This window comes from Mustela erminea, chromosome 2 (genome assembly GCF_009829155.1).
Source record: "Mustela erminea isolate mMusErm1 chromosome 2, mMusErm1.Pri, whole genome shotgun sequence".
Lineage (NCBI taxonomy): Eukaryota > Metazoa > Chordata > Mammalia > Carnivora > Mustelidae > Mustela > Mustela erminea.
The window spans coordinates 30,621,005-30,909,362 of NC_045615.1; the positions used below are offsets into that span (position 1 = coordinate 30,621,005).

General features: G+C 35.2%; 1 protein-coding gene, 1 long non-coding RNA gene and 2 pseudogenes across 4 annotated transcripts; all 4 read right to left on the reverse strand.

Moving 5' to 3' along the window:
• Positions 1–6,338: 6,338 nt before the first annotated feature.
• LOC116581995 lies at positions 6,339–7,704 on the reverse strand (annotated as a pseudogene).
• A 7,443-nt stretch (positions 7,705–15,147) lies between these two features.
• TLL1 (tolloid like 1) lies at positions 15,148–229,831 on the reverse strand. 3 transcript variants are annotated; one of them, XM_032332600.1, is made up of 22 exons: positions 229,651–229,717; positions 196,167–196,272; positions 140,879–140,986; positions 138,591–138,671; positions 136,951–137,103; positions 136,313–136,430; positions 126,690–126,868; positions 116,239–116,344; positions 107,097–107,221; positions 95,766–95,881; positions 81,989–82,091; positions 79,736–79,852; positions 78,430–78,575; positions 66,953–67,148; positions 64,476–64,601; positions 62,238–62,398; positions 59,012–59,192; positions 49,783–49,908; positions 46,985–47,112; positions 27,628–27,841; positions 19,722–19,972; positions 15,148–18,541 (listed from the first exon to the last, which is right to left on the reverse strand). In XM_032332600.1, exons 2-22 carry the CDS (start codon positions 196,186–196,188, stop codon positions 18,407–18,409), a joined length of 2,892 nt encoding a protein of 963 aa, XP_032188491.1. In that variant the 5' UTR covers positions 196,189–196,272; positions 229,651–229,717; the 3' UTR covers positions 15,148–18,406. The 3 variants fall into 3 exon arrangements, with proteins under 3 accessions (XP_032188491.1, XP_032188490.1, XP_032188492.1); XM_032332599.1 differs by lacking the exon at positions 196,167–196,272 and having other exon boundaries at positions 229,651–229,831; XM_032332601.1 differs by lacking the exons at positions 78,430–78,575; positions 79,736–79,852; positions 81,989–82,091; positions 196,167–196,272 and having other exon boundaries at positions 229,651–229,831.
• On the reverse strand, positions 28,626–46,784 carry LOC116584363. The gene is made up of 3 exons (XR_004283173.1): positions 46,773–46,784; positions 44,508–44,517; positions 28,626–28,710 (listed from the first exon to the last, which is right to left on the reverse strand). It is a non-coding gene; the product is annotated as an uncharacterized LOC116584363 (long non-coding RNA).
• On the reverse strand, positions 34,594–34,739 carry LOC116585448 (annotated as a pseudogene).
• Positions 229,832–288,358: the final 58,527 nt, after the last annotated feature.

Genomic DNA, 288,358 nt, shown 5'->3' on the forward strand with positions numbered 1-288,358 from the left:
TTCAAGTTTACTGAAATTCCTTTTTCCCCTAATTGTTTTGTTCTACATTTTAAAGATTTTTTACTTATTTATTTTACAGAGAGAGAGAGAGATCACAAGTAGGCAGAGAGGCAGACAGAGAGAGAGGAGGAAGAGGGTCTCCGCTGAGCAGAAAGTCTGATGTGGAGCTTGATCCCAGGACCCTGAGATGACGACCTGGGCCGAAGGCAGAGGCTTAACCCACTGAGCCACCCAGGTGCCCCCTTGTTCTACATTTTAAAAGAAAAAATTATCATGTAGATTAGAAAAATAGACTAAAATTGATACTTAGAGAAATACCACTAAATGCATAGAATTATATCATATTAATGCAAATGTAGTGGTGTATTTCTTAATATTAAATGACTCATTACTCAAGATCTTCATTATAGATGAAAAAGTAATTTTTGGAAACTTAATATTTATACCATGAATGTTTTGGATTAAGGTATAGCATAATTAACATAGCAACTTGAAAATAAGAAAAAAAAAGGATAATTTCATTTGTGTTTTCTCCCAGGAAAATAATAAAATATGACACAAAAAAGAATGGGATCACATGAATCAAGGACATAAGATACTATGAGAGACAACTTTTTTTTTAAGATTTTATTTATTTATATGACGGACGGGGATCACAAGTAAGCAGAGGCAGGCAAAGCAGAGAGCTCGATGCAAGGCTTGATCCCAGGACCCTGAGATCATGACCTGAGCCAAAGACAGAGACTTAACCCATTGAGCTATCCAGGTGCCCCAAGAGACAACTTTTAAGGTAGCTTCCATTGATCCCTACCTGCTCGATTCCTTCTTCTTGACTGTAAGCGGGACCTCATCACTAACTTGTAATGAAGGATTACGGCAAAAGTGATGGAGTGTCCCTTCTGAGATTAAGTTATAAAAAGGCTCTAACTTATGTCTTAACTGTATTCTCTCACTCTCTTGCTCACTCAGAAAAGCCAGCCAGCAGGTACTGAGTTGCTCTATTCAGAGATGCACATGGCTAAGAACTGAGAGAGGGAGACCCTGGCCGACTGCCAGTAACTGAATCCTGCCAGCAACCACATAAGTGAGCCTAGAAGTGGTTTCTACTCCAGTCAAGCTTTCAAATGAGATCACAGCCCAGTCAATACCCTAATTGGACTCTCATGAAGGACCTTGAGGTAGAGGTATTCTGACAGCCTCACCTGACTCCTGAATCACAGCAGCTATGAGGTAACAAATGTTTGTTTTAAGCCACCTCATTTTAAAATAAGGTAACTAACATAGATGCCAATTGCAAACATATTGGGTATGGTGGACAGGTGTTCTATTCCCATATTTTTTCATAAATTACTAAATTGCCAGAGCTGTAAAATTAAAAACTACATTTGCTAGGGTTCACTGCAAGTTGATGTTTTGAATAATTAAATTTTGCTAATTAGAAGCAATTTACTGAAATTTGGAAGGCAAAAATTAGAAGTCATCTTTCTGCTACTGTTTTCAGCTTGGCAGCTTGGTCATGGATAAATGAAGATTTTCTGCAGCAGTGTTCTAGGGTATAGTCTCTGGTTTCAAAGTGTTCAAATGGTACTAATGGCCATGGAAGTCCTGTCTGCAATGGCCATGTGCTCTTGAACCCAAAAGCTCAACAGGTAGTCTCCTGGCTTTTTTGCCCTTTGTATATGGCACAGGTAACAGGTCCTCCAGCAGATCAGTTTTACATGGTTCAGGGCAGTAAGCCTGGTGGCCAGTCAGGAGCCCACCCCTCTAGTTACAATTACATAAATTAGTTTTCCTGCCTAAAATATCCAGCACAGTTTCTACTTGCTGCAAGAAACCACATTTGTGCTGGACCATACACTTATAAAAAGCAGGTGTTATATTAATTGTGGGTTTTGGGTTCAACATCTATTTGTTTCCATGATACAGTTGTGTGTGGTCAACTCTCTGTGATATTCAAATACTGAGTTCATTTGGCTAATTTAGTAAAAGTTATTTGCTCCCCAAAATTGTATTGATTACTTTTTTATTATTAGGAATCTCTTTTCTCTTATAGTTCTTCATCTCCAGACACTATTTGAATTCTTTCCTTTCATCATAAGCCCCCCAAAAATGATAATTTATTCCATACAACTTAATACAAATGAATAGATTTAGTTCTAAAAATCTCTGACAAGGTAGTTTCAGGTTTGCTGGAAGTTAAATTATGTTCATTCCAAAGTTCCTATTTATTCAAATTTGCAAGGCTTCCACTGAGAATTTGATCTATTTTTGCCAAGAATATTAAAGAAACAAAAAAATCTCATTTTTTGGAAAACAATGGAAGTAAAAATGATAATTTAACTTTATTCTTTGTTAAATCTTTTTACATTTACTAATTAAATATTGATAAACTAGCCCTTTCTAACAGTGAAAGAACATTTTCATTCACACAGCTTAAAGCCGGTTAAGAAAATTATTTACTTAAAAATGGAAATATAAATTTTTCTCATTATCACAGAAAATCAAATTTATTAGCATGCTGTAAAATGAGCTCATGGTTTTATTCCAAATTTACCCTCTTATAATCTAAAAAAAAAAAAAATGAGGCAAATAGAAAAAAGAAGAGAATGAAGTTTGTTTATTTACAAAAGTAATTTCACATTTCTATAATGTAACTAAACTGAGCATGTTTATGAAGATAAAAACATTTTCCACATTCATGATTATTAGAGTCAAGTCCATTCTTATATCAGCTATACTGTATTAATTTCATACTAGTGTTACTCAGAAAATATCCCAGATCGTAGAGTGACAGATGCTCATCTTCTGAATAGACCTTTTCTAGTACAACAGGTAATTCAACCCAATTTAATTCAATCTCATTTCAACTCAATTCAAGGCAATTCTAAATATTGGAGGTTTTATTGTGCAATTCTTGTGGGTACAGGGAAAAAATAATAATATCCACTGACTGCTTTTAAGAATCACAAAACCTTACACTAGATAAAAAAATCAGAATAAGAATAGATGCAATCAGCATGAAAAGTAATTTGGTGGCATCCAGAGAGGGGCACTCAGTATAATTTTCAAAACCTCTACTGTAGTGCTTTTAAAAGCACATTATCTGATGACAAAATCTATATATTCAACCACAATATAGTTCTAAAGTGATTTATTTTGTCACTCTCCATAGGATTTCTTGAAGGAAACTATAGCATAAAATGAAATTTATCTTCAGTCTTCGTAGATAACATGCTAACAGAAATATTTTACAATCTATTATTTAGAATACTTTTCTCATATTCTACCAAGTAAAATCTTGATCTCAAAAAAATAAAAAAGACAGAAAAACATGTATGGGGAAGAAAGAATGCTCAATAGAATTATCAATTTCAAAATGCTGTTACCTTGAAGTTAAGACAACCCTTTGAAAAAGCTAAAAACTAAAAAAGGATTCAAATATGCTTCACTTGTGGATTCCAATTTGAATTTTTCAGCTTCTGATATATAATTAATTGAACCTACTAAAACAAAGCTGTTCACTGCTTTTTTTTTTGTCAATTATCTTCCATGAACAATTATATTTTCCTATTATTTATTCTTATTTTAACAACTATATTTTTTGTTATCATTTGTCCTCTAACATATAACTTCTTTTAGGATATGGAATTCTTGTAATTTTCTCAAAAAATGATTGTTCTTTCAAAATTTCCAATTTCCCTATGGTCAGTGTTCTGTAATTAGGTATTTGGTCAAATTATTCATTCAACATTTTCTCTCAAGAATATTTTGGCAAAGATTAACCGTCATCCCTACAAAGATTCATATCCTATCACCCAGACTCAAGAACGAGTTAAGACCTGGAACAAAATGTTGGAAAGGCAGAACATAGGTTTTTGTTTCTCTGAGCATTTGGCCCCTCAAGTTCTGACTCCCCTAACAGATCTCAGACGACTTCAAAAAAGAATTGTTTTCTTTTTTTTTTTTTTTTTTTTTTTAAGATTTAATTGACTTATTTGACAGAAAGAGACACAATGAGAGAGGGAACACAAAGGGGGTGTGGGGCAGGGAAAAGCAAGCTTCCTGCTGAGCAGGGAGCCCAACGTTGGGCTGGATCCCAGGACCCCAAGACGGTGACCTAAGCCGAGTAAGCCTTGCTGAGCCAAAGGCAGACGCTTAAAGACAAGCCAGGCAGTCGCCCCAATTGTTTTGTTTTTAAAAATATCATTCCATTTCTGTGAGGATCCATTGGAATTTTCCCTTTTATATTCATTGATACGAACTGAATTGAAACTGTAGATTGCTTTGGGTAGTATGGACATACTAATTCCTCCAATTCATGGGTGCAAAATATTTTTCCCTTTATCTGTCTTCTTCAATTTCTTTAATCAAAAATTTATAATTTCCAATGTACAGATCTTTTACTTCTGGTGTTAACTTTTTTCTACATATTTTTTTTGATGTGTTATCAATGGTAATTTTTTCTTAAATTCTCTTTCTGATCTTGTACTATTGGTGTATAGAAATACAACTGATTTTTGTAAATTGATTTTGTATCCTGCAACTTTACTGAAATTGTTTATTAGTTCTAATAGTTTTTTGGTGCAGTCTTTAGTTTTCTGTATGTAATATCATGTTTATCTGAAAATAATAACAATTTTACTTCTTCCTTCCTGATGTGAATGCCTTTTATTTCATTTCTTGCCTAATTGCCCTGGCTAAGACGTCCATACTATGTTGAATGTAAATGGCAAGAGTGGGTGTCCTTATCTTGTTCCTGATCTTAGAGGAAAGTTTTCAGTGTTTCACCATTGAGTTTAATGTTAGCTGTGGACTTGACATAGGTAGAGGTATTTTTTCTTTGTAGCCAGTCTCTGAAGAGTTTTTATCATGAATAAATGTTGAATTTTGTCAAATATCTTTTCTGCATCTATTCAGATGGTTATATGATTTTTATCCTTCATTTTGTTAATAAGCTGAATTGTATTTATTGATTTTCAGGTGTTGAACTAGCTTGGCATTCTGGAGCAAATCCTCCTTGATCACTGTGTGTGATCCTGTAATGTATTGTTTCCTTTTGTTTGGTAATATTTTGTTGAGGATTTTTGCATCTCTGTTCATCAGCGATATTGGCCTGTAATTTTTTTTCCTCATAGTATCGTTGTCTGGCTTTGGTATCAGAGTAATACTGGGATCATAGAATGAAGGGTTTTTTTTGTTATTATTGTTGCTTGTTGTTTTATTTCCAGTATACTAAATATACAGTGTTATATTAATTTTAGATGTATAATCGAGTAATCCAACAATTCTATACATAGTGCTCATCATGACAAGTGCACTTTTTAATTCCCTTTACCTGTTTCAACCATCTCTCACCCATCTGGTAACTATCTGTTTGCATTCTATATTTAAGAGTGTTTTTGGTCCTTCCCCCCCCCCCCAATAAAATGAGTTTGGAAATGTTCCCTCTTTTTTTTTTTTTTTTTGGAAGAGTTTGAGAAGGATTGGAATTAGTTCTTTTTTAAATGTTAGGTAGAATTCACCAGGAACACATCTAATTCTGAACTTGTCTTGTTGGGAAATTTTTTTTTAAGTCATTTATACCATTTATTGATGATGGATTTATACTGGAAAACAATCACAACAACAGAACAATCTTTTGAATAGAATAATTTTTTAGTGAAATATTTCTTTGAAATGTAAAATGCAAAAGATTGTCAAGTGTGTCAGTATGGATGTTCATGGATTTATATATAGACATCTCAGCCATGATTTTCGTAAGTTACACTCCATATCACATCAAGTAATTCTTTTCGGTGTGCATGTATGAGCACATGTTTAATACCTGTATCTCAGAATGATTACCTGTATTTTTGTTGGACTTCCTGGAAAAATAGATTGGCTTACACTGAGATGTATGAAAGTGCTATTTTTGGTCAGCTGGTGTGCACTTATCTTTAGCTATAAACTAAGGTGATAAACAGTTTAATTTCTGAATTTAGAATAGTCTATTCAATACAATGTCCTTTTAGTAAAGTTTTGTGTTTGTGTGTGGTTTTATTTTTGGGTTTTGGTTTGTGGGTGCGTGTGTGTGTGTGTGTGTGTGTGTGTGTGTGTGTATGTATGTGTGTGGTTTTGGGTTTATTTTTATTTTGGTTTTGTTTTTGTTTTTGTCCCTGGTGCCTAAATTTCTTCCCTTTGTTTATCAAGAAAAGACAGAGATATAGGAGAAGCTGATATTGGAGACCCATTGGTGAACATCTTGTTAAAACCATTTTAATCAGTTGTTTGGATACTAACAGCCTTGGTTGAGAGTTCTTGTCATGGATTTCAAATGGAACTTTTGGTATTCTTAATAGTCATAATAAGTTGCAATCTATCATTTTGTGATGGCTGAACTTTTTAGAGTTCATCATCCCTAGATGATTATCATCATCTAGAATTTCATCTGTATTTGCCAACTCGTTCCAATTACAACTGGAAGCATTTTGTTCAAGGTTGCAAAAAACATTTTTTTTTCTTTCTTCTTGATCTTTATCTACACACGTTGTCTAAAGACTCAGAGTCAGAGGCGCCTGGGTGGCTCAGTGGGTTAAAGCCTCTGCCTTTGTCCTGGGATGGAGCCTGGCATCAGCATCGGGCTCTCTGCTCAATGGGGAGCCTGCTTCTCCTTCTCTCTCTGCCTGCCTCTCTGCCTACTTGTAACCTCTGTCAAATAAATAAATAAAATCTTGAAAAACAAAAAGAAAGTTTGGCCATCTCATTTTGGGTATAGCTTTGAAGGGAGAATGTTGTTCAGTAACTACTGAAGCACAAAAGTTAGTTTGCTTTCTTGGCCTCTCTTTTTGTATTGTTATACGTTGTATTCTTTTCATTTCCAATAAGTGAATAATCAAATGTTCAAAAGAGTTTTCTGGATGTTCCAGAAAATTCCCTGCTGTTATTCTTTGCTTTGCAATTTTCCAACTTTGAGAGGACTAATTTGTGTAAGTCCAGAGTATCAAAATGAGGAGGAAGGAAAATCAGGTTGTGGAAAGATTCTTCAACCTTCTCTATTGTTTTTGGCTTTAAGTTCAGGTCCATCTTTTGAAAAATATCTGAGTAAAGTATACTTGCTTTTTTATTTTCATATGAATCACTTTGATCCCTTTTTCTTCCACACTGCTATATCCACATGTCAAATTCTAATTTGGAGCATTTAAAATTTCAACACTGTTGTCGTTTTCCACAGTTGAACATGAATTAATATGAAGCTCATTTCTTGTCCTCAAAAAAGTGTCCTCCAGCATGGGGCCAACAGACACCTAATGAATTTGCAGTCCTGGGTAAGAATCACCTTGCTTATCAACTGAAGCATTTGTTAGTGAGTGGCTCAGAGTGAAAATACTTATAGGATTGTTGATTACCAGTTTCCACTGATGATTTTCTGAAATCTCTGTTCTCCATGATAGTTCCTTCATTAAAGGATAACTCCAGAGCTGAAATATCCTGTGTTCTTTTATAAGCATGCTCTGACAAATTAAGTTCCATTTGGAGATGGAATTTCCAGGTGGTTCTGCAGTATCTCTTCTGGGTAGGAGGTTTTTAATTTTCAGGAAGAGCTACTTCTGAATCCAAATTCCAGTGAGTTACATTCTCATGAGAGATGTTCAACACACACAGGTTGGTGCCACAATTCTCACTATTTCTTCTCCTTGTTTTTCCCTGCTTCTTTGACATCTCCATGGCCCACATGTCATCCCCAGCTTATCTCCAAGGATGCTGTAGTTTTCAATCCCAGTCCTTGCACATGTGGGATGAATGGTTTTATGGGTGCCCTCTCCACCTGCGTCTTCCTGCAATAGGAGTACAAAGAGGGCAGTGAGCACTGGCTCCCTTAACTGTGGATAGCCCGCCAGACCCGCAGCCAGCCTCAGGGTAGATGTCAGGGCTGGAGCCCAGACTAGGCCCAGCAAGACCAAACTTGGCTGTGGCTGAGATTCTGCAGGCTTCCCCAGATGTCCATGGAAGGTTTTGGATTATAAATTCAATCTCCCAACTAATCATCTGTCTGTTCAGAATAGAAATTCCTTCAAGCTCAGTCTTCTTGATTCAGTAGATTATATGTTCCAAGGAATTTATCCATTTCTAGGTTGCCCAATTTTTTGGCATATAATTATTTCTAGAACTCTTTTATGATCTTTATATTTGTGTGGTTATCAGTTCTAATACCCTCTTTTTCATTTATGTTTTTAATTACATGAGTCCTCTCTTTTCTTAGTACGTTTTACAAAGGTTTGTCTGTTTTATCTTAAAAGTAAAAAACAAAACAAACAAACAAACAAACAAACAAAAACAGCTTTTAGTTTCATTGGTCTTTTCTATTGTCATTTTAGTTTCTTTCATTTATTTCCTCTCCAGTCTTTGTTATTTCCTTTCTATGATGATTCTGGGCTTAATTTTTTTTCTTTCACTAGTTTCTTGAGTTGTAAAATTAGGTTGGCTTATTTGAGAGTTCTCTTTTTTCTTAATGTAGGTATTTATCACTATAAACTTCCCTCTTAGACCTGCTTTTGCTGCATCCCTTAAGCTGTGTTGTTGTGATTCCATTTTTCATTTTCCCATCATATTTTTTTATTTCTCTTGATTTCTTCTTTGACCCATTGATTATTCAAGAGCATGTTGTTTAATCTCTACAATTATTAATTTTCCAGTTTTCTCTCATAATTGATTTCTAGTTTAGTACCACTGTGATCAGAAAAGATGCTTCATATGATTTCAATCTTCTTAGATTTATTAAGAGTTGTTTTGTGGCCTAACGTGATGCTCCATGTGTGCTTGTGAAGAATGTATAATCTACCACTGTTGGATGAAATGTTCTATATATTTCTGTTATATCCCTCTAGTTTAACATGAAATTTAAGTCCAGTGTTTCCTTACTGATTTTATAGCTGGATGAGCTGTCCTTTGTTGAAAGTGGGGTATCACATTCCCTGCTGTTATTGTATTCCTATTTATGCCTTCTGATCTGTTAATATTTGTTTTACATACTTTGATCCTCATATATTGGTACGCAAACATTTGTAATCATTATATCCTCTTGATGAATTGACCCCTTTATCATTATATAATGACCTTCTTTATCTCTTTTGACAGTCTTTGGCTTAAAGTCTATTTTGTCTGCTATAAGTATAGGTACACCTGCTTTCCTTTGGTTTCCATGTATATCTTTTTTCCTCCCTTCACTTGCAGTCAGTGTGTATCCTTAAAGCTGAAGTGAGTCTCTTGTAAGCAAGATATGGTTGGGTCTTTCTTTTAAATCCATTCAGCCACTGTATATATTTTGATTGGGGAATATAGTCCATTTATATCTAAAGTAATTATTTATAAGCATCTACTTACTATTCATTTTGTTCATTGTTCCCTAGTTGCTTTGTAATCTCTTTTGTCCTTTCTTCCTCTCTTACGTTCTTTTTTTGTTATTTGGTAATTTTCTATAGTAGTACACTTTGATTTCTTTTTCATCTTTTGTATATCTACTGAAGCCTTTTGTTTTGGGGTTAGCATGAGGTTTATGTAAAACATCTTATATTTATAACAGCATTTTAAGCTGATAATAACTTCAAATGCATAGTATGACTTATATGTGGCATAAAAAAAATTGAACCTATAGAAACAGAAAAAAAGAACGATTGTCAGGAGAAAGAAATAGGGAGAAGTTGATAAAAATTTACAAATTTTAAGTCTTAAGATAAACAAGTTCTGAGAATTTAATGTATAGCATGGTGACTATATTCTATAACACTGCAGTATATGATTAAATTTACTAAGGAGTAGAACTTAAATGTTCTCTCACACACACAAAAATAAATATGTGAAGTGATAAATGTGATAATTCAATGAGGGGAATCTCTTGCATAACATATACATATATCAAAACATCACGTTGTACATTCGAAATATCCTACAATTTTGTCAATTTTATTTATCAATAAAGCTGAATAAACCCTACTTTTCTATATGTTATTGATAGAATATATTAGTTTGCATCAACCTATTCCATCATAACTCTGAATAGAAGTCAATAAAATTTAATCAAGTGGGATAAATCATTTATTTAATGGGAAAGTTAGTAGCTTTTCTTTTTTTAAGGTAGACTTAGTTTTGTGTATATTAGTATTTGAAATGACAAATGTTGAAACAAAAATCTAAATTATGATTACATTTTAAAATTTAAAATGTACTGTGTATATCAACTCCTTTTCAGATATATTTTCTTTATCATAGACACAATGTGATCTTGGAAAAGTTATTTAATTTATTTTATATTCAAGTTTCCCATCTGTGAAATTAGAACAATATTTATCTCACAAGCTATTGTGCACTCTAAAAATGCTAAATCTAAATTAAAAGTCAACATAGATATACATTAATTATGAAATCTTATTTAAGAATTCTCTGAAAGCATGTTTTTTTAAATAATAGATTAATTTATGTTGATCTCCAGGAGGAGCTAGAGGGGGAAAGGAGAAATAAGAAAATGAGGAAATTATCACTTCAAGTTGAGAATTTTTTTTGTATAATTTGTAAAATGTTTTTGTATAATCTATATTCTTTGTATAGTCTTTTTTTGTACAATCTATTTTGCATAACCTAAAAATATCATTTGTATAATTTTGTATAATGGCATATAGAAACTTCATTTTAAAAATTTAGTTAAATAATTCTTACAGTTGTGAATTTAAATATCTGAAAGATCACAAAATATGCTATATATCATATACACTCATATTCTCAATATCATATCATTTTATACATTACAGTTGTCAATTTATTGTCTTTCAATTCAAAATGTGTTTTTTCATTGCCCGCTGTGGCAAGTGGAGCTGGTACCTTTGCATATTTGTCCTTTGCTAGCCTCATGTTAAGCTCTGTCATGGCAAAGCACTAGATGCCTTACTAGAGGAAAACAGGAAAATACCAGTCAGATAGATATATGTTTTAAATTTTAAAATTTACGTATTGTTTTGATCATCTTAATTTATACTTTCCATCTTACTTTTTCTGTGATTTCCCCCATCCTTTATGCTATCCTTAATATTACTATTTTAAAATTACTTTTCCCTGTCAGTTAAAAGTTATTTATCCTGTTTCTATTCTTTCCGTTATGCTTATAATTTTACTAGGCATTTGACAAAGTATGAAGTTAATCCTCTCAAACACTATGAAGAACTTAGAACCCTTCAACCCAAAGATTCCTCTTTAATTCTACATAATATTTTCTCATTATTAATTCCATTTCCTCTTCAAATTAGTCATTACTATTTTTATAGTATTAATATCTTTTAAATTGGTATGTAATTACCAATTATTTTGATCATTATTCTTTCTTGTGTATCACTCACTCCTATTTTCATTTTTCTTTTAGAAGAAATTCCCTTTAACGATTGTCTATTAGTGGTAAACTCTTTGTTTTCACTAATCTGAAATTGACTTAATTTAATTCCCATCTGTAACTAGTAGTTCAACAGAGTACAAAAATTTAGATCAACAATTATTTACTATTAATATCTTGAAGACTTTATTTCAAAATATATACCCTGTATTTCTGAAAGTAATTCCTTCTCATAATCTTTTCTTTGGTTATTTTTAAGATGTTTTCCTTTAACTTTCTGTTATTCAATTTCAGTGTTCTGTAGCTGGGTTTAATTTTCCTTTTATTTATTTTGTTTAGGACCTTACTGAATGTGAAGATACACATCTTCCAAAAGTTCTGAGGCATTTTAGATATTATCTCTCCAATATTTTACTTTCGTCCACCCTCTATATTCACATTTTAAACTCCTTATATATACATATATATATAGAGAGAGAGAGAGAGAGAAGGAGAATATACACATTCTATTGCATATCTCTAAATATATTTTCTCATCTCTTTGTCTCTCAACTGAAATCTCCCAGTTTATAAATTATTATTGGCAGTTGTACCTAATCTAAATTTTACATTTCTATTACTGTATTTTTTGTTTCTACAAATTCAACTTATTCTTTCTAAAAAAAAAAAAACTCAATATTTTGATAGAGTCTATACATTTTCCACATATTTTCTCTTTTCTTTTTTTAAATCATTTTACTCTACATATGATAATTCTAGTATCAAATGTTCTAAAGTCTAATTATATTACTTATTATTTTGGATTACTCTTACCTAAACATTTTATAATTTTTTTTAATTGTGATATCACATCGCATTCAATGAAGCATTATCTGTAGGGCCACAATATTGCAAGTTTATGTCCCTAGAGTGCTTTATATATGAGTACGATCTTGAGAGGTCTGAGTATCCCAGGGACTTCACCAACAATTAAAACATAGATCTTAACTTGGAGAGGGAAGCAAATAGTGAGTCAGGGAGGCACTTCCCTGTCCCACAAGTCATACTGCAATCGCAAAACATCTCTTTCCGACCAGTTAAACCAGCATTGATTAGAAGTTTGGGGTTTCAAGAATCTTAATGTATATCATAATAAAAATTAGAATTTATCAAACACTATGGATGCTGGCCACCAGTAGTGATTTTTGTAAGTTGTACTGTTTAGTTCTGTTAATTACATGAATAAACATCAGAATTTTGATATGCCATGTCACCCCCATTGTCCATCTTAAGAATGAATGATTTACAAGTTAAAAATAATTGGGAGTGTTTGATGCAAAACAAAACAAAACAAAACAAAACAAGTGAGTAACTGATGCAAAAAAAAAAAGTTAATTTTAGAGAACAACTGAAATTTTAAAAAGCACAATGAAAGGAAGATAGTAGAAAACCAAGGATGAAGAAAGGATACATGTCAATGTTGGTTTCAAAATGCAAACCAGGCTGTTTGGAATAATGTCCCCAGAATGACTATAAAATACAAATGCATTTGACACTTTGTGATTGCTTTTAATTAATGTTTATCTCTTCAGCTAGAATTTAACCTTCACAAAAGCAAAAATTGTGATTTTTTTTCTTTTCCAAAGCTTCATTAAATTTTTAGTATTTAGCATTATGCTGAGCATATTCAAAGGAATTAAACAGCTATTTATGGAAGAAATAAATGAAATAAATGAGTGAATAAACTTCATGGTTGTCATATGTCTTTGGCTTGAAAATGACAAAACTTATCATGAGAACCTTTCATTCCCAGGGAATTCAAACACCAGTAATAGACGTTCGGTGGCATATAAAGGACCTTAACAAATTTATTGGATCCTTGTAGAAAATTTTCTTGTAATGCACTTTAATTTTTAATTATAGCTTCCTAACGAATGTTCACTAAATATTTTTTTTATGGTAGCTTTACATACCTAAGCTTTACTATCCATAATCCTTTCACTTTATTTGTCTCTTCTAGCAATCAGCCTGTTTAAATAATTTAATGGCATTCCTTGAAATAAACCCCTCCTTCTGACTTCAACCTTATCACCATTATTTTGACATTTAGCTGTCATTTCTGTGAGTCACTGATTCTGACATAAAAATATCATGAGGGAATATACAGGCACTTCCGCACTTTGATTGAAAATTATCATTTTTAACTAAATTTCTAATTGTTTCTCTTTTAAAAATATTCCTATGGGGTACCCGTGTGGTTCAGTGGGTTGAGCCTCTGCCTTTGGCTCAGGTCATGATCTCAGAGTCCTGGGATTGAGCCCTGCATCGGGCTCTCTGCTCAGCAAGGAGCTTGCTTCCCCCTCTCTCTCTGCCTGCCTCTCTGCCTACTTGTGATCCTTCTGTCTTTGTCAAATAAATAAATAAAATCTTAAAAAAGAAATTCCTAATTGAGCTTTTGACAGATATGAAATAAATCAGTTCTTAGATTTGTCGCATGGTTAAATATTATGACTAATATAATCACCTTATAATATTTAATAGAAGAGGCACCATTGGATCTGGTTTTTTAAGTGTAATTTGTAAAATACACTGAACCATTGAGCACATGTTTATAGTCTTATAAGTTGCTTTGAATAATCTTATTTGCTCTTTTTATTTCAGATGCAAATATGCCAGAAAACTTGACAAAATAAGTTGGGCAAAAATAAAATGATATATAACTGGTTTCTCAGCTACACAAACAACATAGGTAGAGCACAGTAAGAGCAGAGGGACTGGTGAAGCTAGTAACTTGTATTCACATAGAAATAACGGTAATAAAAAGTAATTTCATTACTCGGCACTTCCACCCTGGCAGCTAAGGCAAGACCAGGTACCAGGACCTTTTGTCCACATGTCTTAAGCCACATGTTGGCTTCTTAACTCTTCTATCTTCACCTGTTTTCACCCAGGTATGTTTCCATTTCAAGTTTTCTCAAGTTAGAAGTTGATTTTACAGCTTTAATTTTTTTATTTAAAATATTGGTTGAGAAGTAAGTTGTACATAGTGAGATGTACTCAGGGCCCTATAATCTTTGTGGAATCATTCTTCATAGTCTCTGCACCAGCATTGACTAGAGTCATGAGGCAAGCCTGCCTGCAGCCTGATTACACCAGTGTGGGGCTGAAAGGAGGGCGGGTTGTGGCTGGACAATGAAACAAGTTGCTGTCAACAGAAGGTTTGGAGAATAATAGTAATATCTCACAATATATTAGATCCATCTATTGCGTCAATTATTTCTTAAGCTAATGGCAACGTCTCTTAATTTTATAACAATAACACTGAAGATCAACAGCTAAGTGCTCATTGGTGACCATTTACTGTGCACTGAAGCATAAAAAGCTTTCACTCACTCACAGACAGCTTTTTGTTTTCTTTATGATATGCTCATTTCACATAATTTTTCTTATAAAATAAAAGGCATTACTTCAAGTTATAAATCTTTAGAAGGTAATTATTTTTCCTGTTTTCTTCCTCCCGTGCCAGATTTCACAAAAGTTTTTCCAAAAAGCAAGTTTTATTCCCATTGTCACTAAATTTCCAAACATTTTGATAACTGTTTAAGTTATTTTTAAATGCCACACATAGCTATAGTTTACTTTTAAAAAGTAATATTTGCCTTTGTGAGGAAGAATAATAATTAGTCATTAGATGCTTTTAGAGATTTTCTCTATGGGAGAGAAAATTTAATATTTGAGGCTTACTATCAAAAATACAGTAGCAATAGAAACCAAAGAAAAGAGACTAAGAAATTTAAAAACAACATTGGGCAGAATTTGAATCTGATACTATGATATATTAAAATTAGTCTTACATAGCAAAAATCCAGCCAATACAGGAAGGGGACATTTGGAGACTTTGGAAATACTACTGATGTTTCTCATACACATTTTTTAAATGTTGTTGTGTGAAATTATGCTAAGTCATGATCTCATTAATAAAGTACATTAATATTCAAAATTGACTTGAAAAATAATTTAATAAAATCATAGTAAGTAGGAGCAGTTTTTTTCTGTGTATAATCATGATTGTATAGGAGTTAGAGCTTTGGCAAATAGAGAGCACAACCAATATACTGATGTAAGGTTGAAAATAATTTACAAAATTAATTTAATAAAATGCTTAAAACAGTAACTAACAAGTATTAACAAAATAACAACAAAGCTGTTTGTACTTGCATTAACAACACATTTATGCCAAAATCGAATATAAAAATAATATGTGGCAGATTGATATCTGACATAAGATACAATAAAAATTAATGTTCACATTGAAGACCTGAAGTTGCAACATCTCTATATATGCCTTCTAAATATCTTTTCACTTTCGTTCTTGGTTGTGTTGAATGCAGCTCGTTTTGACCTAATAAGATGTCAATTGTAATATCCAGAATGCTTCTTAGAGTAGAACACTACATTTCCCCTACCACACCAGATAAAATAATTTAATGTATTTATTTTAACAAAAGGTCCATCCGTTGCTACTAACTCTGAGCTACAGAGTAGATGTTTTGTTTTGTTTTAATTCTCTAGCACTAACTGTGGTTCTTAAAGATATCTACAGTTGATATTCGAATTGACATGCTGTTCCTGAAAAGAACAATATATTTTATCCTGAAGGTTTTACTGTAATTCACCCCTAAAATTTACTTTATGTGGAAAGGTTTCATCATAAAAACATGTCTACTATTTATATATGTCAAGATTGATTCTACTACATTTTGTAGAACAAGCACAGATTTTTATATCAGAGAAGCTGGGTTTCAACATCTACACGGTTTCAACATTTACACGGTGACCCTGGGAACATTACATACCTTCTATGAGCCTCCATTCCTGAACTACAAAATAAGAACACCACCACAATTCTCAAAGGGTAGCATAAAGTTTTTTAAAAAGCCTGTGTCCTGTGCCGAGTACTGGGCTAGGCATAGAGTAATACACTAGATGTTAATGGTATTTTTCCCTCTCTTTCCCATTGCTGATATATTTGGCTAATTGAAGATAAGTGAAAAAATATAGAAGTTACTGGAATAAATCAGCTCCACTAAAAAGCTCATTATATTGCAGGCAATAGTTACACACTCCCAAAGTATCATTCAGTAAGATCAAAAGACTGGATTTAAAAATGTATTTACATATTATAATTCATATGCAAGAAATATTTTTCAGGGCAGCAATGACAAAAAATGAATAAGCTACGCCTGTGTGTATAGTTTAATTTTGTAAAAATGAAGAAAAATACCCAATTTTATTAAATGTCAAATGTTCATGGACAGTAACAGAAACAAATCTACTTCATATAGCAATCAACATCAACATTAAAACATATCAAAATAGAGCTTCTGTAAAAGAAAAAGCCTTTTTTTTTTAATGGCGTTAATAATAATTAGAAGTTCCCATTATTTGTCCATGAAACCTCCAAAGAAAGGTGCTACTTCAGACAGGATTCTAGTAGAACTTGGCACATAAATTTTAACTTTTCCACCACCCACTACTTTTCATCTTCTTGTAGCTTCACTCACTCAGACAACCTCACGTATACATACACAATATTAAAAACACACATGGCTTTAAAGCAGAACAAAAGCAGGTCACCATATTTATACCCAATGTTCTAAGTTGTGGAAATGGATTTTCCTCACAGAGCTGCTAATTAACATAAGTTATTTTGTTCAACCTTTCAAAAAGTGTGTCTCCTAGGAGGCTCTGTTTGATCATGTGCAAGAATTCTAAGGCATTATAAGTAATTGTTCCACAGGACAAGTGCTGCCCTTGCAATGATATACTCTTGATACATTTAACAAGTCTTTAGTCTTCAAATGCCACAAGACAGACATAGGGAGACATTCATAGTCTACAGGTGGTTGGCTCAAAGGTCAAAAATTTTGTTTAAAAAAAACATTTATGGAATAGCACCATAGAAAGTCTTTCAGAAACAGATCCTCTTTTCCAACATTCCTTTTTTTTTTAACTGAATCCCAAGAAGAGAGAAAAAAAAAAAAGAAGAAGAAGAAGAAGAGAGAGAGAGACCTTTCAATGACTACACAGCCTACTTCCACTTCATTTCATTTTTTTTTTAAATACAAAATTAACTATGACAACATCAGCAATAACAACCACAACAGATCAACAACAACAGAAAAGACAATAGCAGCACTGGTGACTTGAGAATGGACTATCCAGGCAGTCACTTCGAAGAATTCTGTTCACACCTGTTGGGAGTTCTCTCCTGAAGTTCCCAAGACATCACAACGCTTCTTAAATTTGGTGTGAAAAGGCAGCACTTTCACTGAAAGAACTTGAGTTTACCAATTAACTGGGCATTTTCCAGCACTTAAATAAATGATGCCTAGAGTTTAACTGCAGTAATAGACACTATTGGCATTTCCAACTTGTCAAAACGTCAGTAAAATGAAGTGGTCTCAAGGTCATTTGTGTCTCAAAGAGGTGAATCTGGCCTGCAAGTGAAAATAATGAAGCTGAAATATTCCAGTTTCCAAACTTCTGGACAAGCCCACATTTAAAGGACAAACCGCCCCCCAGACCCCCATTTTGCAACATCCCATTTGGATCTGTATCCAAGATACAAAGCCAAAGCGTTCATCCCAAGATACAAGAAGAGAGTTTCTCAGTTTATGACCTGCAAGACCATTTTATTTCTCCCAAATCTTGAAAAATTGTCAAAAAGAAACACTCTTCAAGGTCACAGATCCCGAATCAAACTGTCTAAATTGCAAGACATCTATGTCAACTGTGAACAAAAGCTTCCGGAGTCTTCCTTGAAGTTACATGATGTCCTCTCATCAGCTTTATTTATATTTATACCATCAAGCATGGAAATCCAATATCTTGGCAATGCTGATCAGAGTTGGCTTGAAACTTCTCTTTTAGTACAGAGATAATCCTGGTCTTACAGTTTTCTTCTGGTCAAACTCATTATATAAAACATTTGTGCTAATATCTTCATTTAAAAAAAAATACGTCTTCTCTCCATTATGCACATTCCTTTATATTTTGATGGAGGTTTTGGTGTTATTTTTTGGTATGCATAGTATCTGGATATCTAATGCTTTTGTATCTTATATGAAATCCTTTCTTGTTGATTGTGTCATCAGTGTGAAAATGAATTAAAACCGCATCCCCAATTGAATAGATCTCTTCTGGTGGCTGAAGACAAAAACAAACAAACAGGCAAATAAACAACAGAATGAGTCACTTTTTTTTCTTCAGTGTAATTCATGTTTCTTTGGGATTTTTTTTTTTTTAATATGATTTAATCCTCCCAGCAACCTTGGGAAAAGTGTGTATGTGTGACTTCTTCATTTTACAGATGAGCAAATGAGTTTCAGAGAAGCAAATGACATGCTCAAGAGTATAGGCAGTGATGTAGCTGGGCTAGGAACATAAATCTGTTTCCAAGTTCTGGAACTTGTGGGTTTTTTCCCCCAAAATTTTAAACCAAGTTCCTCTGATTTACAAGTAAATAAAGTAAGGTTCAAAGAAGATAAAGAGATTGAATTTGTTTCAGAAGGGACTCTGAGGCAGAGCCACTTCCAGAATCCAAATCACCCATTCCTTCTTGCTTTAATAATCTAAATACCAAAAAGCTTTTTTCTTTCATTTCAGCTGATATTTGGAGAGGAATTCAATATTATTCAAGTTCAGTATTATGTAAGCAATAGACACCAGTAGACAAAAAAATGGGACTAGTGTCTTCAGAACAAAATATGTATTCAGAAGACCCCTTGATATTTATGTAGGGAGTCCTGGGGAGAAAAGCATGAAGGAAATCTCAAGCTTTCCTTTTGCTTTTTCTCACGGCGACACTCTCTGACCTGCGTCTGGCATTGTGTCCCATGCACAAGTGACACACTGCAATGGAGCAGCGTTGTGGCAGTGTTGGCTGAGCCCACACTCCAGTGGTAGCACGAGCCACTCAGCAAGTGTCTTTGTTGAAAGGGGAATGCCAATTTGAACTGGGTGCGTAATTCCTTTTCCTTTATGCTTTAATTTAGGAAGCTTACCAAATTGTCAAAGGTATGTGTTTAAATGTACTGCCTTTAGAGTCTTAAATGTTTAAACATTTATTGCACAAAAAGAACGTGAATAAAAAAGAATGTGGACAGGAACAAGCAGTTATGCCTACTAAATTCATCTCTCTTGTGTGATATTATTGAGAAAATTCACTAGAGATGGAGAAGGTTAAGGGAAAGTAGGCAAAAATAATACGGGTTAACCTTTTTTTTTTTGTAAAAACATTGCCGATTTGCATATGGTACACGTAACAATCATGAATCAGTGGGCATTTTCTAGCACGGTTATGGGATCCTGTCGGTACTGTATTTACCCCTGATCCACAGAATCGACCAAGCCCCACCGCTGTTGAATCGAGACCATCAAAGAGCTCAACATAGTCATAGCCACAGTCGGCTTCTTCCTCCACTTCAAAAATCTGGAAGGATAACTCCAGTCGAAAGCCTCGTTCTGACACTAACAGCCATTCACAGTCGACTTGTCCCGGGTAGTTGTTATCACCAAACTGTGCATGCGAATACAGGTCTCTGGGTTTGGGGTCTGCTTTCAGTCGGCCACCACACTCTGCCCAGGAAAGAAACATGAAATAAATTCAGTGAGTTTTAACAAGTCCAGTTTCAACTTCAATGTAATGTAACTGTTCTCTAACTTCTGAATGCATTTTCATCATCAGAAGTGTTTCCCATAATCATAGGGTCTGAGGGTGCACCGGGGCACCACCAGACCCTAGGCCTGGATTGCTGGGTTGGAATATCACCTCCAACACCTACGAGCTCAGTTCCTTTAGATGAGAGATGTCATTTATCTGATCCATAGGGCTAAACGCAGATGATAAGAATAGTCCCAACCTCAGTGAGTTTTAAGAACGTGATGAATACTTGAAAATCACTTAAAACAGTGCCTAGCATATAGTAACTCTCAATACATACTTCCATTGTTAAACGTGATATGTGATACTGATAACTAATTCTCCTAGAAATAAAAAGGTCAGTATCTTAATTCAGGTTTAACCTGACTCAATTAAGAACCCAGAATCCAAAAGAATAAGAAATAACTTAAAAATTGGCAAAATATATAAAACTCCTGTGTGTGTATGCATGATACAGAACTCTACATAGACTATATAGAACAATTTTATTTAGGTAGAAATATTTATCTAACTTGGTTGGGAAAAACATACATACCTCTTTAATTGTAAGAACTTTTGTAGTTCCAGAACTTATTAAGTATATTTTGTGTTTGTAATAAACAAAAAATTTTAACTGCTCTTTTCACAGCTTCTTTTCCGGAGAGATATTCATAAACATATGGTTTACCAATTATTACTTTTGTCACTAGAGGTAAATATACCAGATAACTAGATGAAGATGCATAAAAATGTACAGCTAGTATAATTTAGAAATGAAAGTTTTCAAAAAAAACTTTCTCAGAAACTTTGTAATCGAGCCCCCAGACTTAATGACTAGACATTAAAAAACAAACAAACAAACAAAATCAAACACCTAGAGATTAAACACAGATTCCTTCCAACCAATACACACACAAACTTATGGCAGGGGGTCAGGAAAGAAGAAGATAAAAAAGGGGTATAAAAATGCTTGAAGAAAGCAGAGTTTCTTTCTATCTCTGGTTGTCAACTGCTGAGAGGTTCCTGGGACGCAGTGATTTCAGGGCTAAAAATCAGAAAAGTCCCAGGAAAACTTGGATAAGTTGGGAGGGGACAAAACCAAAAATCTAATGTGGAAAGATGTGGACGAGCCAGAACACTAGATATGAAAACACTTCTGTAACATGGTCGTCTGTGACCAAACAGTCCCGGTGACGCCCTGTGAGGATGGATTATACAACTAAAAACACTTAGTTGGATTTTTCAGATTTGTCTATGGTGTACCCACACTAATGATTTTAAATAACAAAATATTTTTGAATCCTCAGGATGGAACCCCATTCAGATGTATCTAAATACACGTAGGCTCAACCAAACCTATGGGCACTGTCACAGACAAAGACATCAAGATTCTTGTGTGCGATAAATAGAGGAACAAACTTCCAACCAGAGTTTCAGTCATGAGAATGACTGTCCCCCTGGGCTGTGTTCCATGAAGAACGCAAGCATCCCTCCACGTTCCAGGTGGGAGGTGGAGCATCTCACACAATCTATTGCTACAGGGGCCACTATTGCAAATGTAAACATATTAGAATCCCCTGAAAGCTCAGTTCATCTCTTGAATATCAGCTCTTGAAGCCCAATGACCGGAAGCCAAACATTCTACCCTTCCCACCCATGATGCTTCTCTAATTCGAAAATTTATCATCTTTCCTCTGTGACAGATCTCCACAGCCAAACTACCTGGGTCCCAGTCTGAGCTCTGCCCTTCATCAGCTGTGAGACTTTGTCTCACACTTCATTTTGAAGACAAGGATCATACCTAGTACTCACATTATAGGACCTAGATGAAGAGTGAATGGGTTAATACATGTAAAATGTCTGAAGGACACCTGACACATAGGTAAGGCCGTATTAGTGCAAGCCACCATTACTGTCATTATTGTCCAGTGAGAACATCTAAATGCCATCACCTGTGATGTCAGGGATCCACTCAGGTATGAAATGAAATGCCAGAAAAAATGAAAAACAATTTAAAACACTATTAATCTGCTATCATAAAGGAAGACTTGTATTTTTTTTTTCATTCATTTTTTTTTATTTTTTTTTTCCAGCATAACAGTATTCATTATTTTTGCACCACACCCCGTGCTCCATGCAATCCGTGCCCTCTATAATACCCACCACCTGGTACCCCAACCTCCCACCCCCCGTCGCTTCAAAACCCTCAGATTGTTTTTCAGAGTCCATAGTCTCTCATGGTTCACCTCCCCTTCCAATTTCCCCCAACTCCCTTCTCCACTCTAAGTCCCCATGTCCTCCATGCTATTTGTTATGCTCCACAAATAAGTGAAACCATATGATAATTGACTCTCTCTGCTTGACTTATTTCACTCAGCATAATCTCTTCCAGTTCCGTCCATGTTGCTACAAAAGTTGGGTATTCATTCTTTCTGATGGAGGCATAATACTCTATCCCCAGGGGTACTTGTATTTTTGAAGGCCAGTAAAATATTTTGTGAAAAATATTTCCAAATTTAATACATAAATGTAAAAACCAGTGTAATCTCATTTAGGTAATTTTTAAAATTCTACCTATTCTCATAAAAAGGGGGAAAAAAAGAAAAAAATCTACCTATTCTTTGATATAATTGCCTGATTTGTTTTTGTTCCAGCTAAAAAAAAAACTTCTGCCAGCACTTGGATGACTTTGATTCCACAGCCAGGAAGAGCTGAAGGAGCTCACTGAGAGGTAAAGAGAAGGCACCTGTTTCGGTGTGTCTGCTTTGCAAAGGGAAAGGAGTAGGAGAGAGACCAGGATCCAGAAGACACAATTCTCTGCCAGCCTCAGCTTGGAACAAAAATCAAGGAGGAAATGAAGTAGTTGAACAAAATGGAAAAGGAGATTTCATGAAACCTTTGTGATTGTGAAAATGACAGTGAGGAGTTATTTGATTTTATTGAAAGCATTTAAAGAATGGCAATATTAAAAATAAATAAATTATATTTAAGGATGACTTAAAATGTTTCATTAAGTTAGCCTGTTTTCATTTCTGTTTCAGTGCACAACTGCATTCCTATGGATCACTGATCAAACTAATAAATCTGGAATTAATGTTCCAACCATGAAAACAGAGAGTGAGAGAGAGAGAGAGACAGAGAGAGAATTTAGTCCACAGCATAAAATTTTTAAGAACAGAGATTTAAATATTATTTGCACAAGATGTGTGATTTTAATATGCCTTGAGAGAAATTCCATAAGCAGAAAATTACAGGCAGCATGAGGGCAATTTGAGACTTCTTATGGCAATTCTTCAAAATATGGTCAATATATCATTTAATATGGTCCCTTTAAAGGAGGTTTTTAATTAAATACATTTCCTCCAAATATTCCTATTCATTTACCAAGTTGGAACAATAGAAAAGTAGTGTAGCATGTCAGCAGTATTGTTTTTAAATCAATTGTTTGAAAATACTTTGGAAACTGCCAGAACATCATCTACAGAATTCTGGAAAATGAAAATGAAGCTGAATAAGAAAGGTGACAAGGGAAAAAAAAGCCTGGGGGGTGGTTTTCATTTTAATTTGGAAAGACATGATTGTTTATTTCCCCATAAAGTATTAAATTCCCAAAGAGGTTCTGTAATTTGACCTATACACGCTTTGAGTGGGCATTCTAATTTAATTGAGTTAGATTGAAATAATTTCCGTTCTAAGAAGTTTAATAATGCATTATTTGACTTTTAAATGTCATTGATAAATAGTATGATGCTGTAAGCAACAGGAAAGAAGTCCGACCAGACAGGCCACGTTTTATTTTATTTATTTTATTATTTTAAAATATTTCACGTTTTTATTTAAATTCTAGTTAGTTAAGATATAACGTACTATTAGCTTCAGGAGCAGAATTCATTGATTCATCACTTATGCTCGTTACAAAAACTGCTCTCCTTAGTCCCCATCACCCACCTAACCATCTCCCCTTACCCACCTCCCTTCCAGCAACCCTCAATTTGTTGTCTACAGCTAAGATTCTCTCTTATGGTCTGTCTTTCCCTCTTGTTTTTCTTTAGACGGGCTATGTTTTAAAATATTATTTTCTCTCCACTGTTTCCTCTTTTTCTATATAGTAGCCATATCCTCTGAGAGAATACAAAGGATATATTTTTTACTGATTTGTTTTTTCAATAAGTTTCTTTTAAGGGGGATGTAATACTATTCATTACCTGATTAAAACATATTTGAGCTTAGAATTTAGACCTACCATCAGAGGGAAAAAAGGACTCTTTCCAATAAAGTCCATTTCTTATGGATTTTTTTCACAGCATTACTTGTGAAATATATAGTCATAAAACCATATTAGAGCAATATTTCTAATCTCCTGGTTTCAAAATTCATCGTATTAGAAGTTTTTCTCGTGGATAAAATTCAAATTGTAGAGAAATTTACAAATTTACTCAAGCAAATTAAAATGTGCATGTCAGGGCCCATCAATAATGTTACATGTATTCTATAATAGGCAGTAAATAGTGAGTAAGTTTTCTATACCTGTAGCAAAAATGGGCTGATGTCATACTGGATTTGACCGTCTTGTCAGTAGAAACCGACTGAAAAACCAAAAGTACTGAAACTTCTGAAAATCAGAGGTGTGACTAAGACTGTAAGATCAATGGGAAAGAACTTCTTCTATTTCCCTGTAAATGTCCACAAATGCCTAGCTTTTTGCCATATGTTAGGAATACCTTCCAATGTCGATCCAAAACAGGCACCAAATAAATATTTGATGAAAGACTATGGAATAAATGAACTTGTTAAACAGCAAGCTTTGAGAAGAGATAAATGGTAGGCAGTTACGTAAGAGGGTTTCAGCATGTATGGCTACTAGAAAGTAACAGCAAAACAGACCCAGAAAAGATAGCTGGGTAAGTGAGAGCAAAAATTTATGGGTGAAGAGGAAAAAAAACCACAAACAGATGAATACCAAAAATGTTGACAACAACAAATTAGTAGGAGTTAAGAAGCCAGGATTCCAATACCAACTGTTATTTTTTTTGTTCTACTTTGGTTGTCATTTAAGTCTTAGTTTGGAAACCTCATATGTACGATGACAGGGCTGGATTAAAAAATAGCTGAGGCACGTTTTGCCTAACAAAAATGGAACAGGTGGCTCGCATGGGTATTTGAGTCAATGTGAACTGAACAGGGAAATAAAAGGAGCCTCATCAGTCATGTACGTAGAACAGAGGGTTTTATAAAACTTAAGGAAGGAAGCATTCAATCTCTAACTATTGCTTCAGTAACAGCGAACAGTTTTATACTGATTTGCTTCCTAATCTGAAACTTTTACATTAAAAGAAAATATACTATGGTGGAAAGTACATGAGCTTTGGAGATAGTCAGAGTCAGGATAAAGTCCAGGCTTTGACATGGTTTTAGAAATCCCTGCAAATTAACTAATCCTCCAGATTTTCAATTTCTTTATCTGAAAAATGAGGATGATAATATATCACATAGTCTTTTGAGGACTCAGTACATGTAAAGTGTATGTTAAGTATATGGGTGTGCCTAAAATTGCCAAGTTCATGTGACATACACCATCAGATCTCAATGTATGATCTCTGTTAGAACTTAATTGGATCCTACCAATGGATTCTTAACGGTAATATAAGCAATGCAAATAGGACAACGAGCAGAGGCCATACAAATTAAGGAGCCATGGAGATTTGTAGCTATAATGAACCTTAAATAGCATTTTACAGATGTGGAAACCGAGATCCAAAGAAATTTATTTTCCAAAGTTCCAAGCTAGGTAATGGCATAATTGGACCAAAAACCCAAACAAATGTACCCACATACTGGAACATAATATAGATCTTAATCCTTCTACCCACAAAGGTAAAAGAGATTCTATAAAAGTAAGTTTTTACTAAACCAAGAAGGAGACATTCATTGGTAGGTAATTTAAAAATATATAGTCAGCTATTTCAAGAATTCTGACAGCATATTTTCAATTGACAGCATATTACTGGAACTTGTGATAGCTTGCATTCCTGGAACTTACCGCATTCCTGTTAACTTTTGATAGACAGAATACTTATATATTTATATTATATATATAAATACATGTGTATATATACATATATACATATATATATATATGCCATAAACTCTATGCTATCAGGATAGTATTGATGAAGTAATGGGATTACAATCACTCAATCCCTTCAATGAATCACAATTTATCAGGAAAATATTTAAGGAGTAAATGTCAAATGTATGGAAAAACCTTTCATTAGTATGAAATTTCTGTAGTCCTTGAAAGATTCTTCTCAAACTGAAATATTTATATTAATCATAAGAAATAATTAATTCACATTATTAATGAGTTAAACCATCACTAGTATGAATAAGATAAATATTCTGACAATATTCACTTTCTCACATATAGACCAATATAAATCTAATATTAATAATAAAATGTACTAAAGTGGAAAATAACATTGGACAATGGAATAACTAAAATTCTGATTTCTCAAACAAAATTAAACAGAAAAAACAAAAGCAATAATCAGAGCCCATAAAAAATGTTGCACTTAAATTGTTTTATGGACAAATATTTACACTATTATACTGTGTATTGTATTATATCAAGAATTCTACCAGGCAATGTCTCAATAGCTTATTCATCAAGACTGCCACTAGGTGGCACTATAAGATAAATGACTTTAGGAAACTGCACGCAACAATTTTGTAAAAATTAATGTTAAACAAAGGACATTTCCTAGACATTTATGAAATATAGTATTAAGCTGGCTCAAATTTATTAAAAATATTCTATATTTTTGCTTAAGATCTTTTGTATTTTTTTCTAAATTATATTTTATTTCTTGAAAACTTCTATTACAAAGTCAAATTAGGGATTAGGATTCAGAAAAAAATTGTATTGCACACCAAATAAAAGGAAAAACAAATGAGACTCTGTAAAATGGAGAGATGAATTCCAAATCAGATTTACAAAAATATGTATTAAAGCAAAAGCTGGCCAATCAGGTAGGATGTTAGAGAAAACTCAATTCTTAAATAAATACTAAGACAGAGATTTCTAGCTGTTAAATAGAGCATATAAATCAAACTGCACAAGTTTGGGGGCATCTGGGTGGCTCAGTGGGTTAAAGCCTCTGCCTTCAGCTCAGGTCACAATCCCAGGGTCCTGGGATCGAGCCCCACATCGGGCTCTCTGCTCAGCAAGGAGCTTGCTTCCCTTCCTCTCTTTCTGTCTGCCTCTCTGCCTACTTGTGATCTCTGTCTGTCAAATAAATAAATAAAATCTTAAAAAAAAAAAACCTGCACAAGTTAATATGGAATCCATTATACAAATATTTAGAGATAGTTCTACTTGATCATCAGCTCAAACTACTGCATTTCTTTCTGAACGTTCAACAACTACAAAGATATTTAAGTAGGATGCTACATAGCTCTCAAATATTTCACACACTGTGCTTCATTGAGATTTCTTCTGCTGTGCTCAGAAATTCATTAATGTTCCTGTTATAAGAGCCATTGCATTCACTAGAAGAGTTAGGAAAGATAAACATGGCCCTAATTTGCTGACCTGTAGAATGTGTGGCTTGAAAGCCTTTCCTTTGAACAGATGCATCAGAAACAAACCGAACAAACATTTTACTTCCGGTAGCCACAAGGGGCTCTGGTATCTTGTTACCACAGAGTCTTCCAAGAATTGGCGATTTTTCTGTTTCTCCATCGAATACTTCCAAGTGATCATAAGCACATTCTTGATGCTGCTCAATCTCAAATTCACTAAAGGCCTATTTAAAAAAGAAAGGGAAAGGAAAACAAAAAAATAAAAAATAAATAACACTCAGAATGTTTTTTTTTTTTTCCTTTGGAGCAGAAATGCATATCAATAAAACATGCTCAGGACATAGAAATAAATTAATCCATATAGAACATTATTGAAAGGGTTGTAAAATCAGTAGAATGTAAAGTCTCTGGAAAAAGATAATGCAGAAAACAACACAATAACTCCATGTGAAATTCTACTATTCAACTATTACAACTAAATCACAATCAAAACTGTCACAAAACTATCACAATCAACTCCAGAACTTAGACAAATTATAATAGTGGTGATATTTTATTCTTAATATAATTATAAGTTTATAATTATTGCATCAGAAAATTTTAAACACTTGCATTTTAAAAATTGATTTCTTCTGGTTTTGATTATCATAAACTATTGCATATCATCCTACCTTGGGGGGGGGCATGTAAACTAAGGAGAAAACTTCAAAAAATGATTGTTATATTTTCATAAAAATTAATTAAGTACAGTAAATCTTAGTACAATAACTAAAACAAAGAAAATTTTCACTATATACTTCTTTATTTAGATCCTACAATCTATATTATTAGAAAATACTAATACAAGAGTAAAGATGGCAGAGGAGTAGCAGGCTGAGATGACATCAGGTAGCAGAAGTTCAGCTAGATAGTTATCAAATAATTCCAAATACCTACAAACCCAACAGGAGATGGAAGAGAAGAGCAGCAATTCTAGAAATAGAAAATCGACCACTTCCTGAAAATTTATCTTAATATCTTTCTTAAAAAGAAAAATCTTTTTGAACCTTTATTATTATAGTCATACTTTATCCTTCATGGTATCTAACTTTATCTTTGTATACACATAGGGTTTTTTCTTCTAAAAAATTTTGGGATACAATTTCTTCTAAAAGATCAAAATATACCCTAAGTCTAGCACAGGGTTTATTCTAGTCTACAGCCCAAGCAAATTCTCTCCACTTTCTTTTTCTTTCTTTTCCCAACCAATTTATCTTATCAACTTCTTTTTTAGAATTTTTTTTTTAATTTTCATCTTTACAGTCATATTCCATCCCTTCATCTTGTTTACCCATATTTGTGTGTGTGTGTGTGTGTGTGTATTTGTTTTTCTTTATTTAAAATTTTGGGAGATAGTGTCTTCTAAGAGACCAAAATACTTTCAAAATCAAGTGGGTAGTTCTGTTTCATTCACCAGTATAATATATGTATTTTCTGTTTTCTTGTTATTTATTTTATTTATTTTTTAACTTCTTTTTACCCCATTTCTTTTTCTTACAATTTGTGGTCTCTTCTGAATTGGTTAACTCACATTTTTCTGGGGTCTTTGCCACCCTTTTAGTATTTTATTCTCTCATCCATATATTCTTATCTGGATAAAATGACACGGTAGAAAAACTCACCACACAAAAAAAAAAAAAAAAAGAGCAAAAGGGAGTACTGAAGGTTGGGGACCTAATCAATATGGACATTGGTGATATGTCAGATCTAGAGATCAGAATGTCAATTCTCAAGGAGCTACCAGGGCTCAAAAAAAGGCATGGAAGATATTAGAGAAACACTGTCTGGAGAAATAAAAGCCCTTTCTGCAGAAATAAAATAACTAGAATCTAACCAAGCTGAAAGCAAAAAAGCTATTAATGAGGTGCAATCAAAAATGGATGCTCTTACTGCTAGGATAAAAGAGGTACAAGAGAGAATTAGTGATATAGAAGACCAAATGACAGAGAATAAAGAAGCTGAGCAAAAGAGAGACAAACAACTACTGGACCACAAGGGGAGAATTCGAGAAAGAAGTGATACCATAAGATGAAACAATATTAGAATAACTGAGTTTCTAGAAGAAGAGGGGGGTGGGGGGCAGAAGGTATATTGCAGTGAATTATAGTAGAGAATTTCCCTAATATGGCAAAGGGAACAAGCATCAAAATCCAGGAGGCACAGAGAACCCCACTCAAAATCAGTAAGAAGAGGTCTACACCCTGTCATCTAATAGTAAAACTTACAAGTCTTAGCGACAAAGAGAAAATCCTGAAAGCAGCCCAAGACAAGAAGTCTGTAACATACAATGGTAAAAATATTAGATTGGCAGCAGACTTATCCACAGAGACCTGGCAGTCCAGAAAGAACAGGCATGATACATTCAGAGCACTAAAGGAGAAAAACATGCAGCCAAGAATACTAAATCCAGCTAGGTTATCATTGAACATAAAAGAAGAGATAAAAAGCTTCCAGAACAAACAAAAGCTTAAAGAATTTGTAAACACCAAACCAGCTCTACAGGAAATATTGAAAGGGGTCCTCTAAGCAAAGATAGAGCATAAAAGTAGTAGACCAGAAAGGAACAGAGACAAGATACAGTAACAGTCACCTTATAGGCAATAAAATGGCACTAAATTCATATCTCTCAATAGTAACCCTGAAGGTAAATGGGCTAAATGCCCCAATCAGAAGACACAGGGTATCCAAATGGATAAAAAAAACAAAACCCATCAATTATGCTGTCTACAAGAAACTCATTTTAGACCCAAAGACACCTCCAGATTTAAAGTGAGGGGGTGGAAAAGAGTTTACCATGCTAATGGACATCAAAAAGAAGTTGGGGTGGAAATTCTTATATCAGATCAATTAGATTTTAAGCCAAAGCCTATAATAAGAGAGGAGGAAGGACACTATATCATACACAAAGGGTTTGTCCAACAAGAAGATCTAACAACTTTAAATATCTATGTTCCTCACATGGGAGCAACCTACTACATAAACCAATTAATAACAAAATAAAAGAAACACATTGACAATAATACAATAATAGTAGGGGACATTAACACTCCCCCTCACTGAAATGGACAGATCATCCAAGCAAACAATCAACAAGAAAATAAAGGCTTTAAATGACACACTGGACCAGATGGGCATCACAGATACATTCAAAATATTCCTTCCCAAAGCAACAGAATACACATTCTTCTCTAGTGCACATGGAACATTCTCCAGAATAGATCACATCCTGCATCACCATTCAGGTCTCAACCAAAAGACTGGGATCATTCCCTGCATATTTTCAAACCACAATGCTCTGAAGCAAGAACTCAATCACAAGAGGAAAGTTGGAAAGAACCCAAATACATGGAGGCTAAGAAGCATCCTACTGAAGAATGAATGGGTCAACCAGGAAATTAAAGTAGAACTGAAAAAATTCATGGAAACAAATAAAAATGAAAACACAACTGTTCAAAATCTGTGGGACACAGCAAAGGTGGTCCTGAGATGAAAGTGTATAGTGATACAAGACTTTGTCAAGAAACAAGAAAGATCTCAAGTACATAATCTAACCCTACACCTAAAGGAGCTGGAGAAAGAACAATGAAGAAAGCCTAAACCCAGCAGGAGAAGAGAAATAATAAAGATCAGAGAGGAAATCAATGAAATCAAAACCAAAAAAAGAATAGAGCAAATCAATGAAACTAGGAGCTGGTTCATTGAAAGAATTAGTAAGATTGATAAACAACTGGCCAGACTTATCAAAAAGAAAAGAGAAAAGATCCAAATAAATAAAATCATGAATGAAAGAGAAGAAATCACAACCAACACCAAAGAAATACAAACAATTATAAGAACATATTATGAGCAACTATATGCCAGCAAATTTGACAATCTGGAAGAAATGGATGCATTCCTAGAGACATATAAACTACCACAACTGAATCAGGATGAAAAAGAAAACTGAAAAGAACCATAACCAGTAAGGAGATTGAAGCAGTCATCAAAAATCTCCCAAGAAACAAGAGCTCAAGACCAGGTGGCTTCCCAGGGGAATTCTATCAAACATTTAAAGAAGAATTAATTCCTATTTTCCTGAAACTGTTCCAAAAAAAAAGAAATGGAAGGAAAACTTCCAAACTCATTTTATGAAGCCAGCATTACCTTGATCCCAAAACCAGACAAAGACCTCATCCAAAAAGAAAATTACAGACCAATATCCTTGATGAACAAAGATGCAAAAATTGTCACCAAAATATTAGCCAATAGGATCCAAAAGTACATTAAAAGGATTATTCATCACGACCAAGTGGGATTTATTCCTGGGCTGCAAGGTTGGGTCAATATCCACAATTCAATCAATGTGATACAACACACTAATAAAAGAAAGAACAAGAACCATATGATACTCTCAACAGATGCTGGAAAAGCATTTGTCAAAGTACAACATCTTTTCTTGATCAAAACTCTTCAAAGTGTAGGGATAGAAGGTACATACCTCATTATCATCAAAGCCATCTATGAAAAACCTACCACAGATATCATCCTCAATAGAGAAAAACTGAGAGCTTTTCCACTAAGCTTCTCAGGAACACAGTAGGGATGTCCATTATCACCACTGCTATTCAACATAGTACTAGAAGTCCTAGCCTCAGCAATCAGACAACAAAAAGAAATTAAGGGCATCTAAAATTGGCAAAGAAGAAGTCAAACTTTCATTCTTTATCGTCTTTTGGAAAACCCAAAAGATTCTACTCCAAATCTGCTAGAACTCATATAGGAATTCAGTGAAGTGTCAGGATATAAAATCAATGCACAGAAATCAGTTGCATTTCTATACACCAGCAACAAGACAGAAGAAAAAGAAATTAAGAAGTCAATCCCATTTACAAATACACCCAAAACTATAAGATACCTAGGAATAAACCTAACCAAAGAGGCAAAGAATCTGTACTCAGAAAACTATAAAGTACTCATGAAAGAAATTGAGGAAGACACAAAGAAATGGAAAAATGCTCCATGTTCCTGGATTGGAAGAAAAAATAATGTGAAAATGTCTATGCTACCTAAAGCAACCTACACGTTTAATGCAATCAAAATACTATCCTTTTTTTTTTTTCAAAGAGATGGAACAAATAATCCTAAAATTTATATGGAACCAGAAAAGACCTCAAATAGCCAGAGGAATGTTGAAAAAGAAAGCCAACATTGGTGGCATCAAAATTCCAGACTTCAAGCTCTATTACAAAGCAGTCATCATCAAGACAGTATGGTACTGGCACAAAAACAGACACATAGATCAGTGGAACGGAATAAAGAGACCAGAAATAGACTCTCAACTCTATGGTCAACTAGTCTTCAACAAAGCAGGAAAGAATGTTCAATGGAAAAAAGACAGTCTCTTCAACAAATGGTGTTGGGAAAATTGGACAGCCTCATGTAGAAGAATGAAACTGGACCATTTTCTTATACCACACACAAAAATAGACTCAAAATGAATGAAAGACCTCAATGTGAGAAAGGAATCCATCAAAATCCTCGAGGAGAACACAGGCAGCAACCTCTTTGACCTCAGCTGCAACAACTATTTTTCTAGAAACATTGCCAAAGGCAAGGGAAGCAAGGGCAAAAAATGAACTATTGGGACTTCCTCAAGATCAAAAGCTTTTGCAGAGCAAAGGAAACAGTCAACAAAACCAAAAGACAACTGACAGAATGGGAGAAGATATTTGCAAATGACATATCAGATAAAGGGCTAGTATCCAAAATCTATAAATAACTTATCAAACTCAACACCCAAAGACCAAATAATCCAATCGAGAAAGGGCAGAGGACACGAACAAACATTTCTGCAAAAAAGACTCCAGATGGCCAACAGACACATGAAAAAGTGCTCCATATCAGTTGGCATCAGGGAAATACAAATCAAAACCACAATGAGATACCACCTCACACTAGTCAGAATGGCTAAAATTAACAAGCCAGGAAATGACAGATGCTGGCAAGGATGTGGAGAAAGAGGAACCCTTCTACACTGTTGGTGGGAATGCAAGCTGGTGTAGCCACTCTGGAAAACAGCATGGAGGTTACTCAAAAAGTTGAAAATAGAGCTACCCTATGACCCAGCAATCACAATACTGGGTATTTACTCTAAGATACAAATGTAGTGATCCGAAGGGGCACAAGCACCTAAATGTTTATAGCAGCAATGTCCACAATAGTCAAACTATGGAAAGAAACTAGATGTCCATCAACAGATGAATGAATAAAGAAGAAGCGTATATATATATACACACACATACACACACACAATGGAATACTATACAGCCATCAAAAGAAATGAAATCTTGCCATTTGCAATGACATGGATGAAACTAGAGGGTATTATGCTCAGTGAAATGAGTCAATCAGAGAAAGACAATTATCATTATGATCTCCCTTATATGAGGAAGTTGAGAGGCAAAGTGGGGGGTTTGGGGGACAGGAAAGGAAACAATAAAACAAGATGGGATCGGGAGGAGGACAAACCATAAGAGACTCTTAATCTTACAAAACAAACTAAGGGTTGCAGTGATGATGGGGGTAGGGCTAGGGTGGTGGGGTTATGGACACTGCGGGAGGTACGTGCTATGGTGAGTGCTATGAAGTGTGTAAACCTGGCGATTCACAGACCTGTACCCCTGGGGCTAATAATACATTATATGTTAATTTAAAAAATTTTTAAATTAAGTGATGTTTATGAAAAAAATAGAAAACTAAAATAAAATGATGCTTATGGGAAATAAAAAGAATACTAATATGACTTTAGGCTAAATTATTTTTAATTTACTTTTAAGATAGATGATACACTTATTTTAATAGAGACTTGCAAAGTTTAGTATGTCTTTGAGATTATTTTAATTTTCCTGTGTAGTAATTTCACATATAGGTCTTAGCAAATTCTTATACTTTTTTAAATACTTGTAGCAAGAATTCCTATCAGACTTCACTCATTGGGCCAGAGACTCTTGTGATGTTAGTGGAGGATCTGCCCCTCATTGTAGTGCATTACCTACACTTGTAAGCTCATTGGCCAGCCAACTCCAAACTTTAACAATATGCAGAAGAAAATTCTTAAAATAAAAATTCATTAAATGTATAACTCATTAAACAACACAAAGGAAAGTTTAATTAAGACAGACTGAAAATAGTAATGTCCAAATTATTAATAATTCCGGGAATGCTAGGTTATTTGCCACTGCCAATTAAGGCTTTTTCCCTTCCCTAGAAAAGCCATCATATTTCAAAAAATAAACTATCATTCCTACTAAAATATTTTTAGCAAAGCTGAAAGAATAAGAAAATAAATAATAAATAGAGAATAAGGAAATAAAGAATAAAGAATAAATAAATAAAGAATAAGGAAAATAAAGCTGGAGAAATAGAATATATCCTCGAAAATTTGTTAATTTTTCTGCAGCCTCTGCAGCATAAAATATTTGCACACAAACTTTTTACATTCATTCTTTTTAATACAATTTTGTGATGTTCTCACAATTTTAAGTTTAATTAAGACATATATTTTTGTAATTTTGAAAGAAAAAAATTGACTAAGAATGGTTCTCCTTTAGGGCTGGCCAGTTATCTATTCCTTAACACACAGCAGTCTACTATCACTGGCTTTGGAGGAGTAAGGAAAGAAATGAAAGAAGCAATTAATATTAACTAGGGAGTAGGAGAAAGGAATGAAAGGTTCTTAAAAGAAGAAACAAAAGAAAAGAAAGAGCTGATCTCTACTGCCATATTCCACCATAGTCTACTTTCAAAAGCAAAAATTAAAATGATAATGACCAATAAGCATTAGAGAGCCATTTATTTGTTATAACCATTATGAGTAAAAAAGAATGTTCCTTTCATTCTACCAAAGACACTGGATAGTGTGAAAGAGATGAATACTGCACAGAGAATCTTACAGGAAACAAAGACAAAACAGTGCAGAAAAATACAGTGAACAAGGACATTTTAGCAGAGTGCATTTACCATAAAGTACAACGTCCAAAGCAGGTAATTACTGAAGTTTGCTGCCATTTACTCTGCAATCCAGGAGCAGAGAATGGACTAGAAGGGATATAGAAGACCCTGAATGGATGGTTGGCTGGTCCATTCATTTACCTATCTACCTATTCCATGTAAAGGGTCAACCTCATGGATGGAAACGTGGCAAGCCAACACTTCCGTGTTTCTGCCTCTTGTGAGCTGGTACTCAGTCGGCTTCTATTACACACATAGACACTGTCTCAGTATGAGTGTGTTAAGAAACCAATAGGAGACAATTGGCTTAACCACACTTAGAATTCTCTATTAACTATGAAATCAAACTTCTGAATTATAAAGTCAATATTATCTCAAGAAAAAAATGAACGTAGTGTTTCAGGAGAATACCAACATCTGAAAACCACTGCATGTCGAATAACTGTGTCTTCTGAATGTGATTTAGAGTCATTCAACTATAAATATAAAGAGAGAAACCATGATGGGGGTGATGGCATTGTAAAGCACATCCTTTAAGTAACAGTTAAAATGGGATCAGAATCTACAGACGACGCATGTTTGATCCACTGAAAACCGAGTGAATGAGATAACTAAGTGACTACTTCACTCCCTAATGAAATGCAGGATGTCTGGAGTGAGTCACAGCATCTGTTTTACAGAAGAGAGCAACGCCGCACGAAGTGGCAGTGCACTCGTGAGCTGGAGGCACACTGACACCTGGTCTGGAACCAACTGGCTCCCGCTGTTTTGTCATATTGCTAATAGAACCAGACTGACTCTATGAGGGTCTAATTAGGCAAAGGCTAGTCAGCTGACGTATTATCAAGGGATGCCGACAATTCTCATTCATTCAGGTAGTAGTGGATTATCCTCTTGGAACTGGTAGCAGCTTGTTAGGTCATCTGCAACGATTGGGTGGTCCTTTTCCAGAAGTCAGTCTCACCCAAATGTTCCACCACACACAAGCAAAAGCATGACTAACTCACATGTTAACATTTCATAAATCTGTATCTTATTATCACAGAGGTATCCACATCTAAAGACCTCCATAGGTAGTGATGGTGCCTCAATAAAAAAATATTTCCAGATCACAGAAAAGTATGATAGGGGCCCATGGGAAATTGGGAAAAATCTTAAATATATATATGTATATATATATACATATACATATACATATATATATTTAAGATTTTTATTAATTCTACACAAATATACAAATATTTAATTAATTCTACACAAATATATATATTTTTGTAGAATCCCCAAATACAGTTTATTACCTTATTTTATGACATATGCTGAGCCATGAATGTCTATATCTATATAATGCAGAATATAAGATTTCTAGCCACCAGGAACTGATGCTACAAAACTGCACCCCACAAAGACGCTTCCCTTCCCAAAACATCCATCAGCTTCACAAAGGTAACAGGATTGCTTGCAGAGCTGCTGTATGGAGCTATCTGAAAGTCCGATTTCTGCTGAAATACTACCCTCTTTTGGGGAACTTTAAAATATTTTTCTTAAGTGTTTACACTAAAACTTTAAAGACATTTTAGTATTCAAACATTTAAACTTACTCATTCCATGATTTTATTTCTATGATTTTAAGGTTACTAATCTAGGCTTTAAAGAAACCAAAAAAGAGCAAATAACCATGAGCTCTAGTCAGAAATACTAATGCATTTCCCACAAGGCAAACTAAGAGATTAAGGAGTCCCATTCAAAAGCAATAAAATCGAATTCTCATTTTAGGCTATGGAAAGAATAACTATGTGTTTCTGGAACACCCAAGCACATCTAATCTACCTAGCTGGCCACCAGCCAGGCTGCCATATACATTTGCAGCTTCACATGAACATCTGTAGAGGTGCTTTTATTGAAAATGCAGGCTCTGGCTAAAGGATAAGGCCATTCAGAGCTGCCACATATATTCACAAAGGACAAGAAAATAAGATGATAGCATTTAATGCAGAAATAAAATTTAGCCAGGGTTACCATTAAAAGTAAGAGTTTGAAAGAGACTGATGACATTTGAGCAGCTGTGAGATAATTTAGAGCTCCCGGATCCCAGCCATCCTTTGCGTTTTCCTGTCTTCAGTGAGAACCATCATTTGGTCTCCCATACCATATTGGAAGGATTAGAGGCCAGCAGGAAACATGGCAGAGTGGAATACAGAACTCAGACTTCTGATTCAAAAGAGCTTTTCTGTTCCATGAATCCTCTAAAGCTGCGATCAAATGCACTTTTTGTGGATTTATGGTGGAGAATTATGTAACATTCGTAGGTGTTTTTGTTTTCTAAATATTCCATATATGAAGCTATAAATTGCAACTATGTAACATGGCAAAACTCCAGGATATGATACATCAAATAAACATGACATAAGCATACTGGCCTATTGCTGGACGTTTCTATGCCTGGAACTTTGTTTCTGTTTTGTTGGTTTGTTTTTGTTGTGTTTTGGTTTTAATGTTTTTTGTTTGTTTGTTTGTTTTTAAGATTTTTTTTTTTTTTTTTTTTTTGACAGGCAGAGATCACAAGTAGGCAGAGAGGTAGGCAGAGAGAGTGGGGGAGGCAGGCTCCCTGTTGAGCAGAGAGCCCGATTCAGGTCTCGATCCCAGAACCCTGGGATCATGACCTAAGCCAAAGGCAGAGGCTTTAACCCACTGAGCCACCCGTGCCCCTTAATGTTTTAATATTTAAAAATACTTTAAAAGTACCCAAAATTTAATAATCAGTTATGTCTCTCAGAACCAAGAAAGGATGAAGTCAGGAGTAAAAGAAATCCTTGTCCTTATTCATTCAGAATTTCATCTCTTTTCTAATAAGACTTTCTCCCCCCCCCCCAATACCTTTCGACCAGGGTTTCTTTCTACTTTAAAGCTATTAACACACAGTCTGAATCTCATAATAAACACACACACACACACACACACACACACACACCAAACATATTAGTTTCTTACTGCTGCTGTGGCAAATTACCACAGATTTAGGTGCTTAAATGACACACATTTATTCTCTCCTAGAGCTATGGTGGTTTCAAGTCTAAAATGGGCAAGCAGTGCTGGACCTTCCAAAGGGAGGTGAGGATCTATTTCCTTGAATTTTGCCCATCTTCTCAAGACTGCCCTCATTCCTTGGCTCAAGTCCCTTTGCTCCATCTTTAAAACCAACAGTCTAGCAACTTCTCTCTCCCTGACCTCTTGCTTCCTTCTTGTAAGTACCCCTGTGACCACATCAAGCCCACCCAGATAATCCAGGATAATCCCTACATTTCAAGATCTTTACTTTAACCATAGTTCCTTGTACCATATAAGGTAACATGCTTGGTTTCTGGGGATCAGGACATGGACATCTTTGGGGAGATGAGGAACATTTTGTCTACTACGAAAAGGAAGAGCTAAATGTTTTCACCCTCTGTGATTTCAAGGAAAATGACCACAGACACTTATGACTCCATGATTTCACACTGTCTTAAGGAACTAAAGCCTGCAGCGCAAGTCTGGCCCTCAGGCTGTTTTTGTAATTAAACTTTTATTGGGCCACAACCATGTGCATTCATTTGTGTATTGTCTGTGGATGCTTTCACACTCAAACAGCAGAATTAAATTGTAATAACACAGACCCATAGTCTACAAAGTCCATATTTCCTCTCTTGCCCTTTAAAGAAAGTTTTCTGACAAGCCATCATTAGCTCTATTTTTACTTGTTAGGATTGAGTTTCAAATTCATTAGGCTACACAAAATCTTGATCATGGTTGAATTATCCAATAAAATGGTATGTAATTCTTATTACTAATCATTGTCATAATTATAGTTGCTATTTGGATATAATATGTCAATGTTTATTGGCTTTTAATATGCTATTATGCCAGACACTTTATATGCAAGCTTATTTAATGCACACACAGAATTCCTGAGTATTAGCTCCAATTTCCAAAGGAATAAACTGAGACTTAAAAGGATTAATATTTTTCTCAAGCTAATATGGCATAGTTAGGTTTAGACACAAGTCACTTTAAGTTCAAAATATATGTTCCTAAAGGGCCCCGGATGGCTCAACCAGGTAAACATCTGCCTTCGGCTCGCATCATGATCCCAGGCTTCACATCAATCTCCCTGCTCAGTGGGGAGTCTGCTTCTTCCTCTCTCCCTCCTCCCTGTTCATGCATTCTCCCTCTCTCTCAAATAAATAACTTTATTTTAAAAATCTTAAAACACACACACAAAATGTACATTCTTCATCCCTCCAAGTCTCTGTTAGGTATTCATTTTACTTAATCATCATAATTTTATCTTATTAATATTTTCCATTTAAATCATTGTATATGCACACATACACAGCAATTATGGATGCAGGATGCTAAAATTAAAAAAAAAATTAGATAAAAAATGTAGGAGAAAATCTTGGGCTTGAAGGTATTTAAGCTCCTGTCAGCTTTATAAACTTGCCAACATACCTAACTGCCAGGGACAACTTCCTTATCTCTAAATATCATCTGTGATACAAACCTGAGATAATATACATGTTACCAGTTTGAAATCTTTAGGCACTATACACACACATGTGTCTTTTTTTTTTTTTTTTTTACACACATTCGTTCTTAATGCTATTTAGTCTGAGTACAGTTTTGAGAGGTATGGGAAGGGCCCAGTCAAACTGCCTTTTATATTTGGAGAACACTCCTAGAAATGGAAAACTGGAGAATATGTATATTTTTATTTGTGGAATTACATGTGACAGTACTTATCTTGGAATAGGCCCCTTTTAAAGGACTCTCTCAGGATCTCTGGATCCCAGCTCTCTACCTTATTACATGTATATAAAGATAGTATTCCAATGTATTATAAAGATCAGAGCATATGTCAAAAAAGTATATGAAAGAATACACAAAAAAATCTTCAAGAACCAATATAATCATTCATAGACACAATTCTATTTAACTTTTATATTTAGCTTTATAATAGTAAACTCATGATCTAGGGACCAAAATTAATGTTTATTATGTATATAGGCATAATTTAAGATACTATTATGTTCAAATTGTTGTTTCATATTACTGGACAGTATTCCCTGTGTCATTTTTTTTTTTTAAATCACCCTTAAAGATTTCCTGCTTGTATATCAGATGGTGTACTCCAGCCTGAATCTATTCTGGCAACACATTCTGGACTTTACCCACAGCAAATCTGTCAGGAGAGGATAAGCAGGAACCACTGGTGTTACCTTTACTTTCAGAATATGTACAGTCCCACATATTTAAATGCATGTATGGGATTAAAGATGGCTCCATATTGTCTGCTACTCTCCCCATTGAGAATGCAACTTAATTCTCTGACGCTTGAATCTGGACCAGCCTTTGTAATTTCCTTAACCAATAGGGTGTGAGAAGGTAACATTCAGGGGCTTCTGTGGTGTCCTCCTGGGACTCCTGAAATACTCTCCTTGGGGACCCATTACTACCATGTGAAGAGTATGGTTCTGAGACCAACATGCTAGAATGGTCATGTGTAAGTGTTCTCATTGTTCCAGCTGAGATACTTTCTAACCTTCTCCATCAAGATGACAGGCATACAATTAAAGCCACCTTGACCCTCCAAACCAGACCATACCCAGATGAATATCACTGACCTTGATCACTGCCATGGGCAACAGAAGAATCATCAGAAAAGCACTACTGAAATCATGACCCTCCTTCTCCACAAACCATGGGATATAATAAAATGGTCTTTGTTTGAAGCCATGAGGTTTTGGGTTAGTTTATTATGAAACAATAGATAACTAAAACAGTGCATAAGAAAGAATAGTTGTGTTATACTGCCCAAAGTCTTAAATTTCTGTAAATCTGTAGTAAGCTGACCACCACTTACAGTTCAGTCCTTACATTACTGTACAATAATAGACATTAAACATGGTTGATCACATTGTGAACTGACTATACTTATGGTAAGTAAATACTATGCACAAAAATACTCATATCACTCAAAGGGTACTGAATTTTATTATAAGTCATTTACTTCCAGAATTGCAATATTGTCTAAATAACTGTGATATTTGTAGTCTTACAAATAAACCAAATTAACTGAAATACAGATATCTGAGCCATAGTGAAAGGCTTGTTTCACCCACAAACCACTACCTGCATATAATCCAACACAACTCTATATCAAGGTAAAGGAATATTTGTGTTAGAAAGAACAGTAGGTCTCTTAAAATTCACAAACAGTGGTTTTCTTTATAGCTCATGAAACTGTCTTTAGAAACAATTTCCTTTCCTTTGCTTTGATATGAATAAGTGAAATATTTAAAAATGTTTCCTTATTTTTCCATGGAGCCTAAGTAAAGAGAAGTAACAATATAAGTTGTAAAGAAAGCTCCATTGTCTACAGAGAGAAATCAAATGTTTTCTTTGCTTTATGTCTTTGCCCTGGTGGATAGAGTTTAGTTTGTAACTGAGTATCTATCAGCAGCTCTTGGCCTAAGGGTATTAAAAGATTTAATAATTTTCCAAATTTCTTTGGAATCTATTTTCCAAATCAAGTTTGGGTTCAAGTTCTTCCATGAAAATTAAGAATCCATGAAAATTAAGGATACTAAAGAAACCAGGAAAAATGCATCTATCTTGAACAATGTATCTTTTTTACAACATTTGATATACAATAAGTGTCTAACTACATAGGAAGGTGACTGAATGATTTTAAATGGAATTATAAACAGGGTTGGCCAAATGTCCATTGGTTAATATCTGCTATAAACAGCAATTTCAGTCTTAAAGTAGATAAGATTAGTTAGCAGTTATATAACAAGAAGGGAGACAATGACAGTAGATAGAAGCAACAACACTGAAGTGGCAAGAATTAAAAAATATGGAACTAAAACTTCACTTGAAGTTGGCAGCTGAGGTTATGACACACTTTCTAGTGATCCTAACTGTTAGAGTATATTGAAAGTCAAGTTTTATATGAATATGACTACTAGGTTAAGAAACTGGGAATCAGTATTGTTTCAATTTAGAAACTTTGGGGTGCAGTTATGTGCATTTTAACAAACCTTCCAGGTAATTTTGATGCATGCTAATATTTGAGAAAGCCTAAGGTTAAACTGTATTGACTTCCACAAAGATCACAAAATCAAATACTTAAAGATCAATATGTGCCCAAAGCTTTAGTTTTCTTCCTGAGAATTTCCTTCTTAGGATACTAGTAAGCATGACCACTGTTGACAGACATGTTTTATATCCTGACTTTCAAGGGGAATATTTGCACGAAAATTAAAATGTGCAATTTGTAAAGGAACAGACTATTTTAGAGTTGGAAGGGGAGTTCAATAACCTGAAAGATACAAAACTAAAAAAGAATGAAATATTGTCATTTTTAAAATTGGGGTATATAGGAGTTCTACTTCTTCTTGGATATAGATAGCTGGAACTAGTGTTGCTTCTACCCTAACAACAAGAAAAACCCATGTAAACTTTAAAAATCACAACTTCGCTGAACACACATCAAAGAGCTGAAGTCAGTAGTCAACCAAGTAATATGTAATGCACTGAATCTCACCCCCTCCAAGGAGAAATGGGACACAAGCCCCTGCTCACCAGTCGCAGACCATGGAAGGAGGAGATGTGCTGGGTGCTATACAACCAGGCAACAAGTAGTCAGCTATAATTTTTAATAAACGGGTAGAAGTCAGGTGTGGACTAGAGTTAAGAATACCAAGCCCCTGGGAGCTCCAGACACAGGGGGTGTTAGAACCAACTTAAAGGCTCTTCTCTTGCTCATGAGAAAAATCATGGGCTGTTCAGAAGGCCAAGTGTCTTCCTCAGTGTTGCAGGTTTGGAGGAGTGAAGAGGTCACTGCTATGAGCAAAATATGAAGCCCTGATGCAACCCTTCCCTAGAAAACAAACCTTAAGCTCTTGGGAGAGGGAAAGAAAACCCTGTCACCACAAGGGCAAAGATACAGACCCACTGTAGCCAAGCAAAAAACAAAACAAAACAAAAAAACAAAATAAGATCAACAAAACCCCACAATAAACATGTCTGCCTCTGGAGAAGCACTGGTCACAGGATCCTACAGCAAGAACAGTAGAGACCTATTACCACTCTGGAAGGGACAAGAAACTCTCATGGAAGACCAACCAGAGATATGAGATGGAGTTTGGTCGCCACAGAAGAAAGACACAGGACCACTGAGAAACGCCATCTCTAAGACCTAAATCTTCAGGGCCTACAGTGAAGCTGTACTAAGACAATACTGAACCCCTTGTCCTTGCCACCGGAGCAACAAGCACCCAGTAAGAAGAAACTGCAGTCTACCACTGGGAAGGCAAAGTGTGGAGAGGAAAATAACTCATGGTGGAAGTAAACAAGGAAGCTAAAGCTAAAGTAGAAACATTGTGAAATGCTGCTGAAATCCCAGCCTTCAATTAAAAAAAAAAAAAAAAGGAATTTAAGGCCAATGGTGCACTAAAGACTATCATAGGAACAAGATAACCCAAACTCAGCTTTACCAACTAGATATTTCCTCAATACCATCCACTCCCACACACACACATGTGCTTATAGCCTCAGAAGAGCTGTGTCAAGTTCCAGACATAAAGTCTTTACTGTCACCACATAGTGCTGGGTATATAATAAAAAATTACATGACACACAAAAAGAAAAAAAATACACTAATAAAACAGAAAATAACAAACAGAACAGACACAGACATAACCCCTATGTTTAAACTATGAGACAGAAGCTAAGTAACTAAGATTGGGGCACCCAGATGGCTCTGTCAGACATGGAGCCTGCTTGAGATTCTCTCTCTCCATCTCCCTCTGCTCCCACCACTGTCTGCATACTCTCTCTTTAAAAAAATAAATTAAAATAACTATAAATACTATGCTAAAGATGATAGTAAAGAATCACTTTCTTATACTACACACAAAAATAAATCCAAAATAGATAAATACCTAACAGTGAGACAGAAACCCATCAAAAATGCTAGAGGAGAACATAAGCAGCAACCTCTTTGACCTTGGCCACAGCAACTTTTTGCTAAACATGTCTCCAGAGGCAAGGAAAACAAAAGCAAGAATGAACTATTGGGACTTTATCAAAATAAAAAGTTACTGCACAGTGAAGGAAATGATCAACAAAACTGTAAGGTAGCTTACAGAATGGGAAAAGATATTTGCAAATTGCTTATCTGATAAAGAGTTACCATCCAAAAGAACTTATTTAATTCAACCACCTGAAAACCAAATAATCCAGTTGAAAAGTGGACAGAAGACACCAGAGCTTATTCTATCTGTGCACATGCACAAGAAAGACCATGTGAGCATACAACAACAAAGTAGGGGTCTACAAACCAGGAGATGAGGCATTACCAGACACCAACCTGACAGCAACCTTAATCTTAAACTTCTAGCCTCCAAAACTGTAAGAAAATATTATTTTAATTGTTATAGCCTCTCAGTCAGCCTCTCAAAATAACATTGATGGTATTTTGGTTTGGCAACGCAAGCAAACTAATAAACATGAAAGCTATGATAATGAGTCAAATGAAAATGCTAGAGTTAAAAAACATGGTAAGAGGGGAAAATAATGTGTTAATAAGCTCACCAAGGATACTCAAGACAACCAAAGAAATAATCACTGAACTTGAAGGCAGGTCCACAGAAATTTATGCAAACTTAGACTCAAGAAGAGTGAAAGAAAATTAACAGAGCACCCAAGATTATGGTATAATATAAAACAGCCTAGTATATGTGTAATTTGAATCACAGAAGGAAAGGAGAGACTATAGTAAAAAAGAATCTTGTGAAGAAATAATGGCAGAGAATTTTCAGAAATTTTTAACAAACATCATAATACAGATGCAAGAAATTCAGAGAATTTTCAGAAAAATGAATCCCACAATATTTCTAAACACACACATACACCTAGATACATTACATTCAAACTTCTCATAAAAAAACGTTGAAGATAGCAATAGGGGGAAACAAGGAATAAACATGGGATTTATAACAGGCTTTTGAGAAACCATGAAAGCGAAAAAATAATGGAGTCAGTGTTTAAAGTATAGACAAGAAAATGAAATTGTCATCCTAGAATTTTATACCCAATGAAAATATCCTTAAAAAAAGTGATAATGCAGAGACATAACCTACACAAAATATAAAATGAATCTGTCTTCAGACAGAAGGAATGTTATAGCAGACAAAATGTGGATCTACAAAACACAATGTCTTCAGAAAATTCCAATAGATTGGAAAATCTATTTTCCAATTTCTTTAGCTAACCACACTGTTAAAAAGAACACAGCCCATAAGCTTCAGAATGGTCCTCTCAATCAGGACCTCGGACAGGACTGGCAAATAATCATGTTCCCACAATACTGTCACCTTACCTTCTAGCATCTTTCCAAACAGTGGCTAAAATAAACTGATGTCTCTGTTTGGAAAGACATTTACTGATATTTTACAAATACAGTTATTGCAAGAAACTCCAGGTAGCTGTGAAGGTCTTGGTGACTTTCTCTAATTTTATTATTATAATGTCACATATAAGTAATGCTGGCTGACATTTCCTCCTGATTTTGACAATAGCATTTATGGAAAATTATTAAATTATTAAAATTTCTATATTCTTATTATTATTTCCTTACATTATACTCTTCAAGTATCTGCAGCCTGTGATAAAACTTAATATATATTACCAGATGATCAGGACAGAATGCAAGACAAAGAACACAGGAGGAAAGACAAACATTAAATTTATATTTGAATTTAGGGGAGTTCTAAGGATACCAGTATCTATCTAGGGAAGGCAATGATGTTATGAAAAAATGATTTGTCATTACAAGACAACATTTTTTATAAAAAATACATGTATTTCATCTATGAGGTATATAGAATTGACACAAGCGGTACTATGTTATGTTTATGTGAACAGTTATTTTATTTCTTTCTTGCTGACTTTCAGATGATTTCTTGTTCCTTTCTTTATTTTCCCCTCTTGGTAAGACCATGACCAATAACATGTTAGGAAGTAGAGCCTACTGTTCTGCAGTAACTTTGATAATGCCTTTTAAATCATCCAGGATAAGAACACCATATAAGAACTGTTTGGCTGCCATTACTGCATCTTGATCTAGGAAAGCAGGGATTTGTTCAGTGTAAGTAGGAAAGCATAAGAAAGAAAATCTTTTCCAGCTGCCCTTTAATTCAATTCTATTAAATAAATAATCATTTTACTTCCATGTGCTGGCCACTAAAGACAAGGGCAGTCAGCTTAACAGAAAGAAGAAGTACGAGCTCACTTACTAATTTGATTCGGTGGCCAGGAGTGGTACTGATTTCCCAAGTGCATTCCTTCCTGCTTGGGTACTTGTCTGGCCAGTTGGGGCTGGTGATGAAGCCACTTGGACTGTGGATCTTCTGTTCACACTCAGCTGTGCCAATAACAATAATATCAATCAGTGTGGAAATCTAGCCCAGGATTGGTTTAGCAAGAAAGTAGCCTATTTGCCCCCTATGCTGCGGAAAGATTTTCCTGACTACTAACTAATCACCACTCCAGTCTCTGTTATCATAGTTGTCTGCTTTGGCAAACATGTCACTGATCATAATCAGGCAATGTTAGTTTTCTAGATCACATGAAATTAAGTGTTTACAATGAATTAGGTAAATGCCTAAAAGAAAATGGAATAGTTTAAAATGCTGGATCTGAAAGCTCAGATTTTAACAAAGCAACATATTTTGACAATTGAGGTTATCAACACTTGGCATGTGCAGAATATTTAATGCAATGCTACAAATGATAATCAATGGACTATGCCATTTTCAATTCATCTTTTTCTATTAGCAGAAACATCATTTACAGCTAATTAACATCATTAAGCCATTTTATGGATCATGTATTTACATTTTCTCTCACCCTTAAAGTAAACACTTGAATATCTAAACCATAATTTTAGCTGCTGAAGTAAATTAACCTTAATTTTATCAAAATAAAATGCAGCACTAAGGAGAAAAATAAGTGAACAGCTACTAGCCATGGAAATAGCTTCTAAAGTGATTTTGAAAGCTATTTTCTTCAATTCCTATGAAATTTCTTTCAGGCTTTCACAATTAAAATGACCTTACCTTAAAGGAGACTATTCCACATTGTAAATATCAAACTTCAAAAATGTTTAATGTCAAAAAAATTTTTAATATCCTCAGGCTCTGTCCATTCTCTGTAACTTATGAAGCAGCCCCCTACACATCTTAGTTTAGACTGGGAACTATTTGTTGTGTATTACATATCCCATTCTAAAACACAACTGATTCTCTGAAATTTTCCAAGAAATCTGTTTGGGGCAATTCTTTACTATATGGACAAAACACCTGTTACACTGTAGGGCTATGCAATAAGTGTATAATGCCCAACATAAATGTGTTGTTGCATTCCTTACGACTAGATCTTTCTTTTAATTGTGATAGGTTTCCATATGATATTTGACTCCTAACATAGGAATACAAAAACAAGAGAAGAAATTCAGCTCCTTTCAAACAATGTAGGATCATATAACAAGTCTCAGAATTCAGATCTTAACGAGTTTCTATGTTCAATTTTCCCTGTTCTTGCTTTGCCATATGAAATATGGAGTCCCCAGGATATGGAAATAGTCTATAAGACAAAGCCAGGAGGCCAACTACTAAACTGTAGAAGGTGTCCATACATAGCAGAGGAAAAAGAAAATCCTAACCCTTTACTGGCAGTAAAAATGAACTTTATTAGGGATACCTAAATACTATTCTATCTAAAACCAAGTTTCCTATGAAATCCTTTCTTGAAAATATATACTGTAATAAACAAGGAATTAAGGTCCCAATTTATGGTTGTTACTTGTGAGTCTTAGGGTACATGCATACTCTGCAAAACCTGTCTCTTTTTTCTTTGAATTATCTTCTATAACTGCAAAATAACTGGACTATTCCCCAGCCTGTTGGTTTAACAGAATACTGTACTAAGTTACAAATATCAGAGTCCTTACAGGTTTATCTTCATAAAAGAAAGTAAAAAGAGGGAAAAAAAATCCTGCTTGCATATGATTCTGAGCAATATCATTGGTTCAGTGAAAGAAAATAGAAAAAAACCCCTGACATGGGACAATATTTGAAAGGAACTGAATGGAACAAGGGTCAGTTCAGGATACCCTGTACTATTCCAATGTTCATACAAAGAGATGCTATGTAACTGTGATTCTAGCCAGGAACCTACCAATCTCTATGTTATAACTAGTAACTAAAGTTATAAAATCTGCCATTGTAATTCTTCCAAATTGGGCATAAATCCAAATTAAGTAGAAAACTGAGGAGCAGACCCTCAAAGGATGAAATAATAACCAAGTAACTGTTTCTTGTTCCCATCTACCTCACACTGGCTAAGGAGATAAAGGTATATATTTATAAAAATATAAAATCAGAATATTATAAGATGTTGGGGACAAAAACTGATAGACTACTATTGTGTTATTGGGATGGATTTTTGTTTTTTGGTTTTTGGTTTTTTGTTATGTTTTGTTCTGTTTTGCTTTGTTTTGTCAAACCCATGACTTAGAACTTTAAATGGCATAGTATCTACCATTTTCAAATGTCTTTCCTCTGGTAGGCATTTGAGTTTGATACGCTTGGTATTTAAAGTGCCATCACTCATGTAGCACTTATATGAGATATTCTGGGGAGGGAAATTAAACCAAATGCGAAACATTTAGCAGAAGTCGAGTTTAAATATGAAGACTGTTATAGGGTCTCTTCTACAAGAACCTCGGCATAATGTGGAGCTTTTCTGGCTGCCAGATGGCATCATAGCCACTTCGATGTCTGTTACACAAAGTTATTCTAATGCCACCCATATGTGAAGTGCAGAACCTTTAGGTATGATGATGTTTCCAATATTATGCCTTGGATATCTCAACACTGCGCTTTTCTTTCTTTCTTTCTTTTTTTTTTTTTTTACATTTGAATGGTCAGCAATGATATCAGTCATTGATATGATTAACTCTACTTGGAAGCAATGCTTGACCCTAACTACATGAAATTCTAGACGTTGTCAAGAAAAGAACACTCCTTCATACCTTCCTTGCAGTCATGTTTATTTTCATGCAGCACAAATCCATTACGGCACTGACACATGTAGCTTCCCATGGTGTTGACACACTCATGTTGACACCCACCATTATCCTTAGAGCATTCGTCTTTGTCTAGCAAAAAGATAACCCCACAGTTTAGTAAGTAGCTTTAGAAACAAAGGGTAACAAAGGAGAGTCGTTTAGTTGTGGTTAACACTAGCAAAGGGTAAACTAAGCCACAGCTTTCTTTGATCCCAACATAAAACAAAACCCCCCGAATTTTTAGTGTCTTAGTTTTACCCATTCCTTGTTTAGCTTGGAGCCCTGTACCATGAATTGAGTTTTTAACACTGCTGACTCTAAGATAACAATTCACAGCCTCTTTCACTCCAATGTTGAAGTAGGAGTTTTGAGTAGGAGACAGGAAATGAATGAATTGTTTTCCAACTAACCCTAAACATTTATTGCCAATTTTTAAAAATAAATTTAAAACCATGAGTATTTTGAATAAATGCAAGAACTGGCGATGTATTATGTATTATATACTATATATATATATATATATGCAAGAACTTCAATATATTAGCCATGGTGTAGAGACATAGACTAAACAAGGTTCCAGAATTTATATATAATCACTTTAAAAAAAATCACTCAGTATGATTACTGCAGTTGATTTTTTTGTTGTTGTTAACTTTGCTGCTATGGTTAGCACTAATGAATCTGAATACTTCATAACCATCCAAGACAGAAAAAGGCATCATTAGGTTATCCTAAAGAAGTAATTTAACTTATATATTTGAAACAAATCTACTCCAGCAGACCAGTTTATTAATAAATGATTCCCTGAAAAGGCTCTTAGTGTGCTAGAGGTAAAGGTTAGAATAGGAAATATGAGCTTCAAGAAATAGCCAACACATTCACTACAGGGAAAAAAGCCAAACTAGATTAGCAGGCAGTCAATCCAGTGAGAGGCATCAGCCACCATGCTATGCCACTCAGCTGTCATTCCATGGCTGGCTTGTCCATTAAAGTCAAAACTGGCAGATTGTTCCTGACACACATAGATGATGACACATCACTCAGACTTTCATCACTCCCACAGCATAGAGAACGAAAAGGACACATGACAGTCATATCAGAGGTGGGTTGAATTCAAATTTTATACTGTCAACTGATTTTTCTAATGACAGTTTGTGAGCTCACAGTAGCACACAGATAGCTAAAGCTATTTTTGCCTTTTTATCAAATCAATATTCACTCTATGGAAATGGGCTTAGGAAATGAATTTTTATAGAAGAATCTGATCATAATTTTTAAGGACATATCTATTTTTTTTTCATTTTTGGAGACTGATTACATGACATAGCACACACATGCTTCTGGGATATATTCGTGTATTGGCTATATCAGAACACTCCAAAGGCATACAGGCAGTTCCAAAGTTTGAAAGACTATATCAGAATCAATACATCTGTGATTTATGTGTTCTCTAGCTACCTTTAACACCTCCATTACATTTTCTTTTACTTATTATGCAGCCTAAGCAAAATAAAAGTAGAATAAAGAAAACCATTCTCTAAAAGAGCATCAACATGTATAAGAAATCAAAATACAGAATTGGCCTTGTAAAATTAATTTAGGGAAATTTATAATCATTTCAAAGCCCTGTTCCCTTAATGGTGTCAACAGTGAAAATTACAGTTTATGAGTTATGAATGGCTTATGCAAAATGGGCAGACGGTAGGTCAGACTCCTAACCCTGATGGTGTCAGCCTCTTGCATTTTCCAATTCAGACACTTTTCTTTGTTAAATGGAAATAACCAATTTAAAATTTCCAGTGCCAGACTTACACACACGGAAATAGTTACATATTTCCTATGAAAATGTTTATATAATGAATGTTTGATGATCTTGAAACAACACCTGAGATACTGAACTTTAGTTGTACTATAGGTCAACCAGACTTACGAGAGCTCCCTGGAAATCTAACAAGTGTAACTCAATTAGTTTAGAGAAAATGAGTTCACATTTGCAATTGACTGGTAAACAGATTCTAAGTGCTCAGTGAACCAGTGATGGCAGGGACTGCTGGACTACTGTTTGGATTGGCATTCATGAGCAATATAAAAAAGCTAAGATACAAACATGAACACAAATTATTATTCATACATTTTTAAGTCCATAGTTATTTTATAATCAAAACAATTCCAGTATTTCTAACATATTTCTAACATTTAAACTTCATCCTAGTGGAAATCTTAAGCCACTAGGTTATATTTCTAGGAAGAATTATTTTCTTTAGATTTGACAGAATGTATTATGATAGAAAATATCAAAATATAATATTACCACAATAGCTGTGGTAATGGTAACTAAAGAGAAATAAAGTTGAAAGTGAAACTGATTACATTGCATAGTATATTTATGTTGTTTGGGAAAAATAATTAATAATTTTAAAATAATCTTTAGAGGAAAAAGAAGGGGGAAGGAAAAAGAATAAAAAGATTTTATACAGTCATTACTTTCTAAATATCCATAGTACTTTTTCTCCATTGATTAGTGTTTCCTGCCTTCATCTGCACATTCTGAGGATGTCTAATATAATTAATGTCACATGAAAATTAAAAGTAATCACAAGACACTACTAGAATATGTATATTCTATATGTATATTCATCTAGAGTTCAGCTAAAATTCAATTTGGCTTATGGCTTATGCAAAATGTGGACTAATGCAAACAGCAACTAAAAGCAGCAGAGGAAAGTTATCATGCCCAGCAAAGTAGCGCATATAACTGTGCCTCTGTGTGTCAAATACATATGAAAAGAGAAAATTTCAGTAAACACAGAAATACTAAAAATTATGCACACAATTTACATCATGCAGACATAGAAAGCTATTTAATTCAATAAACATTTTAAGTCCATCCACATTAGTGAATACAGTGAGGTTATTTTTAAAATATTTGTTCTATTTTATTTTATTATTTTAGATACTTGTTTTAATGAAAGTAAATAAATCATTCTAATTCAAGTGAATGTGCTTTCTAATTATCTGTTGATGAGAAACAGCAACATCACAAAAGACAAAGTCCATGAATATATTCTGGACTTCTTATTAATGAAAGTCACCAAACTAGAGAAAAAAGCTATTAGCAAACACAATTATGTTTTCATTTTCTTTCCCTTTTTCCTCTTAGGACATACAAAGTACAAATATCTTGAACAATGAAAATCCAAAAGAAAGAATGGAGGATGATGCATTTTTACTCTTTCTTAGAATGTCTGCATAGTAAATTTAATATTTGGGAATACTATCAGTAACTCATTTGACATTTCCCAGTATCTTCATACTTGAGGCACAAAAATTTAAGAATAGTTTTTATTAGTGAGAGAAACCAATGTTTTGCTGAGTAGAAATAAAACATTTATTTTCTGCAGATGGAAATTTGTCTCCTTCTTTGGAATGGACATATCTGCTTTCCATTGCTTCATATTAGATAAAGGAAAGGTCCATTATTAGGAAAGAAGGAGGTGGCATTTTCCCATCAGAGGCCTGCAGAGTATCTCTGAGACTATCAGAAGCCATCAGTCTATGAATAATACATACTGGATGGAACTGAAGTGGAAACCTGTATCAAATTCTTGCAAGATTCAAAAATAAAAATTTTCTCTTTGCAGAAAGCTTCCTTGTCTGTAGGGAAAAAAAAAGTAAAGGGTCCATGCACCAGACCAGAAACATATGAGCAGATATTCTCACAGGAAATGACAAAAGATGACACAAACTGACCCACTCACACTCCTGCATGCACTCACACATGCATGAAAACAGCCCTAATAAACTAATATTACACTGTATGTTAACTAACTGGAATTTAAATAAAAACGTAGGGGAAAAAAAGCGCTAATGAATTCTGCTGAGAATCGCAATAAAGACACTTTGCTCCTTCAAAAACATGGCAATATTTCAATATGATTAGCAATGAAAACTTGTCAAAATCATAGGAAAGTTTTAATTTTTAATTATTTGAAATTAATCACATTAACATTTACAGTTTTCTTAGGATAATATAGGGCTATATTTCTTCTAACAATATCTACAAGCATTCCATTAGAGAGACGGGGTACAGGAGGAAAGATGTAAGGAAGTAACTGTACGCAATGAAAAAACGGCTGAGATGAAGAGCACGTCTGCTGAAATCACTTGAATTTGAAGTAGAAAAATCACACAGATCATTTTATCTACTCCTACATGTGTTACAGACAGAAATAAAGTGGGAGTCAGGAAAGCTGGGTTTTATTCCATTTTTGCTCCTGAGCAAGTCACTAGGCACTCCAGTACTAGACCTGTGAGAGACATTGCTCTTAAGTGAGGTTTAGTCTCCAAATTCTCTACTATTCACTCTAATTTAATTCTCATCAATCCACAGTTGGCTAAAGAAGAGAGAATGTTCAACTCTCATTGCTGAAATCGTGTGTTATATTCTTTTCAAACAATGAAAGCTAGAATTAAATTTTTTAAGAAACATCAACTTTGCCAAATATTGACTTTTTTTACTTGTATAAAATCCTATTAATATTTCCTTTATTTTTGGCCCATTTAAAAATAACTTTGTTCTGAGTGGAATACAGTTAACCTTGCTTCACCTCTTAAAATAAATAAGCTATACCACGTATACCTGTGCAGATTTGCATACTTGTTTTCAAATGCACAATCATACAAAATTAAGTTTGGTTTTACTATTGTGCAAATTAAGTGATTAGTGTTAATAGAAAAACAAGTCTCATTCAGTCCAAAAACATAACAGTAAAATATTTTTGGACCAGACTATCTTCTAGAAAATGCTTATGCTCTTTCTGATGCAGGTAAAAAACTGAGCAGACACACAGTTTTATATCATGTCCAAATAGCTTTACTTTGTCCTAATTTCCTAATTTGCTTTCATATTACATCATTATAATGTTTTTTAAGTATATCCTAAAATCAATACAGTATATGACACTTTCATTTTTGGAGGGGGCCTTGTGGACCTCCGACTGTATAATACAGTAAGCTTTAAATGTTCAAGCTATACAATTATTGTCTAATGAAAGGTTTTTATTATGTTATTTAAGATTTTGAATTAGAATTCATTGTGATGGTCCTTACTCATATATATGGAAGGAACAGAATTCAACAGCTGAGAGTCATACTTTCTGATCCCATTTCTTAGGTCTAAAGAGTGCTTATTTAAAAGTAGAAGCTATATCCAAAAATAACTAGTATCTCTATGTGATTATTATATTAAATATTTGTACTTGGAAATGATGCTATAAACATTTTATTTTACTGTACACATTCAAAATCTAAATATATTTTTATGTCTTTTTTCTCGATGTATCACTGAGCTGCAAGAAAGAATTACTTTTTGAATAACTTTCCTTCCAAATAAAATGGAATCACCTGTGATCAAATATTGCTTCTTCTTTTTATTGAATCCATAAGACTCTGGAAAAAATAGCTGAACATGTTATATTCCTCAGCATGTTTTCATAAATTCACAACCACTTCTGAAATCTTTAGAACACTGATTACAATCAGAAGCATTTAGGACTCAGTCTTCATAAGATATCTCTTGATTAATATATACACTAGAGTAACACATTTATTCAATAATCTATAATAATATAATATTAAATGACTATAAAGTTAAAATTATTAAATTTAACTCAACACAAAATACTCGTGTTAAGATTATTAACCCCATTACTATTTGTTAACTAATTTATAAAAGAGATAATTTTAAAAGTTTCTTCACTCTCAAAGTCTATTAGGTAATGTTTGCAAATCTAGAGGCATTTGGGGGTAAAGAAATATGATAGGTGTTTTTCTTCTAAAGTCATTTCAGGGACACCTAGGTGACTCAGTAGGTTAAATGTCCAACTCTTGATTTCAGCTCAGGTCCTAATCTCAGAGTCTTGAGATGGAGCCCCAGTCAGGCTCTGTGCTGAGTGCAGAATCTGCTTAAGATTTTCTCTCTCCCTTTCCCTTCCATCTACCCACTCCCACTCACACATTCTTTCTCAAAAATTAATTAATGATTTAAAGCTATTTTGTATTTAAATTGAAAACTGAGAGAAATTGGAGAGAAACCATAATGTACCATCTTCCCACCTTAGCACACATTCTTGGTATTTTTTACAGCAACTTTCAGTTTTGTTTCCCCCACATGCTTAGCTATATGCACTGTGCAGATAGTTTCCATTAATGTTTTATCATATACACTTTTTTACCTTACAGGATCAGTAAATCATCTTTATGGTGTAGAAAAGTCCACAAAGTGTATTTGCTATAATTTATTCACCATTTTCCCCCTGTCATGCCATTAGGTTGTTTCAAATTTCTATCACTATAATAGTATATTGTAATCCCTCTTCCAGATTCTGAAACTTTTCTTTAAGTATTCTCAAGAATAAGATTTCTGAAGCAACGTGAATAGTCATTGTAATGACTCTTGATTCCTATGCTAAATTTCTTTCTAAAGAGTTTGTCACAATAAACCCAGTAATGTATTTTGACAAATTCCCCAAGAGTAAATTTTAACAAACAAACAAAAAAACCTTCAATTTTGTTTGCAAAATATAATATCCTCATGGTTTACGTGTCTACTTTCTGGTAAATATAATGAATTATTTGACTTTGAACACATAATTATGTGTTATTATTTAAAGCATTATTAGATCTCTAAATAACATTTTCCATGTGAGTAGAGCCTTTCTATTAAAATAGGTGATCTTTTGTAATTATAGTTCTGTATGATGATCATAAGGGCATCAGGTAAACATCTGAATTTGCTGTAATCTCTTGATAGCACCACTTTATTATAATGTTTTGTCTTCCCTTTCCTGTGCAAACATCTTCCCCACTAACAGAAACTCCTAGGAAATTAAATGTAAAATAAATTTAATACTTATCCAGAACCACAGTATTTTAAATATGAATCTGACAAACTGCTGATATTTTTCAATGTATCAAAAAGAAAGCACAGGAAGTTTACACTTAATGATAGTTATTTTGGACTTTACAAAATAGTAACCTAATAATGAAGTGAAAAATATGTCTGTTGTTTTTCAGGTCAAGAATATGTTCAGTGTAACACTTAACATGCTCTTTGCAAAAAGCATGATCAGCTCTTAGATAAGCCAAGACAAACTGGGCTTTAAATTCTTTATGACACTAAGCAGTTTATTTAACTCCTCAGCAGCTTCACCTGTCAAGTGAATGTAATAATGAGACTGTGACAGCTTTATTTTGATTACGAAAAAGATGATGCCTGCATAATAAATTCTCAAAATGGCAGCTATCATATGAACACTTGGGGTTTAATTTCCCCCCTTGAACCTCATAGTTCCATTTACTTAACTACCCATATTCCATCAAACAATTTAGGCTAGACTCTAACGAAAGGAATCACTATCACCTAGTTGATTTATACTTTTTAAATATAGCACTGATAAACACCAAAAGCAGACACAACTTCCTAAATGATCTGCACCAGTAAATATGATTTATAGCAAATTAGTTATTATTAACTCAAGTATTACCAAGGTACTTGGATAATTTTATAAAGCACAGTCACATAGAGACAGGAATAGAGTCTATGTCCTTGGATGTGCTGAGGAACAGCATCTTCTTCATGTGCCTTCATATCTGTATTATAAGAATTAAAGTAGCACATTTTATATATTAATAGTACCCTTCTAAAGACACAATCTATCTTTACAATTTGGAAAGTTTTTCCTAACCAATAATATCAGATAGTGAATTTTAAATAATCTGAGTAGCTTTCAATTTAATCATACTTTGCCACTATATACGTAGCATGCATCCTTTAAAAAAGTAAATATTAAATAAAATGTATGACTCTGATAAAGCAAAGAGGATTCATAATGTTTTTATAATGATAAAATGTATTCACTTTATAATTTCAATATTTAAAATAAATATTTAGGAAGTTCTAAAATGAGAACTTTTGTCTCTAATCACTGGGTCATCTAAAATCTGTAAAACACATATGATATTTGTAAAATAGTGAAGTCTAAGAATGTTTTGCTTTCATCAAAAGAGGATAGTAAAATGCTACTTTGAATAACATAAGTCTTAAATTAATGCCTGAGAAGAATTTTTAAAAGGCAATTAAATCTGGGGGAAGGAAGGCATGGAGAATAAGAGAGCCAAGATCCTTTGTATTTTGAGTGTTCTTCTGTGTATGACTTGGACCTCAATGGAGCTTGTGAACCATTAACTTCAATTACACTGAAAACCCCAAACAAACCCTGGGCACTGTAAATCTCATTAATTTTAAACACATGGGGATTGGAATAAACGGACTTTGAATTAACTCAATCCAAATTACCTAATATTAAAATATAATTGGAATTCAGTTGCTTTAAATTGCTTGGCAGTCTGAAAGGCAGACTGCTATACTAAGGTTTACTAAAATTTTGTCTATTTTTGAAGTTTCAGAATATCTTTGTAAGTAAGGTATGACTCCAAAATTGGAAAAATAAAGGAATTTCACTGGTGCTTTCATATATTTCTTTAGTGTTGGGACACATTTTATCAAATTTCAGCTCTAGACAAGGGAAATTTTACTATGAGTTGGTTAAACTAAACATTAAATTCGAAACAGAAGTGTCAACTGCTTAATATACCTGATAATCTATTATTCTTAGTAAAATTTGTAATTTCTATATTTGTAGGTTTCATTCTCTTATCCTTTCTAAAGTGATGACGTAAAGTATGATTTTAATATCAGGTTAACCATAAGTGAAAATATAATCATGAGGAATAAGAAATATTTGCTAAATAATAAGAATAAAAAATATGTTGCTAAAAAAAAAAAAAGATAAATCATTTTGAAACAGCCTGCCACTTTTTGGAAGTCTTGTATCATTATCCCTATACACTTATAAAGTCACTGTTTGAAAATATTATTTTAATAATTTTGTGTTATTTGTACTAGCCTTTATAATATTTGATTATTAAGTGTTTGAGAGCTATATTTCATCAGGTCCCCAACTATCAATATTCTAATTATAAGTAAAAAAACTGTTAAACCTAGGATAATTGTGCATGCACTCTATGTCTCTCCAAGTTACATTTCCAGGAAACTATGAAAAGTAGATAATAATGAAAGGCAATCCACCTTCAAAGTCCATGATATGCACATACAGCATGTGAATACTGATACCTGAGAAGAAATGTGCTTTGAAGCCCTTCTTGGATACAGTATTGTCAGATCTGAATTCAATTCTCATATTGTTGAACTGAGACGTGATCACGTCAGGCACTTCGGCACCACAAAATTTGCCATGCAACTTAGACTCAGAGGAAAGGCCACTCCAAATCTCCACATAATCATATTTGCAAACCTAGAAAAGACATGGTTATGACAGTCACCAGATTTTAAAGTATCAAGTGGTTGACATTTATTTTTGAAAAATTTATCATGTTTTTTTCCCCTCTTTACTTCTCTGGTAGTCAAACTGGAATTAATACATAAAGAAAAAAAATCAGGGAAAGAGTCCAAATATGAGGCAGATGGCATGAAAAATAGATTAGAGAATTTTGCTCTGAATATCTGTAAGAGATATATATACCAATGTGTGCCTGTTTACGTATATTTACAGCATGTATCTTTTCCAAAAAATAGAGTTTAGGAGAACTGAGATACATATTTGTTGAGACAATGGTGCTGATGGTTACAAGAACAGTATTTGCTGACTTTAAAAAAATTGTTTAAATTTTCACTAAGAACTGTGAAAGAATTTGTCCTGTCTGTCTTATTTAATGCCGACAACAGTGACATGAAACTGATACACCTAGTCTATGAAATGACAATTAACAACAGAAATGTTCCTTTCTATGGTAAAGAAGAGAAAACTGAGGTTCAGAAATTTCTAAATAACTTGTCCAAAATTATACTTATCATATGTAGCACTTCAGGGAAAATAGCACTGAGTTTGGCTTGGTCTGATGCTGCCTCCCAGAAAAACTATGTTCTAATCAGAAGAGCACTCTTAGGAAATTTCAAAGGAGACAGACATTGGAGGATACAGTAAAAAGGATACTTTGCCTTTCAAATTTATCAAACAAATTGATATTGCTTAATTTCTTCGAGTTGCCAGGCACTATAAAATTACTCTTCAGCTATGCTGCAGGATTGCAAACAAATCTACGTGGTGGAATGGAGAGGGGAACTGACACTACGGTGAAGTAGACTCATTCTGATTTATATGTAATGCACTAACAACACCGAAATGGAAGAAGCTAAGTGAATGCCAGGTATCCTCCTCAATTTTACAACTTCCAACAGATGTTTCCATAATACACTTCTCCAAAGTTTCACAGGGCACATTCTAAAGAATACATCTTGCATGAATGACCTTATTACATAAATGTCTAATTAGCAAAGTTTAACAATGCATACGATTGAACCCTGGGGCATGATCTGTACTTTGCAATATGTCAACTCAAATTACTGGTTCTTGTGATATTAATTAGGTGATAAAAAAGCAAAATACCGCTAGGAAAGTTTTCAAAAGTCTTCTATCTACTTTGTTAAAGCTGTAACATCCATTTTCAGAGGGCTCTGACATAGGGAAGCAGAATTTTACCGAGGTTAAAGTTGTTTGATATCATCTTTGCTTTTGTATATCTATATAATAACTAAAACAATGAAGTAAAGTTTTAACTTAACCCAGTAATCTACAAGTCAAGTTTTTGCTCATGCCTTCATTTTAAGAAAATAAGACATCAAACCACAAAAACGGCCTTTCACATAGCAACGTCATTCTATGTTTACGAAACTTGGGATATGTTAGAGAGTTTGTGAAGGATCCTCCCAGTAAAAAAGACCACCACCATGGGAAGAATGCTTTCAGAATACAATGACCCATTTATTTCAAACCCTCTACCCTCCTTCCTCCTGAATATAAACTTCCAGACTTCATAGTAACATCTTTCAACTAATGAATCAAAATGTCATATCGGTCACAGCTGATCGCTTTAGAGAAAATGGAGAGAATAGAAGTCATTCAACAACAAGTTCATGTCAAATCACAGAACCAGTAGGGAGATTACCATGTTAAAAAAATGTTGCTCTTATGAAAACTTTTCTAAAAATGCTGTAAAAATATTTTATTCATTTTAATAGTTCTCTAAATTTCAGGTAATTATTAAGGGAAAATTTTGTTTCATGTGGGCAAAGTATGTTAGAAATATAAATAGCAGATTTTATTATCATAAAACAGGACACACAATGTAAGGAGGATCTTGAAAGGTACACTAAGTTCACCATATTTTAAACTTTATTATCCTTTAAGGAAACACAAAAGTCAGCAACTTCTTTTTACCTCAGAGCCATCAGTAGCACTAAAAAATCCACATAAGTGCCTTGACTACAATTGGCAGAATTAAGAGGAAAAAAGTCATTAAAAAGAGATAAAGAAAAGTGGGGGGAGGGGGAAGAAGCAAAGATACTATACAAAGACAACATAATGGTATAAAATCCGCAAATATCATCAACAAGTGTTGCTCAGGAGCATAAATATACTATATTTCTGTTTTTTCACTTCTTTACAAGTGTTCAACAGATATATATACCAGATACAAAATAATATTTGAGTTAATTTTATCATACTTAGAAGATTTAAATCATGTTCATTTTAAAATAAACACAGAAAAGAAGTCACTAGAAGAAAGGATATGGAAATTAGAATAAGAAAAGAAAGTAGGAAAGCTCAAACAAAACTGAAATTCAGCCAATGTTGACCAACACAAAGGACACAGCTCTGAAAGTTCTTATTTCTAGGCTTAACATTCCATTTGAATTTGGTGTGTGTGCACTAGCACATAGGAACTCTCAAATAAATGATTTCACTTGTTTGAACGTGGTCACATGGAAGAAAACTGGACCTTTATCACAATAAGTTACATTTTATAAAGGAAAGATAGTGTCAACTAAATGCATCTTTGTTAAGATTGAAAGTATACCAGGTTCTCCCAACTGGCTATATTTGTTATGACTCAACCAGTGGATGTGAATTTTGACAAACTTTAATTTTATTTTTTTTAGAAAATTCTATGTGACATGAAGCTGACCCTATTTTTTTCATAGTTCTTTCACAGATCAAGAAATTACTGTATATTAATACATTATGTAAAACTCCTTCTGGGTATTTTTCAATCTCCCAGAATTAGTCCAATATATTATCCAATGCCAACAGGAATTACAAGCAATTGTAGAAATGAACAGGAGAACAAAAAAAGACAATGACTTCTCTGTGGTTATGCTACCGAAATCCATCCTCCCTTCCTCCCTCCATTCCTTCCTTCCTTCTGTCCTTCCATTTACAAGTTTGTCTTCAATGGGTCCCAAAACACAACAGAAAAACTTATGTTTATTATTCACTTACTTCATTGCCCTCCAATTCAAAAAACTCAAACTTCATGGAAATTCTGTATTGGGTTGGTGCAACCACCTGCCACACACAGTTTTTATTAGGAGGGTACTCCTTGGGCCATCCTGGAGTGGTTATGGTGCCATTAAGCTTGGTAAGAAGTCCACCGCAAGCCGCTAGAAGGAAATAAAAAGACAAGGTTTTCCCCTAATAGAGTCAGCCTCTTCTTAGCACCTTTCCACTGACAACCAAATGTCTCAGCATTCAATTTCAATCATCTTCCAGATTTTTCAAAATCTAGAAAGCTGCAGTCTCTGTTCCTTAGTTTTTAGTACAACTATTTTAATCATCAAATCCCATTCATAAAATGTTAATCCGTAGCTTTGGACCCAAGCAAAATACGGCTGTATGACATTTCAGATCACTTTAAAGTTAAAGAAGAAATATAAAGATAACTGGGTGTCAGTTGTCTTATCTTTTAAATGGGTATAATAATATCTATACCATATTGTTGTTAAGAGAATTAATGGAAAGATAAGCATAAAGCACACTACAGTCCAATGTAATGAAACCAAAATCAACTGCTTATTTCTTCAAATTCTTTTTCCCCCAAGATAAGCAACTCTTGCAGTTACTTGAGTTAGTAAACAAAATAAACTAGAATAAGGAGGTCATTTTATCATTCCAAAACTCCATTTAACAACTATTTTCTTTATCTTTTGAATGATCTATTTAAAAGATGTAGCATTTAATATGTTACTTCTCTTCCTTATTGTTAATGAAATTAGCAAAATAATGGAATCCAAACAAAAGAGAACATATATTGTACAAGGTATGTAATTAATTCCAAGGGAGTCAAGAGTTACCTAAAGTAACCAGTCTCTTTAACAGCCTTTGTGTGTATACATGCACAAGCGCACACATGCATGTGTGTGTGTGTGTGTGTGTGTATTATTGCATTTATAAATGTATTGTAAAAATAACCTGTACTTTCATATTTACCACTTTTTGGTGAATTATTAAAAAGTAAAATAATTATTTTTAGGCATCACACAGAACTAACAGTCATGCTACCTTAGTATTTGGTATATAATGTTCTCTGTTTTAAAGATACTACATTGCCTTCATAACTGTGTCTATTTTATTCTAGTACAGAGAGCAAATTAGTAGTTTCATAGATAGGATGGAGACCTTTGCCCAAGAGAAAATTTTAAACTTTTAAGTAGAAACGGAGAGTCTCTGACTTTTTTTATTTAGGTCAGTTAAGGGTATGGCATTTATTCATTAAGCAAATAAGTCTGTCACCTTTACCACTGTTATGTCCTGTATTACAGATGCAGTAGAGAACAAGGTGCTCATTTTTGGGAGTTTACATTTAACATTTTTGTGAGAACCACCACAAGTAAACTTCATAATTATGTAACTATAAGTAATGTTAAACTGCTACAAGTTCTATGAAGATGATTTTGGCAGACATGTTGAGAGATGAATCAAGGAGGCTAGAACAGAGGAAGGAAGATAAGCCCCTTTATGTTGTAACTTAAATATGGGGCTTGACATAGGGTGGCACAGGGGACATGAGGGGGAAAAAAGAGCAGCTTTAAATTCTGAAGGAAGTGATCATTAAGACATTAAGACATCAACAAAACATTGCATAGGAAATATCTTAGAATGTATAGAGGAAATGGAGAAAACACAGCAAAATCTCTTGTTTATGAATCATTTATTAATAAAACAGATTTATCTCCTGCTTTATGTCTGTGCTAGATGCTAGAAATACAAAAATAATTCAGATTCAGGATTCTGCACTTTAGTAAGGGAGAGGTACCCATAAACTATGTTAAAAAAAAAAAGTAAAAATAAATGGTAGATGGATGGATAAAATCTAGACCTAGACAGAGATAAAAATAGAAATATATATATAGAGAGAGAGATGATATAGGTAAATAGAGTAAGAAAGAGAGAGGAGAAATACATAGAAATATAGATCAGATAAACAAGATGGCCTGATAACCAAAGAAGGAAATGACTGATTCTGTAACAAGCACACAGGCAACGCTTCGTGTTAACAATGACTACCAACTGAGTCTTACCAGTTGAGGAAAGAGATTACTGTAGAGGAAAGGAAGGGAGGCAGACGGAAAGAGAATGAGAAGGTATTAAAGAAAGAAGGAAAGGGGTGGCTAGGGTGGGGTAGGGGCACGGGGTAGTGCAGGTTCATGCAGGGAGCTCTACATGCAAATGCAACCCTACCTTCACAGCTCCTCTTGTCAGGTCCTAGCTCATAACCAGGCTCACAAGCACACTGATAACTGCCCAGTGTGTTCAGACATCGCTGCTCACAGCCCCCACGGTCAGGTTTGGCACACTCGTCTTCCTCTACAAAGATGTCGAGAGAGGTAGAGAACAACCAGAGTATAACGTTTTACATACTAGGGTGTAAATTTTTTTTTAAATAGGACACTTAATAACTGAATGAAACGAAAACAACTGATCTCTTCTACAAAGGAGCAGGAACAACTTGCAAGCCTTTGATACATGGTATACCAGAATTCATGTTGCTGTAATCTAAGAGTTGTGTTAAGAACCAAGGGAAGGACTAGAAACATAGCAGTGCCAACCGAAGATCACGTTATCTTCAACATGTATGTGGGTTGTTTGCTTTTTTGTTTTTTCTAATTTCAAGGTCAAAGGGAAATCTTACACCACAGAGAATGCCCAGAATAAAATGGAAAAACTTACTGAAAAAACAGCTTCACTTGTTGATTTCATAGTATAATTTGCTAGATATTCTGAAAAATGCTTTTAAAGAAATGCCATTATCAAGAAATAGCTTATGGTGAATATAAATTGAAAGAAAATTCTGAAATTTACTGGACCTCTTTAAAGTATTCAGTGTTTTTTATATAGACATATTGATCCAGGAAATAGAAAAATTCCATATTTTGTAACTACATACACTATTTTATTGTATATGGAAACATAAAAATGTATATATGAAAATATATAAATATATATGTATGAAAAATATACAGTATTAAAACAATGTACATGACAAGGTATACCCTAATCTCAATTCCCAGGGGTAATCAAGTATGAGTTAAGAAAATAGCAAACAGGGGCACCTGGGTGGCTCAGTAGGTTAAAACCTCTGCCTTCGGCTCAGGTCATGATCCCAGGGTCCTGGGATCGAGCCCCACATTGGGCTCTCTGCTCAGCAGGGAGCCTGCTTTCCCCTCTCTCTCTGTGACTGCCTCTCTGCCTACTTGTGATCTCTGTCTGTCAAATAAATAAATAAAATATTTTTTAAAAAAAAGAAAATAGCAAACAATATTCTTAGAGAAATTCTTCACTGGCCAAACTCCAAGCATTTTTTTTTTAAGATTTTATTTATTCATTTGAAAGACAGAGAACACAAATAGGCAGAGAGGCAGGCAAAGAGAGAGGAAGGGAAGCAGGTTCCCCGCTGAGCAGAGAGCCAGGAGCAGGGCTCCATCCCAGGACCCTAGCATCATGACCTGGGCCTAAGGCAGAGGCTTTAACCCATTGAGCCACCCAGGTGCCCCATTCCAAGCATTTTTGATAACCAAATATATAAGCGTCATAGGAGAGAATCTTGATGGTATGTTTCTTCTACTATAAAATACTACAAAACTAATGCATATATATGTAAAATTTAATGGATACTTTGAATGCATTTAGTGAAACTACCAGAGTTCTCTGCCTTTCAAATCATATGGTGAATACCTAAGTAATTCTCAGGGAAAATACAATATTATACTATTCTTTAAATAACACAAATGTTGGGTTATTAATTGCACTAAATTTTGACATACACAACCTAATCCATCATTTATTCTATAAAAGTCAGTGTAAAAATGTTTTTTCTCTCCCAGTAAAAGTTTTATTTTATAATGACACACTTAATGTTAAGTGCCTATGAATTTTCTAAATGCAAATTTGATGCTATTTGCACTAAAATGGTTTTGTTTTGGGTTGCTTGTGTGGTACAGCTGTTTAAGGGTCTGACTCTTGGTTTTGATCTCAGGATCTTGAGATTAAGCCCTGAGTCGGGTTCTGTGCTCAGCATGGAGTCTGTGTGAGGATTCTCTCTCTCTTCCCTCCATACCCTCTCAAATAAATAAGTCAACTTTTAAAAATAAATAAATAAAATGGTTCTTTTTACTTCAGTAATGCACACCAAATAAGGGAGATGAAAATATACTAATATTTGGTTATGTGATTTAAAATTAAAGCTGGTCAACAATAATTCTTTGCCAAAGGACATTTTAGGTATCAGAAGAGTCTGATAAGGAAGGCCCTACATTATTTCCAACATGGTGAAACATTATTCTCTACAAGGTGGTTTAGAAACGCTGTCACCTGAAATAAATTGATGAATGACTTCTTCTGGATACAAATTTTATGTTGACTACATTGCAAATGTTTTTTCCCTGTTTAAATTCCCTTTCTGGATTTTGCCATTTTGAGTATTTCATAAAAATGGATGGTAGGATATCCTAATGGAGTTCCTGCCCTGTGCTACAAAGTTCAAAATTCCAGTATTTTACCAATGATCTTTTACATCAAAAATCATTCAAATATGCCTAATGCACAGTGCATGATTAACTTCCAGTATAACTTTTCTGTAGTTTTCTCTTAACTCAATGTTAAATATCACATTTTCCCCTAACAAAGAAAATCTCATACTTTGAATTACTTCAAATTACCTTTAAAGAAATTGGCAGCAAACCCTGCCTTGTTCACAGTTCCATCAGAAACAAATTTCATCCACAAGGTATTGGAGGTAGATCTGATATCTTCAGGTTTATCATAACCACAGAAACGTCCTATCAAAGGACTATTTTCACTGGTTCCGTCTCGAACTTCCAGGTAGTCATAGGCACAGTTGTCATGTCTTTCAATCTGCAACAATAAAAATATGGGAAGATACATCTCATTAATAGATAAAACAATTTTTGTAGAAAGATTATTATGTGTTCTCAGTGCCATAGTACTGACAGGGTCATATAACAAGTTACTTATACCAAATGGGAGCTCTTCTTGGGAGCGTGCGTGACAATATCTATACCACTCATGAATAAAGGGCCTATTTTTCTGGTTCATAGAGAGAGACACATAAATCTATGGAACTGCGTGTCCACATGCGTCAAAATCAACAGAAGTTAGCTACATTTTAAAAAACTAAAATAAAATATAAGTACTAATTTTTTTGTGGAAAAGAGCTAAAAATATCCAGACTTAAAATTATCATTAACAATCTGAATGAGGTATTCCATAAGCAATGTATAATTTGTTCTGTAATATAAAAATTGCTGTTAGTTCATCAACAAAACTATTAATTTATTCATAGAGAAGTCTGATTCAACTCTGTTGATAAATAGTGCACTGTTTTAAGTTATATATCTCTTTTTAAAGGAAAATTTGGTAATATGAAATTACATACTTCCTAGTCTATGTAATTATTTACCCATAGTCAGCATAGCTGTAGCAAGACTATTGTATGTAGAATCAACACTGGCTATTCCTTCCTCAGGGTAATATGTCTGTTCAGGTGAGCCCTTTTACCCCAATACACTCTTCTTAATCCATATAACCTTCAGGAACTCAATCTCTTTCCTTAAAACATTAAATGCAAGTAAGATCTCAGACCCAAAAAACTTTAGGAAGAACTTCATGCTCATGGACCTATGTTTTAGCCCCAAACTTCTAAAAACAACAAACCAAAATTTACAAATTGTTTTTCAAACTATAAAACAATTTCTAAATAAAGTTCTTACCTTTTTTCCTACATAAAATGGGTATTAGCCCCAAACTCTTAATAAGTTAAATACTTATTAGATATTTAAATCTAGAAAATACAAACACCTAAAATCAATAAGCCATGAAAAGTATCACATCCTGTCAACTCACATTCAACATACAATTCACTAATTTATGGAATTCTTCTATTAACAAAAAACGAATGTCAGAGAATACATTCATTCATGGACCCACGGTCTGAATTGACAACTGCTGGTATTAGCTGGTTGAAGAATCTATTTCATAATTTTGTCAATACATTAAGAATGATAACCTTCAAATGAGATACCATACGGACAAATAGAAAACAACAGATTCTGAAGGACAGATTAGATCAGAACTAATTACTACATTTGCTGCTCGTCTTTTCCCAACCACAAATCAGGATGCATTCACTCCTTCAATGAATATTCAGTGTCTGCTCAATTCTAGGCGTTCATCTCAGTGCTTGGTGTGCATCCTTTAGCAAAATAACAAAGAGCCTCACCCTCTTGGACCTTACACGCTACTGTTGGGTAGAGAGCAAAGAGATAACAAACAAGATAAACAGTGAAATCATAAAATATTTGCAACCAATAAATTCTATGGAGAAATATAAAGTGAAACAAGATGAAAGGTATGAAAAGTGAGGAAGCGAAGTTTATAATCTTAAATTATACCATCAGTAGGTACACTTTGGGTTTGATTTACAAATCATGTTTTTTTCCTAAAAATGTGTTTTCTCTGCATGTGGAATTAAGGGAAAGAGTGGGAAAATGTTCACTATAAAAAGTATCTCACTTTTGGGCACCTGGGTGGCTCAGTGGGTTAAGCCTCTGCCTTCAGCTCGGGTCATGATCTCAGGGTCCTGGAATTGAGTTCCGCACCAGGCTCTCTGCTCGGCAGGGAGCCTGCTTCCTCCTCTCTCTCTCTCTCTCTCTCTGCTTGCCTCTCTGCCTACTTGTGATCTCTGTCAAATAAATTTTTAAAAAAATCTAAAAAAAAAAAAAAGTATCTCACTTTTTAAAGCATATTTTTAAGACTACAGCTGTTTAAATGGAGAGATGGCCTGGGAGAGCTAACAGTGATACTGGTAACTTAATTAGTCACCAGGGATGACAAGGCCAATCTGACCAGCTATATTATATGTTGTCTTTTCTCAGTCTTTAATATACTCCTTCCAAAATCACCGTTCTCTATAAATATGAAGACATTTCCAGATGGCCAAAGGGCGTTCTTCGGTCAGAGGAACACATTTTCATCCCAAACTCTCCAGGTATAGGCTTGATAAAAGAATGAGCAACACTGAACTGGTGACAAACTGTAGAAAATAAGAGAGGTCTCAGCAAGCTCCCCTCACCTGCCTGGGTGAGAGGCACAGAACAGATTGCTCCTGACTCAGGAATCATTTTGGAAGAAAAGGGAAAGAATAAATTAGAAGAAGAAAGGAAGTGAGAATATACAATAAAGGGGCTGCTTTTCATAGGTCAACTAAGAAAAATAAAAGTGGTTGATATTATAAGCCATACTAAAATAAAAAATAAGGAGCCTAATTAGAAAGGGTTGTTAATTACTGTTTTGAGGAAACAATGGCTTTCAAAAATTACTATGCTAACAAGGAAGAAACCAAGATAGACACTACCAAAAAAGAAACCAAAAAAACCTGTACTTTGTTCTTCTAATAGACACATAATGGATTTCTTTTTAAATTTCAACTTAAATTATCTGTATATTTACTCTTTACTTAGCAAAAAATTAGAGGTTTAAATATTTTATATGATAAAGTATAAATATTTCATGGATAAAAGGCATGAAAATGGTCAATTTCAGGATTAATTCTACTGTTACCTATTTATGAATTATGTATTTCATACATATTAAATATTATGCACTTTGTGTAAGGGGTAACTCAACAGAAACTTATATTGTATTTTCACAAAGCAAATGCAGTTGTTCCTGCCTAGAATGTAAAATATACCTCATATATATGAATTTATGATATTTAGAAATGCATTATCCCTTTACAACACTCCTAGATATCTTATCAACGACCTCGAGGATCTTTACTTATTTTTCAGTATAGCTCTATTAATTCAATTGTAATGTGTGCACAATGAAACTGCCCTATTGGTGTTAATTATGATTATAGCTCTTCAACTACATCTATACAAGAGTAATGATGGTGAGCACAAATGAAAGTTTGAGTTCTTTGAGTTATGTCATTTATGTAACATTTTCTTCAGCTATATCAATCACTTTATAAATTAATATACAGAATGGATAGAAATAAATCTGGTTGAGGCTAAAAAGTGGATAAGTCCATTGGTATTTTGCCAGTAAGCTCCATGAGAAGGAAGAACAACAGAGTCAATGATTTATAAAAACAAAAAAGAAAAAGCAGTTTCTTTTGGAGTTACAGCATGGACCCAGTTCCTATCTAAAACCTGAATGCAATGTCGTGCACAATTACACATCTAATAAATATGTTTTGATAATGATGATGCTGATTTATTACAGACTTCAAGATAATCAGAGCACAAAGAGCACAAACCATATACAAATGTGACAAGTTTATCGTAATGTAAACAGACCTAATATGTACATACAGAACACAACAAAAGGGACAGTTAGCACTGAACAGTTTTTAGGAAACTGAAATTTAAAAGATACTAGAAGGAGATTGAAACACACAGAAAAGAAAGAATGAGTACAAAGGTTAGCCAGAAGGGATTAATATTATATTTCATTACTGTATAGAGCTCATGCTTTTACTGGCAGGTTAGAAAAGAAGCATGGAAAAGCTGAGTGATGTTTATTTAGCAAGAACTAAAATCAATTAAATGCAACCTAAAGTAGTTAGCCTCTCATTCTAAAACTGCAAACCAGTGCTGAGTTTTGTGGTCAAAAGAAAGGACCAGGCCCAGGCTTAGGATCCATTCATACACTTGGCCTTCATTTTATAATCGAATTTCCAAATAAATATTACAAAAAAATCTACCTAGTTATTTGTAAAAAGCTCCAAAAACTCCAAAACTTCTAGATAATGATTTCAATAAAAGCTCCTCGATAGTCCATGAAAAACTAAAAATAGATTGAAAAGTTCTCCACTTGATTCAACAATCCCACTTCAGGGTATATCTAAAAAATTGAAAGCAAGGGGGCGCCTGGGTGGCTCAGTGGGTAAAGCTTCTGCCTTCCACTCAGGTCATGTTCTCGGGGTCCTGGGATCAAGCCCCATGTTGGGCTCTCTGCTGTGCCTACTTGTGATCCCTCTCTCTCTGTCAAATAAATAAATAAGATCTTTAAAAAAAAAAATTGAAAGCAGGTCTGAAAGAGATATTTGTACCTTCATGTTTATACCAGCATCATTCACACTAATCAAAGGTGGAAGCAATCCAAATGTCCATCAATGGATGAATAAATCAACAAAATGCCGAATATATATGCATGGAATGTTCTTCAGCTTTAAAAAGGAAGGAAATCCTTTCATGTGCTACAACATGGATGAACCTTGCGGATGTTACACTGAGTGAAATAAGAGTCAGAAAAAGGCAAGAACCAGATGATTCCACTTACATGAGGTACCTAGAGTAGTCAAATTCATAGTGACAGAAAGTAGAAATGTGCTTGCCAGCACTTGGAGGCATGGGAGAAAGAGGAGTTGTTTGGGGGTATAAAGTTTCAGTTTTGCAAGATGAAAAGAGTTTTGGGGACTGGTTGCACAATGTGTATGAACCTAACACTACTGAACTGTATACTTTAAAAATGTACAAGATAGTACATTTAAGATAGTAAATTTTGTATTTTTTTATTTTACTATAATAATGAAAACAACCCTCTCCTATGACTGTTAACAATGTAGTTTTAAAATATAATTAATATAATCTACTACACAAATGATTCAACTTCTACCAATAATATAATTTAAAATCATATACCCTGGGAACAATGCTAAACTCATTATTTTTTGCTTTGGAGGAAAAAATGTTCAATGAAAGTGTGACTAAAAAACAATGTAGACTAGCATTCATCATAAAAAATTAATTTGGGGAATTTCCATATCTGTGTAGATTTCCCATATGTATACTACTACATACACTCTTGTTAAAATGATAACAATAAATTAATTTTAATAATGGGAAAATTGCAATAGAGTCTAAGACATAATGCTATCAACAAAAGGAATTTTATAAAAAAGAAGAAAAGCTTAATAAAGATCATTATTTTAAAATTTGTTACTATCAGACTTAGTATTTCATTATTTAATAATTATTTTATTATTATTATTTAGTATTAATTAATATTAACACACAGATCGTTACAGCTCAAAAACAGAGAAAAAATATATACATCCAACCATGTGATAATGAAAATCATGAGTCTGGGTTAGGTCTACTTCCATGTGACTTGGATTTTTTAATGCTGCCATTCTAGTTTTTTCTTTCATGACAGTTACTTCTAAGTCATTCTTAAATTTAATAAATATTCACTGAAGGGTGCCTGGGTGGCTCAGTTGGTTAAGCGGCAGTCTTCGGCTCAGGTCATGATCCCAGAGTCCCGGGATCAAGTCCCGGATCAGGCTCCCACCTCCACAAGGAGCCTGCTTCTCCCTCTGACTTTCTCCCCTCTCATGCTCTCTTCTCACTTCTTGCTCAAATAAAAATAAATAAAATCTAAAAAAAAAAATTCACTGAAAACTTACTATTGCCAGAAAATATACATTTGACAATGCATAAACGGTGGTGAATAAAATAGACATGTCCCTGACTGACAAACATATGCTGATTAAACACCACAAATACACAAATGAAGACAGCTATAAAGGAAAAGATTTAATAATATGAGAGCATATAGACATCTCTCTCTGCTACCAGGATCTGGGTTCAATAGCGTACGTCCATGGAATGGATTTCAGTCACAATGCTTCTAATTACGAACTGTGTGACCTTGGGCAAGTTTATTTAAATGAACACATGCTAATCTTTCAGAGTAGAAATACAGCCTAAACCATAAATCTGAAGAGCTACTTAATTATCTTTTAAATCATCAACCAATATGTATTCTTAGCCAAACATCCAAAAACAGTAAATGGCAAACAGAAAAATGTTAACTAATTAAGATCTCTTTGTCTTGGCTTCCTAGGTCATTTAAAAGACTACTTAACTTAAACAATATAAAATATTTAAAGGAATTAAAGGATTACTTGTAGTCAGGCAATCCTCAAAGTATCAAGATAAGAACTTTTAAACATAGTTTACAATTGTGCAGCTTGCAGTAATAATGGGTAAGACTATTAAACATTTGTGATTTTTCTAAGGGAAGTACAACCAAATCAGAGTGTATAGAAAGGCTGACAAGTACCTCAAACTTAATCCTACTTAAATTAATGTATGTGGGGATTTCAGTGTAAACATAAGTAAGCTCCAGATTTATTTTACTTCTTTTCCGCTTTGTGGACATTTCTTTGAAGTTGTTACTATAAACATTTCCAATCTCCCAAACTTTTTCTCTTCTGTATTTCTGCACACTGAAAGTGCTTGCACAAAGCAGTAATATAGAGGTTTCTTTACAAACAACTCCAAAATTATTTCTGACATGATCTACATCCCCATTCAAACCCTCTGCAGTATTGGCCTTAAGAAGCTATGTGTCATAACTACTAGAGAAGAACAAGGTTCCCAAACGGTAAAATTACAGATGTATCAGAAGTCTATTGATCTCAAAGATACCTGAAATTCATTAGCAAAGACTCTTGTTCGGATTTTCTTTCTGTACTCACATTAAAATCTAAGAAGCATAGAAGACCTGAAGTCACAACATAAATTCACAGAAAGGTATAAATAAAGGATAACTATTAAGTTCTTCATGGTGGATTTCAACAAAATGATGGACATATTTGTATTTAGGCCCCTTTTATATAAGGGGAAAGTGTAACACAGAGAATAAAACAAAAGTTAAAAGTTACAAAAATAAGAGTTTTTTTTGTTTTGTTTTTAAATTTATTTATTTATTTGACAGACAGAGATCACAAGTAGGCAGAGAGGCAGGAAGAGAGAGAGAGAGGAGGAAGCAGGCTCACTCCTGAACAGAGAGCCCAAAGCAGGTCTCGATCCCAGGACCCTGAGATCATGACCTGAGCCGAAGGCAGAGGCTTTAACCCACTGAGCCACCCAGGTGCCCCCAAAATAAGAGGTTTTTAATAAAGGCAAAGACTGATATCAATGAATAAAACTGTTTGATCAGACAAAACCACAAAACACTAAGAAGTTGTGAGAACTTTTATACTTACACATCTTCAAAATAAAATGTAAAGCCAAAGACTGAAAATATATTATGTAAATAAAAATAAATTGATATAAACAGATACAAACAACTAGATGAAACAAATCACCTAATGACCACCAGAACAAATTAAAAATATATACATTATTGATTCTCAGTGTTCATGGTAGTTAAGTTCTATAAAGTTGCTGAAAACACTGAATTAGTAAATACTGATTCATTCCTTCTGAGAAAATACAAAATACAGAATTGGGTTCTGTTGAGCTTCTGACAAATCTTTTGTCAACTAATCATTCATAACCTGGTTTCATGTGTGTTTCTCTTTAAAGACACCTTAATATATGTTGCCAATTCATTAATACAATTCACAGCTAACTGCATTATAATGCATGCCTGAATAATGCTTATCTAACCCATACATTTTCTCCATAATACACATCATAGCTGGGGATGAGCATGTCAGATGACTCAAATATTATGCAGCTCTGTATATGTCCATGAATGACCCAGAAAACACCATGAGTATTGATTTGGGGGTTACAAATAAATTTTAGTTAGTATGCAGTTTGCAGATACAGAAATCTGTGAATAATGAATATTGATTATACCTGGATTTTGATCTGGTTTAGTACTTGCTCAAATGATACTAGATTAATGACATAAGTTCATTTCCCTTATCTAGAAGATTTAAATGATATATTGGAGCATCTCTAAATTCCTTGTCACTTCTGAATTTCTTAGAACTGAGGATCTATCTAAATTAAGCCATACGGCATATCAGCTCCTGCATAAACTAAACTCTTCTTAGCTATCTAGGCTTGCCTTCTTCTGCACAGAAATTTATGTATATTTGATAAAGGAAGGATATATTGCTTTCTACCCACCAATCATCATGCACTCTCACACTCTTTTACCTATAATCCATCCATTCTTTCATCCCCCCATTATCATGTTTGAATCACATCTAGTGGTGTTGGAAATATGGTGATCAACAAGATAGGTTAAGATCCTTACCCTTTGGTGATCATATTTTAGTGAGAGAGACAGTAACCATGTAAATGAACAGATCCATAACCTAAAACCCAGTAGTAGTAAGCGCAAGAAATTAAAATGAAACAGAATAATGGTATGTAGACAGACAATTGTAGGTCAGAATATATTTTAAATAGAGTTACCATGCAGGACTTTCTGAGGAGGCAATGAGTAAGAGATCCAAATGAAATGAGAGGAATAAAAGCATAGATTTAGAAGTAGAAGAGCATCAATGACAAATGCTGTAAGATTGAGTAAACTTGGTATTTCCATGGAAGAGAAAGAAGACCAAAGAGATCGACTCAGAGGGAGTGTGAGGCAACTTGGGACCAATTGTGGGTTGTCTTGGTCTAGGATCACTAAGTCTGGGTTTTATTTTAGGTGTGATTGAAAACCCCTGAAAGAATTTTTTTAAAGATTTATTTATTTGTTTTAGAGAGAAAGAGCACATAAGTAGGGGGAGGGGCAAAGGGAGGCAAAGAGGGATAGAGAGAATCTCATGAAGACTCCCTGTTGAGCATAGAGCCTGATGTGGGGCTCGATCTCACAACTCTGAGATCATGACCTGAGCCAAAATCAAGAGTTGGCCACTTAACTGACTAAGCCACATAGGTGAGCCCACGGCCTCAAAAGATTTTAAGCATCGTTAAATGAAACAAGATGAGATTGGGAGGGAGACAAACCATAAGTGACTCAATCTCACAAAACAAACTGAGGGTTGCTGGGAGAAGAGGGTTTGGGAGAAGTGGGTGGGATTATGGACATTGGGGAGGGTATGTGCTTTGGTGAGTGCTGTGAAGTATGTAAACCTGGTGATTCACAGACCTGTACCCCTGGGGATAAAAATATATGTTTATAGAAAATAAAAATTAAAAAAAAAAAGAATTTAAGCATCATGTTATGATCTAACTTACATTGTAAAAGTGTCACTCTGGCTACTGTGTATCAGGACATGGAGGGGAAGAGAAGAAGGTGACATTTTCACCAAGTTCCAAGAGAAGGGGCAGCAGTGGGAACATAGTAGTGCCCAGAAAGCTGGGATCAAGTCATGTTTGGAGCATTGTTGAAGACAAAGCAAATGAAATATGTTAACTGATCAGCCTCAGAGTTTAAGAGAAAAAGTGGAATCGGGGCTAGTTCTTAAGTGAATAGTAACATACAAAAATAGTAAATACTAAAATCGGGAAGACTGAGTTAGTGAGTAGGACAAGACAATCAAAGATTTGGTCTGGTCATCTGAAGATAAGAGGCCTATCAGATATTTGAATATGTCCACTATATAAACAAAGCAAGACAAAATATCAGGAAATATAGCAAGATGAAAAAAGGACAGAAACCTAGAAATAACAGATAAAAAGTAATGTCAATGCCAAACATGACATGACTTTTCCCCAATCCCAAATCTTGGTAATAATTTATTCATTCACTCAATCGACAAATATTTATTAAGCAACCACTCTGTATCAGGCATGGTTCTAAGCGCCTGAGATGTAAATCTTCCCTACATGTCCTTTCACTATCCTATTTTTGAGGAATACCACTGTAACTATATTGGCATTAAAGAAAAAACTGCCAACCAACTAAGCCTTCTGCATCTCAGAAATTGTATCTCAATTTTTAAATGTATGGAATTCCATTTTAGATGCATTCATTGACATCACTTCTGCAATAGGAGAATTCCATAAAACTTTGAATTATATATTCAAAGTTCATCTCTTAATCATTTGGACAACATCAAAAAAATACAAGTAATGATCTCATTAGATAGATCACTTTTTACTGAACCTGTTATTTTGGTCTAAATAGCAGATGAATCCTATCCTGTTTTAGTTCACTGTTAACAATAAGGTGGTCTATTTGAATAACGTTTGCAATATTATTGATCTGGTAAAATAACAAAATCCAAATATGAATCAAATAATCTCAAGAACGAACCAAGATTTGAATTGCAAAATGATCAGGAGCATATAATACAACATCATGACCATATAAGAGAAGACAATAAAAGGCCATATGTCTGGGAAAATAAAGGGCACATGCAAAAGGGTGAAGATAAGTACCAAAGAAATACATTACACAGCTCGCATGTGCAGGTGAGAGTCTCTGGGCTTCTGGGTAATGCCTGGGCTCTGCTGATGTTTCTGCTGTAGAGACAGAGACAACTGCACACTCACTGCTCTCACAGGCAAGCATACCCTGGCACTGGAGGGTTCTCTACTGCCTTTCCATTGCTGGGACAGAGAATCAGCCTTCGAACCAGAGAAGAAATTATCTCCAGTTATGGCATCTGGATCTTAACCCTGTCTGGACCTACCACCCTCATTTCGTCATTCCTTCTCATTTCACTGGTGGGCTTTCAATTTCTAGACTGATTCTTTGATTTAAACATACTATGGAGTTCACCATAAAGTCCTTCATCTTTTGGCTTCTAATCCCTAAGTCCCAGTAAAATGACTCATTAGCCAGCTTGGTAGTTTAGGACCCAGAATTTGCTCCAGAATTCTGCCTAACCTTTGGTTTATTGTGCCTTCATCGAATAATGTAACATAGGTGCTGATCTCCTCCCTGATATATATTTTTGATGAAATCAAAAGCTAAAAACATTTGAATCTCCATTTCTGATATAAATAGTTTTTCCCGTAATGAAAAGGTGAAAAATGGATTTTCTCCATAACAACAACCACCACCACCAAAAATGATGGTCTACCTTTTAACTTCTTAGTTTAGAAGAGAAATAAAAGTTCTATTATTTAATGGACTCTTCAAGCAGTCTTGTGAAACAAGCCTGTGCATTTGTCAAAGGAAGCTATTGTCAGTACTTCAAACATTCTAATTCAAATAGCACAGATAATGTAAACTCACTTTAATCTTCTTGAAAATGTCTACGACAAGAGGAAGGGAGAAGAAAAAAAAAAAAACCTCTTTCACTCTTGATGTTACATTTTATAGGCATTCCTTTGCTTCTTCGCTGATTAAAAAGCTGATTAAAAAGCTGATTCTCTGGTTCTTTGCTTATTTAATGAGGATGCCCTTAAATGGCACTGTCATTTATGGAGAGTATGTTCCGTGAAGGGTGCCTGAAACACTTTACCTCAAAGGCCTGAAAGGTCAATCCAACATAGTAGTCTTCTGACACTGTTATTTTCCACACACATTCCTTCATCGGTCTGTAGTCATCAGGATAATTAGGAGACTGAATCTGCCCTTCATTTTTACGTATCTCACCTCCACAGATCGCTGAGGGTGAAAATAAGCAAATAAATAAACCTAGACCTGACATTTCATTTTCATTTTATTCTGAGATAACATTTTTGCTCAGTGCCTGTAGCTGAGTGCATAAAGACCGGACTATAAAAAAATCAAAGTTGGCTGGTTCTACTGCTGTAAATATTTAGATGGCAAAAACCTAGTCAGCTAACTATAAATATTACATAATGGCACTGGAATATATGATTTTTTTATCACGGTTTCTTTACATCTTTACCAAAAACAGTATTTAACTTTTAAAAACTGTTCGAGATTTTGTAAATGTGTTCTATGTAGTAGAATATTCTAGCATATTCTGTATGATTTCCCTGAACTGGTTCTTACAGTCTTTGAGGCTTAGGTAAAACAGCTGATCAAGAGAGACGCTCCACAGGATTCTCTGGGCCTCTAGCAGCGAGCTAGCATCATGTGCTCAACATCTGTGGCTCCATCCAAACAATCCCCTTCACTGCAATCCAGTTAATCTCTACAGCAAAATGCTTCCGTTTACTTAAATTATAAGGGAAGCAGAAATGTCCTGTCTTCTAAATTACCTAAACCCTGTGCTAGCAGAAGCAGGCGCAAGACAGATCTCTTCTGCCCACAACTGGCAAAACAAAACAAAACAGGCTATTTTTTAAAGCCAGGACACACAATGCTGGTTTGTTGTTTCAGAGAAGTATAGAACAAAGCAGTTGGTAAATTCTCCCTTGAATGCTGACTCTCTCACTTAGACAAAGCATGCCCCAGAAATGTGCACAATTACTTTCTGTGCAGTTTCCTGTAACAGAGAATTTCAGCAGCATAGGCACTAAATAAACACAAATTTAACTCAAAGGAAAAACCATAATTTCTTCATGACATTTTAATACTATCATGGAAACAATGGAAATTTGGGTCATTCCCTCCCACACACATATCCCTACATACATTTATATGTTACTATGTCACTGGTACCAAGAAAGAGGTTCTTGCAATTTAATTTTCTCAAGTGTTTTTCGTAAAATCAGTCTGATAAATATTATAACACAGATTTAGAAAACTTCATAATTAAAATGTGGTTACAGTATCATTATAGTGATATGGAGAGAAAGGAAATTTCTGCTTAGAGATGTAAGGGGAAGTCATCTCTAAAACTTAATGGGACTTGCCTTCATAGACCGCTGCAAAGCCTTTTCCCACCCAGTTACTGCTGCTACGAAACTCAATCCACATTCTGCTGTCTGTAGAGGTAAGAACTTCAGGAAACTTGTCCCCACAGAATCTACCTAAAAGAAATAAAAGAATAAAGAGAGACTCCTAAATATGACTCTGTATTCTAATTGCTTTCCACACTAGCTACACATCATGTATATATAAAACCCAATTTGGTTCCTATACTCCATCCAGAGTAATTAGAGCTATAAGTATGCTTAGTATTTACTTAACAAAGGTAGATGAATAAAAGAATCTCTTCATATCTATTTATAAATTACTGGAACATACTATTCCCTGATTAATGGACTGACATTAGTCTTACTGTCTACAGAATTAAGAAGCAGTTAGTGCTAAGGACATATTTGTAAAAGGTCACATGATACATCAAGGTAAAAAAGTACAGGTGGTCCTGAGAAACTGGCTCCAATTGTCAGACCAGTCCTTGCAGAGGAAACTTGGTTAGGGATGTGTCTCAGCCCAAAGCAGAGTTCTTTGTCCTTTGGGGCTCAATGACGACCCATCAGGGAGACCCACATGCTGCTCCAAGGTCCACATTCCATCTCATGTACAAAGTCATAATCCGTTGTGCAGTCGGCAGGATGACAAACAGGACCTGAAGACTTGCACAGGAGTTCTCACTGTTCTCTAATTATGTATCCACAGGCAAGTATAATACCAAATGAATATAACTACCTGTCATTCCTTCTGTCTTCCCTCAACCTCCCATAAATATGTGTTGGCTAACTGTGTGTCTGCCACTGTGCTTTAAATTTCCATAGGATGACAAAATGGTTAAATCTGGCAATCCACATGAAATAATTTTATCAACACTAATACATTGCCAACCATTTCCCCCGGAAGTGATGTGATATGTAGTTTCAGTATATGAAAAACGGTAGTCAACTTAAAACAAATTCATACTAATGGTCAACAGGTGAAGAAGTGTCTTCCAAATGGCAAAGTAAATTAACAGCATGTAAAAGACAGCAATGTTTCTTAAACCGTAATGTGCCTATGAAATGCCAGGGAGTCTGTTAAAATACAATCTCTAATTCAGAAAGTGTGGAAGGGTGCCTGAATTTCTATCCCTCTAACAAGGATCCTGATTCTGCCTGTCTGACAGGTACACTTCAAGGCAGAGGTCTCAGGGGAAATGATGGGGAAAATTTTCCACATGAAAATGATGACCAAACCGAACCAGTCCGTCGACCTACTATATGCCGAAGCGTGTAATGCTGCCGGTGTTCTAAAAAGAGGTATGCTCCACTATTTCGCTTTAGATTTGGCTCTTCAATATGAATTTAATAAAATGTTTTCTTTGGATCACATGTACCTATAGTACAGATTGCTTCACCTAGGCTAAGAAACGCAATGCTCAAGACAATGTTTTCCTCAACCTGACTTACCTTCAACTCTTTATTTTTTCTTATGTTTAAACATTTCTAGATGTCTTGGACTTCCCAAGACTTTTAATACACTTTTAATACAACAGTGTCCACTCAGTGGGTTATTATGTCATTATTTCCACTTAATATCAGTGGATATTAAGGAAAAAAAGATCTGTATGGCATATAAATGCAACTGAGCAAAGCTACCTCTAAAAATCAAGGAAAAGTTGCCATTTCAAAGAAAAATCAGTATTAGTGTAGATGCTTACATGCTCACAACAGCTCTCACCTTTAAATAAAACAGAGGGCAACAGTAAAGTGCCTCATGCAAGTTAATGGTGTGGTCTGTGGTCACTTTATGACACAAAGTACAAATGCCTCTCCTCAGCCTCAAAAACTCTCTGAGAAGCACAACCGTGACGTCCACAGTGAGAGCTAACATGGGTGGCAGAAGAGACCAGCTACAAAACACAGACCTAGGGGCTCATATTCCACTGCCTTAGCCAACAAAACAAAATACATACATGTGCTCCCGCATCATTTATCTGGGTTTCTCATTAAAATGGTGATTATCGAATTAAAAATACATGTGGAGGCTATTCTCAGCCATTACATTCAGATCCAAGTATTTCCTCATAACTTAAGCTAGTTTAAAATCAATCTCTCTATTGATCTGTCTGTATTTTGCTGTGGTTGAAAAGAGTATAATAAAAATTAAAACGTGGGCCACATACGCTTCTAAGTCTAAGATGACTCTTGAAAGAATCTACTTGAAAGGACAGACTACATGATGCCCACACAGGAGGTAAAGAGTCTTACCAAGGAGAGGTGATTTCCTCCAGTACCCATCTCTCACTTCAATGTAGTCATACCAGCACAAACTGCTTTTGTATAGGTCCATTGTGGTAAAATTTAAAACAATCTGTGAATTGGAGCAAAATGACACAAAGAGTAAAATGATTGTGACTGCACACGGTTATTTGTTTCCTGGAGATGAGGAACCCAGGACTACTGTGAGAACAGATTCATAGCTAATTTTTTCTTTTTTTTTTATGTTAGTATTCCCTTAATATTTTTTTCTTAACAAACATCTCAAAAAAAAGAATATTTTCTTGTTCTCATTAATGTTTGACAATATAGGAGCACAATGTCAGCAGTTTAACATTTTATCAATTAAACCAAAGTTCCTATAAAGGTATTTTAACAGTGGTGAAGCCAACAGAAATTTTTATTCAAAGAGTTTATTTTGAGTTTTTTAAGATAAACAGGACTTAAACCATGAGAAATTCTGATTTTGCCATGAATGTCTTCTTTTTAATAATTTATTTCAAAGACAACCAGTCAGACATGTATAATTATATTAAAAATTACCACCATGTGCCATATTCCAAGAACATAATATCATTGTGTATGTTGAAATGTTTTAAATACAGCTCTTAAGTTTGAATTTATCCATGTAACTATAATCAAAGGCAGATGTCACTATGCTTCTCTAGATCCAAGAATATATACTCAAGAACCTCTCAAGTTATAAGATCTTGCACATGACCCCTTATTCCATACTTTGTTTTGAAATGATACTGTTTTTTGTTAAGATAATTCAGATAATTCAAGAACAACTTTAGGAAAGTCAATTTTCTTAATGCTTTATAAAAACCCTTATTTTTCAAATAACTCTTTTTCCACTTGATTACACCAAATGTAGAGCAAAACTAGCATGAGAAATATACCTATCTGAAGTGAAATTCATTTGGAATATATTTTTTTTGATATTCCAAAATTCATTCTCTCTTCTGCTTAAAATATCTAAGATGCCTAAGGTGTGAGGTGAACCTATTTTTTAATTCTGGAAGCTGCAATGGACTTTGGCCCAAAGCAACCAATTATGAGTATTTAAATAAATGCTTCTAATATAAAACCATAGGTTGTAACAATTTTTAAATAATCCTTTGGTAACAATTAAAATCTGAATTTATATTTAAGAGAACTCTCAAGCTCTAGAACTAAATAAAATATATATGTAATCAATCAATGTTGAATCCATATTCCAGAAAAGTGCTACCATTTTTGTGTTAAACAACATACACTTCTCCTTTTTCTTTAACACAATACTTTTAAGTCTTAATTAGGGCAACTCGATCCTTAACTAGTTTACTTTTTATGAGAATGAAGATATAGCATAACAATAAATATTCCTTCTGGTGTCTTGCATTTCAGAAGCAACAATAGTCATCGATGGAACTGTACACCGAAACTGGTTATAACTGCCCATGTAAATAATTACTTTAGGGGCATTTTGGTGGCTCAGTCCCAAGGTCCTGAGATCGAGCCTCACGTCGGGCTCCCTGCTAAACAGGGAGCTTGCTTCTCCCTCTCCCACTCCCCCACTTGTGTTTCCTCTCTCGCTGTGTCTCTGTCAAATAAATAAGTAAAATATTTTAAAAATAATTATTTTATAGAGATTTAAACTAAGACTTTATCAAACTATAATGATAGTCAACTATGCCTTATAATGGCATTAACATTTCGCCATTAAAATCAACCTTTTTCAGTCTCTTTAAACATGTACTTTCTTGATTCCAAAGAGATGAAATCTACCAAGGGTGTTAAAATAAATAGAGGCACACTGTTTTGTTTTGCTTTTTAATGTAATACAATCTGTGTAGCATAACTTGGTTTTGTTTCATAAAATTGTTGGGGCACCTGGGTGGGGTTGTCAGTTGAGTTTCTGACTCTTGGTTTTGACTCGGGTCGTGATCTCAGGTTCTTGAGATTGAGCCCTGCATCAGGCTCCCAACTGGGTGTTCCTGCTAGAGATCTCTCTTCCTCTCCCTCTGCAGCTCCCACTCCTGCTCCTTCTCTCTCTTCCTCTCTTTCTCAAAAAAATAAATAAATCATAAAAAAAATTAAATTGTTATCTATTTCTATCTTATTTATAGTTCTTTTTTCCTTTGTTTTTTCTTTTCCTTCACATAATTTTATCATTCCAGATACTCTCAAAAATGTTTACAAAAATTTCCACAATACCTCATTTTTTCCCCTTCTGTTTGCAGTAATCCTCAACACTTGATTTTTAAAATGTATAGATTATAAACAATTTTTCTGAAGTTCCCAATGTGTTTTCTCCTCCATCTCTGAATACCAATGCAATATTGGGTTGTTCTTACAACATCATTGGAAAATAATTTCTGGTTTTCCTCTTTAGCTTTGTATTAACTTTAAGCCTGTTTAAATGAGGAAGACCACCACTGCCTGATCCTAGGTTTCATTCTGCATTTGTATTCTCTTTTAGCAACCACCAGGGATTCGAATCTGTATAATCATACAAGAACTCAGTTATTATAACAGAGATGGCAAAACTAGAATTTAGACACAAACGGTAGACCCTAAGTCTCATTTTGTGGCTTCCCTCTCAGATTTAAAGGTGAGTTTTATGGTCATGTGCAAATAGTTTCACTTCCTCTTTTATGAGGGAAAGAAATCAGCTAAATTAGAAGTATGTATATCATCAAATTGTATTTAAAATTAAAACAGTGTGGTTGGATTCCTAACAAGTGGTTAATATTTGAAGTTTGGAACACACACACACACACACACACACACACACACACACACAGTTGTAAGGAGGATAACTCTAAACAGAAAAGTTTCCTATCTTGTTTTTAATCTTCTATTTTAAACGCCAGGCACCGTGGAGGAACAAAACTAGCCTACTTTAATATAGAACACAGAGTCCTTTAGAAGCAGAAAATGTAATAAAGATAGGTTTTCTAAAATCAAATCTTAGGGCTCTGACACAGAAGTAAAATGCTGGCCTTTGACTAAGGTTGCTAGCAGAATCAACTTGAATTACAAATCAAAAGCACTTGGAAAATATTTGGTTGTCTTAAATTATGCTATTTTGTGTAAATATGTTGCATCTTTTTTTTAAAGATAGGTGAAATAAAAGCTAAGTAGCACAGTTATAGAAATGTTTATTTCTTATGGTAGTATCAATTTACCATTATCAATGTAAAATTAATCATGGCTCCATTGGAACATGAGATTGAAGAGATACAAGGAACAACTCTAGGATTTCCTTGATCGGTTATGAGTCTTAGTTGCTATTCTGCAAAGTTAAATTGATACAATTGCTGTGAAGTATGCTTATTAAAACTTCGTTACACAGTACTGCAGAGTACCACAGAGTGCAGAATCTGGAAGAAAGGCAGACCAACAGTCAAGGGACTGAATGCCTGCAAATTTCCATTGAAATATAATCAAAAAACTATTGGCAGCACAATTAAAACATTACTACCTAAACTAATTCCATGAGCACCACAGAAAGACCAATTAGAATTGGTCTTACAGTGCCGAGGATAGGGAAGACACAAATCCTCAATTAGACTGATATTATCAAATGGCTCTTTAAAAAGAGATATTAGAATCAAAAGCAGTAAAATAAAATAGATTTCTGGATTCCACCCAAAAGAAGCTTGGACAAACCTAATAATCTAGGGAGACTACAGTTTTCTTCTCAGGAATAAGACTAGAGGTGAGAAGATCAGTAAACTATAATCTATGGGTCAAATCCAGCCTTCAGCTAGTTCTTGTAAAAAAAGGCTTCTTGGACCCATTCCTTTACATATTGTCTATTATTACTTTTGCAATACAATAGAATTGAATATTTGATACAAACTATGTCACCTGAAAAGCCTAAAGTATTTACTGTATATCCTTTCCAGAAAACATTGCCAATTCACGGGATAATTGACCATTAAGCTCTTGTTCAGCTCTGAATTGTATCCTGCTAAAGGGAAAAATTTACATCTTGTCCTGCAACTCACGCTATTTATGATTGGGAGTGAGAAAGCCTGGGTTTAAGCTCTAGCGTCTCAGTTTGCTAGTTTACTTAAACTTTCTTAGTTGGAATGTATTTCTTTACTGCTAAATCCCTGGAGGCCATAATATCAAGCTGATCTAAGCAGAGTTAAAGCAGAAGGATTTAATTGGATAATATTAGAAAACCACTAAGGTAATCTGAAAGCATTGTTAAGATTCTCATGTATTACTATTTTCATGGTATATATTCAAGCATCTCTCACAATATAAATCTTGAGGACAGTTATGAAAGAATTAAAAGTATTAACTCAATTTACTTAATCCAACTATGCTAGGAACATAAAAACATCAGCGTAATTTTAAGATTTCACAGGAAAATCAACACGTTGAAGGAAGAGATTCTTACTTTAAAATCCAAAGAATAGACAGGAGAACCTGGGGCCAGACTAGTTGTACAACTCAGATCCCTAATTCCATCAGGGATTTATGATTTGACGGGTGAAAAACAGGAGTTGGATAATGCTATAAAAGTAATTTTCTGCTTGAATTTATATGACAACACCTGGATTTTTAAATTTTGATGGGTCATCACCAATTACAGGAATATTTTTCCTTCTTCTTTTCCTTGATCTCCACTCCACCCCTATACCTAATCAATTCCAATTTCTGCAGTTCCCCTAATAATGTTCTCCTCTTGCTTTCACTGACCATATTCTCCGTACCTGTTTGAATTAACTGCAATAGTTTCACAAGCTGTACTTTGTTATTTTTTTTTCAGATTTTTATTTATTTATTTGTCAGAGAGAGAACACAAGCAGGGGGAGCAGCAGGCAGAGGGAAAAGCGGGCTCCCTGCTGAAGCCCAATGCAGGACTTGACCCCAGTACCCTGGGATCATGACCTAGGCTGAAGGTAACCAACTGAGCCACCAGGTATCCCTCACAAGCTGTACTTTGGTTTTCAGTTTCACTCATCTCCAATTCACCTATCCTGTATGGCCACTTTAATCCCATGAAAGCTGGGCACAGTGGCTTCACACCCAACTCAACATAAATTTCTAATCCTGGGCATCATGACTCTAAGGTCATAACCCACCTGGGCTGCCTCATATTGCACTACTTCCAACAGATTCTTCACCCTACCCGTCCCTGACTTCTTGTTGTTGTGCCTGAAAAAGTACCCCCAGTTCCAGCACTCCTTTAGTCAAAGCCTACGTAGTTCCTCCTGGGATACCACTGCCCCTTCCCTGTTTCTGGAACCTCTTCACACCTTTCAAAGTCTTTAGCAAAGGCTGGGGGCCTCAGAGCTCCCAGCAAGCTCTGAGCTCTCCTATCTCAGCAATTCTACCTTGCTTTCTTCAGTGATTTTTCAGAGTTTGGCTATTGTATTATGGGCCTTGTTCTTGCTGTATGTTTATAAGTTCTTGATAGCAACGATCTCTTTCACACGCCAGCCAGATACACTTTTAAAAATAGAATCAAAGATTTATCTACATACTAATTGCAAATTTAAGAGGTGCCTTTGGCAATAGAAACACTATACTGTGAATTGACCCCATATGTGTAAAGCACAGATGAATGATTAAAAAAAGTTTTGCAAAATGAAAGCAGTCAAATGATCGCTCTTAATTGGGTTATATAGGAAAAGAAAAAAAAAAAAACTATTAACTCCATTGAAGACAAAAACAATCTGCCCTTGTGAAAAAGTCAATTCTATGAGACCAAAGAATCAAATTGCATAATTCTATCAGCTCAAAGAGATACATTCTCAGTTGCACATTCTGGACTGTTACCAGCATGTACCTTGCAACATCAAGAATGGTCTTAGATTGGACAGGACACTGTTTTTACCTTGGGGAGTCCAATTACATGTAAAATGGCAATCTTACTTCTTTTTTGTCATGGTGAAATAAATATACACATAAACTTACCATTTTAATCACTTTTAAGCACATAAAACTATGGTGACAAGTACATTTACAGTGTTGTACAATAATAAACTTATTTTTTAAAAAGAATATTCTTCCCATATAAAACAATACATGCTTACTGTAGAAAATTAAAGGAAGAAAAAGAAATAAAACCTATCTGTAAACCCATCAGGGAGAAATAAGCATTGTTTTAGTATATACTCTTCCATAATTTTGTCTCTAACATATGTGATTTAAAAATTAGATCTTTTCATGCCTATGATTTTTAACCTACTTATTGAATTTCCCAATATACTGAAAACATTTTCTCAAATCAATGCTATTTTTGATTTCCTAAATTTGATATTTTTCCAATTTTTCATTATTATATAAAACTGCCTCTGCACAGACCCAAATAATTTCCCTAGAATAAATCTCTGGGCTAAAATGCAGGCCCATTTTTCAAAATATGAAAAAGATTAACAAGGTCGTTCAGAAAAGATATTTCCACTTTTATTTTCAAAAGCTCTATACCCTTACTATCATTCGATATTATAATTCTATTCTTTGTCTTCTTTGATTATAGTGAAAATAAATAATTTCTATATTAATTAAGTATCCATTTGTACTGAGACTGAGACAAAACTGTTCTGCTGTTTTAGTCATTTTCTAATGTTGTGTTAATCTTTACTCATTAATTTAAAATAGCCCTTTATATAGACATAATACCAATGTTCTCTCGTATCATTTTCATTTTTATTTGTGATTTTGTATTGTTAAAGAGATTTTTAATGCAATTATTTTAATAAATTATTTTGAATTTTTTATTCTTGATTTTGGTACCCAACATATCTTTTCCAGAAAATAAAAACCAAATCACTTGTTTTCCTCAGAAAAATATGAAGTAAAGGTTTGAATTTTGTAGAAATACATAAAATTGATTATTTATTGAAAAATCTTGATCTCAGGGTTCTGAGATCAAGCCCTAGAGTGGGTTCTGTGTTGGGCATGGAGTCTGCTTGAAATTTTCTCTCTCTCTCTCCCCTACCCCACCCTCCCACATCTCTCCCTTTCTCTAGAAAGAAAGATGAAAGGAAGGAAGGAAGGAAGGAAGGAAGGAAGGAAGGAAGGAAGGAAACAATTTTATAAACAAATATGTGACAAAAGTCTTTAAGCCCTCAGGCATAAGTTCTTTTTAATTTGTTCCATTGGCTTTGAAGCCTATTTTGACATACCACAGAATACGAACTACTGAAGCAGCTCAGTGTTTTCCTATTATTTTACAGTACAATCCACTTTACTTCATCAGTTATTTTCTAATTTGTCTTGGTTATTCCAACCGTTGTTATCTTGTAAATAACTTACTTCAGGAAAATTATGTCTATGTGTAAAACAAAAATCTTTTGAAATTTATTAGAGTTACTTTAAACTATATAATAATTTTGAAAAAATTGACTGTTTATAATATATCCTGGCATATGATGTGTTACATCCGGCTACATGATATGTTACTCTGTTTTAGTTCCACGACTTTCTAAAATCTATTACATCTTTATATAGTTGTTTTTATTTGATCAACTTAAGTATCATTTTTTAGTTCATTTTTCTGAATTTTTCAGAAGAGAAAACATATGCTCTATAACTAAATAAAAATTAAATGATTAGCTCTGTTAAATCAAGCTGTGTGGTGGTAGGCAGTTTACTCAATCCTTTCTTAAGTTCAATTTCTTTATATATAAAACAGAGATAATTGTAACACCAAACTCAATGGAATGTGCAGAGTTTAAAAAATGCCTGCCATAGTAAATACTCAATATTAGTTTCTTATATGTATTGAATTGAAAAAAAAGCCCTGTTAGTCCTAATTCATCAGGTTATCATTAAATATACATACTAAATTCTAGTGTTACCAGCATTTATGAAATTTTTGGACAGTTATTTTTCCATTTTGATACTATTATTTGACAAAATGATAAATTTTGTAATATTCAACTACCCTCATGGTACTGAACCAAAATAGTTTCAATTTTATAAATTATATAACTTGCTTTCATTTGATTAAATCTACATAACATCATATGTTTATATTCATAGGTAAGGCACTTGATAATTTTTTCACATGTGTTGTATAAGATACACCTACTAGACTTTTACTAGTTTAGCAAAATAAATGAAGAGAGAGAAAAAAAATGAAGAGACTACACATTGTTATGCAGTGCACTTGAAATACTAGTTTATTATATGGGAGAAATCTGAGGTTTTAGAATTTGAAAAAACTGTCTCTAGAAATTATCTGCAAGGAGCACCATTTTATAATAACTTCTATAAACTTATTTTATATGGTTATAACTTATTCAATTTTTAGTGGTCATTAAATCACTTTTGATATTTTCAGTTTCTAGGATTCTACATTAAGAAATATTTCAAATGGAAGTATTTCTTCACGTTTTGGTTTTTAGCAAAGTTAAATATATAGCCAATTATATACAGTGAAATTCCATTATCATGAATCCAAGTTAAAAAAAAATTCACATTTTCAAACAGAAAAATACTAGCAAAATACACTAATTTTAAAAATAGCCTAAAGTATAAACTATAGACAGGACAAAATGAGCCTTAATGGAAGTCTGAGATGTGAGAAGAAATAATGAATAAAAATATTTGATGAATCTTCAAACAAATGCTGTTGGGAATGGAGACCCATGTAGAAAAGAATGAAGTCAGTTCTTTATATTAAGCCATATACAAAAATTAATTACACAATCAATGAAAGGCCTAAATGTGAAACCCAAAATTATAAAACTAGAAGAAAGCGTAGAGGGAAAGCTTCATGATATTGGAAATGGCAAAGATTTCTTGAATATGGCACAAAAGCAGAGGCAAAAAAAAAAAAAGAGCATAAACAGTTAAGTGGTACTACATCAAACTAAAAAGCTTTTACAAAGCATATAATGAACTAAGTAAAAAGGCAGCTATAGAAAAGAAAAAAATATTTGCAAATCATATATCTCATAAAGGTGTTAATAGCCAAAATATGTAAAGAACTCCTATAATTCCCCCCCAAAAATAAAATAATCCAACTAAAAAATGGGCAAGACACTTGAAGATACACTTCTCCAAAGATGATAAACAAATGGCCAAGAAGCATATGAAAAGATGGACAACATTACTAATTATCAGAGAAATGCAAATCAAATCCACAAAGAAATATCATCTCTCCCCGCATTAGGATGGCAACTATCAAAAAACAAAATACTACATATTTGAGGAGATGTGGAGAATTTGGAACCCTTCTACATTGCTGATGGGATTGTAAAATGGTGTAACTACTATGGAAAACAATATGGAAGTTCTTCAAAAAATTAAAAACAGAACTACCAAATTATCCAGCAATCCTACTTCCGGATATGGATCCACAAGAATTGAAAGGACTGTCTTAAAGAGATATTTGCATACTCTTGTTTGTAGTAGTACTATTCACAATAGCCAAAAGATGGAAGCAACTCAAATGTCTATCAATGGGTAGATGGTTTAACAAATTTGTCTATACATACAATGGAACAGCATTCAACCTTAAAAAGGAAGAAAATCCTGTCACATACTAAAACATGGTTAAACCTTGAGACCATTATGCTAAATAAAATAAGCCAGTCATAATTAAACAAATGCTGTATGCTTCCACTTCTGTGAGGTATGGAAAGTAATCAAATTCATAGAAACAGAAAGTAGAAAGGTGGTTCCCAGGGTCTGAGGGGTAAGGAAAATGGACATAATGGCTACAGAGTTTCAGTTTTGCAAACTGAGAAAGCTCTGGAGATCTGCTTCACAGCAATGTGAATGTACTTAACACTATTGAATTGTACACTTAAAAATGGTTAAGACAGTACATCTTACATATTTTTCACCATAACAAAAAATTTGGTAAATATTTGCATATAGCTTAAAAAATGTTAAGTGTAAAACACCACAACAATATCTCATTTGTATAAGGAAACAAACTTGAAGAAAAATACTAAACAATAGCATATAAAATGAAGGTAACGTGTATTATAATCTTTTTTTTTTTAGAATCTTTTTACGGTTTGGATGGATAAGGATTCCATTTAAATATGACCCCATTAAGAAGGCTGGTAGGACAGGGGTACCAAATAATAAAATATACATTTAAAACTTTCAACCAATAGACAGAAAATAAATGAAATGAGGGAAAACAAAACCATAAATTCAACATATAAAAAGGCAAAAAAAAAGTAGGACAAAAGAAACAAAGTGGGACATACAGAATGCAAACAAGAAGTAATAATACATCAGTAATCACAATAAAGGTAACTGCAATTAAACACTAAAGACAAACTAACCAACATGAATTAAATAAAAAATAAAACCAAACTATTTGCTACCTAAAAGGGACACACCTGAGACACAAGACCACAGAACAACTCAATGTCTAAAGCAAGATAAAGATATAACCAAGCTAGAATATTAATTAAAAGAATGTGTATCCTTGTTAATATCAGAAAAAAATTGAGTGCTAACCTAAATAGTGATTGGAGATAAAGAAGTACAGTGTATAGTCACAGTTATTTACCAGAAAGATGTTATATTCTAAACACAGTATGTATATAAAAGATAGAATAAAAATATTTTAAGTATATTGAAATATAAATAAATATAAAATTTGTTTTTAACAAATATTTATTTTTAAAAGGTAAATGAATAAATCCACCAAATAGTGACAAATATTAACATAACTTTCTATCAAATAAAGTAAAAAAAAATAATTAGAGAATATATACATTTCACAATTAAAAAGAGAACTGCCACACATATGCACAGAGAACTTACCACCCAGCTACTGCACAAAACACATTTTGTTTTTCTTTTGAAGATTTTATTTATTTATTTAGAGAGAGAGAGTGGAGTCGGGGCAGAGGGAGAGGAAAAAGAGAGAATCCTAAGCAGGTTCCAGGCCCAGCTCAGAGCAAGACACAGAACTCAGTCTCAAGACTCTGAGATCATCGCGTGAGCCAAAACTAAGAGTCAGACATTTAACTGCGCCACCCAGGTGCCCCATCTTTAAAGCGATGATATTCTTTATGAAGACTGGTCAGCTCCAAGGTCATACTGCCAGCCTCAAAATATTTCAAAGACTGAAATCTTACAGAGTACAGTCTCTCACAAGAACTGACTCAAGGAGAAATTAACAAGAAAAGGATGATTGGGGGGAAAAATGTATCTTTGCAAATAAGAAAATATATATTACTAAAAAATATGTTGGTTGAGAAGAAATAATAAGAGACAAAGCAGGTAATTAAAATTGAAAAATAGCAAAAGCACTGTATGTCAAGCTGGTTAAATTCAGATAAAAGTGGTTCTTAGGAGGAAATTTATAGCCTTACGGGTTTGTATTAGAATTAATGAGTTAAACTGCCAACTAAGAACAACAGAATAAACCCAAATTTAAAACAAAAAGAAACTAGTAAAAACACAAGAATGAAAAAAATTAGTTGATATTGTTCACTGACCACTTAATTCAATTTATTTGCTCATCATCATACATAAAAATAATAAAAATAATTTAAAAATATGACAGATGTGTTGATTTCTTCCTATTTATAACATTTTGGAAGCTACAGTTTTATTGGTAATCATACATACAAGAAAAGTGAATAAACTTTGAATACTGATGGTCTGGTAACTGCAATTGGATAGGAAGAACCAATTTTTTTCCTGTATAATCTTGTTCTTATGAATGGATGTAATTTTTATTAATCTTGTTCAAAACTCTTCATATTCAATAATTTTAATTTTAAAATCATGTATAGTTTTTTATCAGCTTTTATATCTCTTCAGTATCTTTTTAAGAATTATTTTCATAAAATATTCTCATTAGCTTGTTCAAAAATTCATATAGAAACTGATCAACATCTATAACTACATTTCAACATAAACTTTTATTCTTAAATTAAAAATGACTATATAAAGAATTATGTATGCATTCATGTATTATTCTAAGTCAATTGTACCTTTTTATGTTTAAAAACTATACATGTTACACAAACATTTCATTCAGCTTTCACATTGAGTATCGGAACACCCTGGACAGCTCCACACCCATGATTCTCCTAACAACATTCAATTATCAGGAATATTAAACTTTCCTTAACTTCAAATGCATTCTCAACAAAATTCTAAGTATAATTGAATCATACCAGATGAATAAGTCATAAGCAAAGAACAAAAACCATTTAATAAGTAGTAAAAATAAAGATTAATATCAATATAATCTTGTTCTGGAAAAACTTTTAAGTTTAGCGTTCAAGACAGAATTCAAAAGTTAATGGAGTCATTCATTTTCTTTCTTAATAATAAACACTTTAACCAAGAAACCAAATATGCTGAAGGGAATTTTCTTCTTTTTTAATCCTTACTATGTTTAATTACATTTTCTTGCCTTAATCTGCCATGATTTCCACCAAAAAGAAAGTGGTGTGGTAGAAAGAAATACTTACAGAATTTTCCCAAGAATAATATTTGTAATAATTTTTGTTGATCTGCTTTTGAAGATTAAGAAGGTACCTATTCCTAGTTTGTTCAGGGTTTGTTGTTGTTAAATCAGTAATAGATATTTTTTTCTTGATTTAATTGAGATGCACATTTAATGGTATTTGTGTCTACATAATGTGCATGCGAAGCTTTGGTTTGGTTTGAGGATTTTACTTCCATATTCAAGTTTTAGCTTGGATTATACTTTTCCTTTTTTATACTTCCCTTGTTAGGAATGCTATCAAGGTTTTGCTAGCCATATAAATAGGAAAGTGGATCTTCTTTTTTATTCCTTGGAAGAGTTTATATAGGATTATTCTTAGTCCTTATTTGAATGTTGGCTAGAACACTAATTAAGCCATGTGAGCTTGGATTTTCATTGCTGAAAAATATCTAATAATTCAATTAAACAGTAGTTCATTTTCTTTAGTTGTTATAGGAGTAACCAAGCTTTTTTTTTTTCTTCTCAAGTAAGAACTCAGTAATATTTTGTAAGAGTTTTCCCATTTCATCTACATTTTTTTAGTTACTGGTATAATGTTGACAATATTCTTTTATTCTCATTTTTGTGTCTAGTGCATCTTGGTTATAATAACCTTTTCATTCTAGTGATAGATAATTGTGCTTTTCCTGTTATTCTTTTTCTTTCTTGATCTGTTTACATCCATTTTCGTATATTTCTAAGTTTTTTCGAAGTACCAACTTTGTTCATACTTTGTACCATGTTATTTTGATCTCCTTAACTAATCTATTATTTCTTACTTCCTCTATTACGTACCTTTACATTTATTTTACTATACCTTTAATAGCCATTCAATAAGAATGTCTAACTCATTAGTTTAGGGCATTTTTTTAGTTGTTAATGTGAGTATTTAAGTTCTGAATTTCCTTCCAAGTATTGCTTTCATTGCATCTTACAGAGTTGCTATTCAGTATTTCTTTATATTATAGCTGAAAATTATTTCTAATTTTCACTATAATTGCTTCTTAGCTAAACTGGATATTTTATGTATATTTCTTAACTGGAATATGTGGGATTTTTCTGGTTATCTATGTGACACTTATTTTAACTTAATTCCATTGTGCCTGAGAACATTATTTCAATCTTTTTAGAGCATTTATTATTTCTTTTTAAATCACATTTTTCAAAAAAATTTCCAGAGTTTGAGCAATTTTCATTATAACTTTTCTGAGTTTTATTAGTCTCATATTTGAAAAAAAAAACAAATAAGAATAAAAAATAAAGTAAATTAAAAATAAACCTTTATATATTTAACACTTTATATAACACTAAATGAGAACTCTCGATGATATAAACTACCTTCTCCCCTGGGGTCACTGAAATTCTCCAGATGCAGTGTGTATAAGAAGGGTAGCCATTTGGAAATCCTGGAGAGGAAAGGTTGCCATTGGATTCTTGTAGGGTTTCTCCACATGCTAAAGGAAAAAAAAAATACATGTATTTGCTATTTTAAAGAGGTGAGTTAACCAAATTTCCTTAAAAAGATAATATCATTCTTTAATTTTTATGAAAGACATGGACATCATAAGGCCCTGAGTCTTTTGGTGTTGAAGAAAATATGTATTTCTGTTCTAGAAAAGACTTTTCCAAGTAAATTCATCTTATGTTTCTATTACTAGGATTTTTGCATACTTAATGGTATCATTAGGGCCAACCATAAAACAAAACTATAAGATAAATAATCTGGCATTCATAAAGTTCTTCTTGATGGAGAATTTCCTCATTCATTCCCAAAAAATTAGTAGGTCACCCATACTCATATTCAGGCCAGTGGGTATCTGGTTCATGTGGCTAGGGAATCGTATGAAACAAAATTAATATTTTTCAGTGTAAAGTGAAGCTAAGTTTCATAGCAAATACCACACCAACGTTGAAAAACAGAAATATTAAATAATAACCAGAATATAATCAATAAGGGTGATACCAAAATGCCATACACAATGAAAACTTTTCTCAAAATAACCTGAAAAAATTAAAAGATTAAAACCTTAAAGGAAGATTGAAATTTTCCAAGAAGATGTGGACATTGATTTACTCTCTCATTTCTGTTGATCTTAAGTAGAAATTACTGGAAAAACAACTGTGTTTTACTCTTACTAAGGCTGTCTAATATCTTAGAAGTAATTATCAGTCATCTAAAATAGCAAATTATCAGCTACACAGTCTCAAGATCTGTGTGTTTGATATCTCTAGGGCCATTTCAACAAAGCCATAGACAGAGCCCAATTAGCTTATTGGTTTAGCCAAGGTTAGTGGTCAGAACCATTCTATAATGGGTTTTCCTGTTGTTTTTGTAAGACATAGCATGTGCCCCATGAACATAGGTTGTTTTAAGTGTCCTGAATTCAAGAATGATTCTTCCACTGCAAACTGTCATCTTTATAACCTTCACTTAATAAGAGTTCTTTCCCCCTGAAGGAGACTGAAATCAGAGTGAGATATTACCATATTACAGAGTCATAGCTATCAGTAGGTGAATTCTTGTCTCATCAAATCCTCCATAAATAAAAAATGGTTTTACATGCCTTAAGTTAAATGAAGAAAGAAAGATGATGATTTTGAAAATAAAATTGAGTTGTAAAAGTCTTATATGATATAAATATTTATTTGAAAACACAGATATTAAGTTTGCACAACAAAACACATTTCAAGTAGAAATAGCAGTGTTTATTCTGATGAATAGGCAGATAAAAGCAATTTTAGAACAAAATGAAAATGCTCAAGGTCAAAAATAAAGAATTCAGCATTTCCCATGAATAATCTAAGGGCTCTTGATATATGTAACATTGCAAAAGCCCTTAGAAAAATAAAAATGTATTAAGATTTTATTAATGCAAACAATATGCTTCTGAGTAGGATCAGTTAGGATGCTATATAATCATTTGGGAGTTGAGTGTTTCAGTGAAAAATACTGTAATTTATAGCAGTCTAAAAATAAATTATTTAATGATTGAAAAGTACACTAAGCCATAAAGAATATAAGTACTGGATTTACTAAAGTGGAATTAAAGCAATTAAATATGTTTAATCCACAGATGTATATAAACAATACTGTCCTGATAAAGATAAAACTCTATAAAATGAAAAATAAATAGAATCAGCATATAACTCAAATATTAAGTAAATCTATTATATAGCATTTGTTTACAATGCTTATAATCATTTCTGCATTTACCTCAGTAAATGTGGCTGTCCCAGGCTACCTGATCCCTACTACAAAAGATATTTCAGCACTTTTCCCAGCCATAGGTTGTCAATGCTTAGATATACAAAGCAAAGTTTAATATTAAAGGAACTAAAGAAAAATCAGCAAGAAAAAAGTAGCACTAAGAAGTTAAAATGCATAGGCTGTTCATTTACTCAGCGAAGTCTGTGGATGAGAAAACACAAGTTTTAATCATGACATTACCACCTACTAATTATGTCATACAATTAAATCTCAAAAGCTTCAGCTTCAGTTTGCTCTTGTTAAATGCCCTTCTTATTAACATATACTTAATAAAGTTGCTTTGTGGGAATCAAATGTTATTATACCCTGAATCTTCTTTTTAACCCTTAGATACCTTTTCCACAGGTAGGAAAATTGTGGTCTAAAGTGTTTGAATACATCTTTGAACTACAAAACTTAGTCATATTTAGGAGGAAAAAAACTATAAAGAATTATACAGCAGCTACTTATTATCACTGCCCTAGTAAGAACTACTCTAAAAGTAAATATAAGTCAGAAGTTAAACTTCTATCTCTGTAGGCAGGTGACACGATCTTAAATGTATAAAATCATAAACGTTCCACACATACACATAAAACTGTTAGAACAAATAAACAAATTCAGCAAAGTTGCAGGATATAAAATCAACAGCAAAAAATCAGTTGCATTTCTATACACCAGCAACAAACAATTTCAAAAGGAAGTTAAGAAAACAATCCTGTTCATACTATCATCAAAAAAGAATAAAATACTTGGTAATAAATTAACCAATGAGGCAAAAGACTTGTATACTGAAAATGGCAAAACATTGCTGAAAGAAATTAAAAATAACACAAACCAATGGAATGATGGGCTGTGTTCATGATTCGAAGACTTAATATTGTTAAAATACCTATATTACCCAAAGCAATCCACAGATTCAAAACAATTCAATCAAAATCTCAGTGGCATTTCTTGCAGAAAGAAAAAAAAATCCTGAAATTCGCATAAAACCACAAACCAACAATAGCCAAACATTCGTTGGGAAAAAAAAGAAAAAGAAGCTGGTTCCCAGTTTTTATTTCAAACATATCACAAAGCTACAATATTCAAAATAGTATGATACTAGCCTATGACAAACATATAGACCAAGAGAAGAAAAGAGAGAACCCAAAAACAAATCCATGTATGTATGGGCAAGTTATCTTCAACAAGAGTGCCAAGACTACTCACTGGGGAAAGCATAGTCTCTCCAGAAAATGGTGTTGGAGAAACTAGAAATATGCATAAAGAAGAATGAATTTGGACCCTTATTTTATATCAGACACAAAAATCAACATAAGATGAATAAAAGACTTAAGTGTACATCTCAAAACTTTAAAAATTCTAGAAGAGAACAGGTAAGAAATTTTGTGACAATAGTCCTGGCAATGATTTTTTGGATATGACACCAAAAGCATAGGAAATAAAAGCAAAAATGGACAAGTGGGACTACATCAGCTAAAAAAGCTTCTCTCCCCCAAAGGAAACAATCAACAGAGTGATTGTTGATTGTTGATTCAGAAACCTTCTGAATGGAGAAAATATTTATCAACTATATATCTCATGAGGGGTTAGTATTCAGAATATATTAGGTGCTCCCATGAATCAATAGCAAAAAGAAAAATAACCCAATTTAAAAATGGGCAAAGGGGCACCTGGGTGGCTCAGTGGGTTAAAGTTGCTGCCTTCGGCTCAGGTCTTGAACCCAGGGGGAATGGGGCTCTCTGCTCAGCAGGGAGCCTGCTTCCTCCTCTCTCTCTGCCTGCCTCTCTGCCTACTGGTGATCTCTCTCTGTGTGTCAAATAAATAGATAAAATCTTTAAAAAAATAAAAATAAATAAAAATAAAAATAGGAAAAGAGGATTGGGTGTGGTGCATAAACAATGAATCTTGGAACACTGAAAAAAATAAGTAAAATATGAAGCAGTTTGAATAATTAATTAATTAATTAATTAATTAAAATGAAAATGGGCAAAGAAGACACACAAAGGGCTGTCTGAAAAGAACATGAAAAAAAAAGTTCTACATCACTAGTCATCAGGGAAATGCAAATCAAAGCCACAATGAGATATCACCTCACAACTGTTAGGATGGCACTTATCAACAAAGAAACAAAAAAACAGAAAATAAGAAATGTTGGCAAAGAAATAGAAATAGCAGCCTTTGTGCTTTGTTGGTAAGAACATAAAATGGTGCAGCCACTACGGAAAACAGTGTAGGATTTCCACAAAAATTATAAATATAATTCCCGAATGATCCAACAGTACCCTCATTTCTGGGTATTTATTCAAAAGAATTGAAGACAGGATCTGGAAGCGATATTTGCACTCTCATTTCCATTGCAGCATTATTCATATTAGACAAGAGACAGAAACATCCTGAACATCCATCAGTGGATGAAGAGATAAACTGTGGTAATACATAAAATAGAATATTATTTGGCCTTAAAACTAGAAGGAAAACTGGCATATGCTACAATCCAGATAAACCCAGAGGACATGATACTGAGTGAGATAAGCCAGTTACAGAAAGACAAATACTGCATGATTCCACTTACATGAGGTTTCTACACTTGATATTAGCCAAAAGGCCGAGAAGCGATGAGGTTTCTAATGTACTCAAACTCATAGAAGTGTAAAGTGGAATGCTGACTGCCAGGGGCTGGGGGCAGAAAGAAATGAAGAGCTGTCATTCAGTGGGTAGAGAGTTTTAGTCAAAACTCTAAACTGCAAGACCAAAAAGTTCTATTTGTTTTTATTAAAGATTTTAATTTTTATTTTTCAGAGAAAGAGAGAGAAACAGAGACAGAGACAGAGACAGAGGCAGACAGAGGGAGAAGCAGGCTTCCTGATGAGCAAGGAGCCCGATGTGGAACTCAATCCCAGGACCCCAGGATCAGGACCTGAGCCGAAGGCAGCCGCTTCCAGGTTTTCCAGCCAGGTTGTCCCAAGACGAAGACGTTCCAGAGATCTGCTGTACCCAGATGTGCACAGAGTTAACGGTACTGTACCATGCACTTAGAGATTTGCTAATAGGGTAGATGTCTTATTATGTGATTTTTTTGCCAAAATAAGAAATAACAATAATAAAGTGGTTAAATTTCTAAGTCCTTTATCATACAATCAATCTCACTTCTGAAACAAGTAATTCACATATACCTTCATTCCTCCAGAGTAGAAAATTGGGTTTGAATTGTATAAATGTTACTTGGATTGTGTCTTGTTAAGCAATTATTACAAATTCTGAACCTTCTAATAACATTGAGTTTATCGCTGCCTGCATGTCCATCTACAGCTACTTTCCTCACCAAATGTCTGTAATATCCACCCAACACCAAAGACTGAGAACTTTCCTTTCTCCATATTCTATAGGAGAACATTTATAATTTTATTAAGGCTAAGGAAAACACAGATAGAGATGAACAATAATTTCTATTTCATAAATCTGTTCACAAAGGATCTTGACAAATTCTAGATTACGGGAAGAAATACAACTGTATCTAATCAACTTAATACTAACTTAATTAACCTATATTTAAATCCCTTAAACTTTTAAATATAATAAGCAAAATATAGGTTTATAATTATTTTTAAAATTATGAAATAAGAAGTTAAATGATTTTAAGATAAGGAAATGTTAAGAAGAACCCTAAATCATCTGAGAGATAATGTGAGATTAATTACTGAAATATTTTAAAATACATTTCAATAGTAACTGCCTAGCCACATCTGAATCATCCTTTAAAATGAAACATAAACACCAACTCCAAGGAGCCTTCCTCCTGCAGTGTGTAGCCCAAGGTAGGCATCTCTATTCTAGAAGTTCTTTAGCATCCTTTAAGGATGAAATATACTTCCTAACCAAATGATGTTGTCTGCATGATGCCCCAGAGGCTCAGATATTCATGTGTGTAGTCTGTGCTTCCTTTTCTGGGGCCATAACATCTGGAACGGTGCCTTTCACGTGTTAACAGTGACTCATTCATTCACACAGAAACAACTATTTATTGAGCACTTAATTTACACCAGATTCAGAAAACCATGAAGGAAAACTCAACTCCAATCCCACAGAAGCTTCTACACTCCAATGTGGGAAATGCCAAATTACTAATGATTATAGGAGTAAGACACAAAGATCAGGATCCAACGAAGCATTTGCCATGTGGAGTCCTGGGAGACAAGGAAGTCTTTAAGTAGGAGCCGAATCCTAAATATGGCTAGAATTGAACTGGGAGGCAGCTAGGAGCATTCTGACTGGAGGAAGAGGCAGGAGGCAAGCATACCATGATGACTGGAGCTAAATGAATTGGAGGTGAGATCTAGACTGCAGGGGTAATACCTAGAGAAAAGACTCAGGAAAGAGACAAGAAAAATATTTTGAAATGACCTAATGGAAAGGAGATTAGCCTTTATCCTAAAAATAAGCAAAATGAGCTTTGCATATTCAAAAGCCACTTAACAGCAGCATGCCCAGAGAACTAAAGAGATATAAGAATATGGACAAGAGCTGAATAAGAGGCATTTCAACAATTCAGACAAAAGATGAGGCTCCCAGGACCAGGAGATTCACTGTAGGAAGGCAAGATTCCAAGAAGGCAGTGGGACTGATTAGCTGGAGAAAATGAGGGAGGAATGAGGTGAGAATGTCCTCTAGAGTTCTCGCTTGGGCTGCCAGATGATCTATGTCTGGTACCATCCACTGAACTAGGGAAAGTTTACAGGGAGATGAATAAAGGAGACCATGAATAATTGGGGAGGAAATGGCAAAATTACTATTTTTTGCATGTGGACAATATTTTAGCCAAGAATTGTATGTGTAAAAAAGCACATGTAGAAAGTATATTCTGTCAGGAATCTCAGAAAATTATCAGGAACAAAGAGATTAATGCTGTAGGTAACTAATAAGAACCTTATTTCAATTGTAAAAGTGAAGTTAATGAAAAAAGTGTTTAAAGGAATGTAAAGTTTCTAGTATTCAGACCCCATGCACACTGAAACTGGCCTTCCATCCGTAAAGTGTCCACACAAATGTGCATCCATGGACATCCATGGACCACACACGTACTATATATGTAGTAACATTGAAAACTTTTAAATTTGTGAACATAGACTGTACATGTGTTCATGTGTGAATACACGTACACTTTTATATAATAAGGAAGACTCTAATCATCAGATGCCCTTTTATTTTTAGATATTTTATTTTGTATTTTCTCTAATTTTATTATGTTATTTGATATATTTACTGGGGAAAATTTACTGGAGAATACTAGGATTGATGGTTGACGAAGTACTAAGTAAGCAAAAAGTTCATGGGACTACAGAAAAACCAGTTTAAGAGAAACTGCAAATATAGACCAGTGACTATACCAGGGGAAGAGTTAAACTAAGCAGTTTAGAAATCAGAAAGGAAAGTAAATCCTAAAATTAGATCAAATAGAAAAAAATACATTTAAAAAATGAGAGTCACAAGAAAAACAGGGCCTCCTAAAAGAGAACAATAGTACACACTACTAATGTGTACTATTGAAGAAAAAATATCCACTTCAACTTGGACATTCTCAAAAAGATCTCCTAAACAGTGTGGAGATTCCTTAAGAAATTAAAAATAGAGCTTCCCTAACACCCTGCAATTGCACTACTGGGTATTTACCCCAAAGATACAGATGTAATGAAAAGAAGAGCCATCTGTACCCCAGTGTTCATAGCAGCAATGGCCACGGTCCCTAAACTGTGGAAAGAACCAAAATGCCCTTCAACGGATGAATAGATAAGGAAGATGTGGTCCCTATACACTATGGAGTATTATGCCTCCATCAGAAAGGATGAATACCCAACTTTTGTAGCAACATGGACAGGACTGGAAGAGATTATGCTGAGTGAAATAAGTCAAGCAGAGAGTGTCAATTATCATATGGTTTCACTTATTTGTGGAGAGTAAGAAATAAACGGAGGACATGGGGAAATGGAGAGGAGAAAAGAGTCGAGGGAAATTGGAAGGGGAGGTGAACCATGAGAGACTATGGACTCTGAAAAACAATCTGAGGGTTTTGAAGGGGCGGGGGGTGGGAAGTTGGCTGAGGCTGGTGGTGGGTATTAAGGAAGGCACGTTTTGCATGGAGCACTGAGTGTGGTACATAAGCCATGAATTCTGGTACACTGAAAAGAAATTTTAAAAAAAAGCAAACTGCTTTAACTTTTTTTTTTTAATGCCTTTACTGGCATAAAAGGACGATGGAGACCTGGAGACAGTAATGATGACCTGTTCTCCATCTTTGCTTGGGGGAGAATCCTGACAGTATGTAGGATGCAAGAAATTATAATGGCAGACAGGTAAAGCAGCATTAGTGGGTATCCTTTTAGATGACTTGATGCTAAAAAGACCTGAAAGCTGTGGGAAGGACACAGGACTGGCTTTCAGGCAGCACTGTCCAGAAATCTATTCAATCCCAGGGCTGGGCAGCTTTCCCTTTTTTTTCCCTTTCTTCTTTCTGGAATGTGGTCTGGCAATGAATAATGGGGTTTTAGTCAGAAGAGTGCCAGGACTGTAAAGGATCATATTCTTTCTTTATATTAACAGTGCATAAGGAGATATCTCTTGACTGATCCTAAAAGAACAAGAAATGGCAATGAAAATAATTCTAAACGAAAAGAAACATTTTCATGCCATCACCTTAAAAACAACTTTATTCCTACATGGAGTTTTTCATGATGAGTATGCACCAACTGTACAATGAGTAATTCAGATTTCCCATACAAATTTAATTTATATATTTGGCATATAAAATAGGTAACTATAATAATGGATTACAAGGGCTCCTGGGTGGCTCAGTGGGTTGGGCCGCTGCCTTCGGCTCAGGTCATGATCTCAGGGTCCTGGGATCGAGTCCCGCATCGGGCTCTCTGCTCAGCGGGGAGCCTGCTTCCCTCTCTCTCTCTCTCTGCCTGCCTCTCCATCTACTTGTGATTTCTCTCGTCAAATAAATAAATAAAGTCTTTAAAAAAAAATAATAATGGATTACAAGATGTTTGCCAGCCAGAAAGTATCATAAAAATTAGCAGTTTATATTGTTTCAAGGGAATTAAAAATGCATGCATTTTAATGCTGCTCATCTTCTGATAGATAAAAACAATTTCCTATATTATTAATGGAAAGGCAACAATATCTGCAGTCTGCCTATTACTAGCCTATTAGAAACCTGCCCTTTTGGACTCAAGGCCCCACTTATCATAGACCATAAAAGCTATAACCTTAAATATTTAAGTGTGAACCAGGTCGCTATTCCTTTCAAGATTAAACACTTAAGGAATACCTCTATAAAATGCAGATCCAAAACAGCTTGGAGAGTAAACTGATAAGAAATAAAGAATTGGAGTGATAGAGCCGAATACCTCTGATTGGTCCTATTCATTAGCAATTTCTAACTAAAGAAAACAATAAGGCAAACTCCAAGGGACTATGCAATTTTACAACTCTCCTTTCAGTATTAAAACCAAGACACAACCAGATTTCATTTTATAAACCCCTACACTCTTCCTAGATGATTCTCAAATAAGTCACACTATTCACACTTCCATGTACATTTATCCGTCTTTCACATCATTCCATTAATGTTCTTGGAGCTACTGGTAAACCTACTGCATTAGTGTAACTTAAGTTTATTTGTCCTGTATTTCTACCAATATCATTAATGTTCCTCACTGTAAAGAAATGAAGAATGTTAAATTCACAACCATATACAGGGCTCAAGGCTCAAAGCTAAGGACTTCACACACACACACACACACACACACACACACACACACACACACAAATGGTTCAGAGGGAGAGAGAAGGAAACAAAGAGCAAAAGATGGAAAAAAGAGAGAAAGGGAGGGACCTCTTTGGTGGGCATTACAATGTCCAAGATAGAAAAAACAAACCATTCTTAAAGATTTAGTGAACTAAAACTTTAGATACTTTTATTTTTTTAAAATACATATTTATATGTCTTAGCTCTCTCTTCATCATGCAAGTAAATAAGCAACTTTCTTATACTGCTTTAAAAACACAAGGTACCTTTTACATTGATGATGGTACGTTCATAAATATAGTTTTACTGTATTAACAAACCAATGTGTATATTATATATAATACTGTTTCAAGTAAGAAAACAGTCTGTTTATGTATTTATATAAATAAAGCCTCAAGTGAAAACTTATATGTATTTTCCCATTAGTAACTTAAATATTTAAGAGTTATAGACTGAAAATTACAGTTTCATAAGTTTGATTACTTTTCTGATTCCTACTGACTGATCTTCTTATAATTCAGTGTTAGAAATGCATGTCCAGTGTGTTTTTAAATGAGATATAAATATATATGTATATATCTACCTATCTATCTATATATACACATACACACACACATGTACTGAGACAGACAAAATGGCTTTCTATGCGAATTATTTACTTAGTTGCTATTAATCATACAATCCTCCACCAAATCTTCTTTCAAAGTTAAAAAGTATAATATATTCAGTACTGCCAGAAATTAGCCAAGAATCACTCAATTCTTTTGTCATAGCCGTGCCATTTATTTATAAATACATCCTTCCTGTGGAAATTTAGATTTAAAAAAAAATAAATACTACACATACATGGGTAATTTACAAACATATGTGAACAAAAATTTGGGGGAAATCTGTGCTAACCAAAGTAAAACATATTTTTTGATATGTGTTATTTCAAGGAATTTTGACTATGTAGGAGGTGCACAGAATATGCACCATTTCCAATTTGAGAGCAGACTCTTTTTTTTCTTTTTTGGACCAGTATGTCACTGGTGTTCCCTTGGAACAGTCTTACTAAGAACTTCCTTTAATCTCTTTTTCATAACTTTAGCCAGTAGCAAAACATATGGTAACTCACTAGCAACACTGTTAGAACACCTTTTTGGCACCAACGTTATACATTCCAACTAATAAAATTTTAATTTGTATATCATTAATGGTGGCACTTGCAAGAAAAAGATCATTTCAGTCCTCAATTCTGAAGTTGAAATAAAGGATATTCTTTTTATTTTGGCAAGAAAACTGAACATTTGACTATGAAATCCTGCAACTATTTAATAACAACTATCAGACAATCATGCTTTTTGCTCTTTTACTTGTTAAAAGAAAAAAAAAATGCTAACCCTGTTTGAAAAAAATACTATCCCTGCTTAAATTTGATTTCTAGCAATTTGTTTTTAATTATATCAACGAGTGTTCCAGAGTTCTCTCATTTCATTTTATGATTACTGACTTTGAACCGAATACGTCACTTGCCAGCACAAGTAAACAGTTCAGTGAATTGTGACTTATTCATCTGGAAGAACACAATCAGGCACAATTATGGTTCTGTTTTTGTATGGTGCAATACCTGGACATCTATACAGCTTTCTTGCCTGTGCAATATCTCCTTTGCTTAAACGGGTTCGCTGACCGATTGCAGGACGTATGCCATTATCATCACGAGAGGGGAGAATAGTATCCAGAAACATCCCCCTGAAAAAAATCATAAGCAAGCCACACATAAGTCACCAAATTAAGTCACATACATTCCTTATAAGTATAAGATTATTTTTTTTCAGACTCACATAAGTTAAAGGGAAAATACATCAGTGTTGAACTTCAAATAGTGTGCCAGACTTTCAAAACATGTTTATCAAAGTAGAAAAAAAATAATTGGGGTTAAATTCTATATCTAGCATAAAGGCAATGATGAAATTCACTTTTACTTAGAAATCATTTTAAAAATCTAGAATTCTCTATAGTCCCCTATCAAGTACACCAGGGCTTTTGTTTTAGGCTCTTAAACAAATCTAAGAACCCCTTGGATTACTAAATTGTAAAACAATTTTCCTCATAGAAGCCTATTTTTTAAGGGCAACCTACAATACATATTTTTGAGGTTACCAAAATTATAAAAGTCAAACAAAATGTATGTTATTTTTTAGTTTAATTGTTAATTTAACCTATATAGTCTTAGAAGTCCAAGTATTACAGTATGTTAAAAGAACAGGGAAAAAAAGAGTATAAATTTTAGAAAGAACAGTTTAAAGCAAAACAGTTTTTTGACACACACACACAGAATAAAATTTTCACAGTAAAATTAAGAAGAAGAAAAAAAATTTATCAGTGGCAAAGTCCTGATAATGCAAAGCTGGAGAAACCAAGTTGTGAGATACCTAAGGTTGTGATCATCTTTCTTAATCTTCAAAACTAGAAATTATGAAAGTAATGCATTAAAGATAAAGTCTTAATTTTTTAATGAATATCAACATTTATAACTCTAAAGGAAGAACTGAGCTTAAAAGTTAAAAGGATTGGGAAACTACTCCAGTGAAAAGAAAGATACGGATTTAAAAAAAAAAAAAAAAAGAAGAAGCAGCTTTTTGTAAAAGTATTTGAAATTAAGGGGAACCCTCTTACACTGTTGGTGGGAATGCAAGTTGGTGCAGCCTCTTTGGAGAAGAGTGTGGAGATTCCTCAAGAAATTAAAAATAGAACTTCCCTATGGCCCTGCCATTGCACTCCTGGGTATTTACCCCAAAGGTACAGATGTAGTGAAAAGAAGGGCCATCTGTACCCCAATGTTTATAGCAGCAATGGCCACAGTCACCAAACTGTGGAAAGAACCAAGATGCCCTTCAACGGAAGAATGGATAAGGAAGATGTGGTCCATATACACTATGGAGTATTATGCCTCCATCAGAAAGGACGAATACCCAACTTTTGTAGCAATATGGACAGGACTGGAAGAGATTATGCTGAGTGAAATAAGTCAAGCAGAGAGAGTCAACTATCATATGGTTTCACTTATTTGTGGAGCATAACAAATAGCATGGAGGACATGGGGAGTTAGAGAGGAGAAGGGAGTTGGGGGAAATTGGAAGGGGAGGTGAACCATGAGAGACTATGGACTCTGAAAAACAATCTGAGGGTTTTGAAGGGGCGGGGGTGGGAGGTCGGGATACCAGGTGGTGGGTATTATAGAGGGCACGTTTTGCATGGAGCACTGGGTGTGGTGCAAAAATAATGAATACTGTTATGCTGAAAATAAATAAAAAAGAAATTAAAAAAAAAAGAAATAAAATTTTAAAAAATCTTTTAAACTAGGATGAAAGGCATGATACTCCTTCCCAAATGTTTAATGAATAAATTGTATTTAGACTATAAGTTAAGAAAACATTTTCCAGGGTGCCTGGGTGGCTCAGTGGGTTAAGCCTCTGCCTTCAGCTCAGGTCATGGTTTCAGGTTCCTGGAATCAAGCCTAGAATCAGGTTCTCTGCACAGCAGGGAGTCTGCTTCCCTCTCTTCCTCTGTCTGCCTCTCTGCCTACTTGTGATCTCTCTCTCTCTCTGTCAAATAAATAAAATCTTTAAAAAAAAAGAGAGAGAGAGAACATTTCCTTTCATTAGGAAATACTTTCTAAACACTGTTATAGGTCTTTATTTGTAGCCAGTAATAAAAGATACACTATGATTCTCACATTTTAATGTAGGGCAAGAGACATTAAACAAAAGATTGAGTACTGAGATAGTAACAGGTACTACGGAGAAAGAGAAGTGAAGATGGACACTGATTATCCACTGATGGAGTAGCTTTTAAACAGAGTGATCAAAGAAAAACTCGCTTGGAAACTGACATTTTGGCCAAACATGAAGAAAGTGAAGGTGAGGGCACTGTGAGTAAATAGGAGTAGAGAATTCCAGAAAGAAAAAATAGGAAATCCAACTTCTCAGAGATGGGAGGATCCTTAAAGTGTTTGAGTGTCATACAGAGCATGTGACTTTTAGCCTAAGGAAAACTGTTACCATCTGGAAGGTGGTAAACAGATGAGTGACATGATCTATGAGTGCTTTATGACTAACCTCTCTGGCTCCTAGGTAAGGGTAGTGATCTTTAGATAAAACCTGGATAACACAAATATAGAATGGAATTCCTTACAAATCTAAGTATCTACTGAACTCCACATGCATCTTTCTTGAGATAAAGGGAGGGAGGGGAACTAATGACTTATGGGAGTAGACCAGCAAAAGTGAGAGGTTGCCCATACTTGATAAGATGCAACTCCAACTAGGTCAATGCAATGGAAGGAAAAGTTGAGCTATAAAATAGGGCAATACTGAGAAAAGCCATTTTCAACTATGCTTAATAAATAAATCAATAAATCATAAATCAACAGATATATTAGGTAAGCCCAAATTAATGAAGGGTTACTGTGGGGGCCGAGAAAAATTAAGGCCATCCCAACTCAGGTTTAGCCTTAGCCTAAGTACAGCCATCTTAGCCCCAGCAGCCATCTCAGACCCATATGCCCAAGGACTGAACTTTCAATAGATTGCAGCTAGGCAGCTGCTCTGCTACGTAGGAAACCCCAACCCAGAAGCAAGTCGTCTACAAATGGTTTAGCCCTAGGTTCCCCATAAGTGGGCATTGCGTGACAGGCGACGTGGCGCCCCCTTTCCAGCCACACCCTGTTTCCAGGGATGAGAGGGCTCTCCACACCGGACCCCAGTCCCGACGTGCAGCAGGGCACACTATGCCACATGGGGCACATGCAGTGGCCCGCCGGTGGGGACGGCAGGGGACCAGCTATCTGGAGCCATCCAAGGCCAACCGAGGCTCCACAGGGCTGCCATATTGTTCCACCTGGGTGGGATTCTGACTTAGAGGTGTTCAGTGATAATCACACAGATGGTAGCTTTGCTCCATTGGCTCCTCAGCCAAGCTGCCTTGGGGGACCAAGAACCCCCTGGTGACCGCTTAAGGGGACTCTAACCTCTTGAAAAAGTGGGGGACTCAAACCCTCTGGTGACTGCTTAGGGGGACTCAAGCCCCCCTGGGGGGGAGGGACGTCTCCCAAGACCACCAGTCGATGGGCCGCCACATGTCCATTTGAGCCAATGATTGACCTAGTCTACCCAGATACAAGTTGTAATTCCTACCGGTAAAAATGCAGATTGGAGCTCCTAAAGTATGTGCGCAAATAGATAAAAATGAGTGTACTCACCAGGCGGTGCAAGACCCTCCAGGTTGGGTCCTGGGAGTCTCCCAGATCTCGGTGGAACCTCCAAATGTTATACCCAAGTTTTCGCGTCTGAGAGACCACCAAGAAGCCAACACCAATGCAATCACATGAGGGTTTATTCGACAAGCTTATGTTGGGCCTGAGTATACCCGACACAGTGGAGTAGGGACTTGGACCCTGAGCTTAGTTAAGGCAGCGGTATTTCTGGGTTCCTGCTACTAGAGCAGGGTGGGGATTTCTGGAACCAAAGCCGGGTGGGGCTTCCTGTTACTAAAGCAGGGTGGGGGTCTCTGGAACTAAAGCAGGGTGGGGGTTCTTGTTACTAAACTAAAGTAGGGGAAAGTTCAGCCCTTGGGCATGGGGGTCTGAGATGGCTGCCAGAATTAAGATGGCTGTACTTATGCTAAGGCTAAACCTGAGGTGAGATGGCCTTAATTTTTCTCGGCCTCCACAGTTACCATTTCTGCAGTACTTCAGTACAAACAAATAATCATTATTTTCTAATTCTAAAAACAGATTTGTAATCTTTAAAAGGTTCATTTTTTTCCAGTTTTCAAAACAGTTCAATTTTAAAAGGTCAAGAACATCTTGACAGATATATTCAAACTCAGACAATAGAATGATGAATTTTGACTCCTCTCTACTGAGGTAACTTCTCTTCCATTCAGAAGGGGTCAATCACCCTTTATTTTGTTCTTCCTTTGTGGTCAGGAAGTTAACAATTCTTTCCCTCCACATCCAGGCTATTAAGCAATACAGACTCTTCCTGAATATCCTCAGTGAGGCACTATCAATAGTCCAGTGACAGATTACAAAGGGCTTCACTTACTAATCTTCATTTATTCTACCCACATTAGAAGAGTGAATTAGCTAGGTTTCTTTAAGAAACTTTGTAAAACTTTGCAATTCTTTCATTAAAGAAAAATGGGCAATCCCAGTTAGCAAGCCTCTAGTTACAAATTACCCATGCATACAAAGGCCACATATATCTAGCCCTGTTCTTCCTAAAAGTAAGTACCTAAATCTGCTGATGGACGAAATCCATGAAGACAGCTAAAACTTTTTATAGACCCCCTGGTTTCAGAATAGAAGAAAACATAAAATTGCAAATACTTGCATTAATAGAATGAAGGACAAAAAACACATGTTCATCTAATTAATGTAGGAAAAGCATTTGACAAAATTCGAACACCTTTCATGATGAAAATCTTTTAACAAACTAGGAATAGAAGGAAACTGTCTCCACATAATAAAGACCATAAATAAAAAGCCAACAGAAAACATCGTTCTCAGTGCTGAAAAACTGAACGTTTTTCATCTAAGATCATGAACAAGACAGAAATCTTTGCTCTCACTGTTTCTACTCAACATAGTATTGAAAGTTGTAGCCAGAACAATTAGGCAAGAAAAAGAAGTAAAAGACATCTAAATAGGAAAGAAAGAATTAAAATCATTTCTCTTTGCAGATTATGTAATCTTATATGTAGAAAACCCTAAAGAAATCACACCCAAAAAGTGAGAACTAATAAACAGATTTAACAAAGTTGTAGAATTCAAAATCAAGACATAAGGGGTGCCTGGATGGCTCAGTCAGTTAAGCATCTGCCTTCAGCTCAAGTAATGATCCCAGGGTCCTGGGATCAAGCCCAATGTGTGGCTTCCTGCTCAGTGGGAACCTGCTTCTCCCTCTCCTCCCTGCTATGCTCTCTCTTGCTATTTCTGTCACTATCTGTCTCTCTCTCTCAAATAAGTAAATAAAAATAAAATCTCTAAAAAAAATCAACACACAATAGCAATGAATATTCTGAAAAGGAAATTAAGAAAAACAATTCCATTACAATAGCATTAAAAAGAATAAAGTACTTAGGAATAAACCCAATCAAAAAGGTGAAAGATTTGTACACTAAAAGCTACAAAACATTGCTGAAATTAAAGAAGACACAAATAAATGGAAAGATATTCCGTTGCTTATGGATTAGACAGCTTAGTTTGCTAAGATGTCCACACTACTCGAAATGATCTACAGGTCCAGCTCAATCTCTATCAAAATCCCAATGGCATTTATCACAGAAATTTAAAAAGTCCTAAAATTCACAGGGAATCTCACAGAACCTCAAACAGACAAAATTTTTGAAAAAGAACAAAGTTAAAAGACCCACACATCCTGATTTCAAAATACATTACTAAACTAATCAAAACAGTGTGATACTGGTATAAAGACAGACCTAGAAAACAGAAAAGGAATTTCAGAAGTAAACCCTAGTGAATATCATAGATCATTTTCAACAAGGGCTCCAAAACTACTCAGTGGGAAAAAAAAAAAAAACAATCTTTCACCAAATGAGGTTGGAAAACTATACAGCCATGTGCTAAAGAATGAAGTTAGACAATTATTTTAGCTAGATACAAAAATTTACTCAGAACATTTTAAGACCTAAACACAAACGCCAAAATTATAAAACTCTTACATAAAAACAGAGGAAAAGCTTCATGACATTGGATCTGGCAATGATTTCTTGGATATGACACCAAAGCACAATTAACAAAAGCAAAAATAGGTGAGTGGAACTGTATCAAATTAAAAAGCTACTATGCAGCAAAGACGAAAAAATTGCTAAGTATGTATGTAAGAAGGAGACAGAATATAGACAAAAATACTAGAACTCAACAACAAAAAATTAAATAATATGACTTTTAAGTGGGCAAAAGATTTGAATAGACATTTCTCCAAAGATGATACACAAATGACCAGAAAGCACATGAAAAGATGTTCAACATCGTTAACCATCAGAGAATGCAAATCAAAACCACAATAAAATATCATGCCATACCCATTAGGATGGCTACTATTTGAAAAAAAAAAATAAAAGGAAAAGGAGAAATAAGAAACAGAAAACAATACATGTTAGTAAGGATATTGAATAATTGGAGCACTTGTGCACTGCTGTGGGATTGTGAAGTGGTACAGTAACTACAGAAAGCATCATGGAGTTTCTTCAAGAACTTAAAAATAGAACCATCGTATGGCACATACCACTTCTGGGTATATGTGCAAAATAACTGAAAACAGGGTCTGGGAAAGAGATTTGCATACCCATATTCATAACAGCACTATACACGATAACCAACAAATGGAAGCAACTCAAATTCCATGAATGGATGAGTGGATAAACAAAATATGGTCTATACCTACAAGGGAATATTATGCAGCCTTAAAACAGAAGAAAATCCTGTCACATGCTGCAACATGCATAACCTTGATGACACTGGACTAAGTGAAACAAGCCAGGCACAAAAAGACAAATATTGTATTACTCTACTTAAAGAGGTATCTAAAGTATCTAAATCTAAATTCACAAAACACAAAGTGGAATAGTAGTTACCAGGGCTGCAAAGAGGGGAAAATGGGGCACTGTTGTTTCACAAGCGGGGGAATAGGGTTTCTGCTTTGCAAGATGAAAAAGTTGTAAATATCTGTTTCACAATGATGTGAATATACTTAATATTACTAAATTATACACTTAGAAATAGTTAAGATTATAAATTTTATGTTTTGTGTTTTTAACAATGCACGCACACACACAAAACTTTAAATATCTTGGAGGTGCTGGCTAAGAACTGTGCCAAATATTATATCTCCTGGAATTCAGTTATTTAAATATACATACAAGTTAATAAATATCTTCTTTAAAAATCAAAAGGATAAAATAATGTTGGTTCGGTCAACTCTTCTAACAGGTAGGTATAACTACTTTCACTCTAAGAATATAAGTTCATTAGGAAAACTGAATAGGATAATTTTCAAACAGTAAGACAAAAATAATAGGTCAAGGCTGCTTGGCACACAGCACCATGGTGTGGGGCGTGGGGATGGTGCACTGCAGGTAGCAAGGGCAGAATGATTTATGGAAAAGAAGGAAAAGAAACAATTTAAACATGTTAAAGAAATGCAGAATTAGGGGAAATATATATTTTACATTTTGGCATAGATTCATCATTTATCAAAGATAGAAAGAATGAATGATTTCCTCTACTTTCCACTACTTCCTGTGTTCCAAAGAATCAAAAGTCACTTAGTTATAAATAATCCAGTAGTATATGAGAGGTGCCTTGGCTGAACTGGGACCCAAATCCCATTTGTTATATTTCCACAGAAAAGTCAATTCCAAGCATTTACCTAAAAATAAAATGTTACAGCTCTTGAAATTAATTTTGGGTCAAATTGATGCATGTATTTCTACCAAAACTTAAATTCAATTTCAGAAACCATAAGTGTTTGGGTGGTTATTATATTTAAACAAGCACATATGTGTGTGTATATACATACACACACACACACACACACACACACACACACACACACATCACTTCAGTAGAAAATAATTATTAAATATTGTTAATAATTATGTTAAATTAACATCAATTAACATTCAATCTTTCAAATAATATAGTTTTTTTCTTTTTAAAAAAGCATAACTGAAAAATGTATCCAGGAATTAAGAGTTCATTGACACACTTTTCTTACTTTTTATCAGGAATTTTTTTAGGGGGCACCTGGCTTGTTCAGTCAGTAGAGCACATGACTCTTCATCTCAGGGTTGTAGGTTCAAGTCCCACTGTGGGTATAGAGATTACTTAAAAAAATAATAATTTTTTTTTAAAGTTAAAAAAGGGGGGGGCATTAATTTGAAATTCTTATCTTCTTTCCAATCCTGCCTTTAGAAACAGATGTTTGATAAATTGTGAAATGGCCATAAGTGGCCAAAAAGAATAAATCAGAAAGGACAAGAGTGTAAAATAGGCATAAAAACGGAAAGGGGATGACTTACTTCAGTGGTTTGACAGATCCAAATTTCTTACCTGGGAACTATTTGCTTGATGACATCATATTTAAAACAAAGTGACTGAAATTCATATTTATTTCATTCTTTAAAAATAGCATTCAATATTTAATGAGATGACTTTAAGTTTCATAAGTTGTGAAATTCTAAATTATATAAAGTAAAATTATCTTCATAATATGTTCTTTGGGAATTAAAATAGCATAACTCACACTTGAGCAACAGAAAACATAGAGTAGAAAACACAAGTCACATAGACAGTAGACACTCCAACTCAACGACCACGGATCCTATTTGACTTGTGAATGCCTAATTTTCATTAAATACTGCTAAGCCAATTTAATATGCTGAGTGGTTTAATAATCATTTCAGTTGGACTTTTCAAAGTGATTTAGGAATGTAAAATAGTTTAAATAAGTCATACCATTTAAATTTTTAGTCTGAATTTATGTATCTGATAGGAAATGTGAAAATAGGTTTTTAAATCTCAAATACTAGTGTTGGCTATAAATACCAATCAAGTAGTTCTGTACTTAATGGCAACAGCATTTGAAAACTGTTCTAGTTCTAATGTGAAACACAGCCTTGTGAGGAGCCACACAGAGGAAAGGAATTAAAAGTCAAAAGGTATAACCTGAGACTCCAACCTTGAGAAGGTGTTCCTGGCATAGTGCATAATACTGTCAAAGTCGTATCTTTCTCCAAGTGAGTTCACTTCTCCAGGCTCCATCTTCAGAAAATTGTACTCTTGACCTAAGAATCAATCATAAACATTTCAGAAGCCTTCTAACAGACAGAGAAAAGAAGAGAAGAACCCCTCCTAGACGTGCATCTGCTCTTGACTAAAGGCTGGCTGCAGCCACACACGAACAGCCTGCTATGTGCAAAAGTTTGCATCCAGTGCTACTGCTTTTACTTCTTACCACATTGAACAAGGAATATTGAATTTGATCAGATAGTTAATTTTCAAAAAAAGCTGGATTACCAAAAGCATACTTCAGGTTGTTTTCCATGTACTTCCATTTTACGTTCTTATAATATCTGTTTCTCCAAACTCTCACTGCTTTTTTCAGTACTGCGGGAATGATCATGAAAAAGTTACATCTTTATCTTTCTCTTATGACTACATTTGTCAAGATCCACACAAATCATCTTTCTATTTGCTTTAGAGTCTTTCTCTGAAACACTAAGAAAAATACGGAAGGAATATGTGTACGCACACACAACACCGCAGGCTTTAGCTCTGTAACTTTGTCACTAAAGGTAAGTCACCAGCAACAGAGTTCGCTTCAGAATGGAAACATGATTCCCTCTGAGGAATCTGATCCAACCTCTACTTGGAGGGATTTCTGATCAAGAAGAATGTGCTTCAGAACTTAACAATTTATTTATTTTTGTTTTACTTTTCACAACTGTCTTTTAACTTACTTTTCAACTTACTTTTAACTTCTGGACATTTTCATTTTAATGGGTTTCTCAACTGGCTGTTGATAACTGTGTTGCTATACTGTTTCTTGAAATCTGAAAGTAACAGACTTCTCTATGTAGATCTATGGCATGGGTCCAGAAACAGAGAATTCTCTCAGAATTCAGCCCTCAGTAACTCACATTTTCACAATCTCAGTAGCAGCTTTTATGGCTCATTTATGTTACTTCAAAAGTTTTGAAAGATCCAAATGTAAAGGTGAGTTCTCAGAATTCTGAATTCAAGGTTGCAACTCAGAATGGATCTATTACAACACTCATCTAACTAGGTTTTTATTCCAACTTCCATATGACTATAAAACATATAAATACTTCATTAATGAAAAAAATTATAAAAGATGATAAAAAATTGATTGATACCAGGGCATAATATCTCTGTGAGAAGGAAATTCAGTCTACTCACTTGAGCATGAAGGATTAAAGAATCATCCTGAAGTTCAGAACCCAGGCTAAAGTGTTTTAGTCTATCTTTCAATGACTTAATACATAATGAACTAACCAGCTTGTACGGTGTAGTATGTGCTTGCCAAATCTCTGATATATCTATGTGCATTATAGTCATTTTCAGGAAAAACACTACATTCTTGCCGACCTCTCCTACAAGGAAAGGTTACATCTTTCTTCTTCACAAGGAAGAATAAGTATATTTTAACATATCCGTTCTAAAGTGAGATTTTCACAAATCTGTGGAGCTGATTTTATAGACATTAACCTGTAACCCACTGGAGATTTCAACTTCAAGCACAATATGGGAAGATACTCTCTAGTTAAAGCAAAATGCTTTATAAAAATTTCTGAAAGTGGAACATTAAACAATTTCAGTCATACATTTTGAGGCTTAACCTGTAGGTGACTCAGTATTTGGTGAAAAATAAAAACAATATGCCATAGATGGTCTAAATGAAGAAAACTGAACTTATTTTATGAAAAAAAGGGAAAGGGATCAGAGCACTGGGACAACTTACCCTAAACAATTAAAAAAGAAAAAAGATGATAAGCCTTGTCCTTGAAAGAGTATTCTAAAATGGATTAAAGTATTCCAATCTTTATACCGATTTTGTTCCTACTATAGTTACTAATTTTGCATATAAATGAGAGGCTAAAGTCTACACGTATTAGACATTGCCCTTGAATAACAGTTGATCTTAAGTATCTGAGCCAGAGCAAGTCATAAATTTGTTGAAGATTAATCTCCAACATGACATGACCTCTTTCATACTAGAATTGACCTGTGACAGTAGTTCCAAAAACATAGGAAATCTCACACAATAATTTTTTCTTTTCTATTGGCCTGAATGTTGAGTCACCCAAGGTATGAATAGCTATAATTGCTAAGGACCATGTTAAGTATTAGATATTTATATGCTACTTATATATTTCTTGCTTCAATACATACTTATGTTAAAATGGAGTGCTATTATTCTTGAAACGTACGTCCTTTATAAGATGTTTTCTCCATGTAATAAAAGGAACCTAATAACTATGGTTAACAGCAAACTTCTTCTCATTTAATTGGTAGTTGAAATCATTTTCAGAAATATCATTTCCTCTTTATTTGTTTTCCAATGATATAAAGTAAAATGAACTTTGATAGCTGGCTCAGGCATTTGAGTCCCCTATGTTGGGAGTAAACATTTTCTGTACTTCTCTTTGATAATCAACACTACAAATGATTTCATCATTTTGTAAACTGATATATAATTGACATACAATATTATATTAGTTTTATGTGTGTAACACAGTGATTAGACACTTATATACACTGAAAACTGATCACCACAATAAGACTAATTACCATCTATTATCATGCAAAGTTAATAAAGCATTGACTGAATTCCCTATGCTGTACATCACATCTTCATAACTTATTTATTTTATAAGTAGAAGTTTGTACTTCTTGATGCTGGTCACCTATTTCATATTCCCAAATCCCTTCTCCTCTGGCAACCACCACTCCATTCTTTGTATCTATGAGTCTTGGTTTTATTTTGGTTTACGTGTTTAATTGTTTTTAGATCCCCCATACAACTGAAATCATGTGGCATTTGTCTTTCTCTGCCCAACTTATTTCACTTAGCATAATACCCTCAAGGCAAGATTTCATTCTTCTTCATGACTGAGTAATATACGTTTTTTGTTTTGTTTTATATTTTTTTTAAGATTTTATTTATTTATTTACTTGACACAGAGAGATCACAAGTAGGCAGAGAGACAGGGGGAAGCAGGCTCTCCGCTGAGCCGGGAGCCCGATGTGGGACTTGATCCCAAGACCCTGAGATCATGACCTGAGCCTAAGGCAGAGGCCCAATCCACTGAGCCACCCAGGCACCCCCTGGGTAATATACGTTTGTTTGTGTGATGTCTTCTCTATCCACTCATTTATTGAGGGACACTTTGGTTGTTTTCCTACTGCTGAGAATGCTGCAATGAACATGGGGATGCATAAACCTTTTGAATTGGTGTTTTGTTTTCTTTAGATAGATATCAAGAAGTAGACTTGCTGGATCATATGGTAGTTCTATTTTTAATTTATTGAAGAACCTCCATACTGCCAGTGCCTGAGGGTTCCCTTCTCTTCACATCTTTGCCAAGACTTGTTATCTCTTGTCTTTTTAATGAAAGCCATTCTAAGTGGTGTGAGGTAATATCTCATTGTGGTTTTAATTTGCATTTCCGTGCGTTAATCATTGATGATTAATGATGTTGAGCATCTTCATGTGTCTGTTGCCCATCTGTATGTCTTCTTCAGGAAAATGTCTATTCAGAGACTCCATCCATTTTAATCAGATTATGTTTTTGCTATTAATTTGTATGAGTTCTTTATATATTTTGGATATTAACCTCTTATCAGAGATATGATTTGAAAATGTCTTCTCCCATTCAGCTAGTTGCCTTTCATTTCATGGTTTTTTTAATTATGCAGAAGCTTATTTAGTTTGCTGTAGATTCACTTATTTTTCCTTTTGTTACTCCTGCATTTGGAATCAGATCCAAAAAACAAAACACATCACTAAACCTAATGTCAAGCACCTTACTGCCAGTGTTTTCATCTAGGCACTTTGCAGTTTCATGTCTTACATTTGTCTTTAATCTATTTTGAGTTAATTTTTGTGTATACTGTAAGATAGTAGTCCAGCTTCATTGTTTTGTATATAGCTGTTCTGTTTTCCTAACACCATTGATTGAAGAGACTATCCTCTCCTCATTGTATATTTGTGCTCCTTTTGATGTAGAGTAATTACTCATATATATATGGGTTTATTTCTGGGCTCCCTATTATGTTCCATTGATCTATGGGTTGTTTATAAGCCAATATCATAGTGTTTTGATTACAACAGTTTTATAGTATAATTTGAAATCAGGGAGCATGATACTTCTGGCTTTTTCTTTCTGAAGATTGCTTTGTATATTCAAGGTCTATTGTGATTCCACACAAATTTTAGAATTATTTGTTCTAGGTCTGTGAAAAATGTCATTAGAATTTTTTTAAAGAGTTTTTTTATTATTTATTTGACAGACTGATATCACAAGTAGGCAGAGAGGGAAGCAGTCTCCCTGCTGAGCAGAGAGCCCAAGGCCGATGCGGGGCTCGATCCCATGACCCTGGGATCATGACCTGAGCATAAGGCAGAGGCTTTAACCCACTAAGCCACCCAGACGCCCCATCATTAGAATTTTGATAGGGATTACATTGAATCTGTATATTGCTTTGGGTAGTATGGATATTTAACAATATTAATTCTTCAAATTCATGAACTTGAATATGTTTTTACTTACCTGTATTTTCTTCAGTTTCTTTCATTAGTGTCATAGTTCACAGTTTTTAGTCTACAGGTCTTTTACCTCCTTAGCTGAATTTACTCCAAGGTATTTTATACCTTCTGATGCAATTATAAATAAGGTGTTTTCCTCATTTCTCTTTCTGATAACTTCTTATTAGTGTTAGAAACACAATATATTTTTATATATTAATTTTGTTTCCATGAAATTTACTTAATTCATTTATTAGCACTAAAAATTTTTTGGTGGAGCCTTTAAGATTTTCTACAAATAGCATCATGTCATCTATAAATAGTGATAGTTGTCCTTCCTCCTTTCCAAACTGTATGCCTTTTATTTCTTTATCTGACCTAATTATTATAGCTAGAACTTCTGATACGATTTTGAATAAGGTAAAAGTGTCTTGTTCTGATCTTACAGGAAAAACTTTCAGCTTTTCACCATTGAGCATGATATTAGCTGTAGAAAGGTCATATATGGTCTCTACTATGTCAAGTACATTCCCTCTATACCCACTTTGTTAAGAGTTTTTATCATAAATGGGTGTTGAGTTTCATCAATTTTTTTCTGTATCTATTGAGATGATTATAATTTCTATATTTTGTGATTATGGTATATCACATTGGTTAATTTGTGCATGTTGAGCCATCCCTGCATCCTTGGAATACATTCCACTTGATCACAGTGCATGATCCTTTTAATGTATTGTCAGATTTGGTTTGCTGATATTCTATTGGGGATCTTTGCATACATATTCATCAGAGATATTGGCCTGAAGTTTTGTGTGTGCATGTGATGTCCTTGTCTTGTTTTAGTAGTAGAGTAATGCTGACTTTGTAAAATGTGTTCAGAAACATTTCCTCCTCTTCAGTTTTTTTTTATTAGTTTGAGAAGGATAGATATTACAACTTCTTTGAATATTCAATAGAATTTATCAATGAAGCATTTTTGTCCTGGACTTTTCTATGTTGGGAGCTTTTAAATTACTGATACAGTCTCCTTATAAATAATTAGCATATTCAGATTTTCTATTTCCCTATGATTCAGTCTTGGAAAATTACACATTTCTAGGAACATAATGACTTCTTCTATGTTGCCCAATTCGCTTATCTTTAATTGTTCATAGTAGTCTAATGGTCGTTCGGATTGCTGTGGTATCAGTTATACCTTCCTTCTATTTCATTTCTGATTTTATTTGAGCTCCCCCCCCTTATTTATTTATTTATTTATTTATTTATTTTTGTGAATCTAGCTAAAGGCTTATCAGTTTTGTTTATCTTTTCAAGGACCCAGCTTATAGTTTCATTGATCTTTTCTATTGTGTATTAAGTTCTATTTCATTTATTATTTCCTTCCTTCTACTAACTTTGGATTCATTTTTTTCTTTTTCTAGTTTCTTTGGGCATAAAGTTAGATTGTTTATTTGAGGTTTTCGTTTGTTTATTTGTTTCTTGAGATGGGCTTGTGTCGCTATGAAATGAACCTATTATATTTGCTTTTGATGCATCCCCTAGATTTTGGTATATCATATTTCTATTTTTCATTGTCTCATTTTTCTAATTTCTTTTCTGAATTCTCCAATGATTCAGTGGTTGTTGAGTAGCATGTTATTTAATCTCCACATTTTTGTGTTGTTTTTTTTTCAGTTTTCTTCTTATAATTGATTTCTAGTTTCGTGCCACTGTGGTCAGAAAAGATGCTTTATGTGATTTCAATCTTCTTCAATTTACTGAGACTAGTTTTGCAACCTAACATGTGATCTATCCTGAAAAATGTTCCACGTACCATTGAGAAGAATGTGTATTCTGCTGCTTTAGAATGGAATGCTCTTTATATCTACTAAGTCTTTCTGAACAAATGTGTCATTTAAAGTGAATGCTTTCTTACTGATTCTGTGTTTGGATGATCCATCCACTGATGTACGTGGGGCATGAAAATCCCCTACTACAATTGTATTTAATTTCTCCCTTTATATATGTTAATATTTATGTATTTGGGTGCTCCTACATTGGTGGCATATACATTCATAAGTGTTATATCTTCCTGTTGTATTGACCCTTTTAACATTATGCAGTGTCCTTTTTGTCTTTTATATTAGTCTTTGTTTTAAGGCATATTTTGTCTACAAGTGTAGCAAACCGGCTTTCTTTTTATTTTCATTGGCACAGAATATTTTCTTTTCATTTCTTCACTTTCAGTCTGTATGTGTTTAGTTCTTAAGTGAATCTCTTAAAGGAAGCATATAGATGAATATTTTTTAACTCTTTACACACTTTATATCTTTTGATTGCAGGATTTAGTCCATTTACATGTAAAGTAATTATTGATAATTATGTTTTGTTGACCATTTTCTAGTTGTTTTTCTAATTCTTCTCTGTCCCTTTCTTCCCTTTGCTCTATCCTTGTGGTTTGATATCTTTCCTCAGTGTTATATTTACATTCCTTTCTCATTTTCTTTTGGGTATTTACAACAAGTTTTTGCTTTGTGTTTACTGTGAAGTTCACATATAATATTCCTATGTATTTAATAGTCTATTTGAAGTTGACATCAACTTAAATTTGAATATATTCCTAAGCTATATTTCTACTATTCTCCCTGTTTTATTTTTGATGTGCCATTTTCAATCTTTTTATTTTATGTATCTTTTAACTGATTATTTTAGTTTTAGTTAATTTGTCCTTTTCTTTTGACCTTCATACTACCTTTATCAGTTATTAATCCACTACCTTTACTATATATTTACCTTTTAAAGTGACATTTTTACTTTCATATGTTTTATTGTCCTTAATTACCATTATATTTTTTTCTATTTAAAGAAGACCTTTTACAGTTTCTTGGAAGGCCAGTTTCATGGTGATGAGATCTTTTAGCTTTTGTTTTTCTGGAAAACTCTTTATCATTTCTTTAATTCTGAATGATAATCTTGTTGGATAAAGTATTCTTGGTCAGAAGTTTGTTGTTGTTTTCCCTTTCAGTACTTTGAATAGGTCATGCCACCCTTCTCCCTTCTCTGGTCTGCAAAGTTTCTTCTGAAAAATCTGCTGATAGCCTTAGTGATTTCCCATGTATGTAACAAGTTTGTTTCTCTTGATACTTTTAAGATTATCTCTTCATATATAACTTTCAAATTTTAATTATAATGTGTCTTGGTGTAGATCTCTTTTGGTTCATCTTGTTTGGAACTCTATGGCCTTCCTAGATCTGGATGTCTGTTTCCATTCCCAAATTAGAGAAGTTTTCATCCATGATTTCTTCAAATACGTTTTCTGTCCCTTTCTCTCTCTTTTCTCTTTCCAGGACCCCTATGTGCAGATATTATTCTGCTTAATGTTGTCCCATAAGTCCCTTAAGTTAGCTCACCTTTTACTTGTTTTTTCTTTTTCCTTTTGCAGCTCTGTATGGGTGACTTCCACTGTTTTGTCTTCCAGTAAACTGAACCATTTTTCTGCTTTATCTAGTCTGCTACTGAACCCCTCTAGTGTATTTTCCATTAGTTATTGTATTCTTAATCTCGGTAACTTCTATTTGGTATTTTCTTATATTTTCTCTCTCTTTGTTTAAGTTCTCATTGCATTCATCCATTATTCTCCCTAGGTCAGTGGGCATCTTCATGAACATTACTTTGGACTCTTTATCAGGTAGATTACTTATCTCTGTTTTATTAAAGTCATTTTATGAGGTTTTGTCTTGTCTTTCATTTGAAACATATGTCTCTGTCTCATTTTGCTTGATTTTCAGAACAGCTGCCTCTCCCAGTCTTAAGAATTGGCTTTGTGTAGAAGATTATGTGTAAGGCCCAGGAGCATAAACTCCCTACTAGAGCCAGGTGCTCCAGAGGTATCCCCATGCACCTGCCAGCTGTGGCAGAGCCATGGCTGTGGCATAGAAGGAAAGGAGATGCTTCCCTGGCAGTGGTATGGCTATGGAACATGAGGGATGAGGCACTTGCCTACTTGTGGTAAATCTGTGCCTTGGAAGGGTTTCTTGCCTGGCTGAATAGGCCATATTTTTGGTGTGATCCAGGGTGCTCTCCCATTGGGCTGTGGTATAGCTGTGGCATGGTTAGGTGTAATATACCTACTTTCACTAGCAGGTTGGAGGGAGATTGCCAAAATAACACCCACCAGCATTAGCATTAGCAAGGTAGAATGAGATTGCAAAAATGCACCTGCCAGTGCTTCTGTTCCTGGAAAGAGTCCCAACATATTTCTGCCTCTCTAGTGATCATTTTAAGATTAGTAATTGGGTCTGTTCACATATGGACCAGGTGCTTTTCAAACTGCTGCTTTGCTGTTTGTGCTTCAAAACCTTGAAGATTTTCCCTCATATGTTAGTGTTCCTCTTAAAGTATTTTTGAAAGGTTATTCCCTCTTATTCTTGAACTGCACTTCCTTGACTGAGGACTTAGTCATCTTTTATAAGTTACTTATTTAATTTTCTTATAGTTTTCCTTAAGTTCATCTTCCTTACCTCCACTTCCTCATTCTCAGTTAATGATCCCAAAGCTGAAAGAATTATTTTTTTTCTTTTTTTTAATCTGAACTTGTTCTGCTTTCACTCTTCAATTACTCTTCAATAGCTAAAAGATAAAAGCTAAGTTTCCTAGCTTCATATAGAAGATCCTCTATGATCCGACCTCCTTTGGTAACTACCAACTAATCTCCCACTTGCAACTTACCATGCAACCATAATGAGCAAATAAAAAAAATTCAATTTTCTATAATTATAGCTATCATCATCATGTCTTTTTCAGCTTAGAGATTTTATCTCTCTTTTGAGCACTTTGAACACTTATACTTTACATTTAAATTTCAGTTCATTTGTGACATCTCCCTTGACGTGCCAAGGCATTTTGTCATGTTACTTGGACTTTGTGGTATTCTCACCATATGACTCTTATTGCTTCTCTCATCCACTTGCAATCAATATATATATGCACATACCCCACAGTAAGCTTTTTATTTTTCATGACAGCATTTTCAACATCTAATAATGCTTCAATAATTAGTACCAAATATGAATTGAACAAATAAATCAATCAATACTTTTAATTAAAAGAAATTCTAAGGAATTCAATGTTTGTAACTTAAAACTTGCCATGAATAAGGAAATAAGAATACATTTTTACATTCCTGATATTTGAAATCCATATGACTTTATAAGGCAATTCCAAAAAACACAATTTTTCTTTTGGTAACTGAAGTGTAATGATTTTTATTAATTTATGAAAGTTAAATAAAAAGCTTTAAAATAAAGCTATTATCACATGTCAACTACCAGAGAAAATTAAATATTAGTTATACGATATATCAACTACAGAAAAAATTCTTAAGAATTTATCTTCAGGGTAGTTTAAAGAGAATTTTCAAAGAAACTACTTAGACTACCCTGGAAATGACTCATTTCCTTGAAATTTTCTCCAAGAATGTCCCTGGTATAATATAGATTTCTATGTAGCAGCATGTTTCATGCCAAACATTGGATCCTTTCTAGATTATAGAGTTAAGTATTAAAAATGCTTTAAAAATTAAATAATATTAATTTCTTGTTCAATAGACTATGCCTATTCTTGGAAAGCACAGAAGTTTAGAAATAAAACAGCTAAACTTAAGGGAAAAATGCATACAAAATCATCCAGTCTAAAGGAATAAAAATTTTTTTTAATGTAAAACAATCATGAGTATACTTTTTTATTCAGGAAAATGCTGATTCTATCATATCAAAAAAAGTCAATTCACACTTTTTAAGAAAAAAATTAAATCATAAATAGTATAAACACAACTAAATGATATTCCATCAACCTTAAACCCAACATATTCTGAAGCCTCTCACCTGGCTGGATGTTTTCTCTTATGATAGTGACATGGTTATCTCGATCTGGTCGTGTGTGTTCATGCCAAAAGCCTATCACATGGCCCAATTCATGAACAACAATTCCAAATTTATCACAGTTCTTGCCAATAGAGATTGCCTGAGGTCCATTTCCCCGCCGACCTACATAGGAGCAGCATCTGTGATAAAGGAGAAAACAGAGATGATGCTGGCAATGATGGATTAATTACATTACAGTGAAACTTTCAATAATTATGATCAACAACAAAGGCCAACACATTCAGAAGCAAAGCAGTCTTTCTTCAATAAACTCAGCTAATTTCTAGCCCTGGTAAATGTATAGGACAACAAAAGTCTCCACATAATCATTGGAAATGCTTTTCCACTAATTCATACATTAGAAAATAAGCCTTAGATCATTATTAGGAGTATTCAGAAAATAAACGATCTATGATGGTGATCAATGCACTTTAAACATACAGTTAAACTCAAGATTTACCAAACTACAATCATTTATAATATAGGTTTTTTTTTAGTCTCACAATCCATCTACATTATTTAAGTAACTACTGTGTCACTATGGTTATCTGGCAATAATCCATTATTTTGGTTTTGAAAATAAAAACAAAGTTTATTTTCCCTCTTTAAGAAAAAACAGAATTAGGGGTGTATGGGTGGCTCAGTCAGATAAGTGCCTGACTCTTGGTTTTGGCTCAGATCATGATCTCAGAGTTGTGAGATCGAGCCCCATGACAGGCTCCAAGTTTAGTGCAGAATCTGCTTTAGATTCTCTCTCTCACCCTCTCCCTCTACCCCTCACCCCCACACACTCTTTCTCAAGGAAAAAAAAAAATGAGAGAGTGATAGAAAGAAAAGAAAAAAGAAAAAAGAACAAAAGAAAGGAAGATGGCTCATCAAAAAAGGAGTTATTTTCCTATTCATGGTAGAATTTATTTTGAAGAAGAAAACTTTTAAAAGAATGAATTAATGGAGGAAAACTAGTTTCTAAAGGTCAATTTTCTAAGGTTAATAGCTAACTGGTGAAGAAAAATCAATAACTGGTAGAATTATGAGATTTGCAAATATAAATAAAATTATATCTAAAACTTTAATAATTAAGGTTTACATTAATGTAGGTTATATATAGGAATTACCGCTTGAGACAGCAATAGAGGGAAGTAAATAATTGGTCTTCAATAGTTGAGAATGTGATGCACAAGACACCAAACACTGAGGAAATTTCCAAAAATTAATTGCCCAAATATTAAAAGGAAATTTCACAAATTTTCAGTTTCCAGAGTAAGTATATTTGATAATCCTTTTAATGGTTTTCAAATACAAACATTTGTCATTCCAATTATTTCTGTAGGCTTTAAATGCCTAAAACATTTTAACCTACACCATACACATTTTTATGATCTATTATAACAGTTAATGAAGCTTAATAAATTAGTAATAGAAAAAAAGAATAACCAATAGGGAAAAAAAATCAGGAAATTCTGGTTTTGTCCCCATTTTTCATACTATTTTTCAATCTATACACAAATATTTACTACATATACAAATAGTAAAGTATTTGATGTAGAAAAACACAAAATTTGCAAATTTTTGAGAGATTTAAACTGAACAATTTGCTACCATAGAGCAACGATAGTTAAACTGAAATATTTGATGACTACATAGCAACTAAATTATACACACTGAGTCATTCTTACTGGTTACATTCAAAGAAGAAACTTTGCAAATCAAAATCTGGGAGATAGTCAAGCAATGTTGTCAACTTATTTAATTTAAAACACTTTTTATTTTTTTTAATTTTTTTTTTTAAGATTTTATTTATTTAGTTGACAGACAGAGATCACAAGTAGGCAGAGACAGGCAGAGAGAGAGAAGGAAGCAGGCCCCCCGCCGAGCAGAGAGCCCGATGCGGGGCTCGATCCAGGACCCTGAGATCATGACCTGAGCCGAAGGCAGCGGCTTAACCCACTGAGCCACCCAGGCGCCCCTAAAACACTTTTTAAAGCATAATTTCACCCATAGCAATTTCCAATAAATAAGATGGATTCTATAACAGAAATCAAAAATATATTTTCCACTGACTTTTATAATGATCCTATGAAAGAAGGAAAACTGTGGTGCTTTGATTCCTATGGTTCTAGGGAGAGAATAATTCTGGATGCCCAGATGAATAAATAACTAAATATATGCACATATAATTAGGTATGGAATGAAAGGGTAATATGTGAGGTTTATAAAAATGTAGTTTAAACATGTCTAGGTATTATCTTAGTTTCAGATATCACTCAGGTTGATGCCCTTTCATTGTATACAGCTTTTAATTTTTTTATTTGTAATTTGTGTGCTGCTTTTAAAGCTTGACCACTATAAGATCAGTCCTCTCAAGAAAAACTTTCACCACACCTCTCCCTAAGCCACAGAAAATAATCAGTTAATCTAAACCTGCTATTCCTTACTTTTGCCTCAGACTGGAGGCCCAAAGCACCTTTGGATTTTGCCTATTAGATAATCCATCATGACATCCACAAAGATGTCCTCCCCACATCAGTCTTTTCTCAACACTAAGGTAATTTAAAAATTTGAAGTCATATCATGACTCTTCTCTACCCAATATTATCCAATGGTTATATGGCAAATTGTGTCAATGTTCAAAAATACTCATTACCCCTTCAGGAAGATTATCATGCTTCTTTACTCCACTAAGGCTGAGTTTGGTCTTGTGACTTGCTCCAGATACTGTCATGTGAGCACGAACTTTTATGTAATCTCTGGAGAGAATCTCTAATAGTCAGTATGTTTGGCAATATTGTCTCTGTTTCATCTGCCACAACTGTGATGTTCTAAAGAGAGGCTCCTCTGTCAGACTGAATTCTAAAGTGCTAACTCTGGAGAGAGACACAGCCAACCAGTGATGGACAGGCAGCATAAACAATGAATAAGTGCTTGTTATTCAAGGCCACTGGGATTGAAGGGTCATGTATTAAATGACATAAATCATGTCAGCTGACTAATACAAGGTTTCTTTTTTACTCAGAGGAAAATCTGAAGTACTCACAAATATATGTAAGATCCCACACAATCTTCACACACAAATGTCTTACCATCCAGTCCCATCTCTTACTACCGTTCTGCAATTACTCCTCCTGGGCTATGCAGTGTCCTGGTTGTGCCCTCAGCATACAGACATGCTCTTGTTTTAAAGCCTTTTTCCTGGCTAAGTACTTCTTCTACTGGGAACTCTGTTCTCCCACATGGCCATATGACTCATTTCATATTCTTTTTCAAGTTTTTGTGCAAATACCTTTCTATCTCATTTATATTGCCTTCCTTTTTGTCCTAGAACTTATAGTCTATTAATACATTTTATATTTCATTGATTTTCCTGGTTTTTTCCTGACTCCCAGTTCTAGAATATAAGCTATTTGTGGGCAGACAACTTACATGCTTTGTATACTGATATTTCTAGTCCCTAAAATATAGTCAGGCACATAGTATAGCTCACCAGATACAGAGAACAGATTGATAGTTGCAAGCACTTGGGGTGGGAGGTGGTTAGGTGGGTCAAAGAAGGAGGTCAAAAAGTTCAAACTTCCAGTTAGAAGTGTTGAGGAGGTAATGTACAATATGGTGACTAAAGTTAATACTGTATCATATATTTGAAGCTGCAAAGAGAGCAGATCTGAAAATTCTCATCACTAGAAATAAAAGTGTTGCAACTACAGGAGGTGATGACGGTTAACTAAATTTATTCTGGGAATCATATATCAACCCATCACAGTATACACCTTAAATAAATACAGTGTTCCATGTCATTTATATTATAATAAAGCTGGAAAAAGATCATTTTTGAAATAAATTAATTAATTAATATTTGCTGGAAGAACAGATCTCAAAAGTGCAGGAATGAACTAAGACTCTGGTGGTGAGAGAAGCATCCAAAGCAGTAGTGAAGATGTCTATGACAAGGGGTTAAACATGCTCCTCCTGAAATACCTCCCTCCACCTGGCTCTCCACTTTTTCCACTGGTGTGATTCTATAAATTATCTAATAATCCAATGAGTCATTTTTTTTTCTGCTTAAATTAACCAGCCTCTGTTATTTGCAAGCAAGAATCCTGGCTAGCGCACCTTCTCGGCCTAACTGTAAACTTCCTAGAGAGGAAAACACCTCACACTCAACAGTATAGTCCCCAAAATTAATATAGTAAGTGGCACAAAATGAAAATTCAATAGATAAGGATGAATAAGTGGCTGTCGCCATAATCTAAGCGCTAAACTGACCAAAGTTAAATACAATTTAAAATAAAAAATAGTTTAATTAACTTAACCCTAAGTTTATTTGCTTGGTTAGTTATTTTTACAGAATCATTAAAAATTAGTGGGTAGGAAAAAGGTAAGATTTTTCAAGAAACTATCTAGGAAAAGATAGAGGATATTCATGGATTAAAGACCTAAATGTGAGAACCAAAACCATAAAAATCCTAGAGGAGAATATGGGCAGTAACTCTTTGACATTGGCTATAGCAACATTTATCTAGACATGTTTCCTGAGGCAAAGGAAACAAAAGCAAAAATAAACTAGTGGGACTACAACAAAATAAAAAGATTTTGCACAGTGAAGGAAACAGTCAACAAAACTAAAAGGCAACCTACTGAATGGGAGAAGATATTTGCAAATGACTTATCCAATAAAGGGCTACATTCTAAAATATATAAGAATTTATAAAACTCAACACCATAAAGAAAAAAAAAATCTAATTAAAAAATGGGTAGAAGCATGAACAGACATTTAGCCAAAGAAGACACTCAGAGAACCAACAGACACATGAAAATATTTCATCACTCACCATCAGAAAAGTACAAATCAAAACTACAATGATATATCACCTCATACCTGTCAGAATAGCTAAAATCAACAACACAAGAAACAAGAAGTATTGGAGAGGATGTGGAGAAAAAGTAATCCTCATGCACTGTTGGTGGGAAGGCAAACTGGTGTGGCCACTCTGGAAAACAATATGGAGGTTCCTCAAGAAATTAAAAATGGAACTACCCTACAATGCAATAACTGCACTACTTATTTACCCAAAGAATACAATATCACTAATTCAAAGGGATACATGCTTCTCTGTGTTTACAGCAGCATTATTTAGAAAATGATAGCCAAGATATGGAAGCAGCCAAGTGTCCATTGACTAATCAATGGATAAACAAGTTGTGGTATGTATACACAATGGAATACTATTCAGCCATTAAAAAAGAATGAAATTTTGCTATTTACAATAACATGAATGGAGCTAGTGAGCATTATGCTAAGTGAAATAAGTCAGTCAAAGAAAGACAAATACTGTATGATTTCACTCACATGTGGAATTTTGGAACAAAACAAATGAGGAAAGAGAGAGAGAGAAACCAATAACAGACTCAACTATAGTGAACAAACTGATGGTTACCAGAGGGAAAGAGGGTAGGGATTGGGTTAAGTAGGTGATGCAGATTAAGGAGGGCACTAGAGATGAGAACCAGGTGATGTATGGGATTGTGTAATCACAATTAGTGATTACATTAGTGAAACTAATGTAACACTGTAAAAAAATAAAATAAAATAAAATAAGTAGAGGATATTCAGCTATATAAAGTTGTACAATAGACAAATTCAGCTATATAAATTTTCTGACTTACAAAGAAATAAATCAAACAAGTTTTTATAAAGTGATCTCATATTTTGCTGATAATGATTACTTATCTTGTACAATATATGCCACTGATGACAATATTCATTGAAAAAAATCTTTATAGTTAAGTTAAACTTTTTGCCAATATATGGAGAGTTAAAGCACATGCCCCACTGAAGATGGATCAAAAATATCACACGCTAAAAAGTTCTGACCTCGACCTTGTTTTTTTTTTTAATTTTATCATTTTCCTATTTACCAAAGACCTGATATGGAATTAGGCACCCAATAAATATTTATTGCATAAAAGCTGTTCTAGTAGAATAAGGTGGGAAATACAATGTTCTAAATGGTACAAAAGTGGCTCCATATTTAATAATTCTCCTATAAATATGGAGGACATTATTTTAGCTTTTTTTAAAAAAAACTACAATAGCTACAAATGGCCTTAGTGGGTAAGCTAAAATAAAAAAATGATAAAAGTGAGGGACAGTCTAGATGGCTCAGTCAGTTAGGCACCCAGCTCTTGATTCTGCTTAGTTCATGATCCCAGGGTCATGAGATAGAGCCCCACGTCAGGCTCTATGCTCTGTGTGGAGTCTGCTTGGGATGCTCTCTTCCTCTCTCTCTGCCCCACTTCCTGCTTGTGCTCTCTCTCCATCTATAAATAAATAAATAAAATCTTCCCTCAAAAAAGAGTGAAAGTGATATAAAGTGGTAAGTTGTGTTTGCCTACCATCTTACAAGCCAGAAATAGAACTGGCAAATGTTGCCATCAATATCAATGGCACTACCTTACAGGCTCTTCATATTCAATGGAGATTTATATTAGATATTATTAAATGCAACAGCTCTTATGAGATAAAGGACAGAATACCAAAGTCCAATAGGAGTGTTATGTGTTTGACTTGACATAGATCTTATTGCAGTGGCCCTCATGTTTTGTGCAACACCAACTGTCAAACTCTTTAATAATTTTGATTAATTTTTATAAGACGTAAATGCAGCATTATCATAGAAAAAAATCCCCGTAATGATAAAATAACTGTTCCATGAAACTATGGCCAGTAATGGTAATTCCAAATGAAATTTAGAAGTCACAAAATGGTTAGAATGATTAGCAAGACAATGATCAATTCCTATAAAATGTATCATCCTTCCTATCATTGAAAATACAATATAAGGAAATTGAGTACAAAACAAATCACCAAATGCAACATTATTGCTATAGCAGTCACATAATATTATATATTATATGTATATATAAATACTCAAAAGTTTGATTTCAGTAGTATAATTACAGGTTTAAGGATCTGAGGGGAATTCACAAGTTCAGTTTCCATTTCTCTAAAATCATTTAAGTCATCGTTAAAGTACATGCTCTTCAACACCTCTTAAAATTCTTACATTCTTTTCTTTTTAGGATTACATACAATGTGCTTCAGCTGATGTGTAAATTGTCACTATTTTCTTGATCGGGACACCTGGGTGGCTCAGTGGGTTAGGCCTCTGCCTTTGGCTCGGGTCATGATCCAGAGTCCTGGGATTAGCCCGTGTCTGGCTGTCTGTTCAGCAGGGAGCCTGCTTCCCCTTCTCTCTCTCTGCCTACCTCTCTGTCTACTTGTGATCTCTCTCTCTCTCTGCCCAAATAAATAAATAAAATCTTAAAAAAATATCTTTTCTTGATCACCTATCTATAAAGCAGTGCACCAGTATTCTGAGAGATGAAGGGATAAGCAACCTATCATCACAGATGAAGGCAGACATATGAACCAACAGTGGAAATATATAATATAATATTAATATAATACAGCTGAAGGTAGAGCAAAGTCACACTGAGGGCGGCTCAGAAATGTGAACCACTTCCATGATAACAATGGAAGCAAAGACACTACAAGGAAGCAGAAAAGCACAAGCAAATGCATGAAAAAATGATAGTGAATGGGGAAAAATAATCTAGTAGAATAAAACAAGTAAAATAAAAATTTTTGAAAAAAAAATCAAATTAATGAAAGAAACTGAGTATAAATACAAATTTGTTACAAACAAATTTATCAATAAAGTAATGAATGCCAATGTTTTGTTTGTATTGGCTCCACAAAATTGAAGATAAAGGAAAGATGTATTGATTTGAACACATTATGTATTTAGAAATATGTAAGCTGAGCTGTATCCATTCCTATTAGATAACCAAAAGGAAGAAAGGACAGTATAGATTTGGATGTTTTAAATATTAGATATCAAGAGCTAGGAGGCATTTCAAATGTAACCAAAGCTTGTCAAGCTAAAATTTAGTGATTTAGAAGAAAACATTACTCAAACATGTCAAAGCTAAAAAATTACGACATTATCCAAAACAATATAGAAAAGTAACCATGTATAATTTTTCTTAATGCCACTCAGATAAGGTCAAAATTAAAATCCATTACTTTTTAAGTGAAGTTAAATGTTCTATGAATATGTGGTAGAACAAAGCCAGATGACACAATCCTCCCCCAATACCTAGTGACATATATATTTTGTCCCAGACAAAAATATATGTCATTGGGGCAAGAATTCTTTCCTCCAAAGGAATGAAGCATTTATTTTTATTTCCATGTAAAAACTACACTAGAGAGTATTCAAATAGTTTGAGCTGATTAGAGAAAATTCCTCTTTGCAGAGGATCCCAGCTAATAAATGTAAAAGGACTAAAAGGAAAGAACAACATTAGAAAATCACTATTTTGCAATGATGGGAACTTTTACAATGGAGGGACTGGCCCATTACCGCTGGAATCCAGCGATCAACAGCAACATCGCTAAGTGCTAAGCCACGTGCCTCCGGCAGGCATGCCATGCCAAGGAGGCAGCAAATCCTATCAAGTATTCTTCCCGAACAAGCAAAAGTTCAATGTGAATTTCATCAAATATTTAAATGTAAGTTCTGACTAACTGGAGATCGAGGGAAGATAAGTTTGAGACCTTTCACAGTAGAAAGTCTTTAAGTATACAGTGTTGCTTGGAGAACTGCTATTACTGTAACTTGGCTAGACTATGGGATGTGGTGGCAGAAGAGGCTGCACATGGAAGTTGTGGTAAGTTCATGGCATTCTTTAAATGTTACAGCAAGGAATTTGGATTTTATTCTCAGGCTAACATTTCCCAAAATGTGTTCCGGGATACTGATATATGTTCTTCACTCTTAAAAGAGTGGCATGGATGTTCCGTTTTTTAAATAAGTTTAAAAAACACTGTTATATTCTCTTCGATGGGTTGAATATTCATAATGTTCATTAGCACATTGCTGCAGAAATATCTACTGAAATTTAACACAGCATTTCACAACTTACGGAACAGTTGTTTCGGGGAGTATTTATCATCCTGTAAGAAGCCAATCTAGAAAGCAGCACTCTACAAGGAAGCATTGAAGGATCTCAAAAAGGGTGGTGTCTTGCTCTGACCAATATTCTTTGAAGATAATTCTAGGGGCAGTAAATTGATGAGGGAATACAGTCGAACATTTGGAATAGGTCAGTTGTGACATGACGAAGACACAAATGGACTGAGGCACTGACATGGGACGGAGGTAGAAATCAAAAGATACAGTGAATATCAATAGAATCTTATTGCATAGATCTTAGAGAGAGCACAAGAGAATCCCAGACAATATTATTGAAGTCACTAATTCAGATGAGTGGGACAGTGGCAATGCCATTGTTATAGTTGCAACATGAAGAGAAGTATTTGATGTGGTGGAGAAGTACACTTGGGGTAGATGTACACAGGTCTATGATCAAAGACTATATTTATTTAAAATATATTTTCTTATGTAAAATTCACAGTCTTATGGGAAAATGCTAACTAGGCAAATACTAAGAAATAAATCCTACTTCAGGATTTTCTTTTTCCCCTTCTACACTTGCTTAAGTCATTTCCTGGTTCTACTTACCCACAAGGTCTATATGTGAATACAATGTAACTCTCTTCATCACTTCTTTCAATAAAAGTCACGCATGTGTGCTTTTCCCAGTGCCTCATGGCCTGCTTGAACATGGCTCGCTGACTGCCTGGAAAAATGGCAGGATATTAATAAAATAAAGTGTCTGCTTTGGGGAGCAGTGCTACATGCTGGCTTCTCCATCCTGGGTCTGGCTGGGCAGTTCAGATGCCATCACTCTCATCAACCAACAATTATTAGCCTAGAGCACCACAGGTGACCACTCTTAAGAATGGACACTCACCTTATAATCAGAAGGTTCAAGCTCACTATCTGTACAGATATGGGTGTACAAGGCTTTCTCAACAAGACATACATTCTTCCTGATAGTTGAAAAGAAATCAGCTTCCTGGCATGATGGGCATATTTGCAAGGCAGTTTAAAAACGGGAACAGTAATTTAGACTCTTAGAACTCAAGACTAAACGTATTTTTCAACTTCAAAGACTTTCTAAACCAACAACCAAGATGAGTGAAGTATTTCTGATGTTTGATTTAATACTATATTCTATATATTAATATTCTGGAGCAATACACACTTAATCTCTATAATATTTCCTTATAAAAATAAACACTCCGGGAATATCTTACCAGTGAAGTTGCCTCCTATAACATAAGGAATAACACCTCCAGGCCATATTCTTTCGGTTCTTGATGTCGCAGCTCTGGGAACTCGATTTTTCTCATTTTGCCCTGAGAATTTTAGAGGTACTTTTCCTTTAACTGTGCTGTTTTGCTCCAAGCCTGCAGTGACATTTAAAACATTCTGTGAAACAGAAGTCCTTGGTCAGGGAATCATTTCCTCTTAAAAGACTAAGTTAAAATGTCTTATTTACATATTTGTGTAAATATGCCTGAAGTCAAAATGCACTAAAGAAAAACTTCATTTATATTACATACTTGCAAAAGTATTAAAATATTGAAGTACTTGATGTCAAAGCACTATTTCTTAATGCTCTATGAGCAAATTTTTATGAATTCCCATACAATAGCCTACAGCGGACAGATGTCAGGCAGACTGGTAGGCCACAAAAGATAATTTTATTTATTTTAATTTACTAGTTCACTGCCAATGCACCACCAGATGATAAATAGACATTGTTTGAAAAGTCACAAGATATTCAAAACTCTTCTTAACTCTTGCTAAATCCTTTATTCTTTTAAAGCAGGACTGATATTCCACAGTACAGCCTAAAATTATGAAAATTACAGAGAGGATAAATGAAATACTGTTAAGGCAGATGTGGTTTCAGCCTCCTGGGACACTGGTATATCTCTGTTCTAATTTCCTCTGGATTCAGATCCAGGTGATTTAGCACGATTTAGAGATCAGTACACAATGTGAACAAGCCAACATAAAATGTGGCCTATTCCTGGAGCAGCTTTCAAGTCTGTAATCATTAATCTTCTTGGTGGCCTTTCAAAATGTTTTTGTTACTATTTTTGTTTTTCCTAAATTTGCATTATTATTCATTCTTATTCATCTATCACTGTTGATCCAAATATCCCACTATTAGAATACACTTCAGACAACAACAAACATTGAATGCATGCCCCCTGTTTCCATATCCCTAACAGGTCTATCTTTTAATACCCTGAGACAAAGCACCTACGCTTGGGAAAATTATTCCTTCAAAGTGTGTACTGTCAATTATTTAGGTAATAATTCACCAATTTAAAAAATATTAGGACACACTTTGAACAGAAAACTTTTAAACACTCTGCAATCTATAAATAGTGTAAAACAAATTCGATAACGTATTAACTAATTTTGAAACCAGAAGGCTATTTTCTATGTATACTTCTGGAAGGGTCAAAACATTTTAAATTCATTTTTTAAGCTAACAAATCAGTTTGTCAATTTACTTTACATGGGATATATTTCAAAACAGTCATGACATTTTTTTGATTTGATTAAAACTGATGTAGTTCCGTGCTTGATAAAACACCTTCGTGTGATACACACTGCACCAGAAGTAAATATCACAAGCAAAATAACCCCCCAATGCGTTTTGTAATGAGAAGCAGAAAATAAGTTAAGGAAACATTTCAGCTGTCCCAAATTAAATTCTAAAAAACTGACATTAAACAACAGCTAACAAAAATGAATAAAGGACTCCTCAGCATATACCCTTTTCATCCTTTGCATATTAATGACAAACTGAACTGCAATTAGTATAATATTTACTGTACATCAAGTCAAGCGTCTGCAACTTTAAACATTGTTATACCAGAGCCAATTCTTCTTATCCTGTCTATAAGCTGGTAGAGGGCCCCTCGTTTCTTTGACATACCATGGTCTCCAAATCCACCTTAAGAATAAAAGAAAATAGTTAGGTTAAACTCATTGCCTGTTAAATCTCTTCTAAATAAACCATACCAACAGACTACAGTGATTTCTCTTAAGACATCTTTTTTTTAATGTGGTCTTAGAACATTAGAGTCATGAATATCCACAAATCTTAGAAGAGTGTAAACATTCTACAAACACAATTTTGGTAACTAAAAACAAGTGGGTGGGGTGATCCACAGAGCAATCTAAGTGACTTTATTCGGACATCATGACAACTGAGTCATCTATTGATAATCTGGAACATTTTTCTTCTCTGTGACCTTGACATCACATCATGTTATATAGGATGATAGCAAGTTGTTCTGCCCTGTTGATTACATCCCAGCTATTTCTCCAATGTAAACTGAATATTTTCAGAAGCCAAATCAGCAAATGGAAATAAAAACATTAGAAGAGCAAATGTATAGTACAAGTCTTGCTCCAAAGTTGTGATCAATTTTGAGATTTTTAATGATATACTTTTAAAAATCTCAAAATTGATCACAACTTTGGAGCAAGACTTGTACTATACTGGTGATTCACAGACCTGTACCCCTGGGGATAAAAACATATGTTTATAAAAAATAAAAAATTAATAAAAAAACACATAATTATAGAAAATAACAGAAAAATAACACATAATTACAGAAATCCAAAAGGATGTTAAGCGGCAAAATATGTTCTGTTAATCTATGTTATCTATGTTATCGGCATATAAAAACTGACGTAAAGAATTTTATAGCTCAAAAGGTAGAAAAGGAGGTCAGGATAAGAAAATACATCCTTTTGCAGTTTCACCAACTGGAAAAAGATTAGAAAAGGCAGATTTCCTGTCGTAAGTCAGAAACCAGAGCATCTGAGGAAAATCCAAGTCCTCTGATTCTCATTCCAGACCTTTAATAAAATGCTTTCCCAATTTTATCTCCTGTTTTCCTTTCTTTTTCGAATTTTCAATAGACAAATAACAAGAAGGTGTCACCGAGCAAACCACCAATATAACCACTAATGGTATTGAACTACTGCAGATGAATTTATACCACGGGAGTATGGTTCCTGAGTCTCTATGGGCGAAGACAACGAAAGGGCCAGAAAGCCATAAAGACAACAAACTGTTCTTGCACCTTGATCTCTCTCTTTCCAAAATATTTTTTCCCCTTTGAAATTAATACCAAAACTTATTTACCTAGATTAAAGCTAGTAAAAACCAAAAACAATCACAAAAAACCATTATCATATAAGCCTTCTAAAGCAAAAAATCAATTACGTCCTTATAAGGCAAGCAAGTTAGAGTGCCTATTCACTGACTAATAATGTGCTTGATTATTTGCATTACATGGTCACATTTTTGTTGTGCTACTTGAGAAAAATTTTTGAAATTTTTTCATTGAACATTTTAGAAAGATGAGGTAATATTTCAATGTATTCATTCCCAAGTAGTTATAAGAAACATTTTTAAAGAATGGCATTTATATGTTTGAAATGACAATTATGTAACAATTGTACTTCATATTAGATAGAGTCTGAACCATATATAAATAGATCTAGAAGAAGGTTAATTATGAGAAAAAGAAATGCCTTAGTTAATATTAAGGTAATAATAGGGCTAAGAGTAATTATAGAATTTTCAAAAAGCAATGTTTCAAGACCACTAAAGGCAGTAATGCCTTTAAAATTTAGCAATTTTTAAAAATTTTTATAGAAATTGAAATTATAAAAAATTCTATGTAGGTAATTCATTAACATAGAAAAAATGATAAAATAAGTGGTTATTTCTTACATACTTTAAAACAAACTGCAAATATACAAACTAAGTAAATACTTATGGGAAAGGCTATACAATTTGAAATAAGAAAATAAGAAAAAAAATTGATTTGATCTCCTCACTTATAAGTCACAATAATATTAGTAGCATCTCTTCATGGGATTATTATGCACATCCAAAGAGTTACTATCTGCAAAACACTTAAACCAGGCCTGGTACCTTGTAAACATTACAAACTGTCAAAGAAATTAACTAATAAAATTAAAACTATGAACAAAATCTAAATTTCCAAATAGGTTTGTTTATGTTTAGGAAATCAAAGTTGATAAGCAGGGCATTAAAAGTGACCCAAAGAATACTTATAGCATTTCAAGAGTATCTTTTCTCCAAAGTGAACACAAATTCAATCAAGTAATCAACCATACCTGTAGTATGTCCAAGTCCAAAGGGGTTCTGTGTAAGGTCAATTGTCCTATCAATTTGAAAGATACTTAAGTCTTCATCATCTAAGGCAATATCACCCCAAAACACAGCTAAAAAAGAAAAGTTCAATTAAAATGTAAAATATTTAAGAGCAAAGTCAAAGCACACAAAGCTAATTAGAAAAATATTGCTAAAAATATGGAAATGCAGTCCATATAGACAGGTGTTTCAGAAAGTAATTGTATAACTGAGTGATATTGGATCTTTTCACTATAATATGAACCACATGCAGAAGGGTATGAGCTGTGTTTTACAGGAGGGTTTAAGTTATTTCTTTGAATGAAATGGTCACGATTTATGGGGGAATCTAAAGAAAGTGAATTCACTAATCATAGCTAATTTGCAAGTAAATGAAAATCTGATAAGCGTTCTTGAATTCACAGTGGAGGCGTGTGACAGAAGCAGGACTTCACTGACAAGTAGAAGGAGACTTAGTAGCAGCTTAATATTGTACTGTTATAGAAACATATTCATCACATTTTTATACAATTATACGCACTTTCTCTAAAGATGGCATTGCTTCTGAATTTCTGTAAAAGCTATAAAGAATTACCAAAAATAATATTTAAGTCAACATTTATTTAGTCAATGACTAGGTGCTACACCTTTGACCTTTAATGATAAATAAAACTGTTCATATTTTCAGGAGCTTCAAAATCATTGCCCCAAATCCTGAAAACCCTCTGACTCTGTCTGCTGCACCCAGTCTTTTATGCTACCTAATAAAACACAGCTCTATAAACCAGTGTGGAAAGAAATGAGATAATTTCTTTAAAATCAGTATGTAAATTTTTCTTTTAAGGTCGGAAATATACAGTAACATAACAAAAAAAATTCCTTCCTTTTTGAGTCCAAAATTAATCAATCTCTTAGTGCTACTGGTTGTCAAAATATAGTAACTTTAGAAACAGCAAATTTAAAAGAGATAATAAATTAATCATGAGATCGTAAAACACTGACAGATGCCTTTGAAATTCTGGGATATCTGTTTCATGATACAGGTTTACAAATTTTCTTTTACAAAAGTTTCTTCAAATTTTTCTTTTGCAAACCCAAGAGAGGAGGAAAATACATTAAAATTTTAGGAAATGATGAAATTCATACATTTCAAATCACTGTCTTTTAGTAGATTTAAACCTTAATATTTAGGAATTTTAGCTATAAAAACAGTTAATAAAATTAATTTATGAAATTGGGATTTCTATTTTGAAAGCTATACTTTAGGTTCTGGTCAAAAGTTTATTATGTAAAATTATTTACCCAGTTTAATTCCCTCATAAAAAATGACATGAGATAAGAAAGTTAGATTTATGTGTAAATCTAGAAAGGAAGAAAATAGAAGTTAGTTTAAGGTGAATTATCAGTTCACCATAAGGAAAAATATTCATTAAAATTAGAAATCTCTCATCAACTCTTCTCTTCCGCCTGTCAATGAAACGGCAGTCTGTGGAACCAGAGAGAGGCTTCCTGTCTTTTACTGTCATAGAGACAAAGTCATGAAAGGTCAGTAGAACAGTTTACAACACTGGGTAAGAGGCTGGTCTTGATGCCTGAAATTGAAGCCAGATTCTAATCAGCTTCTGTAGTAGACACTGTTGATGCTCCACTGGCCCTAAAGCCAGACATCTCAAGAAATAGATGGCCTGCCTAAATTTAAAAAAAAAAAAAAAAAGCACTTTTATAAAAGCCTCATTAGTTTTCATAAAAATAAATTTTGCCCTTTTCTCCCAAGATTTTACACTTTAAGGTTGAATTCAAGTTTGCTAGTTACTGAAATCGTCCATCATCTGTGTTTACTAGGCAAACAGGGGAGGGCACTGACTGGCAGTGACTGAGCCTCACTCTTCCTTAGTGCTAGGGGCATCTGGAGAAAGGGAAACAGTGTTACTCTAACACATTATCACCTCGAATAGGGATCCCAATGGATCGGGTTAAAATGCAGGCTCTGATACAGTCAGTCTGGAGAGAGGCCGCAGATTCTACATTTTTTTTTAAAGGTTTTAATGATTTATTATTTGACAGAGACAGAGAGAGACAGTGAGAGAGGGAAAACAAGCAGGGGGAGTGGGAGAGGAAGCAGCAAGCCTCCAGTACAACAGGGAGCCCGGTGTCGATCACAGTACCCTGAGATCATGACCTCAGCTGAAGACAGATGCTTAACAACTGAGCCACCCAGGTGCCCCAGATTCTACATTTTTAACAAGCTGCCACTACTGCAAATAATTGTCATTGTCATCATCATCTTTATTAGCATTTTTTTTTTGCAAGGATAAACTTTTGCTTCTCTCTGAACCAGCTGGTTAAATTGAAAACTGAGGCACTCAACCAAACAAAATGCAGTTTGTCCATATTCCATTTACATAATAAAAGTAGTATGAGTAAAATAAAACCCAAATGTGTTTTAGATTTTTATTTTCTTGTAACAACTTTTCACATGCAATAGGATTCATGTCTTGATGGATGGATTATATCAAAAACAGAACAGCAGTCCAAGGATATAACACTTCACAGAAGCAAAAACACTACTTCTGGGGAGGAGAAAAGGCATAAGGCCAGATGGTTATTAAAAGGAGAGAAAACTGTTCTAAAATACATACACCCATTTTTTTTTTTAAATCTACTGTTATCTTTCCTGAACTAAAAAGCTTCAGAATGGTTGTGTCAGTTCTCAACACACCAGGAACTGTTTCAGGAGAAAACCAAGTATTTCTTTGAGAACAAGCCATAGTGAGTGACAAAGCCAGACCTGATAGGCTGCAGGCCAAATGTATCTTTAAATTTTGATACTATAAATAGAAAAAAAAAAAAGGAAAAAAAAGCCATCTTAAAATTACAACCTATCACAGTTATATATATATTTTTTAAAGATTTTATTTATTTATTTGACAGACAGAGATCACAAGCAGGCAGAGAGGCAGGCAGAGAGAGATGGGAAGCAGGCTCTCCCCTGAGCAGAGAGCCCGATGTGGGGCTCGATCCCAGGATCCTGAGATCATGACCTGAGCCGAAGGCAGAGGCTTTAACCCACTGAGCCACCCAGGCGCCCCATCACACAGTTTTAAATGCAAAATTTCTTTCTTCATATACTGCACACATTTGAGGGTTTCCTTCATTCATCTTCTGCTTAAATATAAGTGTCTTATTTATTTTTACATGCTGAAGTACTTTTCTTATGCCCTGGTAGAGCAAACTGGACCACACACTCTATATTACATGGATTTAGAATTTGCATTATAATCTAACACATATTTATTATTTAGTATCCAAGATATTTGAAATTCTCAAATCCACTTTGGAGTTTGTTTGTTTTTTTTTCTTTATGGTATTTTCGATTTGTTTTGCATCAGAAAAAACCCACAAAAATTAGAAATAGTTTAAAAGAGTATGAATTATTACTCATTAGGCCCACTTAATGCAGTGATTTGAGGTTGGGGATATCAGAACTGAAAGCAATACAGGAAACGGGTTATAGATGATAATACTAAGGAAATGCTCAAGTGCAATTAGAATATTTACTATCTGTTTGGAATCCTGCTTGGATTCCTATGGTCAAAAATGGGGTTGGAGCTAACCAACAGGCCAAAATAAAATGTCAAGAAGAACAATTTTTAAACTACATGGAAAACCACAGGTATTGTTTTTCTTCTGAAGGCTATTTGCATTCATTGTACAATTTTTTTTTAAATCAAAGACCAAGAAAGACAAATAGCTTTCATTGCAGTAGATAAACACATTTTATAGAAGAATGTATGGTAAGAATGAACAATCCAAGATCATAATTCCCTACACTGTAACTTTAAGTGATAGTTCTTCCACCCATTCAAGGCTCCCAAGTGATCTTTAGCCTTTCCATTTTGAAGGTTGAATCCAGCAACTAGGCTTAAGGAGGCTTCGAGCTTGTGATTTCCTAAAAGCTGTATGCAAAAAATACGTATGAGCTTATACACCCAGTCACAACATGGTTTGCAGGACAGAAGTCCACTATAGGTTGTCAGAAAGGATCACACTAAGTAAAGAGCCTCTATTTTTGCCAAAAGCAAAGCCTTTCAATCCATTCAGGAGAAAATGCTTGCAAACTAAATACCTTCACAAAAATGAATACATTCACGTGACACTCATGTGAATTCATGCTAATGTGTCTGATAGTGGGTTACTACTGGATAGCATACCATAACAAACAAAGGGATAGAGTCTCCTCAGACATTACTTATAGAAACCCCTTCTAGAAACCCTTCTTTCCAACTAATCTGGTATCACCTCTGCTTCCGTGTCCTGCCTGTGCTTCTGTCAGTAATAGAGCAAGACACAAGATTTCATACCATGTTTTCAACAGCCTAATTCTTCAATATAATTTTGAAAATACTGACCACAGGCAGCATAAGTTGCTCATCTTTAAACTCTCCCTGTCAAAGTGCCTGACAAAAAGGAGGTCCTCGATATATGTTTTGAGACACAAAAAAATGTGAATGAGAAAATACCCTGGCTAGGGGTATAAATTGCGTATGACAAAAATAAGGCTAACCATGCTATATGCTTCACGGATTTTGCCCTAAGACCCAAAACACAAGATATTCACCATTCTAAGGAATATTTCAATAATTTCGGTCTAGAGTGGATTATTGTTAGATACTCAACAAAAACTTTTTTAAAAGGCAACTGCCTTTCTTTTTTATTTCAGGAGTGTATATTATGAAGTGTAGTTATGGGAAATGTGTCCGCTTTTCTCTAAACATCATACTGATATGCTCAGGAAATACAGACTGAACCAACAGATCAGATATCTTGAGATTTATGAGATTTGAAGAGATAACACAAAGATTCAACAATAGCCAAGAGCACTCGCTTCTTACATTGTTTCCATATACAGTTGAAACTTTCTGCTTTTATTGATATTGGATTTAGGGAGGAAGAATGATGTCATGTGAAGGCCTGACAAGGCTGCTTTGGCTGCTCTACCCTACAATAAAGGCTTAGGAAAAATTTCCTCAGACAAGGACAACAATGAAGGCTCAAAAGTCAACTATTTTTACTTGATTGACAACCACTAAGCAAATTCCCAAGGAAAAGTAAGATTTGGCAAAAGTTCTAATTATACATTTCGGAGACAGTGTTATAATACTTTAAAGGGAAAACAATTTGGTGGCATTTCAAATGTACAGAATAAATTGTGCCCCAAAATGACACACATGAAAGTTAAGTTCCAAGTTTGGTAAACAATTATCTTTAAAGTCCTGATACTACATAAAAATAAGTAAATACATATTTTTATACAGACTTCCAGAATTACTCTTCAAAAAAATAAATTAGGATGAGAATTTTTTTATGTAGCATATTTCCTTCTTAAATTTCTAATAATAAAAAAGAAAGCATTTGCAGTCCAATTATTGTAATGAATGTTTGTAAGAAAACAGCACATGCAATGTTTTATTTAAAATAATTTATAGGGTTTCTTTTTCCAAGTTCTGCATTTTCACTTCTACCAAAACTATCCCATAAACTAAGCAAAGTCTTCTAATTTGCAAATAAAGAGTGTTCATGCAGGGGCACCTGAGTGGCTCAGTCCTTAAGCATCTCCCTTTGGCTCAGGTCATGATCCCAGGGTCCTGGGATCTAGTTGGGCATTGGGCTCCCGGCTCAGCAGGATGCCTGCCTCCTCTCCCACTCCCCCTGCTCTATCCCTCTCTCTATCTCTTTCTGTGTCAAATAAATAAATAAAATCTTAAAAAAAAAAAAAGGGAGTGTTCATGCAGTGAAATACAAATGATGAGTTAAATAAAAGGTTTACTTATTCTTGCTTCATAAACTAGATTGAAAAGAGTCTCTGGACAACATGACTCTTATCTTGCCATTTTCAAACAAGATGTCTTTTTGAAAGGAGGAGATGCGGTGAGGTATAAAAAGCTAGATACTGTTTGGATTATTGATCATAAACAAGGAAACTGTCCAAACATCCTCCAAATTGAAAGTTCCCTTCAAAGAACACAAAACTGCTGCTAGAGTTCAAACAATCTTCTTCAACTACTTCCTAAATCAGGAAATAATATACCATCTCAATATGAAATCAACTGTTCAACTGAAATGCAAAACAAGCATATACACATACACACACACATATATACCATGCTAGAACAAGGAATATTTCTCCAGAAAATGGCGACATTTGACAATCAAGTCATTTTCATGATATTCTTGTGTTCCAAGACAAATCTAGATTGATCAACGGATTATGAACACAGAATACAAGGAGCAAGTCATCTTTTTTTAAATCTTTTTGTTTGTTTGTTTTAATGCAATTTTACATTATGGATATGATTAAATGCTAAATTTTCAAATAAACATCTTTCTTTTTAAGTCAGAAAACAAAATTTTTCTCATAACAAAAGATCCATTGAAATACCATATCAATCTGCATTTATAGCCCACAATGCCCATGGATAGGATTTCTCAGAACATTTTTAAAATATCACCCATACCACAAATATTCATTCTGAACTCTTTGTCTCAAAAGAGAAAACATTGACAGAAAAGTACTTTGTGATCAAACAATGTAAAAATCACTATTGAAACTTTTTTTACATATGGCCTAATAATTTGTTACAAGCTTTAAGAAAACAATTTATTGCAGTTTCTAGGTTTTTAAATACTCCCATTCTTAAATTGCTCAAATAAGGAATATATAATCAACCGCTACCAAGATTTGGTTTATTTATGTTTCCCACATCATACATCTTGTAACAACAGAGTAAACACTTGTTTTTTTCTTCCCTCAGGCCTGTAATTGTTTACACTTGTGGCCACTTGTGTAGGAGTCAACCCTGATACTTTTTTCTTAATTAAGTTTGTTTACTTTTTAAATATTGACACTAGCTTTTGAAGTAAATCTTGGTGTCTTTCTGGAAGTAAGACTTCATGCACATTTGCTGTTTTCTGTATTCTATGTTTTATTCACTGGCTGGTCATCCCTTCACACAAACAGAATCTTTTTTCCCACTTTTTTCCATTTTTATTTAGTCTACTGTTAGGAAAGGTTAAGAGAGGAAATGTTGCATTCCAACCTTTCTGGTTCTTCGTATAAGATTTCCTCTTGAGCACAAGTCCAAGGCTAGGTTTTCTCTTTGGTTAATATCCCTCACTGCAAACCCATAAAAAAAACATGTGCTCAGTGAAATAAACTTTACAAAATTTCAAAGTTCATTGACATCCTAAAAACTTTGCTCCACGTACTGATTTCTATTTCTTTCTTCAATAGTCCCAGCAACTTTAAATAATTGGGAAGATAAGTAAAGGGAACTTTATTCACACCAAAACAAGCAAAAATTGAAAAAACAGTGAAATATCCTGTCAATATTATTTTCAACATTCAAAATTTTTACTTTAAAAGATCTATAAAGTGTCAGTATCTTATACTAGTATTAAATGTGTAGTGCTTAATATCAATAAACTACCCTCATCGACACTTTAGTCCATTCAAGTCCTAGAAACCCCTAGATATTGATTCATATTACTAAATCTGCTGATAGAATTTACTATTTTAAAAAATTACCATTCCCTGTTGCCCATTATATAATATCTACTTTTTACTTTAAGTAGCAGTTTATTAGTACTGACCTTAGGATATCTGTTAGAGTTACAAGATTCTGAGTCAGAAACATCGCCTGTCTAAACATTTCAGGTTGAGGCCATGACTGACTCATCTTAACGACGTGAAGCTTTCAAACTGGCAATGAAGAAATAGGTGATTCCTTTTCTTTTCAGATTTGCAGAAACACGGATGTTACCTGCACGGGCTTATGGAGATAATATACTTAACTGAAAAATGGACGTTCTCTACAAACCAAGTATTTACCAAGAGAAATGGAGTTGATCATGACTTGTGTATGGAAAAGGATAAACTCACCTAAGACTCTGCTTACCTAGCTGCAATATTAATGTTACTGAGTAATCTGCCTGTAATGTTTCAAGCCTTGTTTGAGATAATAAAGTAAAAGAAAACAGATGTTGAAAAACAAACAGAAATCCAGGCACATTAGGTAAATAGAATCTTTATAAATGCCAGGAAAACTTTTCCTTAATTATATCATTTTTTAAACTTAAATATTTAAAACAAGTATAAATTTTAGCTAATAAATATAATTGGAAATTTGGGCATTAAATCCCCAATCTGTCTGTAGTATTACTGATGAAATAAGTTTTTTAAAAAAGAATAAATTATAAGCACTTAAAAAACTGCCAAATACATATCACAAACAAAAATTAAATATTCAGTATTGACCAACAAAATCCAGTGGTATAAAAAAAGAAACCAATATATTAATTCACTTTAAAAGCTGTTGGAGCCTTATAAAATAAACCAATCTCTAAAAAATAAAAAAGGAATTTTAAAAGGATCTTAAAGAAACCCTCTGAAAGGATTAATATGTTTGAAAACTAATGCTTAAAATCCATTTTTTTTCTTGAATTTCATTAGTGATCTCTCATGAAGTAACAAATGAATGACTATTAGAGCTACTGTTTGGGAGGAAAAAGTAAAAGTAATTTAAGTATGCAGCCAACTGTAATGATGGACTGTCATTCAGGGATACTCAGCGAGTTAAAGCTAAAGGTGTAGAACTGGGAAAACTGATACTGTGAGCAGCAGCTAGGGCGATGTGACTAATTCTGGGAGTTTTATCTATTTTTAATATTCCTTGCAATGATGCAAAGAGACCCTTAGGTATTAAGCCTACTAATATTTTTTAATAGTAAAATGAAAAAATAGAAGGCTAACTAGTCAATTTAGAGTTGTCTTGAAATGGTTGTTAAAAGAACCTACCTGATATACTAAATTATTTTTCCTGCTTTATTGAAATATCACTGACTATATGTAAAACTGTGTTTGTGTACAATGTAGTGATTTTATATATGTTAACACATGCATCATCTCATATAGTTATAAATTTTGTGTGTGTTGTGAGAACTTTTAAAACATACTCTTTTAGCAACTTTCACTATACAATATAATACTGTTAGAAGTCACCATGCTGTGATGTGCTAAATTATTAATCCCTAAAGAAAGAGATTTTTGCCTTATTTATTTTTGAATTCCCAATACCTAGCACACTATCAAGACAAAAGAGAAGTTCAATAAATTAATAATAAAGTTGTCTCATAATTGTTAAACATTATAAAAATAATATATCCACATATTTCCCAGCTGTGACCACTAACGTCTAGAGGGAAGAAAAAAAATGAATGACCAACACAGTGATAATAAACAACACTAGCACCCAGGAAAAGTTCCCAGTAAAGAAATCAGAGTTCTTTGAAACAAATGACTGATTCTAAGTTTCAGTTAGGAAGTGAGTAAGATGAGCCTGGATTATGCTATAAACCAGAGAGCAATGAAGCTACCAAAGATAAAAGGGCCATGATAAAGGATTCAGGAACAACTGAACAAGCTTCCACAGGCCAAAACTGAGACAGTTTGAACACTGATAAGGATAAGCAACGATCATACTGAACAGTGAGTCCATTAGTTCATAATGCTAAAAAAAAATTGATCACCTTTGAAGAACACTAGGATATCAATTCATTTTTTTCCAAATGTATGCATAAAGAGAATTAAATTTTTAAAAACACATTGCTTGATAACTAGTATGGCTAAGTATTGATATATACATTTTGAAAAGGCTTTCTCTTTTGAGAACGGGCTGTTCCCCGCTCTTTGTGATGGTTTTCCTTTGGAAGGTTTGTCCTATGCTTATTGACTGTAGGTTCTTATGTACTCTCGATTGCAATTTTCTCTCATTACGATAGTTTCTGGTTTATAGTGGATGCCGAGTATAGTTTATTTAATGTACTCAATTCAAATAAATGCAAATGATTTTAACACAATAAATTGTATAACCCACACACACACACAAAAAAAACAAAACCATTTTTGTGCTTTCAAGTCCTATTTAAGCAGCACATCTTTTTTTGAGGTCACAAAAATAATTTCTTTAAAATACTAAAATCTTCTTTTCACACATATGTCTGTAGCCTAAATTGAACTGCTTTTTCTTTTGTGATAGATAAAAATTAAATTTCTCAGGTGCCTGGGTGACTCAGTGGGGTAAGCCTCTGCCTTCGCCTCAGGTCATGATCTCAGAGTCCTGGGATTGAGCCCCGCATCAGGCTCTCTGCTCAGCAGGGAGCCTCTTCCCTTCCTCTCTCTCTCTCTCTGCCTGCCTCTCTGCCTACTTGTGATCTCTATCTGTCAAATAAATAAATAAAATATTTTTTGAAAAATTAAATTTCTCTTCTTCTAGATGTATAACTAATTTTCCCAGCCTCATCCTTTCTCCAAATACCTGCAGGTATTTGCCACTTTTCTCATAAACATGTCATATATCTAGGCCCTCCACTGTCTTTCACTAGTATATCAGTCTGTAATACCGTACTGTACTGATGACAATCTCTTTATGACGAGTCTTTATATCAAATAGGACTACTGCCCTGAATTTTCAAAATGTTCTCAGTTCTTTTCAGCAATATGATTTTCCATATGAATTTCAAAAGCAGATAGTCAAGCTACAAGAAAAATCCTGTTGAAGTATTGATAAGAATTGTATTGATCCTATAAATTAATACAGAAAAAATTTTCATTTTAAAGATATTTAAGTTTTACACTTATTATCATATTTCAGCTTATTTTTGGTTTTAAGTACAACTTCCCATAAAGCTATAACTTTTCATCATAAAGGTCTTGTACATGCCTTGTTGAAATTATTTCTAGGTAAACTTTCATATTTTGTTGCTATAATAAATACTAACATCTTAAATAATATTTTCTAGGTGTTCTTTGTATGTAAGAAAATAATTTTTGTATTTTTATCTCCTATTCATCAGATATGTTGGATATTTCCATTGGCACCAACAGATCTCTTGCATTGCTTATGAAGACAATTTTATCATCTGAAAGTAATAAATCATATTCATTCTTTACAGTTCTAGTGTTTGCATGTGTGTAAACTTTGTTTTACATAATTCTTAAAATCTTAATATTGAAAAAAAAACAGTGATAACAGGAACACATGTCTTACAACTTTTAAATACAAGTCTTCTAATATTTTAGAATTGACAGTGCTTTTAGGTTTTGACAGATACTTTGTCAGGTTAGAGAAGCCCCTTATGTTTCTATTTTGGATTCTAGCATTTAGGTTTATAAAAGAAATTAGCCCATAATATTTTTACCTTTGCTTGTATTGTCTAGCCTTAGAATCAAAGTTATTCCAACCTTATAAATGAGCTGGCAGACATTATTTCTTTCCTAGTTAGTCACAAAATATGTGTAAGAATGGGATCACTTGTTCCTTAAATTGGCAGGAATTTTTTAAGATTTTATTTATTTATTTATTTATTTGAAAGAGAGGGGCATAAGTGGGAGGGAAAAGCAGACTCCTTACTGAGCAGGGATCCCAATATGGGACTCGATCCCAGGACCCCAGGATCATAACCTGAGCCAAAGGCAGACACAACCAGGTGAACAACACAGGCACCCTGGCAGAAATTATTTGTAAATATGTCTGGACATGCTATTATATTTAAGGGTAGATTTTATTTTATGTACTGTAACCTTGATGTTCCCTGTCTGCACTGCCCCTATAAATATGGAGAGGAACACCACTACTAGAGTCTTTCCTATAGTGTTTTTTAGTTGATGTTTTGATGGGCTACCCACACCTCACATTCTTATTTGAATAACTGATTTCCAGATGCTGGAAATGTTTTCACTGAAAAACTTCAGCTATTAGCTCTCTTGGCTGAAAAAAGCTGCAAAATCCATATAGCCAAACCTACTTCGTATAAGTAGCAAGCATCCGATGAGTAGTAGAGGAGTATGCTGTAAAGATACAGTCTCCTCGACCTAACTTAGGATTCTGATGGAACTTCATAGCATCAGTTCTCATCCTCTACAGCCATCAGAGAAAATGAAAAACAAGGTCCAAAGCCCAATCCTAAGAGTTATAGAACTTTAAAGGAGGGCTATCCTCGCCATCTCCATGGGTCAGCTATGCCGAAGTTAGGTTCTACTTAGAAGATAATGGTACTGACACATGGGACGAAAAGCATGAGTTGAGGCACCTGAAAATTGTAAACCTCAAGATTTATCTGAAACTTTTAAGTCTGAAGACATGGCTTACTCCATCTTATTCAGGACTAGTACTCTTCCTTTGTTCTAGATAAGGTAGTGGTCGTCTCCTGAAAGACAACATGCACTACTCAGGGTCTGTCTGTACCTCCTTTTCTGGCTGCTAATCCAATAACTAAGGTTAAATCACAGTAACCTCTCCAGGATGAGCTGGGCCCAAAAACAGGAAAGGATTGTGTCCAAAGGAACTTACAGAGCCTTGCCAGCTTGTACTTGGAGGAGTCCAGAGATCACTCCAGGACCCAATCTAAGTTTGGACAGAAAATTATATAAGAGAGAGTTTATTCACTTGGAAGCACCATCGTGTGTTATGAGTTTTAATACCATTGAAAGGACACCAGAGATAATGCAAACATGCTATTAGGATAAAACACTCAACTACCTTAAGTAAGAAAGAAATGCCAGACAGGCATGTCAGAGAGATTAAAAGGCTCAAATAAGTAAGTATACTTGAATGGATATACAATATTAAGCTAGAAAGCCCATCAGGTGACTATATTATATAGAAGGGCCCTAAAGAGTCACCATTTACCAAGGCTAATAAGGAACACACTGAAAAAAGAAAAACGGGCATCCCTAAGAAGTGATAATCCTCTAAAAGCCAAGACTGATGGCAGAAAATGGTGTTACAGAACTGGGTTCACTGACAACAGGTAAGACAGAATCTTAAAAAAAAAAAAAAAAAAAAGCAGAGCTCGTAGGACAACACTCCATTACCACAAGCCAGGTAGAGGCAATTATCATAGTGCATGGCAAGGTTGTAGTCCCAGGCAGGAACGCTGACCCTGAAAGAGAGTTAATAGGACACGGCATCCAAGGGGTAAAACAGATGGACTGCCAACAAAGGATATTATTCAATCAAAAATGTGGACGCTGGATGATCAGAGATGAAGACTGGTTACCTTCCACCTCCCCCAAAGTATCTAGAGCTTCAGGATATAAGTCAGTTTTCAGACCTCGAATCCATATATTGAGGAAGGAATCATGGTTCCAACAGAAATAACACTTTAATGCCATAAAAAAAAATATAATAATGATTCTCCAGTCCTTCCACAGAGGCCTACATCTACTTCATTAAATAATCATACCCAGACATTTTGTGGACTGTTAGAGCATGAAAGGAAGATATAGCTCTTAAAACTGAATAATAAGAAAACATATAAAATTAACAAATTCTTGGCAGCTGGGTGTGGGCCAGCCTCTCTCTCTCTCTCTCAAACACACACACAACCGAGAGAGATACAGAAATGGCCCTATAACCATCACTCTCAGTTATCCCCATCCTCACAGGTCAGACTCTGAGCATTTAGATACCCTGATTCACATAAATGAAGCTTTTCTACCAATGAAAAGACAACTGAACCTTAAACTATGACCAGTGCTTGAGTACTTTCAGCTTTTTGTGCCAAGGGACCAGCAGTAAGATAAAGTGTCACCATCCTGACAGTGTAACCGATCTTGACCATCAGGAACTGGGGCTGCTGCTGCACACCTGGGAATGGGGAAATATGTTTGACAGAAAGTAATCCTCTTAGGCACCTCATAACACTTTCTTGACCAATTTTGATTGTTAATACAGCAGCCATGGTCTGAGAAGGTATAGGAAGTAGTGGCTTAACACACTTAGCCATGTGGGTATGGGAAGCACTAGATAATTCACCTAAACTAGCCAAGGGCAATCTAATATTGACAACCCATAGAGTGAGATCTTGGATAGGAAAAAAAAAAAAAAAATCTCAAAAATCCAAATTTCTGTTGCATATGGTAGTTATTGGATCACCAGTGAACCCATTCAATTTTATATATATTGTATTCTTCAAAACAGGGCAATGATAGTCACTTAAATAATGTATTAATTTCATTTCCAAGAAGCATACTCCAGAATAGTACATTTGAATTGGTTTAAAAAAAAAAAAAAATCAAAGGTCAGTACCATTATCTCCTAGATGGCTCAGTCGGTTAAGTGTCTGCCTTTGGCTCAGGTCATGATCCTGAGATTGAGCCCCACATCGGGATCAGTGGGGAGGCTGCTAAGTGGGGAGGCTGTTTCTCCCTCTCTTTCTGCCTGCTGCTCCCCCTACTTGTTCTCTCTCTCTCTCTCTCTCTCTGTCTGTCAAATAAATAAATAAAATCTTTATTTTTTAAAAAGCAAATCTACGTATTCTTAGTTTCCACACATACATGGTTCAAAAGAATAATGTCTATCTTTTTTTAAGATTTTATTTATTTATTTGACAGATGGAGATCACAAGTAGGCAGAGAAACAAGCAGAGAGAGAGGAGGAAGCAGACTCCCTGCTGAGAAGAGAGCCTGATGCGGGGCTCAATCCCAGGACCCTGCTCAATCCCAGGACTCTGGGATCATGACCTGAGCCAAAAGCAGAGGTTTTAACCCACTGAGCCACCCAGGCGCTGCAGAATAATGTCTATTTTAAATGATGGTGTTCTTGTGCCTCCTATGAAGAAAAAAGGTTTACACCAAACCTCCTCCTACAGCTTTCACTTACAAGGAGGAAACAAAGATTGAACATGAAAAGTAATATTCTCTAATATACTTGAAATGTCTCACAGAAGTCAACTGCTTAAGAATACTATATGTAGTCTTACTTCTGTTACTGTAGAATCCACAGTAGTAAATTCCCACTGGATCATGTCCAAAACCATCACGAATGTGTATGTTTTTGTCCCTTCATTTGTACATTTAGAAATCACAGAAAGGAAATTCCTTAAAGAAATGGCAATATTTACAGTATTTTTAGAATATTTCACTTCTAGTATAGAGCATCTCTAAGCACAAAAGTAGTCAATAAATATAGAAGTTATCTGATAATTTATAAACACCAATGGGCAAAAGCAGGGACTAGAATTTTTTTATTTCATTTTTTATTCAAAAAAGAGGTCTTATTTGGCCTTAGAACACTCATTAAAACTTCAATGTTTACATCTTATGAAGTAATGAGACATTCAGAATCTTTCCTAGCTTGTGTATTTAAGTTAATGAATTCCCTTGGAGTTACACAGGATGAAAATCTGTGTGGGAACTGTAGATTCCTGTGAAATTATACACACAACATTACACAGAGTAAAACTCTAGCTAGGAATAACAACTTCTCATAAACTTTATATGATAAGAATGTGCCCTAATGATAATAAAATAACAAGATTCTTCAAAGAATCAGTTAATATTTTGAACATTTTAATATGAAAATGTCCTTCTAAAAGTGCAGTGATTAATAATTCTGAACTTGTGCTCCATAGTTTATTTTCATGACATCGAGAATGCCACACACCCATGAAAAAAAGAAAAAAGCAGACACCACGTACTTTCTGTTAAGTCATCTGTAAAATAATAACAAAAAAAATTTTATGACACTCTCTGCTATCATAACATATCCATTTGAGGATATTTTCCATATATTTTTCTCTGAATTTGGCTTAGAGCCAGAGAGTTGAATTTGGAGGCTCTCTGAATATATGCAACATACACGCAGCATTTTTTTAATGTGTGTATATATAAATACTTACAATGTTATGCACGCCAACTCTACCAAATAAAAGTTATAGACAGTCTTGATACTTAATGTGTTAGGGTCTTGAACTCTTTCTAAATGAATCTCCACTGAAACACAATAATAAAGGTAAAACAACATATGTAATGATAAGATAGACTAGTTAAGCATTTCCATATAATTAAATACAAACATGTTGGGAATGACTGACGATATTTGGCCAACCATTAGGGCATAAATTAAAATTTTTAAACCAAATTCAAGCATTCTGGACTAGAATACAATTTAATATTGGCAAGGCAATATTTCCAGGTTCAAAGAAGAAGGTCCCATGGTTATCAAAAATCTCTCATAAAATACTGGAAATGAATCAGAAATTAACATATTGCTTAAAATTCCCAGAGGTATAAACTTAGGGAAGAAAGCAATCTTCCAAATATGTTTTGAGTTTTGCTAAACAAAACATCTCAATGTGAAATTCAATTTTGCCAAGCTCAAAATACTTCCAGGTTCTCCAAGGCTTAACACATACACATTGATATCCTTTCTTTTCACCACCCAGGCAGCAATGAAAGTAGCTTTCCAAAACCACAATCAATATGTCTTTGACCCAAGTTCCCTGTGTAGCTCATCATAACTATTGCTACAGTAACACAGAGGGAGAAGTTCACTTTTAATTTAAGAGATGAACTACTATCACAATTCCAATCTCATGGTTGGAAAAAATGAGAGTTTTTGGTAGAAATTATTTCAGTTTGAATATTTTTTCTTTTTTTTTTTAAGATTTATTTATTTATTTATTTGACAGAGAGAGAGAGAGAGAGAGAGAGAGAGAGAACACCAGTAGGCAGAGTGGCAGACAGAGAGGGAGGGAAAAGCAGACTCCCCACCGAGCAAGAGTGCAAGATGCAGGGCTCCATCCGAGGACCCTGGGATCATAACCTGAGCCAAAAGCAGCCACTTAACTGACTGAGTCACCAGTACCCTGAATCTTTATTTCTTAAAAAAATATTGACAGGACAAAACACACACACACACACACACACACACTAGCAAGACAAAACTTATCATCTCCCCTTTTTGAAGCCATAAATATGGTTAAATTGATTCAGCTTTTCTCTGGGAAAGCTATACCTCTGTGTTCATTTTAATATTTATTTAATATTATTTAATATTAATGTATTTAATATTTAGCAAATACAGGTCCTCTAACACACAGCCCAAAAAAGTCAGAACTGAGCCTGAAAATGATAACCTCATTTCTAAAGGAGGGTGAAAAAGCAGTTTTTAGAAGTTTTTAGCCATTCGCTTGCTTAATATTAATATTAATATATTTAATATTTAGCAAATACAGGTCCTCTAACACACAGCCCAAAAAAGTCAGAACTGAGCCTGAAAATGATAACCTCATTTCTAAAGGAGGGTGAAAAAGCAGTTTTTAGCCATTCACTTGCTTGGTCTCTGTTCTGATGCAGAGAAAGAATGAACTGGCAACCGGAATAAGAATTCAGAATTCACACTGGGTACAGAAAAAGGGTCTTAGAAATGCTCTGGCCTAGAACCAGTAGTTTGTTTACTATTAGAAGCACATGAGTCCTGAAGGTATGTTATATTATGGCTACTAATATTTCTTTCAACATAACCTCAGAAATTTAGATATGTGCTTCCTGTTAAGAAGTCCATGTTGTGAAATATAAGGCAAAAAGTACAAATAAATTAAAATTTTTATTCTGCAAACAAGATTCTGAGACCAAAGAACAAATAAGTCACCATAGATCACTTCCCCTGATATTTACAACTCAGACAAGGTAGGCAAAAAGTGCAATGCACACACTTGATTCTCACAATAATTCTATGAGGTTGGAACAGCCCTTTTACAGATAGGAAAGCTGAGTTCAGTGAAGTAAACAAACTTGTCTCAAGTCAACTTTAGTAGGAGGTGGAATGCAAACCCAGGCACTTTCTCTTTATAATAACGCATGCCTCTCTCTCTCTGCCTGCCTCTTTGCCTACTTATGATCTCTGTCTATCAAATAAATAAATAAAATCTTCTTTTAAAAAAAGGTGGGGGGGCACCTCTGCCTTCAGCTCAGGTCGTGATCCCAGGGTCCTGGGATTGAGTCCCGCATAGGGCTCTCTGCTCAGCAGCGAGCCTGCTTTCTCCTCTCTTTATCTGCCTACCTCTTTGCCTACTTGTGATCTCTGTCTGTCAAATAAAAAAATAAAATCTTCTTTATAATAACTCATGAATAAACTTTAAATAGAAACTAGAATGTTGTATTAACTCATGAGTAAACCTTAAATAGAAATTAGATTAATTATAATCAAAGAAAAGAGGAATCCAATATAAGTTCTATCCATTGCCTTTAAAATTATTTTCCTTTCCAGTAATAGCTTAGTATGTGAGCTCCCTCTTCTCTGTCCCATATTTAATAGTGTGGATCATCTCATTCTGTTGACTCGGCCCTCTACCTAGAGCCCTTCCATCTTTTCTAATGTTTCTGTCAGCATACCAGGCCAGGCTCTCATCAAATAGATGAACTAATGAGTATTTTTCATATTGGCCTCTGGCATGCCACTCCATCACACTGATCTTTCTGCAACATTTCTAACATTACCTTTCTACACAAAATGGGGCCTTCAACAAATAGCCTCATCTTCTTTGGTACTATTTCTCAAAGTGTGAACCATGGACTATATACTCTTTAGAATTAGCAAGGACTTAGAAAAAGTATTGATATCTGGCCTCAAACACCAATGCACTGAATTATACTGTCTCAAGATAGGGCTCATAAATCCATACTTTAGCTCAAAAGATGGTGCTCATTTATAATACCTAAGTTGGGCAGCCCCCCTGCCCTTGCAACCTCTAAGTCTGGCTTCATCCTTCATTCATCTTGTCAGCCTGCTCATTTTCCCGTGACCACGGGCTTTGTTCTACTCTTTGTCTTCATTCAAGCTGTGGCTCCCTCTCTCTCTCATCCTCGTACTTTCTAAATTTGAACTCACATCCTTCCTGTTGCCACTCTGAATACCATAATGTTTCTTAGTATTCCAGGCAAGTGAACATTCTACATCAAATTTTTAGATGGCAACAAAATTAAACATATCACACATATGCCTAGCTTCATGAAAAGTAGATTGCTGACATTCTTTCTTAGTGACTCATAGTAGACACAATGAATACAGGCTGTTGGATACTGTAGGGATACACATTTATGTTGAAATTAAGGTCACTCTGTCCTCCTCTGTTATATGGGGCCACTTTCCCAGCTGTCTGTACACTTACTTCCAAAATCCCTGCTCAGTCCTCTTCTAGTTCTTAGGTTCAAAGCTAAAAAGTGAGCTTATTTAGGAGCTCTACCAATAAGGCTCTGGTAGAAATTCCAAGAAATAAAGTGCCCATTTATCATAGGATTATATGACACATACAACACAACACAGATTTGTGTTGCATGTCAGAGTTCTTAATTTCCTTTATTCAAAGCTCTACTCTTTGGGGTTGAAAAGTTCTAAGTCTGACTTCAGAGTAAATGGGTGTTGATAAAATCTTTTGTAAAGGAGTTTTAATATGTAGGGTCTCTTAAAGGTAAGTATAATCTCATCAAAAGTTATCCAAACATTTCTACAAAGAAACAGTTTTAAGTCTTTTTGAGTTTATAGTGCATGTGTATCTAGATTTTGGTCACTTTAATAGAACACCGAAACAAAGTCATGGACAGAGTAAAAATACAATTTTAGAAATATAAATATTCTGAACATAAGTATATAACCAGGTATTATCAACCAACATAGTTTTCACATGTTAAAAATGAAAAATATAAGTGCCCCCAAATTATGCAAGGGGTGACCGAGATGGATGGATTTTTTTATATTTGGCATAACGTTTAGAGTCTTTTGAATGCCCACACCTCGACTCTCTGAAGTAGGAATTACAATGTATGAGGGAACTAAAGAGAGATTCAGTGAACTGTCAGAATCAGAATTAATCAGCATTGAGGCCAGAACTGGGGCTTAAATCTCTGTGACAACTTATAAAGTCTGAGTTCTTGGGTGCAAACATACATGTCTAAACACACAATCACAGACAGACACAGACACTTATAGACACACACACTCATATACACACACATAGAGATTTTGATGCCCATAGCCACAAATCCAATGTTGTTCTCACAACATTTTATTCATAATTATTCTCATAACTAACATATTGTGTGTAACAAGCACTAAAGGTAGTAGTCCAGTTTTTTTTCCTCAGGTTTTAAAAAGCTAATGAAGAAGTTAAACCTTAAAGAAATTCATCCGGCAAATCACCAGACCATACCAAGAGAGTCTGATTCCAGAGCCCAAATATTTAACTACAACTACTTTTCTAACATCTTTCTTTTATAGCACTTCATTCATTTTAATGGATATGCTACAATATGTCTCCCCACTAGGTTGTAAAATCTTAATGGGACTCCACCATATTTAGTCTCGAGATTCTGGCACACTGGTGTGTAGAAGTTTTTCATTAGGTGTTAATGACCACACAATACCAGCAAAGACATCACTTAACACATATTATTTCAGTAACTGGTGATATTTTCAATATGTTCTGCTGACTTGGTATCTCTTTCTTACATATCTCCCAACCACACTTTCTCATTTCATCTGTTTTCATACTGAACACACAGCTGCTATGAATCTGTAAATCTCAGAGCCATCACCATGGAGACTCATCCTCTCCTATCAAGTATAGGATAGAGATTCTTTACCTATTAAGATTTCATCCTGACTCCTCATAGTTTCTGCTAAATTATAGACAACTGAGATCCTTCCAGCCTTCCAGTCATATTATGCCTTTTTCCCTTCACTAGGATTATCCTTTCTTGTTTATTTGTTATTTTTTAGTCCTCACTATAAAAGCCCTAAAATTACAGAATCCAAGTGCAATCTTCCCTGAGTAAGGAAAATACAATTTTCCCAACTTACCCTCACAAAAGAAGAAAATACAAGATATGACAGACATAACATAGTGATAACCATCATGAGAAAAAACTAATCCAAATATGTGCTCATTTCAGGGTCTTTGTTTATATTCAAATCTTAAAAACCTAGTGTATCAGACTGCCTGTTTTCTTTCTTATCACACCCCAACATTGTACTTGCTGGTTGTCCCTCCACCCCCACCATCCTGTTATCAAGCTGGTGGTCATAATTTGTCCCATTTATCTTCTTATGAGTCCACCAATATTTTCCAGATCTTTAAAAAAATATACTCCTTTTGGGGAACCCACTTGCTTCCTTTGTGTATTTACCCCTTTCACTCCTCTCAAATGTACAGGTATTCTGAGTATTTCAAAAAAAGAGCTACAGTCAAACTTATCCAGATATTCTCAGAATCCTCCTCTTCCCGTATCCTTTGGCATCCCTAGTGTTATTGGGTAATATTGTGTGGTCCTCTGCAACATTCCTACACAAATCCAATTAGTGAATATTGGAAAGAAGCCTGTAATTATTTGGAGGAGTTACAGTAATAAAGATCTAAAATAAGATATAATAAAAACAAGTTTTGAGTTTAAAAATAAAAACCGTTAAGACAGTAGACAAATTAAGAATTCTAGCCACCAGAGTAAAGTTTGAAATACACAAATTAGGTGAGTTCCTGTGTTTGAAAATAAAAATCTAGGAAAGCAGAGATACAAGGAAATATTATAACTTTATTATAAGAGATTCTGTCACAGGAAGCCTTCTTGGATCTGGAACCTCACAACCATTCTCCAGTGGAATTTATTTCAATTATAGAAGGCTACGGTTCACATTCCAATTCAGAAACAACTTTTTCCTGATAAAGTTAAAAAGAGATTGAAGGGCAATTATGATCTGCTGTTAAATAAAGAGAAGTATTTAAGCGGCATTGCGTCCTTGACTAAACTGAGTGAAATTCACTCAGCATTTGTACAAAAAAGTATGAAAAGAGTAAATGGATGACCTATCTTAAAGGTGTTTTTTAAAGGCAAATAAATACCATTGTAGTTAACATTGCTGCAAATGGAAAGCAACAACAACAAAACCAGCTGGGTGCTACAGCATGAGGTGTTATAAAAATAGATGCTCTATGGAGAGAACACAGCCGTGAAGAGGCAGGTAGAAGTTAGCTCCTGGGGCTGCAGCATTGGCACAGTTAACCAGACTCCAGATGGAGATGGGAAGCTTAGGGGAGCCAAAGTATGTAAGAAGCACAAGCTGTCCATCTGGCAGTAAGTGCCTCAGGGTTCCTGAAAACTGCAGGTTGGGTGAGAACCTGAGCAATGACAATAAATATCAAAGGACAAACACTATACACACTCACTTGGACCTGCCTCCCACACCTGATCATCTGGTCCTCCATTACCCAAACCCATGGTTTCCTGTCAAAATGTTGAAGTCGCACATCCTTTCACCATGACACTCATAATCATGATGTCAAACCCAATACCTATATTACTATGCCTTGACAAGACAACTGTTTCTCACATCTTATTCTGACCTTCATTATCACTTTACATTAGACATGTTAGGTCTGCTTAAAGATTTGAAAAAAATTTGAATCCACCAACTTCATAATTAAGTAAACATAAATAAGTGATGTTGCAAATTAAGCAAATATGACAGCAATGAAATCTATATAATATCTCAGGCTTCCTATTCTTTTTAAGCTCATGCTTGCTCTTTAGTGGGGGACACATTGTTCACAATAATTTGGAAGACAAAAACAAACACTTTTTTTTAAATTACTTAATCTATTGACTGTTTGAAAATATTGATTTTTTTTCTCCCACTGCTATGAATTATGGGGAATAAACATAGCTATTTTGACAGAATTCTACTGTTTCTTCCATTGAGTATTTATACATTAGAATCATGAAAACAGTAACCTTGTGTGTCCTTATAAGGTACTCAATTCCTGAGTCAATAAACTTTCTTTTCTTTATTTATTTCTATTTCAAACACTTCAATTCATCCATTCCCAACAATTTTCATAAGAAATCTGTAAGATGGAAAAGCAGTTATTAAGCGAGGGGTCCTAGGTCACAAAATGATGAACAATATCTGAAATTCAGACTTAATTCCCTGCCTACAGTCTCCCTAATTTACTTCCTTATTATGCAAATCACTATTAAAATATTCAAGATCATTTACAATTTAGAAGTTACTCCCAAACAAGTTTTCTTCAATATCAGAATATACTATCATTTAAGTGTTCCAAATGCTTTCTAGAGACATATAAAGATTTGCAGAAGCTATACCTGATCCATAAGATTTCAAAATTTCAATAGGCCAGCAATACTGACAAAGTAACTATGAGGTATTATAGAAACTTAATATAACCTTGAATATTTCTCACATTTAAGAGAGAATCATGTCACATCTTTCTTGACACAGCCAAAATTGCAAAGTACATTAGAGTAATTTGATGAGCAGGAAACTATTTTCAATCATATGAGAGATATTTTACTATCGGCACTATTTGTAACTGAAAAAAAAAAAACCTTTTTATTTCTATTTTTCAAATATCTTATTTATTTATTTGAGAGAGACAGCACAAGCAGGGGAGAGGGACAGAGAGAGAAGGAGAAACAGACTTCCCGCTGAGCAGGACGCTGAAGGCAGGACTCAATCCCAAGACCCTGATATGATCTAAGCCAAAAGCAGATTCTTAACTGACTGAGCCGCCCAGGTGCCCCAAATAAACTTGTTTGGTTCTACCTGGTCAGAGCTACCTGGCCATAAATACACCAAAGAGTTGTTCAGATTTATAACAAGTGTGAAAATAAGCACAGTGCTATACAAAGTACAGTACAAAGTGGATTAGCAGTGTTCTAGCACTGCGTTCTTTAATATCAACAATACTGCCTTTAAAAGGCTGAAAATGCACAGAAAACTGAAATGAGGTTGACTTAGTAAAAATGGGCCAATGACTGTATTAGAGATAAAACTTTTCTAGAGTGTAACAAGATGCCTGTATTTGTCACCTAAAGAAACTTCACTCCACTGGAGAACAACACAATGGCTGAGTAGGGAGCTTATGGAAGCACGCAGTGCTAAAAGAGGAAACATCTTTGCCACCAGTACCACGAAGACACCACCAGTCATACACAATCCAGTCATACACAATTACTTATATACAACATAGTCAAAATTCTGCTCAGCATTCCCACTGCATCCCTAGGGAAATGCACATTATTAGCCCTTCCTTTTTGACAAGACATGCCTTCTTGACTCATTTTGTCCTTCAAAGATCACCTAGACTTTCTTGAACATAGCTACTGAAGCCCATTATTAACTGTTCATGGGCCAATATGACCAAGACAGACCTCCTGTTAGTGGCCCCATTTCTGCCAGCAGGCTGAGTCTTGGATTCCACTTGGGGTAATAAACCTATGTTTGGGGACTGTCCCATAGCCACTCTAGTCCTGATTTCTCATTATTTGCTGGCTCCAATGTCTTGTCCTGAATTCCAGCCCTCCTGCATCTAAGTTGTCTCTCGGTGAAGGATTTTAACCAGAATTTGATTTCTTTAATAGATACAGGCTATTTGGGTTACTATCGCTTCTTGGATAAATTTTGGTACTATGGGTCTTTCAAGGAATCAATAAGTTGTCAAATTTATGTGCATGGGAGATTTTTTTTTAGTTTTCCATTTTAATAATTCTGAGATCAGTAATTACATCCCTGCTTTCATTCCTGATGTTCATAATTTGTGTATTCTCTTTTTCAGCTGGTCAATCAGGCTAGAAGTTTATTTTATCAATTTTTTTTTCAAAGAATCAGCTTCTGGTTTTATTGATTTTTCTCTAATGGTTGCCTCTTTTCAATTTAAGAGATTTCTACCAAGATGATTTCCTTCCTTTTGCTTGCTTTATCTTTTGCTTTATCTTCCTTTTGTACACTCTGAAGGTAGAAGCTCAAGTTATTGATCCAAAACCCTTTTTATTTTCTAACGTAAGCATTTGACACTATAAATTTACCACCCCAAAACTATTTTAGCAATATCATATTTTGATGTTTAGATTTACATTCTTTCAGTTCAAAATGTTTCCTAATTTCCTTTGATATTTCTTCTTTGATCCATGGATTATTTATTGACATTTATATATTATTGCATATTTCCAAATATTTGGAGATTTTCCATTTATTCTTCTGTTACCAATTTCTACTTGAATTCCATTATAGCAAAAAAAACATAGCTTGAATATATATAATTTTTTACTTAATAAAATTTACTTTATGTCCCATAATGTGATCTGTCTTGGTGAATGCTTCATGTACATTTGAAAAGAATGTGTATTCTGCTGTTGGTGAGTAGAACATTCTGCAAATGCCAATCAGGTCAAGTTGCTTATGTTGCTCAAGTTTTCTGTATACATTTGCTTATTCTTATTTGTTGTATCAATTAGTGAGAAGGAATTGTTGATGTGTCCAAATATAATTGTCCCTTTCTTTATTCCTTCCAGTCTCTTGGTTTTTAACTCATGTATTTTGGAGCTTTAGTATAAAAGGCCTGCATAAGTTTTTGTGTCTTGGTGAATTGACCCTGTCATCATTATATAATACTCTTTTTTGTCCCTGGTAATTTTCCTTGTTCTGAAGTCTTCTTTGTCTGACATTAGTATAGCTGATCCATTTTTTATTTTTATTCAGATCTGCGTGGTATAATTTTCTATCCTTTTATTTTTAACCTACTAATACTATATTCCAAGATTCAGAGTAGAAAACATATAGCTGGCCCTTGCTTTTATAGCTATTCTGACAATCTTCATCTTTTTTTTTTTTTTATCTTTTAATGCTGTGGACCATTTACATTTAATGTAATTACTAATTTACTTGGGTTTATAGCTGCCATTTTTGTATTGCTTTTCTACATGTTCCTTATATTTTGTTGTACTGGGTTTCTATCACTGCTGTAGCAAATGAGCAAAAATAGAGTGGGCTAAAGGAAGACTCATTTATTGTATCAGAGTTTCCACAGGCCAGAAGTCATAAGCAGAATGTGTTTCAAATAATTCCTCTGCTTAGAGCTTCACAGGCTAAAACTGAATTACCATCCTTCATGAAGGTTGTGGGGAAGAATCTGCTTCCAACCTATTTGAGTCTGTTGAACAATTCAGTTCTTTGTAGCTAAAGAGATGAGGTCCCATTTCTTTGCTGGCTGTTAGCTGGAAACTTCTCCCAACTCCTTAATGTTACGTGCATTCCTCATCCCCTTGCCCTCCAATAACAGCAAGTTCAGTCCTTCTCCCACTTCAAATCTCTCTGACTTCTTTTGCTGAATCTCTTACCTTCTTACCTCACTTCTTCTGCTTTTAAGGGCTTATGTGATTACATTGAGCCAATCTAGATAAACCAGGATAATTTCCCTGTCTTAACAGCTGGTTACATCTTAATTATCAGCAATGTCCCTCCAGACAAGTACCTGGATAACTTGACTGAAAACCAGAAGAGGAGAATCTTGGGGGAACATTGCTAGAATTACATCTACCACAGTCTGCCCTTGGGGGCCCCCAGAGGATCAGTACCTCCCAAATGCAAAACATATTCACATCCCACTGGATGTTCCCAAGAGCTTCAAACCATTACAGCATCAACTCAAAGCATAAAAATCTCATCAGATTTCATCTGTTCAAAAGTTCAAAATCTCTCATCTAAATCAAGTGTGGGTGAGTAATCCATTAGAAAGAACTCCTGGGAACAATTTTTCTCTATCTGTGACCCATAAAATTAAAGACACATGTTATCATCTGCCCCCGTATACAAGTGTGAAACAGGTATAGGTTGTCAGGGACAGACATGCTACTTTCACCATAGGAAAAAGTGGAATGAAAAGCACAGTCACAGGTTAAAAACAATTTCAATATCCAGGCAGGAAAAATATATTAGGTTTCAAGGCTTGGTAAGAGCCCTCTTTGGCTCTGCCCTCTAGGGTCTTATTTCCCTTCTTGGGCTCCTGATTCAGCTGTCTGACGCACTTTTGTGTTTTCTATTAAATGCAGCACCTGTTGCAGCTGAGTAGTTTTATCAGTAGTTTTACCTGCCAGCAAAATTCTGGATATCAAACAGCATTATTTCATCTCATTCTTGTCCTTTCTGTCCCAGCTGGCAGTGTTTCTACCAGCATAAAATTCTCAAGAACCTTATGGGTTCTCTGTGAATTCCACAGGGTTTCACACCCTTAGACAAGATGCTCATTTTCTAAAATGTTTCCTGGATAATCTTTTCTCTAATTTTGACTTCTGTTGAGATGGCTGAGACAAAACACCCTTCAAATTCCTAGAAGCCCTGTGGTCTGAATGAGGGGATCTGTAAGTCATACCCTTAATCTCTTCAAAGAGCCTTTTATGTACCTGGATACTTTATCTTTTGATCTTTCTGAGATTTCTAAAAGAGTTGTAGAATCACACCCTTAGCCTCTTCTCCAGAGCACCTTTTATTAAAAATAAATCTCTTAAGATTATGCTGAGTGAAATAAGTCAAGCAGAGAGAGTCAATTATCATATGGTTTCACTTATTTGTGGAGCATAACAAATAGCATGGAGGACATGGTGACTTAGAGTGGAGAAGGGAGTTGGGGGAAATTGGAAGGGGAGGTGAACCATGAGAGACTATGGACTCTGAAAAACAATCTGAGGGTTTTGAAGGGACGGGGGGTGGGAGGTTGGGGTCCCAGGTGGTGGGTATTATAGAGGGCACGGATTGCATGGAGCACGGGGTGTGGTGCAAAAATAATGAATACTGTTATGCTGGAAATAAAAAAAAAAAATACGCAAAAAAAAAATAAATAAAATATTACAATATTTAAAAAAAAAAAATAAAAAAATAAAATAAATCTCTTAATTTCATAGTCTTTTGCCATCTGGGTAGCCTGAAAACCTCAAAATCATTAAGTCCTTCTTCCTTTTTTGTTTAACAGTTTTTTCCCCCACTCTATTTTTTCTTCTCACATTTTACTATAAGCAACAAGAAGAAGCCATATGTTATGGAATGAATGTTTGTGTCCTCCCCCAAAATTCATATGTTGGAACTCTAACCCTCAGGGTAGCCGTATTCAGGGTAAAAAAGTAATTATGGTTGCATGAAGTCATATGGGTAAGGTCTTGATCCAAAAGAATTAATGTCCTCATAAGAAGAGAGAGGAGGGATCTTACCCCTCTGCAAGAGCACCAAAACATGTGAGCCCACAGCCAGATGGCAGCTACCTACATGCCAAAAGAAGAATTCTCAGAATAAAACCTACCTTGATGACACCTTGATTTTAGACGTCCCAGCTTCTAGAACTGTGAGAAATAAATTTCTGTGGCTTAGGCCATGCCATCTGTGATATTTTGTTACACCAGCCTGAGCAGACTAATACACCAGGTAATACTCTTAACATTTTCTTTGGAACTATCAAGTAAATACCATGGTCATCACTTAACAAGTTCAGCTTGCAGGACCATTTTCTGAAGTGCTCGGACACTATATGGAACTGATCCCTATCCCTCCTGTTTCTATTAACATGTTCCTCATTCCCTTCTAATTCCTCACCAGACGCATTGTTAATGTCCATATTCTATTTATATTCAAGGTAATCTAAATTTTTTTTTTCCCCATCATGTTCTTCAAAATTTTTATAGCCTCTGTCTACATTCTAATTCCAAAGCCACTATTGCTGCTATGACAAATTATGACAAATTTTGTGTTCTAACACAACACTGTTTGTCTCACAGTTGCTATAGGTCAAAAGTCCAGGCACAGGACAGCTCAGCTGGTTCTTCTGCTTAGTGTCTCACTAGGCTGAGACTAAGGTGTCAACAGGGCTGCATTCCTTTCTGGGAGTTCTAGGGAAGAATCAGCTTCCACGCTCCTTCAAGTTATTGGCAGAATTCATTTCCTTGAGGCTGTAGGGCAAAGTTCCTGAAGTCTGCATTTCCTTGGGAGCTCTTTTCAGGTTTTTTTTTTTTTAAAGATTTTTATTTATTTATTTGAGAGAGAATGAGTGAAAGAGAACATGAGAGAGGAGAAGGTCAGAGGGAGAAGCAGACTCCCCAAGGAGCTGGGAGCCCGATGCGGGACTCGATCCTGGGAAGTCCAGGATCATGACCTGAGCCAAAGGCAGCTGCTCAAACAACTGAGCCACCCAGGTGCCCCCCCGACTTTCAGTTTCTTAAAACCACATGCATTCCTCTTAATCTTGTACTTCCAGCAAGAGCAGGTTGAATTGTTCTCACACATTTTCATACTTCCAATCTCTGACTTCTTTCTACTACATCTTCTTGATTCTTCTATCTTCTGCTTTCATGAACTGATGTAGTTGCCTAACAGTAGGTAGCTTCCTTATTTTAAGGTCAACTGTTTAGTGACCTGAATTCCATCTTCAAAGACCCCTCTGGATTAGTGTTTGACTAAAACACCTGTGGGCAGGAATCTTGGGGGGAGGGGGCCGTTCTTTAGAATCTGCCCACCACATTTGTGTTCCTCTGATTTTCCTTCTCTGCCCTCTTTTTCAATATTTAAATATTTTTAGAATCCCACTTTAATTTCCTCTTGGCTTTTTGACTATAATTTTTATATGGTCTTTAAATAGACTTCATATAATCTTTTTAGTGGTTGTTCTAATGCTTACAAAGTATGAATCACACTTTCTACCACTTTAACATCAACTTAGAATTAACAATTTTATCACTTCAAGCAAAACCAGATAAATGACCTTTACAACGATACAAGTCTTCACCATCTCCTTTAAGATAAAGTCATATGTGTTACATTGAAAGCCCTCTTAGACAATTTTCCTTTGCTCTCTGCTGAATCACCAATTCTCTCTACTAACTAGATAACTCCCATCAACATACAAACTTGCTCTAACACATATCATTCTCTTTAGTCCTCCCCTGACCTCATGTTCCCAGCACTATTTTTTTTTAAAGATTTTATTTATTTATTTGACAGATAGAGATCACAAGTAGGTAGAGAGGAGGGCAGAGAGAGAGAGGAGGAAGCAGGCTCCCTGCTGAGCAGAGAACCCAACGTGGGGCTCGATCTCAGAACCCTGAGATCATAATCTGAGCCGATGGCAGAAGCCTAACCCACTGAGCCACCCAGGGGTCCCTGTTCCCAGCACTATTAAACCATTCATGCGACCACGTAAAGCAATTACATGCTGCCTTTAGCCTCTTCTCTCCTCTTTAACCAACTCCTGCCCAAATTAATGTCTTGACAACATGAGTAATATTTCGGTAATCATTCCAATCTCTTGGTAGTATCAGGTGAAGCAGACTACACATTCTTCTCTTCAATTCCATCCTAGTTTTCCTTCTGCATTATTTGCTGCTCTTCCTGGGTCTGCATGCTGAATCTGCATAATTCTGCTTCTTACAAGTTTCTTCCCTGGACTTGCTTCTTTCTCATTAGTGCCTCCCAGTGAATTATATTCAGTTCTGTGCATTTGAAAAAAGTTACATATTGAAGATTGCTAAATTCATTTCCTTAGTCAAAACCTCTTACCTAAGTTTGAAATCTATCTGAGTTTAAAAGCCCCATATCCGGGGCGCCTGGGTGGCTCAGTGGGTTAAGCTGCTGCCTTCAGCTCAGGTCATGATCTCAGGGTCCTGGGATCGAGTCCCGCATCGGGCTCTCTGCTCAGCAGGGAGCCTGCTTCCCTCTCTCTCTCTCTGCCTGCCTCTCCATCTACTTGTGATTTCTCTCTGTCAAATAAATAAATAAAATCTTTAAAAATAAATAAAAAATAAATAAAAGCCCCATATCCACTAGCTGGCATCTTTACTTGGATCTCAGATATCTTCACCACAGCAAGTCTAAAATCTTTGAATCCCCCAACCCAAACTTGTAATTCTGATGGCAGAATTACACATCTATAAAAATGATATCAACACTATCTTCTCTCAATTTCTATCTTCTTTTTTCCACTCTACTGCTACCACTAATGCCCATCTTCTCCCTCAGATGCTACAGAAGCTTCCAAATGGGCTTTTTCCAGATTACTTTCCCACGTCCAATCCTGTCTCCAAGAGCAATGAATCTGAGCTCCTTTAAACACAGACCTTTTCATCCCTGCTTGAACCCTTAGAAGGATTTCTCCTTATACTATGGAATTAAATCCAATTTTGTTAAAATGGCCTTCCAGTCCCTGAAAAACTCTATAAGCTCATCTCATGTCATTATCTTGTCACCTATTATACTCCAGCCACACCAGAGCACACAAGAACACATCAAACACCTCCTGTCTCAGACACTTTGCAAAAGTTTTTCCTTATGTGTGAAGAAATAGATTCTTAATCACTCGTTTTTAATCTTTCTTATATTGTTGAATGTTAGATGCAGAGCTAATCACTGTTAGCCAGAGTTAGATGCAGAGGCTCTTGTTAAACAGTACAGATAAATTACAGGTCTTCAAGGTCTACTATTTATGGTAGTGAAGACAATAAGAAAAAACACAAACAACACATAACTTAGGTATAATCAAGTAGATTAATATTATTATAACAGGTAACATGGGGGAAGGAGTGATTCTGGCCGAGAAGGACCCTCGGAGAAGGGAATATTTAAATTAAGGCCTGAATGATGAAAATGAGTCAACTAAGTAAATGAGCCATGAGTATTCAAAACAAGAAAAGTGTGTGCAAGACCCTTAGTCCAGAAAGAGGGTTCTGTGTTAAAAGAACTGAAATATGACCATGGAGATATAAGTGCTGAGATTCAGAAGATAGGGTCCTGCAATAAAATTGGAGAACAGACAAAGACTGAGTCAGGCAGGTTCTTAAGAAATCAGACATGGAACTAGGATTTTATAAGTACATTGGACAGCTTTTGGAGTTATTTAAGCAACAGAGCGACAAACTCTGACCTACAAAGGTAAGTTTAATGTAGTGCACTTGAAAAATTTCCCCCTAACAGATAGCTTCAAATCAACTGTTGAGATCACCAACAGTAAGAGCATCTCCAAATACCGAATGTCCTCCAAAGGGGCATTTTATCCTTTTGTTATGAAGTTACATCAGGATACTGCTTATTATCAAACAGCTGAGCCCATAAAGACTGAAACCAGAATTTGAAACTACTAAATATATATATACACACACATAAAGAGGTCAATCTCCAAAAGGAAGGTGGAGTAACTAAACCCAATAATATTATGATGGACAGAAGCCAATATATATATTGTGCATAGGCAGCAGCAATAAAAAAAAACCATAAATATTCAATTCCAATAAAATACACAGCACAAAAGTCAAGAAATGAAAGATAACTCCAATCTATTTTAGCAGCTTTATTTATACAGTTCATGCATTTTCTATTTCATGATTTTTGTCTTACTATAACTTTAAATGATGAGGTCAATAATGAATATTTTGTTCACATTTTCCAAAGAGTACATGCAGCTTAAGAGGACTACAGGAAACAATTTCCAAATAACCACAGCTAGAACTCAGATTCATGTTTTACTTAATACTTCCTGGCATGAGTATTTTAAAGGTTCAATTTTAAGGAGATAAGCAGTTTTCCCTTAAAGAAAGCTTACTCTATTACATAAATTTAATCTATTCTTAAGAAAAATCATATTAAGAATATCCAAAAGAAACAAAAAAAATGTAAAATACTACCAAGAGAGAAGAGCTTATGATTAAAAATTTGGAACTCCAAAGCACTCTACGAAGATTTCTAAAAGCATAAATAAAACTGACATTATAGAGCATAAAACCAATAAAGTAAGGTTTTTTTTTTTTATTTATTCAAGGAGATGTCTAAAAAAATTAACATTTTGCTTCTTTGTATGAAAGCTTAAAATTTATGATTTTGTGCAAGTAAGTTTTTAAGTTGTTAAATAATTAAATTGAAAACAAGAAAAACTCATTTTATCAATTATTCTATTTGCATGAGCTAGCAATCCTTTCTCATATGCTGAGTATAGTAAATGAATAATGGAATTAATCCTGCAGTGCAATTAGTTTGGATTTAAAGTACCCAGATAAATATTAGAAGTTTAAAGAAAAATAAAATGAACTCAAATTTCTCATTCACCCTTGTCAATATAGATATTTTTTTCTGCTCATTCCAACCATTAATTGAAATACTTTATCAGAGAAAGTATCTTTCTAACCTGAAAATAAATGGTATTCAAAAAGATCCATAACCAGTAATACACGACATAGCTTGGTGTTCTGAGAAAGCCTATGTATGTGAACAATAATGTAGAACACTAATGATAATCACAAGACCTGTTCTCACTGTGTAAGCTTCCCATGGCATGTATACACATTTAACATACATTATCTCAATTCTCACAGTTATTCTATGAGAATGAAAATAGTATTGAACCCATTTGTACAACTGAAGAAGCAAAAGCTAAAAGAAGTAACTTGTTCAAATTACACAACTTGTAATTTAAAAATAACATATATTCTTCTTTCCATCACTACTCTATACTGAAAGGTACTCAGCTCGATTCTGGTAATAGAAAGACAGGACGTAAGTTCTGCCTCAGCCTGCCATGGAAATAGACAAAAACAGCAATAAGTATAATGCAAAGTGAAAAGATAAAACACAATAAACACCATGGAAGCCCAGCAGCACTTTTTTTTAAACCAGCCACGGTGGGGGCGCCTGGGTGGCTCAGTAGGTTAAAGCCTCTGCCTTTGGCTCAGGTCATGATCCCAGAGTTCTGGGATCCAGCCCCATGCTGGGCTCTCTGCTCAGCGGGGAGCCTGCTTCCACCAACCCCCGCCCCCTGCCTCTCTGCCTACTTATGATCCGTTTGTCAAATAAATGAATAAAATATTTAAAAACAAAAAAACAAAACAAAACAACCACAGGTAGACAGAGAAGGAAGCCTTGCTGCCTGAAGTGATGCCAGGGTTTGAGCTGAGTCTTGGGAGGAGGATGAAGAGTTAGTCAGGAAAAGAAACAGGGAGGGCAGTGGGAAGAACCTCACAGGAAAATGCTATACAAAGCCACACAGATAGGAAATGGCCAGATTATCTTCCAACAGCTGCAAATGCCAATGTCAGTGAGAGCATGAGTCTTGGGGAGAGAAAAGGCCAGAAGTGAAAATGGAAAAGAGATCAACGGACATCCCTCACGAAGAAATGATGATTTACGGTTATTTGGGGGAAAGTTACTTCATCTTGCTTTGCTCCTATCTCCTCATCCACAGAATGGGTTAATAATACCTATAGATTTTGCGAGGGGTAAATGAACTAACAACCAAAACTTAAAAGAATGGAACACAGTATGTATTCAAATATTTGCTATTCTGAGCCCACAGAAAGAAAGAAAGTAGCTGGGCCCACACCACTTGCAAGTGTCCTAGCGAGGATCTAAACTCAGACTGGAGGAAATCTAAGGCCATTATTCTAGTACTGCTTGAAATCTAGTAACTTAAAAAATGCATATGCTACAATACAATTCAAATAACAAATACTGTTTTTCGGGATGCCTGGGTAGCTCAGTGGGTAAAGCCTCTGCCTTGGCCCAGGTCATGATCTCAGGGTCCTGGAATGGAGCCCCGCATCAGGGTCTCAGCTCAGCAGGGAGCCTGCTTCCCCTCTCTCTCTGCCTGCCTCTCTGCCTACTTGTGATCTCTGACTGTCAAATAAATTAAGTCTTTAAAAAAAACAAAAAAACAAATACTGCTTTTCTTCATATTTTGTTTAAGAGCTTTCAAGTTAAAAAAAAAAAATCCAAAAATTTTCAAAAGTCAAGGTGACAGGAAAGGAGAACAAAGTGACAAGAGAAAGAACCCAAATACAGTAATTATGTTTTAAGACGTAGTAAAATAAAATCTAAAAATTAAAACATAGAAAAAATGGAAGGCAAGAAGGAAGGGAGGAAGGAAAGAAGACAAGCTAATGAACATTAGCTATTGATTATAGCATTTACTCTATGCATGGGAGTACTCTGCCTGGACAATTATTTCTTCCTTTTAACTTAATCTTAAGTTTGTTTGTTTGTTTGTTTGTTTGTTTTAAACGGATGTACTTTAAACTTAAATATATTTTCAGGTCAATGTTGAGCTATAAAAATGCCTATGATTTGTCAAGGTATGATTCTAAGTTAGATCAATTCTAAATTTCAGCAACAATTAATTATTAAAATATGTCTTAGCCACATTATTCATTAGATAACATGTTCTCTGTTTCCCCTCTCACAAAATCTAAGCTATGTTGTAATGGCTTGGACTTTTGTTTCTGTCACTCCCATATGCTCTTATGCTCAAACGATTTCTTATTTTCATTTTACCTCTATTTTTCTCCTGAAATTTAATTCTTGCCTCATCACTGGAACAAGCTCACTTTATTCTGTTGAACCTCAGAGGAATTACCCTTTCTCAAGGCCTCTCTTTTATAACTGGTAAATAAGGAGTAGAATCTTTCTCTGCATTACTATAATAACAAAGTGCTATTTAATAAATGCTTTATGTTCATAAATAAGGACAGTAGAACAAAAGTCACCAAAAAGAAAAAAAAATCATGTCTTTCAAATTTAAGTATAAAGAAGGCATCTATTTTAAGTTTTCATATAATCTTGAGCCTATTACAAAGCTTTTCAGAAAATATATATATATTTTATATATAAATACATACTGAAAATATATATACACAAATATATACAGAAAATATGTCTTATTCTCAGATCTAAATGATGTAAAATGATCATGAAATCTGATATAACAAAATCATATTAAATTCTGAAGTACTCTTTATATAGAATAATAAAATAAGCACTTCTAAGAGACAGGATTGAGCAATGTATAACATTTACAGCCATATGGCAGAATAACAATGGAAGAAATAACCTTATAAATCATGAATCCCTACAAAATGCAAGCAAATCTGGCCTCATTCAACACTGTACTCTAGAACCCGCCCACCAGATAACAAAGTTGGCCATGTGCATTCTGCTCTTTCATAAAATAGATGATATAGGTAAGATACATGAAAGATCACATATCTATATCACACCTTTCTTAACAATAATAGACACAGGAATATCTAGGAAGACAAAATCTCATGTTATTTTCCTTGAAATAATTTCTACTTTACACATGTTCATATTAATGAGAAGTCTTCTTTTCTTAAACACATTAAGAAGTTTCTACTCCCCATACAATCAATTTATCCATCATAAAATTACCAACATCTTTGGTTATTTTTATGCCGTGTGTGTGCGTGCGCATGTGCATGTATGTGTGTGCGTGTGTGTGTGTGTGGAGAGAGAGAGGGATGATGCTATTTGTACAATTCTTAGGAATTTCAACTTCCTGACATCAGTTTCATGGGATTTACACCCAGAAGATTTCTCTAGTTATGCAAATGTGTGATGTACATATTTTAGTAGAATAATAAGGATAACAAAGAAAAAAAAATAAATCATATTCAAGCAGCAGAAATGGACAGAAAATATGGAATGCAATCATATAATTTTAAGGAAAGAACTAAGTGAATATCTTTATTTTCCAATTAAATATGCAGGGATTATTCTAAAATATCAAGCATAATTGTACAGGAAAATTGTAGTGTCCTGGTATAACAAAATGAAGAGAAGAAGCTGATTTGGTAAGGAAAATATCTTTTGATTTTACCATTTGACTTTTATTAAAATGGGTAGGACCCAGAAATAAAAATGCTCAGTAAGAAGATGGATATACAAAACTGTCGTTTGGTTTAAGCTAGATAGGATATTCTAAGTAATCACTGATGGAAAGGCAGAAGAGTGATAATTATAAAACCCAGAATTATATCAATGTTTAAGAGTTAATATGGATGAAAATGGCACCATAAGAATAGACAGAAAAAGAAGGTAGGCTTACAAGAGTAAGAGTAAGAAAACCATGAAAATCAAAAGAAAAGAATTTCTAGCAACAGTAGTACATTTTGCCAAATGCCACAAAAGAGTGAAGTTTATATACAAGAAGTCCACAGGGATATTTAAGGGTATAGCTGCAGACTTCTCTTTTCAGGATGGATGTGGGAAGACATTTCCATACACTTCTACTCCCAGAACTGTCCCTAATCAAGAACTAGAACTCAAGGGAAAGTTTAGACACCATCTAGACTGACACTTAGAAATATCTGTAACCCAAATAGTAAGTAGATAAAGGGAGAGTAAATGACTTAGCAGAATAGAAGAGAGATAGCTTTACAGAAATAATGAAAAGGAAATAATCCAATTTGACTTGTAGAACCCTAGAAAAGTTCAAGTGTGGAAAGCTCCAAGTATAGTGGAAGGCTGAGGTGAGGCTCGGGCTGAAAACAGCTTAGTCATCTTAAAATCTGTTTAAAAAATTGTTGGGTCCCCAGACTCTATCCCATTCAGATCTGCCAAACTACCCAGAAGAAAAAAGTTTTATAGATGCTGAACAAACTGAGCCAATCAGACACCAGATTTGAACAACCTGAACCAATCAAAAACTGTATTTGGGGACACTCAGCACAGAATAAATCCATGATGAGAAGTAACATTCAAAACACAATGAATGGCTAAGTGATACTCTGCATAGCCATCAGTGAGATCCACAGCCCCCTCTTCCTGCCTCAAATTTTTAAGATTAGGTGTTTATATTACCTGGAAGGACACTGGGGGCTCTTTCTTTGAAGGTAGAATACCAACAACAACAAAAAAACACATTTACAGATAATTTTAGAGCTACTAGTGAATGACTCAGCTAGTTACTCCACAGTGAAGACCCAAATCCTGCAAGACCCACCCAAACACACAGAACTTCCAATTCGCTTCTTAGTACTTCGCATTTCTTATGGTTGGATAGTTAAGAACTATCAGACATCTAAGAAACATATCCAACTTGGGAGAGGAGGGAAGAAGAGCAAAATAAAGAAAAAAAGGAAACTCAAAGGAAATATAAAACAAAGTTTCCAGGAAACCATAATTAATATCCATAGACAGATAAAATGTTATTTGAAACAAGATGCCATGAAACAAGAAGTTAGGAAAAATCTTAAATACGGCTTAAATTAAAATATTTATTAGAAGTGTATGTAAAAAAAAAAAAAAATCTGTAAGTCGTGGAAACCTACAAGATAGCAGAACAAAAGAAGAAAGGTTTTAAGCAGAACTCTAGGTCCAGAAAACAGAGTAGTGGTTGCCACGAGATGAGGGTGGGAAAAGGAACTTTTATCCTTTGATTACAAAGGAACACAGGGAAACTGGGAAGATACTGTGGTAGCAGTTTAATGACCCCATGCATTTGTCAGCATATCACATTGTAAACTTAAAAAGGGCAACTTCTAGTGCATGTAAATTATGTTTGAAAAACAAAAGACATAGAGATGGAGTCTAGGTCCTTTTTGGTTGCTATAACAGAACACCACAGACTGAGTGATTTAGAAACAACAGACACTTATTTCTCACAGTTCTAGAGGCTGAAAAGTCTAAAACCAATGTGGGCAGAGTCAGTGTCTGATGAAAACCCATTTCCTAGCTCAAAGCAGGCCAACTACTTGCCACTGTGTCCTCACATGGAGGTAGGAGCAAAGGAGCTTTCTAGTCTACTTTATAAGGGCACGAATCCTGTTCATGAGGGCTCAACCCTCATAACCAAAATACCTCCCAGAGGCCCCACCTCTAAGAATCATCACATTGGGAAATAGGATTTCATATGTCAATACATCCCTAGGACAGAGCCCATAGAGATGTAAAATGGGAAAACAAAAGGAAAAAAATTAGAAAGTTAGTCCAGGAGGCCAAACATTCAGGTAGTAAGAATTGTAAAATGAGAAAATGAAGAAAAGGAGAGAAAATTAAAGAAACAATAGAAGAAATCTTCCCCAAACTGAAGAACCAGACTCTCTATATAAAAATGTTTCACCTAGTGCCTTGTCTAATGACTAAAGACTTACACTGAGACAAATGCTTAAGAATTTTAGAACACTGGGTATGAGAAGAGTCAAAAAATGGAGAAATACACAATTTAACAGGAATCAGAATAGCTTCTAAATTTTTACATAATATTAGATGCTAAAGAATATTAAGGTCATCCTTTCAAAATAATTAAAGGAAATTATATCCACTTTATTATTTTATATCCAGTCCATGAAGGAAACAAAACAAATAATAAAAATTACAATTCAGAAAAATCCTAAAATAGAGATATTTGAAATTATACATTAAGAGAACATGGTGTACATAAAAGTATCCACGCATAACTAGCAACACTAATACATAATCTAGTAAAACTCTGGACTTGAAAGAAAAAAAGAAATCCTGTGGGTATCTAGACAAAAGGATTATATAACATATTAAGGAAAGAAAATGATTTTCTTTGAGAGTGCCTTATTTCAGGAAGAAGTAGAGAGTATTATTAAGATTCCCCAAAAAATTAAAATATAAGACAAAGATTTTTACCCAACAAAACTTTCAATATAAAGGACACAGTTACCAACATGAACTAACTCAGAGAATATGGCTACTGTTACCCCTTCTTGCAGAATCTACTAGAGAACAAACTTCAGACAACCAGAATGACTGATGAAACATCAATGGAAGAACTTGTGTAAAGCATTAAATAAATATAGAACAAAGAGAAATGAAGATTAGAAGGAAGAAATTATTGTATGTTGCAGCTATCAACTGACCAAAAAAAATGAAGGTTAGTAAGTATATCATATTTGTTTTATTATTTTCAGTAATCATAATTGATTAAATAGCCCTGGTATTGTTTTTCTGACAATATTGTGTGTGATATGTGGGATGGAATAATTGTGGAATATTCTAACATCTTCCATATCCTTAAGAACCAAAGTGAAATAAAAAGATTAAGTAAAAACCCAGGGATCCAATATTTGAATTGGCAGTATCTGAATGAACTCATAATTCAATTTATCTTAAAAAATATATCTATTTCCTAGTTTTTCCAGTGAACAGGCCAAGAAACAATGACTAAAAAAAAATAGATGAAGGAATCTTCGAACAGGAGAAGGGAGTAAGAATAATAGAGGGAGCAGGAAATTAGGTATATACAGTAGAGTTTACTCCTCATGAGTCTTATAAATCATATTTGATGATTAAAACAAAAATCACAACACCATCTAATACTCAAGACAATGATACTTATTTTTTCCCAGCTTCATGGAGGTACAACTGTCATATAAATATGTCTTTCTTTAAGATGTATAACGTATTGATTTGACACACTGACATACTGTAAAAGGATTATTACTATAGGCTTAGCTAACACCTCCCCAGGATCATATAACTACCATATCTTTTTGTAGTGAGAACATTTAAGATCATTATCTTAGCAACTTACAAGTATATCGTACATTATTATTAACTATAAACACTCTGCTATACATTAGGTCCCCCGACATACTCATCTAAAAACTGGAAGGCTGTCCTGTTTGACCAATATCTCCTCATTTCCCCACACCACCCAGCCCCTGGTAACCACCATGCTATCCTCTCTTTGGAGGAAATTGGCTTTTTTAGATTCCACATAGAGGTGATACCATACAGTATTTAAGACAATGATATTGACAGATGGAAATGGTAAAGGTACCTAAATGGAAGGAAGGTCTCTATGCTTCATTTAACAGAGTAAAATGCTCATACCATTAGACAGTGATAAGGCACATATTTATACTGTAAAACCAGAAGCAACCACTAAGAAAACTATATAAAAAACACAATCTATGATGAGTGCTGTGAAATGTGTAAACCTGGCGATTCACATACCTATACCCCTGGGGATTAAAATACGTTATATGTTTATTTTAAAAATTAATTAATTAATTTAAAAAATAATAAAATAAAATAAAATGTTTTTTATCCTTCAAAAAAAAAACAAAATCAAAACAGTATAAAGAAGAATTCTTAATTTTATATAATTGTGGTGAAATGAAACATAACAAGTATGTTCAAATTAATTCATAATGGATTTTTTAAAAGTAATTGGTCACCTTTAAAGGATGATAGCAATGAAATTACTGCCTTCAAAATTCTAAAAGTAATTGTATAATAAAGAAACATTTATCCTGCCTTTCCTATATGAACTATACCTCTGGGTATAAAAATAAAAGAAGAGGGGCGCCTGGGTGGCTCAGTGGGTTAAGTCTCTGCCTTCAGCTCGGGTCATGATCTCAGGGTCCTGGGATCGAGCCCCGCATCAGGCTCTCTGCTCAGCAAGGTGCCTGCTTCCCCCCTCTCTCTCTGCCTGCCTCTCTGCCTACTTGTGATCTCTCTCTCTCTCTCTGTCAAATAAATAAATAAAATATTTTTTAAAAATAAATAAATAAAAGAAGAAAAGTAAGAGGAAAAATATTTCTTTATGAAGCTATATACATGAAAAAGAATCATCATTTTGCAACTCTCTAGGAAGGAATTAATAATTATTATAAGCCTTCAGTGTCAAAAGCTACTAATATAAAAAGTTCCAACCAGACATGCTGTGCCTCCTGATAAACAGAACACACTAGCAGAGGGATCTCACTTGAGTCTGATTATACGTCTGGATCCAATTGCTAAGTGCGGGAAATCTGAACGTGGAAGAACAGGTTGAATGCACCACAAGTCTCCCAATCAGTAAAATGCAGACGATGGTAAACTATAGCAGTTAAAGGGTACATGTTCTCCCTCGGGGAGATTATAAGAGAAAGGAGGAGATTGAAGGGGAACCTGCAGATGAAGAGACTTCAAAGATAGATCACACTTTTTAATGGGCCAGACTAAACTATAGTGTCTAGGAAAGCACTCATAGCTGATAAAGCCATAAAGAAAAGTGTTTATTACAAAAATCAGGGTAGTGGTTACGTGTGGAGAATGGGAGAGGCCTCTTACAGGGGTGGGGCACACAGCAGCTTCTGGGGCCAGGGGCAATGTTCTACTTCTTGACCTGGGTGGTGGATACACCTTATAATTCACTAAGCTATATATTCATTTTGTCTGGTTTCCCACATTTGAGCTTTACTTTTATAATATTAAGGCCTAAAAAGGTTGAACTCAGATCAGGTGCATCAAGTTAGTACTGCATTATATTTATACTTTGCTAAATCAAAAGAGATTGATGTCAGACAAGTAACGCTGATTCTCCCAGCAAAACTTTCTCAGTGTGTTCCTAGGGTGATTAGCAAGAAACATTACTTGTCACAAGATCTGTTGTCACAGAGGTATTTCTTCCTTTTTTTTTTTAATGATTTTAATTATTTATTTGAGAGAGCGAGGTGGGGAGAGATTATGTGTGTACAAGCAGAGGGGAGGCACAAAGGGAGGGGAGAAGCAGTCTCCTTGCTGAGCAGAGAGCCGGATGCTGGACTCGATCCTAGGACCCCGGGATCATAACCTGAGCAAAAGGCAGAAACCTAACTGACTGAGCCACCAAGGTACCCCAATCACAGAGGTATTTCTAACATGATCTATTTACTGAAGCTTAGTAATGTGAAAAGGCGTGAGTCAGTTGGACATAAATTTTAATCCCAATCCCACAGCTTTTTAGTTTTGTGATTTAGCCTTTCTGATTTTCAGTTTCCTCGTCTGCAAAATGGGAGCAACAACTGACACTATTGTTTTTAACACTGGAAATTTTTTTTTGCAAAGTGCCGGAAACAGTTTGGGCCCTCAGGAAATATCTCCTATTAGTTTGATTACAGAAATTCCTTTTATAATTTTCCCTTTAACAAAATATTGAAGCCTAAAATACTGACTGTTCCATAATAAAAGAAAAACAGAATTCTGTTTCATTCCATCTCCCACTACCAGCTTCCAGCTTCCATGTATTTTGAACCAATAACAATACAGTTATCTTTTTATTAAGGGATACTGTAGCCATTGTGATAAACACATTAAAATGTACTAGATTCCAGAGGGCACTAACAAGGGGATGAGGCCACCAGGAGACTGGCTAGAGGTGATCCCAGAGTCTGCTGGAATGAGATCAACCAATGGTACAAAAATGTGATATAGAGCAAGGAGAAAACCTGTTCCTTCATCTTTGCTTTTTCTTTTTGAGTGAACTTCTTCCTCACTGCCTTCAGCTCCCTGGGTCGTTCTCTTAAAGCTGGACGTGAACTCTTTGTGTCTGACTTAAGAGCTCCACTTCTGTACGTTTTAAAAGACATCTGAATCATTACCTGACACCGGCGCTCCATCCTATAAAGTCTAGTCGCCAGAACTAACACACAGTGTAAGTCACACACCGGAGGTTACAGAAATGATTTTCTGAAAACACCACAGTATTTTAAAAATTATTTCCTCTCTGATAAAGAGTGTCTCCCAGCAGGCATTCTGCACTGAAAGAGTGAGGATGGATGCCACCCTGAGAAGGAGGTGGATATGACCTAGGGGAATTTCCATCAAAACACAAAGGAGAAATAAAAGGAGCTCATAGAAATTTAAAGGATAAAGAGGAGCAGCGGGGAATCAGGCATCAAGAGTGTGGAAATAGCACAGGGAAAGGAGCCGCTCAGGCATGCTGAAAGAAAAGCTGAAGACTGAGGGCTGTAGAAAAGGAACGAGTGCCAGTGGAGTGGACCTACTCGGAATAAAACGCCAGTTAGCTCTCCCAAGCCCCCCACAACCCTCGCGGGTCAAGGAAGGCATTCAGGACACTTCTTCATGCCCTGTGCAGGATACAAAAGTAGTCGATTGTGCTGGATAATATTTTCAAGGGAGTTACGGCAGTCAAAGTGATCCTGAAATTAAAAGAGGAAGGACAGACTGCCAAGACAGATGAACTGCCATCGTTGGGATTTTCAACCACGGTTGCATCAGTAGGACCATAGCTTCATCGTCCCTGATTTCCACAGGGAACACCAGCCAAGGAAACAGCAATGGACACAAGCCCAGAATTTTCACCCCCAAGCAAAGACCAGCGAGAACCCTGAAACACTCAGATCTGAGACTTCCTCTCCCTTGAGAGGGCCATGTCACAAGCCGGCCCTCCCTCCCGGCCCCTGTACACCCAGAGAACATCTCAGGGAGTCTGTGAGGAAAAACTGATCAGACAGAGAAGTGAATTTACTGAACAATTATGCAACATGAAATTGAGGTAACTACTTGGTGCCTTAGGGACCCACCACCCTCCATCAACAGCACCACCAGCATGCAAAGGAAGCTTGAAAAACAAGACACAGGAAAGAGAAAAGCTAGGGTTTGATTTCTGGTTGGTTTTCAGGTTTTGGTTTGGGAGTTTGGGGGTGGGGGCTGGGCACATGCGGTACCATATGAACCTATGAAGTCTTATACAAGAATTTGAGAAATTTCATATGTAAGGGCCTATTTAGCCAGAGCGGCCCCACACCTCGGTTGAACAGCCATTTTGATGTTATACAGTAAAGCTTAAATTGACCCTGCCCACCCCAGGGGAACTTACTTAAAAGCAAGTCCAGGAAACCAGTCCCAGGTAACAGCCTAAATACAAGGGTGGGTCAGGTCAGGTGGAGACATTCAATCAGTGGGGGCACGTACTGTCTCCTAGCTACCAAGGTGATAGGCTAGTTTCCAGAGCTACTATGGGGTGAACTGTAATTCAATTAGCCACCTGTGTGTGGCCAGGCCCAACCACATGGCCTTTGCTCTATAAAAGTTAGTCTGGAAAGCAGGGAGGGGTAGTCCTCTCTGTAAGGGGCGGCACCGACCGATGGTACTGTTTGATTCTTGATGCTTGGCATGAAATAAAGCTTTGCTTGACCTTTGCTTTGTATCAGTCCTGCTCCTTTGACCATGGACCCATTATTGGGGGACCTAACATTGGGGACCTAACATCATATACTTAAAGCAGCTTTAGCATTCTAATCAGAAACCATAAATGTACCAGGTGTCCTACAGGACAGCTGATAAGCATAGGATTTTATCTGATCAACACTTGAGCTGTAGCTTTCACAGCTCTCTGCCATACATCAGACAGTTCAATGTCACAGTTTTTTCCACAATGCAGAAAAGCTTGTCTCAAAGCAAATTTAAATTTTCAAATCAATACATACAAAACAGAAGGAAGGCTTTTTTTCACGCTCACAGGAACATAACACACTACTAATTTTAATATATTTGAAGGTACTGTTAATGTATTCATAATGTTTTAAGTATTACATATTTATAATTAATTTATATAAGCATATACATAATGGCTTAATGATTATTAAATTATATATGTTTTAAAATATTCTTCTTACAAGGAGCGCCTGGGTGGCTCTGTTGAATAAAGCATCCGTCCTCCTCTTGATTTCAGCTCAGGTCATGATCTCAGGGTCGTGGAAATCCAGCCCCACACTGGGCTCAGTGCTGAGTGCAGAGCCTGCTTCAGATTCTCCGTCTCCCTTTCCCTGTAGCCCTCCCTGTTCATGCGTGCTCTCAGTCTCTATTAAAAAGTATATTTTTTCCTGACAAGTCCTTTAATAACAACAGATTGTCCTTAAAGTCCTTTAACAACAACAGATTACAAATGAATTCTAAAGGACAGCAGGACATCTGAATTGGGGATGCCAGAATGTCCAACTAAACACGGTCCCACCTTCCCTCTCTCAGTCCTCAGCCTCCATTTCTCACCTCATGTCCGAGTTCTGTCTTCCAAGATAGGTGAGGTTACTGCAAATCCTGACAAGCATCCCTATTGTGAAAAGTTTTTAAGTCATCCCTATTTATTAACCTGCCCTATTGTCTCCATGTAAACAGATAGATACAGATGGAACAGACAGAACTGTTGTTACACAGACAGAACTTTATAAAGATGATGCGAATCAGGGATGGGGAGTACTTTCTGATAAGAATACTCACTTTCGGGCGCCTGGGTGGCTCAGTGGGTTAAGCCGCTGCCTTCGGCTCAGGTCATGATCTCAGGGTCCTGGGATCGAGGCCCGCATCGGGCTCTCTGCTCAGCAGGGAGCCTGCTTCCCTCTCTCTCTCTCTGCCTGCCTCTCTGTCTACTTGTGATTTCTGTCTGTCAAATAAAATAAATAAAATCTTTAAAAAAAAAAAAAAAAAAAAAGAATACTCACTTTCTACCCACAGAAAGTAGTAACTGAGAAAGTTCCAGTATAAAGAAAAAATCTGAAGAGATGGTGATACAAGAAACAGGTTAAATAACAATTTCAGACTCACAAGCCTATGTTGACATGTGGAAGAGCTGAAATAGCAGTGCTTTAAGAAAAGGAGGTAAGGGTTGGGAGGGGAGATTCACATGAGTGTGGACTAAGAGGGAAACTACTGATCTCAAATGTCTCTGGTGGCTTCTTTGCTTTTACTTCTCACCTCTCTTCACTGTAACCTTAGTGCTTGCCCAAGACTAGTTTCAGAGTAGGTGGAGATAAGTGATGTGGAATACTGAACCCTAAGGATCTCACTGCCTCCTCCACAATGTGCCCCCCAAACCCCGGCTTTTCCCACAAAGGTAAATCCCAACCAGTGAGTCCACTTACAGTCACTCCTCTCACATTTTTATTGAAGAATTAGAAGAGCTTCTGCTTTCCTCCTAAATGCCATACAGGGGACTATACCCTCTGCTTCTCAATTATCCACCACCTGCAAAAAAATCTTGACTTTGCCTCAGGTCACTTTCTCTTTGTGAAGAATCTCACAAAGATTCCTCAGAATTAACTGCTGAATGGAGAACAACCCCGAGCAGAATATAAGGCTAGACCTTGCAGTCTCCAGTACGGGCACACTTGAATGCACTAACTTTAAAGGAAGAGAAAAATGAACTCCCCAGAAACCTGGGTAAAAACAGAAGCTGAGAAGAAGCTTAAAAATTAAACTGAGCTCAGAACTGAAAACTACCAAATTACGACTCAAGATAACTTTCCTAAGTTATTAAAACAGTTCTCTGCCATTCTTAATACATTAGTCATGGACGACAGTGACTTGGCTTTCAATGTCAAGAAACATAACTATTCATTTGTATCAACAAATCCATGCAATAAATTACACATGGTATTTTATTAGTTGCCTTTCTTACAAGCTAAAGTCTTTAAATGTATTCACAACTAAAAAATGTCATCTATAAAATAAGAATAATAATTATCCTACTTCAAAGAGTTGTTGAAAAAATTATAAGTACTTAGAACAATGTCTAACACAGAATAAGCACCTTCTTATTTTACATTCAGCACAAGATTGCATTCGGCAAACATAAACATTTACTATTGTTATTATTATTTATTCATTTCCCAAATATAGCTGGCGATGTGCTATTCAAGATCACTTCACAGCCCCTTATTACTATATGCATATGTCTTTTCTGGAGTGCCTACAAAGCTGAAAAACATATTTCTTTTTATATATTCTTTCAACATTTGCATTTTTAAAGAATTTCTCAAGTATTAGAAAGCAAATAAGATGCAAAGAAAGTATTTGGGGTTCCACTTCTTCAAAAGAAAAGAATTTCATTTACCTAGGTGAATAATGACCCTGAGAGAATTTACCTAAATCGCAGAAATTAGTTTCTGTTTACAAAAAATCATTTCTTTAAAGCAAGGGTCAGCAAACTTTAAGGTAGCAAATATTTTATTTTGCCTTGGTGGGCCATAAATTCTCTGTTGCAACTATTTAACTCTGCCATTGTAATACAAAAGCAGCCACAAACTGCATGTAAATGAATGTGACTGTTGCAGCAAAACTATTCTAGCTCAAAAGCATGCAATAAATAATTATCCATAGGGAAAACAAAGTCTAATTGATGATTAAAAAAAATATGCACCCACTGCATGATGAACAGTCTTTAAGAACTCAAAATATTTTAAATTCTCACATATCACACTTACTGATCATTCATCCATTAAGTCTTCATAATAGTTCCTCTGTTATTATCACTGGGGTCTATACATCTCAAAGGGGGACATGTTGCCCTAGAACACATTAATTTGTATCTTCTCCTCCTCTTACCAACACGATAAAGACAACTGAACTCCTGTGATTTCTGGGAAAATGCCCCTGGCCTTGATTTCTGAACAATCCCCCTTAGCTCAATCCAGATTAAAAAGTATTGGCTTAATTCAGTGGCTAAATTAGCAAAGCTCTACTAATTCAACTCCAGCCAAGTCAGCTCTTTACTGAGATATTTATTAGATTAAATGATGTTTTGACAAATTCATAATGAATAGTTAATCATGAATTTTACATTCTACTTGGGGTGGGGGGTAGGGGTTGCCAAAAATCCAACTACTTAGAATTTAATCATATAAACAGGGAACTAACTGTCATCAAGGTTGGAAAAATACTTACTTGTATTATATAAACTTTTACTTCTCAAATACTGTAAGACTACTTCCTAAGTCTTGAGCAATGAACAGCAGGTATTACTAGATTTACTTCTAAAAGAAGTTCAGAAATTGAGAAATGAAGTGTCAGAGAGTCTACTGCTTGGGGGACAGATCCCCTGAACTTTCATCCAGTCACTGTAATATCTACTACCTAACTTCTTTTTATATCAAGATATTTCCAAAGGAAAGCAACCGAAGGAGTTATTCCATTTAAACTCACTTCTCCTGAGACAAATCAGACTTGCTGAGGGAAAACTCACACAAATTCTTTCTACTTCTTTACAGATGATAGAAAGATGAATTTCCCACAATACTCTGTGTGTCCTTTTATGACATCATCTAAAGGAAGATACTGATTTCCACGGACACAAAAGAAAATCAGGTGTGATGGTGGCTGAAGCCAAGGAGAGAGCCGCTTGCTAGGCAATGCTGAGCAGCATTTGGTTACCCAAAGCCAAAAACTGGCACTGCCTGTTGCCAGTCTGTGCCAGAAGTCTTCACACTACTTCTGCCATCATGTTCTCTACTTGTTTAGGATGGCTGAACGGGATGGCACTCTATTCGGTGCACCTGCATTTGTGAACTAAATCAGCAGTTTTAATTACCCAAGTTCATGGCCGCAGGGAGGTTATTAAAATTCAAAATTACCTCAAGGTTATTTGATGGCGGAAAAAATCAGGCACTTTTTTTTTTAATTGGATTTGTTGTTCCTGATTTTTCGGCACCATGAGCCACAACGTTAGCAAAAAAGCAGCAGGGGAGGCACAAGTTAAGACAAGTAGGAGAGCTGGGAGCCTAAGGGAATCCTCAGGTTGGACTGGAATGGAGGCTGGTTGCACTTGGGATGCACCCACTGGAAATGAATGAATGGCTAAGGTGTAAGGTCCAGAGTGAAGCAGGAATGTTTACTTTTTTGCAGCTTCGTGATTCTTTTGGAAGGTTTAGGTATTTTAAGGCAATACAAGAAGACTAATTTTATGCAGTGATCATGTTCCAGCCATCCTGAAACTTCTCAACATATTCCAGGATTGTCATAATTCTAAGCCTTTGCTTATGCCATCTCTTTTGCCTGGAATGCCCTTCCTCCCCTTCAGGGAAATCCCTCCTCTATCCTTCCAATAGTCAATCAAGTTCTACTTTCCTTCTGAGGAGATTGTACCCAACTCTCTTTACCTCCAGCAGCAGCTGTCACTCCCTGTTCTTTAGAACTTTGATCACACTTTTCTTAGAACGCTCACCATGGTGCATGGTCACATCTGTTTACATGTCTGTCTCCCCAGTTAAATCACAGGCATTTAGAAATCAGAACCACAGCCTCTGGTCTTCTGTACCATTTTACTCATAGACTCTAGTATGTTATTTGACACAGAGGAGGTACTCATGTCAGGTTGAATAAATTGTTTAGCCAAACTATTTTAACTTTGTTGGACTAGGAGAAACCTTAGATCCTGTTCAGTTCTGATTTGAGAAACAAAGAAATGAAAGAGTTTAAGCAACATGGTCAAGTCACAGCTACCCAACAGATCTCCTGACTCCCTTTTCCCTCTGTACAATACCACGCCTTGAGAAATGACTTGAAAGATTCCATTAGCACAAAGTAGTGAGTGCCACTTACTCTTACCCTCACCAAGCTACACATACCTATTTAAGAAAGAGGAGAAGAGGGGCACATGGGTGGCTCAGTTGGTTAAGAAACTGCCTCCGGCTAATGTCATGATCCTGGAGTCTTGGGATCGAGTCCCTCCTTCTGACCCTGCCTCCTCTCAGGCGTTCTCTCTCATTCTCTCTCTCTCAAATAAATAAAGTCTTAAAAAAAGAAAACAGAAGAAGGAAACTGAAAAAGAAAAGATATAAGGAAGAAGCCAAATTATAAATACACGTAGATCAGGGTTTCTCAACCTCAGCACTACTGACATTTTGAACTGGATAATCCTTTGTTGTCTGGGGCTTTCCTGTGCTTTGTGGGATGTTTAGCAGCATCTCCGACCTCTACTCCCGTAGATGCCAGTAACAGATCACCTCCCCAATTGTGACAACCAAAAATGCTTCCAGACATTGTCAAATGTCCCCAGGGGGCAAAATTGCTCCAGGTTGAGACTAACGACTACCCCTGATGACCAATCTCAGAGGAGGTAATCTTTACCCGACCTCAAGCACAGTACCAGTAAATTAGCATGTTTAGTATACTGGCTTCAAACCAATATTCCCATATTAGCACCGAAGCCAGAACCTGAAATACTTAATCTCCTTCCATTTTTATCAATCCATTTTATTAAAAACAATGATGTTGTCACTTGGTCTATAGCTGTTAATACAACAACTAGAGCAGAAAAAGAAAGAAAGAGAGAGAGAAGAAAAAAAGAAAGAGAGAAAGGAAGAAAAGAAGGAAGGAAGGAAGGCTGGCCAGCCGGCCTATCTAAAACTTCTAGTTCTAAAAAGAATTGAACACCCTTAACATGGCCTAGAGATAACCATAATAATTCTTACTTTAGTTTTACCTTAAACTTGATTTGAAGTCCCCCCTTGGTATCAAACATAAGAATCAAAAATTCAATATTTCTACACAATATAGTCTAAGAAAAAAAATTAGTGAGAGAGGAAGCAAATATCCTTGACTTGATTTTAGTATCTATCTTCCCAAAGCCATGCCCTCCTCTACGCCCTAATTGAGATTTTAATGTACTTGTGGTTTTTTTGTTTGTTTGTTTGATATTTAGAGTTCTGTTCTATTTTCTAACTAAGTAGTATAACAACAAATTCGCATTTCAAAACTGAAATATTAAGCGTGAATACTCAATGGACAGAGCTATTACTTTTTGGTTTTTATTAAAAAAAAAAAAAAAGAAGAGTGTAAACCTACCTAGTCTACTCCATTCATCTAGTCCAATAAAACCTTATCGTGACTTAATAAGTAGAATCCAAAGCGTACTTGTTCCATTGTATAAACCGTGAGGTTCCATTATTGCAAAGTTAATGAAACAACAGTCAGCAACACAGATGTCCGGCTGGGAGTTCTTGGAGCCTGGCCTCCAGCTCGTGGCCTTGACCGGGCCCCATTGGATGGCAACAGTCCACTCCAGCTTAAAAATCCATGAAGACAACATATGGTGCTATTACCAGCTACGATGTCAAGGGCAAGAGCAGGGATTCCAGAGACTCAGGTGATTTCAACACCACACTGTGCAAATTGGATCCAAAAGATACTAAAGTTTCACCACTCTGCTTCTGCTTCCCGAGACACAGTAGTCTCCCATTTCCCACCCCATCTTACATACCCCTCTGGACTTACTGTCCCCTTCATGTAAAAACTACAGCCAATTGCAAATTGCCAATCACATTATATGCAAATCAAATTTGATTTGGATACCCAAATTTGATTTCTTGAGGGGTTTTGTCTAGTTGCCCATATTTTTAAATGCACTTAAGAGGAATATCACAGTTTTAAGTATGAAATTTTTAGCCAGAAACTTCCATCCTCCTCACTATCTCCTCAGTAATGCCTTAAAACCTGAATTCCTCTGTTAAAAAAGTATAGATGATAGATGGAACTACACACACACACACTCACACATGAAATTTTACTTCTACTGCAATTCACAGGCTCCTAAGGTATCTGAGCATCTGGGATGCTACAGGACTGGCAAAAGTTGTCATTACTGCCACCCACCCTTTGAACCATGATAGTATTCAAAATCTAATTTCTCATTTAAATTTGTTTCATTTGAAAATTCTATTATTTTCCTACCCCAAAGCTTCATTAAATAGCACAGAAACAATTCTGATATTTCAAATTCACTTTTCCAATAATTAAGATCATAACTATACTTTACTTAAAATAAGTACTTTACTTACTAAACTTTGAAATCTGATACATAAAATGGTGATAATCTGCTAATTCTAAAAGTCAGCAACTTCTGATTATTGACAAAGAGTGAAAAAAAAGTATCTGCTGTATTTGGGGGATCTGATAATATTTTAGGGAAAACTTCCGATTTTTCCCATTGCCCTGTGGCTTGGAAGCAGGGCTACTGCATCTGATTCTACTATTTATACATTTGCAACAGATCCTGGGTGGAAAATTGGGGCCTAAACCCAGCCCAGTGTCAGTGCCAAGCCACACCTGAAAGGAAAAGTGCATTACTAGGATTCTTGAGCTCAGAGGGGGCAAGTTCTTGTAATTTATCAAAGACAAGTACAGGCTAGTTAATGGCATCCCTACCTGAGAGACAGGTACGCTACAGCAGCTTGCGGAACACTCCAATGTGGAACACCAGGCAAAGAAAAAAGTCTCAAGTGACCAGAGGCTGACCTTCCAGAATCTTGTGCTGGCCACCAAATCCTAACCCTCAGAGGAGTAGGCTCTGTCTAAAGATCATTTTCCAAAAATCCTAATTTTTACACATATAATTCTGAAAATCCTAAATCAGTGCTAACAAATAATCCAAATTATTGAAGTAATGCCCTGTTTTTTAACTTTCATGCCTCTACCAGCACCAGTGTCTAAGCAACAGGGAAAATTTAAAAATTCAACATGGCACATGAATCCCCTTTAAGCTGATATTCCTTATGATTGTTATGTTTGAGAAAAATACTTCTGAGGTGTCCATGGTCAAGTTAGGGCGTGTACGTCTACAGAAATCATTCTAAAATCTTGGGACAGAGAACAGAGAACAAGGAAGGAGAGCAAGAAGAGACATGGGAAGAAAGGCAGGGAAGGCAAAGGATGATTATAATAAAGAAATGAAGGGAACAAGGGAGAAAAAGCAACGCCAATTTTCTGCCTTAAGGTAATTACTGAATGGTAAACAATATTCACGCAAATATTCAGCTTTCTAAGCTACTCTTTCAACTACAGGTTTCAAAAAACAAACAACTAGTAACAAAGAATCACAACAAGTATTTGATTCTAATAAGTTTATATAGTTTCAAAACAGATACTCCTCTTGATTTAAGATGTTTAAATTACGAATGCCAAGATAAATAAGTCCTTTACCTCCTGTTACCCATTCATTTTTGGCCTTTTCCTCCCTTCCCAGTGCTCTTGGCCCAGGTCAACTGGTGTGTGTTTTTTCCCTGGGCTCCAGTCAACTATTCTGAAATCAGCCCTGACAAGCAGCAGCAATCCTGATAAAAAGAACCCATCTTACCAGGATTGTTCTTTGTCTTTCTCTCTCCTCCAAGAACCTTCTTTCCACCTCCGAACCAAAAAATTCAACTTTGGCTGTTATCCTGTTTACGCAATTCAGATTTCTATGTGCTTCTCAAACTCTGCTTACTTTTCCTTTTTAATGCATTATTTTTCTGTTTCTGTTCTTCCCTGAGTTTTCATTCTAAACATGTGGTGTGGTTTTTAGAAAAGTGGTTTTTTGTTTGTTTTGGGTTTTTTTTTTTTTTATAATTTAGAATGGTATTGATACAGCTAAAGAGTTTCAAATCACAGAAGAGCCTCAGCCGAAGTGTGGCTAGACACACCTGTCAACGCTACCTGTACCTTTATTTCTCACTGGGGACCAAAGACTGCTCTCCTTTTTCTGGTCCAGCAGCTTAGAGCTTCCCCTTACTACAAAACATCAAGGGAAAGATGTCAAAAAAAACTTTTTACAAAACCTGCCAGGATCTCTAAGTGACATAATATTGATAAAGAAGAAGGTCTACAGGGTACAAAACATAAGGTCAAGAGACAATCAGGAAAGTCCCACCATCCTTGCAAAATAGGGGAGAGGGAAGAAGAGAATGCAGAAAGAGAGAGAGGAGTGGGGAAGTTAGAGAAAGGGTAGAGGAGCCAGAGGGAGGAGGGCCCATGAAGACAGTCTGATCCAGGATATGCCACGGAACTAAAGTTGCTTTTTGTAAATATTTTTATGTTATTCCGCGAATTTCAGCCTACTCTGTATCTTAATTACTTTGCTACTTGCTCTTTTGTCTTTAAATAGAAGTTATATAAAGAAGAAAATCTTCCTTAAGGTCGCTGGATAAAATACCCAGATTTAAAGCATTTTGTTCTAAGTCTTGCACCCAAAAGATTAACAAATCTTTTACAGCCTCTTAAAGTGAACAAAATAATTTTACATGTGTCATCTCATTTCATCTTCACAACAACCTAGAAGGGTAGGCACTCGCAGAACTTAAACGACACTCTAGTAAACTGGGGAATGGGAATCTAAAATGTATGTATGATTTTTTGTTCTATATACCATGTTCTTTTCAGTATTTGTTATTTTAACATGTTATAGCATGGTTTTAATTAAGGAAATAGCGATACATTAAACATTAATTTATGTGATATGAATTCAAAGTTGTTTATCAGAGTTAGATGCAAGCCCTTATATAGAAAAATAGAAACTAACTTGAATCTTTACTTACTGTAGAACCTTGCTTTCCCTCCTATATAATGAAGTATTATAATTTGATATACATATATATAAAACTATATAACTATACATATAATCATATATATGTGTGTATGTATATATTTATAAAATTTGAACAAGAGCTCAAGAGTTCAACTGTACATGATCTTTAAATACCATTATTTTATAACTTATAAACAGAAAAACTATTTGAAAAGAGATTTAGATCCTCAGGACTTGATGAGAATAAAACTTAATGTATACAATAATTTCTTCTCTTTGTTCATGATGGAAATTTCATCTTAGCATAAGCATCATAACTTCATTAATTTTCCCTAAAGGAAAAACTCAATCCCTGCAATTTATCACAAATGCACATTATTTCTACTATTTTTATTACCTATTTGTACATATACCAATTATATTCTGCTACATCTTACTTAGTTGTTACCTTGGGAATTCCTACATGGTTGGGAATTCATGAAGTAATATCTTTGAAAAGAAATAAATCTGTACTGAACAAAAAGGTCCAACAATGTTCAAACTATAGCAAAATTAAAACTATTGTCAAAGACATATTTGTAGATTTGCCCACTTAAGCATTTATGAGTCTATTTATGCTCAGCTTTAAAGTCCAAGAAAATTTTCAATTAGACTCTCTAAGTTTTCCCTAAAATATAATTGATGCATGTTTTCCAAGTAACTCCAGTTTCCTCAAGGAATTGAAAATATCAGTGGGCAATCTTAAGTGTGTGTGTGGGGGAAATGAATGCATCACATCTTTAAACTATGCTTTTCACCACAGATGCATAAGAATTTATTTGAGGAACACTTTCATAATTTTATTTTAAGTCAGTGGAAATATTTGGGGGTATGATGATGACATAAAACACACACTGAAAATAATCGTTTATATGGCTGACTTCATACAGACGTAAATCACTGAAGGGATTTAGCCCCCCAAATTAGGAAGTCACTTACATTGACTCTGACCTCCCATCATGAGAAGTCCAGGTGCTTCTTCTTGAACTTCAAGGGCTCGGGCAGCCCAGGCATTGCCCCAACACTGCTTAGAGCAGTGGTCAGTCTGGAAGTAAAGAAGCACAGTAGTATCCCAGAGTGAGTGTTTTAAACAAGGCCTTCAAGAGGCACTAACACTGCATCCATGTTTGGCCACATGCCTTTTGAGACTACAACATTATCCCACCACATCAAGAAATGGTGATGAAAACCTAGAATGAGCTGTATTTATTCAAAGAATATATCATAAAAGGGTTATCAACACATTTTTCCGTATTGCCATGAGAAATTAGCTTTAGTGGAATGAAATTATACCTCCATATTTCAAAAAATTCTGGAACACACAGAAAGTCAATTAATTATAGAATGCATATGAATTATATTGTTGTTTATAAATAACAAAATCATAAGAATATCATAAAATAGGTAAAATTATTTTAAATGAGTTTTCATTACAGAATATATGTTTTATTTATTCTACCATCTTTGAAATAATTTAATATATATCCCATGACTAATCTAATAAACATATATTCCATTATTACTGAATAAAGTACAATATAATTTCATTACTATATACTGCATTAAACTCAGACCAACTAGAAATGGCACTATACTTTATCCTGGCCAAAGAGAACTCTATGGAACAGCCTGCCCATCCAGTGCAGGTATTTAGACTCTATTCCAACATCTTCACTCATTCCCCAGTGTTTTAGGAAACACAAATGTATGATATCCCTAAGTCTCATCCCCCAAAATAAGACCTGACTACACATGAGACATCTATTCCAAGGGTTTTGGAGATGACACAAACTCTAAAAATAACACACTCTGGAGTAGCCAAAAGAAAGCTGTGCAGGAGACTAGAAAAAACACTGGTTTAAGAGGAAACCAAGATTCTGTTTCAATTCTGAAGGTAAATAGCTCCATGACCTCACCAAGATCTAGATCCATCCTCTTGTGTCCTTTGTAAATGTTGGCAAAAGCAACACACACACACATACACACACACACACACACACACACTCCAGATGATAACTCTGACATTAATCACAATTAATCTACTTTTGAAAAGTAGAACTAAATAGTCCCAATTCACAGAGATTCTAATTTAATATAATTGGAATATAACAAAACATAAGTATTCTTTAAAAACTTCCTGAAATAAAAATTAAAAATCTAGAATTCCAGATGATCCAGAAGCTTCCTCCCAGCCCACAAAATTTTATGATTCTGTACCATAGCTTATTTTGTCACTCACACACATACACACACACACACACACACACACATATATATATATGGTGGGGTGGATAAAATATAACTACCCAACAACTCTCTAGCTAATATTTTCATTAGTCTAAAATTACATCTACAATTAACTCAGTATCTTTATTCACTTGCTATGAAAAATTAGCATCTTTACATTGCAATTTTTTAAGTTTATTTTTTAAGTATTTTAGAAAACTAAAATTTTGATGTCTCACTTTTTAAGAATTCTACATTTTTTATTTTTGAGTTGTACTCATCTACAATTCTAACATTTTGGAAATCTAAGAGGAAACTGAAAAGCAGTAATCAACACTAAAACCTAAGAGAGAAAAAAAATCTTTTAAAGGACAACAGCTATGAAATAAACCTAATCTTAACCTAAATGTGCTTTATGGATGACTCATACTTTTGTGCCAACAACTGTAAGAATTACAGTGTGTATGCATTATTGACAGGAAGTGAAGATGTAAATCCTATAAATACTCAGAAGCATAATCCCCTGTGAAAGTAAATATCAGCTATAAATAAAAAGTAAAATGAATTAAACAAAGTATAAATATGAAATGTTGTAAATACACCAGTCATTCACCAGCATTTTCTAAGGTTACCACTAATAAAAGTTGTTAGAGCTGATATTACTAAATACCACAATTTGTAGGGTACGATCATTATCCCCATTTTATATTTAAGGAAGAAAGATCAGAGAATTTAAGTAACTTCTTCAGGTTTGCACACTTAGAAATATCACCACTAGAATTTAAATCTAAGCCAACCGTGACTCCAGAGATTCTGACCCTCTAAACATTCTAGCAGAGTATTCGAATAAAGGAGAGGTCATTTTTAGGTAGTCCTTCATTTTGATTTATACCAGTCAAATATGAGAAGCAAAGCCAACTTTTTTTTTTTCCCCAGAAAAGGCTTTTGAAGAATCTATATAAAGTTCATGGACCTTTTCTAAAAATGTTAATTTCATTTCCATACTTTCACAGAAACACACTGATCAGAAATACCATATGCATTTATTTATATATGAATGAAAAACAGAGTGGAAAGTTGGCCCAGAAATACCACAGAATATATAAGCCCACAGTCAATTCTAGTGTATTGAGCAAGAAGCCCAAAAATTGCTTTCACAAAAAATACATGAAGAAAAGAAGAGTCATCAATCCTTCTAAAAGTAGGAGTTTCAATCATCTTGTAGAAGGCCTTTTTTCATCTTTGAGAATACTCATGACCTTTCTGACATTTTATGTGAAGAAGTCTTGGGCAAATGCTCAAATTTGAATGTAAAGACAAGCAGAACCAGTTCTTTAAAGATCTTTTGGTTCTAGCTCCTGTTCTGCCAATGACTAACCTTATTCTCCCTGAGCCTCACTTTTCTTCACTTAGAAAAATGAGAGGGTTGAACTATATATATTGGTGAGTTTTCCCCCAAATAATTAAGGAAAATTTCAAACATGGCACAAAGTTGAAAGAGTCATTTAATAAACACCCATAAGTCCTCCATCTACATTTTACCATTAACATGTTAGTATCCTTGCTTCATTGTGCTTCCAGCCATCAATCTACCTCAGTTAGGGTGTACTTCCAAATCAATCACAGACATCAGCACGTTATGTTAAAGTCAACATCAACAACAACAACAACAGTTAAACAAAAGTTTAACATCCCTAATATTTTAGCGTGCTATAATTGAGTCCACTGATTGTTCAGTTTTTCCCATAAAACACAAATATAATAAAACACAAACATTAAGTGCATCTTAACTTAGTTTTAATAAATGCATATGCCCAAACTCCTTTCAAGATAAAAAATATTATATTGGCTTTTGAGTTTGTTTTGTAAGTAATAGAAGCCAAGATGTGGCAAAAGTATAGAGGTTGTATTAGAAATAAGAGTAAAAGTCTTCATTCTCAGTGATCCCTCTGTCCTCAGAGTTCCAAGACTCTTGGCCCCTCAAAGGGGAGAAAAATCATCCCAGCAGATGCCCTCTGAGACCCCCTCCAGCTCAATATGGCCAAGCCTCTTAGTACAGATGAAAATAGTTAAACCACTCTGACATTCTCTGACTTTCACCATACATGAACCGAGGCCAATTTCTCAACACTTGGAAGTTTCACTGGTAAATTATAATTGGTTTAATTGTTTGTTTTTTGTGCTTAAGGCGATCCTGTATTTGCATCTCAGATATTCATCTTTTTAAAGTGATTTTGAATGGCAATTAATATTTTTCCACACCAAGGCCAAGCTCTAGTCATACACTGAAATGTATCTTCAAACATTCTGGCCAGTTTCCAAATACAGTACTAATTTGGGTTGGTATTTACAGTGACAAGTTGAGTTTTTTCTACGTAAGGATTATAATTCCTGTTAAGATCAGTCTCTCTCTTTCTCTCTGCTCTCTCTCTCCCCTCTCATATTTTGACTTTAACATAATGTATATCTTTTGAGTAAACAAATGCCCTACAGGGAGACATGAGATGCTAGTTCTTCTCCTCGCTCTTGTGTAACTTCGGGCAACTCTCCCAGACTTCCTGGGCCTCGGTTTCCTAGTTGATCAAATTGAAGGAGGGGTGACTAAATAATCTTCAGCATTAAGAACCTCAATCATATGAGCAGTTAACACAAAATTCACTTCAAAAGAGTCATCTTCCTGCAGGTAATTACCTGGCAAAGAAAGATCCAAGCCTGTAGTTCATCAGATCATTCAATCATCTTAAACATCCAGTCCTAACCACAATATTTCACTATAGAAAGACTTAATCTGTTCTCAGTAGTTATTAGCCCTGTCTGAATAGTTGGTCCTTACTACTTTTTTTTTCTTTTTTTTTTTTTTCCCCACAGACCATCTTCTTTAAAAGAAAATTCCAGGTCAGGCTATTATTATTTGACATGTTTCCTAGAATGTCGTAAAAGGCCGATATTGCCTGCCATATAGTACACTGGTATGAAAGAGGACCTCCTATGCGATGAGCTGTTCCTCCTCTCCTCAGTACTCCTAGTTATTTTTATTTTAGCTGGACTCTTAATCATCAACACTGACTATGATAAAGATGATATAAAAAGACAGACTCCAAGGTAAACTCAAGTAAAGCAGAATTAGTAGACAGGACAAAAAAGTTCTAAGAATTGTTTAAACCATGAGCGTATTCATTGCTCAGGACTATTGGGAGACTGTTCTCCAAGGGTCTCTTGCGAGCACACTTTGTGAGCAGGAGTACTGATGTCCTTTGTCCTAGACTACCTTTTCAAGGACACTACATAGAGGACAGTCTATGCAGACAGGGCAGAGGGCCCATTTGTTCGCTGACCAGTATAACAACATCTCTCTCCGGATCAAAGTTAGGGCAGGCTCCCTTGCAGTAAGTTACAAAAAAGTTCCCAAATCTCAGGGCCCTGGTTGTGATATGAATCCTCTGCCTTAGCGCCGCCCACCTGGCTCAGTCCTCGGCATCCTAAGGAGCCGGTGTGCAGGAAGAACTCACGCAAACCCAAAGTTCACAGTGTTTGCTGTGCCAGATGCACTGAATGTCTCTGTCTCTAAAACAGAAGTTTCTGCCATCGTCTGCAAAACAATAGCAGCCTATCCTGTCAGCCTGCAAGGAGCTTGTAGAACAGTGCAAGAATCTCAGACCTTCCCCAGCTCTTCAAGAAGGCACTGGCATTCCCCCACACCTCTGGCTTGCTCTGTGCCTCTGTCTCAACTGAGGGATCACTCAGTCTCTTTCTCAGGGAACTCTACACCGGCTTGAACATCAGACCTGCAGAGAGCCTTCCTGCAGCCACAGTGCTTGATGAGTTTGAATAGCAGTACAAATGGCACTTCACAGAATCTATGTGTGTAGATATATATATAGAGAGAGAGAGAGAACATAATCTAGTACAAATGATATGAGTAAATTCAAGACTCCTCCAAATCTGCATAAGTATAACATCTTTAGTAAAGCCTGCTGTGCTCTGGGGTAAAAATGGAAAAAAAAAAAAAAGAAAAGGAAAGGAAAGGAAAAAGCTCACATTTCACAAATGGTAAAAAATAAAAACTAGATACAAAATACCATCAAATGAATATTAGGGAAAAAAATTCCTGAAAAGAATTTAAACATCATTTCTTACCGGTGCTCTAAACAACTAAAGAAGGTGAAGAATGAGAGGATTATGGAGATTTACCGCACCGACTTCTTACAGTTTTGGAACTTCCCGCAGTGTATGCTGTAAATAATTATAGACTAAAATATAAGTGTTTTACATCGTACCTCAGTTCAAATGGCTACTATGAGACAGCTGTTATTTTGCACAACTGCAAATTAAGGGTAAGATGCAGGAGGGAAGTCTGGGTAACATGGGATTCTGTTTTGGAACACAGTACTAACATATTTTCAGCTAGACTTTGATACCTCAGCAGGATCAGCTTTGCCCTGAATTTCTCAGGTGAATAAATTATATATCATTTTATTTGCTTTAAACAGTTCTCTGTAATTAAGCCATAGTTCCAAAAGTTATCTGCATGTGCTGTCTTAGGAAAATAACATGAGGTGCCGAACAGGAACACTCGGCTCTGTAAAGGCTCTTTTCACACAATAAAAATAGACAGTAGTCAGCAAGGTGAGAATATAAACTGTGTTCTGTTTGTCTCTAGCACTTAATACCATTCTTAACAGTGAGGAGATATTTATTAAATAGTCACTCATAAAATTAACATAAATAACTTTATTTTCATAGAATATTTTAATCATAAGAAACTCATCATGTACCAAAGGGAATAAAAAAAATTCAGTGATCTGGACTTATTATTCAAATAAGAAAAACATTCATTGGGAAACTGGCTGAAATGTCTTATTTCAAAAACTGGAATAAACATAACTACTTCAGTTTATGTCGTATGAAGATGATTTTTTAAAAATATTTCTTTGTAAACCCCAATGCACAAAGTGGTTTATATGTGATGAAAGACAGAAAACGATTAAAAAAAACTCACCCCCCCAATTTTTCTTTTCATTATATGGGGAAATAAGCACCTCTATGGGGATTATAATTCTAAATCTATTTTACTATGATGGGCTTACACAACACTAAGAGCAAACGGACACCTGTTTCTAGAGATTAGAATGTCTTCTCAAAATAATTTTCAATAATAAAGTTTCTAAATCAAGGTGCCATGACAGAATCATACCACATTCTCTAACTTCCCACCACAGATAAAGATCCTGGACCATGGGAGAAAATCGACATAGAAACTTGCTTCCAGCAAAGGTATTACATGGACAGAAATGCCTGGTCTGGCAGTGCATGAAAGCAACGTGTTCCAGTATAAATTTCCGGTTTCAATTCAAGCCACTGATTCTGTACTTCCGATCTATACTTTAGAATTTGTCATTTTAAAAATGTCTCCAGGTGATTCTGATATTTTGACAGGTTTGGGAACTGTTCACATGGGTCACAGAAACGGAGTAGGAAACCAGAACGGTGGACAACCCAAATCAAGTTCTGGAATGAGAATTAGGAGGCAGCAAAGGAGGCAGCTGAACTGGGGGTGGGGGTGGGGAGGTGGGATTGTCTAACAAGAGAGAAATGGGTATCAGAGACTCAAGCCAGAGATCTCAATAAGATAGTGTGTTACAACCAGGAAGACAGTCAAGGAAACTGGATGTATGGGTTGCTAGACTGTTAAAGAATGTAACAGTATTGTCAACAGAAAGTCTAATGCCTCATTGTCAGGATTTGGAAATAATAAATTTAAGAATATCTTCGATTCTAATTTTTCTATAGAAAATTCAACATTCGGGGCACCTGGGTGGCTCAGTGGGTTGGAGCCTCTGCCTTCGGCTCAGGTCGTGATCTCAGGGTCCTGGGATCGAGCCCCGCGTCGGGCTCTCTGCTCAGCAGGGAGCCTGCTTCCCTCCTCTCTCTGCCTGCCTCTCTGCCTACTTGTGATTTCTCCTGTCAAATGAATAAATAAATTCTTTAAAAAAAAAAAAAGAAAATTCAACATTCAACAGACCCATAAATAATAAGATTTGTGTTTCAGAAACATTAAAATCTGAACAACGCATTTTAGGACTAAAGAATATGAGGGTAGTTTTTGTTTTTGTTTTTAAGATTTTATTTATTTATTTGACAGACAGAGATCACAAGCAGGCAGAGCAGCAAGCGGAGAGAGTGGGGGAAGCAGGCTCCCCACTGAGCAGAGTGCCCTATGCAGGGCTCGATCCCAGGAGCCTGAGATCATGACCTGAGCCAAAGGCAGAGGCTTAACCCACTGAGCCACTCAGGCACCCCAGATGAGGTAGTTTTTTTAAGCACGTGAGGCACAGAAAGGAAAAGTGAACCTTTAGTTTAGTTAACTTGGAAAGTTAACTTGAAAAGAAATAAGGGGATGAGAGTACAGAAATGAGGCACTTGATCAAGTAAACTCTGATTTTCCCACTTAGTATGGAAATAAATCAACGTTACCCCACATCAAGGAAGGTACACCCCCCAAGAAAGACTGAGTGTTTGAGATTTCAGGCTCAGAATTCAGGTTTGGGATTCATCACTTAGCAGCTGTGTGATCACAGGCATGTCAGTTAATCTTGAGAAGCTCCAATGACCTCATATGTAAAACTGAATGACAGATGGGTGATAACAACAGTAACTGTTTCAAATGGTTATTATGGTTATGTGAAATAGCGTATTATTTTACTAAATTACTTAGATCCACATTGCAAGTTCATTATTACAATGTACCAGGCACTTCAGTTACCTGATTTTCTTGGACATATTAGTCCAAAGATTCCCTTTTATATAGTAGTAAGGAAAAGGGCCCACATCCTGAAACGTGTGGCTTTCCATGGAATGGCAGGATGCTACAGTTGGAACTGCTTTTAGTGACTCTACTCAAACTCCCTAATTTTACGGAACTGTAGACTTGGATACCAACTGGATATGAACTACATCTTTCTGTTGATGTCTAGAAATTGCTTAATTGAACTTTTTCTTATAGTTTTTCCTCATTTTTGTCTTTTTCATGAAACTAAAAAAAAGTAACACAAGTTCATTCGAAACAAACCAGATAATACTGAAGAGGAAAGTAAAAGTCTCCCATAGTTGTTCCTCCAAGTCCAACCTGCCCCCCAGAAGTTAATTGTATCTATGTCCTCCCAGGCCTCTTTAATGTGTTTACAAATCCTTTCCTACATGAAAGCTGTGCTCTCAGCAATACAGTAAGCTTGAGAAACTGGTTTCAAGGCTTTCAGAAAGTTAAGCAGCCAGGACTGGTATCCAAGTTTCTTGATTCTCAGTCCAGTCATTTCTTCAGCACCTCGTGATTCCTCATGTCCTCGAAGGCTGTGTCCCTGTGTTCAAACGTTCTTCTGCTATTTTCCTTAACATCAATTACTTTACTTTATTCTGATCTCTAACTTGTTTCTTCTTACAAAATACACTTTTAGAAACTTATCAAGATCTCCGACAGCAGGGAATACAGCAGGTATTGACAATTCACTTGATGTTAGTAACAAAAAGAAGTCTACTACGAATTGTAAGACCAGAAGCAACTCATTCACCTTCTCTGGTCCCAGCTTCCTCATGTCAAAAATAAGGATAATGACTCCCTATTACTTACTTCTCACTCTGTTATTGTGACAGCCATAAACATTCCTTCATCCAATAAATAAAAATGTTTAATGACTACACTGTTTTATGATGGACTTTCTTGAACTACTCTATGCCTAACATACCATTATACCTATAGCATGGTCTAGGAAAAAAAAAAAATCTCTCCAAGGTGCTTTCAAGTTACGTTTCAACATGCCTTTACAGCTTTCCCATATTCAGCAGCCTCATTTCACCTTATTCTAAAGTAACCACATCAATGTCAAGCGCCTTATGGTTTCCTCCTCATCTTCAAGATTTCAGAATGCTGGAGTACCTCAGAGCCAAGTTCTGAGACCTCTTCTCTTCTTTATCTGCAATCCCCTATGATTCAGCACACAGTCTCACCTCTATAAATACCACCTCCATTCTGATCACTTCTAATTTCATATCTCTAGTCCAGACTCTACTCTGAGCTCTAAACTCATGTGTTCGGCTGCCTATTTGACATCACCACTTGGATGGCTCATTGATATCTCAACTCCACACATCTAAAATTCAAATCTGACCTGCTCATCTCTGGGTTCCCCATAATTTTATTTTTTAAACTGAAATTGAAATTTTTAAATCCAAGTTTTAAATTTTGGATTCATTCTTGACTCTTTCTCTCAGGACCCCACATTATGCTCATGAACAGGTACAGTTGGCTCTGTCTTCAGAATGTATCCGGAATCGAAACACTTCCCTCCAACCTCATTACCCGTACCCAGGTCTGCGCCATAATCTTGTTTTGCCTGGATTATTACAATCGTCCACTCATTTTCTCTTGCCTTGCTCCCACCTCAAATCTATTCTCAAGCATCTAAGGATCTCCAGAGTCTGAACACCTCCCTGTCTCTCACCTATTTTCCAACTTTTTTTTCTGAGCTTGAGGCAGAATGAGTCTAGCTTAGTGCTTTCCATTCTCCTCTTTAAAGGGTGGTACAACAGAAAACTTAAGAAGATTCCGAGTTTGAAGACCCTTAAGAGCAATACCACCACTTATCACTTGTGTACACCGAAGACATTTAACCTCTTATCTTAAATTAATTTTCAAATGAGAAAAACAATGTTACTTGTTCTATTAGGTTGTTATAAAATCAGATTAGATTTTTGAAAGTGTTTGAAAAAACCCAAGTGCTATAGGAATATTCAGTATTCATTATAATCTAATCTTTCCTATCTACTCAAAATCCAGTCCACATCTTTTTGTAAAGCATTCCAAGGTGAACTGGTAAAAGAATGGCTTTTCCTTTGTAAGTCCTACAGCACTGTTTGTTGCAAATGTTTACGATAGTTCATATCAACTTACAGCATTGTCCTAAACAGGTAATTCAATAATGCAATACTGTCTAACATATCATAAATGTGTAAAGTGTCTTACGTGAAACTGACCTTACTCTGCATTTTTTAATACCATCATCTGTATATTTATTCTATTACTCCTAACCAGATTATAATCTCTTTTTAGGACAAGATGCCCTTTTTAAAATACTCTTTAATTTCTCATATATTCCACAGGTGCCTAGTAAAGGAAAATGTACACATTTTTAATAGCTAATATGGCCATTTGGGTGCAATGAATAAGTATTACTTTAACATCTCATAATGAACAAAATTCATGCTTCCTATCTTGAAAGAAATACCTACTATCACCCTAAAAGAGAAAGGACATTACAGCTTGAGTCCAAAAATAAAAACAGTTATGGCATGGTGGTCTTTCAATAAAAGCGTTACCATGACATACTCTCAAATATCAGTTCATGCTAAGCTCTGGTCATAACTACAGTCTCCATAAGGAGAAACAGTTACCAAGTTGCATGTTTATAATTTTTAAACTTTTTTAGACCACTGTGTCAAAAATCCAAACTCAAGTAATTTCAAGAAAAATAAGCAAGCTGTCAGAATCTCTTGAGCCTGTTTTATTTCACATGTTTTAGTTACAAACAATTAGCAAAATAAATGCTTACCGATTTCTCTACTACAATGATGCAGAAAATATAAAACAGGTTTAGGGAAAACTCAAAGTTAAGGAACTAAAATTTTTGGAAATGATTTTGATTTCTCATTGGAACAGTTCCATGGATATAACATTGAACCAAACAGAAAGGAAAAAGAAAAACAGAGAAATGGAGAAGTTGACAAAAGGAGCCTGAGTCTACTATCCTACAGAATTACTATCCTGATTGTATATACAGGTCTAATTCAAAGAAGTAATTCTCTAAGGACGAATAAAACTAATTTTTTTTTAAACTTGCTTAGTCCTATAATTACTCTTTCGTAGATAACTCTAAAGAAACTACAATAATTAATCTAAAACTAATTAAATGTATCTTATCTTCTTTCTTGTAATTTAAATAATTCTCTGCTTTTCACCTAAACTGGCTGGCTGTCCACCATAAATTAACCATATATTCCATGTGCTGGATTTTTTTTTTCTTAATTCTGTATTTCCTTTATTTCTTCAATTGGAGCAGCAGTATGAGACAGCTGTTAAAAGCCCAGAGATTGGAGTGAAGCCACCTTTGTTTGAATCCTGGATCTACCACTTATTAACTTTGTGACTTGGGACAAAACGCTCTGTGCCTCAGTTTCCTCAGTTAAATAGGTACTGTAACATCTACTCCATATAGTTTTTATGAGTTTTAAAATTAATATTTGTACTTAATATATTTTTTAAAACTTGGTACCTAGGGGGTACCTGGGTGACTCAGTCAGTGAAGCATCTGACTCTTGATTTCAGCTCAGGCCGTGATCTGAGGGTTGTAAGATGGAGTCCTGTGTGGGGCTCTCCACTGGGTGTGGAACCTGCTTAAGATTCTCTTTTTCCCTCTCCTTCAGCCCCTCCCCCCACCACACGCACACATCCATTTTCTCTTCTCTCTAAAACAAAAACAAAAACCCTAGTACATAGTAAGTGCTCTGTTTGCTAGGTGCCGAAGAACATTTTCTTAAAGGGTCAAAAAGTAAACAATTTAGGCTTGCAAGAGGTCCATGCTACCTCTAGTGACTGCAACTATTCAACTCTGCTATTATAGCACAAGGGCGCCTGGGTGGCTCAGTGGGTTGAGCCACTGCCTTCGGCTCAGGTCGTGATCTTAGGGTCCTGGGATCGAGTCCCGCATCGGGCTCTCTGCTCAGCAGGGAGCCTGCTTCCCTCCCTCTCTCTCTCTCTGCCTGCCTCGTTCTCCGTCTACTTGTGATCTCTCTCTGTCAAATAAATAAATAAAATCTTTAAAAAAAAAAAAAAAAAGCACCCATAGACAATATGGAAAAGAAGGGACATGGATGTGTTTCCATAAAACTTTTTTTTTTTAAATAAAACTTTTATGAGAAAAATAAGTCAGCAATTACTGACTCCTGAACTATAAAGTATAGAAAATTGCTCTATCTTGAAATGAACTGGGGCATTATTACTCTGAAAAGAGAAGCAGTCATTTCTAGGATATAATGAGGGTCTGCCCCACTGGACATTTGTGGGGTCTCTCATTGGTGAGCAACTAGAGTGAGTCTGATAAGCAACTGATGATACTTTTAGAAAACAGGTTAGAATTATAACATTGGTTTTAACATATTCGGATACTCTTTTCATTGCGGCCCCTAACTCTAAACATTTCCAATATTCACTGCTCTTAATTATTATAGGATCTCCTCAAGTTGTATTTGATGCTAATTTTAACCAAATTGCACCACTACAAAAGTAGGGGTGTGTGTGTGTGTGTGCATGTGTGTGCGTGTATGTAAGTTCAGGGAGGGAGGGAGTATGAGCAGAGTAGGTCAGCAAACAGGAAGACAATAGGGAGAGGAACATAACAAGGTAAATATGGCCCAGGAGATAAGAACTAAAGGGCAGTATGGAAAGTCACAATAAATAGGGAGAATGTAGAACACCAAATCCTTTGTGAAATGAGACACATTAAGACAGGACAGAAGGAAAGTTTTCAACAACAAAGGAGAGTTAAACAATGAAAGAAAAGGTTTTGTGTACCAACATAGTGATCACCCCCCACGTTCTTCATTCCTTTGCGTGGATTCAGATTGTCCTCTGTTGCTCTTTGCCCACTACTTGAAGGACTTCTTTTGACATTTCTTATCTCTGTTGCTCTTTGCCCACTACTTGAAGGACTTCTTTTGACATTTCTTATACGATAAGTCGGAGAGTTACAAATTCCTTCAGCTTTTGTATGTCTGAAAAAGGACTTCACCTTCATTTCTGAAAGGTACCTTCACTGAGTAAAGGCTTCTAAATTGACGTTTTCTTCAATACTTTGAAGACGTTGCTCCCCTGTCCAGATGCCTTGCTTACAATGACAAACCAGCTGTCTTTCTGATCTTTGCTCCTCCGTATACAAATCCTTTACATGTTCCTCTGTGCTGTGCTCTTTTCTTTGCTTTCTCTAATATTTTCTCTTTATCACTGGATTTAAAAGTATGATTATGTTGTGACGTTATGCAGTTTCTACACGGTTCTTCTAGTGAAGGTTTATGGACATTATTGCATCAACAGATTAACTGTTTTCATCAGATTTAGAGATTTCCAGTCATTATTTATTCCAATAGTTTTCTAGGCTGTGTTCCACCATCACATTTATCTCTTCTCCTTTAAGAATTCCAATTACTTGTGCAGTCCCTGCGTGACTCAGTTACGTGAATGACTTCGTTTAGGCTCAAGGTCATGATCTCAGGGTCATGGGATCAAGACCCACATCAGACTCTGTGCTTAGCGCAGAGTCAACATGGGACTCTCTCTCCCTCTTCCCCTGTGCTGTGCACGCATGCATGTGTGCTCGCTCTCTTTCAAATAAATAAATAAATATTTTTTAAAAATTCCAGTTACTTGCATAGTAAGTCACTTGCCTTGTGCCACAGCTCACTGACACTCCACTCAGAACTTTAAAGTCTTTTTTTCTCTTTGTGTTCCATTTTGCATAGTTTCTTTTACAGTGTTCATGTTTACTAATCTTTTCTTCTGCAATGTATATAATCTGCTGGTAATACCATCCAGTGTATTTTTAATCTCAGTCACTGGATATTTCTTCTCTATAAATTAGATTTGGGTCTTTTTTATATACTTTGTATCTCCACATAACACGTTAAAAATTTTGTCTAGCTTCTTAAACATATGAAATGCCATTGTAATTACTTTAATATCTTTCTCTACTAGTCCTATCATCTGTATCATTTCTGAGATGCTTTTATTTTATTGATTTTTCTCCTCATTGTAAATCGTATTTTTGTGGTTCTTTGCAAGCCCTCTTGGGTGTTGAGCTACTTTTTATTATAAAGACAGTACAGCATTATATAAAGTTCGGGGAAATTGAAAACACAAAATGATTCATAACCTGCCATCCTAACACTGTTCATTTTCACATTTTCTCATCTACACTTTGTCCACATGCATCTATATTTTACATACTTTACATCAGAGAGCTATCATTATTGCCCACAAGTATTCAGATATAAAAAGAGGGGATATATATATATCTTGCATTCTTTAGAAAAAATCTGAAGTTCTTACTGGTTTTTATCCACATGCATATCTCATTTTTATGGTTGTAAAATCAAAGCTTATAGTCAAATTAATATTTCTATGTTGTCATTTTATATCATAATGATCTTTAATATCCCCATATAGTCTTTGTCATTATTTTTTCTCTTAAATATTTTAAAGATCAAAAATTATGAAATAATTTATGCTTATTTTACAAGTGAAGTAATTAAATTATATTAAAGAAAAATTATTGGCAAATATTTTAGGTTCTGTTCCAGACCACCTCAATAAAGCAAATATTGCAAAAAAATGAGTCAAATGAATGTTTTGGTTTCCCAGTGCATATAAAAATTAGGTTAAAGCTATACTACAGGGTGCCTGGGTGGCTCAGTTGGTTAAGCCACTGCCTCTGGCTCAGGTCATGATCCCGGAGTCCCAGGATCAAGTCTTGCATCAGGTCCCAGCTCTGCAGGGAGTCTGCTTCTACCCTGACCGTCTCCCCTCTCACACTCTTTCACTTTCTCTCTCTCAACTAAATAAATAAAATCTTAAAAAAAAAAAAAAGAAAAGCTATACTACAACGTGTATAATAGCATTGTCAAAAAAAGAAAAATAATGTATATACCTTAATTTAAAAATGTCTTATGACTAAAAAATGCTAATCATCATCTGAGCTTTCCAGCAAATCATAATCACTGATCACAGATCATAACAAAAATAATAAAAAAAGTTTTATAATACTGTGAGAATTACCAAAATGTGTTGCAGAGACATGAAATAAGTATATGCTATTGGAAAAATGGCATTAACAGACAGACTTGCTCAATACAGAGTTGCCACAAACTCTAATTTCTAAAAAGACACAATATCTACAAAGTTCAATAAAGTAAAGTATAATAAATTCAGGTATGCTTACATATGGTCTCCATAACCTACTTCAGCATTTCCTGAGCTAACAAATACTATCACTTTGGTGTGTACCTTCCTTACTTTTTCTATTTCTTTATCTTTCATATGTAAATAATATATAGACAAATACATAATTTTTGTGCATTTTTGGAACTCACTTTTTCTTCATTTATTATACCATGAATATCTCTCTAGGTCAACCAAGAGATACATGCTAAACTAATTCTTTCAAGAGCTTCATTTTATTGTCTACTAACCATGTAACATATTTTAATCAACCACTTTCTTAACGATAGACATTCCCATTGCTTCCAAGTTTTCTTTTTGTTTGGAGGAGTGGTTTTTGTTTGTTTGTTTGTTTTTGTTTTGCCTCTTAAAGCAATGCTGCAATACTGATTGCATGCCAGATATAATACTGATTGAATTTTAACTTGCTGGTTGCTGGATATTTTTATATTCCCATAAATATTCATGAGTTTTGTTCTGGGAAAGTGAAGTTACTTGGATACTTTTTGGTCTTTTTTTCAAACTTCATTAGAAAGGACCAGAACAGTTTTTAGTCTAGAGCTAAGTTTTTCCCAAGACTCTGGAAAAACGCTTCTCGGGATATCTACCTGATATCCAGTAAATTATGGAGTTTTTCCTTTCTGCTAGGGGGGAAGAGAATACTATTACCAGCTCTGTGTGAGTTCCAAGGATTTTTCTGTCTTATCTTTTTAGGGTAGTTATTTCCCGAGCTTTGGGTTGTCTTCTTACATGAAGACACTAATCAGTGGTCACTAACTATTTGGTTAGATTAGAACAAGGGGATTCTCTGCAGATCTCCAGAGCTTTTCTCTGTGCTTCAATCTCCCCTCTGGTATTTTGCCTTGCAAATTCTAGCTGCCTTGAATTCTGGACTCCCAGCTCCATAACTTCAATATAGGGAAATTTTTGGTCTCTGTCTGGATTCTCCTCAGTAAGGTGATGTAGTCATAAGGCTCACCTTTTACTTCCTATCTCCCCAAAATCACTGTCTTTGTTGCTTGATGGTCAACATCTTAGAACTATTATTCCTTATACTTTGTCCAGTTTTTTAGTTTCAGACACAATGATAGTCTCCACATAGTTTGAATTCAATAAGACTTTATCAATCCCATTTCAAGAAATATGATTATTCAATTTGGATCAATTTTTCTTTAAGTAGTGAAAACCTATATAAAAAAACCTTACTTAGGGACGCCTGGGTGGCTCAGTTGGTTAAGCAGCTGCCTTTGGCTCAGGTCATGATCCCAGCGTCCTGGGATCGAGTCCCACATCGGGCTCCTAGCTCAGCGGGGAGCCTGCTTCTCCCTCTGCCTCTGCCTGCCATTCTGTCTGCCTGTGCTCACTCTCTCCCCCTCTCTCTCTCTGATAAATAAATAAAATTTTTAAAAAAAGTTTAATAAACCTTACTTAAAAAGTAGTTTAGGGGAGCCTGGGTGGCTCAGTGGGTTAAAGCCTCTGCCTTCTGCTCAAGTCATGATCTCAGGGTCCTGGGATCAAGCCCCGCATGGGGCTCTCTGCTCAGCAGGGAGCCTGCTTCCCCTCTCTCTCTGCCTGCCTCTCTGCCTATTTGTGATCTCTGTCCGTCAAATAAATAAATAAAATCTTTAAAAAAAATTTTTAAATTTAAAAAAACAGTTTAAAAATTATGATTATTATACCCAAGTTTATAGGACTATCAAGTGAAACACTCATTCAAAAGCCCAGTACAAACCTACCTGCTCACTGATGACTCAAAATGACAAGCACAATTTGGAATTGTGACAAGGACTGAAGTTGACAGAAATAGCTACCGATCTTGAAGATGAACTCTTCTAAAGTAAGGTCAGAAAAACTTCTTTAGGGAAAAACATGTCTATAACCACAAGCCAGATCAAAGCTAAGCAAGAAAAACTGGGCGTAATGCAGAGGCACCCAATAAAAGAATGCAAAAGTTTAAGGGTAAGAGGTATCCAGACCAGGAGCTACCCAAGAGCAAAGTGAAGTAGGATATGATTATCCTCAGAGTTCCATTCTCCACCTTCTTATTTTCTGTTCCTGGTACATTTATAAAACTGACCTAATCTTCCATGTTAGTAATTTTCATGTTAATGACTTGATCCTTACTGAGCAAAGAGTATCTGTGCTTTCAAAGAGGCATAGAGAAAGCAATGCTTCTTTGAAAAAAAAAATCATTAGTCCATGTTTTCAGAAAACCATACTGAATCAGTAAATGATATATTCACTAACTCACCTCCATTCGTACATAATAAAATCACCACCTCCAACTCTACCTATTTGCAAAATCTGTTTCAAATAGGTTAAGCATGATAACTGGGATTGGTTAGAACTTCAAAACAGCATTGCAGTGCCTCTAATATGAGGAGTTTCAGGCTATAATTTCTAAGAGTACCTTCAGAGGTATATTTTTACAAATTAGAGAATAATATTTTCTTTGAAATGAAATGTCATTTTGAAAGAGTTGTTAATTGAGGTTAAAGTCATATTAGTAAAAGTTTTAATAACCATATGAGAAGAGGTTAAAGAAATTCTGCTTATTTTAAATTAAAACAAGAAAAACCTTATTAATTTGAAAAATTAAAGAGATTAAATAATGATGGGTTTCTTCTCTATGTTTTCAAAATCAGTAAAACAGAAAGCATTAAATATCAAAATATGCTAAAAAACATTCCTGATCTACATTATAGTAAATTAGTGAAAAGCATAATACTAGCTTTTTCTAACAAAGTTAAAAAGTAATCGTATTTGCCTTAAGGCAGCAAGTCAGTGCAGGTAAACTGCATACTGCTTGCTTCAAGCAGTGTCTTTCCCTTGCAAATCATAATGGCTAGTTTGAGTTATATAGGGATTTTCTTTCCCCATGAAATCTGAATTGAATACTTCCAAGTGAAGGGCATGCAAATGTTTACATTTACAATGAAATCTTCACAAAAAATTCTTGAAACTTCTGGAGTTCTTGTGCATACCTGAGACTGAATGAATGTCCTGAAAAGTCAGCTAAAACAAATGGTGGCTGTATCATTACGAACCAAACTAGACATGTGGTATATTCTCATAAAGGACCTTATGTTTACATTTAACATAAGATGATAAATTAATTTTAAATAAAGCCATTTACTCATCATAATTTATAAATTCCAAAAGAAATTCCTTGATGATACTCAGCATTATAAAGTCCTTTTTAATATTTAAAACCTTTTATAAAGACTGCTGTCTCTACCAACTAGGTAACAGTCTAGGTAACAGTCTAGGTAAGGTAGGTAGTCTACCTAGCAGACTAGGTAACAGAGCTTCCTGCGTAACTAAAATTGTTGGATAAAATATTTTAAAAATATCTCTGCATGTATGACAGGATGAGTAAACATCTTCATGTTTGAGTGAAGGAGGGAACACAGAAAAATAGGCAGAAGACTAAAACCAACTTTCAAGTGAAGGGATTTACCAAGCCTAGGTGACCTGATTATTGAATTTTGTTATTAACCAGGGTTCAGAAGAAAGAAGACAGTACAAGGCTCACCAAAGCTGTAAAGTATAATAGATAACCCCCCCAAAATCTGAGACTCCTAAATCTGGCCTGCCTGAATATAAGGAAGAATAAAAATTAAATCCATGTCACCCCAGGTAACTGCACAAAATCTGATTATCTGGAAGCTTAAAACTAAATAAGAGAGAGAAAAGCAAATATCCTCTCAAATGTCATAGGCAAAAATCATCCCTAAAGTAAGTTTGCATTCTAAATTTATACTACCATGGTAGCCTAATAAACTCAAGCAGATAATTCAGTTTAAACTTGTCCTAAACTGTTAGTAATGCTAAACACTGGACAGAAACAAAAATAATACTTTCAATTTACTAAAAGAACAAATAACACCAATCTTCCACAAAATATTCCAGAGTATGTGGCTAACACAACCTTGACACCAAAACCCAGTAAGAACAATAAAAGAGGTCAGGCCAATTTAACTATGAACACAGAAACAAAAATTCTAAAGTACATATTGATAAACAGAATACAAGGGTGTAAAAAGAATAATGGATTATGTTCAAACTAGGCTCATCCCAGAAATGCGAAATGAGTTAATATTAGTACATCAATTATTCTAATACACCACACTAACTGGTAAAATAAAAATAATCATATCATCTCAATAAAAGCAGAATTCTTTAATCTGATAAAAAAATATCAATTTTTAAAGACACAAAATAGCATAGTTAATAAGTAATTTAAAACATTCTACTTAAAACTGAGAATAGGGTAATCTAGCCCTCAGTCATCATTTCCAAATAACACTGGAAAACTATTAGCACATATCAGCAAGAAAACTAAATTAAATTAAAAGCATAGGATTGTAAAGGAAGAAACAAAGCTGCAGGTTTACTGCAGATAAGTTGATTACCTGTGTGAAGAACATACAGATAAATTATTAATATGAGTGAGAAGTTGGCAAGGATTTGCAGTAAAAAGTAAACATCAAAAATCAAATACATTTCTACACAATAGCAGCAAATGGCTTAAAAGAAATTTTATAAAATACTACATTTATATCATCAAAAAATAGAAAATATATGAATATATGTGTCAAAACATGCAGAAAAAAACCTTTATGCTTAAAAATACTAAAAATGTATTAAACAGTATTAAAGAAAGTCTAAATAAATGCAGGTACATACCATGTTCGTGGATTAGAAGACTCAATATCATAAAAATAATTCTCACTAAATTAATTAGGTCAAGGCAATTCTAGTCTAAACAGTGGAACATGACAGCTGCTTTCAAAGTTAATAAAGAATACCAAAGTCCAAATATAACCAATATACCCCTGAAGAATAACAACATAAAAACATCAGGTATGTAAAACTCAAAGGGATCTTAAAACCAAATTTATTTGCTTTACCAAAGACAAACTATTATGATGATGATGATGATGATGATGATGATGATGATGATGATGATGATGTGTTTCTTACCTTGCTCTTTTGTATCCCTGTTTACCCACTCATTCAAGTGTGCAACCATGGAACCATCATCCTTGAGTCCTCCTTTTCTTCTACCTTCTGACCCTCACCCCAAGGCTATCCACTTGGTGACTGGTCTCTTAAACTTAATCCCTCTTTTCTATAACTACTGCCACAGTACAATTGCAAACACTCATCAATACTTGCCACTATTTTTACTATAGCTGTAACAAGTCTACCTGCTCCCACCTGCTTCTTACCTCCTACAGCTACCATATCAGACCATTCTTTACATACTCAGTTACCTTTAAAACATAAGGTTGTTATCAAGCCAGTAATCTGATATAAATTTCCAGTAATTTCCCATCCTGTTGCAAAGGGGATCAGGATCACCCTCCCCTGGGCATTAAAAATCCTTCACATTGCACCTTCCCAAATCATTTCTTGCCAAAGCGCAAAAACTTACATACCCTCTGCACTACCTACAGTCGACTATTTATCACCTCCCCCCACCTCCTCTTTCCTAAAATTCCATGAATCTTCACCGCTTCACTTTTTATCTTAGTTACTTGACTCTATAAGGTTTTATACCACCTTTTGTCCCAGAGAAAAACTTACAAGACTGAGATCCAACTCACCTTCCCTGAGAAGCCTTTCCAATCCCAAATATAATGCATTCCTTCCTCCAAGTTACCACGATATTTTGCTTATTGAACTTTCATACTGACAACTGAAACATGTGTTGCCCTTTTTCAGGTAGATACTGAAATCACTATAGGAGGGGTTATATCTTATATGTATCTCCCCATCTTCCTGAAACACATCAGGCGTAAAATATTGGCTGTATTAGTTTACATCTGTACAGTGCATCACACTTAGGCATTTAATCCTTACTTGTTTCATAGATGAGGTAATACTATCCCAATATTACAAATGCTTTTAAGTTCAGCAGCATTAAATAAGTAGACCAAAATAACAGAATTAAACACAGAAGACCTGAGACTTGCACCTGATTCTCCTAACACAATATCCAGTGCTCTTTAAGTAAAACCACACCACCTAGATTACTGTGACTAATTTCTACTGGAGTTCATTCCTTACTCTTATAAAAGCTCAAGAATGAAAACCTCCTTTGGCAAAGATTTGTTTGAGAATTTAAGACTCTTCATTAAAAAAAAATGAATACATAAAATGAATTAACTTATGATGAAAAAAGTAGTTCTTTACTAGACAATTCAGATAAATTGAAGGCTTATGAAACTAAATTTTATAGAGATAATTAACAATATACACTGGTATCAAGTGAAAGAATGTATTCAGGATAGATATGCAGTTAATTGATATAAGAATGTATCTTTTAATAATATTGTACATTTCATAAAATGCTTTAAGCCAGAAAAACTGTCCCATAGATTCTTTGCTGATAGCTCTTGTTCTCTCCATTATGAATATTGACCTCAAACTTGAAAGAACTGAATTCTCCCTCCTCCACTGGCCATTTTCTGCTCATTGACAAGCAATCATCTTTCCTGTGAAACAAACAAGCAACATTTGATTCTAACGGTAATGTGATACTAACACGTCCTGAAGAGCACATAGGTGAAGCCTACATACCTGGTCCCTGTTTTGACAAATTTTTTACAGATGGACAGAGGCTGGGAAAGAGGAATGGGAAATTATGCATAAAAGCTTTCAGTGATAATTTTGGCAAAGTCAAGTCAAGGAGCTCCACAGCGATTGCAGCTGCAGTCTGTTGGCTGCCTGGACTTGGCCAGAGCCATGAGAAACCTGAGGGGGGGACCTTAACAAAAGTGCCCACTGGAGATGTGTGAGCATCTTCCATTCCCTCTCACTGAACAGTACAGGCCATTGACCCTGCAGCTTCCGGGTACCACCTCAGTAGAGCTCTTACTTCTGATATCAGGGACACGAAGATTCAGAAAACTTTGTAACGTGGACAGTCTTAGAGATTTCTAAACCTCAGAGACTCTGGTCCCAGAAAATCAAGGGACATCCCCAAGGTTACACCCAAATACAACAGAAGAGACAGTAATGGAAATTACATTTCTTACTACCAATCCAGTTTTCCAATTGCCATACCACTACCCACAAAAAAATTATTTAAAGAAAGTAAAATTTATATATGCTTTTCAAAACCACAGTAAAATACTGCAAGTGAAAAGACTAGACTTTTTTTTTTTTTCCTTTACCATTTCTTTTTGCTTCTCCTGGACCTGTAAACAAAGAAAAAGTCAACCATGTACATTTAAATACATTTAAGGATAAAGATATTGTGTGAAGGACAGAAACATAATCTAGTAGATAATGTGGGAAAATATGACAAAAAGAAGTTGAAATTTCTAAATCAAGCTATCTGAGAAAAATAAATGGAAGTCAAATTACCAATACAGATTCTTCCAAATAATTGCATAAGTAATTATTGGTTATACCCCATCCCAATCCACTGCCAAATAACAAAGTCTGCAAAGTACTTGCTTAAAAGTTTTTATGCTCTCCACAAAACTTTCCTCCTCATATATCATGAGTAAAGAAAATTCCAGGAAAGAGATATAAGAATATATATCTTGATTGTCACAATTTATTATAGTAGCCATTTTCAAATGCATAAATTGAAATAACTTTAGCCCAGTTAAGTGATTATTATATAAGCAACTATTTACACAGAAAATATCATCTACCTAAGAATGATAAAGTTAAAACTTTATACCAGGTCAGGCCTGGTATCATATTTCATACTTCTAGAATTCCAAGGATAAATCCATGTTTCATCCACAGTAAATGTTCAATAAGAGTTTGATGAGTTTATGAATATTTGTAGCTTACAGCCAAGTGCTTAAACTCAGCTCTATGTAAACATAGGATTGTGAGTATGTAAGCTCTTCAAGTTAATCCAGATGGCAAATAAAATCTGTACCAGAAATTACTGAAAGACTATATAGCCAAGATTCTATTCACACATTAGTCAATGTGCATTAAAAATTGTCAATATATTTTGGGTCTATTAAGCATTTGAGGAAATAGCCAAGAGAACAGTACCAAGAAATGTGTATATTAGTAATCCCTGTTACATTTCCAAATCTCCCTCACCTTTCCATTTGGAGATTTAACCTGTCAAATGCAATATTTAGAGGACTTGGACTATGAATGCATTTTTATATATGACAAGAAAAAAGAACTCTATCTACAAATGTTTTTATAAAGATCATCTTCCCACAAACAAGTAGCTGCAATATTAAAAAAAAAAAATCCTCTACTTCCTATTTTTTGGTACTAGGAGTAAATAATTATACAGTGTTTACTATGTTCCAGACAGAGTGATTTTCACTTTACATTCATGTAATAACACCATGAGGATCATAACAACATCTCCATTTTACAGGTCAGAAATCTGAAGCATAAGAAGGGTTTTAAAAAGCTGCACACTATCACCATGTGGGGGAGTCTGGTATTAGAAGTCATGCCCATCTCACTCCAGACCCCAAGTTTTTAACAGGTGCACTATTTTGTCTCCCTGAATTCTTAAAAAAATATTTTGAAACCAACCCCAATTTTCAAAAATACACCTATCCAAGAGAGGGGGAGAGAGAGAGAGAAGAGGAAGCAGCAGCAGCAACAGCAGCAACGTGGCAACACATGGAATTCCAGAGTTCTGGATTCAAATTCTGATTCTATCACTGGATGACATATGGTAAGTTACCCTGAAATACTAAGCTACAGGTACCATTCAAAACAGAACTAAGAAGTGTGTAAACCTGGTGATTCACAGACCTGTACCCCTGGGGATAGAGTATTATGCCTCCATCAGAAAGGATGAATACCCAACTTTTGTAGCAACATGGACGGGACTGGAAGAGATTATGCTGAGTGAAATAAGTCCAGCAGAGAGAGTCAATTATCATATGGTTTCACTTATTTGTGGAGCATAACAAATAGCATGGAGGACATGGGGACTTAGAGTGGAGAAGGGAGTTGGGGGAAATTGGAAGGGGAGGTGAACCATGAGAGACTATGGACTCTGAAAAACAATCTGAGGGTTTTGAAGGGACGGGGGGTGGGAGGTTGGGGTACCAGGTGGTGGGTATTATAGAGGGCACGGATTGCATGGAGCACGGGGTGTGGTGCAAAAATAATGAATACTGTTATGCTGGAAATAAAAAAAAAGAAGAAGAAAAAAAAAAAAACAGAACTAAGATATAAGGTACTATCTTCATTTTCATACAGTTTTATATACAAAGCCCCTTCCACCATTGGAAATCTATTCTTTTTTTTTTTTTTTTTTTTTTTGACAGACAGAGATCACAAGTAGGCAGAGAGGCAGGCAGAGCTCCCCGCTGAGCAGAGAAACTGATGCTGGGCTAGATCCCAGGACCCTGAGATCATGACCTGAGCCAAAGGCAGAGGCTGAACACACTGACCCACCACGGTGCCCCAGAAATCTACTCTTATTGTAAATTTTTTAATCTTGGAAACATTGGAGTATATCTTATAATCAATATCTTTTTTTTTTTTTTTTCCTGTCACAAGTTCACCCAGCAAATCTCACAAATCTCTTTCCCCACAGAAATAGAAGGCAACACAAACCCCTGATTTAGGTCATTACTTCTGTTATCCATTCCAAATGGCAAATCCTAACTATTCCTTCGCTGGTCACTGCCTGCAGGCCACAGTCTACCCAGGTCCAGATATATACTATTTCTTCCCCTGAAACTAAAATGTACATATAAAAAATGTACCTTTGGTTCTTAAGTTTAGAAAAAAATAAAATTTCAGAAAAGGTAAGCCTGTTTCTCCACATTCTGTTCTTACCCATTTGTCTGAGAAAAAATACAAACAGGAACTCTTCCTTCTAGAATACATGACAATTTGCTAAAAGTAGCATGTTTTCTTCAAAGAAATTGTAACTTAGTAAATATTATATAAAGTATATATTTTGAACATGCCAGACTTCCTAGTCTTAGGAGACCACACTGGAGTTCCAAGAAGTTTAGTTAACCCTAGGATCTGCTAAAGCTTTCAAGCTTTTGACCTTAGGGCTTTTAGACAAGTTAGGATTGAAAAGATAGTTATTTAAGAGCCTTCTCACAGCATATTTGTTTTCTCAAAGGCATTCACACATCATTTACATACATAATGTACACAGTAAACCACTTTCCTGCATTGGCTGCATTTGTAAGGATATTCTTCACACTCTTTATGGGCTCAAAATCATGCATTGAATGAATACTCAGACAGCAAATCTAAAGTGTGAAACAATTTAACACATACCACAGAGAACTTCAGAGCCTGTGCCAAGAACGGGACACTAATGACGGAATTCTGCTCAAATCTAACTCAACCTCTGCCTTACTCAACATGAAAAGCCTGCTGTCACAATTAAATACTTGGGACAACGGGTAGCAGTGTCTCCCTGACACTACTTAGCACTCACATATTTCTCTAACTCTATTAAAACTAGTGATGGGCATTTTTATTTGTCCCATACATAACTGGGCATTTCATTTGCAACTTTCCACACTTAGACAACACTCTTTTGAAAGGGACAATGGTCTGCCCTATATTATAGTTCATGCAACGGAAAATACTGGCCCCCTGACAAATTAGTAGATGGGTCATAAATGCAAGAATGTTGAGGGCAAGACGTATCCTCGCTAAAGAAAATCATTTGCCACAACGGATAGATGCCCATGGCATAACACCATCACATCAATTTCTAGTCTTAATGTATTTGTACTGGCTGAAGAGCCAGTGCAGGCGATTCAAAGAAAGAAAGGCATCTGAAATACAGAACCGGGGTTCAAGTTCTCACCACTTAGCAAGTGCCATGGCAGCCCAGGCCCTGAACCTTTCTGAGTCTGTTTCCCCATGTGTCCAAATGGGCTAACAAAAATATTAATTGATGGAGACATGGTGAAGATAAGAGATCATTTAAAATGTTTAATGTGAAAATAGGAACTATGTTATTTTGACACGAGTCACAAAGGCAAATCCCAGTTAGGTGAGACCTATGGGGGTCTAAGAATTCATTCTCTAGAAAGCTCTCCATGTGGCTGTTTTCTAGTTATGTGTGATGTTCTTCCTTAGAATATTTCAAAATATTGACTTCTACAAGGTATACTTAACAACACAATAATCTGAATACAAAACACAAAATATCATAAACTCTCATCTACTAGGTATTTGTGATCAGAAAGATGAGCCCAGAGGAATGGAGTGCCATCCTTTCAATATCACTAGGCCACAGAACTGATGCCAATGGGGTTCTCAATGTTGCTCAAGAATAAAGATTATCCTAATAAACACTTCAAATCATTCGCATGGCCAAATTAAAGAGTTCAAAAATGCTAAGATCGGCTACCAGGCCAGGGGCCATTGGAAGAGTCCCTGTGGTACCCAGTCCATGTGCTAACAGTTTAATGCAGATAAGAAATATAAAAAATGAAGACACTGTTGTACCCTCCTACACCTCCTGCCTTCCCCAACACAAGAATTGTCATTAATTGGAGGTTCACAACATAGGAAAGACATCAAATGCCAACAGTAAATATATGCTTTGTGTCTCCATCTCCACGTAACTCCCCTGATTTGTAAAATGGTGTAGTGTGTTAAAAACTATTGAAATGTTGTTGTTTTGTTTTGTTTTGTTTAACATTAAGGTGCATGCTTTGAGTAGGATATTAATATACCACATTAGATTTTGTTTGGGAAAAATAATACATGTGAGAGTACTTCTGGCCATCTTAATGTATGGTTTCAACTTTTTACAACTATTAGCAATCAAGAAAGTGTTGTGTTTTTTGGTTGTTGGTTTTTTAAAAATATGGTCCATAGCAAATAGTTTAAATGTAAATTGCAAGAGAAGAGCTGAGTAAAACAAATGCCTCCTTGGTTCACTTTCTAGATTTCAATTAACACCTAATTTACAATACTTCTTAATACAAATATATAGCTGAGCTCCTTAAAACAGCCTGGCAGGATTAGCACACACTTTGTAAAGAGCTGACAAAACAAGCATTCCATTAGCCAACCCACAATGTCTCAAATCTAATAGTCAATATCCCATTTTCAGGGCTGACAACGGCAAGAACTAAATAAATAACCAAGGGATTCCCTCCCTCCTACTTTCTGGGAAAGAACACATTCTATGCAATTCATTCCATAGCTTTAAGGCTATAATTTTTTTTTTTTAATGTTCCTCCCTAAGCATCATTATTCAATAGATAACTAAAGGAAATAAACCACTAAAGCCATATTGCTAAATCATTCCAACGGATCCAGAGCTATGGAGAGGACTCCTCACTCCTTCATTTAGGAAGGATAAGCCCAGGATTAATTCCAGATCTCTGAATATTAAAGAACTGTAAGAGGCCTCAAAATTCCCCCAGTAGAGGATATCCTACATCCCCGAAAACCTTTACAGGCACCTGAACCTAGGCCTGGCCCAGACCTAGCTATGGGCTCAAGATGCTGCAGGGGGCTCTCCTACAGTTCAGGGGAGCAGCACAGCCCCTTTCCCCCACCTCCCCAGTCACCAGATGGTCCCAGCAGGATGTGCAAGGCCTCATTTTAAATGGATTATTTACCTCTATCTTTTCTAAGCATTCTTAGAAAAGCTTAGGGAGGTCCTAGTTTTAAATATTTTAAGCGGATGGGTCTAAGGTGATATTAAAAACAATAGATAATATTCTAAAGAGACAAAAGGTAATTATGGTAAATCACTAACACCTGTTATCATCTACCTGAGTTCTAGAAAAATTTAAAGGCTAATCTCTGTCCAATACACTCACTGATGAAGAGGCCTAAGAGATCATTAATGTGACTAATATTCTTAAGGTTGACAAAAATGTGATGTTAAGAGTCCATAGTCTCTCATGGTTCACCTCCCCTTCCAATTTCCCCCAACTCCCTTCTCCACAATCTGAGGGTTTTGAAGGGACGGGGGGTGGGAGGTTGGGGTACCAGGTGGTGGGTATTATAGAGGGCACGGATTGCATGGAGCACGGGGTGTGGCGCAAAAATAATGAATACTGTTATGCTGGAAAAAAAAAAAAAAAAAAGAGTACTGGCAACCTTCCCTGTTTTAACCATAAAGTATAGTATTAGAAAAAAAAAAAAAAAAAAAAATGTGATGTTAACTACAGACAAGTGACACGAAGTTTTAAATCAGGGGAAGCTGCTAAGATACACAAAAATAAGATTCTTACATATACCATAGGGGAGACAATATGGTTTTTGTAGAAGAAGCCATACATGGCATACATTAGGTTTTCATAGAAAAGTGAGCCATCATGCTGGCAAGACGAAAAGTGTGGAATTATATACTAACTTTCTCAAAAAGCCTTTGCGAGGCTCTTACACACTTTTAACTGTCCCACTATAGACTAAGGAGGCCTAAACAGGGAAGGGAGGACACAAACACCACCTACTGAGCTAGAAATCATAAAGATTCCATTAATTACTACCCGAACTGCCTGAATGAAGGGCTTCCAGCTAGATTTTCAACTTGCAAATGACAGAACCCTCACTGGAGGCCAAAAATGGGAAGATCTCAGGAGACTATGTGTAAATCAACAAACAAAAAGGAAGCTTGAAAGCTAGCTGACTCTATATTTAAGAAAATATATTTTCTTACACTGAGGGATATATTTAAGAAAAAATAGTCTATCTAATTCATACCTAGTAACAGGAACTGCCATTTATGGGCCAAAAATGGACATGGACCCTCACAAGGGCTACAGAATCACTATTGGCAAATGATGAACAGAATTTGATTATATAAAATATAATGTTTCTCCAATCCTTCTGCAGAAACTTACTTTGGCCACTTCCAAGTTGGCATCAGAAGCAGGAGGAGGAAAAAGAAAAAAATGAAAAAACAAGCTCTGAGGAATGAAAACTAAGAGAAGAGGAGCTGGTGAAGAGAAGCCACTGTACGAAATGCATTTTTAACATGAGCATTTGGCAACCAACAGAGGTGCTGACCAAGAAATATACGTTTCAATATTTAATATCATGAAAGAATAAAGTCAACACAGGGTTGAACATCAAATTCTAAAACATCATACCTAGGAGGCTGACTCTGAAGCTAGAAAAGACAGCACTGAGGACCAAAAGAATGAGAAGAGATTATGAACTTATGAAAATCATTCCAAGAATTAGTATACTAGGACACTGGGACCCTGAATATAAAGAAGAGCAGAAAGAAGAATCCTTTAGGAAGCCAAAAGCCTATTTCTAGGTAAACAGGCCTGCATATGCCACTCTAAAGGCAAATTTAACCTTGCAAGTCACTGACCTTTAATCATGTTTGGATTTTTTCCAGGAAAAGGAGACATTTACTCAGAAGATTCTGGATAGAAAGGGTTTTTTTTTTCAAGGTGCTCATACTTATCCAAAAGGATAAGGACAAACTTCTCGACAAACATTTTACGTCATCAGTCTCCTCAGCCTCTCCCCATCATTTGAAATACTAAATTCTTCCATCCTCTTTATTGCATATTCTATTTTAAATTGCCTGAGCTTTCCGGATATCCCCTTAAATACAAAAAGAGAAAAGAAGGGAGGAAGGGGAAGTAGGGAATACAGACTTGGTTTATTGGGTCTCTGGTTTTCCAGGTAATCTCCAGACAAATCTGAGAGATTACCTTGCACACCAAATTTGCCCAGGCTCTTCCAGATATTAACACTCTGATTAACACCTATTGGAGCAGTACAACACTGAAACAGGATACCTCAGTCTCTGTTCTGGAATGACTTCCTGCAGCATCAGCTTCCCAGTGTCCCTTAGGAACCTTCTGAACTAGAGAGAGTAAGATTGCAAACTCAGGTGGCTATGTACTATGCTGAAGAAAGACAATCAGATATCTCTTTGAATTATCTGCATCTTTCTGTTTATCTATATATAGAGAGAGATTAATTACCTAAATTCTGTCCTAATGGATTCAACTATGTAAATATATCTTCAGTTACACTGCACTAACTTACCTACTTTCACTTATACCAAAATGGCTTTCTAAGTGAAAGTTCAGTTAACACAAGGCTTCCTTTCTGTCCAATAGTTTCATGAACTTGAAATTAGAGTTCTCATAGGTATAAAAATTATAGTATTTCACAAATATAATCTATTACTGGGATAAACATTAAAAAACAGGTATGATACCTATCTTCAAAGACTTTATATTATAATTGGGTTTGGAAAAGATGAAACTATCTATCTTCTTAGTCATTTCATGCTTATCAGATATGAAAGTCCCTGCATTTCTATTGGTCTAGATTCTAGGTAAACCTGGACAAATTTCTATTGTTTGCATTTCAAGGAAGGCCTCCAAAAGGCCAGCTAAGGATACAACGTCATTATTTTATCTATCTATCTACCTAATTGCATGCCAGATTTTGCTGACAGGAGACTTCAAATCAAGTTCTGGTTAATCTTAACAACCATTTGACCTTGTGGAGCATCTGTTTCCCTATCTGTGTAATGGGAATATTAACAAGTTTCACTATATTGGGCTGTGTATTGATCTAAAATAATGTACTAAAAAGTGCTTAAAATCTATAAAGCTATAAGAGAAGTTCAGAAAGGACACTTTATGGTCCATGCCCTCCTCTCTGCTCTTTGGAAAGGGCAGATCAAAGGTGCCCCTGAATCTCGAGAGCACTCTGGCTTTTGTGTGGCCTTCTTTCACAGATCCATCCTCATATTTCTTATTTTAGTGACCTTTTTTTGACTCTTGTTTTGGGAGTTCAATGTGCTATTTAATTTTTTTTTCCTGTTATTACAACTTTTACTTGTCTTATACAGTGCCAAAAGGGAGGGCACAAAAAAAAAAAAAAAAAAAAAATTTGCTGCTCTTTAGCCAAGATGGCAAATTAAACCCTTTCATGTCACTAAATTTAAAAAGCAGCGTTGATCATTTAAACAGTGATCTCAGATTTTAGATAAATTTCTCAGCTTTCCACTTGGGTCATTCTTATTTTTCTTTCATTATACATATACAATATACATATAGACACAGGTATGTCTCTTGTACTCAAAGGTTATGCTCTAAAATAAACCAGTAATAAAGGAAAAGCAAAAATTAAATGTTCTTAAAGTTTTTTTTTTCTTGCCCTAGATGTTTATTTGCTGAGGATAATAAACATTCATGCTTGAGGCGGATTTCAATACACATGGTGCAACCACTTGAATTTTAAAATTGAAAACATTCTTAAATAGAAAAAAACTAGTTATGCTCACAGAACCTTATTCTGGACAATTTCTAATATAATATAAGTCTAAAAAACATACTTTCTGAAATGGTACTAGCTAATTTTTGACACTTCTTTTATTCATACTTGAAATTAATGATTTTTAAAAGGCATAAACTTTTTCTTGAATCTGTATAGAAAACTGTATTTTCCTGAAATCAGGCCAATGTATACATATGCACTGTTTTTTTCATATTAATAGCTGGTCTCATCTTTCATACAACAGAACCTCAGAATAGATGTTTTCCTAGACAATCTTTAGAAATACCACGTCATTTCTACTTTACCTAAAACAAGAAAATACACAATTTTCATCCAGTTGCAAACATGATTCAAAATTAATTCCTCAATAAAAAGTATGTTTGGGGAGTTGTATGGTACTGAATTCTGGTTGTCCAGCCATTAGTCATCCATCACAGCAGAAAGGTGTCTTGTTCCACAAACCATCAGGAAAGACCCGAGAAACTTCTGGTGGGATAGACTGAGTGTTAAAGGGGAGAGGAGGAAACTTATAGAACTAAACCAGAATTCCGAGTTCCAGACTGACAAGTTTCTACTAAGCTACCCTAAGTTTTGAATAACCATCTCCAGTAAGCGCGCATGAAGAAAGATCTGATAACGTGCACAGAACACTCATAGGCCCCTGGTCAAAGCAATGTGTCATCAACGGTACAAATTAACAAGGGAATTTCCAGCATTTTCCTTCACCGTGTGCACTTCTCCTTCCTTTGGGACCAAGAAAGGTTCAGTCAGGTTTACCTAGCTATGAAAGGGAAAGAAATCGCAGTCACATCCGCACCCAGCCCGCACAGAATCCACAGACACCGAGGACTCTGGATGCTTTGCCCACTCCCTTCCCTCTGCTTCGCCAAAGCCCACACCTCTAGAGACGGGACAGAACGTGCCTTTAGCGTACAAACAACTCCGTGAAGTCGGCCCCAACAACCCCTGTAACCTTCCTTCCGAAGTCAGTCGTGAGTCCACAATGAATTCGGTTCACCTCAACCTCAAGTCCGCAGGGCCAGGAACCTGGAGGCCCCCGGAGTCCCGGGACACTGCGCTCACGTGGTCACCGGCTGCGGCACGTGCGGCTGCGACCTGAGGCGGCGGGAGGGAAGCACCGCCCCGAGCGGGAGGGGAGACCCGCCGAGGCGCTGGACGCGCGGGGTAGAGAGGAAGGTCCCGGGGCGATCCCGGACGGACGAGGAGAAGCTGAGCTTCAGGCCATGCAGGTCAAACTGCAGTTCCCGGGGGGTGTACACAGGAAGGGAGGCGCAAGTTTGGATGGGGTAACAACTTGGAGCTTTTTTATTTTTTATTTTTTTTTAAGGCTTATTTTAAATGGGCAAAAGCATTTGATTTCCATCTAGCGTGAGAGTTTCCAAGGTCGTCACAATCCCCTTCTCGCCTGGATCCCACACTTGAGATCCCCGGCAAAAGAGGGAGCAAAGGTGTCCCGAGGTGGCAGTAACATCCCCGCCCATCTTTTGGGGAACTCTAACCAACTCGGTCCCAGGCGAACATTGGGGAACCGCACCCTGGAACAAAGAGGAGGTGTAGTCCCCTCAGATGCTTATAGCCCGCTGAGTGCTGGTATTTAAAACCCACGGCAAGCCAGCTGTGTTTACGGCTTATTCCATTTTGCTGGGGGAGGGGAAGGGAATCCGAACTCTGGACATTTTTCCCAAACTGGGAGCCGGGAGCTTGGCATGCGATCCCACTAGCACAGAACTCCAGTCAACTCGGGCCGTGGCGACTGCCATTTGGGGGTGGGGAGGAGAAGGAAAGGAGGGCAAGGATGGAGCGACGGAGGGGCTGGTGAGAGGGAGAAGGAAACAGGTGAGCTCCCACCGCCAGCCCTCGGAAATGCAGCGCGGCAGCCCCCCGCACGCCACAGTCCCGACGTGGAGAGGCACTTACCGGCTTTACAAGGGTCCTTGTAGTCTATCGTCTCCGCTTTATCCTCTTCGCTCCCATCAAAAGTGTAGTCATAATCGAGTCCAGCGCAGACCCAAAGCTCCCCGTAGAAAACAATCCCCGAGGCCACCAGCCACACGAGCATCCTCGGGGGAAGCGTTTTCAACCCCATCCTCCTCCCCTGGAGGAAAAGGAAGCGACGGGACCCGGAGGTGAGGCGTCCGCGGTCCGCGCAGATGTGCGGCGCCAAGGGAACCGGTGCTCCCCTCCCTGCCGGGAGGCTCCTCAGCGACCCTGGGGTGTTCAGGTGTCCGGAGACATGCGGGTGCCGTCGGGACAGTAGGGAGGGCAAGAAGTGCCTGTTACCCCCCAGTTGCAAGGAGAAGTTGGCTAGAGGCCTGCGGGTGGGCGGAGGGCAGGTAAGGAGCTCGGCTCCCGGAGACGGGGAGGGGCAGCTGCGGGCAAACTCGGCTCTGGCGGAGCGGGCGCTCGCCGCCTGCCAGGTCGTCCTTCTGGCGGCCGAACTTCCCGCGGCCGCAGCTGGGCGAGCGGCGCCCCGCCGGCTCAGCTGCCACCGAAGCTCGGGCTCCCGCGCCGCGCCCCCGCCGCTGCCAGGACCCGGAGGTAGAGCGCGAGCTGCCGCCGCCGCCTGCGCCCGCCGCCGCCGCCGCCGCTCGGGGAAGATGAATCCGGTCTGCACATCAGCACATCTGAACTGAAAGGGGAGACCGAGGAAGGGGGTGGGGGGCAGGCATTTCTACGCCGCGAGACCTTAGAAGCCTGCAGAAGCCAGCAGAGCAACTGACTGAAAAGAGCAAAAGTGTGAGGATTTGGGGATGCATCGTTTCCCTGCCCCCCCCACCCCGTCTTTTTACCCTCTTCCTAACTTGAAAAAAAAAAAAAAATCTTCGCAGCATCTAACCCAATCACTTGCATCCTGCTTACTTATTCATACAATCAGGGTCAGGATCCGGGCCACAGCCTCCTCTCTGACTTCTTTTGATAGCCTTATACAAACAAACAGACACGAGCGCGCTGACAATTTCATTTATATTTTACCAAAGATAAAAATGAATATATTATGTATCTGCGTCCGCGAACAACATTTAATAGACGATGTACGTGTCAGCCAAGAGTGCCAGACCGGGGGTGGCGCGAGGGATCGTGATAACTTAGCTGCAAACCTTTACTTCCCCTCCCCCCAAATAAACAGCGGGTGTGTGTTTCTTTCCTTTGCTGCGGTTTAACCTTAGTGTAGCCCGGGCATGGAGGAAAAGTGTCTGAGCCTTCGTGACTTGGCTAAGGAAATAGACTGCTTTAAAAGTCCCCCAACCAACAAAGTTTTGCTAAAAGTAAGATCCCCAGAACTGCAATTAAAAAAAAAAAAAAAGAAAAAAGAAAGAAAGAAAGAAAAAATCCAAAATCAAGTTACAGATTGCAGCAGCAGGAAACGCTAAGACCTTGCTGATGGGCTGGCGCTATGGCTCACGTGGGCGCAGGAAGGGAAGTTGGAAGGAATACTCGGGAAGCAAATTTTCTGTGACAGTTCTGGCGCCCATGCCCGGAGTTGCTCAGTATCCTTCGGCTTCAGTTGTTTTACTTCTGAGGAGAGTGTGTAAAACCTGGCAGCAGGATCAGCGAGGTAAACCACATGTCAGCCTAGCAGACGCAAGACAAACACAGGTTGTGGGAAATTGGGGAGGAAAAAAAATCAGAGGAAATCTCTGCAAAACCCCTGTTGTGAGCAATTCAGTGGTTTCCCCACATCTGCAAGTAGTTTCCAAAATAGGTGAGAGGACTTCTCCTCCCCCAGACTGGTGATTGGGAGACTTGCATTTTCCAACTATATCTTGAACTGTCATTTTAGCAGGGACTTGTAAAAAAAAAAAAAAAAAAACCTTGTTGCCTTTACATCTTTATTTAACAATTAAGTGTCCCCCTTTTCCAAGTAACCATCAGGATACAGTATCATCTAGAGGAAAATAGGAAAGTAACACCCTCCCATCCACAACATACTTTTGACAGGGTAGACCCAGTTAGCTTAGGGGATTTGACCAGGTTTTATGGTTGTTAAAAAAAAATTGGAGGCTAAACTTGAAGAAGTGTCATTTATTTCCCACTTAAACTAAGACTAAAAGGATGGGAGGGCTAGGTAGAACTGATTTGATATTCCTGGCAAAGCTGGGTCTTTCTCAGAGGCCAATGCAGTAATGGAGCCTTCCTTCTGTAGATCTCAAACTTTTAACCCCAGGTCACAGAACAGAGAGCAGATCTGAAAAGAACATGTTCAATAAGTAGGTAGAGGTATTTGGTTTTGAAATCTCTTGCTGAGTCATTCTCAAGTTCTTTTACCCATCCAAAAAAAAAAAAAAGTTTTGCATAATTAATAATGGTGTTGCTCTAGTGCAGGGCTAAACAAGAATGTATTCTGCTTACCCCATCTGAAAGCCCAGAAAATGCAACTTTCCTTTAGAAGATTCTTGCTCTTGAGCTGCTGAAACCATTCTACTTACTATCCCCAAACCTTGAAAATGTCTCTTGTTAATCCAAAGGACTGCAAATATCTCCTTAGACTATTTTACCAAGGGTAAGTTTGCAGGACTTTGTACCTGGTGATTTTCTAAGCATCACTGATTTTGTAGAAATTAGTATGTTCATTCATTTTTTCCTGGAAAAAAAAAATAGTAACATATAGGGACATCTGCTTCCTTATATAATGGTGCCTATTATGGATTCCTTACAGAACTTATCATTGCTTTTATAAATTTACATTCTAGATTTAGAATGATTGACATAGTAAAACCTCAAATCAAAATATAGAAATGTTTCTTTATGGCTAAAATAGCTGTGGAGAATAGTCATTTACACCACAATATCCTAGGCCTCAATCCCTGATTTACTTACATAATTTTAAAATATTTATTAAATCTAACTCTACAGTAATAAAATACCTACCTTTAACTTTTATTTCTGTAGTTGCTATGATTGCAAACTACCATAGATTTTGCCCTGTCTATTAAAAAAACATAAATTTGCAAGAATTTAAAGAAAACAAAAAACAAGAAAATGCATATGAGCAAAGAGTTGAAGGCTCAGTCAGAACATAGCCAAAAACGTGTGCAGTATGTGAATCTAATCTCCTCAGGAAGATAAAAAGAGGTGACTGATTGCTTTAGTAAGATGTGCTGAAGTAACCTTGACTTCTAGCTGGCAGCTGCTTCTGACCACCTCACCACCTGCAGCAGGACCCCATCAACCCCCTGCAATGCAAGGAATAAAGCCACCAAGAGAGTTGAAGCAATAGGTAACTCTAGTCTGCTATCCCAGTAATTAAAATAAACTTGCCCTGTGGATAATGTGAATTAGAAATGTGTATTTTGGAGGCGCCTAGATGGTGCAGTGGTTAAGCATCTGACCCTTGATGTCAGCTCAGTTCAGGATATCAGGGTCCTGAGATGGAGCCCAGGTCTACTCTGCACTCAGGAGGAGTCCGCTTGAGATTCTCTCCTTCTTTCTCTGCTGCTTCTCCACACCCTGCAATCTCTCCCTTTCTCTCTCCCTCTCCCTCTGCCGCTTCCCCCCTCCTTCCCTCTCTCTCCCCCTCTCTTCCTTTCCCTCTGCCCCCTCCCCATCTCTTTCATTCTCTCCCCCTCTGCTGCTCCCCCATGCTCTCTCCCCTTCTCTCTCCCTCTCCTTCTGTCGCTCCCACTTATGTTCCTTCTCAAGTAAATAAATAAATCTTTTTTTAAAAAAAGGATTTATTTAAGAGAGGGAGAGAACACATGCAAGAGGATAAGCAAGGGGAGGGGCAGAGGGAAAAGTAGACTCTCTACTTACTGAGCAGGGAGCCAGATGAGGAGCTCTATCCCAGGACCCCAGGATCATGACCTGAGCCTAAAGTAGACACTTAACAAATGAAACACCCAGGTGCCTCACTTTGAAAGAAAGAAAGAAAGAAAGAAAGAAAGAGAAAAGAAAGAAAAGAAAAGAAAAGAAAGAGAGAAAGAATGGAAGAAAAAATGTCTATTTTTAAAATCTAGCCATTTTGTGAAAAGCTAGTTGTTATTGTTTTTTGTTATGAAACCAAGTAATACATGAATATATCCTTCTCATAGCCCTTGTTTAAAAAAAAAACGATAATTCAGATGAGAGTGGAATAAAATGTGTTTCTGTCTCTCCCTTGGTCTTATTCCCCCTTGTCTAATGTAGAAACTATTAACCTGTTAACCAATAGTATTTACAGAGAGACTGACTCCTATGAAATTGTCTTATCTGCAGATTAAAAACAGCAAATACTGACAATTTCATATGGTTCAAGCTATTACTTCAAAGCTTAATAAAACTCCTGATTTGTATTAATGCTACTGTTCATCTGAGCTAAATTATATACATCTCAATTAAATATTTTTAAATGAGAAGATGATTCTCAGGACATAAATGGCCTCTGACTTCCACATTTTTAATTGAACATTCTATGATTTTTTTTATATCACATTGTCTCATATGTCACTATTTTAGGATGCTCCCAACTCTTGTAATTAGGATGATACTACATTCAATCAAACTCTGCCTTTATTGCTGTTTCCTAAGTAACAAATATAGTGTCAGAGACAGACTGAAAAAGTGAATGGAAGGTAGTATTTGCTTCACAACAAAAGTGTTACAGAAGGTGTTTGTTTATTTGTTTGTTAAGAAAAAGGCATACACCTCCCCCAGGAAATGAAAAAAATAATAATAATAAAAAAAACACCTTCCTCCTGCAATGGATTCTGGTCTGAGTACAGCCCACTGACCTAAGAGTCTCTCCTTATTCCTTGGTACTTGCTAGTTTGCTGTACTATGTTCTTCTCTAGCATATCCTCACTGTGGGGGACAGAGATCCCCTTTGTTGTTATGGCTTTTAGCCATTCCAGACCTTTTAACTCTTTCTTTCACCCCGTTCATATGTGACCATCTACAGCCCACATAATGCTGTATGTTACCTTCTTTCCTCTTAGGGTCTCTCTCTCTCTTTCTCAGCCCTGAGCAAAGCAATATAGCATCTCTTAATTTTACTTCAGTGTCCAAAGGTGTGGTAAAACTCCTGATAACACACGAGATCATTTTAGTTAACATAGTGATAAAATTCTTTAAAAAAAAAAAAAAAGAACAGGTACATATGTGTGTATATTATATATACATATATTACTAAAATTAATTATTAACAAATCTGCAATTGCATATGTTTCTCATGCACTTAGGTTAAAAAAACAAGTTAGTTGCTTTATGAAATTAAGTCAATAAGAAAGGTGGCACATGAAGGTTAACCGATGTTTGGTAAACACTGATCTAATTTAATTCCTAAGTCCCCTTAAAACCTCACGCTCTCTGTGGACAACAACCTTTTTGCCCCTTCCGCACAGCAAACCTCAGTCTGTTGCCTCTCTTGCTTACTTATCACTCACTCTCATTTCCAGGAGCGCAACGGGGAAAGGCTATGTTTGGACACGGGAGCCGTATGTATTTACCGTTAGCACTTTCAGGTAGTTCTCTTGTTTAAGTTCGTACTTGGTATTTCAGTCTCAGGAAGAGCCACCGACTTGTTTGTTCAGAAAGCAAGTATTATTACCTAACGACATCTGGAAATGATCGCATTGTTCATTCAGGCATCAGCTCGCCAACGGGAAATGGAGGGAATGGAGTAGGAAGAAAGTCATCTCATTTCTCACCTGGTGGGATGCTATGTTCGAGTCTGCCGACAGGTACTCAATTGTGGGACCTCTAGACCTGCACTGAATCCTCACTGTTTTCCCCGGAATACCTAGCTAGGGAGGCACAAAAGTATGGAGCTCCGAAATCGTCCCCCAATCAGAACTCCAACACTCTGCTTCCTAGCTGGGTAATGGTAACTTTGAACCCACTTTTTTAAGCTCATCTGCCCTCATTTTCTTCATCCATGAAATAGGGATAATCTTAAGGGTAATGACATTTCATGGAGTTGTTACGAGAATTAAGTTAGTTAGTATGTGTGGTGTGCTTTACAGTTTCTGTAGGTAGCCCATTTCTGGTATGTGTTTGCTATTATCATCATCTTAAGTGAGTTCTTAAAAGTCAAACTATTTCCAGCCCCTGTAAATATATTATTTGAAGAGAGCATTCTTGTCCTTCACTTTGAACTAAATGGTATAATTCTAAGGTAGCATAACTCATTCAAGGTTGGAGAGAGGCAAGGGACAGACTGGTTAAGAGCCTAGGTTTCACTAGCAGAAAAAGTCTTTGTCATCTAGTAGCTGTTTTGCCTCTGGCGCATTACTTCCCTAGCTTTACTCTCCTGGTTTTTGAAACAAGAATAAAATACCTCATAGGGTTGAAATCAGAATTAAGTAAGATTATGCATGCATAATCTTGTGTACTTTTTGTACTTTCTGGTAGGTGTAAGCATATTTTAAAAGGCGGTTATTAGTATTAATTGGCATTCTTCTAGTGATCTATGGGAAAAATTTGTATGCTGTGAGCTTTTCCACTGTCAGGCAAGAAATTCACACACACACACACACACACACACACACACAAATCAGTGTACAAATTAAATAAAGCTAAAGCAGTTTTATTTGAAAAATCCCACTAATTCAAAACATATCAAAATTGAAGTAAAGATTTAGGTGACATTGCTGGTATTGCTTATAAATTCCCCAATAATATACACCTGTGACCAGCATCTAGAATGCTCTTCACTTGGCCATTATCTGTCCCCTCAGTTTCGTATTTTCATATTATGAACATGAGGTAAGTCTCCCCATTTTTCCTACCTACCAATTCCCCTATCAAATAAAATGTGTACTTCATTGCATTCTTCTTTCCCACAAAGATTAAAAAATAGGCACTGAAGGGCGTGGCTCAGAGGGTTAAGCCTTTGCCTTCGGCTCAGGTCTCGATCTCAGGGTCCTGGGATCGAGGCCCGCATGGGGCTCTCTGCTCAGCAGGGAGCCTACTTCCCCCTCTCTTTCTCTCTACCTGCCTCTCTGCCTACCTGTGATCACTCTCTCTGTCAAATAAATAAATAAAATTAAAAAAAAAATTGGCACTAAAGGCTTCAATAGGACAGACTATATATGTCCAATGCAATGAGAATAACTTAATTTTACAAACAAAATAATTAAGCAATACCAGCTTCTTGTGAGAAAGAAATGCCCAAACTTCATAAGGACCTTTATCCAAGTCAATCACTTGCCAACGTTCTTCCGATCTTATGCTCTTATAAAGATAAGGGGTAAGAGAATGAGTGCGTCATCCATGAACACACTACCGTCACCTCATAACCTCTGATCCCTCACTGGCTCCCTCAGCTGTCTGCCGTTTGGGGGTAATCCTGCTAATCCTGCTGACCAGTGATGGACAGTGAGAACCGCATGTATAACAGTAGCCAAGAGCCTCTGGCCCCAGCTAAAGCCCCCCGCCTTTCTTCAAGCCTCATTTTGCATTGTATCCCTCTTGATTCCCCAGATTACATTCTAGACAGAAGCGTCTCTACTCTGCTTTGCATTCGAGTCATGAGAAATCGAAGCCATGTCTTTTCCACGCACTTTTCCGTGACAGAGGCCCAATATTCTCTATATTTGACCAATGTATGAGTGCAAGATAATTTTTTAAAAAGACAAAACTAGAACTCAGTTTCTTTCAAGAATCTAAGTAATATTCTAATATTCCATCACAGGAAGTATTTAATACTAGAATAAGAGTGAAGATTAATTAGAAAAATCTATATATTTAATATAAATACAGCATTTGGAATCAGAAAATGTCTCTGGATCTTTGCTCTTCCTTGATTAATAGATGTCTTCAGACACTTATTCTGTCTCAGCTCAATTTTTCTTACCTTTAAAATAAAATGCTTACATCATCCGGTTATCTTACAATGCAAACAGATCAAGTACATAAATCACTTAGCATGGAACCTGGCCTTTGACAGAAGCTCAGGGGCGAGGAAGTCCTCACATCTTCTCCTACCCACAACTAACAACTATCCATGAGAGCATCAATAATCAGATCAGAGACTTAGAAAGCATTTACAGAGTGGCTGGGGAAAACAAGATTTTCCATCACAGGTAAAAAGAGAATCTGAAGGGAGACCAAAAGAGGAGAATGCCTTTCCTCATAACAGGACTTGTTTAGCTCAGGATTTCATCTCTCTTTTCCATTCCCTACCTGTAAAAAACTAAATGTCCAAACAGCAGTAATACCCCATAACTCTTAATTTACCTTCTTAAAATAAATTTCTAGCAGCCCAGATTTATCAAAGCAAATCCCTTCGTATAATTAGCAAATAAGAACACAGTATGCCAAACGGAGTCAACCTGGAAAAGCAGACATTGTCTACCAGGCTCTAGAAAAAGCTGTTGGGTAATTGGTTGGTATATATTTACAATGTGAATGACTTCAGTTTTTATGATGCATTGTAAAATCACCAGGTTATTTTATAACTTATTTAACTCTGTTCATCATAGGCAGCTGCACTTGCACACTAGTTTTTCTGTATTTCTAAACTCTCCATTATGTTCTGGATCTGGTTTCACGGCCAGGACAGATTTATTCCGTAAGCTGCCCTGAGCTTTCAGGTGGCAATAATTAATGACCTGGGCCTCCATCTTCAGACATTATAACTCACTTTGGGTCACTTTTCCAACCACTACAGCAGTAGTTTTGCCCTGTAAAACCAACTTCCAATCAATACAAAGCATCTGAGATGTGTTTATTTATATATGTACTGCTTTCCATCTTCACAGCACTTTCACAACACAAACTAATGGTCCCTAAAATCGGTGAACATGGTTTGTTCAAGGCTAGCAATACCAACCTTAAAAATCTTGAGACGCGACCCTGGGGACAGCGTCCCCTTGGGATTCAGAGGAGACAGTCTCCTTCATGTTATTTCTCTTCCTCACTTCCTGGGGAAAGTTTTCATTCAGATTTACTCTGCGTCTGACACCCAAAAGAAAAAAAAAAAAATCCTGTCAACAGAAGGCAGGGATATCAACTGTCTGAACAGTGGATTCCGATTGTCTCACAGGTCAGTAGAGCCCTAGAATATCCACATGGCTTTTGCCAGGGTACACAGGAGAGCTGGGTTATCAAAAGCTAATTACTCAGACAAGGTTTTGAAAGCACCCCTCATCCTCAATTATCTAGCTATTTCAGAGGAAAATGGGTGTGGTGCTTTAATTTTTTGCTAGAGGGAAAGTGCTGACATTTCCGGATAATTTCCTCCGTTTTCTACTTTAGTTAGCATGTATTTGATAGGAGGTTATACCCAGTGCTTTCCAAATTATTACCACTCCTCTAAAAACACCACCATCTGTGAGAGGAGGTCACAGTTCATCTGTAAGGCTCTGCTTGGTATCACACTCCTCACTATTAAGTGTTCTGGTTGTAAGAGAGATGGACTGGGCTGCTATCCCTTTTTTTTTTTTTTTTAATTGTTCTTCAGAAAGACTGAAAAAAGTCTGCTCCTTTATATGGGTCCTAACACTGACACAGAAAGTAATTAAATCATATTGCTAAACCAATTTTCTAAAGACAGCCCCCTTTCAAAATAAAACGCTATAGTAATTTCAAAAGAGAATAACAAAAGATATAAACATTTCTAGATAACCTATAAAAATGAGTTGGTTCTCCTTTGTTTTTTTGCTCTATAATGACAGTTGCTGTGAGAAATGGAAATTGTCATGTGTTTGGCTTTAAAAATAAGTGCAAAGTTTATGACTTACGCTTTTGAAATCATCAGACCACATGCAAAGAACCTAAAGCGGTTTGCTTTTAATTACTGGTAAAACAGGAAAGCAATTAGTAGAGCAATTAATTCAATATGTAGTAGGACTTTTTATTAGCCATTTTTATTATAATAGCCCACCATATAAATGCCACAGTTCACACGCCATGCTCCCAAAGAATAAATAAAATTATCGTGAAACAAGAAGCTCTTCATAAAAACAGAGTAAGTGCCAGCTAGTAATCTTAACTATACAAAAAACATTCAGAGTAGGACCAGTTACTAACTTGTGTTCTTCTCATCCTCAAAACTTACTTGCTCCTAACTAAATTAATATTTACCACTTTGATCTCAGTATCTGAGTTATTTTTAATAATTTTCTCAAATAATAAACATCAAAGTGAATAATGTGATGATAATTTTTAATTTAGCTCAAGAGAACTTATTTTATTGCAGAATTGGTTGTTTCTTCTCTCACACATCAAATACTATAGGCTGAAGTGATGACAACTTTTTTGATCTGTAAGATTTCCTGTGGCTTTTGAATTTCCCTCAAAGATGAAAACTGTTTTTTTCCCCAGTTGTCATATTTTTCCATAAGACTAGTCCTTTAACTATGTCACTCATTTCAGGATAAGTTTTCAGAATGCTTGCTCCATTTAAAAGTTCTCCTGAGGATTTATAATTGCTACTTTTGTACCACAATTGTGAGAGATTTTTGGATATATTTTAAACATTATTTTGATTTGTTAAAGTTCGAGTATGAAATCTATATCAGAAGTTGAGTATTGATAGTGCTGTTATAATAAAACCTAAAAATCGAAATTATCATAGGAATATATTTGAATGTAAAACCTATTAACATGTGCTAAGAAAGAGACAGGACAGTAATACCTCTTTTTCTAGCAATGTGATTAACTAAAACTTTGAAAGAAATAATGATTTTTGTAGGAGTTGAATATATAATATTCATTGTGATACTAATTAAATATGTCTACCACTTCACAAATGATAGAAGAAAGACTAATACCCTGATCATCAGCTAACCTGAACTATATTGAAGCATTTACTCTGGGGAATGTTATATCAATCCTTCAGATCCAATTCTTCTAGGTCTTTAAAGGCCACATGGCATTGAAGCTCTTAGTTTCAAAGACAGAAACAGTGCAGGAGGTGGGCGCTAATTAGCCTTAATGTGTTTTCAAGTTTGGTGTTCTAATTGGCTCACTCTCTGAGGCATTGCCTGGACTGTACAAAGAGGATTGTACAAAGTCTCCTCTTTGTGGAGACTACCTTTGGCAACTGTGTTCTTGTTTGCTGGTCAGTTTTTTGACATCCTGCGACCTCTAGTGAGAACCAGAAGTTGTCAGCCAACATAAATTTCCTCGCCTGGTCTGAGTCCCTATAGGAACCGCAGAGAGACAGAAAAGAACTCCAGCAAGTCTCGTAGAATATTCTTTTCTTTTTTCAGATCACAACATTGATTCAGGTTTGAGAGAATGAAAATACTTAAAAATATATGCCTTAAGAAATTTTTCCTCAGCTTTTCTAGAAATTACATTGGGGTCATTAAAGTACCTTCAAATACTACACTGAAAAAACTTAAAAGGCATGCAAATGAAAGGGAAAATGGTGAAAAGTCCAATAACAACATAAGCCTAGTATAAAAGGAAAAAAGAAAATAATGTGCCTTTTCTATATGTTATGAATAATTTAAAGTGGACAGCAATTTGATATTTGTTTTTCAGTAAGTTTTTGCAAATTGTATGTATATGGAGTATATAATTATACTGTACTTTAATTAATCCTATAAAGCATAGTAATATTCCCTGAAATTAAGATATCAAATAAGTAAGTGCATTTCAGTGTAAAACATAAATGCATAAACAAGTATATAAGGTATGAATGAGAATATATCATGGCCTTAATGGTCAAAGCACAGTGTACCACCTGGCATCCTGCTCATTCTAAAAAGTTTAGTTGTGGTAACTAGTAACTTTTATAATGATGTATAGTTGTTTCAGGTCAAATGTGTTTATTATTCACAGTATAGTGTAGGCACAGAAGGACGAATGGCACATGGTTGCCCTCTGAATGTACAATCTAATAGGGTGAAGGACAGGTATAACTTCATAGAATATGATAGGTACCTTATATGATGAACAGATGAAAAATTGCAAACATTCTCTGAAAAGTGATCACTTTTGCTTTGGGAAATAAGGGAAGACTTTTTACAGGGTTGCTGGACTTTAATATAAAACATGAGAGAGAATGAAAGAGGAACAAGCAAATGCCTTTCAGCTTCCTTTGATGCCATATAAATTCTGTTCTTCTTCCTCAGCCTTACTTTAGCCTTAATCTGTTATATAAATATGGATAATACTGTTTCTTTGATCTTACCTTGGCTAATACTCTTATACTTCTTCTGAAATTTCACATATATTCTATAACTTTCTGTATTATAATTTTTCCATAGTTTTCTGTATTATTATCTTTCCATTATTGATATCAGTAAACATATTAATGCAGTTAAAATGGGTTTTACACTTAAACATTTATATATGGTTTTTCAGTTTTCCAGGACTATAGTTGCTATGGCAATTATAAACTTTATCCACACTTAAAAAATTAGAACACTCCATACCTCTTTACTGCTATATGTAAGGATGTTTCAAGAAACACGAGTTCAATCTAAAATTCTTCCTGAAAAAAGGTAAGGTTCTTAGTCAAATAAATATTTTTTTGGAAATATATTTCATGAATAATCTATTTTATATTTTATTTATTTTATAAAATACTTATATCCCCAGACTAAATAAATGTATTTAATTTAACTGAATCCCAAACTTTTAAACAACAGTTTTATCAAGACATAATTGAGAGGAAATTAAGTACACATATCTTAAATGTATAGTTTGATATATTTTGACATACTCACACACCCATGAAACCATCACTACCATCAAGATAGTAAATATACAGATCACCATCGAAAGTTCCCTCATGTTCTTCGCAATCCTTTCTTTTCCCACTTTTTGTGCTCTTCCACCAGACTTGCCTGCATTTTCTAGAACTTTCTAGAAATGGAACAATATAGTATAAACTCTTTTTAGATTGGCTTTTTTCACTTTGCTTAATTAGGGAGTCATCTTTGTTGTTGATAATCTCAAACTTTTTTTGGCAATCTCTTAAAACTTCTGTTGCAGGGTCATTTTCTTGAGAAATATGCCTATAAGTGCTTATTCACAGCAATATTTTATGCTCACATACATGTATAATATGTATAATATTGAACTGTGATTATAGAACTCTAAATTAGATATGTATATGTACATAGTTATTATGGCAAATGTAATTTTTCTGAGATTTGAGTGTAAGAGTGATTCTCATTATGTCCTAAATATTCCATTAGATCATCTCTACACATATAATGACAAAATATTTTCTTAGTCGATTAATAGGGCACACAATTAATGTATTAAATTTGGCCATATTATAACTTCTTTGTTCTTATCACCTTTTCTTTTTCTCTTTCTTTTAGATAGGGGATTTAATCTAAATAACCCTAAAACTATTTTTATAGATCTAGCTTCCTAAAATTCTTATAAATTGTTTTTTTAAACTGAAGTATAACTGGTATACAATGTTTAGTTTCAGGTGTACAATGATGATTATCATTAAATTTATTTTTAAACTAAAGAATACTTTAAGAAAAAAATAGGGGGGCACCTGGGTGGCTCAGTGGGTTAAAGCCTCTGCCTTTGGCTCAGGTCATGATCCCAGGGTCCTGGGATTGAGCCCCACATCAGACTCTCTGCTCAGCAGGGAGCCTGCTTCCTCCTCTCTCTCTCTGCCTGCCTTTCTGCCTACTTGTGATCTCTGTCTGTCAAATAAATAAATAAAATCTTCAAAAAAAATAGGGATTTATAAGATCTTTTTTCCTCCATTGTATTTGGCAATAAGGGGCTAGTTTCAATTATTTTCATTAGTAATTTTGAAAATATAATTTCAATTAATCAACCAATATAATTTAACTAAACAAATACATGGAGTAATGTGACCTACAGGCAAAATTTTGTATTAATTTTTAAAACATTAGCTACTAGAATCTTTTAATGATACTTTGTTAGCATGGATCATCAGAAGCATAGCATCAGAAATGATCACAGATGATGTCCAACTCCTTCATTTCTAGCATAATGGAAACTTCTATTGCCTTGGAGATCCAGGCTGGAGATCCAGGTTACGTGAGTGCCAGGTAACCACTAAGAATCTTAGCTAGACTCACTTTCTTTGGGTTTAGCCTGAATTTTCTCTTTACATTTCTGAGGATCTGAGCTGGATGACCGAATCTTTAGTTGTCACAAGTTGTTTATAATGTATGTGAGTGTTAGCACTTTAGAAAGCACTTGAGGTACATGGCAGCCAACCATTAGGAGCAGCACTGCTTAGCTTTGTCTCCTTATACAAAAGGATATGGATAAAGGCATTTTCTTCTACATAACAGGTAGGGGGTTGGGGGGGGACCAGCACGGGGCTGGCCAACAACATTCAGATTGCTCTCCTGATCTTCACGTGGTCTCATCTTACACCATAAACAGGCTTGATCACTCAGAAGCTCTCTAATTACTCAGATAGAAATAAGAATTGAGTTTATAAAGATTATATGGTAGAATTTATGGTACAATAGAATCTTTATAAAGATTGTATGGTAGAATTTATGGTACAATAGAATATAAAGATTATATGGTAGAATTTGTTCTTGGTATTGGCGTTTTTTATTGTTATCCAAAGAAACTGACACACAAAGTAAACCAACTGGAGAAATAAATTTTATTTTATTTCCAACTCAATTCAACCATCATTCTGTTACATACTCTAGGGAATCAAATGCAAAAGATGTGACTTCTTACCTGAAGTGAAGTATGCTTTTATTATGGGAAAGTAGTGACCCAGGAGCCGATTATTTGGCTGCCATGGAAATTCAAACTGGGTACATCATTATAAAATGATGACTAAAGAAATAACTATAAATCTTTTGAACATCATACAATATTTTCTTTTTCTGTCTTATTCAACCTTTCACAAACACAATGCTGGGTAGAATAGGCTTTGTGTGACTTCTTTAGTAAATAAAAATAATCAGTAAACATCAATTTATAATTCATAAATTCCATGCTGGGTATCTGTCTCTCTTCTTGAGTAACTGTATCATCTCTTTTGTTGGTTAGCTGAATTGAAAGGTGCGCTCAACTTGACAATGCCAATAAGTTGGAGAAATATTTTGCTCCTTTTAAATTGTTGAGAGAGTGACTTTTCCATCAGTGGAAATTCCTTTGTAGAAAGATGATATTCTATCTTCTGAGATGCTTGATTCTTTTATGGGTATTGAAGTTTTTACTTTATCTTGAATCAAATTTGATAATTTCATTTTTTTTAGAAAGTTGTAGTCTCTACTTCATTGGTTCAGTCAAGATTTTCAACACGACAGTGTCAAACATTGATGTAGACATAGTGTTTTATAATTTTTAGTTTTGTTTTGAATAACTCATGCTCTCGTCATTTCCAATTGTGTACATTTCCAGTTTTGCTTTAATTTATTTTATTAGGCTAGTCAAAAATATTTTCTTTCTTTAGTTAATTTATCTTTTTCCTTATTAATTACTTCTTCATTTCATGTTCATTTTACTGAAGTTCTTTAAAAAAGGAAACATTTTTGAATCGTTGGTGTATTTTTATCCCTTTAAACATGAAAAGATTTATGACAATATCATGTAACACCTGAAATTCACTTGTAGGAGCAAAAACCATTCTATCTATTTAAAACAGAAAGAAATTCGGTGGAAATATATGCTCTGAGAGATGTTAGAAGACCTGAAGAAGCAGTCTTGATTCAGAATGACCCCAGAAAAAGAACGTAAAATCAGCCTGACAAGAGAGATATCACATTTGCTACAATCAGAAAGGGAGGAATCGAAAGCCTTTGCTGGAAATGTTGACTTCAAGAAGATATATCCTTAACTTTGATCCAGAAATTAAAGTCATGGTCACTACCACACCTATTTCTGATGCGACACTGAAACGTTGCTGTAGAAAACCCAACTTGCCTACTGCAGTGCCTACTAAGAGAAGCTGCCTCCACAGCAGGAAAAATCTTCCATTCATCTTTTGGAGTACTGCTACCCAATGTGGTAGCCACTAGCCACATGTGGGTACTGAGACTTTGAAGTAGTTAGTCCAAATGCCAATGTATTCTAAGTTTAAAATACACACAGATTCCAAAGACTAAATGGGATAAATGGAATATAAAATATCCCAATATTTAAATAGTGATTACATGTTGTAATGATAATATATTGAATATGTTGGATAAAATAAAATGCATTTTTAAAAATTAATTTCATCGTTTTCTTTTTACCTTTTGTAATGGAGTTACTAGAAGATTTAAAATTTCATATGTGGCTTACATTACATTTCTTTTGAATAGGGCTGTTATAGAACTAGTGAGAGTGCATATTTTACAAGAGCCAATTTCACATCCATAAATTTAGTTGCAAGGAAATCAAGTAAAAGTAGGTTTTAGCTTTCTAGTTCCTGTCACTCAGAAAGACCTCCTAATAGAAAGCTGAAATGAATACTGAACAAACCAAGTCACTGTATCTTCTACATAAGGTATTTTTTAGTAAAAAGCTCAGGCAACATCTCACAAGGTTAGTTTTCTCTTTGTAATGATTTTTTATTTATTTATTTATTTATTTCCAGCATAACAGTATTCATTATTTTTGCACCACACCCCGTGCTCCATGCAATCCGTGCCCTCTATAATACCCACCACCTGGTACCCCAACCTCCCACCCCCCGTCCCTTCAAAACCCTCAGATTGTTTTTCAGAGTCCATAGTCTCTCATGGTTCACCTCCCCTTCCAATTTCCCCCAACTCCCTTCTCCACTCTAAGTCCCCATGATTTTTGATAGAATGTGTTTTACCCTAATTTTATTATATTCACTCACATGTTATTTAGAAGATTTACTTTTTTAAATTCCAAGGTACATGAGTTGTTTTCTTTTTATCAACTTTACACTAATTTTCATTTCTTTTTTTCTTGCATTGTTACCAAAGAAGGTGGTGATACACATTTTTTGCTGTTTGAAATGTATTATGATTTTTTTGTGTGTGACCAAAGTATAACCAGCTTTGCTAAAGCCCCAGAGTCATGGGAAAGAAATAGGTTTTTTTTCTGTTGCAACATAAGAAATTTAGTTTGTATGTGTTAATGTCTTTATTTATATTAGTCAGACTATCACTACCAGACTATCACTAGTTATGTTTTAACTACCTTTGTAGTTATGTTTTTTACCTTTTGTTATGCTTTTGTTGTTGTTACATTTTGTTTTATTTTTGTTCAGACAGACCTGCTAAAATAGGGATGTTTAAAAGTTTGCAACTTGCTACACATAACTTAAAATTAGGAGATGAAGTAAACCATTTAACAAATAAGCAAAATATAGGCTGGTAAGTCTAATCTAAAAATAAACATAGGGTTTGTCTGCCTGGCTCAGTTACTTGAGCATAGGACTCTTGATCTCAGGGTTGAGAGTCTGAGCCCATGCTAGATAAAGAGATTTCTTTAAAAAAAAAAAGGTAAAATGAGAACCATGAAAATTTCTGTGTGATGAAACATTCTGTCTGTGGGGCTTGGAAGAAGACACCATATAGAATGAGACATTTTATGTGATTCTTAAAATATGAATAAGATTCGGGGTTATAGAAGAGGGAAAGAGGTTATAGCTCATGAGAACAAATAAGCCAAGTTGGTCTTAAGACAACACAAATGTTTGCTAAAGCTAATGATACAGATTGTCTGGAATGTGAGTTACATTTTGGGAAGAAAAGTTATATATTGAGGAACCATTCATGATTTTGAGAAAGAAATAAATATAGGGTTAAAGGTTTTGGAAGGTTAATCTGGTAACTATTTCCAGGAATTATTCAAAAGTGGAATGTGTGGAGGAATATATTGCCTCAGTTCTTGCTACAGTCATGACAGTGGAAAGGTCAGTTCATTGAATGGAGTATTAAGTACTCCATTAAGGAAATAAATTACTATGAAGGAGTAATTCATAGAATTTAATAAGCAAGATTAACTTTTGTTTTCCAGCAGAAAGGGACAACAAAGGAAAAAGGACAGGAAACACACACAGAGTTCGAACCAGAATGACCAGAGATGCTAAAAACAAATAAAAAATTCATGGGACACCAGGGTGGCTCAGTTGGTTAAGCGTCTGACTCTTGATTTTGGCTCAGGTCATGATCTCAGGGTTGTGGGATGGAGCCACTGTGCACTGGGTATGGAGCCCGCTTAAGATCTTCTCTTAATTTTCATCTCTCTCTCTCTCATTATGCACCACTCCACCTAAAAAACCAAAAAGAAATTAAAGCTACTGAGCTTCATTATTAAAGTTATTCTTAGGTATTTTTTATTGCAAATAAACAGGATGTTGTCAGTCAGAATAGCTTGCAGGCTATTGAGCTTAGCTGGTATCAGTGGACTCTGTTCATCTTTATAGGAACCTGATTTCTTCCCATGACAACTAAGCACTCGTATATTTGTTTAATAGAGCATTTGGCTTTTGCCTTCCTTTAGCTAATGCTCATTAAAGAGGTTAGTGAGTTTTACTTACATAAAAAAATATTATTGGGGCTAAGTTCACATCATGATTTAATTTGGGGGAACAGTCCTTCTAAAACATAAAGTTGAACATCCAATAGAGAAAATACTGGTCTCCAGTAATATATTCGGGGACTCTCTATCTTAGCTCTCTCAGAAACAAGAAGATAGCTCTCCTTCCTTCCTAGAAATATTACACAAATATAGGAGGTAAAAGAGTAAACATGTTTGTTTGTTATTGTCAGCATGTTTCAGATATGTCATCAGTTAACATTAGCAGATGAATCCACCTAATGAGCTGGTAAGATCGGTTCCACCCTTGACTATTTAAATAGTCAAATCATTTTGATTTTCCTCTCACATAGTACTGTTGCAACAGCAAATTTTATTGAAAGAACAATAAAAGAGCTTGTTATTATAAATTAAATATCCTTTCTAAATGCAACACATCAAACTTAAGTTGTCTTCTTTTTTTTTGCAGATCAAAAGAAGTGGAATTTAAAGTTCTAATACCAATCAATAAAGTATGTACCAATTAAACTTGGATATTTGCATACATTCTCTATAGGTGTCAGCATTGCTTTATAATAGTTCTGTGTACAGAACTATATTCATCACGTCATAAGATGTGACTTTTATGTTTAACTCAGACTTAAAAATTGGAAGAGCCCATAAGACCTTAAGACATCTCTTGGACTATTCATTTTTTATCATAATAAGTTGTGCCTGAATGATTAAATTCCAGTTGGTAAGAAAAATGTATATTTATGTTTCTGCTTTCTGCATGAATAAGTACTTCCAAGGTTTTACATGGCATTCTCTGGGTTTAAAAATAAGATGCTTTGAGATATATGCTATAACCTTCTTAGAACTTCACTCTATTTGGCATCTGTAGAAATGATATTCCATTATTTGTAGTTGAGAGAACAGTTAACAGCATTCTATGGTTTGATTCAAAACACAGACACCCCTGCATCGCTGGGTACCTTCCACTGTTCTTAAGGTTCCTGGAAAGAAAGGTCTAGCTTATGATATGCGAGATATATACCATAGCAAAACCCATGTAACCAGTGTTACAATTGGTGTTGTAAAAATAGTCACAACTAAAAAAAAAAAAAAAAAGAAAGAAAAGTATTACATAGCAGAAAATAGTCTGAACTATGTTCCTTTTTTTTTTTTTTTTTTCTGGATTGAATTACTAGAGCGCACTTACTTAAAATGGAGAGATGTATATAAAATTTATGTTCATACCAAGAGGGTATCTATTCTTGGGGAAATTTCTCATTTCCTGAAGTTACAGTAGAGATTTTATTAATACTTATTACGTTCAAGGCTCCAAAGATTCTGTGATTACTAAGATCCTGAAGTTGTGGAATCTGATTTAATAATGCTTTACACATCTGACCTTGCACCCACAAACGTTCCTGTTAGGTCAGCCTCTGCCCATAGGTACTTACTTAGTGCTGACATAGTTCTCATTCTCGACAGCACTGTGGATACGAGGAGCATGTTAAAAATATTGCAGACATGATAACACTTACAAGAGACCCAAATCGCTTGAATTATGTTCAAGTTTGTCATCACAAAATCAAGATTACATATATTTAGAGTTATAAATCACTATATACTATAAATTGTAAATGACTACTATAATTGTAAATGTTACAGAGAAAAATCAGAGTCTTAGAAAACATATAGCCAGGTATAATTATTCAGTGTGGAAGTCACTAGAAGCCAGACAAAAAGATACAAAAATTTTTGTTTGCTCAATTGCTTTTTTTTCCTTTATTTTTTCTTTTAGAGAAAACAGTGCTAGGAGGGATGGGGTGGGGGAGAGAGAATCTTAAGCAGGCTCCTTGCCCAGCCTGGAGGGGAGGGGCTCCGTCTCAGACCCTACCATCACAGACTGAGCCCAAAGGAAGAATTGGGTACTTAACCTGGTACTTAATCAACTGAGCCCCCCAGGCGCCCCTACTCAGTTGCTTTAAATGGTACTCTAATAACTAGCGAAGTTACTGGCTTCCTTTTCTTTATATGCGATAGTGTGATAATGTTAGTAAATACTATTCATTTTTTTCTTCAGTAAATGATGCCAAAATAATTTTATAATGTGTTTTACAACTCCTTTTTAGGTAGACTTTCTCTGGAACATCTGAAATAAGGTAGTTCAGGTGTGAAAAAAATCAAGAGCAGTTTCTCTTTAAATACCACACAACATATGGAATCTTGCTTGTAGCTGGCAGCGATCTTGAGGGAAAAAAAATCAGAAATTTCCTCCGTATCTCTCCAGAAATTGAATCCTTATGAACCAACTTTGATTATTTTCTCATGTAAAAGTGAAATAAAAATGCAGCTGAAGCACAGTACTTAGAGAATGCCACTATGGGCAACTGATGGCCAACGTGAAGACATTTAGAGGGAAACTGTTAGAAAGACACACTCCTTATAGGTCAAGTTTTGTGGGGTATTGGGGTTTTTTGTTTGTTTGTTTTGTTTTTGTTTTGTTTTGTTTTTTCTTTCCTTAGGTGTGGCCAGAGAGATAAGTCCCTTTTAATTGCTGAGGAATTAACTTTGGAAATAACCTTCCCCCTCCCTGCCCCTCCTCCCGCCCACGCTCCTCCCCCAAGGTGTGTCCCGTCCAGTTTGGGCAGGAAGCCACATTTCCCTGGAACTGTCCAAGCCTGGATGGTGTGGAGAGCCACTCCCTGGGGGCTGGAGGACTGCATCACTGACAGCCAGGAAAGCCGCAGGGAGCCGCAGAAGACGCTGATGTGCTTGGCCAACCCCTGCATCCCTAGTCCTGAAGAAGGGCGGACCGTCCAAACCAAAACCAAATCCAACCCAAAATCTTTCCTATGTTATTCATTTAATTACAGTTAATTTTTCTTTTTTTTTTAAGATTTTATTTATTTATTTGATAGAGAAAGAGAGTGAGAGCAGGAACACAAGCAAGGGGAGTGGGAGAGGGAGAAGCAGGCTTCCCACCAACAAGGGAGCCCAATGTGGGGCTCCATCTCAGGACCCAGGATCGTGACATGAGCCAAAGGCAGGCACTTAATGACTGAACCACCCAGACGCCCCAAATACAATTATTTTATCACGTTTCAATGAAAGCCATTCTCTGATACATAAATACTTAGGATGCCAAGAGGATAATATTCTAAAGATTAATGGCCAAATGACAGCAAAATGGTTTTGCTGGTATGAATCACTAGGACACAAGCATCCAGTGTCAGAGCTGGAAAAGACCCATTGTTTTCATTTCTATACATTAGGAAAACTGAAGTCCAGAAAGGCTTGACCACGAACTGGCAGTTGCTCAGAACTAGTTCCACCACGGTAGGACACCTCTATGTGATTTCAGTGTTCCTCATACATCCATGATACCTACAGATGGATTTTGGATTTGGAATATCCAAATAGCACCAGATTGTGCCACTACCTACAACTAGTTCAGCTTTTTAAGTCCATTAATTTAATTAAAACTCAAAGTAAGTGTGTGTATTAACTAGTTGTCCCAGATCAAATAAGCTACCTTTGGGGAGATTTTACATTTTTAGTGAAACATAACATTTTTATGTAAAAGCAGCTTTAAAAATTCAGTTGGGTAACTGGGGAAATTACTAAATTTAGCCCAATCCTTTGTGTTTATGTATATTGTAAAACTATTTTCAACCCAGACTTATTTTTTTCTTAAAGAATTTTTCAGTATTTTTGGTTGTAACTACTTCAGTCTTTGGGAGAGATGTTAATTATAAACATCCTTTCACAAAATAGAAACATAATGGAATTTTTGTGTGATGATCCATGTATTTTATAGAAATTTCCATAATGTTCTCTTGGTACTTAAAGCAAAAACCACATCCTAGAAATATTTCACTGATAGGCCTATTCTTAGACCAATGTTTCATATCATATTTGCAATTCATACATGAGACTTCATTTCTGATACTTACTAAACCATATTTTCATTGTCTATTAAACAAAACTCTTGAAGTGTTTGGTTAAAATTTGAGTAATACTCATTTTTCCTCCTGGCAACAAATCTCAGTTGAACTGGTTTATTTTGAGATTGCCTCAAATAATTAGAAGCTACTAGTGAGGTTCTATGTGGTATATATGAATGCATATCCTGTGATAATAAAATCTTTTTTCTGCCACAGTTGTGTTCTTATGGGTGACCATGAGTCCTAGTTTCTCCCAGTTAGTCCCAGTTTATTCCTATTGCTCCAGTGCAGTCCTATCCCTGTCACTCTCGAAAGTATCTCAGTTTAGATGGTAACTGATATGTTTACTATAGCAATATTGCAATAAAAATATAGTATTTACAATCCTCCTATACAAAAAAGATACTATACACAAAAGATAAAATATGGATGAAATCCTGTTTAGAGTTTGCTATGTGAGTCGGATGTTGCTGCTGTAATTTAAAACCGAATCTCTTGTCACCTCTACCTAGCTGTTCCATTATTGTTCATAGTCACAATGAGGTTATTTTGAGGGTCAACACGTTATTTGTTCTACAAAGGTTTCAATTTAGCCTTAGGAATGGTTACTTGGGATTCCAAGGTCAATGTTGCTAATAATCTTTATCTTTTCTCTCCAGAAAGTTCTGACTAGTTTCCAAAAATCTATATGCTGTGGTTTCTGACCTTCCTTCATTACCAAAGAACACAAAGCTGTTCTGCTTTCTCCTTTTTTCCTTATCATAAAAGAACATCTGAGGGAGTTCTGAGTTGAAAGAGCTTTCAAACATTGGCCAGAGTCTTCAGACAGTTGGCAGAACAGTAAAAATAGCTCATTTACATCAGCCTCTGTGTCAGGAATATTTAAAAATTAGTAATATATTAATTTTTACTGTAGCATATTATGTGAGCTTATAATCTTGAATTATTTAACTTGTGGTTTGGGGATGATCAAAGTTGATCATAAAGAATAATTCACAGAGCAATATGTAATTACACATTGTTCTAACAATATAAGCGAAAAAATGATATCTCTATTGTTGCTGGATATTATATGATGGTTGATAATAATTATAGTACTAATTTGCTAACTGAGCTTTGGCAAAGGAGCATCTTTTTTTCTTCCTATATGACCGTGGTGCACATTTTAGGAGTCAAAGACGTCTTGGCACTAATGTTCTTTAACGAAGAATGTACTTTCCTGTGGAAAGTCCAAAGACTCTTCTACCTAGAATTCCCCAGGATTGCTACAGATTAACAGTGTTTCTCAGTCCATGTGTATGTGATGTGTGGTGTGTGTGTGGTATATGAGTGTGTACACGGGAAGTGGTGTGTGTGTTGTTTGTGACTGTACGTGGCTATGTGCATGTGGGAAAGGGAGAGAAAGAAAAAAGGGCTTTAAACACATTCGTATCTGAATGGCTCTTCCAACCTAACCACCATGGCAGCTCACAGAGCAAGAGATGATTTAAGAGGAAAAAAAAAAAGGCCTTTGAATTAAAAGATAAAAGTTTATGACAGAGAAAATGAATCCAGTTAGAATGTTAAAGTATACTAATATTCTTGGTATAAGACATTTTTAGATAAGAAACAAATATATGTATAATTTTTCATATGAAGAAAATTCATGATCAAAATATTTCATTTGAGGGGCACCATGTTAACACAAAAACTCAATTGGAGGCCTACATGATTTTCAGAGTTCAATTTGAAACATAAAAAAAAGTAAATGTCTAAGAGTCAAAATTGTATTCAATGCAAAATGTCAACTTTTTAATCAAGCCATAGCAAACAATCATGTCAAACATCAGAAACCATATGAGTAAATGAAAATTAGAGATAATGTGAGGAGATAGGTTTGCAGAACTTCACATCTCAAGGAGATAATGAGACTCAACCTCCCTAAATTCATAAAGGATAAACATGAAGGTTAAAAATGAACAAGCAAAACTATGCCATTGAATGGTCTATGAGATTACCTTCATTTTTTGGCTCAGAAAATGAGGCATCATACTGCTGCTGCCCCTCGGAACAATTTGTTACTTGAACTGTAACCCTTGGAGGATTTTACTAGTTACCAAGCACATTTAGATATGGCCTTAAGAAGTACATATACTGGCAACAGGTCTTTGGGGAGAAGCACGATATATGACCGTGAAGCTGGGCAGCTAGGTTGCCCGGCTTGCTCAGGGCGGAAGGCCGCCCCTTCACAGAAGCGGGGCAGCCGGAACGCCTGATCAGCTCAGGGTGGAACGAAAACCACCTGCTTCCCTTATCCGTGATCGCTCCTTTCTCTTCCCAAAAGCGCCCAACGTTAGTTAGGTGAGTCCTTTGAATGTGCTTGTTTAACTATAAACTTGATCCTCCTCCTCCTTGCTTGTCTGCTAGATGGGATTAACATTTGACCTTCATCAATCCTTCTATTGGCTATTGTTTTCTATCCAATAAAAGCGAGACTGTGGAGTTGTTCCTGGCAGCCGTCCTTTTCAACTGTTGTCCCCTGCTCCCAGTCTTTTGCCGCTGACTTGTTTGTGCCTAATTCTTCTCTCATCACCTTCGCCAACTGGAAGCCGCATCAGACAAATACCTTGACGTCTCCAAAGTGTGGTGTTTTGTAAGATTGTTTGCCTGGTATTGCTCTGTACCACTTTCAGTGTCCTTTAACTCTCATGACGTTTTTAAAACTCTAAACTCAATTATGAAGATGAACACTAATATGAAAGGGCAGACCCTAATCTGGCTAAGTGTCAAGATTAAGTAAAACACAAAAAAAGTAAGACAAGATTACAACACTATTTAAGAGATTCTTGAGTAGGAACTATACAGCTATCTTGATAATTTCATTAATATCATAATTGCTATGACTTCAGCTTTGGCTTTCCCTTGTATCTCCATACAGTCTTCTTGGAAATCCTGACATACTTGGGAATGGTCAACATTGGCCTCTCTCTGTCTTAAATTCCTAAGATTCACACAGCTGTAGCTTCTCCCAGGATTTACCCTTGTGCTCCTATCCTCCCACTCCCATTAGTGGACCCCAGGCTCTCAAAAGGTCACTGAGAGAAGAACTGGCTTCATTTTTTCATTCCTGGGTTCTCTGAAAGACTCCAATGGCTCCTGGTTATCCAGAGCCATTGAGAACAGGTCATTGGTTAGATTAGAGGAGACAGATGCCAAGAACTGAGAGCTGAGAGCTAAGAAGGTGACACTGTTTCCAGACTTTTCCTCCAAGCAAGGCATTTTTAGCCTAGATTTTCTAGATAATTAGACAGTCATTTGTTGTATGTATTCCATATGTTTATCAGCAACATTTAAATCTGCTGCAAATATACTGAATAATGTCTTGTTCTATAGGTTGGTAAGAAAAGGTTGAAAAACTCCTCTGACATTTTAAAGAAGTAGGAATTTTTCTCATCATGTTGACCTGATTATATCAATATGCATACCAACATTTTTAATAATAATTATATCGCACATAATATTAATATGTATATTGGTAGAGCATTTTTCTGTGTATTTATATATTTTAAAAAATAGTCTCAAAATTTGGTGTATCTTAGAGCCTGATACAAAAAAAGCAATTTTGTTTTACTTTAATAAACACAGAAAAATCCATTTTCTTCTATGTAAGAAAAAAGCACAAGAATTTTCAACCAGGTAAATTTTTGTTTTCTCTCTGTTTTTAAGTTTTATTTAATTCATTTTGAAGAGATGGGACCTCTTCAAATTACTGTACTCAACTTCCACATACATGGCTAAGTTCTTGCTAAGAAAAAGCTTTCTGTCTAATTAATATGAATATCTAAGAGTTTATTTATTTATTTGACAGACAGGGATCACAAGTAGACAGAGAGGCAGGCAGAGAGACAGGGAAGCAGGCTCCCTGCTGAGCAGAGAGCCCCACAGGGGGCTCGATCCCAGGACCTGAGGCCGAAGGCAGAGGCTTAACCCACTAAGCCACTCAGGCGCACCTAATTAATATGAATATCTAATAGCAAATTCCAATTCAGCTTCACAATTTATGAATTTTTTTAGATTATGATAGAAATACACTGTTTTTCTGGTAAGGAAAATGGACTATCTGTTGGAAGAACGGATCCGAATGATTGCTCCAAAACTGGCAAATTTGAAGCCAGGAGCTTCTAACCTTGTTAAAGACAGGGACTAATTCATTGTAAACAGATGTATATATGTGTAAAGAGAGACAGAGAGAGACACAAAGACCCTGATAGAAGAAGTTTTGGCAAAATAGAAGCCCATTTTCAAAACTAAATTTTTTATTTATACTTGAAAAAATAGAGATGTATAAATTGATTTAAAAACATTGGCAATTTTTGAAAAAGTGTAAAGGATTTCAATTCTAAATTAATTGAAATTTTTCCGGCAAAAGGTTTTCTCAAGACTCATCACTAATTAAGATTTTTTTGAGTGAATATTACTTAGTTTCTTTTTTGTAATTGTTTATTAAATTCTTAAGTGTCATCTTTAGGAATTACAACCTGGAGAAAAATAATTCGTAATAATTCCACATATTTGGTAGGCATGCAATAAATATTCACTGATCATGAATCCACACCATATGACTCTAGGCTCTGGCATCTCACACTACATTTGGCTGAGTAGTTGAAAGAAGAATGTCAAGTATACTTCTTTCTTAATTCATTCTGTTATCTAACCTATATAATTTATAGGTCTTTTTTTTTTTTTGTAAGATTTATTTATTTGAGAGAGAGTGAGCACAAGTGGGATGAGGGTCAGAGGGAGAGGCAGATGCTTCTCAGAGCCCCAGTGTTGGACTCAATCCTGGGACTCCAGGATCATGACCTGAGCTGAAGACAGGACTGAGCCACCCAAGTGCCCTAATTTATAGGCCTTTTAAGGAATAATAGCAACGCTAACTTTTCTTCCCTTATAAGAAAGCAGACATTTTTTTGTGTTACAGAAAAGAGAACAGACAGATTCACATGGCTACTCATCCATGTAGATTTGAAAGTGTATATGCTAGTGTATGCTCATATCAGTGTGTGTGTGTGTGTGTGTGTGTGTGTGTGTGTGTTCCAAAAAGACTTGTCAAGAAGACTTGTTTGGTTGACATAGAGAAGACAGCACTTATTCTTCAGGTAATTTTCACTAACTTCCCTAACTCCTCTAGAGTTTTCAAGAGAATATTTTTGTTCTGAGATCAATGATTTCATTTTGGATCTTCATTAGGAAGATCTGTTAACAAAACAGTATCCAAATAAATGTAGACCCCTTTAAAAAAAAAAAAAGAAGAAGAAGAAGAAGGCTGTGCAAAGCATATTGAATTCATTTCTTTATTTTTTTTCCTCAAGTAGTCAAAACTCACAAATGATTTAAGCCAGCAGATAAAACCCTAGAGCATATTTGGCCCCGGAAATAAAATCCTCTTGTATATTTGGCCGTGGATAACTTGAACGCACTGAGTTTATCCTATGGACACAGCCAGTGATAACAAACCATTCATAAAGCAGACCCAGGACAGGCATGAGAAGCAAATGAGAGGTATCACAGACTCTGACACTTGAAAACTCTTTTGTACCAGTTACGCTCACACTTCCCACCTCCAATCACAAAACCATTTTTTCAATTGCTCTTTATCTAATATTGTTTAGGACAGATCATCTTGCAACAGGAAAACTTGAATTACCTTTTTTTTTTTTTTTTTAATGGGCTTAAAGCCTAAAGCTCAAATGGAGGTGACAGCACAGAGTACAAATTTCTGATGCTATTGGAAAGAAAAGCAATTAATTTATAAATACTTTTTAATCTTAGTATCTTGGCAAAATGTCAAGATTTAGCAAATGTTAAATGCCAGTTCTTTTAGCCTATGGTCTTGAATTGTTACTGTTTTATTAGAGGTTATCAGTCTGACCTAGATTACTGGTATGAATGATTTGACAAGTACCTCTATGACTTATTCTTAAGAAAAAAATATACATTGTTTAAAAATCTCATTTACTAGACTAAAAAACATTAAATAGTAGTGGTAGTAATTCATGAGAGCATGTTTTATTGATCAAAGTTTTTTTTTTAAGTGCATTTCTCTTTAGGTTGAAAATTTTGATTTTGTATTTACTTATTTTTGATAAAACCTAGTGCTTTATTTGTTTTGTTTTTTTATTGCTTTTTGTGAATGACCATCCCTGAGTTAATAGTTTACATATTGATGTTCTATTTAGATTATATAGTATATATAGGATGTGTGATTTCTCAAAGAGGTATTGAGTTGGGGGAACCTGGGAGGTGCTGTCTGTTAAGTGCCTAACTTGGTTTTGGCTCAGGTCATGATCTCAGGGTTGTGAAATCGAACCGGGTGTCAGTATCCATGTTCAGCAAGGAGTCTGCTTAAGACTCTCTCTCCCTCTCCCTCTGCCTACCCCCTCTGTTCTCTCTCCCTCTGTCTTTCTCAAATAAATAAATAAATAAATAAATAAATAAATAAAGAGAAAGATTAAATCGAAGTTATGGAAGATAGAATTTGTAATTCTTAGTAGTCCTGTAATTTGAATAGTTTTAATATACCTCTTTTCTTGATTGTATTTATGTTTTAGAACTCTGGCTGACAGGTAAGAAAGCAGGGAAGAAGAAGTATTTTTTTTTTAAGTTTTTACTTATTTATTTGACACTGAGAGAGAGATCGCAAGTAGGCAGAGAAGCAGGTGGTGGGGGGGGGGGGGAGCAGGCTCCCTGCTGAGCAGAGAGTCTGATGTGGGGCTCGATCCCAGGACCCTGTACCATGACCTGAGCTGAAGGCAGAGACTTAACCCACTGAGCCACACAGGTGCCCCAAAGAAGAAATATTTTAGTAAAAAATTCTGTTGCTTGGGACTTCTAAATAAATAATTTTTTGTTACATTTTGAGAATGCTTAAATACTGAAATCTAATATAAACTTAAAGTCAGGTCCTTCTCTTTTTTATTCTACCACATGTTCTTAAAATAGAACAAGTTATTTTTATCATTTTATAATCAAGTGATATGATATTTTTGCTGTTCCAAAATCCCAAATTAGACACTCCAGAGACAGAAGTATTTTTATATACAGGCTGAGTATAAATAAGGAAGACTAAGTCTCAGACCTTTGCCTTCATGAGAAAGCAATTTTCAAAGCATTTATTCCATCTGATCATTTAGAGTGTTCCCTAGGGAAGAGAAATCAATAAAATTGTGTTATCTCAGAAGACTCCATATGTATTTTAATACTTTCACCTGTTGGTAGATTGTTCCAATTTCAAAGTTTTATGCAAAAGACTATATTGAACTCTTGCAAACCCTAGTCTTCTGTGCCATTCTATCTGCAAACATGTTACTTAAATTTAGTGTCTTTGGTAGCTTTTGGAGCTGCAAGTTTGCTTATTTGCCTACGTTGCTACAGAAATATTATTCTATAAGTTTACATAAGACATTTTACCCAAGGGCCTATAATATCTTTAAATATAATGATATAATATAATATAATGTAATTAGATATTATAATATCTAATTCAAAATAATATTATCTAGTAAAGCCCTGCATTTATTTGTAATCTTTCCAATACTTTTGTTCCTGCTAAAAATATTTCACCTTGTAAAATAATACTTAAATATTTTTATTCCTAGACAGAACATAGTCTTTTTCAAACTTAGAAAAAACAAAATCCCAGGGTATGGTATTTGTCAGAGACATATTAAGCTGTGCTCCCATTTACTATAAAGCCTGGATAGAATTTCCCTTAGCTGCTATAAATATTTCAGGACTTCGGCAAGCTAAAATATCCCCAAGTCAGATGAGACTGTTATCACTTTTAACCAAGTTAAAACAGATCACACTTAATTATAGCCTTAGTTGTCACTGTAGAGAAAATTCTAATAATTTAAATGATGGTAATAGCTACCATTTAGACACTATACTAGATCTCATTTAATCTATACAACAGTAACTATTAGGTGGGTACTAAAATTTTCCTGTTTTCCAAACACGAAATAGTCCTAGGTTGAGCATTTGTCCTAGTCATACAGATCTAATCTTGTCCATTCCAGAGACTGTAGTCTTTACCACCATCATATATTTTCCATGTTTCCCATCATAGATGGCTTTAAATTAATTTATAGTCCAGAACTATTTATCTTTAAATATCTGGAAAAGTGAGAGAAGATGCACTGAGAGTTGACAGTATCTTATAATTGGGCATGGAAGCTCAAGACAAAGTAAGCAAGTTTTTATGCCTAAATATAATTTAAAATGGAAGTTTTGGGGGCTCCTGGGTGGCTCAGTAGGCTAAGTATACGTCTGCAGCTGAGGTCATGATCCCAGGGACCTGGGTTCAGGTCCTGTATTGGGCTCTCTGCTTGACAGGGAGGCCGCTTCTCCCTCTCCCTATGCCTGCCCCTCCCCTTCCTCTTGTGCTCTCTCTTTCTCAACTAAAGAAATAAAATCTTAAAAAAAAAAAAATGAAGTGGAAGTTTTGAAAAGGAGAGAAGAAATTTCCATTTACAATGAAGCTGTTCCAGAAGGACCACCTTAAGCTTACACTGTTGATGCTGTGACTATGTGTGTGCATGTGTGTTTAGGCTACTCAGTGAGCAACCAACCTCAGAAATTTGGCTCTGATCCATCCTCTGCTGCCAATAGAGACCTGGCCGGAAAATGAACTCCATTAATTAAAGTGCAGAGTCAAACATAGTTTTATTCAGAGGGCCAGACACAAGTCAGAAAACATGCGTGATATCTTTCACATTAGATAAAAAAGGATGAACAGAAGTTAAAATCTGACATATAGACAATTGTTTAAGCTTTATTGAGAAATGTTCCAAACTGTCTAAACCTGAAGGAAAGTGTTTTTCAAGCAATGTGTGTATAATTAGTATAAATTAGTATCGAATACAATTAAACCCTTGTATTTTACTTAGCTACAATACAGTGTGAATCCAAGAAAAGCAGGGAGAGGCAATAATGGAAGGCAAGAAGGCACATAGGAAGGGAATCCAATGGGGTTTACACAAAAAGATGGGACATTCTCAACAGGGAAGAACTTGAGGTTGAAGTAACAGGATAAGTGTTTCTCTGGCATTCAAGGGCAGGGGAAGGGTGGGATAAAGAGCTAAAATACTAAATATTAACACTAAACAAGAAATAAATTGTAAGTATATCATTAAAGTTTTTAAGTTTCTAAAGATGAGCTTTTGGGTTTTTTTTGAAAATAGTAAGGAGCAAATTCAAAAAAAAAAAAAGTACCTATAGTTTGCTTCACTCCTAGCACAGCACTGTCTGTTTTTTGCATAATCCAGAACAATGAAGCTCTGGGTAAGGGAGCTCCAAGGATACAGAATGTCTTGGAGGATAGTATGCACACTGTTGGTGGCACACACATCATGTGAGAGAGGAGTCTGCCCATCAGAGAGGGATGTTGGTTCTGTGAGAAAAAAATGCGAAAGTCTGTGAATTATTTAATTTTAACTGAGAATGTGTTTGTTCCTGGTTCACAGTAAGGCAGATGGGATAAGGAAGAGAGTGTATTTGTATATCTAAGTAGTTCTGAAGAAATTAGGATAAATCAAACCATAATGCAAAACATACACTATGAGTTGCTTCTACATATCCTTTCAATACTAACTTCCATTCTTTTTTTTTTTTTTTTACTAACTTCCATTCTTAATACAGTAATATTTCTTGTGACTCTTGTTTCCCAACTTGGTTTGGCTTAGTTTACTCAGCCAAAACCAAAGTATTTTCTTTCTTAAAATGATTTATAAAATCATTTCATCCACTATGAAAAAATACACTTGAAAAAATACAGAGGAAAAAATTGTTCTTTTAATAGCATTTTCAGTATGAATATTGTTACCATAATTGATTTTTAATTATAAACTTGTACATAAATAAAAAGAGAGGTTTGATTGTTATGGGAAACTTGAGCCAATGGACATCCATAGTTTGAGTTTAGTTCCTCTTAAAATGGTAACTAACCATAAACTCTACAACATTATCAATAAAACATCTAGCATTGCATGGTCTGCTGTAGAGAGAAATTTAATACCCTCTTTCTGTCCTAGGGATAATTGAATTTAGAATGAAAACACCTCAAGGGAGATAAAATGTCACCCTCCATGAGAATACTTCTTTTTTAACTGTTGGGAGGTGTTCTGAGATTGAGGGCATCCTTGTGCGACATTAACCTCCTGACGATCGATTTAATTCATCTAGCCTGAATTAATAGTGAGAAATAAAATAAATCTTAGGAAAATAATAGCATAATTGGCTCCTCTTTTTTTCTTGCTGTTCTTTTGGGGACTAGAGATAGGGGAGGAGTCAAAATTTTGTGAAAAGTCCATTTATTTGTTCGTTTATTTATGTACTTATTTATTTATTTAATTTTTTGAAATGTCCGCTTTAAAGGGAAACTTCATAAATAGGATCTGAATCTATATTTAGTGCTTTGTGATCAAGATTTTACAAAGAATCAACAATCAGCCAACATAGGCATGTATATATAGAATTTTTTTTTTTTAAGAAATAGAGGTAAGATCAGGCATTGGAGTTATCATTTGCTTTGTCTTTTTACTTTTATTTGTTTTCCCTTCACCTTCTAGTTGCTTACCCTGATTAGGTGGATTAATCCAGGGTCAAAATGTCTCATTTACAAAGAAGACTGCATCAGTGTCTAATAATTTCAGAATTGTCTGGAGAAAAAAATCTAAGCATTTATTCAGCAACATGTTAATTGTTTATTAGGCAGTGACTTTTCTGGCACTAGGGAAAAAAAATTTTAATTACCTTTAATATTGAAGTATATTTCTCCAGCCCAAATTTACTAGATTACTCAACTTCCGGTCTTTTGAATTGCTTGTTTTGTTTTGTTTTTTTCCTTCCGAGGGGTAAAAAGCAAATATCAGGCCTTAGATTAGGCTGACAAGAGGAAAGGGAACCTACACTTGAACATAGCCCATGTATACCAGGCATTGTGTTAGATGCTTTCCATATCCATTTTGATTTAATTCTCTAAAAAGAAACTTATGAACATTATAATTTCCATTTTATGGATAAATAAATGAAGACTTATAGAGAAAGTTAGAATTACAGTGTTTTGAGTTTAAAAAGCTTCTATTAGAATCCATTCTGAGGGATCTCAAAAATTCTCTCTGCTGTGTCATATTGTACAAACCCATAAAAACACTGTTTGCTATTCCCAGTCCACTGTGAAGTGAGATGCTACAGTTCTGACTCAACAAAATGAGCATTAAGTATGTGAATAAAGGTTTCTGTCTCCTAATCCTAGATGTGAGCTACATTTGTGACTCAAAATGATTCAGGCTTTTTGGCTAAATGGGAATTTAAATAACACTGATTTGATCACAGAGTTACAGTGCTTCGTTTTATAATATCGTACTAATAAGCAGAAGGGAGATGTCTCTCAAATACTAGTTTCTGTAATAGCTCATTTCTGGGACTGATTCCGTCACATAAATTAAAAATCAGATGCCTCTAAGGCTCTGTTTTGCTTATACTATTTTTTTCTCCTTTTTTAATGCAGTGTAATTACACCTATTTTTAATATATTGTTATACCAGTTTCTTCTAGCCTCAAAGGGCCTATCATGTCTCGCTTCAATGACTCATTAAATGTTTCATAATGCAGAAATATAGTAACAAATGAAACCAATTTCTCACTGAGTGATTCTGTTAAAATTAATTTCTCCCTTCTTTTCTTTGTCCTCTTCCTCCTCCTCCTCTTCCTCCTCCCTTCTTCCTTCCTCTCCTCTCCCCTTCCCTGTCTCTCCCTCTCATTTGTTTCTATTTCTCTGTCTCTCCTCCTTCTTTCTTCATCCTTTCTCCCTCCCTCCCGTGAGGTAAGTTTTTACAACCCTGCCTTTTTCCAATTAACACCTACAATGACCAGGCATTGTCCTAGGTGCTAAGCACACAAACTGCTGACTCAGTCAATGTTTCCCTCTTTCTCATTCTGGTAAACTTCCTCTCTTCTTGAATCCTGAGCTAAAAGCTCTCTGTGAGGGTTTCCCCAGTTTCCTCCAGACAGAATAAAATCCCTTTGTCGTTCTGTTGAAGGAGTATAATGATAGTATTTAGTTACAATGGAATAATATCACTATAAATAAAGTTGGGGGTGGCATGATTGTAAAGAAAACTAGCAGAAGATTGATTACATGTTTGTGGTAGAAAATTTATAAATAGGATATGTTACATGTGGATAAGCAAAAGTTGATTATAAGCAAATCCATGAGCAATATGTAAGCATGTAGTACACGTTACTCAGAAAAATCCAGGGGTCCTCGTCCACAGCTTGATTCTCTCCCTAACTGGCTACGTAACATGGGGCAATGGATTTATTCTCTTTGATTCTGAATTTCTGTACACTTTTATTCTGAACATCTGTAAAATCAATAAATTGATTCTAAATCAGACAACTCCCAATGTCCTTCCCACTTACAGATTCTCTGATTTGAGGATGTGTAAATGCCCTCAAGGAAGTAAGTCTTAGCAGTTTATCAACTGCCATCTTAAAAACTACCTTATATCTAAATACCACAAACATTTATGTATATCTAGTTTTGTAAAGTTATTTTCTTTCAGACTTAGTAGCTGTTTGGCTGTGGTAGGTAAGGTTTTGTTTTGCTTGGGTTTTCATCCTGCTGCCTCATACTGTGCCTTGAAAACAATACAGTAGTTTCAATGAAGTGAGATGAGAATAAATATTGTCCTCACAGCAATGGTAGCCAAAGTTCAGCAAGTAGAGAGTGGGATAATGGCCCATTTCCTCTTTTGTATAAGCATGGGTGGTAGCCAAAGGTGCTCTGTTGAATTTTGCTTCCTGTATACACTGTGTATCATTGTGTGTGCTACTCAGGCCAGATTTTAGAAAGTATGCCAAGTGGAATTTCACACCAGGTTTGGAGGAAGGGAAAGACAACAAAGTGAATGTACTTCCCCTCTCTTCACCCTATTCCCACCCTTTACCAAACAACAGAGAAGACTTATATATAACAAACATTTTCAATGGAATAAAACTCTGGCTTCCCAAGAAGATGAATCAAATACTGAGTTATTATCTTTGCCATCATGTGTTCCAGCAAGAAGTCTAAAGAGTTAAAATCAACTCTAATCCACATGACAGAGGCAGTATGCTTTCCTGCCCTCTACTGACAGAAACACTCATTTTGACGAATTTCCCAGCTCCTAGTTATCTTACATCTAAGAGCACACCTGTAAACAGGGCCTTGTGTACTCCCAGATTTACTGCTGACTCTCAGATAATGCCTAGGGATTTATGAGGTGAAAAAGAACTCGCAATTGAAATGGAAAGGCAATTGGGAAGGAACTTAGCCTAACTACAGAATCATGTCAGGAAGAGCCAGTGCAGGAAAAAGATAGAGGGGAGCCAGCAAAGGAAAAGGAGCTCCAGACAGCTGCAGAGGTTAAGGGTCATTGTTTAAAAGAAAGCTTTGGCATAAAGTGAGCCAATGAATAGGTGAATTGGAGAGTAACTGAAAATGTGGGGTGGATTAATTTTGCTGTGTGCCTCAATGTCCTCATCTTTAAAGTGGTACCCAAATGAGATGGTTGTTGTTAAGACTGCATGAAGTAATGCAAAGCATTTAGCATTATACCTATCAAATGTTCCAGAAATGTAAATTATTGATATTAATGTGATAATAATAAAGGATGGGTAGTTACGTTATAAACAATTAAAAAATATACATATATATAGTTATTTGGGACTAGAAAGGGGCAGAATGTGTAAGTTAAGGAATATAAACAATCTTGAACTGCAGAAGATAGTATGAAGATGATTCCTAGGTTGATAATGGAATGTAAAAGAACTTCACAAATACAGTGAAGTATAATTTGTTTAACTTTGATATAGAGAAGTGAAAAATGAGAATTAGACGTGAAGGTAACAACCTAATGTTTTTTTAACAGGATTTTAAAAATAAGCTTAAAACGAAACATAAGCAGGTGTCAGAACAACTAAAGAAAAATAAATATGGAGGTAAATGCCAAAGAGAACAGGGAAATCCTGGAAACTTCTATTAGCCTGCGTAACTTCCTTCCCAATTATACTCATGGAAGATATATTAGTAGGACACTTTGTAAACAGCTTGATCTATTCCAAATCTGACCAATCATTAATAGCATTTTTTTTAAAGCAGGGTCATCATTGACCTCAGCGGGGATACTACTCTCTCTATGTGAGAAATTTCCAGTGACTGTGGAGATAGAATTCTCTGGCAGAATCAGTTGGCTGCCTTCCGTGATAGTATATCCTCTCCAGACTGAGTAAAGGAATTGTCTCATTTAAATGAACTGAAAGTGACTTTCATTATGAGATAGACTCTAGTGTGCAGTAAATAGTAAGTTCTTAAATCAGCTTTTGTCTTTCATGAAAGGTTTAGGTATCCATTGAGAAAATGGGTGAGAAATATATACACACAAAAAACATTGAGGTAGAGACATTTTAAAGTGCTGTGTGTAATCAAATACATACATAAGTACATACATAAATACATATCCCAATACTAGACATTTTGGCTGCTCTGGAAAAGAAAAGTGAAAAGTTGGAGAGAGAGGCTAGAAATAAATTGTGGAAATTAAGATATTGGGAAGATGTGCTCTCCCATATGATAGATATAAATAATTATGAGACATGAGCTAATAATGGATCTCAGTTACCCTGTTCAGCTCAGAAGGCAGCTTACAGATTAGGCTGACTAAGAAAGTGAGCTATAGTCCCTGTCTTTATGAAATCATGGTATGCTGAGAGATCCTAGATGTCATCAAGAATGTTGCTTTAGCATAATATTTTAATATAAGATAATGTCACTTGAAATACTATATGCTTTCTAGATAGATTTAGTCACTGAATTTGTAGACATTGATATGTTTAGTTCATGACTGATTAGATTCTACGTTCTTTGATAACTGGGATTTTTCAAATTGTTGTTTTCCTAGATGGAAATTGTCTTTTATTCCTGATATAAAATCCTGTCATTTATGTATTTTTTAATTCTACTTGTGTGTAAAAAGTAATAAAGTCCCTCATAGTCTGTTCATTCAATTAATTCTTATAGGTTAAAGGAATCATGATATTAGGAAGGAAATCTTCATTTAGGGAATGATAGGAAAACGTCACTTGCAAATGTGTACATTTTACTTGAGGAGATAAACAACATTAACATGTTGTTAATGTAACACTGTAACATTAACATGAAATACTGCCTTATCATCCTGAAAGAGTGTGAAAGGCATAGTAAAATCTTTCATTTATTGATAAAGCCCATTACCATTTTCTGTATTTTAAAAAAGGGTTAAATTTCTGCATTAAAATTATATTTCTGTATTAAAAAAAGGTTAAATTTCAACATTTGTGCCCACCATAGAATTCAGCTTGAAATCTGAGCCAAGCTGTGTAGGAACCTTGAATATACTTCAGGAGACATATACCAGTTGAGTGGATCAGACAGAGTCTGGAAAGGAAAGTCAGGAAAGATATCTGTACCTATAAGATTTTCCCTCTTCCTTTTCCTTTGTAATTAGTTTCCTTCCTACACATTAATGTGCAAAGAAACGTTAGCAGTTTACAGAAATGTATATGTGCTGCCGAAGCGAGCACAACAGTTTACAGAAATGTAAAATATTTTGAAAAAATACTAAAATTCACAATCACTTTAAAAAATATTCTACAAGAGCATGAGTCTTTTGCTCTGCTCTTATCCACACAAAATATTTCTGACAGGTATTTGTTGCTTTTCCCCCCCACATCTAGAATAGTCTTTTACTGTGGATAGAATTCAAAGAAACAGTCCACATATTAACAAACTGGTAGACGGAAGACTGGCAGATATAAAGTAACTAAAATTTAATTATTTGAAATGGAATTTAATAGAAAGATAAAGAGACTTGAAAGAAAATAAAGGCAAATTGTCTAGATCATCAATGATGGGATAGAACCAGATTGAGAGACTTTGGGGTTGGTAATGAAACATGAAAGGATGCTTATGTGTTGCCAAAGGGATCAGACTTGTCTGATTTTATTTAAATTTAACTAAAAAGGTAGGCAGCCTATTAATCAAATTCACAAATAATTCTGAATTAAAAGGTATTGAAAACCTCAAAGAGTTTGCAGCTTGATTTCCTCTCCAACTAACCTTGCAGACAGATTAAAAGGACCATTTTAGTAATTCATATCTGACTGATCTGGCTTGTAACAACTGAGAAATATCCTATGCCCATAGAAATTCTCAATTCTGTAGATTTCTTCTCCTATATCTCTAAAAAATCTTTATCTCAAATTATGTGGAAATAGCTAAACCAGAGACTCAGCTAAGCTCCTCAGAAAAGCAGATGCAAAGGTAAGACCATGCAGGTTAAGAAAATTTATCTAAATCTAAGCTAAATATAGATGGAAATTTTGATTCATTCAAAGAGATACAATTTAAACATGAATGAAGGCTATAATCTAAATTACATGTGAACATTTGTACAGTAAAGGAACTTTACTAATTGCTTATTAGGAAGATTAACTTCACATAAGACATTAACGATCTAGTCAATATCAAAATTAACACAAAACATTCAGTTAATGCAAATTACACTGAAGACCTTTCAGGCAACTTATGTATTCAGAGAGATATAGCTGATTATTTACTCTCATTTTTAAATGTATCACATTCCCAAATGCCAAAAGAAACTACCTACCATCAAAGAGACTTGAAATTGTCATTTTGCAAGGAAATTAGAAACTCAACTTTTTCCAAACCTAAGAAATTCATTATGATATACAGCAGCACTGTAAAGCCAAGATGAGCTCAATCAAAATGGTTTCCAAGAAATTTTAAATATCCTACATGCTTGTGTCTGATTGGCCCCTATCTAGGGGTGCTGATTCTAGTAAAGCAATATATTTAGCAGAGAATTTGAATCTCAAACATATACTGGAAACAAATACTTATTTTGAAACAAAGAGACTTCATCATTTCCCAGTGCTTGCAATAAATACAGTAGCTTTGATTATTATTAATGTTTTCACTCCCTGAAGGCAAGGTTTGCCATACAAAAAACAAAAAGTCCAGTTAAAGTTCAATAGTCTAAACAGATTTACATTTTTAACTTGTTTATCAACATCTAAGTCATTTCCAGGCTTAAGAGATAATGGCTTTTCTTCAACTTATCTTTGGGCTTGTGCGAATTCTCATTAAGCTATCAAAGAAATTCATCACCCACCAAAACTTACAAGCTTTGGTATAAATGGCTTTTCCCTAGAAGTATTGGATGGAGAAAGGCATTTTCTTAAATTGTGGGTAGACCTACTCATTGTTTGACACAGAGCTGGCTCTTTTTCCTCCTTCTGACACCTTTACTCTTTGAGTCGCATTCATTCATGCTGTCCCCCTGGTTGCTAGAAATGCAGTCTCCAGAAACTTCTCTGATCATTTCATTCTCTTCAAAATTAATCAAGGTTGTCCCCCATTTCTCTAGGAACCTTCTCTCTAACATTTCCAGGAGATGACTGCTTAATTCAATAAGCCAATCTGTACTTAATGGATATATTTGCATGTAAATAATAGCTCTGACAGGCAATGTTTTAACCAAAGGAAATTCGCTACCTGAAGCCAGGATTCTTGTGGTTGCAAACTGCTCTGTCAGTATTTTTCTAATTTTAACAGGTTGTCTGTCTTTTAAGGGTCATCCATTCTTTGAGATTACTTCCAGCAGCATATCCTAAAGCAAAATACCATGGATATATTATGGGGGTAAGTTTCGTTCATCCTACCTGCACTAATAGAATCACTACCAAGGACTCCGATGGCTGTTACAATCATAGACATTCATTCATTTGGAGAGTTATTAAGTTATTTCACTTAAGGGGGCGGGAGGGAAACAGCTTCCTTGTTCAAAAATCAAATCAGTATTGCTTTTGTAACATTGACAGATGTGCTCTCTTTTCTCTCTCTCTTTCTCTCTCTCTCTCTGCCAGCATTGGCACCCTGGATCTTTTCATGCTGTTTTACATAATTGGTCTCTGAGTAGATGAAGCTGCCACCTGTTCACAAATACAACAAATCACTCTCCTCTGAGAGCATGATTTAACGGAATCATGATGGGATAATGAGCCTAGACAGCAGTTTCACGTCCCTATAAACATATAATCACTTCGTAAACTCAGTCAGATAATTTCTCATAACAGAATAAGGGTTCTATTTAAGTGATAACAAAGTGATTATCATCTTGATCTCATTTTGGTTTTAAGCAGTTCTTCCATTTGGCCCTTTCTACTTTTCTATTCTACCCTTTTTACCTCACTTGCGCTGGGAATATGTTGTGTCCAGATTATCCAATCAAAAGCAAACATAGATCTCGCAAAAGACATCCCTCAAACAAATTATCAGGAAATCCCACTTCTGGACCTTACTTCTACATCTTTCCTTGTTCATAGAATATAGAATATTTTATATTCATTGCTAATATATTGGAATTTTCTAAAGGTTCTTAAACAACAGGGATAATCGGCATTAGTACATAGCTAGAAAAATACTGCGTCTTTTTTATTTTAAAGTGCTTTAAAGGATTTAAAAGGATTAAGTGTCATTACATTATACAACATTTAACCAGTGAAAGAAAATCTCATAGCTGTGGGGCTATTGCTAACCATTTTCCTGGGTTCATAGTAGAGGCATCTTCTGTAAATGAGTGTCTGAAGAAAATTTACAAAGTTTTCTCAGATTGCACACTTGATGGCATACATAATTTCTACTTAAAATAAGTGACTCAAGAACTAATTCAACCAGACCCCACTATATCTGTATTTCCCATTGGAAACATTCCCAGTGCTACTTGTAAAATACGTATTAGTAAAAGGGGAACTTTAACTTAATGATGACGTTGACATGTAGAAAGATTACACACATCTGACAAAAAATATATACAATGTACAAATTCATGTATCTTCTGACATCATTCTATTTCTTGATTCCTGAAAGGGGGAAGGACAGTATTTTCATCCAAAATCTAAAAAATGTGGAGGATGTATTTGATAAACTCTTTGACTACCATACTTAATTATCAGTGACAATTTGTTCTCTACCCCCAAAATCTAACTTTTTATGACTGTTATGTTTTTATGACATACTAACAATGGGGAAAAATGTGTATGCATTTTATGTATAAATATATATATATAATGCATAATAATTTATGTCTTTTTTTTTTTAAGTTAAGCATAAGCCCCAAAAGTGAACTCAAGAAACCTGAGATCAAGACCTGAGCTGAGATCTAGTCTGATGATCACCCAACTGATCCACCCAGGTGTCCCAGTTCATCTCTTTTTTTTTTTTTTTTTAATTTTTTATTTTTTATAAACATATATTTTTATCCCCAGGGGTACAGGTCTGTGAGGAAGTGGTGATGCAACATGGGGGCTTAAGTGGGTAGGAGAAGACTCAATGAAACAAGATGGGATTGGGAGGGAGACAAACCATAAGTGACTCTTAATCTCACAAAACAAACCCAGTTCATCTCTTTTTAATAAAGATGCTTAATATTTAATATTTATTTTTTTAAGATTTTATTTATTTATTTGACAGACAGAGATCACAAGTAGGCAGAGAGGCAGGCAGAGAGAGAGAAGGGAAGCAGGCTTCCTGCTGAGCAGAGAGCACGATGTGGGGCTCGATCCCAGGACCCTGGGATCATGACCTGAGCCGAAGGCAGAGGCTTTAACCCACTGAGCCACCCAGGTGCCCCTTTAATATTTAATATTTTAAAAAGATATTTAATCTTACAAAGTATCTTTTGCTTATGGGTCTTCATAATTTTAAAATTGGAAGAAATCTGCGAGATTATATGATCTAAGCCTTTCATTTTATGGATAATTGAAAGTTGAAATCCCATAAAACCAAAAATCCAGAGAGTGGTGGTCAATGAGAGCAGGAACCAAGTCTGTTTTGTTCTTTCTTACTTATAGTGCTTTACAAAGTGACAGGCAAGCATAAGATAAATATTTGTTATATTAATGTGTGAGTGAAAACCAAGACAAGAAAACCAGGACTGCTCTATATACCTTTAGCATTTAGATTTATATAAACAATATTGATCTTTAGCAAATTTGGTTCTGTAATTATTGAATACTCTCTACCTATAAGGGAATATGCAAGATAATAGAGACAGAGCAATTTGTTAAGATGAATGATATAACTCCTGTCTAATGTAATTTGTTATTACAGTTTAATATCATTGAAATAAGGTAACCCTTAAATAATAGTTGCAAAATACTGAGAAGGGAGAAGGTATTTCCCATCGGTGGTATCTGAAAAGTATTCATGAATGAAGTGGTATTTGGCCTACAACTTGAAAATTATTACAAAATCAATTAACAGAACTATTAGAAAGGTCCCAAGAATGTTCTAGGAAGAACAAATTTGAACAAAAACACAAAGGCAGGAAAAGGCATGACTTGTTACGGTAATGATGGGTAGTTGGCAAGAGTATAGTATATGTAGTTAGAAATAAGCCTGGAAGAGCTGGGGGAAGCCAGATTGTGAAGGGCTTTGAATGTCCACACTTGTGGGCAAGAGGAAGGAAGGTTTGACCAAGGAGTAACATACTATAGAATTGTCAAGGTTGTTTTGATTGTGGTGTCCAGAAGAAAGGAAGGATTGAAACTTTCCTTTAGAGTCCTTATGCAGGGGGTTGAATTATGTGGTGGGTGGTGTGGACAACAAATACTTCCTTTAAAAGATCCAATGTGATTGTCTGGACATAATCCTCTTATTCATTATCAGATGGCTACTAGTAGTATGGAGGTAAGAGAGAGACATATGTGGGTAGAGTGAGCCATAAAAGAAGAGGAAATAGAGAAGCAGTTTTTGTATTTTGAGGACATTTATTTTGAGAAAGAAAAAGAAAGTTTTATTTTCTATAGATGCTTTCAGTATTGAAGATGTTCTGAGACATGAATGCTGAGACCAGGATATAGAAACAAGAGGCCAGGAGAAATGATAGGAAATCAAAATGGACATGATACAAACACTTGATGTATGACCCCTCTCCTCTTGAGAACTTATAACAACCATCGCAGATTACCTACAGCTACATTGCAATCCAGTCTAGAGAGCAACAGATGCCAACATCTGTCAGGTTATTTCCAAACATACAAACATCCATCTAAGACTAATTTTGTTTTGTTTTGTTTTGTTTTAATACTACAGAAACTTCAACCTAACTGTGGTCTTTTAACCTATTACATTGCCAGACATTAGGAAGAAGTATAGGATTTCACTTGATGGAATTTTTAATACTTTAAAAGTTCATCATCCCACTCGAATTTAAACAATGTTGGACTCCAAAAGCGTTAATGATGAGATAAGCTAAACAGTGTAGGTATCATTGTTGACACCTTTTCTTATGTGTACAGTATCTCCTAAATATTATTAGCTATCATTGAAACATATATGAGTAAGTTAAAATGGATCTCAATTTTTTATTAAATATTAATTTGTTTAAAATTAGTGTATGGGTAGAATGCTATCTCTTTTATAAACAAATGTATGCAAGAACCATTATTGCTGTGGCATAAAGAAAGCAAAACTTACAAATTACCTTTCCTTTTACCCTGGCATTCTGCAGCAATCTCCCATTGAGATTTAAACTCAGGACCTCCTGAGAACAGATGGTGGAGACCTTATCTTCTTGCTGATCACAGCATGGGGCAGTGTAACTTGGTCTGATAATGCAGTCATTTGAAATATAATGCTTCTGCTAGTCTTCCATTTGCCTCTATTTTTCAGATAAATGCTTTATTTTTATCAGCAATAAATATTTCATTTCTATTTGGCCTGCCCCCACAAACCAACCTGGAGCAAATAAAACCAGTAGAGACAATCCCTTCTGTTAGATTTAAGTTTGGATGGTAGTATATAAGCAGTAATCCAAATTTCTCCCTTCTGTTATTTTTGTCAAGCAGATTTACTTTACGTTGCATGTACACATTTTGCTGTGGACAAAGTAAACTGAGTAAATTCTCAGGAGAAGAAAGACAGAGAAGGACAAGATAGATGCTATGACCTAAATAATTCCTCCTTTTCAACAGATAAATAATGACCCCGATAAGACACTCTAATGGATTTTTTTGCTCCCATTTTTTATCTCAGGTCTCACTGATCTAGATCAGAGAACAGGTATTTAAATGCTACAAGCATTCTCTTCATTTCTTTCTCAGACACATATATCTATATTTACGTACACAAGTACATATTGTAAACTTTGTGACAGAAATTACTTAGAAAAAGCAGATGATTTGAGAACACAATGGAAAAAAAGAACTATAATAACAACAATAGCATTACTTTATTATCAATACTATTACTTTATTATTTTATTAATACATGGCCCAATTTTTCACCTACTCATCTTATGCTTGAAAAGAAGCCTTAAGATGTAAAAAGATGAGAGAGAAAAAAAAATTAAAGGAAGCATTTGAAGCCTACCACTTGATTTATACTCTTTAAAGGACATTTAACATAGCAAAAAAAAAAAAAGAAAATTAATCATACCGGAAATCACATTATTTTCATTTGTGTTCAAATGAATAACATGTGAATGATCTGTCATAGATAAGAAACAAACACGAAAATGAACATTTACCCAATAACCCTTATTAAACCAACTCAAAGCCTTGATAGATCAGAAAGCATTTTCAAATATGTCAGAGCATGCTCAAGAATATGGCACCTGGTTAGGATTCTATACAAGAAGAATATAATTCACAGTAAAGTTCTGGGGAGCAGCTTAAACGGCATACAAAGAGAAAATGGATAACAGGACTTTATATTTGTTTACTCTTAACACATTTGAAGAGAATACCCAAATTCTATTAGTCATTTCTAAAAGAAGCGATGTAGGCTATACCTTGCTACTTTGTGAAAATTTGGTCATCCCTTGCCTTTATTGTGCACTGCTGTGGGAAGCACTGACCAAGTGTCCTTTGTGATATGTTTCATTTTCATTCGTGATCTATTAGAAACAATTTACAGACCCACAATCAAAGAAAATGATTACTATAGAATTGCTACAGTTCTGTTTTCTTCTTTTTCAGCTCCTCTTTTGGTATTAAGATAATCAAATCTGCATATTAGACACTTTTTTAATGCTCTATTTGACCCAAGAAAAAGAAATACCCAGAAACTTTTAAATTAATATAAAAACCTCTTTATAAATCCATCATATGGGAGGGATACTGTTTCATAGTGACTTTTACTAGACATAATAGTTTTTAAGGCTTTCCAAGTGTTTGAGTTGTGCTTACTTTTAAGAGTTTAAAATTAACTCATAGTTGAATTAATATTTTAATACCTTAATAACTACAGAAGCTTTGGAAAGCTCCTATTTTTATTTTATCCACACAAGAGTTAAATTCTCCTATTCCTAAAATCTGGCTTCATAAAACTTTTGACTTTGACTTATAATTCACATATCTCATCAAAATGTCACAAGTAAAAATTTTACTTTCAAAAATAGTATAGTAAAACTGCACTACACCTTTAACTTAAGAAACGGCTATAAATATTGATGACATATGGATAGGAAGCAACTGTAAAGCAGATAATCTTATTTAAGAAGTAACATAGGTCAAAATGATTTATACAGATAATATATAGGAGATAACACTGAGCATAACTTCTGTATAAAACAAATGCCTACTGTTGTCACAGCTGGGAACATGACCTTTTCAACTTTTTAAGACTCTGCCTTTGTGAATTATTGGCAATTTCCTCACTATTAGGAAGGCATCCCCTTCCTCAGCACCATGTTCTTTCCACATCTTTCTATATCTGTGTACACAGTAGCTAAATAAAAACAAGACTATTGGCAAGTTGAATGTTTTTGCTGTGCAAACCACAGTTTTTCCGGGAACTCCTTTTTAACCAAAATCTAGAATCTTTGAGTGACAGTTGTAACACTAGAGCACCTTCTGGGAAGTGCCCTTGTTACATGGTGCTCCCTTGAGGACCATCTTGGATGATCTTGAGAAAAGAATCAAGACCAAAGAACATTAAAATGAAACTATTCTGTTTGTAGAATAAGTAGTAATCATGATTTTGTTCTTACCATTTTTAAAATTAACTCTTAAGGGTGCCTGAGTGACTGAGTCAGTTGAGCGTCCAGCCCTTGATCTGAGCTCAGGTCATGATCCCAAGGTCATGAAATTGAGTGGGGGCATGGGCTCTGTGCTGAGCAGGGGATCTACTGGAGATTCTTCCCCCCCACAACTCCCTGTTCTGGTTCAGCCTTACACATGCATGCATGCTCTCCCTTTCTAAAAAAAAAAAAAAGAGAGAGAGAGAGAAAGAGAAAGAGAAAAGAAAAGAAACGAACTCTTAAAATATATTTGGCCTATAGCATGAATCTATATGAACAAAAATTATTATACTTACATTGTTTGTAAAATTTACATAATCAGTAAAAATAAGGTTTTTAAAAACTCTAATGTATATGAATATGCATTTTTTAAATTTTTATTAATAATTTTATTTTCAAAAGTTAGTATTAAATAGAATAATTTTATAGGACCACCGATAAAGACAAATTTGTTGGCTAATATATATATATATATATATATATATATATATATATATATATATATATTTGGCCTAACACTCCCAGCTCACCAGAAAAGGCAACAGAACAGCAAGAAGGATTTGAAGCACTTTAGGTCACTGATGAGGAGCCATTGCCCTGGGTCAGTGCCCGCAGTCTCCCTTGTGCTGTTTGAATTCCTCAGGCACCCACACTGGTTTAAATAGTCACAAGGATAATAAAGCAAGGGGGAAAAAATAGTTTTAAGGGAGCCTATGAACATTTCTAACAAATTTGAGGTTATACATGTCTGTGACATTTTTTGCCCTTCCAAAGTCCTTTTAATCAATTCTTTTATTTACTCCTTGTAACAATTCTCTGTTACAAGTGAAGAAGTCAAAGTAAACTAGTTTCAAGTGCCCTGCCTAAGACCATGCCCCAAAAGAACCCGTTGGGATCAAATCTCTGCTTCTTAAAACACAGTTTGCCATTAGACAGTTCAGCATTTTTGGGCCTCCCAACTGATTTCTAATGGGAAGGGTTTTTTTGTTTTGTTTTATTTTTGTTTCTAATGGGAAGGTTTCTTCAGAAAAATAGTGAGGTTCCCACAGGACTAGATTTACTGAGGGTCTTTCTAAGTCCTAACGAATTGCCAAGTAGGAATATCTGAGTCAGTGTTTACAGGAATTACGTCTCTGTTATTTGCCAACGCTAGGTTCCTTATAAATGTGTCAAGGTGTTCATCAAAGCCACATCTGAGGGAGTCAATTTGTTGAGGAAATCAGTACTATTATTGAGGGAAAAACAATGGGGACCTCCAATTCTAGCAATACAGAGAATTAGAGTTACTGAAAACCTTGTTGCCAAAAGACCTAAAATTGGTATCTAGAGTCTTTTAGAATTGTTAACAATAAATATGGCTCCTTTATTTATTAAACATTATATATCCTGTATAAATAAAACTGAAACCTAGGCAAGGAATGTAAATCAGTACAAATACCTCTATATTTGTTTCCTGTTTCAGCATAGATATTTACAACTACAAAAATTATAGGACTTCATAGAGAAACAGAAACGTGTTAGTTTTTAAAAACAGCATGTACGAGGGGCACCTGTCTCAGTCGATAGAGCATCCCACTCTTGATTTCAGGGTCATGAGTTCAAGCCCTACATTGGGTATAGAATTTACCTTAAAAAGAAAAAAAAAAGTAAAAACAGCATGTGTTCTTCTGGCCAGACTAGAACTGCTACAATGAACTCAGACTGAGATTTAGACAAGAAACGAATCCCTGGATCTAGAGTTCAAAGAGAATATGGAGAGTATGGAGTGGGAGGGGAAGGGTATATAAAGGAACATTATGGCCAAATAATAAATATAGTGCAGGGGTTTAAAACGTCTGTGGGACTCGTTTTCTCCTTCCTATTAGTATCTCCACATTCACCCCACCCCCACCATCCTTCTTCCTTAGTAGACCCAATGATACAGGGTTACAGGAAAAAAAAAATGGTGGAGAGGTAGAAGGACCACAAGCTTTGTAGGCTCTCAGAAGTGTGCCCCAGGCACAAGATAGGATGACAGTGATGGACAAATCATGTGAGTCTTGCAAGTGGGGAAAAAAAAATGCTACCAGAAGCAGGTCAATGCCACTCATGAGGAATATTCCTCCACTGTGAAATAGGACAGATTATAGAACATTGCTACTTGATATTTCACAGATATATTTATAGTAACAACAAAATAAATTTTCCTTTGGTACTTCATCATTTCTCTCCTTTGGGTAGTTAAATTCCTCTTTGAAACACATATTTATCTCTAAATAAATATGGAGAGGATATTTGTCTCTAGCATTTGCCCTTTATTTTCTAGCCAGTCATTTCAGCCCCTCCCCTGAAAAAAAATGCTAGAGGCATTTGCCTTTTATTTGCTTGCTTCTTTCTTTCTTACTTAAGTGCTGCTTGTGATAAATATTTTTAAAATATTTTGAATTTATTTTTATGCCTACAAAAAGGAAGGAAATGTAAGAAGACAAAAATGAGATAAAAGCAGGGCTCCAGAGATCTAAGCTAGCACTGAAGATGGTTTCTAACCTGAGGGCATTCACCAAAACTTGGAGTTTTTCTGTCAGTTTTAATTGTGTCAAGAGGCTAAGAAAAGAAAATCGGCAAATTTCTCAAGGCAGGAAAGCTAGCAGAAATACCTAACTAAAGTGGTGAATGCAAAGAGTTATGTTTTTAGAATAAAGGAAATCCAAAATAAAACTAAGGACAGAAATATATCACAAGAAAACTAGCTTGTCTTTTCTGAGTAAAAAGAAAAAGAAAATCTTGATAACTAAGAACCATAAATTAGGACTCACTGGTGTTTGTGGCCAGAATTCACTAACAGATCTCTAAAGCCTCAAGTTGAAAATTTATTTTAATTGGTCTACAGCTGAAAGTGCCCTCAAATGCTTGGTATAAATAATCTTCTTAGGACAAACTCACTCTCAAAGTCTTAGACAATTCACATAGATATATTCACAAAACACATGAGTATACAGTAAAATATCACAAAATATCTAAAGAAGCAGTAGAAACAAGACTGAAGGCATAGACTTCAGATACTCCAGATACTGGAGTAATTAGATAAGAATATAAAATAGTACTATTAGGGTGCCTAGGCAACTCTGTCTGTTAAGCATTGGACTCTTGATTTTGGCTCAGATCATGGTCCTGAGATCCAGTCCCAAGGCAGGCTCTGTGCTCAGTGGGGAGTCTGCTTGAGATTCTGTCTCTCCCTTTTCCCCCTCCCCCCACCACACATGTGCACTCTATCTCTCAAATAAGTAAATAAACAAATCTATCTTTTAAAAAATATTAAAAAAAATAGTTTCTACTTATGCTTGAATAAATGAAACAAGGCACTGAAAATATATACACTGTTACAACCAGAAACTAATTATGAAAATAGAGCAAGTAGTTTTGGAAAAGAGCTAATCAGAACTTTTAGAAACAAAAATTTAACTAAAAAGTTGATTCTTGGATTGAAAGCAGATCACACTGTTGGCAAAATGAGAATTGGTAAATGAGAAGATAAATCTGAAGAAACTGTTCAGAATGTGGCATAGAGAGAGAAACTGCAGATTAAAGAGACATGGAAGATAAAATAAAGAGAGAAGAGAAAGAACAGAAGACAGGTAATTATGAAGAGATAATGACAAAGGTGTTTTCCAAATTGTCAAAAGGCAGCAATGCTCAGATTCAGAGAGGCCTGCACAGCTGAAACCATACTCAGACTCATCATGGCAAACCACAAAGCACCAAAGGCAAAGAAAGGGTCTTAAGAGACGCCAGAGGCAAAGGCAAATTACCTACAGAGAAATGATATTTAAGGTAGTATCTGTCTCTTGACAACTATCAAAACTAGAAGAACTGTGACAAATCAGTTGTCAATCAAGTGGTTAAATTACTTTACAACACTGAAAGCAAAAGAGAACCATTTCAGAAAAACAGAGACAATTTGACACCAACAGATTCTTACTAAAGGAAACTTTGGATGATTCGAGGAAAACAAATGTGATTCCAAGTAAATAGCCTAAAGTACATAAGGGAATGATGATCAATGTGGGTGAATTTTAAGTTGAAAATATCTGTGTAAAACATAACATTAATGCCTAATATAATGAATTGAAAAATAGGCAAGAATAGAATGTAAAATTGAGGGAGTAATGAGCCAAGAATAGGGTAAAATTATTAACAATAAACTTTTAAAAATATGTTTATTAAATTTAATAATGCAAGTCTGAAAGGACTAAAAAGAAACCATTATACTTGCAAACTACTATAAGGATGAAAAGTAATTGGGAGAAAATAATCCAAAAGAAGTCAAATAAGGAGAAGAGGAAATAAACATAAAAATTAGAACAAATAGAAAGCTCAAAAAATAAGAATGGTAAAAAGAAATTCAATTATGTCAGTAATCACAACAGTTGTCTTTGCATTAGTTCTTCCAGTGAAAAGTAAAAATTTCAGACTGGATTTTAAAAACAAAAGAGAAAGAAAAATCAAAGACATCTATAAGAAAATAAATGTTTTAATGGTAACAATGTAGGGTAATGTGTTAATTAATTTGTGGTGATAATTTCACAATGTGTATATAAGTACATTATATATATTAAATAATCACACTGCATATCTAAATATATATAATTTTATTTTTCAATTATACTTCAGTAAAGTTGGTAAAAAAAAAAGTAGAAAAGAAAAGACAGCTAAAGAATATATATTTGCCTATTTATCTTTTTATTTCCTTTTCAATAATTCTCTAAAGCAAAACATGGAAAGAGATAGAATAAGCAAATCTTAAAAAAAAAAACTTGAAACAATATTAATATAATACTAGATAGATTTTAAGACAAAAAAAGGACTAGACATACATACCTGTATGAAAAATATTTAATTGATTTAATTTATAAGGAATATTTAATTTATAAGGAATATTATATTCTGAATTTTTATATATAACTTTGTAGTAATATAGCACCAAATATTTAGGCAAAAATTTATAGAAATGAAAGAGAAATTTGATAAAGTCATCACAGTGTGATATTTCAAACACTTCTTTCAGTAATTGGTAGACAAAGGAAAAAAAGTATGTTTTGTGAAGATATCTCAGAATTTAATAGCACAATAGTATTGTTTGCAATGAACTATTAAATAATAAAATAAACAAGCTTTATCTAAAGATATATGTATATATTGTGCTTATCAGTTAAATAAAACACACCCCTTTCAGCATCCAAATAATTAACATGTCCTGAGCCATCAACAAACCTTAACGAATATCAAAGGTTTGATATTGTTCATATTATGTTATTTGTCATAATCCAATTAAAAATCAATTACATGTACAAAACTAATTGTAACAGAAAGAAAGGATAAACATTAACCAATTACTAGATTAAATGGTCAAATTTCCATAAACGATCAAGGATGTCAATCCTCTGAGTTAGGATAAACAACATTAAAAAAAGAGGGAAAATAACAAAAGAAACAAAATCTTGCCATTTGCGACAACATGGATGGAACTAGAGCGTATCATGCTTAGTGAAATAAGTCAAGCAGAGAAAGACAACTATCATATGATCTCCCTGATATGAGGAAGTGGTGATGCAACATGGGGGCTTAAGTGGGTAGGAGAAGAATCAATGAAACAAGATGGCATTGGGAGGGAGACAAACCATAAGTGACTCTTAATCTGACAAAACAAACTGAGGGTTGCTGGAGGGAGGGGGTTTGGGAGAAGGGGGTGGGATTATGGACATTGGGAGGGTATGTGCTTTGGTGAGTGCTGTGAAGTGTGTAAACCTGGCAATTCACAGACCTGTACCCCTGGGGATAAAAATATATGTTTATAAAAAATAAAAACATTAAAAAAAAAAAGAGGGAAAAGAATTCTTTTATTTCTTTTTTTTTAATGTTTTTATTTTTTATAAACATATAATATATTTTTATCCCCAGAGGTACAGGTCTGTGAATTGCCAGGTTTACACACTTCACAGCACTCACCATAGCACATACCCTCCCCAATGTCCATAACCCCACCTCCCTTCTACGAACCCTCCTCCCCCCAGCAACCCTCATTTTGTTTTGTGAGATTAAGAGTCACTTACGGTTTGTCTCCCTCCCAATCCCATCTGTTTCATTCATTCTTCTCCTACCCCCTTAACCCCCCATGTTGCATCTCCACTTCCTCATATCAGGGAGATCATCTGATAGTTGTCTTTCTCCGATTGACTTATTTCGCTGAGCATGATACCCTCTAGTTCCATCCACGTCATTGTTAATGGCAATATTTCATTTCTTTTGATGGCTGCATAGTATTCCATTGTGTATATATACCACTCTTCTTTATCCATTCATCTGTTGATGGACATCTAGGTTCTTTCCATAGTTTGGCTATTGTAGACATTGCTGCTATAAACATTGGGGTGCATGTGCCCCTTCGGATCACTATTTGTATCTTTAGGGTAAATACCCAGCAGTGCGATAGGTAGGTCATAGGGTAGTTCTATTTTCAACATTTTGAGGAACTTCCATGCTGTTTTCCAGAGTGGTTGCACCAGCTTGCATTCCCACCAACAGTGTAGGAGGGTTCCCCTTTCTCCACATCCTCGCCAGCATCTGTCATTTCCTGACTTGTTAATTTTAGCCATTCTGACTGGGGTGAGGTGGTATCTCATTGTGGTTTTGATTTGTATTTCCCTGATGCCGAGTGATGTGGAGCACTTTTTTTATGTATCTGTTGGCCATCTGGATATCTTCTTTGCAGAAATGTCTGTTCATGTCTTCTGCCCATTTCTGATTGGATTATTTGTTCTTTGGGTGTTAAGCTTGCTAAGTTCTTTATAAATTTTGGAAACTAGCCCTTTATCTGATATGTCGTTTGCAAATATCTTCTCACATTCTGTCAGTTGTCTTTTGGTTTTGTTAACTGTTTCCTTTGCTATGCAAAAGCTCTTGATCTTGATGAAATCCCAATAGTTCATTTTTGCCCTTGCTTGAGGGAAAAGAATTCTAAACACCTTGTGGACAAAGAAGAAATGATGGAAAGAGGAATATACATAACATAATTTAAAAATGAACAAAAAATACCAGAAACTATGAAATAATGTCTAATGTAATTTTTAAAGGGACATTATAGCCTTAAAACACTTCAACTAGAAAGGGAGAAAGTAAGAATTATTATTATTAATCACTCAATTTATGAGAAAAAAGATGGTAGAATAAACCTCAAAAGTGAGGAAACAATAAAGATATAAAAAGTAATATGGGCCAGTAACATAACAAAGAGAATCAAGGAAGCTTCTAGTTGGCTCTATGACAAACCTCTAGCAAGATTAATGAAGGAAAAATATATATAAAACATAAAATAAACAACAAAAGAAATAAAAAAGTACATAACTATAGATTCTAAGAGATGAAAGAGATAACAAAGGTATATTATAAATTCTTTTATACCAATAATTTTTAAAGATTTTTTAATTAACATATAATGTATTATTAGCCTCAGGGGTACAGGTCTGTGAATTGCCAGGTTTACACATTTCACAGCACTCACCTAGCACATAGTTCCCCAATGTCCATAACCCCACCCCCCTTCTCCCTAATCCACCCCCCCGCAACCCTCATTTTGTTTGTGAGATTAAGAGTCTCTTATGGTTTGTCTCCCTACTGATCCCATCTTGTTTCATTTATTCTTTTCCTACCACCCAAACCCTCCACGTTGCTTCTCAACTTCCCTGTATCAGGAAGATCATATGATAATTGTCTTTCTCTGTTTGATTCATTTCGCTGAGCATAAAACCCTCTACTTCCATCCACACGATTGCAAATGGCAAGATTTCATTTCTTTTGATGGCTGATTATATTCCATTGTATATATATACAACTTCTTTATCCATTCATCTGTTGATGGACATCTAGGTTCTTTCCAAAGTTTGGCGATTGTAGACATTGCTGCTATAAACATTTGGGTGCACGTGCCTCTTCAGATCACTACATTTGTATCTTTAGGGTAAATACCCAGTAGTGCAATTGCTGGGTCATAGGGTAGTTCTATTTTCACTTTTTGAGGAAACTCCATGCTGTTTTCCAGAGTGGTTGCACCAGCTTGCATTCCCACCAACAGTGTAGGAGGGTTCCCCTTTCTTCGCATCCTCGCCAGCATCTGTCATTTCCTGACTTGTTAATTTTAGCCATTCTGACTGGGGTGAGGTGGTATCTCATTGTGGTTTTGATTTGTATTTCCCTTATGCCAACTTATATGGAGCACTTTTTCATGTGTCTGTTAGCCATCCGGATGTCTTCTTTGCAGAAATGTTTGTTCATGTCCCCTGCCCATTTCTTTATTGGATTATTTGTTTTTTGGGTGTTGAGTTTGATAAACTCTTTATAGATTTTGGATACTAGCCCTTTATCTGACATGCCATTTGCAAATATCTTCTCCCATTCTGTCAGTTGTCTTTTGGTTTTGATGACTGTTTCCTTTGCTGTGCAGAAGATTTTGATCTTGATAAAGTCCCAATAGTTTGTTTTTGCCCTTGCTTCCCTTGCCTTTGGTGATATTTTTAGGAAGAAGTTGCTTCAGCTGAGGTTGAAGAGGTTGCTGCCTGTGTTCTCCTCAAGGATTTTGATGGATTCCTTTCTCACATTGAGGTCCTTCATCCATTTGGCGTCTATTTTTGTGTGTGGTGTAAGAAAATGGTCCAGTTTCATTCTTCTGCATGTGGCTGCCCAATTTTCCCAACACCATTAGTTGAAGAGACTTTTTTCCATTGGACTTTCTTTTCTGTTTTGTCAAAGACTAGTTGACCATAGAGTTGAGGGTCTATTTCTGGGCTCTCTATTTTGTTCCATTGATCTCTGTGTCTGTTTTTGTGCCAGTACCATACCATCTTGATGATGAAAGTTTTATAATAGAGCTTGAAGTCTGGAATTGTGATGCCACCAACATTGGCTTTCTTTTTCAACATTCCTCTGGCTATTTGAGGTCTTTTCTGGTTCCATATAAATTTTAGGATTATTTGTTCCAGATCTTTGAAAAAAACTCATGGCATTTTGAAAGGGATTGCATTAAATGTATAGATTGCTTTAGGTAGCATAGACATTTTCACAATATTTGTTCTTCCAATCCATGAGCATGGAACATTTTTCCATTTCTTTGTGTCTTCCTCAATTTCCTTCATGAGTACTTTGTAGTTTTCTGAGTACAGATTCTTTGCCTCTTTGGTTAAGTATATTCCTAGGTATCTTGTGATTTTGGTTGCAATTGTAAATGGGACTGACTCCTTAATTTCTCTTTCTTCTGTATTGTTGTTGGTGTATAGAAATGCAACTGATTTCTGTGCATTGATTTTATATCCTGATACTTCACTGAATTCCTGTATGAGTTCTAGCAGATATGGAGTGGAATCTTTTGGGTTTTCCAAAAGATGATGAAGAGTGAGAGTTTGACTTCTTCTTTGCCAATTTTGGATACATTTAATTTCTTTTTGTTGTCTGATTGCTGAGGCTAGGACTTCTAGTACCATGTTGAATAGCAGTGGTGATAGTGGACATCCCTGCCATGTTCCTGACCTCAGTGGAAAAGCTTTCAGTTTTTTCCCCATGGAGAATGATGTTCACAATGGATTTTTTGTAAATGGTTTTGATGATATTGAGGTATGTACCTCCTATCCCTACTCTATGAAGAGTTTTGATCAGGAGAGGATTCTGTACATTGTCAAAAGCTTTTTCAGCATGTATTGAGAGTATCATATGGTTCTTGTTCTTTCTTTTATTAGTGTATTGTATCACATTGATTGAACTGTGGATATTGACCCAACCTTGCAGCCCAGGAATAAATCCCACTTGGTCGTGGTGAATAATCCTTTTAATGTACTATTGGATCCTATTGGCTAGTATTTTGGTGACAATTTTTGCATCTTTGTTCATCAAGGATATTGGTCTGGAATTTTCTTTTTGGATGGGGTCTTAGTCTGGTTTTGGGGTCAAGGTAATGCTGGCCTCATAAAAAGAGTTTGGAAGTTTTCCTTCCATTTCTATTTTTTGGAACAGTTTCAGGAAAATAGGAATTAATTCTTCTTTAAATGTTTGGTAGAATTCCCCTAAGAAGCATCTGGCCCTGGGCTCTAGCTTCTTTGGAGATTTTTGATGAATGCTTCAATCTCCTTACAGGTTATGGGTCTGTTCAGGTTTTCTATTTCTTCCTGGTTCAGTTGTGGTAGTTTATATGTCTGTAGGCATGCATCTATTTCTTCCAGATTGTCAAATTTGCTGGTGTATACTTGTTCATAATATGTTATTATAATTGTTTGTATTTCTTTTGTATTGGTTGTGATCTCTTCTCTTTCATTCATGATTTTATTTATCTGGGTCCTTTCTCATTTCTTTTTGATAACTCTGGCCAGGGGTTTATCAATCTTATTAATTCTTTCAAAGAACCAGCACCCAGTTTTGTTTATTTGTTCTATTGTGGTTTTTTTTTGTTTGTTTCCATTTTGTTGATTTCTACACTGATCTTTATTATTTCTCTTCTCCTGCTGGGTTTAGACTTTCTTTGTTGTTCTTTCTCCAGCTCCTTTAGGTGTAGGGTTAGGTTGTGTACTTGAGACCTTTCTTGTTTCTTGAGAAAGGCTTGTATCACTACAATACTTTCCTCTCAGGACCACCTTGGCTGTGTCCTACAGATTCTGAACAGTTGTGTGTTCATTTTCATTTGTTTCCATGAATTTTTCAGTTCTTCTTTAATTACCTGGTTGACCCATTCATTCTTTAGTAGGATGCTCTTTAGCTTCCATGTATTTGAGTTCCTTCCAACTTTCCTTTTGTGATTGAGGTCTAGCTTCAGAGCATTGTGGTCTGAAAATATGCATGGAATGATCCCAATCTTTTGGTACTGGTTGAGTCCTGATTTGTGATCCAGAATGTGATCTATTCTGGAGAATGTTCCATGTGCACTAGAGAAGACTGAGTATTCTTTTGCCTTGGGATGGAATGTTCTGAATATATCTGTGATGTCCGTCTGGTCCAGTGTGTCATTTAAAGCCTTTATTTCCTTGTTGATCTTTTGCTTGGATGATCTATCCATTTCAATGAGGGGGGTATTAAAGTCCCCTACTATTATTGTATTATTGTTGATGTGTTTCCTTGATTTTGTTATTAATTGGTTTATATAGTTGGCTGCTCCCATGTCAGGAGCATAGATATTTAAAATTGTTAGATCTTCTTGTTGGAAAGACCCTTTGAGTATGATATTGTGTCCTTCCTCATCTCTTATTATAGTCTTTGGCTTGAAATCTAATTTATCTGATATAAGGATTGCTACCCAAGCTTTCTTTTCATGTTCATTAGCATGGTAAATTATTTTCTACCCCCTCACTTTAAATCTGGAGGTGTCTTTGGGTCTAAAATTAGTTTCTTGTAGACAGCATATTGATTTTTTTTTTTAATCCATCCTGATACCCTGTGTCTTTTGATTGGGGCATTTAGCCCATTTACATTAAGGGTAACTATTGGGAGGTATTAATTTAGTGCCATTGTATTGCCTGTAAGGTGACTGTTACTGTATATTGTCTCTCTTCCTTTCTGGTCTACTACTTTTAGGCTCTATCTTTGCTTAGAGGACCCCTTTTAATATTTCCTGTAGGGGTGGTTTGGTGTTTACAAATTCTCTTAGATTTTATTTGTCCTGGAAGCTTTTTAATCTCTCCTTCTATTTTCAATGATAGCCTAGTGGATATAGTATTCTTGGTTGCATTTTTCCCTCGTTTAGTGCACTGAATATATCATGCCAGTTCTTTCTGGCCTGCCAGCTCTCTGCGTATAAGTCTGCTGCCAATCTAATATTTTAACAATTGTAAGTTACAGACTTCTTGTCATGGGCGCTTTCAGGATTTATTCTTTGTCACTAAGCCTTGTAAATTTTACTATTAGATGGGGTGTGGACCTATTCTTATTTATTTTGAGGGGGGTTCTCTGTGCCTCCTGGATTTTGATGCTTGTTGCCTTTGCCATATTAGGGAAATACTCTACGATAATTAGATCCAATATACCTTCTGCTCTGTTCTGTCTTTCTTCTTCTTCTGGAATCCCAGTTATTCTAATGTTCCATCTTATGGATCACTTATCTCTTGAATTCTCCCCTTGTGGTCCAGTAGTTGTTTGTCTCTCTTTTTCTCAGCTTCTTTATTCTCTGTCATTGGTCTT

Coding starts and splice junctions, on each gene's coding strand:
- TLL1 (XM_032332599.1), bottom strand. CDS start 229,819: ATGGGGTTGAAAACGCTTCCCCCGAGGATGCTCGTGTGGCTGGTGGCC. Junction 140,987..229,650: donor CAAGGACCCTTGTAAAGCCG/GTAAGTGCCTCT, acceptor TTTCTTTTTTAG/CTGTGTTTTGGGGTGATATT. Junction 138,672..140,878: donor TGGACTTGGACATACTACAG/GTATGGTTGATT, acceptor TTTATTCTTAAG/GTGGATTTGGAGACCATGGT.